Source organism: Loxodonta africana, chromosome 18 (assembly GCF_030014295.1).
Source record: "Loxodonta africana isolate mLoxAfr1 chromosome 18, mLoxAfr1.hap2, whole genome shotgun sequence".
Classification (NCBI taxonomy): Eukaryota; Metazoa; Chordata; class Mammalia; order Proboscidea; family Elephantidae; genus Loxodonta; species Loxodonta africana.
Window position 1 is genome coordinate 52,882,815 of NC_087359.1, and position 288,358 is coordinate 53,171,172.

Below are 288,358 nucleotides of genomic sequence, written 5' to 3' on the forward strand. Positions count from 1 at the left end.
TCCCAAGGAGGGCAGGACTGCTCAGCCCTGACTGTATCTGCCAGCCCAGAGGTCCCCATACTTTTGCCCTTGGACCCCAATTCTGACCAAGCCAAGGCATGTCCAAACAAGGGCAAGAGAACACTCCGGAAGCCCCAGAGGGTCCCATCCATCTACAAGCTGAAGCTAAGGCCCAGAATCCGGCCCCGGAGGGACCATAGGCCTGAGAAGCAGCCTTCACGCATCCCCAAGCCGCTAGCTTACCTCCACCTGGGTCCAGCCAGGGCACCCTCCAGGTGCAGGCTGTCAAAGGCAGCACTAGGCATCAAGGGAGAAGAGGCACCCCCAGTGGATGGGGCCTTTGAGGGGGGAAAGGAGGAAGAAGGAATGGAGAAGAAAGAGTCAGCCACCATACTGGAGAGCAGCCTTCCACCTCCTGAGGACCTGAGGCCTCAGCAGCTTGACCAAACCCTGCGCCCACCTGAGGAGGAGTCCTGGGTCTAAGGAGGGGCTTTCTCATCCCTGAGCTGGGGGTATGCAGGCAGAGGGAAACACAAAGGATGCCCACGTAGCCATCGATTTCCCAGCTACAGGAACAGACGGGAAGGTCCCTCACCTCCATACAGCACCTTGGCCAGGAGGGGGTCAGAAGACACATATAGACTCAGTCTGTTCATTTGAACAAAGGAGAGAACCATCACTCTGTGCCAGCTCCAGTTAGGTGAGGGGTGGTGGGGCCGCCCTGTATCTTTTTTCACCTCCTCCCCCAAGACATCTCCCCAAACTCCTGTTTTTTGGTTTCTGGCCATGCTTACCTGTTTCCACAACTCATATAAGTTATTAAAAACATGTGGGTCTCCTTGAGGCACCAACTTCTTGGGTCCCTCACTCTAGGATGCAGTGGTGCAGGAAGGTGTAGCTTCAGATGACACCACACTTGAGGAAAAGGGGATGAGGGGGATGGAGCTGGGGGTGGGGAGAAACTTCTCTCATCAGTCAGCCAACCTGAGAGACAACTCATCTTTCCTGGAAGTGGCTGGTGCATCAGCTCAGGGACAGGGACAAGGACAGCCCCACTATAGTCTTGCAGACCATTCCTGCCAAGAACTTCAAAGCTTTGCTCTAGGTTTGGGAACCACTCAGCATCAAGAGGGGTGGGTGAGAGCATTCCTTACACATCTACATACGTGAAGTTAGGATCCAGAGACTCAAAGGCTCAGCCATGAGTGGAGAGGACCAGACACAGAAGCAGAAGCTGGGACTGATCCAGTTGTGAAAGCTTTCCAGGAAAAGTAATGGGGAGGAGAAGTTATGCCCCACCCCCCCATGGTTTTAATTAATGGGAGGAAGTAAATCCTGAGCCCCAGACGCTTCATCATTGCTCTCCTGGTTGACCTGGGCTTTGGCGCTCAGGGCCACCTCATCCCCCTCCCCTCCTTTCAGAGAGGAGCTGGGCAGGCAGGTCCTGGAGGGACCCCTTCCCCTCCCACCAACAGCAACAGAGCTGACACTTTGGTACAGAAACAAGGGAAAACACTCCCTGATTTTTATTCTGACTTCTGATAACAGTGCGATGGGTGTCACACACACTTCCAGACCCTGTGGTGGGAAACCCTGGGGAGGGGGGAGAGGGAAGAGGAAGGACAGAGACTCAGAATGGGGGTGGAGGGATCCAAAATCAAAGACGTGGGATGAAGCAGAGGGGGTGTCAGGGGTCTATCAGGCAATACATTCCAGTGGCTCCCACAGGGGCAGCCAGAGGCCTGGGTCCCCCACCCCCCTCAGGTGCCTCAGAGCTGGGGGTGACAGGGCAAGGGAAATGCTGGCTGCCAGCCCTCCCCCGGTGGCCCTGGTGAACCACAGGCGGGGATGGAGAGGACAAAAGGGGGCAGGCCCTCTTCCTTACCCTCCCAGCCACTCAGAAGTGTGGGGAAGGGGAGCCATCTCCTCTTTTTCAGAGGGAGGCTCAGAGAGGGCAGGTCACTTGCCCAAAGTCACGCAACACTGCAGGGACTAGGACCCGGGAGCTCTAGAACTGTGCTACTCCTGTGGGTGGGGGTAGTGGGGTTCAGCTGGGGAAGCAGAAGGATCACTTCCCTCCCACGCTGGATCTCAGTGGGGAATTCTCCCCACGCATGACCTCCTCCCCAGACTCCTTTCCATCACCACTCCGGGCTACCCGAATTCCTGGTCCATGTGCCGCAGCCTCAGCCAAGTGGAGGCTGAGTTGTTCATCTGCCCCTCTGACAAGGGACTGCTGTCCTCCCACCAGACCAGGGCTGAGGGCTCAGCCCTGAGGGGAATTTCCCTTGGCCAGGACGAAGGGGACATGGCACCACTTCTCCCTCCCTCCAAGTCCCTCAGCATTCCCTCAGGCCGTTCCTAGTATCTTCATCATTATTATTGTTATTTCTAAATCAGTACAAAACTGACAGTGATCAGCTCCAGTGACGAGAGGTAGAAACCCGGCGACACAGCCGGTGGCGAAAACGGGGCGGAGTGAGTCAGGGCATAAGGTTGAGTGGTGTTGGGATAAGGGGATGTCAGATCCCAGACAGGAAGGTGAGACCTGAGGGCCTCCATCCTGGGGTCGGGTTGCGGGTGTATCTCCCCAAAGTACAGGGGTCCCCCTAATTCTTTTCCTGGTTCTGCTTCTCTGTAGATTACCAAAGTCATCTGAGATTTGAGGGAGACAGAGTCTGGGGCAGTCAGACTGGGGTGGGATGGGGAGATAGAATCTTCGCTGGCACAACCTGACCCTCCTGGGCACCCTGCCCACCACCAGCCCCCAGCATCTCCTGATCTGGCAGACCACCCAAAGCAGGAGGGAATAGAGGGCTGGAAGCTGGCATCATGGGAAGAAATCTATCCTTTGGGAGATTCCCTCTCCACACTGTCAAGAAAATAAATTTTAACCCAGGGGTGATCTGGCTTTGGGGGCAGGGAGGGGGTGAGGGGCACCCGGCAGGGACGGACCATCTAGTTAAGGCTGGAAGGTAGGTTGTTGTGTCTCTGGGGGCTGCTGGGCGGGGAAGTCTCCCTGGATGGGCGAGAGCTCAGCCTTCTCCCCCTGACTGACCTGGGACCTCAACCCTCCGACCCCTTGATTGTGGTCCCTGGGCCACCCGTATCTCTCTGCCCTGTACCGGTGGTGCTGACGGTCACATGGCCTGGCCTCCCAAAGCTGCCAGGATCTGTGACCAGGGAATGGACGAAATGAGAGCCCTGTGAGCGGAGCTGGGGGCGGGGAGAGGGACTGGAGGGTGGACAAGACAGCTAAGGACCGAGACATTTGGGCACAGAGACACGGGAAAAGACGACATGAGGAAAAACAGACACACTCTCTGGAGAAGACGAGTGGGGGCCCGGGCCAGGCAGCACCTCCCCACCCCCACCCTCCATTTCACAGGCTCTACCCTCCTCCCCATCCCAGAGGGCTGTGGCGCCCCTTGGAGCAGGGCCGGGTACAGCACTGACTGAAGCACTGAGGCGGCCATTCCAGGAAGACGAAGGAGGGAGAAGGGACGACTGGGCAGTTAGGGGAGGCTCCCTCTCACCCTATGCCTCTCGCCCGCCCGGAGGTGCGTGGCCGCGGGGCGACTGGGGCCGGGGCCTTCAGAGTTCTCATCGGGCCCCGCCCGGCTGAAGCCCGCAGTCCCGTGGGAGGCCGCCCCCAGCACCGCCTGCCCTCGGCCGGGCCAGCGCGGGGGCAGCCACAGGCGCCCTCGGGGTCGAGCGGGGCGGGCGCGGCGTCACATGATGGCGCAGCGGTTGCGGCGCAGCGCGCCCTGGAAGCGCAGGGCGGCGTGCACGTGCTTGCAGCGGGCGCAGCCGACGCTCTTGAGGAGCTCGCTGAAGAGCAGCAGGATGTGCCAGTTGTACTTGGCCGAGCACTCCACGTAGCCGCACTTCCAGGTCTTGCGCACCAGGTGCGACACGTTCCAGCGCGGGATCACGCGTCCCCGCTGCAGGTCCCGCTTGTTGCCCACGATGATGATGGGCGTCTCCGAGGTGCCGATCACCCTGCGGGGTGGGGCGGGAATCTCAAAACTCTGCCAGTCTCACAACCACCGGACCCAGGAAGGGCGGGCTGCCGGGCCCATACTAAGCGCTGAACCCTTGAGGTACATTATATTCTCTAATTGGCCCAACTGATTCCAAAATGTGAGCACTGTTGCTATCCCCATTTTACGGGTGAGAAAACTGAGGTTTATTGAACTGGCCTGAAGTCATAGCTGAGTGGCCCTTGCTCTTAACAGCTGCACTAGCCTCACCAAGGTCAGAGTACCAAAATGAGTTAACAAAAATGGGGACGGTAAAATGTTGTGAATGTGTGTATGTGTGTAGGAACGAAATGGCACATATATTTCACCCGTGTCCTCCCACTGCCCCTTTTCCTGGGGGCTGGCTAGCACTGAGGCATCCACAGAGGTGCTGATGGACTGTGCCCTGGCCTCTCACCTCGTCTCCAGGATCTGCTGGCGGATGGTCTTGACGTACTCAAAGCTGTCAAAGCAGCAGATGTCGTAGACCAGGATGTAGGCATGGACGCTCCGGAGTCCCCTGCAGCAGGCGTCTGCCCACTCCTGCAACACCCCCACCCCCGCCAGTGCCAGGGTCAGATCAGCCATGAGGGCTTCCCTCGCACCCAGCCACCTCCAGCCACAGACCGGTAGCACTCTCACCTGCTACTGCAACCCAAGCCTTGCACACACCCATCCATCCCCAGGAGGCCAGACCCAGGGCAGAATGGAGGAGCTCAGCACTGCAGCTTCCTCACCCCCAAGCCAGGTCAGGGCACATCACAGTGTCTGGCCTGCAGGGCCACTGCATTGTTCTGTGCACATCTGGAGCTGAGGCCTGATGTCCCATTTTGTCTCTTCATCCATCTACCCTGTCTGTTGTACATTTATTAGATGCTCCTAAGAGCCAGTCCTGAACTAGGTATTGAACCTGTTGAAATCCTCTCTATCTTCCAAGGCTTAGCTCAAGTGCCACCTCCCCTAAGAAGCCTTCTTAAGTTCTCACCCTTCCCTTTATCTTCTGTTTCCTAAGAGCCCTTTGACTATAATTTGATTAGAACTGCATCCCCGTTCTGCTGTGAGCTCCTGGGAGGGCCAGGACCTTCCTCATTTTGACATGCTCCGTCCTATCCCCTCACTGCCCTAGCCAAAACCCATAATCCAAACCGACTCATAGCGGCCCTCTGGGACAGAGTAGAACTGCCCCATAGAGTTTCCAAGGAGCACCTGGCAGATTTGAACTGCCAACCCTTTGGTTAGCAGCTGTAGCACTTAACCCCTACACCACCAGGGTTTCCCACTGCCCTAGCAGATGCTCCTGAATCAAATCTGGGGGTAGGCCACTGGCTGATGAGCTCTCCATGGTCCTGAACCCCACCTTGCTCAGGCTGGGATCAATGCAACTCCTACTTCTAACCCTTAGAGGGCTACCTGGGGTTCTATTTGACCTGGGGTGCTTCACCCTGCCCTCAGGGTTGGGAAGGAGAGACCTGAGGAGGAAAAGATTGAGACTGGATGCATAACGAGGGCAGAAGTACAGCAGAACCCTAGGGTGTCCAGGGGATGAAATTTCCTGAATGCTTGTGGCAACTTCTCAGGGATGGGCTGCAGCTCGGGATGAATTAAAACAAACAAACACACACACAAACTTGGTGGATTTGGACTCACAGTGATCCTATTGGACAGAGTAGAACTGCCCCTTAGGGTTTCCAAGACTGTAAATCTTTAAGGGCGCGAACTGCCACATCTTTCTCCCGTGCAGTGGCTCGTGGGTTCAAACTGCCGACCTTCCAGTTAGCAGCCAAGCGCTTAACCACTGTACCACCAGGGCTCCTTTCAAGATGAAGAGGCCACTGGAAAGGCTAACTGTGCTGAAGAGAAGTTTCCTCAAGAGATTAATTAGCTAATTAACCTGCCAGCAGATGCAACTGCAAGGGTCCTTTCGGGCAGCCAGTGTGGAAAAGAAAGGGGCCCCTGACATTGGGGCGGGAGAAGCCTTCAAGGGCAAAGGGTTTTCTCCCTTGAGGGCCCAGGCAAAAAGCTACAAGGAGGTGGAGGCATGTCTTCTGTCCAGCTTAGGGGCTTGGGGCTGGGATCAGGCACAAAGGAGGACTACAGCTGTTTCTCCACCTCAAAGAATAAATAAAAGGGAAAAAAGTTTGGTGGAGAGTTAAGTCTGACTCCAGAAAAGCATTTCCCAACTCAGAGCTTAGAAGTTCTGCAGTGGATTTCCCCAGGGAGATGATATGGCATCTTTTCTTTGTGCTGAGGTTTTCATTTTTGGCACAGGGGGATGATGCTGAGGACCAATCTAGAACCATAGGAAACCATTAACTGGCTTCTCAGGCAAGGAAGACTGCATAGTGGTGGACACAGTGACCTCCCGAAGCCTGGGACCGCCTGTGTATGCGGGTCCTCCCCTACCCCGCACAAGGAGCAGGAAAAGGGAGGGAAGGAGAAAAGCGCAGAGAGGCTCCCACCCTCTGCAAGCTCGCGGCTGGAGAGCAGCTGCCAGCCTATGAGGGTGACAGCCCCACTTCAACCCCCAACGTGCTGCCTACTGGAGGGGGCCTCTAGGCTGCCTCCCACCCACTCCTCTCTGAAGGCTCCTACAAGGGAGAGGAGGAAGGCTTCTGATTGGTTGGGCTGTCCCTTCACCCCTTAATTCAAGGGAGGGGACCAAGGTAGCTGGGTTTTCATTCTGGCTTGCTCTATGCAGAGTTCCAAATTGTAAAAGATCACCTTAGGGCTGTGTGGAGTCAGAGAAGGAACAAGGAATGCAGTTCCAGGGATGCAGGGGAAGAGGGGCTGAGGGAGGCTCAGCCACCTAGGTCTCAACCATGCATTTGCCGGTGATACCTTTAGTGGGCTGCATATGCCCCCTAATTCAGCTTTCTTCTCTGATAGGAGAGAGGGGGCTGGAGAAGAAACAAGTCAGGCCCAGACCCAGGAGATGCCACTCTCCTGGGCTGAATCCCATCTGGCACTGGGGAAGAGTGTATTTTTCTTTTATTTTCAGATGATGGCCTTCAGGATTCTTGGTGTTTATATTTGGTCTCTGGGGCTTCCAGAGTATTTCTCTGCTCAGAGTGCCTTACCTGTGTACAGGAGGGAAGGCTTGGACATCTTGGAGAGTCTAAAACTCAGGATTAACCAAGAAAGGCTAACAATCCAATAGAAAAATGGGCAAAGGACATTAACAGTTCTCAGAAGCAGAAACACAAAGGCCCTTAAGCATACAAAAAGATGCTCCAATTCACTCATAATAAGAAATGAAATACAAACTACTCTGAGAATATCCTATCTCATCTACCAGGATGTCAAAAATCCAAAAGCTTGACAACACACTCCCTTGGCTCTCACATACATCTTTTGCAAAAGCAGAAAAAGTGCATCTTCTGTAGAGAAGAATCTGGGGACAACTTCCAAACTCCAGTTCCATCTATCCTTTGATCTGCCATTGCCATTTCCAGGGATCAATCCCCCCAATATACCCATCTATGTATAACATGACTTACGTACAAAATATTCATTGTGGTGTTGTCTGAAATAGCAAAACACTGGAGACAACCCACTTGTCCCACAAGAGGGGTCTCTATGGGACATCTGTCTTCACCATTAAATACAGTGTAGTTGTGAAAAACAAATGGGGACGATCTCCAGACACGGACATGGAAAGAGCTCCAAGTTATAATGTTAAGTCACAAAAGCAAGATGCAGAACAGCAGTATGTATATTTACATATTTTAATGTAAGAAGGGGGGCAGTAAGGATACATTTTCTCATTTGCACGGAGAAACACTGGAAGTATAAGTAAGAGACCAGTGACAATGGCTACAGAGAGTAGGGCTGGAATCGGGGCGAAAGAGGCAGAGGTGGGACTGTGATTTCTCTGGGTGTACCTCTGTACACAGTCTGGACTTTTCTATTGTGTCTTACCTGTTCTGAAATTAAAATTAAATTATATTTAAAAATATACAACTAAATGTAAAAAATAGAGCTCAGTGGGGAGGCTCGGAGCAAGGACTGAGTGTCCACTCAGGCTACCACTGAAGTCTCCTTTAGAGGAGACCAGAAGACCCTGGTCCCAACCTGCTGTCCTGCCCGGCTCATTGTGGCTGCTCTGGGACTGGATGCACCCGTCAGGCTTTCATCTTCGGTGCCGACCCCCAGCACCTAGGATGGGAGAGACGAGGGTCTCTGGCAGGTTGGGCCAAGGACCTCCTGCTCAGTGTTACTAAGGTGGTACCCAGTGCTGAGCCCCTCCCCTGCCCCCGGTCCCAGCCCATGAGATTGTTGCATTGGCTCAGTTACACCTGGCCAAGCCTTGCTGTCTTCTGGGTTTCTACTCCTCTGACATTCTGCACAGTCTGGTCAGAGGCCTCCTTCAGTGAGTAAACATGTCTTAGGACTTGGCTGCTCCCTGCACCCCAGCCCCACTCTGGAGGTCACGCATATGGCCGTTCATGATGACAGCAGCCAGAGGTAGAGACAGGAAAGGGGACCTGGCCTCGACAGGCACACCTGAGTCCAATCCCTGCAGGAAGGGTGCCCAGCAGGCCAGCCCTGAGGTCGGGTGGCAGAGCATCGCCCATGAGGAAAGGGCCTTGGGCAGAAGACCTGGTTGGGGTCTCCAGGGTCTCTCAGAGCACACGTTTCCCAGATCCTGGCCTTTGCTCCTGCCATCCCAGCACAGACAATGTGGCATGAGCCTCTGAGACCCCGCTAGGCAGAGCCCAGGATAACAGCAGGCACCTGGGGTTCCCTGCCCTGCTCTCTGCTGCCTTTTACCTGCCTAAATCCTACTCAGGTATCACCTCCTTCAAGAAGTCTTCTGTGACACCCTCACTCCAACATGGCGGGAGGGTTACACGCCCCTTAGGGGCTGGCTGCCTTAGCTCACTGCATCTCCTCCAGCAGTGGCACCTACACACTATATAACTGCCTGTTTGTCTTGTCTCACCAGTCTGTGAGTTCCTTGAGAGCAAATTCCACATTGCTCTTGCTCACCATCCTATACCCTCCCCCCAGTGCCCACCACAGGGCCTGGCACACGTTAAATTGTTTATCAAATACTTGCTGAATAAACCAGCAGATGAATGAATGGACTCCTGGTAGGGCTCTAAGCCGGGGGCCCAGGGTAGAGCGTGGAGCTGCCAAAGCCACCGTGGGCCCTGGCAACAGGACCAGAGCCCAGAGAGGGTTAGTGTCCACCCTCTCCCCATCCCCCTCGGGGCCCTCCTACCTGCAGCGTGTTGACAGGGAAGGCGCTGATGGGTGGGAAGTCGAGGATCTGGAGGTCGTGCACGTGGCCGTTCATGACGACAGCAGGCAGGTAGAGGCGGCGGGCGGTGGTGGGCACACAGACCTCGCTGAACTCGTTGTATAGGAACTGGCGCACAATGGCACTCTTGCCCACACCTCGCGCCCCCAGCACGGCCACCCGGTAGGTGGAGACCATGCCTCCCGCCCCACTCCGCCGCCGCGTCCTTGCCGCTGCCTGGGGCCCCCCCGGGCTGCATATTCCAGGGGCTGGGGGCTCAGCCACCGTCAGGACCAACCATTGCTGCTCCTGCTTGCCCTGGGTCCTCTGTGGCCTCCACCTGGACTGTGGGGACAAGAGGTGGGCTTACTGGGCTGGCTTATCCCTGGACAAGTCCTGCACTTTTCCACCCCTGGGACTTGCTGAGGCTGTTGCTGCACTTGGAATGCCCTCCCTTTCCCAGAATCCCTCTCTCCACCTATCCAAAACCTCTTCATCCTCCCTTCCCCATTTTTTCCTACCATCCTGCCAGTGGGGATGAATATTTCTTGACTTGCATTATGGCCTCACTTTTGACCACGTCTGACTCCTCAACCAAGGCAGGCTGCAGGGCAGAGTGGAAGGACCACTGGACTTGGGTTTGAAGCCCAGTTTCCCCAGACAATTCTATAGTCTGGAACAAGACATCAAACTCTTCCAAGTCTCACTTACCCTCATCCTGAAGGGGTGAGACTAGACAACAGTGTCTCAGTGGAGACCCTTCTCGCATTTTGTAGGGAGACAATCCTTTATTGTGTGGAACTACCCACACATTACAGGACATTTTACATTCTAGGAAGTAACTGCCAATTACCGTGATGACCAAAAATAACCCCCCATACTTCCAAATGCCGCAAGTTGAAAACCACTGGACTAGATGACCGCTTTGGCTCCGGAGCGCATTTGTTGAGCACCTACTCTATGTTATCCTTAGTCAACACAATATCCTTAAGGGATAAAAAAAGAGGTACTGTTATTCACCTTCAGAGGAGAGGCTCAGCGGGATTAAGAAATGTACCTAGAGTCACACAGTTGGGGATGGCAGCTACTCCTTTCAACAATGTCACAGTACTTCCAACTTTTAATTTAGTGATTTTAGCTGGTGAATGCCTTACAGGCCAAGGGCTGCATCTGCTTCTCTGGCTTCCCCTGGAGCCTGCACAGGACCTGGCACACAGCAGGTGCCCAGGAAAGGACTGCTGGGGGAGGGAGGTGGACCTTGATATGGGCTCATTAGCTCCTTGCTTGCTCAGTTTCAGTGACTTTAGAGCTTGGGTGTAAATCTCAGCTGTTTCCTAGCTGTGGGTCAGTGGGTGAATCACCAAACCAATCTGAGCCTTACTCGGCACATGTGTCAAATGGGGTCGATAGCCAGGTACCTTCTCCTTCTGTTAGGGAATATGCGTGGTATATGCCTGGGAACGCCTGTCTAGGACTATTTCTATGGGTCCAGGCAGGTGGGTGGCTGGATTACCACAGGGTCATGCTTTCTAGCATGTGGACACGTTTCCTCTGTGGATGCATGTTCTTTCATACGTACAGTCCACAGCTGAACGTCCCCCAGTCTGTCCTGGCCCAGAGGAACCGATCCACTGGGTATGTGTATGTGTAGTATAATAATAAAAAGGGCAGAGTTTGGAGTGAGGCTCACCAGGCTCTGCCACTCACCCAAAGTGTGACCTCGGGTAAGGGACTTCACAGGGTGTTGTGAGGTTGGGCAGGTAAAGCCTGTTGTCTGGCGCAGGGCAGGTGTTCACAATAAACAGTGGCTATAGGGCCTCTATGAGTCAGAACTGACTCGACGGCAACGGGTTTGGTGTTTTTGGTATTGTCATGTCCAGGGAGCCCCGATGGCACAGTGGGAAAACACTCAGCTGCTAACCAAAACATCAGTGGTTCTAACCCACCAGCCGCTCTGTGGGAGCAAGGTGCAGCAATCTGCTTCCGTGAAGATCACAGCCTTGGAAACCCTGTGGGCAGTTCTACTCTGTCCTGTGGTGTCCCCTGAGTCGGAATCGACTCATAGGCAAAAAGGGTATTGTTACGTGCAGGGTTCTTCATTCATCTGAGGTTCCACTATCTCGATGGGTCTCCTAGCAGTCCTGGGAAAAGTCACCACCTCTTGCTGCATGAGCTCATATACAGGTGGTGTGTGGGTGTGATTCTTGTCCCCACTTCACTGAAGGTAAAAACCAGAGAAGTAGGGAAGTGAAGAATATACAGCTAGTTGAGTTGTCAACCAAGACTAGGACCCTGATCTATTCCTGCCCCATGCTGTGTCCTTTCCCCAACAGCTGCTTACACTCATATGGGTTTGCAACTGGGAGAAGTACCAGTCCCTCCTCCCCATGTATCTCTCCAGGCCCCTGGGCCCCTCAGGCATCCCTGGCCACTGTTCACTTGGCAGAGAGCCTCTGCTGGGTTAATTACATAACTAGCACAAGCAGGTGGGGAGGAGGAGTCCTAGGGGAGAAGAGAGGGCAAGGAACCATGGAAGCCTCCTGGCCTCTCTGGGTGTGGCAACTAAAGGCTTCTCAGATATGCCCCACCTGCAGATTCTCCCGGACATCACACTCTCTACCCAGAACTAGCCTTTTCTGGGGAGTCACACGGAAATGAAGCGGGGCACAGCACTGGAGGAAGGAATGGGGTGTAGAGCCCCCTAGGCTGTGCCAGCCTCCTGGCACTCATCAGGCCTAAGCTGGCCCTGTCCTGGCCTCCAGGTGACTGTTGCATCTCTTTCTTCCCTGGCAGGGGTCCTGGAGTCTAAGTGTTTATTTATAATCCACTCCCCTTGGCACTGTGGGGACAGAAGGGGGGGTGTCCGGAGAAGCAGGGCCCAGCCCCCTGAGCGCTCCCTCCCCAAGGCCTGCACGCTGCAGTGAGCCTGCAGACAGCGCCGGGGAAGAGACCGGGGACACACTGGGGCCAAAGCCTGGCTCTCGTCCCCTTCCCCGGGCCTGGACACCTGGGTCCTTGCCCCAGACTGAGGGCCGGGGCTCTGTGGGCCCCGGGGGTCGGGTCACCTGTCCGCTCAATGTTTGTCCCCACCACGTTCGAGTCGGGGTGGGTGGGTGGGGGCGTCGGAAGATGCTGGGCTCCTTATGACCTGATTGGTAGGAGTTTGGGGGGATGCAAGAGCCCAGCCCGCTCTCCGCCTCCAGCACCCGGCAGGCACCCCCCAGCCCCCGCTCCAGCTCTCACGTGGCCGCCCCGCGCCGCTTCCCCGCCAGCCAGCCGGCCCCCTCCTCGCCCGACCGCCCCCTGGCCCGGCCGCCCCCGCCCCCAGCCGGCCCCCACCCCCGGCCCCGGCCGCTCCCCCTCCTCCCGCCGCTTACCCGGCGCCGTCCTAGCTGCCCCCCGCCCTGGCCGGCCGGCCGGCGGGGCCACGCTCCCCCCGGGCTCCGGCGCTGCCCCCCGGCTCCCCGGCCCGGGGGGAGAGAGGTGGGCGCGCCCCCGGCTGCCCAGTCGGCGCGGGCTCAGGGCGGCGCGGGGGCAGGTGCGGCCGCCGAGGGGGCAGGAAGCCTCAGCCCTGCTCTCCCTCCGGAGCGCGCCGCCCGCTGGCGCTGGAGGGCGGAGGAGGAGGGCGGGGGGACGGCGGGGGTGCCGGGCTGGCGTTCCGCTGGGTCCCTGAGCCTGACGCGTTCACGTGGGCAGCCCTAAGCCCCAGCCTCGACCTTCACCTCCCCTCCAGACTCTCCTGGAGGTATGTTTCGGCCTCACCTTGAGGAACGCGAGACAGGGACAGGACAGGCTCTGGAACCTTTGGCTTCACTCGGACACCTGCCCTCACATCCCCAACTCCCGCCACCCCCAGTTCCCTCCCGAGGTCCCTTCTGACCCTTCCTAGTCCGGTCAGTCGGTTACTGGGCGGGCATCCGCGTGCCCTCCTCAGTGTCTGGAGGACTGAGAAAGGGTGGTCGCTCTCACCCTTCCCTGCGGCATGAAAGACGGAGCAAGGCTGGCGCCAAGCTAATTTCCGGCCGAGGCTTGTCCTCCGCTCTCTAAAGTCACTGCTCCCCTCTCCTCTCCAGCCTGGGCGATACCGGCATTTGCCAGGGTCGAGGGCAAAAATCACTCGTTTATTTATTCTAAACCAATCATCAGCAACGTCATTGCATCCTTGGTAGCTAACATTTATTGAGCAGGTACTATGTGCCCAGGCAATGTTCTCTCATTTAACCCTCACCATCAATTCTATGAGGTACAGTCTGTTTCCCTTGGTTTACAGATGAGATAGCTGAGGTCAGGAGAGACTGTGCAAAATGAGGAATGCAGAGATTGAGAGTCACTAGCTGGGCGGCTACTGATGAGCTTGGCGTGGTTGGTGCTCACAGTCCAGTGGGGAGACTAGGAGCAGACAATCATCGCTAATGCGTGCTGTGTGCAAAGTCATGGTTCTACGGGAGGGCAGAGGGAGTGGCGGACTAGTTAGAGGAATCCTAGTTAGACGAATCGGAAGGCTTCAAAAGAGGCAACTTTTAGCTGGACCTTCGAAGTTGTGGGAGAAGTGAGTTTTGTAGGCAAGAGAAGTGGGGAGTGATCAGAGGCTTCCCTGATGAGAGGTGAATTCAGGAACCAGACGGGAGCTCAGGAGGCTGGAAGCACGGTGAGAGGAGAGGTAGCTGAGGAGAGGTCACAAAGGGCCTCTATTGCCATGGTAAGGAGTTTGAATCTAACTCTATGCTTGATGGGAAGCCACTGAGTTTTTCTACCCATGGGACCCAGGATCCTTCACTATGAGTTTCTATTACTTGTGCTCCAGCTCCCTCACAGAACCCAGCTTTCCTCCTCCCTTTGGGCTCTGCATTTTCGGCACCTTCCCAGTTGCTCCCCCTGCTCCTCCTCTCTAGACAGACCAGGCACCTTCCCAGTTGCTCCCCCTGCTCCTCCTCTCTAGACAGACCCGCGTAGTGATCACAGGCTTCAGTATCAGACAAACCTGAGTTAAAGTCCTGGCCCTACCTCTCATTGTGTGACTGAAGGCAAGTAACTTCAACTCTTTGAATCTTTGTTGCCTTATTAGTAAAATGGAGATGTGTGATTGGTTGTCCCACAGTTATATAGTGTCTAAAATGAACTAAGGTGTGTAAAGTCCTTCCCTCAGTGTCTGCCACATAATAAGTCTCCATGTGTGTAGCCTTTATTTTTTCTTGCCTTCTTTTAGAGACATGTGGCCATTCTTGGGAAGGTTGAATAACACCTTGGAAAAGCTTTTCTATTTATTCTAGGTGAGTTCCCAGGGGGTTGGGGTAGGGTGAAGGGTGAAGGGTGAAGGGCAAGGGCAGCAGTTATAAGTACAGGGCTAAGAAGGACATGGCCTCCTCCTGGAGCATAACTTTTAGGGGAGACATAAGATTTTTCTGGCCCTGTGGAATCACAACGGGATCGCCAATAGCCTCTTAACCTGATTAAATCATCTAGGGGACTATCTATTCCCTGATGCATCTGAAAATCTTTAATCCTTACCCCACCCAAGGATCCTAGGCTTAATGTTTATTCCACCAGGCCATGGCCCTTCACGCTGGTTCCATTTCAGCCCAAGGTGGACTGGAAATAAGAAATCATTCAATGCTCACACTCATACCTTGTGGCCAGGCTTCTTAGAAACTTCTCACCTTAGCTATATTAGAGGAACACAAAGCCACAGGTTAATTACGGGGGCCTTGCAGTGCAGTGAATTGCTTTAATATGGCCCTTCTAGCCATGATCTTGTAACTCCCACAAAGTTATTGGGTGGGACTATGCAAATAAGGTGCTTGTGACCCAGCCAGGGGATTGGACAGTTTTGCTAACACAAATAAGGTGCATGGAACCCTTGTAGGGGACTGGTCAGTTTTGTCATTCTGCTAGGCTTAATGGGAGCTAATCCCAAAGGTTGGAGGGGGACCTCACTAGCATGTGATCAAGAAAAGCCAGAGCAAAGGGCATCTTTTGGACCAGAGGTCCCGGTGCTGAGAACCTCCTAGACCCAGGAGACAAAGAGAGGTGTAACACTGAAGACTGCATGAGATGGCAATGGCACGGGACCAGCAGGCTAGGTTCCTGACCCACAGAGTGAGACGACTGAGCACCTTTAGGCAGGAGGCTTCCTGGCAGAGTGTGGTTGGTGCCTCTGGGTGCGTATCAGCAGAACCAAAGATCTTTGTAACTCTTACCCAAGCAGGGTTGAGGGCCATGAAGCCTGCCTGCAAGGCACCTTGAGAGGAAGCTGTCCTGATCTAAGAACTGTATCCTGAGTCATTCCTATTACTTCCAAATTGATCCTGATCCTGAATTTTAACCTGCTAACTTCCTTAATAAACCCTATAATTGTGAGTATGGTCTGTGAGTTCAGTGTGGTCATCGCAATGATTTATCGAAACCCGTAGAGAAGTAGAGGAGTGCTGTGGGAGGGATGGCTGGTGTCAGAAATGGTAAAAAGGTCAGAGAGTGGAGGTATATCTGACGACTACCTCAAAAATCCCCACATTTGGACCAATAAGCAACACCATGATAAATGGTGAAAAGATTGAAGTTGTCAAGTACTTCATTTTACTTGGATCCACAATCAATACCCATTGAAGCAGCCGTCAAGGAATCAAACGATGCATTGCATTGGGCAAATCTGCCGCAAGAGACCTCTTTAAAGTGTTAAGGATAACAGATGTCACCTTGAAGACTAAGGTGCACCTGACCCAAGCCGTGGTGTTTTCAATCGCCTCATAATGCATGTCAAAGTTGGACAATGAAGACCGAAGAATCGACGCCTTTGAATTATGGTGTTGAAAAAACTGAATATAGATACCATGGACTGCCAAAAGAACGAATAAATCTCTCTTGGAAGAAATACAGCCAAAACGCTCCTTAGAAGCAAGGATGGCAAGACTTCGTCTCACGTATTTTGGGCATCAGGAGGGATCAGTCCTTGGAGAAGTACCTCATGCTTGGTAAAGTAGAGAGTCAGCAAAAAGAGGAAGACTGTCAACGAGATGGAATGACACAGTGGCTGCAACAATGGGCCCAAGCATAATTGTGAGAATGATGCAGGACCAGGTAGTGTTTCATTCTGTCGTGCACAGGGTTGCTCTGAGTCAGAATCAACTCGATGGCACCTGACGACCACCTCACAGGAATCAGCTCTGGGTTGATGCTGTTGATCTTGATTCTCCTCAAGTTAGATGAGGAGGTCTGACACCAGACCGTTTTTACAGGCCTCATACTGGCCTTCAGTGGTAGGTCATTTAAAGCATTACTTTTGTATTAAAAACATAGCTTTAGCATAACATAAAATGCAAAATTTACCTGAATTTATGATTCAGTTAAGTCGTTTTGACTTGCTGGAAGTCACTTTAGGCTACAAACTACACCCTGAGGGGCCTGTTCGCTCTCCCCTACCATTAGGATAGCTTTGGTGAAAACACTTGAGAAGCCCTGTCTTTTGGGTCTGACCTTGAGCCTCATGTGGCTTTGGTTCAGGTGAGGGCACCTGATGGCTGAGTTGCAAGCTCAGGTTCTTGGGGAACAGATATATGGGCCCACCTGCAGTATTTGAGACCCAGACATGAAGTGGGACAGAAAGGACAAAGACCAGAACTTGCCCATCCCCAGCCCCCTCACCTCCCACCCCCATCATAGCTGAGGATTCCACTGGGTTTTCCCAGGCTGTTTGGCTAGATACTTGGAGGTTATGACCGTAAGCGAATCGAGTGAATGAAACAAAGGAGGGAAAGCTAGAGGCTAGATTTGAACACCATCCCCTAGGCACCTACATAGATGGGTGAGTTGTTGCGGCCCTGCACAAAGTAGGAATGATCCCAGAGATAGCAGTCCTGTCCCAAAACGATGCTCCTGGAAATCAAGTCCTTGAAAGTCACTTCTCCAACTGAGAAGTGGGACTAACCACCCCTAAATTAGTCTTTCCCTTGTTGGCAGCATCAAGAATGGCAGGGCAAAAGCTAAACGAAAAACTGAGATGGCAAGTTGGAGCCAACTCGGAAACTTTTCAACAAACATCTTTGTTGCTAATAAAATGTCCGGGGGCTGGTTGGGATTCTAGGATTAGTGTTCAAGAGATAGAAATGGGTAACAACGGGGGAGGTGTGATCTTTCCCAAGTGCCGTACCAGGTATTAAAATAAACAGGCTCTGGCCTCCTGGAGCTGGGGGTGGCAGGGAAAATACGGGTCCAAGCAAAATCAGAAAAAAGCATCAATAAATGAAGGAGTAGGAAGGCCCAAACCTGGGAGTTCTCAGCTGTTTTCTGGCCTCAGAAATGACATACCTGAGATCTCAGTATTTCCTAGTTGCTGGAGCAGAGAAAACTAGTGTGATCTCAAATCAAAGTCTGGGGCCAGTGTGGCCCTGCTTTTGGAGGCTGAACACATAGGTAACTTGGAGGCTTAGCAAAGTTGGATGCGGTTGTGAGCACGCAGATGTGACCTACTGGTCAAGTGCAGAGGGAGCCCACCAAGGAGAGGGCCTATTACAGAACCTTACAGGGAACGTGGAAGGAGGCAGTGGTGAGGACATAGAGGTGGAGTCTGAAGATGCGGATCTGCCACTTCTCACCTAAAAAATGGGCACCATGTTAAATCCATGCGATGGGCAAGGGAATAAGCAAGTAAAGCATGGAAGCGCTTCACCATTTTTAAAACTGCCACATGAATGCCAGTTATTATTGTAGAAGAGAAAGTGGGCAAATACATAGGAGTCTTTCTCTGGCCTGAGATTCTCAACCCCGGCTGGAAACACCTGGGGAGCTTTTTATAATGCAGATGCCTTCAGGACCCACCCCACGCTAGCTGAACAGAACCATCCGTGTTTTTTTTTTTAAAAAGTTCTCCAGCTGGTATTAACATGCACCTAAGGGTCAAATTTTTTAAGGGTCGAAGAGCCTCTGCTCTAAGCATTTTCTTTGCCCAAAAGGTTACTCCAGCCAGATCTCAGTAAAGCCCCTCTTCATATCTTTGACCCAGACCCCAGTCCACCCCCAGTGCTGTTCCTATGGCAGCTTGGGATAACTGCAGCGCACCAACAAAAATTTCCTAGGAGTTAAAGGCAGTTGGTTCACGGTGTTTGGATATCCCAGGAATAGGAATAAAGGCAGCTGTTTCTGAGCACCTACTGTGTGTCAGGCACTTTACTTACACTCACTTTTATGATGAGAGAGGTTCAAGGACTTGCCCAAAGCATGCAGGTATTGGCCCCCTCAGCCTCTTTCCACTCCAGGCTGTGGGAGATTTCAGTGGCTGACAGCTCAGCAGAATACAAACCAAAAAACCAAACCCATTGTCGTCAATTCTGACTCATAGTGACCTTATAGGACAGAGCAGAACCGCCCCAAAGGGTTTCCAAGGAGTTCCTGCTGGATTTGAACTGCAGACCTTTTGGTTAACAGCGGTAGCTCTTAACCACTACGCCACCAGGGGGCCCTCTATCTTGACACCACCGGGGGCACGTGTGCATGCGGGCTCACACACACACAAGCAGTTGTCTTTGACTTGAACTCCTTGGGAAGCTTACATTACAGGCAGCATTCCTTCTCTTTCCTTGGGAATATACAGATCCACAGTGCAGTTCTGAGAGGCCTTTATAATAAGTTGAGAGATTAGTGAAATGCCCTGGATAATAGAAAACCCATAAGAAACTACTGTGCTCCTTCTGCCCCTGGGCCTGGCTGGCTGGCTGCCTGCCCACAAGTCAGAAAGAACTGCCGCTGTCTGGCCGGTGCCCCTGGGACAATCCACCTGGGGCTCTGGCAGTGGACCTGCCAGGGAAGACAGATTGGTTTCTCTGAGTACTCCCTGCCTGCGGTGATGGTGTAGTGGTACTAGGTTCAGTTAACATATACAAGGTATAAGATCCTTCCTCATAAAAAAGAAAAAAAAAAAATTTTTTTTTTTCTTTTGGTCAGATGAATTTAAGATTGGCCTTCCTCATGCCAATCTTAAATTCATCTGACCAAATCCTTGGGAGGGCTAGGATGGCCAAAAAAAAAAAACCCAGTTTTAACAGAGTGGTTATTAATCCTCCATCCATCCCCTGGTCAGCTGTGATTTGTCCTAGAATGCCTGTTCTGGGAACAAAGTACATACCACAAACTTTATTTTGTGTAAATGAGAGTTTATTCACGAAGACACAAGGTGAGGCTTTCCCCCAACCCCCACCCTCCCCAGGACAGATCCCAGACAATAACAAAAGAATGACAAGCACCCTTAGGGCAACATTTACCCCTCCCCCCTCCCCATTTCTCTCCACATCCCAAACTTCACAGCACAGGCACACGGGAACAGGCTTGGGAGAGGACACTCAGGCAATCTCTGACCAGCAAGACTTCTGGGTGTGTGTTTGCTCTTCCCTTGCCTTCTGTACAGACGCCAGCCAGCAGTTACAAAGACCCACTGAGGCGGAGGCAGAGGAGGCGGGAAAGCAGGGCGACCTCGACCCTGCTTCCTCAATTCAGCCCAGCTTGAAATGGGCCAAAATGGAAGCCACGGTGGAAGCAACAGGTCTGTCTCTTCAGGAGAGAAGTCCTTTTATAATAAGCAGAATCCCTCTGTAATTCTGCTCAGGGGTGCAAAGGCTGGCAGCCTCCCCAAGGGAGCAAAGTGTTCACAGATTGGCTCAGTCAGGCCAGCTGAGAACTGAGGCTGTTATCCCTCATTGGCGGGAAGGCTGAGCAAGGCCTAGTTCTGGGGGTTGAGGGACAGATCTCGTATAAAAGTCTTGTCTCCTGGCCCTGATAAACACTCTTCCTTCAGGAACTAGTGTGCTTTGAGATGAGGACACTGTACCTGTAGTGTGTGCTATCTTCACTGCTTGTGTTCAGCTGACTCCATTGAATGATTCCCCAACAAGGGAACTTTATCCAGCTGCACTTCCACACCATACAACACTGACGTGCCCACCTCACACACACAATCCTCTGTTACTTCCTATTCCCCATATGCCTGAGGTATGGTGAGTGCAGGACATATTTTTCCCCACCCCAACAATTTTTCTCTTGGAGAATCTCAAGGCTTAAGAACTGCTTTGGGCATCCCCTCTCCCACGCTTTGCACTGGTATGAATCAGGGTCATTTCAGACATTACAGGGCTGGGGAGAGGGTGGGGGGTGGGGCGGCTAGCTTTCGCTCTTGTTTTCTTCCATTCCTCCTCTTGGACTCACTCATAGGTCTGAGTCCAACTTGAGGCCTCTCGACTTTGAGGTGTCTCTGATTTGAGCAGGACATTGAGCAGAGCAGTCTTGGTCATGGACCCTGAATACTGGGTGCCAGGCAAGGGGCCAGGCAAAGGAACAAGAGCCCACAGATGAAACTGTGTGAGCACTGCTAAATAAGCTGGTGTTGGGGGCACGAAGCATTCTTTGACAAATCATACCCAATGTGTTAAGGAGGGGATTTCACATGCCCCAGTCTTCTGAGAGATGACAAGAACTGCTTGACCCTCTGCGATGATCTCGATTTGCCTTGGTGTCTAACGTGAGTAAAGGGCAGATCAGAACTGGAGGGATGAAGGGAATCTGCGACACCGCAAGCTCACTTCATCTCTGCATTCACCCTGCTGGCCTCAAGAACTGCAGCTGCAGGAGCATACGGGCAGACAAGCTACTCCTTCATTTTGGCATTTGGATTTACCTTCAAGTCACTGAAAAGCTACTGTGCCGCAACCTGATGCCAATGGATGGAGTGCTGAAATCAGTCCGGAGGATGTGAACAGCCACAAAGAAGCAGGCACAGAAAGGCAGGAGAAAGGCAAACAATGAGAGACAGTCCTGCAGGGAAAACAACACTGATGGCGACTTAGGAGACCTGGCCCAGGTCTTCTACTGAAAAGGCTGACAGGCCTCAGGCAACACTACCTTTCTGCCTTGTATTGTCCTTTGCAGAAAAACAAAGTTAGATAAGCTATTACTTAAAGTCTGTTTCAACTCTAATACTCTGTGATTTTAGGTGTGAACAGAACCTAAAAAATACAGGGAAAGGGGTGAGTGGAGGGTATTTTGGCCCCTATCTCCCATCTCTTTTCAAATTCCTCAACCAATGTTATTTGTGGGTTTGTTCGGGAGAAGGAAAGTTCCAATTTTTCTCAGGCCTGGTGCTGACAGGCCCTATTTCCTGTGCCCTGAAACATCATTCAAGGAGGCACAGCCTTCCTAACTGCAGAGCAATCAAACGAGGTGATAATACGGGACAGGGGGAATCACAATGCCTGGCCAAGGAAAAGGAGTGTGGAAGGGGAAGAAAAAAAGTGAAAATCCAAATGACCAGGGACAAGGTTGTAAGACAGCCCCTAACGGGGTGGGGCAAGTAACTGTGTCTCCTCCTCCAGGACTGCGTGGTCAATGACGGTCAGTTGTTTCAGCACTTTTTACTGGTTACACTACTCCCTCAATTTCTATTATGTACAAAAATATAAAACAATAAAGTGCAGTTTATGTTTCAGTGACACTTTTCCTTGCTTTAATATTTTTTTTCCTTGTTCTGTTTTTGAAATGAGCTCTCGATTACAAAATATCAAACCACACTCAAAAGCAGGTATAGAAAACGCCAGCCATTGGCACAGCATGGAGAAGCCGACAAGTAAGGACAGACTGCAGCAGCAGGTGGCAAGAGGTGGGAAGTGATTGAAGCAGCGGTTACAAATGTTCACAGGAAGCTAAACATATCCAACAGGTTGGGCCCTAATGTTAGCGCAGGTTAGACTAGTCACTACCTTGGTGGGTGGCCTCAGTGTGTTTGGGTTCAGATTCTACACATCAATACAATTTCTTCTAGTTAAGAGCTCTTGGCTTGCACCAATCACAGGGTGGCTGGAGGACACTGGACCAGTCCATTAGTTTTTCAAAATGCTGTCATAAACCTGATAGATGTACTGAGAGACTTCAGGAGCTCTACACTTCAGTGACAGCTGTTAGGAAGAAAGGGAGAAAGAAGATTAGCATAAAGGTTGGCATTAGCTCAAAAGGCACCCAAGTAGTCAGTTCAAGAAAACCTCTTTCTGACACAATGGGAAAAGAGGTTCTATCACTGAATAGCCACACAAAGAGACCACGCTTTAAGAGTTTTAATTCAATCAATGTCAAGTTGTGTTGTATTCCCACCCATATTCTGTGCGTCTACGAAGGTAGGAAATAATCCATACTACAAACATCAAAGCATTTTGACAGTAAGGGGAATCTCTGTTCTAATGCTCTGCTGAGAGCCATAGCGATTAATGTCAAATGAAAAGAGAAAAATTGTTGATGGTCATTTCAGATGTCTGCCTTAGTTTCTCAGTCCGATAAGGAGACTGGTTATCCCAGGCACAATTTCAGAAGGATATACAATCAAGTAAAATAAAAGTGTAAGTTAGGTAGGTCCAAGGTCCTAGTCCTTTCTATATTACATGGAGGAGATTATACGCTGTTAGGGAGGGAAAACAAGAACAGAAAAAGATATTTACTCAACGTAATTGTACAACAATCTATGCCAATAGCTTCATCTCTTTTTCCCTGCCTTTTTAAACAGACAGGCAAATAACATCACTATTAAAAATATTTTAATGTTCAATATTGAGAATTTTACTTTGTGGGTCAACAGGACAAAATTTAAAATCAGATTTAGACTCTGTAATTATATTATTAGATATGGCAAAACATTATTAACAAAAATGTAACACTAACCAGTTGCTGTCCAGTCAGTTACAATTCATGGCAACCCCATGTGTGTCAGAGTAGAACTGTGCTCCACAGGGTTTTCAATGGCTGATTTTTCAGAAGCAGACTGCCAGGCCTTTCTTCTGAGGTGGACTCAAACCTCCAACCTTTTGGTTAGCACCTGAGCCTGTTATTTGTTTGGACTACCCAAGGACTCCAGAACATAACATTAGAGGCATGCAAATGCATCCTAGAACAAGAAATAACTTAAACTTTTTTTACTTTTTTGTATTTTTGACATCACCGCTCTTGTCTATTAAGGCAGATCAGCAAAAGTTATATCCCCCTGAAATCTTAGATTATTTTACCTCTTTATTCTCTTATTAGACACTCTGGATGATTTAACATAATATAAAAGGTGAGAATAGCTTTGGATAAAATATCGAAATATTGGTTAACCCTGAATTTCTTGAAAAGACTAATAACATCCTAAAAACTGAAAAGTGAAATTTAAAAAAACAACCACACAAAAAAAGGTAAAATCAAGAGGCTCTTTATTTACATTTAATATATACTCTCTAAGGTATTTGCAAACTGCTATTTGATACTGGATTTGGCAGTTCAAATCCACCGCGCGCTCTTGGAAACTCTATGGGGCAGTTCTACTTTGTCCTGTAGGGTCGCTATGAGTCAAGAGAATTCTAATAAATGTAAAACAAAACAAAACACCTCTAATTTAAGGATATAAATATGCACAGAAAATAGCTCACTTTGGTCAAATTTGCAGCTGTAGCTATAAGCATTTCCCTGACTTTCAAACTCTCTACAGAGGTAGGTTCCTGTCCCTTCTCCTCCACAGCCTCTCCACTGTCATTGTTGTGAAAAATTCAGTTGGGAGAATATGTGTGTTCAGAAAAGAGAGGACAGGAAGTTAAAGAGTTATGACTTTAAGGACGTTAACTCCCAGACTAAAGAGGATTGGTTCCTCTCCCCCAAAAGCAGTCCTATATTTTTTCATATCTTTGTAACAATAAGTTCTACAAGCTGCAGATTCATTTTTATTCATGACTAGTAAGGAAATGTTACTTTCTTCAGTAAAAGCCCAAACTATCAGGGCTGGCACTGGTGGGGAGTCACAGAGTGACCAGACCTTGACCCTGAGAATGTCATCTGCTTTTCTGGGGAGTGAGGTGAGAGGGGCAAGAATCTCTCTCTTCCCTTCTACCCCCGCCTTCTCTCTCCCAAATGTCCATCACTGTCCTGGCCTTTAACAAAGGGTCAATATTAGACCTAAACCATCCCTTGCTTTCTAACTAGTGCAGCTAAGGCAAGCTAGAATTAATAATAATAATAAAAAATTTTGGGGGGCCAAATCTCAAGGGAAACATATACACAAAGAATCTAAATAATCTGACTTATAAAGTATAGTTAGGACGCTAGGTCTCATTTGTATGGCTCCTGGGGAAAAGAGGCTTTACCTGGGTCTTAACTTTCTAACATCTAGCCTGCCTATGTGACACAGCTTTAACACCAACCACTAAGGAATGCCACCCATCTAGATCCACCAGGGGAGGAAGAGTCACCTCTCCTGTCTAATTAAAGCCAAAGGCTTACCCACCCAAGTCTGGAACACATGTTTCTTTACTTGGAATAAGCTCTCTCTCTCCAGGTGAGACTTACCTAACCATAGAGACATGACCTCATCCTTATAAGATATAGGGAATTATGCAGATGTTACTATTGGGGGAATTAGGGTTAAAGGTAAATGGGATCTTACTGTTTTATTTCTTACAATTGCAAGTGAATCTATAATTATCTCAAAATAAAAAGCACCATGGCCTAGCTGACACATAAAATCAACCACTGCAATAGGGGTGAAACTGTTCTTCAGTGGGCAAATGGATAAACTGTGGTCCACTGATACAGTGCAATACTACTTGGCGATAAAAAGGAACAAACTATTGATACACCCAACAACTTGGACAGATGTCAAGAGTGCTGTGCTGAGTGAAAAACAAGAACAAAAAAATCTCAAAAGGTTACATGTTGTATAATCTCAATTTATACAGCACCCTCAGGATGACAAAATCATAGTGATGGAAAACAGATCAGTGGTTGCCAGGTGTTAAGGCTGGGTGAGAGTCTAACCATAAAGGTTAGTACAAGGGAGTTTTTGCGGTGATGGAACAGTCCTGTGTCCTGACTGTAGTAGTGATTATCCAAATACACAAATATAATAAAATTTTATAGTACTGTGCATACCCCACCTCCGCCATAAGCAAAAAAAAAGCACATGTAAAAACTGGTAAAATATGAAAATGTTCTGTAGTTAACAGTGTTATATCAATATCAATTTCAAGGTTTTGAAAATGTACTACGGTTATATAAGATGTTATCTATGGGGAAAGCTGGGTAAAAGATACATAGAACTCTGTACTATTTTAAAAACTTCATACGAGTCTTAAAATTATTTCTCAGGTAATTTAAATCTTAAAACAAAAAGTTAAAACATAACTCATCTACCAACAAATTACATAATCTCGAACATGTCAGTAGTCATTTTAACCATGGTTTCCTTTTCTGCAAACTGGGGGTAATAATGGTTCTTTGACCTAGGTGAGATGGAAGATTGTATACAATAAAATAATGGGTAAGCAAAACAAAGCAAAAATGTGATATACATATGCATATACCTACATACATACATGCTTCTTTATTCTCCATCCAAGCTCTAACATTTTTAGACAAACCTGACACTCACTTTTTAAAGATGGGGTCTGTTGGAATCACTTGTCCACCTTTTCACTAATTTCAGAAAAGGGATTCTTTTTAAAATTCTTATTAATGACTAATTTTGGTCTCTAAGAATTAAGTGTTAACAATCACAGAGGTAAGTGGGGGTCACGCAGCAGGTTAGACTGGGTGTAGGACTGGGATACTGACAGTTCTGTCAAAGCGAACTCTCTACCTCCTAGCACAATCCTGAGCATTAATTTAACCCTAAATCACAACCAGAACAATGCATGCTGAGGGTGAAGAGGAACCAAGTGGTGTTTAATTTCAAGGTTGCTGTACTCTGAGCAAGCTTCTAGGGAAGTAAGTGGAGTTATTTAACAGATCTTGATTTTACAATGAAAACCTGCCCTCCAGGAACAGCACAGCAGGGTTTTCCTTTCTTGCGGAACTCAAGGGAAGTGGTGGGACAGGCTACTCTCCAAAAAAGATGAGAGCCTGTGGTGGAGGAGGTGGGTGGGAGGAATGTATACTTCATCAGGGGTAGCCTGAAGTTTCCCAGCTCACAAATGCTTGGGGAAACATCTAGCTTGACAGGACTTAGCAGTACGTGTGTACACACACACACACACACACACACACACCCCACCCACCCACCAGGAATTTTCAGTTCTATTTGGTACTGTTCCCTTGATGTATGCTAGTGAAAACAGGCTTGGTTGTCAAAATTAAGGAATGGGGTCACATAATTTTCTCAGCAAATGGCTGAGAGATGCTCCCTTATGGCTAAAAGGCTCCTTTAATCTACTTACTGTTCAGCTTCGTCAAGGTTAATCAATACTGAACCTCACTCCCCTGTCACTTTCCTGTCCCCGCCTTCAAAATGGCCTACAAAAACCTCAGAGGGATAAGATACTTCCCTGCATCACAAGGGTTTTTCCCTTCCTTTTCAAAATGAAGATGACAAGTGGCATTCTATTGGGAGGTAATACTTTACAATAGCAAGCAAATGCCCAGTGCTTGGATAGCTTTAACAAAGGAATTGCTCCTGCTCTATAAAGTATCACCAGAATTTTTATTTTAGTGTGCTACTCAAGGGGCCCTGGTGGTACAGTGGTTAAGAGCTCAGCTGCTAACCAAAAGGTCGGCAGTTTGAATCCACCAGCTGCTCCCTGGAAACCCTGTGGGGCAGTTCTACTCTGACCTATAGGGTTGATATGAGATGCAATCAACTCAACGGCAACGGGTGCTACTGAAGAAGTTTTCCAAACTAAAGTCCCCTTACAGGCTGCCAAAGGTATGTTTTATTTTGCCTTAACCTTTCATAATAAGCATTTAAGGTCATTCGGTGCTGCTGAAAAAGGCTCATGTGTCTATGACTGTGATATCCGTGGGTCGTGGACTCCAAATACAGGAAAGGCTTTCTTAAAATTGGCTATGCAAAGAATCCTTTTAGCAGCTTGTTACAGTACCACATGCACAGTTATGCTAACTAAGAATGAACTGATACTGAGGAAGAAGTTGCCAAGTTTTGTGAACAAGTCTGTATGTACCAGGAGGAGGGATGGGTTTGAAGCGCTCCTTGCTGCCAGAGGCACCATGCCTGCTGGATGGGGCAGACACTACAGAGAGAAGGTGTTCCACTGAGGCAGCTGGGGACCACTTTAGAGTGACTGTTTTGGATACCTTGGGTCTGATGCTCCTCTTCTAGGTCTTTCAAGGGTGCTAAAAAAATTAAGAGGGCTCTTACTTCCCTCCTCTAACCCACTTCACCCATCCTGGGAAAGGCCTTACCGTATAATTGGGGTTTCCCGGCTGGATACGTAGCTCTGCCAAAATCCAAATGCCATTAGTGAGCTTCAGGGATTGGTACAGCATGTCCTGCCCTTCCACATTCCTCTTGGCAATAGTATAAACATTGTTGTTTTGCAATTTGCTGGAAACAGTGTCTAGAAACACAGATTCAAAATCCAACACATAGAGTTAAGTCTCTAACAAAAGCACGCATGTGTGCTCAAGTTCCCTGACAAGTACAGCCACGTGCACACTCACATATTTCAAAAAGCCCTTCTCCCACACAAAAGCAAAGGACCTGCTTCTCAGATTCCAGGACAGAAAACAGAATAAGGAGCAACCAAGCATTAGTGCAAGAGTTATCTGTGAAGATTACAAAATGGGTGGGTTTAAGGAGTTGGTTAACTCTAAATCAAGTGCCAGATAGGTAAAAATGTTCAAAGAGGACAAAGAGAGAAATAGGTGTGTCACAGTAACTACCATGTTGGTGTTCATTTCTGAAATGCTGGTCCAGATCAATGGGGATTCACAGACTGGCCATCGAATCCACGACACTGTTTACCCAAGTCACTACCACTTTACTGCGAGCCACTCTGGCTTCAATTGCCAGGGTTAGACAAGGGGACAGAGTTGCAGAAATCTTGCAGGCCAAATCGATTAACCTGGATGTCTAATATGAAGATTCAAAAAAAAAACAAAAACAGGCAAATGATTTCTTATGCCTTTAGGGAATACTATGCCTCCAAATTAATAATAAAACAAACTGTCTTGACAAAAGACTTTGAGAGAAAGCGAAGTTGTGCAAAAGACTGCTACAGGCCCTGAAACCCCAGCTATTGCTGAGGTCAGAGTGGAGACTTTGGCAGTCACCAACTTGGGGTAAGAACAGGTTGGTGTTTTGGCTCTTCCTCATGGCCACAGCACCAAAGATCCGTGACATGGCAGAATTCAAGGACATTTCTTTCTCCTTGTTCTCCTACAGAAACCCTGGTGGCGTCGTGGCTAAGCGCTACAGCTGCTAACCAAAGAAAGGGTCGGCAGTTCAAATCCGCCAGGTGCTCCTTGGAAACTCTATGGGGCAGTTCTACTCTGTCCTATGGTGTCGCTATGAGTCGGAATCAACTCGACAATACTGGGTTTGGTTTTGGTTTTTGTTCTCTTACTGCTACTAGGAGAGATGCTGCAGTATCAGAGAAAATTCAAGAATACAGAGAATAAAGGTTGCTTCTTTGTGGCTAGTTCATTACGCTCATTTCTGATAAGAATTCAAATTACTCACGCCTATTTTAGGAATGAAATTCTCCCCACACAAAAACCTGCTGTATTCTACCATACTCTCTAGGAAAAACTGCCATGACAGATGATTTTTCTAATCTCCTAGATGGTAAAGCTCTCTGAGCACAGGGATCTTGGAGTTTTTCGTCATTGTGCTTAACACACTATCTGGGATACAAGCATTTCTCATCAATATCTGTTGCATGAGTCTTGGACTCAGGAGTTGTAGATGCTAATAGGAACATAGCTGCTGTAGAAATTAAAATCCATCTACTGAGGTGTGGGCTGATTTTGGGGGCAGTTCTTACCTTGATGCGTTCTCCCACATGCAAACCAGTGACAGCTCTGGGGAGAAGCCAGTAAAGCCTCATTCATTAAACATTTCCATCTCATTTACTTGTCACCTAGCTTTTCCTCTTTTACGTCCAGAATTTTCACTAACACTAAGCTGAGGAGTTATAACTTAGGAACTGGCTCCCTATGAGGAGCCGTAAGTGTATCTCAGGGTAGTTAAAGGCAATACTGCTGGAGGAGGGAGCCTCAATATGCTTCTAAAATCACCTTTGGGGCAGGGACTTGGGGCGGGGGGTCAAACAGTTCTGGCTGTCACCTTGGATCTCACAATGAAGGGCTCTTGCAGCTTAGGCTGGGTTGCCAGGCAACATCACCAGTTGAAGCTTTGGCTAATGCCTTTTAACAGGGCTGCCTTTAATACATAGGGTCTTGCTTCAAGTTGTTAAAAGCCATTCCTAACTTTTTAGGCTCTTACCCCTTTCCCAGGGAAAACACTCACAGTAGGAGGCTTTGTTGAAGAGCCACCTTGTTGTAGAGGTACAAACATGTTCTAGACTATATACATAGCCAGGCCCAGATTCCTACAGGCTTCTCATGATTTCACCACCTATGTAAGAGATGAAAGGCTAGCAAACAGAAACACACGCACACACTCACTTCTTCCAGAATTAAAAACCATGGCAAACAGCCAGGTAGGATAAGCAAGTTGAACGGATGTAACTTGAATATATTTGGAAGCACTGGCCAGGAACCCAAGCTCTTCTCCTACTGAATGGCTGTATGGTGATTTCTACCAGACGGCTGGATGCAGGGGGCGTTCTATATCATTAAGTATGTGTGAATCAATTCTTATAAATTTTAGATATTAGGTCTGAGTTGAAGATTTATATAATATATAGGTTGCAGGATAGTCAGACTTTGCTAAATGTACTTACTAAAGACTAGAAATGGGAGCCTGACTTAAGGAGGCAGCCAGACTGGGATAGACTTATTGACAATATATCTTTTTTTTTTCTTTTTACATACCTGAACCCCTGGGAAAGAGGATGGAATTTTAGTTGTGAAACTGTGAGAGTGAGAATATATTGTTAATTGTTCCAGTGTGTGCTGATGGCATCATGTGAAGCATAAGACACTGAGACCTGCTCCACAGTACAGGAGTAAAAATATATGGTTATCTTAGTTAATCTAGTGTTTCTGTAACAGAAATACAAGTGGGTGGCTTTAACAAACAGAAATTTATTTTCTCACAGTTTAGGAGGCTAGAAGTCCAAATTCAGGGTGCCACCTCTAGGGGAAGGCTTTCTCTCTCTGTCGGTCTGGAGGAAGGTCCTTGTCTCTTTGAGCTTTCACTCCTGGGCGACCTTCATGTTGCTTGGCATCTCTCTTATACAGACCTCTTGATCCTTGTAGAGATGATCAGTGCTAGGCAGCAGAGTCTCACACACTAGTGCCTTTCTCATTTAGCATTTCCAGTATTTACACAAAGTGTCACCAACCCTATCATATACACCTTTCTATTAAAACTTGATATATCATTAAGACTTAGGAGGAGGATTGCTTTTTCTTTATTCTCTAGAAAGAGATGGAAGAGCAAAAGCAAAGACTCAATGCTAGGTTAGTAAGTCCTGTAAGGCTGTGATTTCCTGTAGCCCTGAGTGTTAGTTCCATCTGTCAAACGTCTACTCTGGCACAGAAAAGCTATTTAAAGTGTTGGTGCTATTGTGATTAGGGCAGATCAGCTGGAAAGCCTGGTATTTTTAGCTCTCAGCTAGACCCAGGGTGTTGAATCAGAAGGCACTAAAACTGAAAACACTCGTGTTAATAGAGCTCTCATGATTGGAAGGAAATGTAAAGGTCAGGGCACTCCAGACCTTGGGGTGGAGTCAAAGGAAGACCTATAAGGGATTCATTGCAGGAAGAGGTCTTGCAAGATGCCCCAGAGGGTTTCCAAGGAGTGGCTGGCTAGCAGCTGAGCTCTTAACCACTGCACCACCAGGGCTCCAGCAGTGACATAGTGTGGAAAACTGATGGCTTTGGGCTCCTGGAGAAAACAAAGTGGCGTGAGGCCATGGCAGAACTGATCAAAACTGAATTTGCTCTGAGAAACTGTTCTAGGCTACATCACTAGGAGGAAGGACAGACTACTCTCTGGCAAGATCACCCACATACATCAAGGTGCAATAAGGGCCCTAAACTCCAATCTAGAAGCAGGGGGATCTTTCTACTATTTTGGCAGGCCAGAATAAAGTCCTCAGTCACCAAAACTTCCATTTTCTTTTTTGAAAAAGCCTGTCTGTTTCATACTGGACCACTGAAACCAAGCCTGTTTTCCAATTAATCTGACCTTTCTCTGTTCTCTCTACACCAGCATTTCCCAGATTATGTTCAAGGTACATTGGTGTTCCACGGATGTCAGTAAGCATTATGTAATTTTAAGTATCATGGTCAGATAAATTCAGGCAACACTGGATTCAAGAGACTTCTTCAATGTAGGACTTCTCAGAGCTTTTAGTGAGCTCATGTGCAAAGGCAACTTCTGACAGAGGCATAGCATATGCTATAATTCTCTAATTTAATTAACCACAGGCACTCCCCACCACCTTTTTTTGAAGAACGAGTATTCTCAGGAACATACTATAGAGTTGTTGCCATCAGACCAAGTACCATGACAGTGACTATAACCAGGGGCCTGGTCTTTTCCAAGCTGAGTGCAGAGGCTGCTTCTCTAACAGAATTCACTCCGGCTCTTGCCGTTAGCCACTGTGGATTCTGCATATGATGGTTTCCTGAAGATCGGCTTATACCATGGAAAGCTGCCCAGCCTCCTTTACTCATCAAATAAAGTTCATGGTAACTGTCCAATGAGCCTCAAAGAGAGGGACAGATAACACTGCCATCTACCTACAGTATGGCACACTGACACAACACAAAGCCTAATTTGAGCACAACTTTTTGTGAAGTACAGGAAACTCTGGTTTTGTTTAACAAATACATTATCAGTCACAGTGAGGAAACCTAGATTAAAAATGTTGGAGAGATAAACACTATTCCTGAACAGAAGCAACAAACTGGTTATGGAAATTGTAGAAGCCTCTTTCCTCAAACACCTTTCCAAGGACGCAGGAGAAGTCAGATGATCATTATCAGAGGACAACATCTATCTGAAATTTCTATACTAAAAGACGCCAGTCTGTGCGTCTTTTATTTCTTAACAGTCCAAGCAAGGCTTCAGTCTTCTGAAAGTTTCAGGAAGGGCCTACATGTTCATCACATTTAAAAGATGCTTCATAGGACGAGGCTGATTAATATCCTGCTGGATTTCCGAAGTCGTATCAGGAAGATTTATAGAAAAGATATGTATGAACACAGAAGATGAATACATCACGAAAACCCAATAAACTAAAACTAAAAACAAAAAGGTGACATCATATCAAAAAAATAACGCGCCATGACCAAGTAGGATTCGTACCAGGATGGTACGAATGTAATCCACCCCATAAATGAAAGGAAAGAAAAGAATCACATGATCATCTCAATTGAAGCAGAAAAGACATTCGACAAAGCCCAACAACCATTCCTGATAAAAACTCTCAACAAAATAGGTATAAAACCCATTGCCATTGAGTTGATTCTGACTCATAGTGACCCTAAAGGACAGAGTAGAGCTGCCCCATGTGGTTTCCAAGGAGTGCCTGGTGGATTTGAACTGCCGACCTTTTTGGTTAACAGCCATGGCTTTTAACCATTATGCCATCATGGTTTCCAAAAATAGGTATAGAAGGGAAATTTCTCAATAAAGGGCATCTACGCAAAACCAACGGCCAACATCATTCTTAACGGAGAGAGGCTAAAAACATTTCCCTTGGGAACAGGAACAAGACAAGGATGCCCTTTATCACCACTCCTATTTAATATTGTGCTGGAAGTCCTAGCGAGTGCAATAAGGCAAGAAAAAGAAATAAAGGGCATCCAAACTGGTAATGAAGAAGTTAAACTGTCCCTATTTGCGGATGATATACTATACACGGAAAACCCAAAAGACTGCATGAGAAAACTACTGGAACTGATGGAAAGGTTCAGTAGAGTAGCAGGATACAAGATAAACATACAAAAATCAGTTGGATTCCTATACACCAATAAAGAGAACAGTGAAAAGGAAATCACGAAAACAATACCATTTATAATAGCCCCTAAAAAAGAGAAAATACTTAGGAATAAATCTAACCAGGGATGTAGAGGACCTATACAAAGAAAACTATAAAACGATACTGCAAGAAACGAAAAGAGATCTACATAAATGGAAGAACGTACCATGCTCATGGACAGGTAGACTCAACATTGTGAAAATGACAATTCTACCCAAAGCAATTTACAAACATAATGCAATCCCCATGCAAATACCAACAACACTCTTGAAAAGAGATGGAAAAACTTATCATTAACTTCATATGGAAAGGGAAGAAGCCTCGGATAAGTAAAAAACTACTGAAGAAGAAGAATAAAGTACGAGAGCTCACGCTACCTGACCTCAGAATCTACTATACAGCAATGGTAGTCCAAACAGCCTGGTACTAGTACAGCAACAGACACATTGACCAGTGGAACAGAACTGAGAACCCAGATGTAAATCCATCCACCCACGGTCACCTGATCTTCAACAAGGGCCCAAAGTCCATCAAATAGGGAAAAGACAGTCTTTTTAACAAACGGTGCTGGCAAAACTGGATGTCCATCTGCAAGATGTGAAACAGGACCCTTACCTCACACCATATACAAAAACTAATTCAAAATGGATCAAAGACCTAAATATAAAGCCAAAAACTATTTCTTCTTCATAGAAGAAAAAATTTCCAAAGTCGTATCAGGAAGATTTATAGAAAAGATATGTACGAACACAGAAGATGAATATATCACGAAGACCCAATAAACTAAAATTTTTTGATATGATGTCACCTTTCTGTTTTTAAGTTTAGTTTTAATTTTTCTTCATAGAAGAAAAAATAGATCAATGCTAGAGGCCCTAATACATGGCATTAACAGGATACAAACCACAACCAACAACAAACTCCAGAAGATAAGCTAGATAACTGGGATCTTCTAAAAATTAAAGCTACAGAATGGGAAAAAATTTTTGGCTATTACAAATCAGACAAAGATATAATCTCTAAAATCTACAAGAAAATCTAACACCTCTACAACAAAAAAACAAATAATCCAATTAAAATACGGGCAAAGGAAATGAACAGACACTTCACCAAAGAAGACACTCAAGCAGCCAACAGATACCTGAGGAAAGAGTCGAGATGACTAGTCCTTAGAGAAATGCAAATCAAAACAACAACGAGATACCATCTCGCCCCTGCATTACTAGAATGAATAAAAAAAAAAGGAAATAACTGTTGGAGAGGCTGCAGGGAGATCAGAACTCTTAGGCACTGCTGGAGGGAATGCGAAATGATACAACCATTTTGGAAAACGATATGGCACTTCCTTGGAAAGCTAGAAATAGAAATACCATATGATCCGGCAATCCCACTCCTAGGAATATAAAAACCCAGTGCATCCTAGAGAAATTAAGAGTTGTCACAATAAATAGACATATGCACACCCATGTTCACTGTAGCACTGTTCACAATAGCAAAAAGATAGGAACAACCTAGATGACCATAAACAGATGAATGGATAAACTGTGGTATGTACACACAATGGAGTATACGATAAAGAACAAGCATGAATCTGTGAAGCATCTTATAATGTGGATGAATCTGAAAGGAATTATGCTGAGTAAAAGAAGTCGATCACAAAAGGACAAATATTATATGAGGCCACTACTGTAAAAACTCATTAAAAGGTTTACACACAAAAACAATCTTTGATGGTTACAAGGGAGGGAGAGGTGGGGATGGAAAAACATTAAAAAGACGACAGATAAGTGGTAACTTTGGTGAAGGGTAAGACAGTACACAATACTGGGGAAGCCAGCACAACCTGTACAAGGCAAGGTCATGGATGTTCCATAGACACATCCAAACTCCCTGAGGGATCACATTGCTGGACTGAGGGCTGCGGGGATCACGGTCTCGGGGAACATCTAGCTCAATTGGTATAACACAGTTTACAAAGAAAATGTTCTACATTCTACTTTGGTGAGTAGTGACTGGGGTCTTAAAAGCCTGTAAGCGGCCATCAAAGATACTCCACTGTCTCACCCCTTTGGGAGCAAAGAATAATGAAGAAAATTAAAGATACAAGGGAAAGATTAGTCCAAAAGACTAACAGAGCACAACTGCCATGCCTTCCACCAGACTGAGTCCAGCACAACTAGATGGTGCCCGGCTACCACTACTGATTGCTCTGACAGGGATCACAATAGAGGGTTCTGGACAGAGTTGGAGAAAAATGTAGAACAAAATTCTAACTCAAAAAGAAAGACCAGACTTGTTGGCCTGACAGAGACTGGAGAAACCCTGAGAGTATGGTTCTGGGACACCCTTTCAGCTCAGTAATGAAGTCACTTCTGAGGTTCACCCTTCAGCCAAAGGCTGGACAGGCCCATAAAACAAAATGAACCTACAGGGGCACCACTAGCCCAGGGGCAAGGACTAGAAGGCAGGAGGGAACAGGAAAGCTGGTAATAGGGAACCCACGGTTGAGAAGGGAGAGTGTTGACATGTCGTGGGGTTAACCAATGTCATAAAACAATATGTGTATTAACTGTTTAATGAGAAACTAATTTGTTTTGTAAACCTTCATCTAAAGTACAGTTAAAAAAAATTTAAAAAGCTAAAATGAGAGGACGATGGTTTTCTTTCTCATCTGCCATCTCACCTCCCCTCTCCAATATTATGCTTTAGCTGCAACGGGAGACTGGCAGCATGTTGCAAACCCCTTAGAAAAGCCACCAACATACAGAGAGGAAAGAATGGGCAAATGAGGAAAGAGGAAGGAATGACCAAGCACCAAGGCCCATTTTCATTCAAACTCATAGAGCCTTGTACTAACCTTGAAAAGGAGAATATTAACTTCAAATAGGGAACTGGAACAAAGGCAGGACTCTGAACAGCTTAGGGGCTCCTTGCTCATGAGAAATGCTTCAGTGAAAAAGAGCCCTAAGGACTGATAGCTGTTGTTGTTTCTCCTCTCGGGTTACCTCTTTTATGTCCTATTAGAGTAATAAAATTAACTACAAAAGGGTCTGGGGCTTTTTACTGGTGATTAAAGAGAGTACGTCAGATAAAAGCTGACGTAAGGTTGGAAACAAAAAGGTTACCAACCAGGCTTTAATCAACTGCCATGCATTCTGGTTTAATTATAAACACAGGATTCTATACATAGCATTCCAATATTGAAAGTTGATACGAAAGAAGAAGCGGTGCTTCCGATCCTTAGTAGCGTGCGTATCCTCAGGAGCCGCTTCAAGTGCTTGATGCTTAGGGTGTTTAAGTAATAGGACTAACTCACAAAAGAACTAAGTAGATGAATCCATTCTAGTCTGTCTCTTAAATCTCTTAGCTTATAAGTGATCCAGCACTTACATCAAAACCTCCTGAAGGTTTTTAAAGACAAGTTTGCAAAGTAATGTACTAGAAACAAGGGAGATGTGGAAAAAGGCAGGCAAAGGAAAGATAAAATTTTCAAATATCTAATTTGATTTGCTAAGATGAAAATGGAATTTAGAGTTATTACTCACCAGCATTTAAATGACATTCCTTAATCTGAAATTGAAGTTCATTTTCATTGGGAATATCCTTCCAGGTTGCAAGGAAGACCTGGCGCTCTGTATGAGGAAGCAGAAGGGAAGGAAGGATGTGCCCCACCTGTCAGTATTCTGATTTCTGATGCCTTGTGCCATGTCTCCTTTGAGGCGCTGGTTCCCTGCAATATAGCTAGCAGCAGCCTGGGATCGGAGCCAACACTTAACTATGCAGAGGCACTACACTTCAGGTCAATTAATCCCCCATCGCTGGTGCTGGGATAGTGGCAAGAGTTTAAGAAGTCAGACCATCTAAAGTTTTAGTTTTGGCTCCACTGTTTTCCTATTTGGGTAACTTTGTGTAATTTCTTAATATAGAGTCACATCTCTCCTGTCTACCCGAAAAGAGCCATTGTGAGAATCATATCGATTAAGTACCAATATAGTTTAATACATACCAATATAAGTTTTTTTTTTTTAATATAAGCTAGTTTTATTAGATGGTGGCTTTATAAGTAAGGAAAACAGCAATAACCACATGAGGAGTACTCATAGAAAAAAACTGTAAATTACTGAATTCTTATCTTGAAGCAGTAAGAACTTAACTCAGGGCTAATGGTTAAATTTATATGCATTATCTCATTAACTTATTTTAAAAACGATTGCTACTATGCAACCTTGGAAATGGAAACTCAGTGAAGTTAAACACCTTGCCCAAAGTCACAAAGCTAATACACGGCAGACCTAAGATTCAAATCTACAACTACCTGTCACCAGACCTCTTGCTCTATATTCTGGGTGGATGGATTATTTAGGTAATAGGCCTTCTGATTTAGAGACCAACAGCAGAGAAAAAATAAATGTGATTCAGGGGAATAAAGAAATAGCAATTGTTAAGAGCTTTAGCATATTCTTACCCCATTTTGTTAATCTTAAAATAACTTGTACCTCTGGGGCTTGCTCTGCCTGACATTCAGAGGAAGGGCAAAAGTATATTTGGCAGAAGGACAGGAGGACATACTTACCCATTTTGCCATCTTCTACAAAAAGCACATTGAGTGGGATGAGGCAGCTGAAATAGAAGACATCAATATTGTTTTTCACAGCCACCTGCCAGGAAAGTAACAAGGGAAAATTAGGACATCATAGGAAGCCAGGTAGGAGGAAAAGCACAGTGATGTGTCTAGAAATACACCATTCTACTTCCTTCATCTTTAGACAGTGCAGGACTCCCAAAATCAAGGCAGAGCAGCCCATACACTATTGATGCAAAACACATCTTTACTTACTTCACTGTCACAGCACCGTGACAACCTGCAACTCCACCTCTCCAGGAGGGCCGTCTTTGAGGCCTAACTTCTGTATCTAGAATAATCTATTCAGTTATTTTCATTTCTGTGATTATTAATAGTAGCTGCTACCGTTTAAGTACTAACGTAACTAAATCTAATCCTTATTATAACTATCCCAACAAAGTAGTTTTCATTCCCCTCTCATTTTACAGATGAGGAAACTGAGGTCAAGAAAGACTAAGCGACATCCAGGGTCACACAGCTAGTACAAAGAAGAGCCAAGATTCAAGCTCAGATTTGTATGACCCTAAACCTTGCAATCATATAGTCTACTGTGCTGGGAATGACAACTTGAACAGGAATGGTGTTGCACTCATTGTCAAAAGGAACGTTTTAAGATCTATCCTGAAGTACAACACTGTCAGTGACAGGATAATATCCATACATCTACAAGACGACCAGTTAATACGACTATTATTCAAGTTTACATACCAACCACTAGGGCCAAAGATGAAGAAATAGAAGATTTTTATCAGCTGCTGCAGTCTGAAATTGATCGAACATGCTAATCAAGATGCATTGAAAAATACTGGCCATTGGAATGCAAAAGTTGGAAACAAAGAAGGATCAGTAATTGGAAAGTACGGCCTTGGTGACAGAAACAATGCCGGAGATCGAATGACAGAATTTCCCAAGACCAACGACTTCTTCATTGCAAAGACCTTCTTTCACCAACATGAACGGCGACTATACACATGGACCTCACCTGATGGAACAAACAGAAATCAAATTGACTATATCTGTGGAAAGAGATGATGGAAAAGCTCAATATCATCAGTCAGAACAAGGCCAGGGGCCGACTGTGTAGAACAGACCATCAATTGCTCATATGCAAGTTCAAGCTGAAACTGAAGAAAATCAGAGCAAGTCCACGAGAGCCAAAATATGACCTTGAGTATATCCCACCTGAATTTAGAGACCATCTCAAGAACAGATTTGACGCGTTGAACACTAGTGACCGAAGACCAGAAGAGCTGTGGAATGACATCAAGGACATCATCCATGAAGAAAGCAAGAGGTCACTAAAAAGACAGGAAAGAAAGAAAAGACCAAGATGGATGTCAGAGGAGACTCTGAAACTTGCTCTCGAACGTTGAGCAGCTAAAGCAAAAGGAAGAACTGATGAAGTAAAGGAACTGAACAGAAGATTTCAAAGGGCATCTCGAGAAGACAAAGTATTATAATATCATGTGCAAAGAGCTGGAGATGGAAAACCAAAAGGGAAGAACACGCTCGGTGTTTCTCAAGCTGAAAGAACTGAAGAAAAAATTCAGGCCCCGAGTTGCAATAGTGAAGGATTCTACAGGGAAAATATTAAACAATGCAGGAAGCATCAAAAGAAGATGGAAGGAATACAGAGAGTCATTATACCAAAAAGAATTAGTCGATGTTCAACCATTTCAAGAGGTGGCATATGATCAGGAACCAGTGGTACTGAAAGAAGAAGTCCAAGCTGCTCTGAAGGTATTGGCGAAAAACAAGGCTCCAGGAATTTATGGAGTATCAATTGAGATGTTTCAACAAACAGATGCAGTGCTGGAGGTGCTCACTTGTCTATGCCAAGAAATACGGAAGATAGCTTCCTGGCCAACTGACTGGAAGAGATCCATATTTATGCCTATTCCCAAGAAAGGTGATCCAACCAAATATGGAAATTATAGAATAATATCATTAATATCACATGCAGGCAAAATTCTTCTGAAGATCATTCAAGAACAGCTGCAGCAGTATATCAACAGGGAACTGCCAGAAATTCAGGCCAGTTTCAGAAGAGGACGTGGAACCAGGGATATCATTGCTGATGTCAGTTGAATACTGGCTGAAAGCAGAGAATACCAGAAGGATGTTTACCTGTGTTTTATTGACTATTTAAAGGCATTCGACTGTGTGGATCATAACAAACTATGGATAACACTGCAAAGAATGGGAATTCCAGAACACTTAATTGCGGTCATGAGGAACCTTTACATAGATCAAGAGGCAGTTGTTTGGACAGAACATGGGGATACTGATTGGTTTAAAGTCAGGAAAGGTGTGCGTCAGGGTTGTATTCTTTCACCATACCTATTCAATCTGTATGCTGAGCAAATAATCCAAGAAGATGGACTACATGAAGAAGAACGGGGCATCAAGATTGGAGGAAGACTCATTAACAACCTGCGTTATGCAGATGACACAACCTTCCTCGCTGAAAGTGAAGAGGACTTGAAGCACTTACTAATGAAGCTCAAAGACCACAGCCTTCAGTATGGATTGCACCTCAACATAAAGAAAACAAAAATCCTCACAACTGGACCAATGAGCAACATCATGATAAATGGAGAAAAGACTGAAGTTGTCAAGGATTTCATTTTACTTGGATCTACAATCAACAACCATGGAAGCCGCAGTCAAGAAGTCAAAAGACGCATTGCCCTGGGTAAATCTGCTGCAAAGGACCTCTTTAAAGTGTTGAAGAGCAAAGATGTCACCTTGAAGACTATGGTTGCACCTGACCCAAGCCATGGTATTTTCAATTGCATCATATGCATGTGAAATGAATAAGGAAGACTGAAGAAGAACTGATGCCTTTAAATTGTGGTGTCGGTGAAGAATATTGAATATACCATGGACTGCCAAAAGAACGAACAAATCTGTCTTAGAAGAAGTACAGCCAGAATGCTCCTTAGAGGCAAGGATGGCGAGACTGCATCTTATATCCTTTGGACATGCTGTCAGGAGGGATGAGTCCCTGGAGAAGGACATCATGCTTGGCAGAGTACAGGGTCAGCGGAAAAGAGGAAGACCCTCAACGAGGTGGACTAACACAGTGGCTGCAACAATGAGCTCAAGCATAACATCGATTGTAAGGATTGCTCAGGACCAGGCAGTGTTTCATTCTGTTGCGCATAGGGTCACTAGGAGTCGAAGCTGACTCGACAGCACCTAACAACAACAACAACAACAAAAACCTTGCAATAGTTAAGAGCTCAGCTGCTAGCCAAGAGGTCGGCAGTTCGAATCCAGTAGCTCTGTGGAAACCCCTATGGGACAGTTCTACTGATGGCAGCAGGTTGGTTTAGGTTTTTTAAACCTTGTTTTTTTTCTATTCACAATAACTAGAGCTACATTGCCCCCTATCTTTTTTTAGATACTGGTTTTAAAGTTAGTTGCGTTATAAAATCTCATTTCCTAAGTCCTATTAAGGAAACGCTGGTGGTGTAGTGGTTAAGTGCTATGGGTGCTCACCAAAAAGGTTGGCAGTTCGAATCCACCAGGCGCTCCTTGCAAACTCTATGGGGCAGTTTACCCTGTCCTATAGGGTAGCTATGAGTCGCAATTGACTTGACGGCAATGGGTTTGTGATGGGCAACTCATTCTCATCTCAAAAAGGAGCCCCAGTGGCGCAATGGTTAAAGTGCTCAGCTGCTAACTGAAAGGTTGGCAGTTCGAACCCACCAGTTGCTCCGAGGGAGAGAAGACCTGGCAAGTAGGGTTGCAACAAGTCAGAATCAACTGGAAGGTACATAACAATATGATGGGGAAAAGCTGGTTGGGTCAAACAATGGTAAACACGATGGTTATAAGAAGGAAAAGCCTTTAGGCAAGTGAAGAAATGAGTTTTCTTCTCACAATACAAGCTTCTGATTTAGGTAGGCTGTGATTCTATGATGGTCTGCTCATTCAGAGGATGCGGTTTATATATTTTTTAAAAGCCACCGTAAGTACTTTACTCAGGGGCGACACGGATTGGTGTATATTCAGGAACGGGCAGGTTCCGCTGCAGCAGATCGTAACAACCGTACACTGTAAGAAGAAAGAGGAGGAGGGGAATTGCCCTAAACCACCATTTCCCACTGGTTTCTGTCACTAGCGGCTTTCTTATCTATGCTCTTGGCACTGTAGGAAAATATTTCTCTGGGCAAGTCCTATGACCAGTAACCATGCCTATTTCTCTGACTTTTGCTTTAAAAAAATAAAGAACAAAAGAAGTGCTTGTTTAGTTCCACTATTCTCCTCCCTATCCTCCCCCTTTTTTGCAAATGTCCACACTTCAAGAGCACACCGTCTCTTCGTCAAGATTTTGACTATGAGATCCAAATATCCTCATTCCGAAGGACATCCATCTTCCTGACTTTCAAGAGTATCGTTTTTCTTCTTCCATAACTGTGTTTGGCTCGGTCTACCTGACACAACCTTATCTCCAAGAAGAATCCATCCAATTACTTTCCTTGTAACGTGTGCTTTTAACCTTTCAGTTACCAAGGCTAGGTGTTTCTGACCCGTATTACATAGCCTGATGCCCAAAATGCTGAGATAGCAGGATTCTCAAAAAGTTTGAGTTTGGTGAATTTAAGCAGAGTAACCTCGGGAAGGAGGTTAGTTTATAAAGACATTCTTTAAGATGTATTAGAGTACCAATTTAGAACATTTATAGTAGTTGTGGGCTTCTGGGAAAGAGATTTTCTAATTCATCTAGTACTCAGCAATGAGAGAAGGAAACTCTTATTTTAAACAAGAAGATCATTTGGTGCCAGCCTTTCTTTGTAAAGGGCATTTAGAAGTAAAAAGTGGGGTGACAGGGCTGAGCTAGTGGTGGGTCATCGAAAGGTCATATATGAAATGCACATCAACCGAGTGATTATCATTGATCATATATCTTTGAATATAAAGCACTCGTATGTCACAATGCACCGTTCATTAAACGTTTATTAATGTTGACTATGTTCCAAGCATTGAAATATCAGGAAAGATACAGAAAACATAACCCTTGTTCTCTAAGGGACAGTATTAGTGGTCTTAAACAAAGGCTTATATCAGAATCACCTGGAGAGGTTCTTTGAAACAGATGCCAGGGCCCCACCCTGTATAAAGAATAGAAAAAAACAGAAACAAACAAAAAACCCCAAACCTGCCACTGAATTGATTCCGATTCATGGTAGCCCTACAGGACAGAGTAAAACTGCCCCACAGGGTTCCCAATGCTGTGATCTTTACGGAAGCAGGCCGCCACATTTTTCTTCCACGGAGCATCTGGTTGGTTTAAACTGCCAACCTTTTGGTTAGCAGCCGAGTGCTTAATCACTGTGCCACCAGGGCTTCTGTGTATAAATAACCACCACCTCTAAATCTGGGACCTGGCATGGGTATTATTTTGGAAGACTTTCCTAGGAAGATCAGCCAGATAAGCAATTAATTATATAAAAATGTTACACCTAAGAAGTCTGAATGGGCTTGCAAACATCTTGTTCTTCTAAAGGAATCATTTCAGTTAAGAGCTCTTTAACAACGGAAAAGACATGAAAAGGTCCTCTAGATGAGTGGTGCTAAATCAGTCTGCCTTGTAGACCCTTTTGACAAATAGACGAAAACCAAGGATCCTCTTCCTGTAAAATGTACATTCAACATTTCAACATACACTTTCAGGGGTTCCAGGACAACCTGAAGACTATCCCTGGAACTCTGCTCTAGAATAATTCTCTGCGAGTTGGAGCACCTAAATCAAAGGTGGCAGACAGTGGTTCAGAGCATGGACTCGGGAGCTAGAATTGTGTGACTCTGGGAAGTCACTCAGATGTTTTTCCTCAGCTGTAAAACAGACAACACACAACACCAGTACTGAATTCACGGGGTTGTTATGAACAGAATGAGTTAATATTAGCAAAGCACTTAGAACAGTGCCTGGCCCACAGTGAGTACCATCGCAAGTGTTTGTCAAACAAAGAAAAATCCTCTCTCCTTTTACCTTTCTACTCACAACAGTATGCTTCCAAGATTTTTCATAATTAAGGATGACCACATTAGACTTATCTGGAATCTTATACGTGCTCAAATGCAGTGCTTCTACTACGCTAAAAGGAGATCAGAAGAGATAAAAAGGCTTATTGGCAAACTGTTGTCTTAATGACTCTTCTTGTTACTGTGCCCTTGGTAAAATATCTCTTTATAGGATCAACTGCACAGGTCACCCTTTGGGGAAAATTTTCATCCCTTTTACATGAGCTTTTAAAAATCTCTATTTTGCAGCTTTCAAACTTTGACTATTGGCTACAGCTGCATTCATTTCAAGGACTGATGGCTCTTTTTGATATGGCCCCTGCTATTTCTCCAACCTATTTCCTTGACTTCAACCATATCAAAGTTACTTCTTGTTCCCCAACACTGAGCTCCATAACTCTGCCTTTTTACATGTTGTTCTTTCTGCTTAATATATTATTCTCCTCAAGCATTGTCTGGAACATAGCTATACCTACTTAACCTCAAGATTTAGCTCAAGCTTCAGATTTCTCAGGGAAGCCTTAACTTCTCTCTATAGCATCCAGTGCATACTTCCATTACAGCACTGACCACATAAAACAATTGTTTGTAAGTTGACATCAAACTTACCAACAATATAATGAGCTCCCTGAGTGCTGGGGCTTTCTCTCATCTTCACTAGCATACTGCTTAGCTCAACAAACATTCGTTGCATGAAAATGAAGGGGAAGGTGATGTTGAACAAATGACATGAGACACTGGTTTCTCAAGCTTTTTTCTACCTCTTTTGGAGCCCCGGTGGCGCAATGGTTAAGAGTTCTGGCTGCTAACCAAAAGGTGGGCAGTTCAAATCTACCAGCTGCTCCTGGGAAACCCTATGGGGCAGTTCTACTCTGTCCTATAGGGTTGCTATGAATCAGAATCGACTTGACGGCAATGGGTTTGGTTTTGAGTTTTATATCACTCATATGAATAACATAGCTCAATCAGTAACATCTCTCATTAGGCACACTGATTCTTAATGAGGCAGGAATGGGGGATGGGCTAGTATGTGGGTTTTTCTGGTTTCAAATTACTGAGCTAAATAACATCTACAGTATAAGTTAAGGAAGAATAACAGAAGTAGTAGATCCCAACCCATAGAATACTAGATCTCCAAGGATATACCAATCACCGCTTAAGTGCTGAGGAAAAAAAAAAACCAAGGGAAAAACAAAGTATGAAGCCAATTCAGTTCCAATCCTGATGTTGCTACTCTTAAATAGAACTGAATCAGCCTTAAAACATATGGTATTGAGTTCTCTAGAAAAGAGGAAAGGAAGAGGGACAGCCACTGTTTTCTTATTTTAAATTCACTGTACCATCAGGTACCGACCAGGAAGACATAATCCAGACAAGCTGAAGACCACTTTCCAATAGCTTTAACATCAATGCCTAGCTTACCTATGGGATATCAATTATCACATGTATATCCAACTGCCTACTTAGTATCTCCACTTGGATAATTAACAGATATCCCAAAATGAACGCACCCAGAACCAAACTTTTGAATTCCCTGCCTCATTCCCAACCAGAACCTCCCACTGTCTTCTCTCAGTAAATAGAATACTGCAAGCCTAAAGCTGGTCTCTCTGTTTCTGCTCTTCTCTTCCCCCACTACCTTGCCCCCAACTCCCTAGTCTATTCTCAGTACAGGGGTCAAGAGTGATCCTGAAGTGTACTCATAAATACTTCTCTGCTCAAACCTCCAATGACTTCCCATCTCACTCAGAATAAAAACCTCCCTGATCTTGTGTGTCACTACTCTCCCCCTTGCTTGCTCCATTCCAGCCACAGGAGCCTGCTGTTGTTCATACCAGGTATGTATGTTCCTAACCTCACGGCTTTTGTACTTGCTGCTTCTTCTGTCTGAAATGCTCTCCTCCAGAAATCTGCATGGTTCATTCCCTGCCTCCTTTAGGTCTTTGCTTTAATCAAATATTATCTTCTCAGTAGGTCTTCCGTGACCAACCTATCTATAAAGTTACGCCATCCGCCCACTCTCAATTCTAGTACTCCCTATCCCAATCCCTGTTTAACTTTTCTCCATTGCCTTCACTACCATCTGACATACTATTTATTTTACTTATTTCTTGACTTATTGCCTGTCCCCATGCCACACACCCCAAGTTTCAGGGGGGAAGGATTTTTTGTCTCTTGTTCCCCACTGTATGTATCTTCAGTTTCTAGAACAGTGACGGGCAAAGACTGCCAGTAAGTGGTCAATAAGAATGTTGTTGTTACGTGCCACTGAGTCGATTCCAACTTATAGTAACCCTATAGAACAGAGCAGAACTGCCCCATAGGGTTTCCAAGGCTGTAATCTTTAGGGAAGTAGACAGCCACATCTCTCTGCCATGGAGGGGCTGGGGGGTTCGAACCACCAAACTTCCAGTTAGCAGCCAAGCTCTTAACCACTGCACCACCAGGGCTCCTTTCAGTAAGAATCAATGCAAATGTACTACTCAAAGTTCCTGACCCCATTTGGGTTTAGGTAAGGCTGGAACTTAGTCTAAAGGCTCCAAAGGGACAATATTTATCCAGTTTTTTTGAGGGTACTTCCCCTAATAGAAGAGGAAAGTAGGGGGATGCAGGTAGGGGGAAGGGCCAGGACTAGGGGTACAATCTGAAATGGTCCACCATAAGAATACAATTTCTTTGAGTTCCATGCTCTTCCAAAGTACATTTATATATGTTGTAATATGAAAATGTGTTTCTCCATTTACTTTTGAATAAAACTGATGCTCCAGGAAAATGTGCCATGTATACTCTGTAGTTTTAAGTATCTCCTAGCACAATGTTTCATAAAACTGTAGGTCATGTCCAACTGGTAGTTCTTAAAATTTAGTGGCTGAAACTGGCATTATAAAATAGAAAATATCACAGTGCATCTCACGAAGGGTAAATGTTTCCTGAGCCTGCTTCAGTTTTATGTATTACGTGTATGTGTATACAGTGTGCATGTAAAATATATTGCCTAATGTGAGTTGCGGGGGCGGGGGGTCACAATTCTCACACACCAAATTAAAAGCAAGCAGTGAGGAAATGGGTTCAGTGAGCTAAGCAGTGAGGAAGTGGGTTCAGTGAGCTAAGGAACAGAATGCGCACCTCATGTCTTCTCTGAAGATATACAAAGCAGATCACAGGTGGTACCAAAGGAGCAAATTACCTAATTCTCTGTTCAAGTCTGTCATGTGCAACATGTGGCCATAACAATATTAACTCACCTCTCAGGGACATCAAGAGGAAGAGCAAATAGAAATGATTACAAGGCACTTTGAAAATACAGAAGCAGGCTATAAATGCTTAATAATAATAATAATGATTTTTAAAAGTTACTTTCAGTGGCTGCTGGGGAAAGAGCAGCTTGTCAGCTTCAGACTGTAACCAGCAATTAGCTTCTTTCCACAGTATAAGAAGCCTGCTGCAGTAGCTGCAGCCTCTTTATGGTGCCACAGCTGGAGATGAGTAGGCTAAATTAATATTCTAACCTTGTTCCTGTGTACTCAAAAGTACTATAAAAAGGTATGAGATGAACTCAGTCTGAACTCTAGCAAGTCAGGCCCAATAGAACCGCTCACCACAGGTAACCAAAGGAGGCACTGCCATGAGAAATACCAAGTCAAGTGGTACACAGCTCACCTTTGAGATTCTATCATCTACTCTTCCATGACGTCACTTGTGACCTTTCCAAGTTTCTGAAGAATATTTTTTCTTTTATTCTTCCTCTCCATTTAGCTTTTGGAAAGATTATTTGCAGGCTGGTCCAAGCTAGGACCAGGCAGTGACGCCAACCATCTCTAGTTCTCTGAGGAATGATTCATATGTGTTTTAAGCACTATACAATGTAGTCAACAGATCCTAGGGGAATGGCTCTGAGTGACAGGTTTTTAATGGTATGGACTCCGATTATGTGAGATTTGTCATTTGTGACTCAAGCAGAACTGGCCCTTTCTGCTAGCTGCTGGAGTTTAATCTACCTATAGTTTTGCATTCCTAATCAATGCCAAAAATGTCTACTATCTTTGAAATCTAAATATAGTCTTCCATCTCAAATCATATTAACTGGTAAATTATCTGGGAATTCTCAGAGATATCCTGGCAGTATTTGACAATGTCTGAGCACAGTTAAAAACATAGCAGGAATCATGAAACTCATCACAGAAAATGTCAATTTACTTTCCTTTTGATGCTAATTCAATTCTAACCTGAACAGCATCTTTAGTTCACCTTCAAGGTTAAGATTCAAACAAGAACCCTCCTTCCTATAATCTTTCCTAGTCCACCCAAAAGATCAGGTGAATTTCATGACAGCTGAGCAGCCCTCCAACAATTCCAATCTGCTGCAGATTCTAGACAAAAGCCGTACTTTCTTATTCTTAGGAGACGTTAGAACATTTTTTACTGTTAAGAGTGTGCGGATAGCAGAATCCTTTGCAGGGAAAATTTGACAGGTTCCTCTCCTCCCGATAAAAGCAGCCGTTCCATGTCACTAAGCTAATTTCCCCTTGGGCAACAATATCCACTTCAGCGTTTGAAGTTTCCATGTTTAAAGAGCTCTCAGAGTGGAAAGGAAAGCTTTGAGCACACTCCCCAGATGGTCTCTTAAACTGTAAATCCTCTAATAGCACATACAATTACTGAGGTTTAAAATGGCAATGAGATCTTAAGAATCAACCTCTTTTTAGTGGTCCTTGCTTTGAGAGGAGGTGAACAGAAACCAAAGATACTGAAACTGAAATACATGAACTCCTCCTGCAGTCCCCATTCTGCCACGAGATCTGCCTAATCTCAATCTCGAAGAACTCTGAAATAGTTTTTGCCATGGATCAGAATGCAGGCAGATTAAATCACCAGAATAACAAAGATTAAGACTGTAGTGATGTGGGCACGTATTGGTTTAAAGGAGTCTTGGATTGAACTGGTCAGTGGCTCAAACCCAGTAACCGCTCCACGAGAGGAAGATGTGGCAGTCTGCTTCCATAAAGATTTACAGTCTTGGAAACCCTACGGGGCAGTGCTATTCTGTCCTACAGGGTCACTATGAGTCAGACTCAATGGCAATAGGTTTTGTTTATTTTGGTTTGGATTAAGCTATCAAAATCCTCTGATTTAGGCAGGAGTTATGTCAGAGCTCCAGGGCTGTCCACTGGGAGAAGGCCAAGGCACAGCAGGGCCAGAATTACTGGGATCAAATTCTACAACTCTTTTGTAACTTAAGTTAGACTCTCAAGTACTACCTTAAAAATGCATTTCTCTCTCCTTCAAATCCGTTTAGGAAAAGGGTGGCTAGGTCACAATTTTAATGAAAGACTGCCTCTACAGAGGGTGGGAAAAGCCTACCCCCAGTCATCACTAAAGCTGTCCTCAACTGCTAAGAGTCAGGCTGAACTCACACCCTCCAAGTCCCAATACAACCTCCAGTGCTGTGGACAACCTGCTTTGTGACAGCTCATCCTTGTGTGAATTTCAGTTTAGAGGTTTCAACTTTTTTAGGCCTTACCTTTGAATTCATAAACACATCCATTTCTCATCAAAGTAAACTCTTCTGATAGCAAGCAAACGAAAACCTATCTGAAACTGGAAAGTGCTAGACAATTACTTTTTTTTTCCTTCTAAAGGTAAAAACATTCTGAGTATCATTCTTAAAAATTATTTTCTTACAGCAAAGAATTGAACAAGGAGACACAACAAACATCCACTGGCAGAAGACAACGTTTTTTGCCCTTCCTTTCAAAGTTTGCCTCCTTATAACTTTGTGTCCATCAAGATTTTGAAAAAGAAAGGCTTCTTTCAGGTCTGACGGTAAAAGTGGCTTGCTCAGTTCCATTTCCTGTCAGACATTCAAATTATTTTAGTTTCCCCTGAGACTCCAGGGCACACTGACAGGATATCCTTGAGCTTCCTCACTGATTCTGAGCTTGAGATCCCAATTTTACTCTGTGAATATTAACCAAAATAGTCTGAGGCTCTTAGGATAACAATTTAATAAATAGTTGTGTGGCGGCAATTTTTTATTTTAAAGAGGCACACAGACAGATCAGCAACAGAAAAAGTTCCCAAAATGTTAGAATAGTAACCGTGTTTTATTTTTCTACTCATGTCTAATCTTGGAAATACAATCCATTAGAAGTAATGGCGTCTAAATGTTTTTTCTCCCACTTAAGAGAAAATGAATTTGTGATTATGGTCCTCATCTCAAACTTGGGACTAAACCCACTGAGGTAAAACGGTATTAAATCAGAGTCAAGGGTAGACTGCAAGGCCACTGAGAAACAAGAGGCAACGATAGTGTTTAGAGATACTAAGATGAGGAGATGGGCTTGCTAAGTTTGGTTCACGAACTAGATGTATTTGATGTTTGTAAAAACTTCCTTAAATAGAAGCAAAAAGATTCATTCAACAAGAAATATTTATTAAGCACCTTCTGTGTACCAGGCCTTGTTCCAGGCCCTGGGAGATGTATTAGTGGAAAAAAATTAGACAAAAACTACTGCTCTTTTGGAATTTACATTCTAGTGGGAGGGGGAGCAGGTGGGATAATGAATATATAAATAGTATTTAAAATATTTTAAGTGCTGTGGGGAAAAAATAAAGGTTAAGGGGAATCATGTACCGGGAGTAGAGTGAGGAGGCCTCACTGAAATGTACCATTTTAGCAACGACCTGAAGCAGATGAGTAAGTAAACCATGCAGATATGAAGACTGGGAGAAAGAACATTCCAAACATGGAAAATAGCCAATCCAAAGCTCCTGGGGTGGGAGTGTACCTACCTGAAGATTACTGAGGAAGCCAGTGTGGTTATAGTGAAGTAAGGGAAGGAGTGGTAGATGCAGCCAGTGAGATAAGGTGGGGAGGGGAAAGGCATAACTCGATCATATAGGGCCTTGTAGACCACTGTTAGAACTTTGGGTTTTATGCTTAGAAGAATATTAATTGATATTCTTTCAGACTTACAGATGACGTAAGCCTGAGTGTAACAAGGCAGATGTATAGCAAGAATTACACAACTTTCACAACTCTGAAAGGACTTTACCTATGTAGAAAGAGTCACTGGCAGTTGTATACCCCACAGGGAACCCAGGGTCAAGGGAAAACAATGCTCTGTTGCATCTGTTCCTGCTCCAGGTAGTTTTCCTTACTTTTAAAAAATTTTATATCTTAGGCAAAATAAATCAGGAACTTATACCAAATGTACTCGTGATCTCTTCCTGCCAATACGGAACTCACTGCCATACTGACCAATCAATCCAGTTACTGATTCAGAAAACTTACCTTCCTTTAGCAGCCTACAACAGAATTACTCTATACAGCTTCAGTTGTCAGAAATAGTCAGCAATACTCTCATAGTCCTTTCAGTCTGCTTGACAGATACATTCCCAAAACCCTAAGGCCGTACCTTAAACAGATTCTGCTAGACTTATATAGGCTCTAAACCCAAAGGCACCAATCTACGTGTACCTTGCTGGGACTGGCTGGTGTGCCCTTGGCTGCACTCATCTCATCTTAGAACAGTATGTTGTTGGAAGGGGTGGGGACGCATGTGTTGTCTGCTCTATAGGGCTTATGGTTAGAGCTTTAAAAACACATTTAATACACATTGTACCAAATCACGTGGAAACGCTGGTGGTGTAGTGGTTAAGTGCTATGGCTGCTAACCAAAAGGTTGGCAGTTCGAATCCGCCAGGCGTTCCTTGGAAACTCTATGGGGCAGTTCTACTCTGCCCTACAGGGTCGCTATGAGTCGGGGTTGACTCGATGGCACTAGGTTTGTTTTTTTTTGGTTTGGTACCAAATCACAAATTGGTGAAGGCAGGACTAGAAATCTATCAGTTAAAGTGATTTGATATTCTATACCCTGGTCTGATATGACATGGGACAAAAGACCCAGTAGAAACTTAATAGAACAGACCTCAGTAATGGGGTAAAACAATCTACAATCTAAACTAGGTCATAGATAATAAGCATACGGTCTCAGAGCAGTTAGTTTCAAGTTGGAAATCAAACGGTGTGTTTACGTACTGCCAGGTATATTCTCTGACCTTATGTGAACAAAAAAGAGGGCATGTGGCTATCAAGATGACTGGGCAGATGGGCAGGCCACTGTGCACAGATGCTGTCTCTGGGTAGCTTCACTGGGAAGCGAGTCCTGAGAAGCAGGTCACACGCAGAAGGGACAGAAATTATTGTCAAGAGCATAGCATGAGCAGTTTGAGAAGTTTTGTGTTTTTATACTCAGAGTACCTGCTTCAAAACTCCTACAATGGCTCCTGGAAATGAAGACTGCTACAAAGCTAAGGACAACTATTTATTCACGATTTTCCCAAAACGGTTAGATAATATTTTCCTTTATCTCCATACTGTAGCTGGTTCTAACTACATTCACAAGTGTCAGGACTTCTGTTTCGTCTTCCCCATATAATTAGAACAAGAGAACTGACATTTATTTCCAGAACACACAAACACATGTCCTTCCACAAACTTAGGCCTCCCCGAAGGGAAATAAAGGGGAAAACAACATTCAGACAGTATATTTTCATTATAGGCCCACCTGACCGGTTTTCAGACCCTGCATACCTCTATTCAGAGGGAAACTTGTCCTATAAAACCCCAAGATGTAGACCTAGGATCTACAGATTGAATCCGAAGGAAGACATGTTTTAGTTCCACATTAGTAACTTCCCAGCGGAGTTTCTGGAGACAGAGTGGGCCACTTCAGGGTAGTAAATCAGTGGTGGTACTCAGGTAGAATCTGAAACTGCAATCATTGCTAATATAGGGTAATCTAAGCCAGAAATAGGCAGGGTTTGAAACAGACAATATTAAAGGTCATTCCTTCCAACTATGAGATTTTAATTCTTCACGTGTGCATACTCACACGGGTCAAAGTTTTTCTAAAGTTTTATTTTCAAGTTGTATGGACCTTGTGGAAACACCGGTGGCGTAATGGTTAAGTGTTACGACTGCTAACCAAAGGGTCAGCAGTTCGAATCTGCCAGGCGCTCCTTGGAAACTCTACAGGGCAGTTCTACTCTGTCCCATAGGGTCACTATGAGTTGGAATCGACTCGACGGCACTGGGGTGGCTATGGACCTTAGTACCATGAAGCCTGTGCATAACTCCTACATTAAAAATTGTGAATAAAGCAAACTCTTTTCTCATTAAACATGATGCTATAGGAAAATATATCAGAGTAAACATGAATAAAGACAGAAGATGACTCTCAAATAAATTTCAATCCAGCTCACTGGAAAATCCCAAAGAGTTCCCTTTAATTCCAACCTAAAATGTACTGTAAGGCTTTGCATAAAGATTACCAGCCATAAGGAAAACACAGGGAACGGCAACAGGAACCTACTTCATGTATTCATAATTCAAAGTTCCTTAGTATATAAAGATCACATGATTAAATCTATTTCCAGTAACTTAGCAAACAAAACACAAAACTGATTCTATTTTCTATCATCGACTCCTAGATATTTCATGTAAGTGGGATCATAGTATATACACAACTATTTAATATATAACTAAGACTCTCCTACCTACATATTGCTAATAGAATATTTTAGGTGCCATCCTCCCTATTAAGATATATACAGGCGTTATTTCTAGTTCTGAATCTATTTGTCTGACCTGGGAATCTCTGTATAGTTCCCATAAGATCCACCATTTTAAGAACTCAATGTCTATTTAAGCAGCATTGTGGTCCCATAAAGGCAATCAGAGTGCACAGCCCTCAACTGTGGATCTTGGAAGACCAGGAAGGCTTTAATAGTGAACATGTTTGGCTCACACAGCAGTCAAGAAAAGTCAGCAAATGTCAAGCTGGTTTGCTTCATTTGATGAAAGATGCTGAAAAGGTCTTCCATTTGGAAGCATTTACCAGTTTTTCTGGTACAATAGCTACAGCTGTGGGCTTTCTGAGTGTGAATGGACATATGTAAGACATGAAGTATCAGGGACAGGCACCATCTGTAACTGATTCCCTCACAGTCTGGGACTGCAATGTAGGAGTAGCAAGGGACAGAATTTTCCAACCAGGGCCACATACTAGCAAATACAGCTTTTGGCTGACAAAGATCTTAAAGACATGAATAAATACTATTGCAAGATTGTGTCCTTTGCAGCTAGTGTCTTCAGCACTTTCTGCCCTAATCACTCAAAGGTTAAATGAACTGATGAATACTGTTGCCTTGTTTTAGATGCAACATTCAAATAAAAAAAACTAAGACATTATGTCTATTTTTTCCCCTAATTAATATTCAGCCTCTTATTAAACTTTTATGTGGGTTTGAAAGGTGACAGAGAGATAAAAAAAACTATAGCTAGGAAAGGGTCAATTATCAGTCCATAGGTTCCCTCTAAGGCTCCTAATTATAAAGTAGTATAGAAGGAAGAAAGAAGCCCTGGTGGCACAGTGGCTAAGCGCTCTGCTGCTGACTGAAAGGTTGGCAGTTCAAACCCACCAGTTGCTCCAAGAGAGAAGGATGTGGCAGTCTGCTTCCATAAAGATTACAACCTTGGAAACCCTATGGGTAGTTCTACTCTGTCCTATAGGGATGACACGTGTCCTATAAGGATGGTAATGGGTTTGGTTCTTTGGGTTACAGAAGAAAGGAAAGAAGAATTAAGAAGGTGCTATCAGACTTTCAGGTAAAGACAATAAATTAAAAATCACACTTAAGTTTCCTTTTTTCCTGGAAGAAATTGTCATAATTAAAGGAGAAAATTTTTAATCACAGAAGTTTATAAAGACAGGGAGGAAAACAGCTGGACAAACAGCACCACCACAGAATCCCTTAAGGCTTAGGTTCGGTAGCACTTCTGGAATTGTCTGTGGAGGGGAGGCAGTGGGGTGTTGCTAAAAGAAAGAGGATTGCTTAAAAGCCATAAGATGCCACTAGACTCCTAGATCCCCACCTCTGTTCCATGCTGCTGGGCAGCTGTCTCAGCCCCCCAGGCCTAGCATAAAACTAAGATTGACCATTTTAGAGAGGATAAAATAGATGGCACCTAGAAGGGGATGCTGGGCATTGCTGAGGGGCGGTGGATTAAGTGAATGCTGAGACTCTCCAGTCTTTTTTCTTAACTTAGCTCCCAGAAAACTGACAGCAATCCTTTATATTTGAGATTTAGGAGACTAGAAGATAATGCTCAGAGGAATCAAGCCAGCCCAAGGGGAAAGACGTGAAGGTGTTGACATGCAGGATTCTAACTGCCCTCAGTGATAGGCAACTGAATTCCTGTCCTGGTCCTCATGGTTTAGAGGACCATACTCAGGTCCTCCTCTCTAGCCTTATCCTAAACCCATGGACAGGGGAATCCAAAGGAAACTACCCATCCAGAACACATAAAATTATCTGGCCAAATAGCCCCAAGCCTGCTTCCAGGGTCTGCTTGAGACACTTCTGCCAGTCAGTTCTCTTGGGGGTCAGTAAGTGCACCCCTAGGTAGGCCTCAAGGATGGCCAAGGGTCGGGAGTGAGATAGAGGAGGAGAGCAGGCTGTGAAAAAGGGTTCTCCAGTTATATTCCTGATTGAACAGATGGGGAATTTCAGCAAAGAACCAAACGGAAATTTTAGAACTAAAAAATATAATATTTAAAATAAAAAATGTACTTGGAAGGGTTTAAGAGGAAGATCGTAGGCTATGGAAGAGAGTTCAGTGCACTTGAAGACAGGTCAAAAGAATTATCCAATCTGAAGAACTGAGAGAAAAAAGATTGAAAAAATAAAATGGGACGGGGAGGGAGAGAGGGAGATTAAAAAACCCAGCTTCAGTGACTTGTAGGGCAGTATCAAGTCATCTAACAAATGTGTAATTGGAGTTCCAGAAGAGATGTAAATTGTACAGAAAAAAACCTGAATAATGGTAAAACTTACCCAAATTTGGAGGAAACTATCAACTTACAGATCCAAGAAAGCTCAGTGAACCCCAAGCCAGATAAATACAAGGACAACACCTAGGCACATAATAGTCAAACTGCTGCACTGTCCAATCTATTAAACACCAGCCACGTGTGCATTTGAAATGTAGCAAACTGAGAAACTAAATTTTTTATTTTATTTAGTTAGTTTAAATAACCACATGTGGCTAGCGGCTACCACACTGAACAGTATAGCTAAAGAGACTTAAGAGATACAAACCTATCACCAAGTATGGATTATATTTGGACCCTTACTCAAACAAACTGTAAGAATAAAAGCAAGCAAACAATTCAATTAAGATAATGCAACAATTTGAAATTTGAACACTGGATATTTGATGTTAGGGAATTCTTGTTAATTTTTTAAGGTATGAGAAAAGTATTGCGGTTGTGTTTTTAAAAGGAGACCATACGCTTTAGAGACATGCACTGAGATACGAATGAAGTAATATAATGTCTAGAATTTGCTTCAAAATAATGTGGACTAGGGTTATGGATAGGTGTAGAGATGAAACAAAATTAACCATGGATTGGTAATTATTGAAGCTGGATACTGGGTACCTAGGGATTCATGACACTATCCTGTTTACTTTTGTAAAATTAAAAATTTTCCACGAAACTTTTTTATAGAACAAAAAAGAAAAAAAAGGGAAATAGGAAAAAAGAAAATGACTGGTCTAGGAGGGTCAGCATCCAAACAGCAACAGTTCCAGTAAGACAAAACTAACTGAAAACTAATAAGGAGATCATCAACCAAAAAAAAGCTAAAGAAAAATTTCCAGAATTGAAAAATACAAGTTTCCAGTTTGAAAGAGCCCAATGAGTACCCAGCACACTGGATAAAAACAGACTCACACTGAGGGCACATCACTGTGAAATTTCAGGACACTGTGGATAAATAAAGGATTGTACGAGCTTTTACTGAGAAAGCAGAGGTTGCAGAAAACAATCAAGAATCAAATGACTTCAGACTGGGAGGTAAATGATTTCTAAATCATAATTTTATACACAAACCATCAGACAAGTATGAAGGTAGAATAAAGGAAGACATTTTAAGCCTCAAAGGCTTTATTTTCTGCACACCTATCCTCAGGAAGCTACTGAAGGATATGTTTCATTAAAATGAGGGAGTAAGCCAAGAAAAGGAAGGTCTAGTAGGAGATCCAACATTGAAGACAGATGAAGGGAATGAATTCCCAGGTTGATGATGGAGATTCATGGATGATGGCTACATTCAGGTGTTCAAGGAAATCAGTCCAGATCACAGTAGGTCAAAAGACTCCAGAAAGGACTTCAAGAAAAGGAAACCGACAGAATATTTTAAAAGGTTCTGATCTCAATGGAATTTGCAATTGCATTATAGTTAAAAACACAAGAAATTAAGCAAACAAAAAGAGACAGTTATTAACAATTATTTACAAAAAGTTTTAGGGAAAAAATAATCATAGCTTACAATATGGCTCAACATTGAAGAGCATACATAGTCACAATAACATAAACACTCAACACTGATTTAAGTAAATTCCAATATAATTCTATCACAAAAACTGAACGATGAGAAGTGTACACGCAGATGACGGCAGTGAGTGGGGAAGATGGAGAGGAATGCCTAAAATTGAAAAATTCAAAAGTAATGCAAGCATGTTTTTTAGATAGAAAGGTAGATTTAAAAAAAAGAATGAAGTAAAAGAAGTGAAAGAGATTGCCTCTGTGGAAGGATAAATTGGGGGCCATGTTGGGGAAGAGATGGCTTGGGACTGGGTTTTTCTTAACTAGTTACAGAGCTAGGTGACTCTTTAAACTGTGCTTTTATAACTCTGATAAAAATTAACACTTAAAATTTAAAAAGAATGTTGCTATCATGTTCTTCTGAGTTTACAGCCCAATGAAAAAGGAAGCCAAGGAGCTGTGAGAACTCTACAGCAATTATGCAAAGCCTGTGAGATTTACCCTGGGGATGAATACACATATGTCATAATTACATTGTCTCCTTGCAGTACACTGAATTGAAGAAGTGGTCACTTGCCAGGTGTCAAGTTTAAAGAAGTATATTGGGAAAAATGTTTCCAAGCAACTAACAGAGATGAAATGAAAAACAAGCACATTGGAGTCAGAGAAAGTTCATTCAGAGAAAACTCATTTAGACATTTGTTAAGGTTTTTGTTTTATTTAAATAGAAGGAATAAATTTTCTTCTTTAGGAATATAATTAGATGATATAAATAAACTCAAGAGAGGTTTCCAACCAGGGCAAACTAACTTTACTTTGTGTAATATTAATAAGTTGAATTCACAAAGGCTTTCACAACCAACATCAGTACAGCAGAACAATTCTTCTAAGTTCAAACCTATCTCTGAGGGGTAATCTATTTGACGTTTTAAGAGAGAACAGTGTCTTTTTTAAAAAATTTTTTTATTAACTTTTATTGAGCTTCAAGTGAACGTTTACAAATCAAGTCAGACTGTCACATATAAGTTTATATACATCTTACTCTGTACACCCACTTGCTCTCCCCTTAATGAGTCAGCCCTTCCAGTCTCTCCTTTCGTGACATTTTTGCCAGCTTCCAACTCTCTCTATCCTCCCATCCCCCCTCCAGACAGGAGATGCCAACACAGTCTCAAGTGTCCGCCTGATATAATTAGCTCGCTCTTCATCAGCATCTCTCTCCTACCCACTGTCCAGTCCCTTTCATGTCTGATGAGCTGTCCTTGGGGATGGTTCCTGTCCTGGGCCAACAGACGGTTTGGGGACCATGACCGCCGGGATTCATCTAGTCTCAGTCAGACCATTAAGTATGGTCTTTTTATGAGAATTTGGGGTCTGCATCCCACTGATCTGCTCCCTCAGGGGTTTTCTGTTGTGCTCCCTGTCAGGGCAGTCATCGATTGTGGCCGGGCACCAACTAGTTTTTCTGGTCTCAGGATGACGTAGGTCTCTGAACAGTGTCTTTTTAACCTTAAAACTGTTTCAAGCTGATCAGAAGATAATAAGTAGTTTCATGAAAAGCGTTTGAGAGGTGGAACATCGATGCTCTTTGCTGTGTCTCTTCTGACTGTCCCTCACAGTATATCTTTTCCTCATTTCTGTCATCGTTTTAGCAGATTTATTTGTTCTACATATTGGTATCATATTAGCCAATATAGCTAAAACTCATACTACATTAAAAATGTATTTCCTCAAGCCCCAAACATTTTTCTTTCCTGATCTTATGATCTAGACACTAGAAAAGTACTGATTTTTTCTACATGAATTCTTGAACATAAACATGCACTGTAATGTTTAAATGCCACATCAATCTTTACTTGGTTTTATCTGGATCTACATAGTCTAGGTTGCTGCAGTAAAGTTTTGATTTTTCTTATTTACACGGGGACAAAGGCAGAATGGATGTAACCCACTTACCCTGAGCTAGCCATTAGTTTCAACTTCCTTTGGCATGTATTAAATAGAGCTACTCATACTGGGCTTTTTTTAACTCATAGGGGGAAGTTTCTCTTTTCAAGTTTTCTCTCGTTGCTTATCTACTCCACTGGGAAATGCCAATTAATGAGAAAATAGCCACAATTATGACATTCCTGAAAGAGGATCTGTGGAGAAAACCTGGAAAATCAGTAGTTGACTATAAATGGTTTTATGGCTACTTTTTATAATGCCCAGGTTTGTAAAAACTAAACTTTGCTAGTCCTATTTATCATATCAATACTTTTGGGGTGGGGGAAGGATGGACTTGTATTAAGATTCAGCTTCTCTTGTAAGGGTTCCTATTCTGGATGCTCATTTTGTTGAATGCTCAGGATAGCAAACTGACATTCATTTGTTTACTGCTTCTTTTGGTTTTAAGGGAACATCTACCCTGGATTCTGTGACCCAAATTCCCTTTCCTATTTTTGAAGTAAAGCATTCTTGCACACATGCTGACTGTTCTCACACACTAGGCTTGGGGCTCTGTGGGCCAATGAGAGATTAGATTTCAGTGAAAAGGGAGAAGACACAGATTTAGTTAGTTACTTCAGGATCTTGTGCTGGAATTCCAGAAAAGCCTTTAACGCATTACTCTCATCATAGTAACAGCCAATTCCATCTGCATAGTAATCCTTGTTTTGTTCTTCTAATCTGAGCCAATTTATATTATGACTCACTCATCTTCACTCTAAACCCTTACTCTCTTTGCTGAAAAAGCAGCAGTCACGTACTGCGGCAATAAGGTGGTTAGTGAACTGGCAAATAGGCCTGGTGTGTTGGTATTTAAACCACTGCAGAACATTTAGTTTTAATTCTAAGTTTAACTGTTGCTGTCTCACTATCAGTACCAGTACCTCGCACTAATACTTCCCGAGGACTGAGCAATGGGATCCCACCTATCTTGACTGGAAGGTTGACATTTTCTTGAATCATTCAAAACATATCTTATAGTCTCATTTAGACTGTTTTATCATCTCAAGTTCTTTGAGACGTGGAACATCAATCCTCTTTGCTGTGTCTCTTCTGACCGTGCTTCACAGTCTATCTTTTCCTCATTTACTTTTCTTGCTGTTGTAACCTTGTGAGCTCACTTTCAGTAGAGATTTTCTTTTCATCTGAAGTCCTGATGGGCCTAAATTATTTAGAATTGTTGCTGAAGGGTTACTTTGCATTTGCTTCTGCCATGTACCCTAGGATTCAACGGTTTTAGACTAATTTAACATTAAATTATTGATTTGGAGGTTACTCTACCTACATCCAAAACCAAACCCACTGCTGTCAAGTTGATTCTGACTCATAGCAACCCCATAGGGTTTCTAAGGCTATAAATCTTCACGGAAACAGGCTGTCACATCTTTCTCCCTTGGAGCCACCGGTGGTTTTGAACCACTGACCTTTCGGTTAACGGTCAAGGGCTTTAACGACTGCACCACCAGGGCTCCTACTGTATTTACACAGCAAGTACAAATTTGGACAATATACCATATATGGACTAAACACAATGGGGCTTGGATTTTTCAAGAGGCCGTTCAGAATCCAGGTCAGAGAGAAACCTTGTCATTTGCCTAGAATGGTGAAAGTTTCCCTAGGGCCCCTTTCATCAAGGGGGCTGCCTTTCCAGGGTCTCACTTTATGCAAGGATCAGTTATAGCGCCTCATCCCAGGCTGCCTAAGGTTGTCTCTCTTGTTCTCGTGAACATTAAAATCCTTTAAAGACCATCTTAAGAATACGTTTGACGCGCTGAACACTACTGACCAAAGACCCGGAGAGTTGTGGGATGACATCAAGAACATCACACATGGAGATGGGGACCAAGATGGCAGAATAGCCAGACACTTCCTGCAATCTCTCTTACAACAAAGACCAGAAAAAACGAGTGAGATGATTATATTTATGACAAGCTAGGAGCCCTGAACACCAAAGGCAAAGTTAGAAAACAGACTGAGCGGCTGGGGAGGGAGAGATGATTCAGAAGCAGAGAGGAGTTAGCGGACCTGAATTGCCAGGAACCCTCAGGCACCATACCAGGGAATGGCTGTGGCGGGCTCGTGGTAGTGTTTGGCTGCAGTTTCCTCAGGGAGAAGCAGCCCGCCGCGCAGCCTACTCATACCTCTAGAACCAGAGAAGAACGGTGCTCTCGGCAAGAGCTAAGTACTTGCATATATTTTACTGCACTCCCAACCCCGAAGCCGGCTCCAGCTGCAGCTGAGTGCCCTGAGCCATCCTCATGGCCTTGGAGTAGGAATAAATTCACAATTGGGGGAAAAGATAATTTGCCAGCTCCACTAACCGGGGGAGCTCAGGACAGAGGCGGCTCAGGTCCAGGCATAAGTGGTCTGTGAACTTTGAATACCTTTCCCCCCGCATGGTCCTGTGTGGGCCTATTTTAAGAAAACAGGCCCTTGTTGACAAGCTGCAACCATTTCAGCTACGCACTGAAGAGGTGGGTGTTTGATATTTGACACCGCTTTGCCTATTGAACAGGGTCCTCAACTACCCTCACAGGGGCCTAAGGACTGATGGCTCCACTCAGGTCACCCAGCCACCCGCAACAGGGGTCCAGGGATAACTGGTACCTCCCAGACCCTACAACCAAAAGCACGGGGTGCCCATGGTCCGTCTGCAGAACTCACCCACCTGTATGCTCTAGGAAACAGGGACATGCTTCCCTCACAGACACTTGGGGGATGGTTCTCAGCCCCCTGCCTTGTTTACAGCGTGACACCCTCCTGCAACCAGATACCAGTACCTACACCTATTACCCGTGCCCCTCTAAAACTGTAGGACAGACCCTGTAACCACGCACTTGATGATCAGCTATCTGGACAACTGAGCTGAATTCATACAACAAAAGTGAATGGGCTCCTAGACTGATATACCTGATAACAGCTCTAGCCATCTGGTGACAGAACATCAGAGCACCAAAGGTGAAAATAATCAAGCTAGCTCACTGAAGCAATCCATGTGGGCGTATCAGAACAAAACAAAGTGAAATGCTAGGGTACAGTAAGCAAACATAAAATAAAGTAATAACTTATATATGGCTCAGAAACAACAGTCAATATCAAGCCACATAAAGAAACAGACTAAGATCATCTCAGCAAGCTCTCAAAACAAAGAATCAAGAGATCTTCTGGATGAAGGTGCCTTCCTGGAATTACCGGATGCAGAATTCAGAAGATTAATATATAGAACTCTTCAAGACATCAGGAACGAGATTAGGAAGGAGATTAGGCAATACGCAGAACAAGCCAAGGAACACACAGATAAAGTAACTGATGAAATTAAAAAGGCTGTTCAAGAACATAATGAAAAACTTAATAAGCTGCAAGAATCCACAGAGAGACAGCAGTTAGAAATTCAGAAGATTAACAATAAAATTACACAATTAGACAACTCAATAGAAAGTCAGGAGCAGAACTGAGCAAATGGAAGGCAGAATTGGTGAGCCTAAAGATAAAGCAGTTGGCACCAACATATTTGATGAAAAATCAGATAAAATAATTAAAAAAAAATGAAGAAACGTTAAGAATCACGTGGGACGCTATCAAAAGAAATAACCTATGAGTGACTAAAGTACCAGCACAGGGAGGAATAATAGATAATACAGTGAGAATTGTTGAAGATTTGTTGGCAGAAAACTTCCCTGATAGCATGAAAGATGAGAAGGTATCCATCCAAGATGCTCATCAAACTCCACATAAGACAAAATTTAAAAGAAAGTCACCATGACATATTATAATCAAACTTACCAAAACCAAAGATAAAGAGAGAATTTTAAGAGCAGCTAGGGATGAATGAAAAGTCACCTACAAAGGAGAGTCAATAAGAATAAGCTCAGGCTACTCGGCAGAAACCATGCAGGAAAGAAGGCGATGGGATGACTTATATAAAGCATTGAAGGAAAAAAACTGTCAGCCAAGAATCATATACCCAGCAAAACTGTCTCTCAAATATGAAGGTGAAATTAGGACATTCCCACATAGAAGTTTGGGGAATTCGTAAAAACCAAATCAAAACTACAGGACATACTAAAGGGAGTTCTTTGGTTAGAAGATTAATAATATCAGGTATTGGCCCAAGACTAGAACACTGAACAGAGTAATCAGATGTCAACCCAGAGAGGGAAATCACAAAAATAAATAAAGATAAAAAAACACTCACAACAGGGAAACAGCAATGTTATCAGGTAAAAGAAGACAACACTAAAACTATAAAGAGGGACTAGGAAATGTAGTCATAGATTTTTCATATGGAGAGGCAGACAAGGCAATCTAAAGAAATAAAAGTTAGGTTTAAACTTAGAAAAATAGGGGTAAACATTAAGGTAACTGCAAAGGAGACTAACTATCCAATTCATCACAATAAAATACAAGAAAAAAATAGAGACTCAGCAGAAACAAAATTAACAATGATTAAGAAGAAAAGAATATTTAAAGATAAACTACTCAGCACAAAAAATTAAGTGGGAAAAAGAAACTGTCAACAACACACAAAAAAGACATCAAAATGACAGCACTAAACTCATACCTATCTGTAATTACACTGAATGTAAATGGACTAAATGCACCAATAGACAGAAAGTGGCAGAATGGATTAAAAAACACGATCCATTTATATCCTGCCTTCAAGAGACACACCTTAGACTCAGAGACACAAACAAACTAAAACTCAAAGGATGGAAAAAAATATATCAAGCAAACAACAATCAAAAAAGAGGAAGAGTGGCAGCATTAATTTCCAACAAAATGGACTTTAAAGTTAAATTCACCACAAAGGATAAGGAAGGACACTATCTAATGATTAAAGGGGCAATATACCAGGAGGATATAACCACATTAAATATTTATGTACCCAATGACAGGGCTGCAAGATATATAAAACAAACTCTAACAGCATTGAAAAGCAAGCAGACAGCTCCACAATTAGAGTAGGAGACTTCAACACACTGCTTTCCGTGAAGGACAGAACATCCAAAAAGAAGCTCAATAAAGACATGGAAGATCTAAATACCACAATCAACCAACTTGACCTCACAGACATATATACAGACCACTCCACCCAACAGCAGCCAAGTATACTTTGTTTTCTAGTGCACATGGAACATTCTCTAGAATAAACCACATATTAGGTTATAAAGCAAGCCTTAGCAGAATCCAAAACATTGAAATATTACAAAGAATCTTCTCTGACCATAAGACCATAAAAGCAGAAATCAATAACAGAAAAACCAGGGAAAAGAAATCAAACACTTACCCTGCTCAAAAAATACTGGATTATAGAAGCCATTAAGGACGGAATAAAGAAATTCATAGAATCCAATGAGAACGAAACACTTCCTATCAGAACCTTTGGGACACAGTAAAAGCAGTGCTCAGAGGTCAATTTGTATCAATAAATGCACGCATCCAAAAAGAAGCAAGGGCTGAAATCAAAAAAATTATCCCTACAACTTGAACAAATAGACTGCAACAAAAGAAACCCTCAAGCACCAGAAGAAAGCAAATAATAAAAATTACAGCAGAATTAAATGAAACAGAAAACAGAAAAACAACTGAAAGAGTCAACAAGACCAAAAGCTGGTTATTTGAAAAAATTATCAAAATTGATAAACCACTGGCCAAACTGACAAACACAGGACAGGAGGCAAGTAATCCAAAGAAGAAATGAGATGGGCAATATTACAACAGACTCAACTGAAATTAAAAGAATCATATCAGATTACTACAAAAAATTGTACTCTAACAAATTTGAAAACCTAGAAGAAATGGATGAATTCCTCCAAACACACTACCTACTTAAACTAACACAAACAGAGGGGGAACAACTAAATAGACCCATAACAAAAGAAGAGATTGAAAAGGTAATCTAAAAACGCCCAACAAAAAAAAACCTTGGCCATGAGGGCTGCCCTGCAGAGTTCTACACCAAACTTTCAGAGAAGAGTTAACACCACTACTACTAAAGGTATTTCAGAGCACAGAAAAGGATGGAATACTCCTGAACTCATTCTATGAAGTCAGCATATCCCTGATACCAAAACCAGGTAAAGACACCACAAAAAAAGAAAATCAGACCTATTCCCCTCATGAACTTAGATGCAAAAACCCTCAGCAAAATTCTAGCCAATAGAATGCAACAACATATCAAAAAAATAATTCACCATGACCAAGTGGGATTCATACCAGGTATGCAGGGATCATTTAACGTTAGAAAAATAATTAATGTGATCCATCATGTAAATAAAAGACAAGAATCACATGATTTTATGAATTGATGTAGAAAAGGCATTTGACAAAGGTCAACACCCATTCATGATAAAAACTCTCAGCAAAGTAGGAATAGAAGAAAAATTCCTCAACATACAAGAGGGCGTTTATACAACTCAACAGCCAACATCATCCTAAATGGAGAGAGTCTGAAAGCATTCCCCTTGAAACCAGGAACCAGACAAGGATGCCCTTTTACCACCACTCTTATTCAACACTGTGCTGGAGGTCCTAGCCGGAGCAATTAGGATAGATAAAGAAATAATGGGCATCCAGATTGGTAAGGAAGAAGTATCTCTATTTGCAGATGACATGCTCTTATACACAGAAAACCCTAAAGAATTCTCAAGAAAGCTAGTGAATCTAATAAGAGTTCAGCAGACTATCAGGTTATAAGATAAACATACAAAAATCAGTTGGATTCCTCTACACCAACAAAAAGAACATAGGAAAGGAAATCACCAAATCAATACTATTTACAGTAGCCCCTAGGAAGATAAAATACTTAAGAACAAATCTTACCAGAGAAGTAAAAGGCCTATACAAAGAAAAGCACAAGACACTACTGCAAGAAACCAAAAGAGACCTACATAAATGGAAAAACATACCTTGCTCATGGATAGGAAGACTTAACATTATAAAAATGTCTATTCTACCAAAAGTGATATACAGATACGATGCTATTCTGATTCAAATTCCAACGACTTTTTTTGACGAGATGGACAAACAAATCACCAACTTCATATGGAAAAGAAAGAGGTCCCGGATAAGTAAAGCATTACTGACAGAGAAAAACAAAGTGGAAAGCCTCACTATACCTAATTTTAGAACCTATTATACCGCCACAGTAGTCAAAACAGCCTGGTACTGGTACAACAGATACACGTACCAATGGAACCGAACTGAGAATCCAGACATAAATACATCCACATATGAGCAGGTGATATTTTACAAAGGCCAAAAGTCAGTTAAATGGGGAAAAGACAGTCTCTTTAACAAATGGTGTTGGCATAATTGGATATCCGTCTGCAAAAAAATGAAATGAGACCCATACCTCACACCATGCACAAATGCTAACTCAGAATGGATTGAAGACCTAAATATAAAATCTAAAATGATAAAGATCATTGAAGAAAAATAGGGATAACGCTAGAAGCCCTAATACATGGCATAAACAGTATACAAAACATTACTAACAATGCAGAAGGGAAACTAGGTAACTGGGAGCTCCTAAAAATCAAACACCTATGCTCATCCAAAGACTTCACCAAAAGAGTAAAAAGATTACCTACAGACTGGGAAAACGTTTTTAGCTATGACATTTCTGATCAGCGTCTGATCTCTAAAATCTGTATGATACTGCAAAAACTCAACTACAAAAAGGCAAATAACCCAATTAAAAAATGGGCAAAGGATATAAACAGGCACTTTACTAAAGAAGACATTCACGTAGCTAACAGATGGATAAGGAAATGCTCACGATCATTAGAAATGCAAATCAAAACTACAATGACATTCCATCTCACTCCAACAAGGCTGGCATTAATCCAAAAAACACAAAATAATAAATGTTAGAGAGGTTGTGGAGAGACTGGAATACTTACACACTGCTGGTGGGAATCTAAAATGGTACAACCACTTTGGAAACTGATCGGTACTTCCTTGAAAAACTAGAAATAGAATTACCATACAATCCAGCAATCCCATTCCTTGGAATATATCCTAGAGAATTAACAGCCTTTACACAAACAGATATACGCACACCCATGTTCACTGCAGCACTGTTTACAACAGCAAAAGATGGAAGCAACCAAGGTGCCCATCAATGGATGAATGGATAAATTACGGTATATTCACACAATGGAATACTACACATCAATAAAGAACAATGATGAATCCATGAAACATTTCACAACATGGAGGAATCTGGAAGGCATTATGCTGTGTAAAATTAGTCAGCTGCAAAAGGAGAAATATTGTATGAGACCACCATTATAAGAACTCCAAAAACAGTTTAAACAGAGAAGAAAATATTCTTTGATGGTTATGAGAGTGGGGAGGGAGGGAGGAAGAGAGGGAAGGAGAGGGGTTTTCACTAATTAGACAGTAGATAAGAACTATTTTAGGTGAAGGGAAAGACAACACACAATACAGGAGAGGTCAGTACAACTGGACTAAACCAAAAGCCAAGAAGTTTCCTGAATAAACTAAACTCATTGAAGGCCAGCGTAGTAGAGGTGGGGCTTTGGGGACCATGGTTTCAGGGGACATCTAAGTCAAGTGGCATAATAAAATCTATTAAGAAAACATTCTGCATCGCACTTTGGTGAGTGGCATCTGGGGTCTTAAAGCTAGCAAGCGGCCATCTAAGATGCATCAACTGGTCTCAAGCCACCTGGAGCAAAGGAGAATGAAGAACACCAAAGACACTAGGTAATTATGAGTCCAAGAGACAGAAAGGGCCACATAAACCAGAGATTACATTAGCCTGAGACCAGAAGAACTAGATGGTGCCTGGCTAGAACCAATGACTGCCCTGACAGAGAACCCCCGAGGGAGCAGGAGAACAGTGGGATGCAGACCCCAAATTCTCGTAGAAAGACTAGACTTAATAGTCTGATTGAGACTAGAGGGACCCTGGAGGTCTTGGTCCCCAGACCTTCTTTTAGCCCAAGACAGGAACAATTCCCAAAGCCAACTCTTCAGACAGGGATTGGACTCGACTATGGGATAGAAAATGATACTGGTGAAGAGTGAGCTTCTTGGATCAAGTAGACACATGAGACTATGTGGGCAGCTCCTGTCTGGAGGAGAGAAGAGAGGGCAGAGGGGGCCAGAGGCTGGCCGAATGGACACGAAGAGAGAGAGTGGAGGGAAGGAGTGTGCTGTCTCACTAGGGGGAGAGCAACTAGGAGCATATAGCAAGGTGTATATAAATTTTTGTATGAGAGACTGCCTGGATTTGTAAACTTTCACTTAAACCATAATAAAAATTAAAACAACAAAAAAAAGACCATCATACATGAAGAAAGCAAAAGGTCATTAAAAAGACAGGAAAGATGAAAATGGATACCAGAAGAGACTCTGGAACTTGCTCTTGAACATAGAGTAGCTAAAGTGAATGGAAGAAATGATGAAATAGAAGAGATGAAAAGAAGATTTTAAAGGGCCATTCGAGAAGACAAAGTATAGTATTATAACAAAATGTGCAAAGACCTGGAGTTAGAAAAACAAAAGGGAAGAACACTCTCAGCATTTCTTAAGCTGATAAGAACTGAGGAAAAAATTCAAGACTTGAGTTGCAATACTGAAGATTCCATGGGCAAAATACTAAAAGACACAGGAAACATCAAAAGATGGAAGGAATACAAAAAGAATTGGTCAGCGTCCAACCATTTCAGTAGGTAGCATATGATCAAAAACCGACGGTAGTGAAGGAAGAAGTCCAAGCTGTACTGAAGGCATCGGGGAAAAACAAGACTCCAGGAATAGATGGAATACCAATTGAGATGTTTCAACAAATGGATGCAGTGCTGGAACTGCTCACCCGTCTATGCCAAGAAATCTGAAAGACAGCTACCTGGCCAAACGGTTAGAAAGAGATCCATACTGGTGCCCATTCAAAAGAAAGGTGATTCAACAGAATGCAGAAATTACTGAACAACATCATTAATATCACATGCAAATAAAACTCTGAAGATAATTCAAAAGCAGTTGAGCAGTACATCAATTAAGAACCGCCCGAAATTCAAGCCAGATTCAGAAGAGAGTGTAGAAGGAGGGATATCATTGCTGATGTCAGATGGATATTGGCTGAAAGCAGAGAATACCCAAAAGATGTTTAACCACCGTTTACCTATGTTTTATTGACTATGAAAGGCATTTGACTGTGTGGATCAGAACAAATTATGGATAGCATTGTGAAGAATGGGAATTCCAGAACACTTAAGTGTGCTCATGAGGAACCTGTAAATAAACCAAGAGGCAGTCGTTCAAATAGAACAAGGGGATACTATGTGGTTTAAAATCAGGAAAGATGTGTGTCAGGGTTGTGCCCTTTCACCATGCTTAATCTGTATGCTGAGCAAATAATCCGAGAAGCTGGACTACATGAAGAAGGATTTGGCATCAAGATTGGAGGAAGACTCATTAATAATCTGCAATATATACTGCAGATGACAAAACCTTGCTTGCTGAAAGTGAAGAAGACTTAAAACACTTACTAATAAAGATGAAAGATTACAGTCTTCAGTATGGCTACACATCAGCATAAAGAAAACAAAAATCATCACAACTGGACCAATAAGCAACATCATGATAGAGAAAATATTGAAGCTGTCAAGGATTTCATTTTGCTTAGATCCACAATCAACACCCGTGGAAGCAGCAATCAAGAAATCAAACAACATATTGCACTGGGCAAATCTGCTGCAGAAGACCTCTTTAAAGTGTTGAAAAGCAAAGATATCACCTTGAGGACTACGGTGCGCCTGACCCAAGCCATGGTTATTTTCAATCGTCTCATATACATGCAAAAGCTGGACAACGAATAAGTAAGACTGAAGAAGAACTGATGACTTTGAATTATGGTGTTGGAAAAAATTTTAAGAATACCATAGACTACCAGAAGAATGAACAAATCTGTCTTAGAAGAAGTACAGCCAAAATGTTCCTCAGAAGCGAGGATGGTGCGACTTTGTCTCATGAACTTTGGACATGTTATTAGGAGGGACCAGTCCCTGGAGAAGGACATCATGCTTGGTAAAGTAGAGGGGTCAGTGAAGAGGAGGAAGACCCTCAATGAGATGGCCTGATGCAGTGGCTGCAACAATGGGCTCAAGCGTAACAACGACTGTGAGGATGGCGCAGGACCAGGCAGTGTTTCATTCTGTTGTAGACAGGGTTGGTATGAGTTGGAACCAGCTTGGCAGCACCTAACAACAATAACAAGGGCTTATGTTGGTATTATTAGTTGCAGTATATTAGTATCTCTTAGTGCTGCAACAGTTTTAGATTCTGAGCTTACTACTCTGCTTTCATGTTGCCTGAACTCTAGAAAATTTATATTTCAAAGAGAAATTCAAGAGCAATAAAAAAAGAAAGAAACTCTAAGCTAGTATCTAAGCATTCTAAAAAGTCAACATTTTTAAGATTAAGAGGTTTTTGTAGACCAAATAAAGTATTTTGAACTCTTCTAAGATACCGCCACAGTCATCATAGATACATAATAATGTCGTTGTTGCTGTTAGGTGCTACTGAGTTGGTTCCAACTCACAGGGACTCTGTAAGACAGAGTAGAACTGCCCCATAGGATTTCCAAGGAGCGGCTGGTGGATTTGAACTACTGACCTTTTGGTTAGCAACTGAGCTCATAACCACTATGCCATCAGGGAGCATGAATCAAGAAAATCTAACTACCTGTGGTCATGTGTTCAATGATAACCACCATATGAATCTCAACTAAAATCTATTCTTATGTAACTGACATTCAAATTTCTTTATAAAAGCCTTAAAAAGTTTATAAATAGGATCTTAATAAAAAAGTTTCTAAATGTTTGTTGAATAAAAGAATGAATAATTTTGTGTCAATTCATGAATGTATGACTTTTTCTTCTTAAAAGTGAACAAAATATAGCATCTCTACAGAGAGGTGTTTCAAGCCTTATACTATACCATGACAAAATCGAACACCAGGAAACAGAGCGTTTGTTTTATACATAAGTGAAACAAAAATTGGCAAGATACCAACTTTCACTACCCAAGTGGAGTAGAATTCTAACCTGCAGGTTATTCAAAGGTTCCATCTTCATGACTGGGCCTAAGGTGTTGAGAGGCAGGGAGACATCAATGCTCTGGTTTGGCATCAGAGGTGTATGGATGGCCAAAGGAGTACTGGGGATGACACCAAAGCTAGAAGAAAAAATAAAGATATCACCGAAGTTAGTCAGTGGACAGGATTAAGCCACATCTTTGGGTTTCAATATTTTTTACTCCATTTGAAGGAAATACAATTTTTAATACAATTAAATTGAAGGAATAACAAGAACAAAGGTGTTTGATTCCAATTTGCTATAACATTGGTGATGTTTTAACTTCTGTCTCCATTAAATAGATCTAAGAAGAAAATACTCATCAAGCAGAATGGCTTTGTTAGTGCCATGATTCTAATTCTGCTAAGTTTCCTCTCTTTATAATGTCACTACATGGACAAGTTTGATTTTTTTTTTTTTTTTTAAATAAATCTATCCTTAAATAATCTTTAGGAGAAAAAAAATTTAAGAATTTTCACCCTATGAAGTTACCCTGTAAAGAAAAGTATATTATTTTATTAGCTTGATAACCTGCCTGATTAGTCCAGAGGATTATTTACTGGTAATTCTCATTATTTTTTCTTTTGTGTTCATTTACATAGGACACAATTAATCATTGGGAAAGAGCCAGCCTAAGTAAACCAGAATTGACTGGCTTTACAAACAACTAGGATAAGATATAGACCCAAATTTGGCAACTTTCTAAGCCGAAGACCTAGAGTACCCCACCCGTCTGACTTTCTACAGAAAGCTTCACTAATACTAGAAGAGTGGCATCGAGGTTAGAAAATCTTGAATCTGAAGTTACAGATCTCTATATACGAGGAGAGACCGTCTGAAAAATTTAAAAATAAAACTTCATATAATGGAGCAGAAATGGAAAACTGGACCTTATTGGGGCCCTGTTCAGAAAAACAAACTGTATAAAAACATTAGACAACTATGAAAATCTGAACGCTAATTACAGATTTGATGATATTAAAGAATTACTGTTAACTTTGTGGTATGATAATAATACTGTGATTATGAGTCAAAGTCACTCTCTTTTAAAGACATATATCATAATATTTATAGATTAAAAAACTTAGAAAAATCATAATATTTATAGATTATCATATCATAATAATTTATAGATTAAAAAACTTAGAAAAACAGAAGACAGGCAAAGAAGAGTCAATAAATGTATAACTGGGATCCCCAAAGAAGAAAATCAAAAACAACCGAACAGAACAAAAACTTACATCTAAGTCCTGAAACTTTCCTGAAATAAAAGACTTGTATCTACATATTGAAAGGGCACACCTTACTCAAAGAAAAACTGATGAGGATTGGTCAACCTTAAGAATGTCTTAGTAAAACTACTGAACTTTGAAACTTCGGGCAGCCAAACAAAATGATCACATCACCTAAATGAGGGAAAAATCAGGCTGGTAAATGACTTTTCCATAGCAACATTCAATGACAAAAGTCATTGGAGGAAGACATTCTAAAAGTTCGAATCAAGAATTTTCAAGTATAAAGGCTACAGTTTTGACCACGTAAGAATACAAGGAATATTGCTGATATGAGCCCTTTTTGAGGCATCTATTCTATGAGAAGATATCTAAGAAATGACAGTGGAAACTTGAAAGGACTGGCAGTAAGCACAGATCCACGACAAAATAAAAGATGGGGATAAAGGTAAAAGAATGTAGAAATGACATAATTTATAAAAAGGGGCAAGTAGATGGAACGTAGAATAAGCTCTCTAATCTGTCATTGCTGGGGGTTGAAGCTGACAAATCAAGTAGTAGAAGTTAAGTGTATTTAAAGTACGCATTTAAGAAAGTACTACTGATGTTGGGTAATAAGGGAGGGGGAAAAGGGAGAAAAAGATAATAAGTTATATTAAGAAACCACTAGACTACCTATAGAAAACAGGGACTAAGGGCATTTTTATAAAGGAAGAAGTATAAATAACAGAATAAAAATAAAATCCTTTCTAAGTTCCAGAACTACTTAGTTAAGAAAAAAAGAAAATAAAAGCAAAGACAAATAGAGATGAATGTAGGCTGTGCAGATTTCCTTGATTACAGTAGATTCCCCCAACAGCTTTGGCCTTTAACATGGCCAGCTTTTCAAAAGTGGCTGGAAATATAACTGGTCTTGGCAGAAGAAAATACAGTATTTCTAAACAATTTATTTCTAACTGCTAAGTTCTCAAATCCAGGGTACAAAAGTATTTCCAAATGATTAGAAATAAATTAGACAGTCGATGATAAAAACTGTCATTGACAGATTCTATAAAACCTGCTTTAAGAGTCCAGCAACTACTCTGGATTGCATTTACAAACAAATGGATCTGTCATTAAATTCTAGCAGCCAGATTCCTAAACCACAAAATTTAATAGAAACCACTGGTGTTTCAGAACTACACGATATCAACATTGTACTTCTTCGTGCTTTCTTCCTTAAGGCTGAGAATTTATTGCTAAGAGCACTCAGTCTGTATGCGATTAATCAGTTAACATGCATACTGATGGTCTTTCACATTTCTGACACCAACCAAATTAAGTTCATTTACCTCACCAAAATGTGAGCTTCAAGAAGACAAAGACTTTTGGTTCACTACCACAGCCCAATACTTAGAAATGTCTGAGACATAGATGCCAAACAAAATTATTCACTGAATGAATGAATAGATTTCAATTAAAAAAAATTTAAAAACTATTTCATTAAAGGAGCCCTGGTGGCGCAGTGGTTAAAGAGCTCAGCTGCTAATCAAAAGTTCAGCAATTTGAATCTACCAGTCACTCCTTGGAAACCCTATGGGGCAGTTTTACTCTGTCCTATAGGGTCACTATGGGTCAGAATCAACTTGACGGCAACAGCCTTTTTTTTTGTTTCACTAAAAACATTCCAGTTCTAGAATTCTTTAAGAAACAGTAAATATTTAAGTTCTTGTTTCTTTATTCATTTTGGATGTGCTTCCTTACAAACTTTCCTAGGGCTCCTAGATTTGAAGCTGACAACCTGCAAGAGCCAGGGCTCACTCTACGTCCAGCATCTGCCAACATGAGCGTTTTTACCCATTGTTTGATGGAACATTCTCTTGTTGGACACAAGGTACACTGTTGTCTGAGGATCAAGCTGGGGACTAAGATTTCTTACCTATTCTTGTTAAACTGGATGGCAAAGTCTGTCATGTGCTGCAGAGCTTTATTGGTGAAGTTCATTTCCATATAGATGTGTCCTTGGCGGTGAGTGAATGTTCCTGAAATCTCTAAGCCTTTAGCCTTTACTGCAGGCAGCCAGACCTGAAACACAGCATAAAGCTCAATGAACCAAGGGGATTTTTGTCTCATTGACATTTGTTTTTTAATTAAGAAAGATGAAATTAATCTGTTTATCTCCTTAGGAAATCATGGTGATTTTTATAACATAAGTCCAGGTCAAATGCAAAAGTCTCTTGATAAACTCATATTTTTAAAATTTGGAGCTCATTTCCAAATATCTAAGAACACCCCCTGCCCCCTCCCCCCCCAAAAAATCATAGGTAACCCCGGTTTCTTCTGGTCAATTTGGTCATTTTACTACTTTTGAGTACTGCTACCAAATACATACACAGAAGGAAAAGAGAATTCCAATGAGTATTACGTGTTTTTCTGTTAGTAGTTTTGGTAACAGGTTTAAATGGGAAAAATTCAATCCACTACTGAAAATATTAATCTATTAATGTAATCTCTGAAGGCTTTTTCATAATTACCAAAACAATAGCTAGTAATCTCCTTAAGGGACCATGGCTCATGTATATTTTAGCTCTTGCTGTGGTTTCTGGTAAATAGTAAGCACTCAGATGTTGCTTATATAATCAGAAAGCCTACTCTCTCTTTTTAACTCATTCATTACACAGCCCTGGCCCTAGAACCTATGTTACTCCTGGCCTGTACAATAAAAAAAATCAGAAAATTCATGAGATATTCTGACCACTATGACAGAATACTGAAACTCTGTGAGTGGTAAATTAACTATGTTCAGCATTACAAAAAAATGAAGCAATCCTAAGATACCATTTTTCATCTATCAGAGGATCAAAAAATTAAAAAAGTCAATAATACCCAATGTCGGACAGTATATACTATTGGTGGGAATGTAATTTGCTGCTATCTTTCTGGAGGGCAAGTTGGTAATTTCTATTTTAAAATGTTAAAATGATCAAGCAAATTCCAAGTTTACCCTATAGATACACTTACAAAAGAACACCAGAATATATACATATAACAAGGATGTTCACTGCAACACATAATAGTAAAAAAAAAAAAAGTGGGAGGAGGGCAAGGGGAATAACCTCAATGTCCATCAATAGGGCAATGACACTGAGTAAGTTATGATACATCAATACAGTACATGCAGCCATTCAAAAGAATGTGGTGAAAAAAAAAAGAAAAAGGTGCCAGACAGTAGATCCCACTGGCACAGTATTTTTAATTTTTAAAAATGCTTTGATTTGTGGTAAAACATATATAAAATATATGTAACATAAAATTTGCCATTTTAACCATTTTTAAGTGTACAATTCAGTGACATTAATTACATTCACCATGCTCTGCAACTGTCGTCACTTCTAGCTCCAAAACTTTTCCTCACCCCAAACAGAAACTCAGTACCCATTAAGCAGTAACCCTCCATTCCCTTCCCGCCCCAGACTCTGGTAACCACTGATCTGCTTCTGTCTCCATGCATGTGCCTATTCTAGCTATTTCATGGAAGTGAGGACATAGTATCTGTAAAGGATACAAACATACAGGTATATTTCCTTTTTTTCTAAAAATATATAAGAAAGTTATCAGTGGCTGTCTATGGGGAAGTAAGGACAAAGGGAGATTTAATTTTTCATTTTTGTACTATTTAAAGTTGTCATTTATGTACTTTTATGTTAGTAAACAAATGCATTTGATAACATTTTAACTAAAAGTTGAAAGCCTGTGGGGCTTTTGATACTCAACGCACAAGGTCAAAAACAAGCTCCATTTATCCAAGACTCACTTGGCAGCCTTCTCCTTGCTGATATACACTAGAAGAACTTTAGGGATAATACACAACATAGTAAACTTCACAACAGACCTACTGAATTGTGCCAGCGAACCATGACTTAGTTTTGAATCATATTTTTAGTTACTCTACGCAATATGCTGTGTATACACAGTTATGATTCCTAGAATGGACAACTGGTCTACGTCTCTGTAGCAAGGGTCCCCCACAAGGAATCAGATGAACAGGCAGAGAATTTAGGAAGTAACACAGCACGTTGGTCCTCAGGAAGGCAAGACTGCGCAAAGTTTAGCATAGGGGAAATGTGGATGGCACTATTCCCAGGCTCCTTAAGTGAGCTTCATTTATAGAAGAGTTTCCCCTTTTAAATTTCAATCTGAGTGACACTGAAATAAGGTTGTGGCTAGAAGAGCTCCAATGACACAAATCTAAATCAGAATTCCAAAAAGGTACAATAAAATTCATGAAAACTAGAGCAATGGCACTCTAGAACTCATGTGTAACACGGATGGGAAAAGGGAAATGGAAGGAATGAGAAGTAAAAATGTTACCTCTTACACCATATTTTCTTCCCTGCTGGTGCTGTGTACCAGTCTTTCACTACATTGACTTAACAGTGTTGACGAATAAGACAATATTTCTAAGCATGGGAATGAAACTCAAATACTTATTATTTCCAGTTTTAAGTCTAATTAATAAAAATGGTTAATGAGGATGCTAACAGTGCTTCCTATTGCTAAGTTTGAGGCCACCTTTCCTCTTCCTCTTAAATCCTCTAGAACAAATGCCCAAACCTTGGATTTATTATTACCAGTGGAAGTAACACTAATGTAGAAATCCTAAGTAAGCTGGGTCCTGTCTGTTAAAAGAGTGTCGACAGGCTATCTCTTTACTTACAGCCTTAGGAGCCACATATCCACCAGGTGCCATGCCTATGCCTGTGGAGAGTTCAAAAAGGTCATTCAGACCACTGCTGACCACAGCAGGAGTAGGTGAAGGAGCAAATGTTGCAGGCACCGATGATGGGATGAAGGACTGCCCAACCTGCAGAAAACAAAAAGGGGTGGGGCGGGGCAGGGAGATCAGGAAGAACAGATTAACAGTTCTTTAAATGTTGCTATGTATTCTAGTAGTATAGATAAATCAATAAGAAAACACTATAATTACAACATTCTTAGCAGTTGAACTGGTATACTGTTTTGTTTTTTTAATCATCACAGTTCTTTTTTTCATCACTAATAAAAGGGCTTTACTCTTCACAGATAAACACTCTTTAGAAGCCTTATCAAGAGAGAGTACTCAGTAGGATACAGGAACACAGTGATCCAAGACTTTGTTTCCAATTTTAGCTTCCATGATTCTGTGCAAAAGGCCTGCAGGTACGCTAACAAAGAGAAAGTTTGTTCCTATAGGAAGAGGGAGAAGCATCCAACTTAGACAGCAATTCCATTTCCACTTGGGTCCAGCCATATCTTACTTCCCTAATTCAGGAATAAATATCTAGTAGGATGCTCTCCTGGAGGAGATGGATATCCACATCCCCCAAACTAACTCACTTATGAGGAGAGCCTCACTCTGAGTCCATCTGACTCAAGTTCTTTCTAGATGACACCAGGAAATACAATCATTCTCCAGTCAAGATGGGAGGTTCCATTTCCTTTAGCTCTTTAATGCCAGGAAGACAAAGAACTCTGTAGACACCAGAACACCAATCCCTAAAGATGTCCCTAAACCAAATGCAGAAAAGATCCCAAGTAACCCTATGCTACTTCCTATTCTTCACCTACTGCTAGAGAGGTTTTGGTGTGCAGTGCTAGACAGCAGTAGTGGCTGGTCTGAGAATGTGTGCATAGGAAAGGCATCCAACGGGGGGCAGTGCTTCCCATGGTGAAAAAAAGGATGGCACTTACTGCCGGACTTCCTCCAATGCCCCCGCCAAGGTCACTGCCAAGCTGAAAGAGAGAAAGGAGAGAGAGGAGAGAGAGGAAGAGTTCATTTAGCTAAGTAGTGGATGCCCATATAGAGTCTGTAAATTGTTCTACTAGTTGCCGGAAATACATGCTATTCAACTTAACTCCCAAAGCCTAAAGAAATTCTAGATTGCAAGACAATACATCCTAAAGGGATTGAGTGGTGGCAGTGAGGGTGTATGGGAGTTTTGGGAAAAGCATTTGGAAAGAAGATGGAGCTGGGACATCTTAGGGATGTTTCAGATCCAATCTTTCCACTGGACTACATAGGCACAAACCCAAACAGGATTTAAAGCATTTGCATATTCCAAGAAGCTCTATCTCCAAGCAATAATATATTGAATAAATTTTACTTTTTCTTTAAAAGAAAATTTAAGGGAGAAAGAAAAACTAAAATGTGCTTTGGTCTACTTAAACCTGCTGCCTCACTGAGATGGTGGGAACCAAACCAGTATTGACCTGCAACTTCAAGCTTCAAAAATTATAGGTGGTACAAAAATTATTTCTAGAGTTTAGAGCTTTCCTCAGAAAGAAAATAGCTGGGACAGAAAGATATCTTACCTGGGGAAGAAGTGGAGAGGCATGCAACGCTTCAAATGTGTCTCACATTCACTACCACTAAGGTGAAATACTGTGATCTATTTGGAGTAGGTAATTTAAAAGGATGCTAAAGTTTTAGAGAATTAGACTAGATGAATTAGCTGGCAGACAGGAAAATACTTCCACATGATTTTGTTTTTCCTCAGGGCTCTGACACAATTCATGCTGAAGTTAGTCTTCCATGACAAAAGCATTAAGGAAAGAAGCTGAAAACAGCTGGCATTCAAGAAACATAAAACATACACATTATATACATCTAACTGTCCTGTTTAAAAAACAATACAGACCCTCTCCCCCTTTTCTTGGGCCACAGGTCTACATTTGCTTCCTTGCAAGTTCTCACACGTTATGCATTTAAAACTCCTCTTTGAATCACCAGATGCCTAGTCTGCTGAACAAAAGTTTCCTTTATTGCCTGTCATTTAGTGGTAGATTTGAAAAAGAGAATTTATTTGCCATCTCAATGAATAGATAAGCAGTATGTAAAACGGGGCTGCCAAATATTCAACAACAACAAAAAAACTATATTGAAAAATAGTGAGACTTACAACAAAAATCTATTTCCACCATGACAGAAAATAACATGAGTGAAGGCTTCCTAACTGGCATTAATGAACATGTTCTGCACTGAATTAACTGCAGAGCACTTCAAATCACAAAGTGCCAACATTTCCAGAATCTGGGTCCTGAAGACTATATAATGATTGGACATAGGATGGAAATCACATGCTTAAACAAATAAAAAAAGGTCATTACAACCAAGAATCTGAATAACTAGACAAGTGCAAAACCAAACAGAAAAAGTATCACACATCTGCTTTCTTCCCAGTTCTAGAATAGCACATGTCTGCAGCAAGACATCTGAAGAGCATGAAATTCCTTTTATTCAAACGTTTATATAGTATTTACTGGATACAAGGTGCTACGGAGAATGTAAAGATGGCAGGCAATCAGGGGAATACATACACAAATACGACCCAGGTTTTACAAACTGGCTGGAGAAACAAAACATGAATGCAAAACCATTCAGAATATATCAAAGCAAAAAACGGAAGTTCTGAGGGGAACAGCCTCCTTCTGGCTGAAGGATAATGAAGAAAAGTTTCAGGCAATGTTCGAGCCAAAAGAGTAGGATATAAAAAGCAAAATTGGGGAGAATAGGGATTTCTCAAACAGCACAAACAAAGGCCGTATGGTGCATGATCAGGAAGAACGAGTAGTCCAACTAGGCTGGAGCACAAGGTAGATGTGTGTTTAAAAAAAAAACTGCAGCGAGTAAGTTTGCAGAGGCAGGCTGATTATGGGACATTTTTAATTTTTCCTGCATAAAAATCCTGAGGTTTCTGAGACTAAGATTCAAACTTTCTAAGAGCACTGATAACTACTTCCATCACGTTAACTACTTCAATCCATTAACTTTGGTTTTCAACCACAGATACACAATTGAATGAATCACCTAAGGGAAGCTTTAAAAAATACTGATGCCCAACTTTCATCCCCAGAGACTATTTTAATTGTTCTGGGGTATAGCCTGGGTACCAGGATTTTAAAAAGCTTTCCCAGGTGATTCTAATGTACAGTCAATGTTGAAAGCCATGTCCTAGAGTAGAGAATTAGCTGTTATTTGGAGCCACACAAGATTCATCTTTGTTTGGAAATGACTTTGGAACTTACTCTCGAATACAAAGGAAGCCCAAAATTGAGCACAAAGAAAATCCCTTTGTAAGGAAGGGAAGAAAAGCTTAAACACAGAAAAACATGGAAGGAACTCTGCAACATGTTTCATTTGTCTGGATGTTTTATGATCTGGTTTTACAACTTTCTTGATGGGCCCACCTCTCCTCCTCTCGACCACTCTCTTCCTCCTGGCAAGGTTTATAATCCAAACTTGAAAGAGATGGAATTCTTTATGAACCTGGTTGGTACTAAATGGCAAGAAAGAAAAAACACACTGGAAGGGAAACAGCAGTTTTATCAAATATGTTAAATTCAACAAAAAGCACTGAGAAAAGGTGCTCAATGGTGGTGTCTAGGAAATAAAGTCCATTTATAACCCTTATAGTCTTTTTATCTTTGAGTATTAATGTGAATATTATCTTAGCTGGAAAAGATCTGAATGTACTCTTCCTCCCACGTTGCTTATCAATTTTTTTCAAAAACCATGGAAGAAACTGAAAAGCAACCCTGATACTCCTTCGTTTATTTTCAGTGCATCAGATACAACTTAGCTAGAATCAAGAACTCTGATCTTATAAAGACAAGACCCAAAGAGTAACAGAGACATGAGAGACATGTCGCCACAAAGATAAAGGTTCACCTAATGGTGCTATGCTTAGAGAGTAAGGGAAAGGACAATTTCAAGATACATTTTCTAACTAGTAAGGCTAGTTTATTCAGATTTTTATTTCACATCCTTTCCTCTTGACTAAGAAAGATTTGGGGGAAGAGGAACGGATGTTCCTCTCTGAAAACATGGCAAGGTGATAGCACAGTGATACGTGAGAGTGACTAAGAAAGATGTCAGCAACGATGCGAGCCAATTACCCAGTGAGTGGCCTCTCCTATTTACAGTGACAAGTGGGGTAAAGCAGGTATTAATCTAGAAAAAAGCTAGAGCGCTGAACAAATACACAGGAAAGTTGTTATATGTCAGCCTGAACTAGCCATTAACCATTTCAGTTCAGCTGCTGGCATTATTTGGAGTCAGACAAGATTCATCTGTTTGGAAATATTTATCAGGTAGGATATGAAGTCATTCAAACTAGGACTCGAGAAAAATTTCAGAGCGTTATCTGTTATCCGGTGAGCCGGTGAGACCCAGGAGTACAAAGGTGGGTGGATATACAGGGCATGGCTTTAATCCCAATCTTAGGTGTCTAAGTACTGGGTTTTTTGTTTGTTTTGGAGCTGTTCACTTCCCACTGCTCCCAGGGTTGACTTACTGAGGCTGCCATTTTCTCCATGAAGGAAACAATGTCGACTATAGGCCAATCAAGTCAGGATATAGGAAGAGGAAGCAAAGAAGTCCCAATTTCAGGCAAGATTTCAAATGGTGAAAACTGAGGATTCTCCTGAAGGTCTGTAGCTGATACAGCTGAAGGAACTGTCCCCTTCTCATACTTTAGTTCAAATTCTCTTCTAGTGTATAGTACCCCCAGTCCCCAATCTAAATCATAACAGTTGTAGTCATTAAATGACACCGAGAATAATATTAATATGTGGCTGCTGCCAAAGAGTGGTCACTTTACCATTCCTGAAGTAGTGCTGACTGGGACTCAGTTCACACGGAACTACACAATAACGTGTCACCGCACTGTTGAGTGAGTAATTGAATGGAAAGCAGTGTTTCTTGGTGATTTGTATCTTACAGGCTAAAAGGATTTCAGCATGGTTACAGGAGCTCTGAAACAGAGCCAGGTTGAGCCAAGAGTCTGACAAGTGGACCTGCATACGGTCTTAATCCAGCTACAGGTACCAAAGGAAATGCCCTCATCCAATGGCAATACGCTACAAAGTCAGAAATATAAAGAGAGAACTCAAGACTCAAGTTCTATCAAGTCTGCCTGACTCCAAGAAAAGACTTTTATAAAGGAATAATATCAACTGAGATGAGCACTGAGTAGACAAAAAAATTTCCACAAATTAAACCAATGACTAATTTGGGTTAGGCTCCTTTGAGGCACATACACCTAGCCAATCCAGAGTACATTCAACTGCATCTAAAGTTGAGGAGTTGTCTGGGTATGCGAAGACATTCTATTAATTACAAGCTTAGATCGTAAGCTCAGACATTTTCTTTACTCCAGTCTACAGTTTTATTTGATGGTTTCCAGAACTGACTAAACTGAAGAGAGTCTAAGGAATGTTCCAGTTCATACAGCTTGCCAATAGCTCTGATATTCAGGAGTCAAAACAGAATTACGTACCAACCCAAAAAACCAAACCCACTGCCATCCAGTCGATTCTGACCCATAGCGACCCTATAGGATAGAGGAGAACTGCCCTATACGGTTTCCAAGGAGTATCTGGTGGATTCAAACTGGCGCCCTTTTGGTTAGCAGACATAGCTCTTAACTGCTATGCTACCAGAGTTTCCAGAATTATGTAAATAGAATACAATAATTCCATCACAAACAATAAAATTTACACTAAAATTCTACTGGTGTCAAAAACATTAATCTGTATCTTTCCTATTAGGGTTTGGATTTTAGAAGGCATACATTATCTTTAAGCAAAAAGTATGTACGGTTTTTCAACTATTGGGCTGAAAAGTGTCATAAAATATAACTAACCAAATAGGTAAAAAGAGTTTGCAGTCATGGAAAACTATTAAAGAAACTGATGGCTGAGAAGGGGCTTGATATGGAATAGCATAAATGAGCTGAGGCCATACGAAATCATCCCAGGGACGACTCCTTAACTTGAGGGGAAAAGAAGCTTCTATCAGCACGAAAGCAGGCGGATGTAACAGACTACTTTCTGATACGAGATAGAGAACAGAACGTTCTAGCCCTCAGAACGGCCACTAGGTCTCTTAGGTCAGACAGAGCTCAACGCTATATATAGTAAAAATCTGGAGAAGCCCTGAATCTTGCCTTATTTTCATTCATAGCCTTTACTACCCGAGTATACAGTTGTTTATCATCTGCTCCCCTTGTTAGAATGTAAGCTTGCAAGGTCTGTTTTGTTCACAACTATTATTTCTAGTACACAGAATAGAGCCTGACATAAAGTGTAAGCACTCAAATATTTATTGAATGAATGAATGCTCTAGTAACCATATAAATAGGGCTACTGCCAGTATTGTTTCTTGGGGATACTAATTTTGAACTGAGTCACTTTATTGAAGAGCATCACAAAAGAGGCAGAAGGCTGATTAAATTACTTAGCAGCAGGCCTAGATCAATTATACTACACCGCATCTACATCAACAATGCCAACACATATGAATAGAACCAACTGGGGGAAAAAATAATCTCATCAGGACAGAGTCCTTTCTAGAAAAGAAATGTATTGTCTGAGTGGTTACGATAGCAAGTTTTCAGCAGAAGAATGCCCTGCGCATCATTTAATTGCTCTGAAAGTACTGCATTATCATGGCTTATCACCAGACAGACTGGAAGATGCGATTTTGAGGCTCTTCTTAAAAGTGGATAAGATGAAGTCTTGCTCCTTTTACTGCAAGAGATGCGTATAAACTTACCTAGCTCCTCCTTTCATGAATGATTAAACGGTCCTTCTCAAACTTTCATGCGCACCTTAGAGATACACTAGTGCAAACTCATAAACCCAGGACCCCTGGGAGGTAGAGCATGGAAACGCCCAGGGCAAACATGCCTTTGTTCTATCTTAAAAACGAATGCAGTTTTTCACCGTAAGCTATAACACATCAGTGTTTATTATGTGATTATTTACTTACCATCAAGTAAAACTGACACTGCAAGACGATGAGCCATGTTTATCCTGCAGCTTCAAATGTGCCCTGTACTGTGCTGTGCACTCCAGAAATTACGTGTCCCAGTTTGAGAAAGACCAGAATTAGGTGAAAGTGCACTGTATTCTGAACAAGCTGGAGGAATCACAGATAGTGGAAAGAGTACACACTTTGAATTCTCTCAGAAGTCTTGGATTCAGATACCAACTCTGTGATGGACTATGCAACCTGCAGTTTTCTGTCAAACAGAGTTCAACACCAGTCACTCTGCAGGGCTGTTCTGAGGATTAGAGATTATAAAAGTTCTAACACAGGGGCTGGCGCATAAATAGGCACTCGATAATTGGCCATTTCCCCAAAACTGCCTGAGGTCAGCTATCACTGCGCCTCTACGTTGATAAAAAAGATTCAGTGGTTATAGGAGATGACCGCACTGAAGAATTTACTGAGGAAAACTGGGCAACAGCTTACCATGTTCTCTCCACAACACCAGCTACTCTAAACGCTTCGCTCTTAAATCACTGCAAAGCTCCTCAATGGAAGAAAAAGGAAGATGCAAAACTAATATGTACGAAGGGTTTCCTGTGGCTTAAAAAAATTATCACTACAATAGTTCATGACTTAAAAGTATCTGAAAGGCATAAGCCCATAACAAACAGGCAGGAGGTTTTGAAAAACATACACCAGAGTCAGGAAAGGGCAATTTCTCTTCTATTCCACTCCGCTCCAGCTGGGCACACAGAGCACATCTTTCTAGCATGAAACCCTTCTTTGCACAGAGGAAAGGCACGCTAGATAATGCTTTCTTTCCATTTTTGATGCACAATGGCAGCATTTATCTAAATACAATAATGCACAGCGCCCTGGATGAATAAAAGGCTATACTTTAGCCATGGCCTCTGCTGACAGCCAGATAGTAAAGGCAACAAATATTCTAGATTCGACTGCTACTTCTGCGACCCTTACAGGTGTCAGTCATCAGCACGTGGCGTATCTCTACAACACGTATATATTAAGAGTTACGCGCATGGCATCTAGGCCCCTTCTCACGCTCAACAACCTCAAGGACACGCACTGGGAGAAAAGCTACACTACCCAGAACAAGCAGTTTATTAGATTAAGCATCAGAGGCATCAAAAACACATATATCGCTACTAAAACAAAGAAACAAACCCAGATAATGACTTTTGCAAATCCAAACCTAAATAGGATACTATCACATTCTATAGGTGGAACAGATGAACTTTGTAAGTTACGGTACTTGAGTTTACTCCATAGCAAGGCAACAGTCACATTTATACTAACAAAAGGAGGAAACTGTTTGGAGAATACAAGCAAAAGCGAATACGCTGGAGGGCAAGCGAAAAATAAGGATGGGAGTGTTCCAGTAAAGAGACTAAAAGGAATATGCAGGAAGTCCATTTTATGAAGTCCTATGATGAAGAGGCATTCCATTTTAAAAATCTGAAGATCTGCCTAATTTCAAAGATTCTTGCTTCCCCCCCCCCGCCAAAAAAAGGCATATTAAGTATCACCTGGGAGGGATGGTGTATGTGTGTGAATGTGTGTGAGTGTATGTTTGTTTTATATCCCAGCAGTATTCCCATCTCACCCTCACTTAGTTTAAGAATCACTATTACTAATGGAAGAAGGTTAGGGCCTTCAGGTGTGTTGTGACTAATAATAATGACATTAATAAAGAGTAAGTAAATTGATAACTAGTTCCTTGAATATGACAGTTCCAGAAAAAGCCATAATTCACTGAACTTCAAAATTTCAAAAATGGGATAATGAAAGAAGACGAAGGACAGCAAGATATCTAATGGGAGGATCACCAGGATATGTAAAGGGGAGACCACAACCATCTTCTAATTAACAGTAAGTTCTGAGACAGGAACAGGAAATGGGTAAACAATCTGAAATACAAAATGCCTTCAATTTGTGCAGTCTCCAATTAGGGGAAGTGAACAAGGGTAAAAAAGAGACCCTGAGACGGAGGAAATAAATCTAAATTGGTCCAACTGACCTTTTGGCCAATTTCTAATAGGTCAGATCACCTAATAGAAAATCACAATGAAGAAGTACCCTGGGAAAAAAACAAAAGTAAAGTAAGAGAGGTCTGTTTTTCGAAGTGCCGCCGAAGAGGCTTGCCAGAATAATGTTAGGCTAGAATTAGAGCCTGTAAGTTCTTCTGTGGAAGTCACTGTCCTGGCTTAGAGATCGATTCTTACCTTTTCTACTTAGTTCCGTTTGGAATTTCATTTGACTCAGTGTTCTTAAACCTGGCTACAAAATTAAAATAACCTGGATAACGTTTAAAAAATACCAGAGTCTAGATCCTGCCTCCCAGAGATTCTGTTTAACTGCTCTAAGGCTGGGCCCAAGCACTGAAAGTATTCTTCTTATATGGTACCAATGTGGTACTAGAAGGCCTGGTGGTGCAGCAGTTAAGGGGTTAACCAAATGGTTAGCAGTTTTAACCCACCAGCTCTCCTTGGGAGAAAGATGTGGCAACCTGCTTCCATAAAGATTTACAGCCTCAGAAACCCTATGGAGCAGTTCTACTCTGTCCTATACAGTCGCTGAGTCGAAACTGACTAGTGACAGCAATGGGTTTGGTTTGGTTTTGGGTTTAATATGGTACTAATCATGCAGCCAAACCCTGGCTGCACAGAAGTTTAGAGCTTGGCTGTTAACCAAAAGGTCAGTGGTCTGAATCCATCAACTGCTCTTTGGAGACCCCATAGGGCAGTTCTACTCTGCACTATAGGATCTGACTATGAGTTGGAATTGATTGGACAGCAATGGTTTTGGTTCTGAATTATGCAGCCGGGGTTGAGAACATAAAACCTCAAAGTACTAAGCAGTTAGTGGCTGCTTCATTAGCAGCACACCACTGACCTCTATAGGTGAGGCTGTTAGAAACCAATATTTAAAAGCAGCAGCAACAGTCTAGGGGCCTTTCTGAAATGATTACTGAGCTCACCTGAGTTTTGCCTCCCAGATGACCATAGAATTCTAGTCCTGGCCATGTTTTAAAGGGAAGTCTGGGTCAAATTCTACTACTCCTAGCAACACTATTCTTTCTGGAAGGTAAATGAAAGACCTTTAACAAAAAATAATCTCAAGAGTTTTTTGCCATCCCTCAATTTGGGGGAGAGAGGAGTCCTCTTTCCAGGAGAGAGTTTACTACTAAAGTCAAGAGAAAAAGGCATCTGGGTTTATCAGAAGCTAACAGTGCAAACACCAAGCTGAAGAACATTTCCATGGACTAGGAGCTTGTTAAGAGTTTGTCAGAAATGCAGACTCCCGGGCCCCACCGTTGACCAACTGAATCAAAAATCTCTTGTACAGGGTCTTCAGGAGATTCATTAAAAAAACCCGAACCAAATCCACTGCCATCGAGTCAATTCTGACTCATAGCGACCTTATAGGACAGAGTAGAACTGTCCCATAGAGTTTCCAAGGAGCACCTAGCAGATTCGAACTGCCGACCTTTTGGTTAGCAGCCATAGCTCTTAACCAACTATGCCACCAGGGTTTCCAGGAGATTCATATGCGCGTTTATTTGAGAAGCACTGCTCCAAGGCAAGGGTTCATTGAAGAAATGCCACTGTCTACACAGATTAAGTGACAGCTTTGAAAATTTCCTCTTTAAATAATTTGCACAAGAACAGCAAAAGCATTTTAAAAGTGGCAAAGTGCTGCCATAGAAACTCACCTTCTACACAGTCAGATGTAGGCCTACTAAGCAGAATCCTGGTTCCCTCAGTGAATACATATTTAACCACATACAAATTCAAAGTAAAAACAGGGATTTTACTCCTCATTTTGATTTCTGGGATATACTTATATCCCAGAATAGGTTGAAGAAAAATTGCATGTGAACAGTTCTGGGGCTATAGGACCAAGGATACTAATTTAAATCCCAAAGTCAGGAAAAGCTAAAATTTGAGTTACATAGCAATACTACTCGGTCTACATAACAAAGGCTATATAATATTATATATATACTGGGTTTTATATAATATTTAGAAACTCAATTGGAAAAACAGCTCATTTCTTATCCTTAAAAAGAAAAAGAAGCCCATGTGCTACTTGGCTACTACAATCCAAGCCAGAGTATCTGAGGAATACTTTCAGGAATTGTAACAGATGACTGACCAGCTATATAAAATATAAGGACAAAACTCAATAGATTTTGGGGGTTAACAAGAGCTAATAAAAAAAAAAGTCAAATGGAAATAACTATTTCTTTCCTTCCATGCTACAGTGGGTTAAGAAACAAGAGTGTAGAATCCTAGGCCTAGCAACACTGATACACAGGGCCTCTTCCTCCCCTCCATGTCTCCAGTTTAATTTCCTTGGCATTTTTAGGTTTAATAAGACCACTTGTAGTAAGTCACCAGGCAAAGTAGTAAGTGGGGTTGTTAAGCCACAGACTTCAGGAAAATGTAAATATTCAAGTTGTAGTTGCTGTATCAACAGACTAGGAAGAGCTATTTTTTTTATACATACGTTTATAAGGGATCCTTGGGAATCTCCATGAATACTTAAATATTCATCTGTCAGTCTCCTGAGTCTATAAATAGGCTATATAAAAATGCAGAATGATCATATAGAAAGCTATTCTGCTTATCACAATCAGACAACTCCATTCATTAAAGATATAAACATTAAAAGCAAATGCTTATATTCCCAAGAAAGACAAGAGTGTTCATTTGTGTCAAAATAAGCTGGAGTCCAGAGCTCAGTCAGTGTATAGACTCTGGAAGCAGTGACTTTCAGTTAGTAAATGCACAACCCACAGACACGTACCTACAATCCTATTTCTTTACTCTCTCTGCCAGGTAAGAAATAAATGCACCTGTACTAGCGGGCATGAACCCCAGACGTAATACTGCTCATAAAGTCGAACAGAAATGCCAGCGTACGCAGCAGAGTGAGGTTATTTTGTTTATGTGATCTCTGAGAATATATATTTCCGTATTTATGGCATCTGCCTTCTAATTTCTGATGTTGGGAAATAAATCAATTTGTCAGGCATCTTTATAGTCATCAGGCTGACAAACATCTTATTTGTGTCTAGCTAAAACTGTCTAATTTCACTACAATAAGCACCTAGTTTGCAGGGACCCACATGGTGATGAGACCTGTTATTTTTCTGACCTTTTGCTCCACAAATGAAAGGTCATCTTAATATCGCTTGTTTATCTTGTATAACAACAAAAGATAATCTTGGTTCCCATTGGTGCATATATCCACAAATACTACGGAATACTTTGGAGCCTTTTCGTATTAGAATCCTGGAAGCTAATTAAATTGGAAGTAAGACTGGGGAGTGAGGAAGAAGTGGACAAAGGAAAAAAAGAACCAATTAAGCAGTCTTCCAAACTGCAATAAAGGTACAATTTATACATAAAGGGTTCAAATAGCTGCCTCAAAACCTTTTGGAATCAGACAAGGCATAAGCCAATAAAATATATAAATGGGCAAAGGCTTGAAAGCCTCAATGTAGGATGATCTCTATGAGGCCACTTTAATGCCATTTAGGTCAAAAGGGGAATTTCCAGGTTTTTTTTTTTTTATCCAGAGTTAAGAAGCAGGGGCAATAACCAGCTCTGGAAAGGATACTAAACATTAAGATTGCTGAACAACAGGTTGGTTAAACACAAAAATCTCTATTTAAAGGCAGGGCAACAAAAGAATCCTGTATGCTTGCAGATAAATCCCATACCAAAGATGAATAATATTACAATTAACTCTCTAAAGACAAGTTAACACTGTCCTTTATCAAAGGACACTATTGCTCAACAAAAGTTCCAGTTCTAAAAAGCTGAATAAAGTTCTCTAGCATATAAAAAACTAAAAATAACCACAACAGGGAAGGAAGATGCTTACCAGACTATCTAGTCCTCCTCCCAAGAGATCCACTGCTCCCATCTGCATGGATGATACCTGTGGCACATTGACCGGGGGACCAAGGTCAAGGTTCAAAAGGTCCCCTAGAAGGTCACCTTGAGAGGGTATAACCTGAGGCTGTTCCAGGTTGGTTGCGGTGGTGGTGCCAACAGGGCTGTCACCCGCATCAGTGCTGCAGTCACACACACATGAAGAGGACAAAGAGAAAAATCAGTATCACCTAGGACATAGTAAGATATATAACTATAAAACACAGGAGGAAAAAAGCCACTTATTTTATAACCATTTGTTGATTTACATGAAGAGATGACAGCAACTCTTGGCTTTATCAAAATACAGTTGATAAAATGAAAATAAATATATACCATGTAACCTAGTCAGTTAGTTTTAATTCAACACCTACTCTATGGCAGAGCAAGGTAAGGTGAAGTCTGAGGAAACATAGAAGAAACAGGAAATTAGGTTCCTGCCTCACAAAGCTTACATTCTAACAAAAAGTCACCATTTACGTAGGATCGTAGTCTCATGGGACAACTCAGTCAACCGGCGTAATACAGGACACAAAGTTCATGTTCTGTATCCTAGTGAAGTGAATAGGGTCTGGGGTCTTAAAAGCTTGCGAGCAGCCATCTAAGACGTGAATACTGGTCTCTACTCATCCAAAGAAAAAGACTAAAAAGGAAGCCAAAATCTCAGGGAAGAAACAAGTCTACAGGGTTGACAGCCTACACAAGCCACATCCTCAACTACCCTGAGAGCAGACAAACTAGATGGTGCCTCGCTGCCACCTGTGACTGATCTGACTGGAGTCACAATAGATAATTCTGATTAGAATGGGAGAAAAATGCTGAACGAAACTCAAATTCCTAAAAAAGGCCAGGCTAACTGGACTACCTGAGACCGGAGGATTCCAAGACTATCAGCCTGAGACAATCTTTAAACTCTGATTTTAAAACTATCTCCTGAGATCACCTTTTAGCAGAAAAGCAGAGCGACACACAAAATAAAGGATATGACCCAACAGATCAGTGCTCTACTAAAAAAACATCTGTAGGGGTCCAAAAGGTCAACATGTAATCCAAATCAAAGATGAGAAGATAAGGCACCAGGGAAACTAGAGTACTAGAAATGGAACAACCAGATACAATTAAAGAAAATGTTAACATGATGTGAAAAATGTAACTAATGTCCTTGATAAATCTGTGTGGAAATTGTCAAAAAGAAACCTAACTTGCTGTGTAAACTTTCATCAATAACAAAATATTATTAAAAAAAAAAGGTCGACATTCACAAAGAACTGAAAAGCACACTCACTGTATAACACAGCATAAAAGGGTATTATGGGAGTGTCTGCATATTGACAAAATACAGCAAAGAAGCAAAATGAACCAGGTGGGGTTAATTGTAAAAGCTTGAGAAGAATGGTGTTGTAACTAGATTTTGAGGAGGAACAGTAAAATTATTAGAACTACCAGAGTGAGACCCTCCAAAGAGGAAGGGATGGTTTGTGCAAAGGCACAGAGATTAAAGTCAATGATTTGACTTTAAAAATATATACATACATATATATATACACACACGTACATATACAGAGAAACAGAGACTGGAATTGGTAAGATTTGGAAGAGAAGATGGAGAAAATAGAACTTAGAATATTAGTCTGGGTAGTTAATTTTTGGTATGATAAGGCAATTCAGAATTACGCTTACTTTCTGAACAAAGAAATTAAAATTAACATTATTTTAGCAGCTATGTGTATAATAGACTGAACTTGGGAGAAGAGACACAAAGATCAGCTAAGAGTAATCTAAACTGCTAATGCTCTCACCTATATAGAAGGTAACAAAAGCCCAACAGCTGTGAAAATAAAAAGTGGTGAGTTCCAAGAGATATTAAAGACTAGGCGGGAGGAAATGATGATCTTCTCAAGAAACAGTGCTGAGTCAACTGGACGGCTCTATGGAAAAAAATGAACCTTGCCTCTACACCTCACAACATAAAAATTTAAAGATGAATTAGACTTTAAATGAAGGGTAAAACATAGGTGAAACCCTAGGGAAGCATCTTTATGACTTTTGAGTAGATAAAGTTTCTACAAAAAGTACTAACAATAAAAGAAAAAAAAACTGATAAACTATGCTTCATTAAAATTAAGAAAGTCTCTTCTTCAAAAGATAACATTAAAGGCTGAGACCTGACAGGGAATATAACACAGAGTTCCTGATGGAGCAGGAGCAAAGTGGGGTGCAGAACTCAAATTCTAGTAAAAAGACCAGACTTAATGGTCTGACTGAGACTGGAGGAACCCCAGAAGACATGGCCCCAGGACTCTCTGTTAACTCAGAACTAAAACCATTTCTGAAGCCAACTCTTCAGACAAAGATTAGACTGGACCATAAGACATAAAACGATACTCATGAAGTGTGTTCTTCTTAGTTTAAGTAGATACATGAGACTAAATGGGCAGCTCCTGTCCAGAGGCCAGATGAGAAGGCACAAACAGAAAGGAGCTGGTTGAAGGGACACGGGAAATCTGGGGTGGAAAAGAGGAGTGTGCTGTCACATTATAGAGAGAGCAATTAGGGTCACATAACAATCTGTGTATAAATTTTTATATGAGAAACTAACTTGAGCTGTAAACTTTCACCTAAAGCACACACACACACAAAAAGTTTACAAATAGGATGACATAGTATGTAACCTTTGGGATCAGCATTTTTCACTTGGTATGATTCTCTGGAGATTGATCAGGTTGTCGGACATAACAATAATTTGTTCCTTTTCATTGCTAGGCAGTATTCCATGGTGTGGATATACGCTAGTTTGTTCAACCAGTCACTTCTTGAAGGACATCTGGGTTGTTTACAGTTTTAGGATATTACAAATGAAGTTTCTATAATCGTTCTTTAAAAACAAACAAAAAACCCAGAGGCTGGGAAAACGTACTTTCCAAAGACCGAGAGAAGAAATTCATAACATATATATATGTATATATCTGACAAAGGACTTGTATCCATGTTATGTAAAGAACTCCTATATTATTCAGAAAAAGACAACTCAATAAAAATAAACACTTGAACAGGCACGTCATAAAAGAAGATATGCTAAGAGTCTGTAAACATGAAAAGAAGAGTTTCTTATTTATCAGGCAAATACAAATTAAAAACCATTCCAACTAGAATGGCTAGGATTAAAATGACTGACTACACCAAGGTTGCCGAGGGTGTGGATCATCTGGAGCTCTTACACACTGCTGGACAAAGTGTGCACAGGTACAATCATTTTAGAAAACTGGCAGTTATCTCCTGTAGCTAAACACACACGTCACGTCCTCTATGACCCAAGCAATCCACTCCTCGGGATAGATCCAAGAGAAATGAGTATGGAAGTCTACCAGAAGACATCTACAAGAATATTCATAGCAGCTTGATTCATAATAGCCCCAAAATGGAAACAACTGAGAGGTAGAAGATATAAAGAAATTGCTACATATTCATGCAACAGAAAACTATACACCAATAGAAAAGTACTGGTAGAATAAAGCAGATTAATCTCGTGGACGTGTTGAGTCAAAGAAGCCAGATGCAAAAGAATACACACTATATGGTTCTATTTATGATGCTAAAGATCAGGCAAAACTAATCTATAATGAAGAAGTCAGAACAGTGGATACTTCTAGAGAGTGGTTCTTGATAGCAAAAGGGCATGAGGAACTCTCTAGAGTGCTGGAAATATTCTACATTTGATCAGGGTGATAGTTATATGAATACATACATATGTGAACACTCATCAAGCTAGACACTAAAGATTAATGCTAGATTATAAAATGTATATCAGTTAAAAAAAAAATTTTTTCCCACAAAGAAAATCTAAGGCTTAGATGGCTTCACTAAATTCTTCCACAAATTTAGGGAAAAAGTAACATCTTACACAAACTCTAAAAGAGAATACAGAACGGCAATTGAGAAAATTTGAAGGTTTTCATACTGCTTATCGAATGATACCAAGGAATTATTTCCGATTTTGTTAGACTTAATATATCGTGATTATTTTTTTCAAAAGTCCTTATCTGTTAGAGATACCAAGGTAAAGTACTTATGGGTGGAATGATATGATGACTAGGATTTGATTTAAAATACACGAGACCCTTATGATAAATAAAACAAGACTGACAAAATATTAATAATTATTGAAGTTGACTGTGGACACGTGAGTTTATTACACTATTCTATCTTCCACGGTTTTTAAGATTTACATAATAAAAAGTAACAAATACATCACAAAAATTCAATTAATAAACAAGAGCTTTCCTAAAAATAAAACAAAAGAATCTAGGTAGGTTTCTACCATACTTGAACATAGAGCAAAGTATAGAAAAATTTAGTAGCAGAAGACAAACGAGGCTCCTAATAATCAGAGGGAAAATCTGGAGGGACGAGAGGAAAAATAACATGCACAGCTCTCAATTCTGTTAAGTTTCAAGTAAGTCCAAAAGACAGCTAAAACTGGCGCTTAGAGCTAGAGAAGCAGGCTTGGGAAGAAATTCATACATACATCTCAGGAAAAATCACCAGAGCAATGGGGGCGGGGAGGGAGGTAGTGGTAAGGGCAGGGGATCTAGAACCAGAAGACTGACATCAAGTGCTGGCTTCAATTACTAGTTGCATACTGGTGACAACTTCTCTGAGACAAAGTTTCCTATCAATAAAATAATTGCAGTATCATCAAAATACATAGTGAGGATCAAATGAGAACATGGTGTAAACTGCAAAGCCCTGTAATATATTGGTGGTAACTGTGGTTAGCAGATAAGTTCCCTAAGGGAATACACAGAGAAACACAGTAATAGACGGTTCAGACTGAGCCTTGTGGTACAACCATGATTAATGATCACAAAAGAGAATGAACATGGAACTGCAAAGATTAAAGAGAGAAAAACAATCTAAGAAAATTGACTTAGAAGGAAAAAAGCATCAAAGAAGCCAAGATGAGAAGTATCTATACGCGGAGCTAAACATAAAGAAAGAAGTCAAAAGGGGAAGTAATTTCATATACACCTGGCAAGAAATATATGAAATCTCCATAAACGGTACTCTTCGCCCATGAAATTCTATCATCTTCTGACATATGCCATTTAGAAAATGTGACAGAACACATGGATTTAATAGTACCTCTAAAGAGAAGGCAGAATAGGTAACACTGCACATATTTTCTTTCACTATAATGGAAAGCAAAGAGAAATATGAAAAGGTAAAGTGAGTTAGATAGAAAGAAGTAAATGATCCTGTAGTTTTTAAAAGTTAGTAGCCTGGTAAATCATTACCATGCATTCTTTCTAAGTGGAATATATAAAAAATATGAAAGTTTTTCCCATTATGAACTCATTGGAAATAACTCCATAAACTGTCACGGTTTAAGCAGTATTTTTAAAACGTGAGATTTTCCTAAATTAGACGACTATTTACCACCTCATCTCCACGGAGCAGTTGATAAAGATGTGCATAGTAAGCTATATACAACTGAATTCAAAACACCTAGTGAGATTTTTCTGGAAACTTTGGTGGCATAGTAGTTAAGAGCTATGGCTGCTAACAAAATGAGATCAATTTCTACTTATATTAAGGTTCATTACGATTAATGAGGGAAGGTAATTCTGAAAAGATTCTGAGACACTCATTATAAAAGTTTATTAGAACACTGCTCCTCCCTAATTGAAAGTTTAAGATAGCTACAAAGCAAGAGTTCCCTTTTACCTGAGAGTCTGTTTATAACAGAATTTCCTTTTTGATATGATCATTTTAATTTGGTAAAAAAGGTATAGGTAACTGAAGAACTATGTCCACATGGAATCTAGGTTGCTTTGACAGAACAGCACTGCATTATTTCATTATCAGCTTTACAGTATGAGAAGTATCTGCTAATGTTACCCATATGCTTCAATCAAAGGATAAAGGTAACTAAACCTACGTATACAGGCTTTTTTTCTAAGTTTTCAACTCTAGGAATATTTCTAACCTCATCTTACCGGAAACTTAACCAACTTTCAGACTTTATCAACTTAGAATGTGGTCTCTACCACAATTTTCTAAAGTCATCATTTTACCTACTCTCATACTTATGCAGTAACTTATGCAGAGGGGTCTTTCACTTTTCATTCAAACCTAGTTCACCTGCTTACCTCCCATGATGAATTGGCAAGTGTTTGCGATGGATTCCATGACTTCCTTCTACAAAAGCATTGGGAGGCTTATGGTACACAGAGGCCAAAGAACCAATGTGGCAGATTAGTTCGTCCAGCAGAGTTGGCTCAATAAGGTCTGTTTCCTCAGAGATCAGTGGCTTCTCAGACAAGACTACTTCTTTGGCTGTGACAGGGTCCGTTGAGAGAAGGCGCCAGTAAATATAGCCTCGGTCTCGAAGGTCAGGGTTATCAGAATCCTAATGAAAAGGCAAAAGCAAGAAAGTTTAGATGGAATTTTCTCCATACAGAAACCCAAACTGCTGGGTTTCTTGTCAAGGCAATGCTGTAGTAATTTATGCAGAGTTGGCCATTAAGAAGATAGCTGCTCAATGTAATTTTTAATACAGTCATAATCATGTAATTTCTAAAGTTTCAAGGAGTTTAAATATAAATTCAGATAAGTTAGTCCTATGACTCAAAGTCATACATAAGTTGGAAAAGGGAAAATAATAGATTTAGTCTGGTCAAAGTGAACTTGACCTTGGGACATAAAAATGACAAATATTAGCTGAATTATTCAGAACATATATCTTACATATATGTCACCCCTACCTTCTTTCTTCATTCAAATATTTATTACCTCCTATGGGAGACACTGCCTAGGCCCTGGAAATAAAGAGGTAACAATACACACTGCCTGACTTTAAGGAGTTCCCAGAATATTGGTACAATGTAATATGAGAGACTGTTGTTTTTAGGTGCCGTCACGTCGACTTTCACTTAGAGCAGCCCACGTAACAGAGCAGAACCGTCCCACAGGGTGTTCTTGGCTGCAGTGTTTAAGAAAGGAGATCGCCAAGTCTTTCTTCTGCTGAGCCACTGCGTGGGTTCAAACCGTCACCTTTTCAGTTAGCAGCTGAGAGGCACTATTACCTAAGTAATCAGAAACTATTAAAGACAGAACTTAAGTGTTTCTAAAAGGGGTGACATTTGAGCTTGGTAGTCTTGTTTTTTGTTGTAGTGGTTTTTAAATAATTTTAATCATGCTCATGGTTAAAAATAGTTACAACTGCCATACCACAATTGAGAAGCGTATGATGTAAAAATCAATCTCCTCCTATCTTCCAAACCCTCCCCAATCAATCCTCCATCCCCAAAGTAGCCATGGTTAACAACGTGGCATCCAGACAGCTTTCACATACACGTATAGTTATTCTGTATGACAGCAGTTTCATATTCTATATACCGTTCTGCAAGCTGCTTTTCACACTGGCACATCCAGCTACAGTTTGTTTCTGTATTTTCACCGCTGCATCATCATTTACTAGTGCTCTGTGGGGACATTTACATTGTTGCCTCTTTCTTTGTGCTCTCCTACCTTTTATTTATTATAATTATTACAAAGTGAAAATAAACACCATGGCATTTAGCTCCTTGAGTACATCTATATGGCAGCACTTCTTCTACCTGAGTTGTTCCAGGGCATCATGTTATGAAAGACAACAATAATTCCTGCTACAATTTCATATTTAAAAAGTACACACACACACAAATATTTTCTTTAGATGGGCCAATTTGAGGGCTTCCAAGTGAGTTTCTAAATGAGCAGATAAATTGGTTCATGATTCAGCCATTTAAGGCATTTATCATTCAGCTCAATACCAGCAGACACCCCGAAGGCTTTTGACAACAGGATTTAAAATTTTTTTTCCCCCTTTGGTGTTATATTGTTTAATTTGCACTCAAAATGGATTACTGGTTACAGACAAAAAACATAAAGAACACTGCAATACAACAAGTTAATAGAGTATAAAAATGGTAATTTTTACTTCCAGATAATCTATCACATTCACAGATTACATTATTCTAATGGAAATGCACATACACCTTTTCCCCACTCATTATCTCTTTATCCAGCATCTCACGTTTACGTCAACAGTAAAAAATCTACTACCCGCATATTCTGCACATTAACGACGTACATAACAAATGCCGAGGTGCAAGGTGACAATAACACTGGCTATGATGGTTAAGGTTACTTGTCACCTTGGCTGATTCTCAGAGGTTTGGCAGTTATGGAATGATGCGGTCAGCCTCCATTTTCACATGATGCCAATTACGCATAACAACCTTCTCTTTGGAACCTAACCATGTCAAGACGTGAGGAGAGGGGACACACACACGTACACACACACACGTCATCATCATCACCACCAAAAATGTCTCTAGTATTTGAAATGCCAGAGTTTAAAAAAAAAAAAAGTGATAATAATAACCAATTTTGTTTTGTTTTTTTAGGGGGAGTAATTTGCTCCTGAGTAAGTGTTTATAAATAGTCTGAAACCTTCTCACTCAGCTCTTCACTTGGAAACAAAGCTTGAGCATTATGAAAAAAAAAAAAAACAAGCTGATCTTTCAAAAGAGCAAAATACAGGTTTTTTAAAAAACAAGGTCAGGAAAGTAATTCTCCCCCTTTTTTTACATACAGGTTCAAAGTTAAATTTTAATCTATACATTTAGTCCCTAAAGCACATGTCATTTAAAATTTGTAGACAAATTATCCTATTTATTACGAAATTAAAATGAACACTGCACATCACTTATTAGCTGGAAAAATCAGTTTGTCTTTATAGATAAGCAATATTGTTAAAGACATTCAAATGATATTTATAATATAATACATTGTTTAATAATATACCAATCAAAAACTATTTTATATCGCAAATTATCTCTTTCGTACATTATGCAAATATCTAATCAAATGACTCCTCAAAAATTCCTATGGGTGTTCACAAAATTATAAGTTTCTGTGAAAGAAGTTTATAAGCTCTCCTGTCCCTCAAATTCAAAACTGCAATAGGGTAAATTGCTGGAGACAGAGTTACTGCATCAAAGGGTACACACGCTTTGAATTTTAATAGAAGACTGACTAAAAAATACAGTCCTATGAAAAACAAGTACAAAATTTTCAAGACTGAAGTCAAGAGTAGGCAAGGATCTCCTGTTGCTCCAGCTCTGTTGTTCTAAAGTCTGGTGCGTTAGGCCTTCTGTGAGCTGCCCTTTACTGTCTCCTTACTCAGGTGGAAGCACAATAAATCAGGCCCAGAAAATATGTGTGACAAACAAGAAAACAGAAGAGCTCAGCTGCTAATCAAAAGGTTGGCAGTTTAAATCCACCAACTGCTCTTCGGAAACCCTATGGGGCAAATCTACTCTGTCCCATTGGGTCGCTATGAGTTGTAATCGACTCAACAGCAATGTGTTTTTTTTTTTAATTGTGTGCCTGGTGACCTGAAAATTTGGTTTTCGATCTATTATACTGCTAGCCCTCAGGCCTTCCTCAGGATCTCAAGATAATAGTATACCTATAAAAATGAGAGCTTCCAAAACAATCCTCACTAGGTAAGCTCTAAAACAGTAGTTCTTAAACAACGTGTATCACGATTTTAACACACCAGGAAAGCTATTAAAAGTGCAGTTTGGAGGAAAAAAAAAAGTGCAGTTTGCAGGGCCTTACCCACAGAGGTTCTGACTCATTATGTCAGAAGTGGGACCCAGGAATTCGTATTTTTAACAAGCATCCCAGGAGATTTTGACAATGGTGGTCCCTAGTTAATAGGTAGAGATGTTAAGATGAAGACCTCTCTCCCATGCAGCAGGAATAACCACTAAGGCCTGGATACTTCTGTTCAGAAACAGAATCCCACCACCTAATTCAAACTAACATTACCCAGTGGATCACACTACTGTCAAACTGGTACTCAGCAACCATAAGTATCAGATTCTTATTCCACAAACTTGAGAAAATATCTCAGAGAATACCTGCGAAAGTGAAAAAGATTTACATACATGTGTTTACTCTTCTGTGGTAACTCCTCAGGCCTCATTAATTAATCGGACAGAAAAGGCAGGCCTACAGAAATTGCCTATTTAGTCATTTACAGCCAAACATGAAATCATCATCCACAAACATTTCAGAACTAGAAACCTTACTCATGTGCTAGCTTAGGCGCAATAGTACTGCAGGCAGGGAATGTACTCTCGAAGTCACTGTCAACCTTTGGACTAGGATAGTGGACAAGGACAAGGACCCTGGTGCCAGGCTACCTGGGTTTGAGTCCTAGCTCCCTCTTATAATCACTTCTCTGTGTCTCAATTTTCTCATCTATAAAACAGGAATAGTAACAGCACCATCCCTCATCAGGTTGTTGTAAGGATTAACTGAGTTAATATGTAAACTGCTTACCAGAATGCATGATACACAGTAAGCACTATACAAATGATAGTTCTTATTAAGATTCTGTACTAGTCCCTGTACAGAAAGTCTAGAAACAGAAATGTCTGTTGGTTTATTTATACTCCACCCTCTTCTAGAGAAGGATTTAATAAAGCTTACAAGAAAATGCATATAAAGCTAGAGAGCATAAATTAAAACTAGAAGCAGAAAAATGCATGCTACAATGGATACACATTTACTATGGGAGGTCCCTAAGTTTGATTCTAAGATTTTGAGCAACCATTATGAAAAGAAGCCCAGTCAGGTAAACCAGTCAGGGGGCAGTCAATTATACACCAATATACAGGAAGATCCAAAACTTGTCAGGAATTTAACAGGGCCACATAATGAAGAAAACATGTAATGGAATAAACAATGACTAACAACAAGTTGACAACAGATCCAAGTAGGATAGTTTCTCATGACAACCCTTAATACAAGTTGACGGTATCAGTATAATTCTGTAAAAACAATTCTATTAAACGTCAAATACAATGCAGTCTGGGTACCCAGCTCTCTAGTAATCTGGTTTGATTCTGGGGTGAATTTCAGGCTATCTGTAAGAATGGAGAGACCTGTATCCTTTAAGCAATGCTCCCTGAACACTTCATCTCAGTCAAAGTTGGATAAATACTGGGTGATAATGAGACTGAGTTTGAACTCTGACAAGAATCCAAAATACAGCTATCATATGCTACCTGTTAAATACAAATACATAGGCCTTAACAGACAATGGAGCTACAGACAGGGTTGAGAACTTAGGAAAACAGAGGACCCTGCCAAGGACACTTGCTTGAATATAGAATTTCTATCCCATATCTATCTGGAGGTGAGAAGAGGGAGCAAAGCCAAAATTTCCTTTAGAAAACTGTTTTGAATCCATTGTAACAGAGATACAAATGAGTTATCAAAGGTCTAGACACAGAAAGTCTAGAATGCTCAATTCAATAGTGATAACACTGAATAATCATTACCTTGATGGCTATGGAAATTGCTTTGCTTCAGGCAAAGGGAGATGCCCGAAACTTAAAAAAACACTTCAAAGAGCTCTTATAAATACATTAGAAAGATGAAAATTAATAGCGGGAAAGATGAGAGCTCAGAACTAAGTACTGTGAAAGGGTTTTAAATTTTGATAATATACCATTATAAAAAGATAAAAAAGAAAGGAAAATGGTAAAATGAATATATGACTCAGATTCCACGTGTAGACAAACTTAAAACCTATTCTCGACTTCAATGAAGACCATCGCTAAGTTATGATGGGTTGATAATCGTTCTACTACAGTTCACTGGAAGAAGAATTTTGGTTTCTGTTGCTCTAAAATGGTGACCTGATCTCTCAGGCTGGCTGCCACATTCCTGACATCAGAATCCATCTGAACATCTTTCTTCTGACACCCTAAAAAAAACACCCTAAGGAGGGTCAAAAATACCAAATTAATTCAAGGAAGCAACCTAAGGACTTTAAAATTATTTCCTGAAGACTGCTGAAATAGCAAATATTTTGTTACCTATATATTTACCACAATTTTGAAAAATTGTGAAAAAAAAATTTCTTTTATGAAGAAGGCAACCATTCTAGAAGGTAGAACATTACCTGAGATCTTTACTCCAACATTTCCCATCTGTAATGGTACCTATATCTGAAAGCTGAAACTAAGTAACCCTGAAAGGTACTGTCAGATCAGTGCCATTTTCATATTAGTATGTCCAAAAAAAAAAAAAAAAAATTTTTTTTTTTTTTCATTAAGTAGTTCCTGGGTGGTGCAAATGGTTAAGTGCTCAACTACTATGCAAAAGGTTGGTGGTTTAAACCCACCCAGAGGCATCTGAAAGACAGGCCTGGTGATCTGCTTTCAAAAGGTCACAGCGTTGAAAAATCAGTGCAGCAGTTCTGCTCTGCACACACAGTGTCACCATGAGGGTCAGAACTGACTTGATGGCACCTAACAATAACAGCCTGCCCTTCACTAAAGGGTCTAAGTTCAATTTTCATGAATGATCATGAAAACTGGAGTCAGTTAGCTCATTTAAAAACCCATACAACCAGTTACAATTCAATGGAATACATATAAAAAGCATCGTTTTTATATCTTAACAAGATTTAAAGGCTATACCTCTTCCAATTGAAACCTCCCTAGATGAACCTTCCCGGGAAGAGTTTCATAATTTCCTACAATTTAAAACAAGACAACTCAATCCCTCACTTTGTCCAGATTTCTTACCTGGGTTGCCAAACTCAAGACCTGCTGGACCAGCTCCTGTGTTTCTGATGGTTTCTTTAGAAACAGCTTCACTATGGCAGTAAGCAGAGTGAGCTGCACCTAAACAGACATAATCTGAGTTACTGTGGGGCCCTTCTGATTTTGACTATGAGACAAAGGCTAAGCTCAGTTGTTACCAACAATAGCAGTCAAACGTATTCATCGTCTAAAAACTCACTAGCCACCTGTCCTCAAATTGCATTTTTGGCACCAAAGTACATGCTAACTGATAGACATTAAACTGGTTCCTCACCAAGTCTTTTATTATTTACTTCCACCAAAAGATCCAACTTTGGAGGAACTATGGACTCATCTATCATACTGGGGCAAGAGCTAAGACAGTAGAATTATTTTAGATCAGTCAATGAGGGTTGGGCTGCTGGACAAACAAGGAGATAAGCAGCGTCACGAAGGACCTTGCAGAAATGCAAATGCTTAGGCCCCATGGCAGACCTAGTGAATCAGAAACTTTGGGGGTGGGGCCCAGCAACCTGTGCTTTAACAAGCTCCCCAGGTGTTCCTGATATTCACTACAGTTTGAGGACCACTGGCCTAAGTTACGTAGGATTGTTCTGCCAGGAATCGGTAGAACTGAAAAATGTCATCCCTGTGGAAGAAAAATGAACATATCATATATACATACACACACACACAGTTTCTATATATACATAAATACATACACACATACTATATATAAATACGCTCATACACATTCAAGAAACTGCCTAACCTTGACTTTCCCTGAAATCTTCCTAAAGAGATCTAGGACACAGGATATAGAAGAGAACTTACCTGGGTGCTTTCATCGTGAAAACCCTCTAGGAAGCTCTCTAGTAACTCATCTGCATTGTCAATTCTTTCAGCATATTCTCCCACGATCCAAATCATAGCTGCTCGAGCATCTGGCTCATCGAGCGAGTCTAAGTTCTCACACAGAGTAGCAATGATACTTTCATACCTGATACAACAAAATTGACCATGGTTACTGAAAGCAAAACTAAGAACTGTATTCAATAGTGAAACTAAAAAGCAAAACCACAGACAAGGCACCCTAAAACAAACCACCAAATTTCTAAGGCGTTTAGTCAAGAGAATGTACAGGCTTTTAAGTCAGAAAATTATAAATGTTTAATATTCTTCATTTATGTTTTAAGTATTAGACCTTATACCTTTATAAAAACTCATAAGATACTCTTTTCACATAGGAAAAAAAAATCTGTGGTGTAAGATAATACCACTACCTTGTATTTATAACAATCTTTCTCATAACTAGGTCAGAGAAATTCCATTTTGTTTTCAGGAAAACAGACAAAAACAGTATCCAGACTACAAACAATAACTCTGTCCGTTAATTCACCTCTGTTTTTTTAATAGAGATCTTTATATTCTTTCCTTCCAAGGTCCCTCATAATAATGATTTATTTCTCCTAAGAAACAAGTAATTCAAATTCTGATTTTTATATATTCTCTCATTTTTATCATGCTGAATCCGTATCTGTGGCTAATATAGTTTAAAGCTATATTAAATGAATGACATTATGTAATAATTTACATGTGGACAACTCAACAGTACACTTGTTTGCCTTACTTTCACTGATAAATCCAGGCCCTTAATAGCTCTTTCTTAAAATTCAACTGTCACAGTCCTTATTAACGTAAACCAGAAATGGATGTATTTCTCTACAAATAATATTGAGATACATATCTTTATCCTTAATCAAGATGTTTAGAAGCCCAACACTCCCCTTTTCTAAGAGAATGGTAAAGGTATACAGTTCTCTTTCTAAAAACACTTTTTCTAAAATTTTTTAATATACATATAATGCTTAATAAACCACTACCCTGCTGAACTATTTACTAGTTTCTGAGCACACTTAACACTTTAAAGACTAATCAAAAGCTTCAGCAGAAGGTATCTCTATGATTACAAAGCAAAACGAGATTCTGGGATACTTACAAGATCTGTTCTTATTTCACTCTTTCAGATTCTTTAACAGTTTGCTTTCAAAAACAAACCTGAAAAGGTATTTTTCCTTGATAAACTAAGAGGCCTCAATTTGAAAAATTGTGGGGAGAAAATGTCGATTTTGCATATCTGTATAGAACAGCTACAACGCGTCAGAAAAGGCCTGAGACTGAACTGTTACGTGTCCTGTAACTTTCCACAAAGTACTAGGTAACACGCAAAATGACCAACGCAGCTGTCACGTTCCTGGCTTTAATGGTAGGGTAATCGTATAATTTATCATCCAAACTGAGATATTTCTGACAGTAAAAAGGGGCATGGTCATTAAATATGCCGGGGTAACAGCAGGAACTGGGATTATGCCAGAGGCAACCTAGAATATACAGTTATCCAATTTAATGGTAACTTTACCAAAGAATCTGATTATGCTAACTTCAATATATCCCAATGGGCAGTATACAGTCAGATATAGGTTTAATTCTTCTGAAAGCAATAGAGTGAAAAACCAGGTTTTAATTCCTGTGCTAACTACCTCACGTGTTTCTGATTTTTAATAAAATATCCTATTACGACCAGTTACATTAAAAAGAATAATCCTTCTCAGCCAATTACAAAATGTCTTGCTTAAAACAGGAAACCCTGGTGGTGTAGTGGTTAAGAGCTACGGCTGCTAATCCAAAGGTTGGCAGTTTGAATCTACCAGGCGCTCCTTGGAAGCTCTATGGGGCAGTTCTACTCTGTCCTATAGGGTTGCTATGAGCCGGAATCAACTTGATGACAATAGGTTTGGTTACTTAAAACATAGAAACACAGAAATATTTGGACATACTTATTGGGATACTTTCGGAAGATGTCCCGGATGACAACAATTGCCTCTTGGACCACATAATTTACTTTCGTCTGGATGAGATCAAGCAATGTGCTTACACAGCGCTCTGCAGATTGCTGCGAAGAGGAACATAAAAAACAAGAAATCAGACAATCTGTCCAACAGTACCTTAAAAGAAAAACAACAACCAAAAAACTCTGAAACATACAGGTGCATCAACTATACTAAAAGGTTATGCAGTTAATTTGACCAAGATATACTAGATGCTAGGCTATCTGATGTAGATATATAGAAGTTTTACATATACTCCAAATTTTACTTATTACAAAATATACTGACAGATAAATCAGTTCAAATGAAAAGAACCACCCTGGGTAGCTGGCAGAGTAGAACTGAGAAGAGAGTTATAGAATAAGCCAAGGTAGGAGGCTCTTAGCTGGCGTTCATGTGTTAGTGGAAACAGCAGAGGTGTCTTTAAACTTTTCGAAATGAGATGCCAAATTTTTTACGTGCATGTATAGTAGGATCTGATTTTTGTAAAACATACACCTATGTAGGACTACATGAACAAGGATTTAAAATCATGTAACCAAATCACGTATACCATGCATCTCTGGGAGAATGGATGGAGAGAGAGTGTTCTATTTCTGTTTATCTTAATTTGTAGTCTCACAATGAACAAATACGGCTTTTCTAGTAGGCATAATAAAAGTTTGTTTTTTTTTTTCTTTTTAAATTACGGGATGAGACAAAAATGGTAAAAACTAAGGAACAGAAGAAGTGAGGAATTCCTGATCTTAATGCCTTAACTTCTCTCAAGCAAATAAAATTACTTCGTTTTATTTGGAAATTAAAAACGACCAGGGGTTTTTTTAAAGAAAAAGGCAAAAATTACTGGGGGTGGAGGGGTAGAACTATGGCGTTGACTTTTCGATGGTATTTACTCAACAGCTTATTGCTTAATCTTTACGCTAGCCAACTTAATATAACAAAATTATAAAATTTTTTACCTCAGTACGTTTATGGCAACTAGAAACACCTGTGTTTACAGTCATGCTAAAACATCAACTCCAATAAACTCTTAAAAGACACCTAAACTTCCACTAATAAGCCCCGTTCTCTTAGCTTAGCATTAAATTAAAATTCATTTTTTCATTTGTCACATCTTTGAAACCAACCACACATTATAAGGGTAGGCTGCCCTGAAAGAAAGCAGCAGCTCAATTTAGAAGCTATACAGAAAGTCTATTACAATTCCCTTGCTTCTCCTCATCCCATGGGCAGGTTAGTTATGAACAGGCAATTATTGCCCACCCCTTGCCCAAAAAGCTGTGCCTGGTCTAGACAACTCTTTCAAAGTGATAAACTTGCATGGCTGAAACAACTCTAGGAAAACTTTTAAGGCAAATCCAGGCAACCTGGGATAAGACAGCACTACATAAAAGGCAGGATTCTTAAAGGCTGAAATTAGGTTTCCAGGGAAAAGCACAAATGCTACCAAAATCTGTCCCAAAATTGTCTTCGTTGGTAAGTAGGTAGTTATACCTTGATAAAAATGTATGTGAAGTATGGTGATAAAAAAAGATATATATCAAGAACAAATAAACAGACTTCCATTTTTCAAATGCAGCAACAGAAGCATATTAAGTATCTGAAGCCACTGAGCTAGCAGAACCAGAGTTGAAACCAGGGTTAATTAACTTCTTGCTTATAACTACTAGTCCACTAAATGATTTATCAATGATAACTACATAGAAGAAGCTCTAACTGGAATAAAAACAAGGGAGGTCAACTGGGACCTTGGCTTTCACAGAAGCTTCTGACACAGCATCTGCCTCCTTCTCTTCCTGTGAAGTACTGGTCATACTGTACAAATTATTTCAGTATCCTTGAGAAGACATATGGCCCAACCCTCTGACTCTAAGAATTACATATAATCAAGTAGCAAGAACAAATATGGGGCTGTGAACCCACAATAACATAGTGAACAGAGGCCATCATTAATTTCAACAAATTTTGAATGAGGGAAAACAAATGGAGGGCTGGTGACTGATGAAGCAGGACAAAATAAGTTGCAGTGCATAATACCTGCTGGAAGGCTGCAGCCAAGCTAGAAACCAATCTGCCCTCTAAGGCCACAGAGGGGCTCTTCAAGAGGCCTTTCAAGTAAAGGTCAACTCACTATCTTAAAGCTGAAACCTGCTAATTAACAGCCTAATTAGCTGTCCTAATCAGCTTTCCTATTGTTTCATTCTTAAATATAAATGGGCTGCACTTTACTGTATTACATGGTATACACCCCAATTTAAAAATCATATATACGTATGTATATATACATAGATATGCAGTGCAGTGGGTTTCTCTTACATATGGCCTTACTGGCCTTGGGTTTATAATTCTGCCAAAACGATTAGCTGAGCCACAATCTAGCAAGGGATTGGTTGATTACTATGCAAGTAAGGGCCTGAAAATCCACCCAGTAAGATTGAGCCCCTTGGGGTCCAGCTCAGAGATTGGTGGTTTTATCACCCTGCTAGGCTTATATAAGGGCCAATCCCACAGAGATTAACAGGGACTTCGCTATCAACAAGAAGAGCCTGGAGCCGAACGCATCCTTTGATCCCAGGGTCTCTGTGCTGAGAACGTCCCAGATCCAGAACAGAGACAAATGTAACATGGAAGGCGGCATGAGATGGCGCAAGATGATGGCAAACACAGCAAAGTCTAGCAGCAGAGAAACAGCAGTAGGAGTATGAGTCGCAGGACCAGGAGACTGGTACAAGACGGTGCGGTGGGCTTGCCAGCTCAGAGAGAGAGAGAGGCGGCTGTGGTGGGCTTGCTGGCCCAGAGAGAAAGAGAGAGAGAGCTAAGTGTCTTCAGGCAGGAGGCTTGCTGGTGGAGTTAAAAGCTGTAACACTTGCCCGAGCCAAAAGGGACCGGCCTGCAGATGCGGCCAAGAGACGGGTCCAGCGTATGTGCGTGGCCAAGAGATGAGCCTCTTACTTCCAAGTTAATTCTGATCCCAAGTTGTAGCCTGTTACTTCCCTAATAAACCACATAACTAAGTATGACCTGTGAGTTTTGTGTGGCCACTGTGACTAATTATCGAGCCAAGCAGAGAAGTAGAGAGTACTGTGGGGAGTGGTAGCTAGTGTCAGAAACGGTGAAAAAGTTGGGGTGGAGGTACGTCTGACCTGTACCTCACAGGAACCAGCTTTGTGCTGATCCTGGTTTTCATCTCTCCTCCTGAATGCAGGCAGTTCCTCACACTAGATTACAGACACATAGGTATTTATGCGACCATCATCATACCATGTCCTAGATAATTAAATTCAAAGTGCAGAAACAAATCAAAAAACTGTAATTCATGTCTTTTGGGATACAAGAAAATATTGCAAGAATTAAAAAAAGAAGAGCAATACTATGAAAAAAGGTTCCAAAACATTAAAGAATAATAAAGAGAGGCTTTCTGGGATGATGGCTGTGCAGAAGCCAAAAAGCAATTCAAGCAAAACGACAGACGAGTTCAAGAGAGAAGGGTCTAGGACAAAAGGGAGCTTACAGATTTTGATACTATGCTTGAAAAGCTGGAAGAAGATAGGAGTCCAACAAAGATATACAGTGTAAGAAAAAAAAGGCCAATTACAGAAACTCCAGAGAAAACAAAAGGTTCTATAAAAAAGAAAATACAATCATTGCACATTGTATGGCACCACATATTTATGCGGCCATAGTATGCAAAATAAAAAGAAGAAATATTATCTCAATTTACAAAGAAATCAATATAGGACCAAAAATTCATAACTATACTGGAACACAGGAGAGAGGAAAAGTAGGAATAGGAGGATTATGAACTATACTTATCTCATAGCACAAACCTAATAAACAATGTCTACTATTTTAGTAAATCCATAACCAACTGGATAAGCATACTATTTAGAAGTATGGAAGTAAGCAAAAAAATAACTAAAACAAGCAATAGTTAAAGAGTTAAAAATTATTCTCTCTGGTAACAGGGTCTAGGTAGGGAAGTTCTTTAATATTTTAACTATGTGCTTTATTATTCCGATAAACTAAAAAAAAAAAAGTATTTAAAATAAAGGAATGAGGAGAACAGTCAGAAAGCTGTAATGTGATCACAACTACCATGGACACTTGCCTCCACCTTGATGGCACACCGTCCAATGGCTCGCACAGCTTTGCGAACAAAGTCAACATCCACCTCTGTGGCATATTCCTTCAGTTCTGCCAGAACCTGTTAAAAATCCAGGAAGTGGACAATGACTAAGGATTCTCAAACAGCAATTTCATGTCCTAATTTCTTCTAAAGGTCAGAACTTAGAATCTAAGTCACTATAAACTTGAGTCTGCTGAAGTCTGACCTGTGCAATGTTGGCTTGGGATGCCAAACGAATCATGATGTCCAACTTCTCCAGTTTAACATAGATGGGATCGTTGTACTTCACAAAGAAGACTTTGATTTCCTGCTTCAAGATTTCAGGCCTGTGGCACACAAACACAAGATAAGGAAGGTGAAGGCATATATCGATACATTCTTCCGAGTTCGTATTAATATCTAATCTGTGCCGCTCTGCCAGTCCCTCTTCCCCAGAAAAAGAGTCACAAACTTTCTCTACACTCCTCTATTCTTTTGAGTTCCATCTGACTATTTTTATCCTTTTTAAGGGTCAGGGTACATGTTGCCAAGAAGAACTGCTGGAATAACAACAATCCCACTCTAAACTGCAGTATACCAGGCAACTCTGGTGGCGTAGTGGTAAAGAGTCTGGCTGCTAACCAACAGGTTGGCAGTTCGAGTCCACCAGGCACCCCTTGGAACTCTATGGGGCAGTTCTACTGTGTCCTATAGTGTCGCTATGAGTCGGAATTGACTCGACAGAAATGGGTCTGGTTTGGGTTTATGGGTTTATGTAGTATTACCAAGGAGCCCTGGTGGAGCAATGTTAAGTGCTCAGCTGCTAGCCAAAAGGTCAGCGGTTCAAACCTCACCAGATGTTCCACGGAAGAAAGATGTACCAGTTTGCTTCTGTAAAGATCACTGCCTTGAAAACCCTATGAGGCGGTCCTACTTTGTCCTATATGGTCACTATGGGTTGGAATCGACGGTTGATGGCACACAACAACATGTAGTATACCAAGGAACTCTGGTGGTGTAGTGGTTAAGTGCTTAGATGCTAGTATACCAGAAAGAGACCCTTCAGAAAATAAATGGAATTCTAGGGCAACACCAGGCATTTATTACAGGAACACTCCAATATCACTTGTTAGCCTCCTGATCTGGGCAAGTTGTCCTGCCACACATCATTTTCATTTACATACACTAAAATTCTAACATTGGTCTACTTAGGATTGATATTATTAAGCTGAATTCAAAATTACAAATACTTTAATCACCAATTCATTATTTCCCAACCTTTTCTGGACAATTAGGTTGATGTTCCTCAAGGCGACGTACTGCACCTCTGGCTCCCCAGACAGCAAAGTGACAAGTGGAGGGGCTAACTTCTTCAGCAGCATATTGTAGTAGTCAGAGTCCTTAGGTAACAACTCTAGAAATTTCATTAGGACTTTTACTGCTGAGAGCACCACTGCTGAGTTGGCATGGGATAGCCGGGGAGTTACCCGCTCACAGATGCTGAGGGCAGAAAAGAAAAATTATTATCCTGAATTACAATTTCTTTACTCAATCCATTCTATAAGCTAATGTGTCAGAGTCCCATGGCCCAAATATTGAGAAATTAGAGAGTCAATTAGAAAAGTCGAAGCTCCATGCTTAGGTAAAACTGGAATCCAACACAGCAGAAGCCTCGTTCCCAGCAAACTACAGGCAGAGCAGGGGCATCAGGAAACCAATAATAAGGGATGTTTACAATGGAAGGACACTAGCAATACCCGAAAACACTTGAAGCTCACACCATTTACCTCCTGTTTTATAGTCCTCTCTGTCTCCCCACATTATGAAAGGGCTCCCTGCCTCACAGCCTATTTCTCCTCAACCTACGGGAAGTCAAATTAAGCAATCTGAGGGTTATTTCATAGTGAGAAGGAGCAACCAACTTGTGGCTAAAGGTTTCACTGTGAGATGCAGAAGGAGGTGGGCTGGCAGAGAAAACTACCCAGTCCCTTGCCTCAGGATTATAATGGAAACTTCATAAGTTCTTCTTCTTTTTTTTTTTAATATTCAAATACCATTGTAATGCTCTCTCAACCTTTTCCCCTTCCCCTAGCCCGTGCCACCTTCATTTAAATGCCTTGAGAAATCTTGTATATTTAATTATCTGTTGAGGATTTTTCAGAGATTAACCTAATTTTAATAGCTCTTAAACATCACGAGTGGCTAGCTGACTACATTCAACTATGGATACAAGTAGGTTGTGTTTCTCTTTCTTTCTCCTGTATCTGCATGGTTGACTCCCTGATCTCCTTCAAATCTCTACACAAATGCCACTGCCTCAGTGAGGCCTTCCCTGGCCACATTTTTAAAACTACCACCTCTCATACCCAAATGCTCAGCATTCCTTAGAGCCTTTCCCTACCATATCTTTCTCCTTAGTACTTATCACCATCTGACATGTTATATACTACATAATTAATTTTGCTTACTGCCTCTCACCTCACTCCCATCCCTTAGAGTAAGTGCTCCATGTCCACTGCTGTATCCTCAGGGCCTAGAACAGTGCCTGATGCATAGCAGGGGCCCAGTAAATTATTGCTGAATGAATGAATAAGTGTGATATGTCGATAACCAACAGAAAATAAAACTCTACCTTAGGTAGAGTTCTCTCCTGAAGATATTTGTACTTTCAATGATGGAAAGAAACTATCAGGGTGAACTAAGTCCAGAGGGAACAATTTCCCAGACAAGTGAAGAGCACTTACATTATAGTAGCTTGGAAATCAGCTTCAGCCAGGCAAGGAAGGTTCTTATCTACCGTAATTAAAATATGTCAACTTTAATGAAGAGCCAACAATTCTTCAGAAGTACTTTGCCTAGTACAGTGCCTATATATATAACATGCTCAATAAAAATTGGTGATAATTTCAACTCTGTAAACTAAAATGTGTGTATGTGCATATCAAATTTAGTAGCCAATTTCTGATAGTCAAAGGAAATTTATAACACTAAGTGATAGAGGACTGAGCTGCTACTGTCAGAACAATCCAGGTATGCCTTCCAAAATCTGCTCCAAATTCAGACAGATGTGATTTCCGTATCTAATGGAAAGCATCATGTATTCTGTCGACTGTCATTCCTAGGAACCAAAGCACTTTCTCTAGTAGAGAATTACAGGTATAGTTAAACTTAATAACTAGTTATCCAGCCACTTACTATGCATCTAATAGAATAAAAAGTTTGTCCTTACAGAGAAAGACACTCAATAACCTTTGTTTGCCAAATGGCCAGGAACTGCTGTGTGGGAGATGTGAGACAATGGTGATGGGATTTTGGCAGGTGGTGACTGTATTGTTCAAACAAGAAACGAAAAACACGCAGCATTTAGAAAGAGCTACTTTGGTATAGTTTACTCAACCATCAAAAATGTCCCTAAATCCAGTGAGAATATACCTTGGAGAAAACAACAATACCTACCCCACAAGCCACTGATCTTCCTCAACAAAAGAGACCCTTATTCTAACAGCAGACACTAGAACTTATTGAGTGAAGCAAGACTCCTTGATTCTATCCAGGAAAACAGACTCACCTCTGAGCCTCCCGGTCGTCTTTAGGGTTGTAGTTAGATAGGCAGTCGAGGATGAAAATCTGGCCCCACTCAGTGCACTCATTCAGGGCTGTTAGCAGCTTATTAATGTTCTGTGGGTTCAGATCAAGCAGATTGCTGTTTGGGTGAGACTCGCTGATTTCCGACAATGCTGCTACAGCATTAGCCACCACCTGGGAAAGAAGAGATATGACCTTGATTCACCAAGAACAGTTAACTTAGACAAATACTTCATCAATCGTCTCTGGATCACTTTATAGATCTCAACTCATAACCATTCCTGAACATTTTACCTGTCATATAGAAATAGAGAAACTGCTTTGAAAACATATATTAAGCTGCTAGTGATGGCATTCTAGAGCTTCCTACTAGTCAGGCAACCTGGCATTAAAACAATTCATATGTTAGCGGAGTCTCACACATGATCTACCATTAAAGCATATGTTAGCCATTTTAGTAATACTCAAAACTATGAATAAAATCAAGGCATATGAACAGCTATAGAAACAGCAAAGTCTAAATATGAAATACATACATTCGGCAACAGAAAGAAAAATCTAGGCCAAATAATTTTATACGTGCCTGGGTGTGTGTATGGTGGGGGAAGTTACGCCATTAAGCACGTGTTAGATTGTAAGAAAATGTGGGCTTGAGATCCTAGTTCACTAGTACGCGATGTTGGGACAACACATATTGTCTGAATACCGGGGATAATTTAATCCACCTCACGTTAGTTTAATCTGAGGATAAACTCAGATGACATTATGTATAAGTGGTTTCCACAAAGCCCTATGTAAACTTAAGGTGATAATATTCCTGTAATTCATCAAGTTGCATGTTTTTTTCACATTAACACCTCTGAAATTCGGGTGCATTTTATAGTCAATGACATGTCAGCTTAATAGGCAGAATTCTTCTTTCCTGGTCATACATAATAATGCATCTCATAATCAGTAGCATCTTAGATTCAACGGAATATGGCATATCCCCAATGTATCCTTCCTTTACATGCTATGATAAATGAAAAATTGCTACCTGAGACAACAAAGTAGAGGCCTATATTCTGACTAACAGAACTAGGAATCTGTATTAGTTACAAGAAGAAAATTCAACTCTTTATATAAAAATTACAGATTATTTATAATTAAAAAACCTACAACCAATGCATGTGTAAATAATTATAAAAGACTGCAAAAAAAAAAAAAAAGGAAGAAACGAAAGAAAACACAAAAATCTTTACTATGGCCCTATTTAAGTGAGTTTAAAACCACATTTTACAATGAAGCTCCCAGCTGCTACTAAAGATTAGGTGAGGCTGAATATTCTTTACGCATAAAATGTGATGGGAAATAGCAGCTTCAGCAATTATGTTGCTGAAAAGATTGAACTGTACTGTTGTATTGAAAGATTATACAAAATGTCAATACATTATTAGTTTCTACTTAAGTCCCTTGCTAAAAGCATGAGAAATCATGAGTTGAATGATTATTCTTTTGTAACCAAGAGAAGACACATAATGGCCACAATTCTGCTATTATTTTAATATCTATGCTGCCTGGGTAGTGTGCAAATTATCCCAGCATATGATTTTACATAGAAGATAAATGTCTAGGAAATCTGTATCCATTTTTATGTACAGAATAATGATGCCACAAATAGAATCATCTCCAGCCATAATGTGGTAATCAGAACAAAGATTCTAATATGAAAAATCAGACTCACTTGATAAATATGATTACGGGTATAATATTTTATTGTTATTAAGACAAATCAGGAATAATTACCTAGTTCACTTACTGGATGGTAGCATGTACAAGGTCCTTCTCTGATGTAATTTTTGTTTGCTAACTTTACCACATGGGGCCCTGGTGGCGTAGTGATTAAGAGCTATGGCATGCCATGGCTGCTAACCAAAAAACGTCAGCAGTCCAAATACACCAGCTGCTCCTTAGAACCCTATGGAACAGTTCTACTCTGTCCTGTAGGGTCACTATGAGTCAAAACTGACTCGAAAGTGACAGGTAACTCCACCATCAAGCAATGATGAGATAATTATCTCCCCCATCATCTCAGTGCTTTACAAGCAATGAAAAACTATCTTATTTCCTGTGTACAATACATTACATAGACCTGATTATAATACATAAAGGATTAAAATGTCATATTGGAAGTCTGCTTTGATCTAGCGCTGCTACCACACGACCAGTTTTGTCAAAAACAAACCTCCTACCACAATTCACCACTTCTGCTAGCCAAACCCTCTTCATGTTAGAAAAAAACTTATAAAGGCTGTTAATAGCAAACATAGAAGAAAAGGTGAGATTTGAAGAAATTAAAAAGAGCAATGGGGAGAAAAGGAAGAGAACAAGATGCTGAATAAAACGATCGATCATAATCCCTCTGTTATTATCATAAGCAATTGGAAATTAAACTAAGTGTGTAATGCAGTTAATGAGGTATCTGTTCTGGTGTTTTAAATGGCAATTTCCACTTACTATCACATATAAACAAGAAACAGAAAATTAAGTCTAATTAAAAGATTCAGAGATCAAATTAGAAAATTATATTTAGCAAAGCCTGCATTCTGAGAAACGCGATCACTGAAGACACTGACCAGAGGAGATGCTATTCTGCTCTCCAGTACCAAACTCAATTCTTCTAAAACTCTTCAAAGTTCCTTCCATCCTACCATTCCATTTTCATCTCCTAATCTTCACATTCAGACTGTTCTGTTTTCAGGAACTTACTAAGGCAGGCCCATAAGGGAGTTTTTCTAGTCAGTAAGCCATGTTTCTCTCACTCTTTAATGGAAATTCCAAATACACCAGTCGCAATGATTCTAAAGTAGGCAAAGAAAAAGATGACTTCAGACAGGAACCGGGAGGCTAAGCCAGACAGGGAAGGGAGGAATACTTACTTGTCAGTGTTTATACTTTGTATCTTTGGAATTCTATACTACGTACATATGTTGTCAATTAAAAAAAATAAACTTTAAATAGATTGAACCTTAAGATTCACTCATCTAGAGAACCTTCTCCAAACAATATTTCAACATCACAAAAGAGCAAATCCAACCCTTGCAGTAACTGCCTTGATTTATTCATGGGTTCAAACAATGGTATGCCTCTTTCACTTGAACCATGACTTTGAACTTAAATTGTTAAGATTACTATGTATAATTTTTTTCCCTAAGAAAACTGGTATTTCTCAGGAAATAACACCACGAAGAAAACAATGGCCTCCAAAACAATTACCTCAGAAATATTAGCGTTCCCAAGAAAGGGATTTATAAAAGAGGGTACTACTTTTAAAATGGATTTATAAATAGGGTTTCTTTAAAAAGTAAGCTTCCTCAGTATATTAGTTGACTTATAAAAAGTTGGCATCTATGCTACACAGGAATACATCCATAGCATTAAAAAAAAAAAAAAGACATCCATCTTGCCTCCCAATTACGGAAAGCTCCACTCTTTGGGAAACTGCAACAAACATTCCCCTGGTAGACCTAATACAACATGTATTTACCTCATATTTATCAAACACAAACATGCATAAACGCACACATACACAAAAGCATATATAGGCACACACATAACACTCAATACTTATTATTTATAGAGTACTCTTTCTCTACCTTAACTACAGACTTCTCTTCAATTTGATAGTTCCTTAGGGGTCCTTGGAAACCCTGGTGGCATAGTGGTTAAGTGCTATGGCTGCTAACCACAGGGTCGGCAGTTCGAATCCACCAGACGTTCCTTGGAAACCCTATGGGGTCGCTATGAGTCAGAATCGACTCAATGGCACCGGGTTTGGTTTGGTTTTGGTTAGGGGTCCTTAGAGTCTGTTATTTATTTATTTATTTTTAATTGAGGTGAGATTCACATAACATAAAATTAACCACTGGAAAGTAAACAACTGAGGGGCATTTAGTACATTTAGTGTTGTGTAACTACCACCTCCCTATAGTTCCACATTTTCATCACCCCAAAAGGAAGCCCTATACCCATTAAGCAGTTACGCCCCATTCCTCCCTAACCCCAGCCCCTGGCAACCACCAATCTACATGCTGTTCTATGGATTTACCAATTCTGCATATTTCATATAAATGGAATCATACAATATGGGACCTTTTGTGTCTGACATTTCACTCAGTATAATGTTTCAAGGTTCGGGCACATTGTAGCATGCATCAGTATTTCATTTCTTTTTATGGATGAAAAATATTCCATTGTATGTATATACCATAATTTGTTTATCCATTCATCCAATGATGGGCACTTGGGCTGTTGCCATCTTTCGCCTATTGCAAAAGGTGTTGCTACGAACATGGGTGTACATATATTTGAGTATCTCTTTTCAGGTCTTTTGGGGAATAAACCTAGCGGTGGAACTGCTGGGTCATACGGTTAATTCTATGTTTAGCTTTTTGAGGAATATAAATTGTTTTCCAAAGCAGCTGAACAATTTTTACATTCCCCCACCAATTTCTCCATATCCTTGCCAGCATTTGTTATTTTCTGTTTTGTTTTAATTACAGCCATCCTAAAACTAAAACCAAACCCGTTGCCATGGAGTCAATTCTAATTCATGGCAACTCCATGTGTTACAGAGCAGAACTGAGCTTCATAGGTTTTTTTTTTTTACTGTAATCTTTACAGAAGCAGATCATCACGCTTTTCTCCCACTGTGGGTGGGTTCGAACCACCAACCTTTGAGCTAATAGTTATGCACAAACCATGTGCGCCACCAAGGGACCTTGCAGGGGGTGTGAAGTGGTATCTCAATGTGACTTGACTTGCATTTTCCTAACGACTAATAATATTGAACATCGTTTCACACACTGGCCACCTGTATATCTTCTTTGGAGAAACACCTATTCAAGTCTTTTGCCCATTTTTTTGTTGGGTTATTAGTTGATTTTTTTTTTTTTAAGTAAGGAATTTGTGTTTTGACCTACTTTACACTATACCTGGAGCCCTGGTAGCACAGTGGTTAAATGTTTGGCTGCTAACCAAAAGGTTGGCAGTTTGAATCCACCAGCTGCTCCCTGGAAACCCTATGAGGTGGTTCTAACTCTGTCCTATTGGGTCCCTATGAGTCGGAATCGACTCAACGGCAACGGGTTTTTTTTTTTTTTTTCTTTTGGTTTATACCTAAGATTCTGGGTAACGCAAGTGGCTTGTGATTGACTGCTAACCTAAAGGTTGGTGGTTCCAACCTACCCAGCAGCTCCACAGAAGAAAGGCCAGGAGAAATGCTTCCATAAAGATCATAGCCAAGAAAACCTTATGGAGAAGTTCTACTCTGTCACACATGGGGTCATCACGAGTCAGAATCAACTTGATGGCAACAGGTTTTGTTTTGTTTTATACTGTACCTAACAGAGTTTCAGAGATAAAAGAAAATAATGGTTAAAATTTATTGCATACTTACTATGTGCCATTAATTCTCGTAACAACTCTGAGGTGTTGTTATTGTTGTTGTTTGCCATCAAGTTGATTCCGACTTAGTGACCCCATAGGATAAGGGAGAACTGCCCCATAGGGTTTCTTAGGCTTCTTTATGGGAATAGATCATCAGGTCTTTTCTTCCATGGAGCTGCTGGAAGGTTTGAACTGCCAGCCTTTTAGTTAGGACCCAAGCACTTTAACCACTGCGCCACCAAGGTTCCTCAACTCTTGAGGTAAATTCCCCCCCCACCCCCAAAAAAACCAAACTCGTTGTTATCGAGCAGATTCCAACTCACAGCAACCCTACAGGACAGAGCAGAACTGCCCCACAGAGTTTCCAAGGAGCAGCTGGTGGATTCGAACTGCCAACCTTTCAGTTAGCAGCCGTATCTCTTAACCACTGCGTCACCAGGGCTCTACTCTGAGGTAGTTACTATTAAAATCCACCTATTACAGATCAGGAAAAAGGGCTTAGAGAAGTTCAGTGACTTGTTTAGGGTCACACAGTAAGAAGGGGATAGTGCTGAAATCTGAATTCAAACCCGTGTCTGATTCCAGCATCTGCGTACTCTGTCCCCAGCATTCACACAAGGTGCAAGGGCTGTGTGAATTTCAACTGGGGAAAGGGGGAGAAAAATCAGGGCTGGGGGAGGATAATGTAACCAGAGTATTACTTCCAGATAAAGGTGACACGTAAATTCATACAAGGAAGAAAAATGTATTCTTCTGCTTTCATATATTTCAGAGATAATATCCTGATAGCACTTAAAGAGGCAAGATTTACTATCCAGTTATAAAACCTGATTCATAAGCTACCTCTATTTTATATGCAACAATTCTGAGGACATAAATTTGATCTCATTTTTTAAAAAAAGCAATGAGTTGGAGCAATGGATATGGTTAGAAAAAAAAAAAAAAACGTGAAAAAAGGACTCTAAAAGGAAATGTGGATATCCATTGAGAGTGGAATATCATAGACAGAAGCTCCTTTATAAGAAATCTTTCCTACATTTCCCCGTCCCTTTGATTTTCATCCTGCACTATAATTTTATTCATTTTCATAGTAGCCATGGGACCCAAGAAAGATATCACTTTCAGTATAGTGAGCAACTTCTTCCCATTAACTAAATTACTGTTTAGAGGAGTTTTCATTTCCAACAATGACCTTCAAGGTCACTCTGAACAGATTTATGCTTCAGTTTTTCTTTTCAATTTGCTATCCTTTTGGCTGGTGCCCCTGAAGATGTGACTAAAATAAAAGCAGCAGAATAAATTAACAAAACTATTACCATGAAATACACATGTGGTTTATTTTTATCCTCTTAAAAATCACCCACAGTTTGGGATTTTGTTCTCACCTTAATGGAGAGACAACATGTTAAAAGCACAGGGAACATATATATTCATCCCGTGGCTATATCAGTAGTCATTACCATCTCCTCAAAGAGACAATGACTATGTTTTTTTTTTTTCCTTAAAGTAAAACTTAGAGCTCATGTCTCAATCCAAAACACTGTCCAGAATGCCAACTGATAATATGCCTACTGTATTACATTCTACAAGGTCGCTATGAGTCAGAACCAACCCGACAGTACCTAACAACATTACATTCTATAATGTTCAGGGTTTTTTCCCCCAATTTTTCCTTTCTGGAATGAGAGCCAAAACTTACCATTGAGCCAACACACCTCATTGTGGCAAGAAAGTTTAAATACATGGTAACAAGTTTACAAATAAAACTCGATAAAAGTCATTATTTAAACTGGTGTAAGATATGATCTGATAAGATACAAATACTCTCAAAGTCCAAACACTACAAATATCAACAAATAGGCAAAAGGCACTCCTAAGAAATCACTTGGCCCACAGACTCTAAAAGTACACTAAAATATGCTGTAACGTGAACAAAACATTTAAAATTACACCACTTACTATCTTCCTTTTCAGAGTAAAAGTGCTCTCTTGCCAAATTAAAGCCTTGACATCATCTTAAAGGGGGCACTAAGAATTGAACGAGCCTTGATCCTTTGGTGCACCACTGAATTGCTATGTACAACAGATCTGCTTCCAGGAAGTTGCTGATGAGAAGTGCTGTAAAGGTATATCCTTGAACAACCTTTTAAAATTAATTCTACAATGATTTGGTAAGTAATATTGTAAAAATATTTAGCTCCGTTTGTAGGTGAGGTGGAAACCCTGGTGGTGTAGTGGTTAAGTGCTACGGTTGCTAACCAAAGGGTCGGGAGTTCAAATCTGCCAGGCGCTCCTTGGAAACTCTATGGGGCAGTTCTACTTTGTCCTATAGGGTCGCTATAAGTCGGAATCGACTTGACAGCACTGGGTTTGGTTTGGTTTTGGTGGATGAGGTGCCCTCAAAGGTAACCTAAGAAACAATGTCTGGCTTTAAATAACCTATACAAAAAAATAACCTATATAAAACAGTTTCAAAAAATTAAAAAAGATTTTTTGCCATTGAAAGATTAACCCTTCGAAATTACTGATATTAAGCATCACAAGCACTATAGAATATAAATGCTTGTTAAGATTAAGGGCTTTGCCAGCCCTCTACCCTTTAATGCTCACAACAATCCTATAATATAAGCACTATTTGTAATCCCCACTGTGCTGATAAGAATACTGACGCTCAGGGAGGCCGCACAGCTTAGAAATGGCAGAACCAGGATACAAACCCCATTCTGTTTGGTTACAGAGCAGGAACTTTAACACAATTGCTACAGTGACCAGAAGAAAAATTCCATTTCACAGCTAAAAAGCACGTTTCTGTTTTTCAGGTACTTTTAATACAGAGTAGGTCAATGCTTTATAAATGAAGTGACTAAATGCAATTTAGTACCCTAGACTGAACTGTGGAATAGTAAAACATTCCACATTAGTAGTAAAACTGGTGAATTTAAATGAAATCTGTAGTTATTAGTAACAACCTATGCTAATTTCTTAGTTTTGACAAGTGAATCATGGTTACTTAAGATGGTAATTTCTTAGTTTTGACAAGTGAATCATGGTTACTTAAGATGGGAACGTAAGTGAAGGGCACATGGGAACTCTCTGTACTATACACTTTCAACTTTTCAATAGATCTATTTTCCCCAAATGACTTTATTTTTAAAAAGCCTAACTTGGTAATGTGATGATGAAATAAAACCAACGATAATGATTTAAAAAAAGGGAGAATACATGGAAAAATATTTCCACAAAGTACATTAACACAGGAAAACAAAAAGTGTTTGCTTTCTTTAAGTAAAGAGAAGGGCTCAGATGAATGGTGGGAAACACAAAGGTAGGCAGTCTGCCTTACATCAAAGCAGCCTCCAATGAGTCCACTTACTCAACATTTCAATCCTTCAGAAATTACCCGCTGCCCCTGGTCACCCTTTCAGCTCAGTAATGAGGTCACTCCTGAGGTTCACCCTTCAGCCAAAGACTGGACAGGCCCATAAAACAAAAGGAGACTAAATGGGCACACCAGCCCAAGGGCAAGGACTAGAAGACAGGAGGAATAAAGCTGGTAATAGGGAACCCAAGGTTGAGAAGGGAGAGTGCTAACATGTCGTGCGGTTGTTAACCAATGTCATAAAACAATACGTGTACTAACTGTTTAATGAGAAGCTAGTTTGTTCTGTAAACCTTCATCTAAAGTTCAAAAAAAAAAGTTAAAAAATAAAAAGGGGACATGGATTAAAAAAAAAGTGGGGCAACTGGAAAAAAAAATTACCAGCTGCTCCTCTTTTAGTATCAAGCGTAACATCATTCACGTGTAGAACTCAGACACAGGCTGGACATATTAACTCCTGCATTTCTTTTATCAAGTGCCTACCACCCTCACATGTCTAAAATTCTACCAGCTCCGTAACTCCGTATTATGAACATTCGACATGAGGAGTATTATATGTTCCTAATTTCACTCACGTTTAATATTTTAACTTTGTAACTGTCACTTATTCATACATACTTCTGGATTACTGAAATCATATAATTAAAGTACCAAATTAAGTTATGTCAGTTAAGTTTTGCTATGCTTCTCGAACTACCCTCACTAGACAATTTAACATAGCGCACGTGGACACCAAATATATTCTGACAAAAAGCCTCCCAGAACCTAGAAAGCGGCCCAGATAGATGAGTTTTTCAACATTCATCATCTTAGACTGACAACCATACTTTCTAATGCTTAAATAAGAATTACAATAATTGGGAGATGCATAATGTTACTTCTGTTCCTCAGTAATAGCTGCAGCTTGTGAAGCATCTACTTAGGAACCCCTGGGTGGTGCAGTGAACATACTCAACTGCTAACTTAAAGGATGGAGGTTCAAACCCACCCAGAGGAGCCTCAGAAGAAAGTCCTGGTAATCCACTACTGAAAAATCAGCCCGTGAGAACTCTGTGGCGCACAGTTCCACTCTGACACACATGGGGTCGCCACGGGTCACAACTGGTTACATGCCACACGTTATGTTTTTAGATAATATATTATTCTGTAAAATAGATAGGAAACTGCATATTTGCTCAAGACCATATTTTTAGTAAGTAGCCAAGCCAGGACTCAGACAGCAGCCACTCTGGCTCTAAAGCCTGTATGGTATTTCTATAATCCATAAACCTTGGCACTACTGTGAATTTGGGCTGGATAACTTTATTTTGGGGAACTCTTTGTTGCACGATTACAGCATTCCTGTTCTCTGCCCATTAGATGCCATTTGTACCCCTCCTCTCAGTTGTGACAACCAAAAGTGTTTCCAGACATTACTAAAGGTCACCTGGGGAGCAACACTGATCCTGGTTGAGAACCACTGTCAACATCCCATGCAGCCTCTATGTGCTGGCTAGCATGCAGTCAAAACACACACTTCCTTCTGAGAAGACAAGTTATTTTTCATAATAGAGTTTTCTAGAAAAAGTTCAAATTCAAAGCAGCTGGAAGTTTAACTAGAGCCTTTGCTAAAGGGTAACCTGGGCCTGCGTTGTGGCTATTCTGAAAGCATACTGCTTTGGCAGAAGAAACTTCAGAAAATGAAAAAAATGTTTTTAAACTACTTTTTCAGAGGGGGTAGAGCAATGGAGGAGGGGTACTCCCACGGTCAGCTCTGAAAGTGACGTAAGACAGAACTCAGAAGGCCTAAAAGACAGAGCTCAAAGTGGCTATGTGGCAAACCAAGGGGACTCAGGAGCACTGAGCTCAAAAACAAAAAAGCAAAGTGTATGTGGTGGAGTTGTCATGCTAGTCAAGTGGCATATACACTGCTGGTGGGGATGCAAAATGGTACAACCACTTTGGAAATCAATTTGGCGCTTCCTTAAAAAGCTAGAAATAGAACTACCATACGACCTAGCAATCCCACTCCTTGGAATATATCCTAGAGAAATAAGAGCCTTTACATGAACAGATATAGGCACAACTATGTTCACTGCAGCACTGTTTACAACAGCAAAAAGATGGAATCAACTATGATGCCCATCAACCAATGAATGGATAAATAAATTATGGCATATTCACACAATGGAACGATAAAGAACTATGAAACAATGATGAATCCATGGAACATCTCGTAACATGGAGGAATGTGGAAGGCATTATGCTGAGTGAAATTAGTCAGCTGCAAAAGGGCAAATATTGTATGAGACCACTATTATAAGAACTCAAGAAATAGTTTAAACAGAGAAGAAAATATTCTTTGATGGTTACAGGGTGGGGAGGGAGGGAGAGGGGTATTCACTAATTAGATAGCAGGCAAGAAGTATTTTAGGTGAGGGGAAAGACAACACACAATACAGGAGAGGTCATCACAACTGGACTAAACCAAAAGCAAAGAAGTATCATGCATACGACCAAACACTTCGAAGGCCAGAATAGCAGGGGCGTGGGTCTGGGGACCATAGTTTCAGGGGACATCTGGGTCAACTGGCATAACAAAATGTACTAAGAAAACATTCTGCATCCCACTTTGGTGAGTGGCATCTGGGGTCTTAAATGCTAGCAAGCAGCCATCTAAGATGCATCAATTGGTCTCAACCCACTTGGAGCAAAGGAGAAGAACACCAAAGCACAAGGTAATTATGAGCCCAAGAGACAGAAAGGGCCACATAAACCAGAGATTACATCAGCCTGAGGCCAGAAGAACTAGATGGTGCCTGGCTACAACCGATGACTGCCCTGACAGGGAACACAACAGAGAATCCCTGATGGAGCAGGACAGCAGTAGGATGCAGACCTCAAATTCTTGTAGAAAGACCAGACTTAATGATCTGACTGAGACTAGAAGAACCGACCCCGGAGGTCATGGTCCCTGGACCTTCTGTTAGCCCAAAACCGGAACCATTCCCAAAGCCAACTCTTCAGACAAGGATTGGGCTAGACTGTAAGATAGAAAATGATACTGGTGAGAAGTGAGTTTCTTGGCTCAAGTAGACACTTGAGACCATGTGGGCAGCTCCTGTCTGGAGGCGAGATGAGAAGGCAGAGGGGGACAGGAGCTGGGTGAAGGGACACAGGGAATACAGACTGGAGAGAAGGAGTGTGCTGTCTCATAAGGGGGAGAGCAACTAGGAATACACAGCAAGGTGTATATAAGTTTTTGTATGAAAGACTGACTTGATTTGTAAACTTTCACTTAAAGCACACACACACACACACAAAAAAAGTCAAATGGCAGATTGTACCACAAACATGTTAACTGGAGTTGGAATATCCCAAGATGCTTCTAAGAGAAAAACAAAAACCACAGTTAGCAAGAAAACCCTAATGTACGGGTGAAAAGCTAGAGAATACTTACTATTGCCCAAAAGTCCATTTTTCTTACAAATGCAAACTTAGTGTAATTAAATTTTTAAAATTCTAGCATCTGAGAAGAAAACATGGGGGCTATTTTGCCATAATTCCAAAGTGTTTCCTTATTCTGAATACAGGATTACTTTAAAAATAATGGACTAATAAAATTCACATCTGAAAATAAGTTCAGTTCTAATTCCTTCAGAACAGATTTTATTATATGAATTTGTTCAGATATCAAAAGAATCAGAACCTTTTAAATCAATATCATAGCAATAATATTTACCTGTGCCTAACGTCTACTTCATAACTACAGTAGCAGCCATCACCTTGTGACCTCCCATAAGCCATGTGCTTTAACAGGCACTTTTCACGTGATAGGTCAATTAATACGCACAACAACTCATTAATCCTCGTTTTACAGACTCAGGGCGGTGAAGAAACTTGAATAAGAGCATAAAACTAGGAATTAATAGTGAGAATTTTTTACTTCAAAGTCCATCTTTTCTCTCTTAAATACTATTTCACTGAAGGTCAGCTTTAATCAAAGTATAAATGATAAAATAACCACAGGAAAGAGTTGTGTGCTATCCTCCCAAAATGACAGGAAATGAAAATATAATAAAGTTTTATTACCTGCAGCAAGGCACACTGCCCAGGAACCAGACTGGAGGTCAACTTAACCCCAAGAGTATTTAGATCTTGATCAACATTTTATTCTCATATTAGAAGATTTCAAAGTCATTTCTGCAGTCGTCTGGTGCTTTTACATCTAGAATGCCCTTCTGAAATGAGCTATAAGAAAACTAAGGCAGAACCCCTTGGAAGCTTTAATTTCTTTAGCAAGAGGTTCTAACATTCACTGGTGCAGTGCTGCCACCATGTGGAGCAGCATCTGAAAAAGTGGAATTTTACTCCTTAAGAGCAGTAAAATTATCAGAGTGAGAGGATCGAAAAGATTTCCATTAATAAAATAGTTTTCAGATAACTGAAGGTCTCAGGTTCAAAATTTTAACCATTTTGAGAAAATGAAACAGTTCTTAGTGTGTCTGCGTACGGTGCATTTATACACACATTCTACTGTATATATATATAATATACACAACAGTGTAAGATCCATGAAGGGACTCAGAACTAGGTCAGAAATTTGGCTACATCACTACTGGCTGTATGTTCATTCTTTAGCCTCTCTGAGTGTGCATTTCTTGATCTGTAAAACAAAATAACCTCTACTTCACTGGGCAGATATAAGAATGAATTAAAATATTTTAAGCAAAAGTATCCACCATAGGGCCTGGCCCAGAAGGCTATTAAATTTAAATTTCCCTTTTCCTAGTGACACGAGGCCATCATAAGTCTCAGGAACTTCTGAGATGTCTTAGCTATCAAACCTTACATTCTATCACTAGGCCTTGGAAGTTAACATTGATGCACTCATTCGTTCCTTATCAGCAGCATTTCACTCTACAAGACACCATGCTCTCCTGGTTTTCCTCCTATCTAACTGGCCACTCCTTCCCTATCTCCTTTGCTGTCCTTCTGCATCTCCCAACCGCCTAAATTGGGAGGCGCCCAGAGCTCTTCTCTACGTACTCTCATTCCCTGGGTAATCTTGTTTAGTTTCATGGCTTTAATTACCGTCCATATGCTATTGACCCCCACATTTTTATCTCATCTTGGATCTCTCTCCTAAACAGGCTCATACATCCAGGGGCGGCCTAATCGACATCTCCACTTGGCTATCTAATAAGCACCTCAAATTTAACACATCCAAAAGTCAACTCCTGTTCTCTTTCTCATTTCAGTAAATGGCAACTCCATCTTCCTACTGCTCAGGCCAAAAAACATAGGAGTCATCCCTGGTACCTCTCTTTCCATCACTCCCATATCTGCCAGCAAATCCAGTTGAGTCTGCTTTTAAAATATATCCATAGCCATTACAGAGATGCAAATCAAAACCGCAATGAAATACCATTTTACTACTACTAGGATGACTAAGATAAAAAAACAAACAAACAGAAAATGACTAATATTGGTGAGGATGTGGGAAATTGGAACCCTTACCCATTGCTGGTGGGAATGCAAAATACTACAGCCATTGTGGTGGTTCCTCAAAAAACTAAAAATAGAACTACTATATGACCCAGCAATTCCACTCCTAGGTATATACCCAAAAGACTTCAAAGCAGAGATCCAAACAGAGACCTGTACACCGATGTTCATCGCAGCACTATTCACAATAGTCAAAAGGCGGAAACAACCTAAATGTTCATCAACAGATGAACGGATAAACAAAATGTGGTACATATGCAAAACGGAATACTATTCAGCCAGTAGGAGAAATGAAGTCTTGATACATGCTACAATATGGATGAAGCTGGAAAACATTATGCTGAATGGAATAAGCCAATAACAAAAGGACAAATATTATATGATCTCACTTATTATAAAAGACAAAAAAAGGCAAATGTATAGAGAACAAAGTTTATTTGTGGTTATCAAGGGTTGGGATGGAGGGGGGGAAAAGGTGGCTAATGGTGATGGAAATATCACACTGATTAAGGGCAGAGTTGCACAGCCAATTATTTTAATTGTTGTCAATAAGTTGTACACCTGTAAAAAGTTGCATTGGCAAAAGTTGTGTGGATAGATATATTTACGACAACTTACAAAAGAAAAAAAAAAGTAGCTGCTGAGGCTGCTTGTGTAGAACAAAAAACCTCATGGGATTCAGTTTCTTGGTTTAGAGGTTAAGGGTCGTGGTTTCATGGGACATTCCAGTTAACTAGCCTAATAACATGTTTAGTGCCTCTGTTCTACCTCCTAGTTCTCACCACATGCCTGGAGTCTTAAAAGCCTGCAAGCAGCCATCCAAGGCACAACAACCGGTCTCTATTTGCCTGGAACAACAGAGGAAGAAGGAGAGCCAGAAACAGGAAGAGGACATGGAATGTGTGGCTAATTGCCTCCATGAACAACTCCTCCTTTGCTGAGACCAGAAGAACTGGATGATGCCTGGCTACCATTACCGGACATTTTGATCAAAGATTCCATAGAAGAAAATGCAAAACAGAATTTCAAGTTCTCACGGACTTCAGACTTCCTGGAGCCATGAAGGTTGGATGAGCCCCTGAAACTATTGCCCTGAGATAAATCTTTCAACCTTAAACCAGAAATATGCCCTGAAGTCTTCTTAAAACCAAACAACAGTTTAGCTTAACTAGTAAAAAAGGTCTGCCTTGAGCATTATGCTGTTTTAAGAACTATTTATACGGGATCAAACTGACAACAGCAACTTGAAAGATTACATAGGAAAGTTAGGGGGCAGTGAATTTATGTTAATGGAGGAGGAACAAGTCAGAAAAGGTGGGTGAGAATGGTTACACAACTTGAAGTATATAATCAGTGTCACTAAACGGTAGAAATTGTTGAATTGGCATATGTTTCGTTGTGTATATTCTCAACAACAAAATTAATATAGTTAATATATTTAAAAAATATATCCAGAATCCAGCAACCTCTCACCACATCTACCATTTCCACCCTGGTCCAAGTCACCAATCATTTCTTGCCTGGATTATTACAATCACTTCCAAACTGATCTCCTTGATTCTGCTCTTGCCTCCTCTGTAATCTATTCTTAACAAAGCAACTAAAGGGGCCTATTTAAAACAAAAGTCAAATGATGTCATTTTGCTCAAACTCTCTAATTTAGGTTTTCTCAATTTTTTAAATTATGGCCCCCCTACGGAAAATTTTTAGACATGAAATGTTAATACTATAGTTATATTGTATATTTTTATGTACTCTATGGATGTATATCTGTATGTTATACATAAAAAGAGTAAATGCTTACTCCCTTTAGTCAATGCAAATAACTAAATATTCAAATAACTATTTTATTAAAATAACTAATTTTTTTTTATTATGCTTTAAGTGAAAGTTTACAAATTAAGTCAGTCTCTCATACAAAAAGTTATACACACCTTGCTATGTATGTACTCCTAGCTGCTCTCCCCTAATGAAACAGCACATTCCTCCTCTCCACCCTGTATTCCCCACGCCCTTTCAACCAGCTCCTGTCCCCCTCTTCTTATTTTCCTTCCAGACAGGAGCTGCCCACATAGTCTCGTATGTCTATTTGAGCCAAGAAGCTCACTCCTCACCAGTATCATTATCTATGTTATATTCCAGTCTAATCCTTGTCTGAAGAGTCGGCTTCAGGAATGGTTCCAGTCTTGGGATAACGAAGAGTCCAGGGACCATGACCTCCAGCGTCCCTCTAGTCTCAGTCAGACCATTAAGTCTGGTCTTTTTTATGAGAATTTGAGGTCAGCATCCCACTGTTCTCCTGCTCCATCAGGGATTCTCTGTTGTGTTCCCTGTCAGGGCAGTGACCAGTGGTAGCTGGGTATCATTCGGTTCTTCCGGTCTCAGGCTGATATAGTCTCTGGTTTATGTGGCCCTTTCTGTCTCTTGAGCAAATAAAATTTTTAAATTTAAAAACTATACAACAAGGCCAGTACAAGGGTAAGGCCATCAAGGTGCTCCAGGAGCAATATTTAAGGAGGTAACCGATTCTGAGAATTGTGTAAGTGCAGGGTTGGCACCTGAGAGTACCTTCTTAAATTCTGCACCCTAGGCTCCTTGCTAGCATAAGATGGACAGTATCGGGAAAAACTTCTACTGCTACTGAGAAGTCTGTCAAGAATGTAAAAAATATTTTCTGGTTAGATGGCAGTAGGTCCAACAATTTGGTATCTAATGCTGTTGCTTGCTTTAGAAAAATCTAAAATCTTTTATGAAAGAGGCAATAAAACAGGATGCACTCTTGAGACAGCTTCTCAAAAATCTACCAAGTAAATCTTAAATTTTCTCCAAAAGACTTCCCAAAGATCCTTGTGAAAATCTCCCCAAATAACCTCCTGATTTACTGCAGTAAATGCAGGTTAAGACTTATTAAGAGCAATCTATAGTTCAATGTTATATTAAGTTCAAATACAGACCTATTCAAGTGTTGCCTATTTAAATTACTTATAATTGGGGAGTAGGGGAAGAAAACATAAAATAAGACTGGCATGTATTGATAACTGTTGAATCTGGTGGTGGTAGATGGGTTCATTTTATTTCTTCATTATTCTAATTTTGAATGTGTTTTAAAATTCTCATTAATATGTTTAGTTGTATATATTTTTACCACAATAAAAAAAGTTTTAAAAATTCCTATAATGTATAAATAAATATACACTACTTGAGTACTATGGACTGGATAAGAACCAGTCTATTTCACAATGAAAACTTTGAATAAATCAAATGAATTAAGCTTGTTTCAGAGTCTCTCTTTCCTCTCCACTGGGACGTTTCTGGATAAAGATTTCTAAGTGCTACTAAGGCGCACACACAAAAAAGAAGGCCTTTCCAGCTAAGACCTCAGTTAGTTCCTATCCCTGATCATCTCATTTTACAGATTCTGCTTTGAAGCATTTACATTAGATTGACATTGACATTAGGGTAGAGATACCATTTCTCCCTGAACTGGAGCTGCCCCATTCTTAGCCTCACTGAATATTTACTAAGTTTCCACAGGACACATAACATCCTGCTCATCTAGCCAGTACCTGGAACTCAAACACTTTCCAACTCCTCACTTGTTCTCAGGTAGAAAATTTCAAAGAACGTGGCTCAAAGTAACAAAGGGAATCAAAAGCAACGCCGAAAGCACAACTCGGTACCAGCTAAGGTGTCAATAAGATGGACGATACTGCCTTATAAACTCACTTCCTCATGAATTAAAAAAAAAGTGCGACACGGTAATGCTTGGGAGAAAAAGGGCAGGACTGAACGTCCCAATACTGGGGGCGATACTCTGTCAGGAGTCATGGTACAAGGATGTGCACATGCACACACACACACACCTCTGTCCCTAGGAGATGGTTAAAAGACTCCTTATGGTAGTCAGTACTAAAAGTACTTCTAAAAAATGTGCCTTACTTCACCCTTTGATCTTAAATACTAAACTTGAAGGATAGTAATAATAATAAACAAGAGCCAAGGGTACCTAAAGAGTAAGATACACCAATAAGAGAAGTCAAAGCAGAGATCTGAGCAGGTAATTTGAAAGTGACAGTGTCTATTTCAAGGCAAATTACAACTGTCCAACTGAAAAAGTTCAACAAAAAATTATTCAGGTTAGCCACTGCTTAAATCTTAGTGTTAGTCATCTCCAAGTAAACACTGAATTAGGCAAAAAGTGAATACTATAAACTAAAGAAAGTGACTATGTCCCTCCATCTTCTTGGTAATGATCCTTAGTGACCAATGACTCAATTCAAATGAGCTTCAGTTACTAGCAGAATCTTTGTACCAGTTGGGACTTATTCCCCTCATTACACGCAAAATTTAAAATGTCCAATAAGAGAGATAAAAAATCCCAAACTCTAGGGTATTGTGTTCTGGCTGCCAGACATTTAGACTATAACCAACATGTCTAAAAGGAATCTTGTCTTAGAATTCTCTTGTAGAAAAATGCATTATAATAATTAGGCAATAAAGATCACTTTGATTCAGTTTCCATTCCACACCACCAGAAAATACCACAAACATCTATCTGAAGATATAATTGTAAAAAGAAAAAACAACAACAACAAACAAATCTGATACAAAGTTAAGGTTTAAGACCTCCTGAAAAAAATGATGAAAGTATTGGTTTGGTTCTGAGCAAATACAGGGTAGGTACGATACAAAGGTTTGCTTTGAGACTCTTGTATTTTGGTGCTTGGTCTTCACATCAGAAACACCTAGGGTATGAGATTACAATCTGTGGAACACACAGAAATCATGAGTCCTACAGGAACTTATCGGTTAATGTCCCAAAGACTAGGTTTGTTTTAAACATGCCTTTAAAAAGGACCCATTTTGAAATAGTGCTCTTTATAAAAAGCAGAAGCTTCTTACCATTGGATTTGAATCTGCTATGAGATCTCTCAGAGAATCCAGGAATCCCTGATCTTCCACCATTTGGGCATTGATATCATGGAGCTTTGCCACGCAGACTGCAGCAGTTTTCCTAACATAGGGGTCTTCATCCTTCAAGCACTTGCGGAGGGGCTCACAGAGATATTCTGTAATCTTGTCCACCCGGATGCAGCCCATGGTTCTGACTGCCAAGGCTCGAATCAATGGATTGGGATCTTCACAGTCCTACAGAAAACAGTCATCAACAACTGTAGGTGTACAGTCTACATAATCCACAAAAGAATATTTCATCAATTTAGAAGCTATACCATACCTTCAGGTTACATTTTACATTAAAACCCAAATCTCCCATTCTATTTTTTTCCTAAGTATAAATCTGCCCTGAAAATACCATTAGGCTTGTATTTAGATGCAGGAAAAATGAGGCACTAGAAAGACTGTCTCAGTCCACAGTCAGTCCCCAAGTAACAGTAGAGAGAAAAAAGAGCCAGATTTCTGGGGCCTCCAGCTAAGAGAGCAAAGGAGAGCACAGAAGCTGGTTTGGGCCAGACATAAATGCCTGGAGTTAAGCAGCAGAGAGGGCCCTCTGAGATTCCCATTAATGTGCATTCTCCTTTACCACCAAGTGCTTCCTGCACAGACCACAACAAACACTCCTTTAAATAGCAGTACATTAAAAAAATGTTTTAAACATTATAAATCTATGTGTAACTCTAAGTTCCAAACACTAGAAACTAAGTTCTTTCCAATGATATACTCCATCTGTGAACCATGAGCCAGGAAGATGAAACTTTATGTTCCGTCTGGTTCTGTAATACAGCTAAACACAGGAAAAGAAGAAAAATTCCCTGAGAAAGAAGAAAGCATATTGGTTATTTTCCAAACCAGTGTAATAGAAGTAATTTTAGAAATGCTGCCTGATTTTTTTTTTTTTTAAATGAAGACTAAGCTCCAAGCAAGGAAAAAAACCAAGAAGTGAAAAAAATATCAGTGGGAACAATCCCAGTATGCTCACTAAATCTAATAATAGAAAAAATCTACCTGGATATTCAAGAACATTAAGGAATGATCAAGTTTTTAAGATGTGACAATGGTATCATGGATATATTTTAAAAAGAGATCTTATTCTGACAAATTTACAGATGAAATGATATGATGTTTGGAATTTGTTTAAAGATTATCCAGTGGGAGGGGGGTCAGGAAAGTATATATAGGAGTGTAATTAATCAAGAAGCAGTCACATGTCCTTAATTACTGAAACTGCAAGATGGATAATATTTAGGAATTTATTACACTTCTATTTGGATATAATATAAAAAATTAATCAAATGCTGTAAAAATCTATTAAATAAAACAAAACAAAAGTAGTAGCTCCTGCAGTTTTTTTCACTTCTGACCCTTAAGCATAATTTCTACAAAGATAAAATATATGGAGAAAAAGATTTCTTATGAGAAGACAGGATCAGCCTCAGAAGTTTCCATGAGGAATGGACTTATGAACAGTACAAAGAAACACTGCTCTACTTGCTCCAATATCATCCTTAAAAGGAAATTACAAGATACTTTTAAAAGGAGAGAAAAACTGTAAAAAGTGGGTAATTATACAATAGTTCTAATGGTACAGTCCTAGTTATTGATACCACAATGACATACCCAACCTTGCCAGCCTTGCAAGGTAACAGTGAGGCTTCACCTGCCTTTCTCCTACCCATCTGACAAGAAAGCACCAAGCTCAGCTAATAGAAGGCTCACCATACGGTTTGAATTCCCCTGTATGACACACTGGCCTACAGAATGCTTAAAACACGAACGTGCTTAGTCATTTCCAGTACTTCCCTAGAGGCCCTCCTATGGAACAGAGGTTGCTTATTTGCTATGCAGCTACTAACCACACCAAGAGACACTTCTGAAAGGCTATCTGAGATAGAAGAGACTGCTGTTGAGCTCTTTGAAGTTACCTTCACAAAGCTGTTGACAGCCATGATGGCCATGTCTGGCTGACTCTTGGCATAGTTCATCAAGTAGAGATACACGAGTTTCTTTAGTTCCAGGTTGTCAGTCTGCATACAGTTCACTACATCTGGAAAGAGCGAGCTGAGAGAAGCAGAAAAAAGAGAAAAGGAAAGTGAACAGGTGTTCGTGCCAAGTTGTTCTGACAGAACATGAAGAAATGGCCTTATTTTGCAGTGGTTTTGATGTTAAGGACAAATATCCCCACAATGGTAATTACTATGAAATAAATTACTAAAGAAATCATAGTACTGGTCCCAAAAAGGTCCCCAAAAATAGATTAAAAAAAAAAAACAAAAACAACCTTTCATTATAAAAAATCAAACAAAAGAAGAGAGAAAAGTATAACAAACCCTATGTATCCATCATCCGGCTGCATAAGATATGTACCCAATCATATTTCAGCTACATCCCAAACACTGTTTCCCCACCCGCATCCCACCCAGCTGCTCCGGATTAATTTTTAAGCAAATCTTTGCAATTACGTCATTTCATCTATGTTAGTGTATAACCTTAGGAATCATTTTTAAAAATCACGATATCATTATCAGACAATAAAGTTAATAATTCTTCATTATCAATCCACTGCAGTTCTAAGGGCTATAGTTACAATACTTATTAGTGCTCATATTCTTCCATCCTTGACCAGTGGGAACTTATTCAGTTGGGTCCTGAGTTCTTGTGACTTGGCCTTTTATCTTCAATAGCTTCTGTGCTTTCTGGTTTGGCACAACATTCCATCCAAGCTCACCTTGTACATTTCTTATCCCATATCTGGAATCAGTCATTTCTCCAAGAAGCCTTGATTCCCTTTTAGCAGAATTTATTAATTTTTTTTAAAGTTACACATTGAGAAAAATGAGAATTTGAGTGAAATGAAATATAAAAGGAGTTTATATCTCTCCCAAGTTCTAGTCTTTTCATCATTTACCATTCTTCTAAAAGGCCATAAAGAAGAAATTTATGGTTCCATTCACAAAGTAGCACCACTAGCTGAGCGTGGGAAAGGTGGAGCTTATTGGATTTTAAAAAAAGACTGCATTTTTAAAATATAGCTTAACTATAATTTTATGAGAATTTAGCAATTAACCTTACGTCTAAGGCTTTACTACTCATAGTGACCTGTAGGGTCGCTACGAGTCGGAGTTGACTTGACGGCACTGGGTTTGGTTTTTTTTTTGGAAGGCTTTACTGATGTACATTATAAATTTTAAATGCTTCTAAAGATCTTACTACTAGTACAGAAGAGAGAAGAAACTATGGTAATGTATTTCTACAAAAAAGGGACTGAAATAACTGGCCACATGAGGTAGCTCTTGTTCACATAAAATCAGTGTACAGAAATGGAAATTATTTACAAAAGGGAAGAGGGCCCACAAGGTCAAAGGATGGACCACATCTCTGATGAGCTAACGACTTGTCCTGGAAGGCAAACTACCTGTTTAGCTTGCACTGTATTGTACCGAGTGTAGTTTTATGCACATGTAGCTAGTTAATAAACACCAATGGAAGCTCTTTTCCACCATGCTCCAAAAAGGAATTTTCTTTCTATTTGTCAAACAAATAGCTCATGTACAAAATAACTGTAAAACCAGTAAATAAATGCAAAACATTTAACCAACGGTATTTTTAAGATGCTAAATTATTTTAACAACCTGCACAAGAACAAGATTAAGAATGGTGGTCAAAGTTCTAGAGGTAGAAACTGTTAAATGCCAATCTACAAAGCTAGACACCTGTGCTGTCGAATATGGTCACTGCTAGTTACATGTGGCTACTGAGCACTTGCAATGTGGCTAGTCCAAACTGAGATATGATGTAAGTGTAAAACACACACTGAATATTTAAGACTTAGTATAAGAAAATAATGTAAAATATCTCAATAATTTTTTTATACTGATTACATGTTGAAATGATAATATTTTAGATAATATTGGGTTAAATAAAATATATTATTAAAATTACTTTCACCTGATTCTTTTTTACTTTTTTAATGTGGCTATTAGAAAATTTTAAATTATATGTGTGGTTCAAATTGTATTTCTAATGGACAGCACTAAATTGGATTACCTGCAGGGAAGAGTGAACGATGATAACATAGAAATAGCTAATTCTATCTTGTTTCTTTAAGCTATCTTTCTAGGCACAGCTGAAACTCTCTCCTCCAACAAGGGTTCTTCAACTCTTCCTACTTACACGATTCTTTTTCAGAACTCTTACTGCCCTTAGTACCTAATTATATAACTGCTTTATTATTCCCTAATTCTTCAAGTTTTGGGTCTCTTCAATTAGACAGTAAATGCCATAAAGGCTAAAAAGCATTTACTACCCTTTTGTTTGAATCATGATGTGGTATAGGGCTCAAAAACAAATAAACTGATAATTAACAGATTAACCAGTGGTATTTACCAAGCAAACAATAGGAGTTTGGCTTTTCTGTGGGAATCAAAAATAAACTTGACATTAAACAGCCCCAGGAAAGAGGTACGCCGACTTTTACCAGTTCATCTGTACTGGTTCTCTCAATCTAGATTTGTTTCTTGGCAAAAATAAATAGCCCTTCAGTAACCAGATAGATCATGAGTAGGCAAACTGCAGCCCGTGAGCCAAATCTGGTAAGCTGCCTTTTTTTTTTTTTTTTTAAATGAGTTGTACGCTAAAAGTGATTTTTCAGAGACGAGCATTTACAATTTACTTGATACAGAAAAAACTAACTTTGAACCCCAATTAAGCAAAATGTTATCTCCCACCACCAAAAAATTCCATTCTTCTCATTGGTAAACCTGTAGTGCAAAAAAACTTACTTATAGACCAATGCCCTTTAGGAATAGAAGTGCAAAAATCCTCAACAAAATACCAGCAAATGGAATCCAACAGCATATTAAAAGGCTTATACACCACTACCAAATGGAATTTAACCCAAAAATGCAAAGGTGGCTTAACATAAGGAAATCAGTGTAATATACCATGTTAATACAACAAAGGAAAGGAGCCACAGGATCATTCCAATTGATACAGAAAAGGTACTCTGACAAAATTCAACACCCTTTCATGATAAAAACACTGAGAAAACTAGGACTAGAAGAGAAATTCCTCAACATGGTGAATATAATTAATGTCACTGAATTATACACTTAAAAATTATTAAAAAGGCAAAGTTTTTGTTGTATATATTTTATCACAATAAAAACATTTTTAATCTAAAAACTGTAGTTAATTACTGGTAGTTTTTTAATTTCACCAACAAAAGTTAAGTATCCACATGATATTCTTAATTTTGCCTTTTAGCCCCCTAAGCCTAAAATAATTTACTACCTGGCCCTTTACAGAAAAAGTTACTGTTCCCTGAGATAGATGGTCATAGAATAGCAATTTAGAATCATACATACTTATGTGCTAACAAACAAAACGACAATAACAAAAACCCACTTCAGAACAATGGCACCTGGAACACAAGTTACTCAGCTCCAGCCACCATTTCCATCTGGACTCCTGCTTTGGTTAGCCAAGCAGCTCTCAACTTTTTGGTCTCAGGACCCCTTCTGTTTATACAGGTTATGTGTATTGTTATTTTACAAAATCAGGAGTTAAAACTGAGGAATTTCAAAAATATTTATCCATCTAAAATAATAAAAAACTCATTTCATGTTAAAGGTGTTGTTAGGTACCACTGAGTTGATTCCGACTCACAGTGACATGGGTGACAGAGATGAACCGCCCAAAAGGATCTTCTAGGCTGAAAAAATATTTACTGAAGCAGGTCACCAGGTCTTTCTACAGAGGAGCTACTGGGTGGGTTCGAACTGCTAAACTTTCAGTTAGCAGCTAAGTCCTTACCATTGCGCTACCTGGGCTCCTTCATGGTAACATAAATAACATTTAAAAACAAAACTATATTTTCAAAGAAAAAAGTTGGTGAGAAGACAGTATTGTTTTATATTTTTACAAATCTCTTTAATGTGTAGCTTAGATGAAGACAGGTGGATTCTCATATCTGCTCCTACAGTCAATCTGTTGTGGACTCTTGTTTTGGTTGAAGCCTAAGAAAATTCAGCTTCACACATGTACGTAAACTAGAAAAGGGAGGAGTGTTTCAAAAGCTTTCACAGGTAGCTGTGTATATTCTTTTTTTCAACTCAATGAATTATTTTAATTTTAAATTCATTGTGTTTTAGGTGAAAGTTTACAATGCAAATTTGTTTCTCATTCAAAAATTCATACACAAATTGTTTTGTGACATGGGCTGCAAACCCCTCAATGTGTCAACACTCTCCTCCCTCCCTTCCATTTCCACCCTGGGTTCTCCATGTCCATTAGTGCAGTTTTCCTGTCCCTTCCTGCCTTCTCATCTTTGCTTTTGGGCAGGTGTTGGCCATTTGTTCTCATATACTTGACTGATCTAAGAAGCACATCCCTCACACGTGTTACTGTTTGTTTTACAGACCTGTCTAATCTTTGGCTGAAAGGCAGACTTTGGGAGTGGCTTCAGTTCCAAGTCAGCAAGGTGTCTGGGGTCCACAGCCTTGGGGGTTCTGCCTGTCTGTCAGACCAGTAAGTCTGGTCTTTTTCTGTGAATTTGAATTTTGTTCTACATTTTTCTCTTGCTCTGTCTGGGACCCTCTATTGTGATTCCTGTCAGTGGTTGTAGTCAGGAACCATACAGCTCTTCTGGTGGAGGCTGTGATTCATGTGGTCCGTTAGTTCTTTGTACTAACATTTTCCTTGTGTCTTTGGTTTTCTTCATTCTCCTTTGCTCAGAATGGAACGGGTCCAATAGATGTATCTTAGATGGCCATTCACAAGCTTTTAAGATCCTACACGCTACCCACCAAAGTAGGATGTAGAACATTTTCTTTATGAACTATGTTATGCCAATTGACCTAGATGGCCCCCAAAACCATGGTCCCCAGCTCTCAGCCCCAGAAATTTGGTCCCTCAAGGTGTTTGGCTGTGTCTACGAAGTTTCTATGACTTTGCCTTGGTCGAGTTGTGCTGACTTCCCCCTATACTGTGTGTTGTCTTTCCCTTCACCAAACACTTGTCTAATATCTAGTTAGTGATTTCCCTTCCTAAGCCCTCCCCTCCCTCGTAACCATTAAAGAATGTTTTTTTCTCTGTGTAAACCTTTTTATAATAGTGGTCTCATACAAAATTTGTCCTTTTGTGATACTGACTTATTTCACTCAGCATAATGCCCTCCAGATTCATCCATGTTGTGAGATGCTCCGTGGATTCATCATGGCTCTTTATCATTGCTTAATATTCCATTGTGTATATGTACCACAATTTGTTTATCCATTCATCTGTTGGTGGGCACTTAGGTTATTTCCATCTGTTTGCTATTATGAATAATGCTGCAATAAACATGGGTATGCATATGTCTATTCACGTGACGGCAATTATTACTCTAGGCTATATTCCTAGGAATGAGATTGCTGGATCATATGGTATTTCTATTTTTAGCTTATTAAGGAGACGCCATTATCATTTTCCATAGTGATTGCACCATTTTACCTTCCCACCAGCAGTGCATAAGAGTTCCAATCTTCCCGCAGCCTCTTCAACATTTGTTATTTTGTTTTTTGATTAATGTCAGTAAGGTTGGGGTGAGACGGTATCTCACTGTAGTTTTGATTTGCATTTCTCTAATGGCTGATGATCGCGAGCATTCCTCGTGTCTGTTAGCTGCCTGAATGCCTTCTCTGGTGAGATGTCTGTTCAAACCCTTTGCCCATTTTTTCAACTGAATTGTCTTTTTGTTACTGAAGTATTCTATACGTTTTAGAGATTAGAGCCTTGCCGGATATGTCGTGGCCAAACATTTTTCTCCACATCCGCAGGTTCTGTTTTTACTCTTGATGAAGTCTTTTGATGAGCCTAAGTGTTTAATGTTTAGGAGCCCCCAGTTACCTAGTTTACCTTCTGGTGTTTGTGCATAGTTATGGTTTGTATTCCCTTTATGCCATGTATTAGGGTTCTTAGCATTGCCCCTACATTTCTTCCAGGATTTTTAATGTTTTAGATTTTATATTTAGGTCTTTGATCCATTTTGAGTTAGTTTTTTGTGTATGGTGTGAGGTATGGGTCCTGTTTCATTTTTTTTTACAGATGGACATCCAGTTTTACCAGCACCATTTGTTAACAAGACTGCCTTTTCCCCATTTAATGGGTTTTGGTCCTTTGTCAAAGATCAGCTGACCAAAGGTGGATGAATTTACATCTGGGTTCTCGATTCTGTTCCATTGGTCTGTGTGTCATCTCACTGTACCAGTACCACGCTGTTCTGACTACCATAGCTGTGTAGTAGGTTCTGAAAACAGGTAGTGAGAGGTCTCCTACTTTGTTCTTTTTCTTCAACAATGCTTTGCTTATCCAGGGCCTCTTACCTTTCCGTATAAAGTTGGTGATTATTTCATTAAAGAATTCTGTTGGTATCTGGATTGAGACTGCATTATATCTGTAGAGTGCTTTGGGTAAAACTGACATATTCACAATGTTGAGTCTTCCTATCTATAAGCCTAGTATGTTTTTCCACTTATGTAGGTCTCTTTCAGCTTCTTGCAATAGAGTTTTATAGTCTTCTTTGCGCATCTTTTATGTCCCTGATTAGATTTATTCCTACGTATTTTATCTTTTCTAGGGGCTATTATAAATGGTATTGTTTTCCTGGTTTCCTTTTCAAAGTTCTCTTTGTTGGTGTATAGGAATCCAAGTGATTTTTGTATGCTGATCTTAAATCCTGCTACTCTGCTGAATCTTTCTATTAGTTTCAGTAGTTTTCTTGTGGATGGATATTCTTTTTCGCTACTACACTAAAACTAGGCAAATTGTAGTTTCTTAAAAGTAACAATGTAGAATCTGAAACCATATCAATAAATGTTTTGTACTTTGTGGCATTAAAGTGTTAGCTAATCATGCATTTTGAATGGATCTTTTATCTGTGCACAATTTTGTGACATATTCATTGGGCTTTTGGAAAATATTCGGTTCGCTGAGTTACGCAGATCTTCCCAATGTAAACAAATTTCACTATACAATACCAAGCAATCATATTCACTGATTTCACCATAAGGCTAATCAGAAAAATCTTTAAGCGTTAGAAAACTGTCAAGCTTACAATAGTGGATACAAGTTTCCCAAAATTTTAATTTTCACTTTAAAGCTAGAAATTTATCTACTAGTCAATTATCCTCCTGAAGTGACAAGTTCGCTTTATTTTTGATAAAAGATCTCAAATACCAAAGTATCATTAAAGTTTGCCTGTCAATCATTCTTTGACATAAAAATGGTGTTCACAATCCAAACCATAACTTAAGTGTTCTGGAGTCAGCCATCACACTTTTGCTATCCAACAGACATTGTATGTGTAACTCCCATTTCATCACCCAAGATATTAAAGAGACATGTATCAAAGGTCAAGAATTAGTAAAATTACTTTTTAATGCTTTATGAAGGACAGCTCTTTTCCCTGAGTATGTGGCGGTGAAGAGTACAATGACTGGTCCTGATCTGGCACCACTGCCTTGATTTGTGCTAAGGCACCATTAGTTTTACCCCCTACCGTTTCTACACCGCCAGTGCAAATCTCAACACAGTGAAAAAGGCAAATGATGTCTATTATTATAAAATTAGTTTTTACCTCATGGACCCTATGAAAGGGCCTGGAGATATCAGGGGCTTACAGACATATTTTTAAATGATCTTGCTAAATTACAGAAACAAAACAAAACAAAAAGACCAAACAGATTTTGTTAACATTCATTTTCATCTTGAGTTCAGCATGTGAATGTAGAGTTGTAAAGTTGAGGGCACTGGCTCAAGCCTCTTAAGGAATATGTGATCTTCTGCATCTCAGTATATTTTTATCATCTTCTAAAACTACCTCAGCCAACATATTGTAACTGTGCTAGCTCTCAGGAGGTTTTATGCTAAATCTGTATGAAACAAAATCAAACTAATTTCACTCTTCAAAAAAAAAAACCTCAAATCAGAGAGTTAACATAAAAGCAACCATGCTTCCTGATGATGTTTTCGGTAGGATGGGACAAATCCACTTTTATAGATTCTATAATTATAATTGCTTTAAAGGACATAAAATGGGGTGAGGCTGTATGTGACCTCCGGCGGCATGATCACCCTTACCTAACATCCTTTCCCACAGTCATAGCAGCAATCACTTTCTTCACAGCCTCCTTCCTCTTTTCTTTCTTTTCATTGTTGAGCTCAGCTTTTAATTCAAAGATTTCTCCTACAAAACAGAAAACAACTGTGTGAGGCTCCGGGACGAAAGAAGTAGTGAGAAACGCAGCACCATGTTATAACTAAGACCACGATAGGTGGCCAGAGGCAGGGAGGCAAATCAAGTAAGATTATAAAAAATTACAGTACCGATAAAATTCAAAGCCTTAGAATATCACCTGAGCCACTGATAAAGACATCACCAATAAACTTTAAACACCTTTTTAAGTTATGGCCATAGAGGAAGGTGTAATCCAGACCTTTAGGAACCTTAGGAGTGAGAAAAAGCAAATCTCGTACCTAACTACAATGGGGAGAGAACCATATTTCAGGATTGATACTCATCAGAATTTCAAGATCCTGAGAAGAAAATAAATATAAACAGGAAAAAGACTTACAAATCAATGTTTTCAAACCAGAAGAGACTCCAGATATCTCATTCACACACACACTCCACTTTTGCAGAAAAAGAACTGAGGTTCAAAAGCCACAGAATAAGTCAGTGACAGAGCTAGGCTTAGAATTGTCAGCTGACTCTCAAATCTAGAGGTTCTCAACTTAGGCCACACACCAATATTAACTGGCCAGTATTTAAAAATAACAGTGCTCAGGCTCCACTCTAGACCAAATCAATCAGAATATCTAGGAGCAGAACTCTTAAGTTCATATTTTTAAAAGCTCCAAGTGATTCTAATGCTCAGGTAAGTTTAAGAATCGCTGCTCTAACCAATACTTTAAGAAGTTAATGGGCTTTAAGGTCCCACATTATTCAACCGATATTTACAAGAAAAATATTCCTGAAGCTTCAAGAATGGTACAAACCAAAGTCATTTCTAAAGGTACAATCTTGAATGGTTGCTCCAGCCCTGCGCTGTGAAATGCCAGGGACTGTCACCACTATTTGAAGGCCCAGTTCCAGGCTCACCTACCTTCAGGAGGCTGGAGCTGAAGTAAAAAAGTGAAGGTAACTCAACAAAATGAAAAGGTAACCTAGAGACTGGGAGAAAAATTTTGAGATCATATACCAGATAGGGCCTAATATCCAGAATACACATAAAATTCCTAAAACTCAACAACAAAAAGACAACCTACCCAATCAAAAAATGGGCAAAGGGCCTGGACAGTTCACCAAACAGGATATTCAAATGGTCAATAAGCACATGAAAAGATGCTCAACATCATTAACCATTAAAAAAACAGGGAGATGCAAATCAAAACCACAATATCACCTCATCCCCATCAGAATAGCAATGATCAAAAAACTGGAAACCAACAAGTGTTGGCGAGGCTGTGGAGACACTAGGACCTTTATTCACTGCTGGTAGGAATGTAAAACGGTGCAGCCACTATGGAAAACTTTTTTTGGCAGTTCCTCAAAAAATTGAACATATAATTACCATATAATAATCCCAACTCCAGGTATATACCCAGATAAAGTGAAGGCAAGAATTCAAACAGAAACCTGTACACTAACATTCACTGGAGCACTTTTCACAATAGTCAAAAGGTGGAAACAACTGAAATGTCCATCAATAGAGGGACAGATAAGCAAAATGTGATCATATACACGACGGAACATTAGGCAGCCGTAAAGAGAAATGACGTTCTGATCCATGCCACAGTATGGGTGAACCTTGAAAACATCATGCTGAGTGAAATAAGTCAGCTGCAAAAGGACAAATACTGTATGATCTCACTTATATGAAATAAACTGTTGTTAGTTGCTATCAAGTCGATTTCCACTCACGATGACCCCATATATGCTAAGCAGAACTGCTTCATAAGGTTTTCAAGGCTGTGACCTTTCAGAAGCAGATCGCCAGGCCTGTTTTCTGAGGTGCCTCTGGGTGAGTTTGAACTGCCAACCTCTCAGCTAGTGGTAGAGTGTGTAACTGTTTGTACCACCCAGGGATCCAGGAAAAAAGCAAATATATAGAAGCCAAAGGCTATTAATGGTTACCAGGGGCGGCAGAGAGGGGGAAAAAGCTTTTGTTTGGGGGGCACTGAGTTTACATTAATGGTGGTAGAATGTTTCGGATGAGGATAATGATAATGGTGGCACAACATGAAAAATGTAATCAACACCACTGAATTATAACTGTGTAAGTTGTGCTAGTGGATGTTTTGGTGTGTATATTTTCACCAAATTTAAAAAAAGAGAGAAAAAAAAACTCTTGGCTGATTTAAAAAGAAAAAAAATACCACTAAACCCATGGAAAAAGAGGTTAACTACTCCCACCTCAACTTTCCACTTATACCATCAAACTCTTCTACAACACTGCCTCATTTTCCTCTTTTGATGTTCATTTTCACCACATTTTATTTACCAGTATAGAAGTAGTAGGGGCAGCACACTATGTGATCTACCTGGAACTCCTAAATGGGAAGGATGAAAGGGACAAGAAACACTGAAGGGCTTGTTTCATCAACAAGCCACTTGTTTCATCAACATCCACTGTCAACAAGGTGAATAAATTAATATTACAAAATCATTGTTTTATTTGACAGCTGCAAAAATAGCACAACCGGAACAACTAGGCCCCTTAAAGTTTCACTCCCATCTATACTAAGTCCTATACTGCCAAAGTCCAGCCCTTCGAGTTCCCATCATTTATTTCTCGCAACAGTAAAGGACAAACAGCAGGGTTTCAGAAAGTCTGAATCACGAATGAAGGCAGGAATAGAAGAGTCAAAACTGGATATAACTGAAATTATTCCAATAGCATAAGCTTAAAGAATATGTTCCAGCAGCAGTTCCAGTGGGCGCTGCAGGAAAGAAAAGGGAACACAGTCTATCATTTCTTAAAATGTGGTATTTACCCAGCAACGATTCAATCCCTAATTCTCAAATTTTTCCAAATCCCTGTTAAAAAAAAAAAAAGATTACCAGGACCTCTTATAAGAAAAGGTTTAAAGAGATAGGTGAATTTTAATTACATCCCTTTATATCATCTTAGACAATCTCTTGCTCTTTTCAGCACATAAAATGTTAACAGAAAAAAAGAATATACACTTATCAGAATAGTAAAAAAATCAGAAAGAGCTGAAAATGAATGACAACACCAAACTGAGGACACTGTATAAATTAACTGGCCTATACTTTTTAAAAATGCCATTATCATGAAAGACATCAAGGAACTGTTCCAGATTAAAGGAAACTAAATTTAGAAACCAGACAACAAATGTAATGCATGATCCTGAACTGGATAATGGTCTGAGGGATAAAATTTATATAAAGGCCATTACTGAGATTTTGAATAAGATCTATAGAGTAGGTGGTAATGATGTATCATATTAAATTTCCTGATTTTGATAACTGCATTACGGTTATGTAAGAATTTCCTTATTCTTAGAATATACTAATACATTTAGGGCTAAACAGGCATGATATCTGCAGCTTACTGTTAAGTGGTGAAGGGAAAAAATACATATATTAAAGAGTTTGATAAAACAAACGTGGCAAAATGTTAACGACAGAAGAATCTTGCAATTTTTTTTTAAGACTGGAATTATTTCAAAATAAGAGTTTAAAAAACATAAGTAGGAGGGCAAGAGGAGGAGCAGAAGAATATTTTCCAGGAGGCTCAAGCCCATCTGTTCTGTTGTACCATTTCTGATACGTATCTTTTTGTTCCAACAGAGAACACATGAATGAGCTGCTTAATTAACAATTAGTCAGTAACTTTCAGCCTTGGCTACACACTGCAATCGCCTGAAGATCTTTAAAACAATACCAATCTCATCCCCAGAGATCCTGATTTAATTGGTCTGGGGTATGGCCTGGGTATGGGGATTTTTTTTTTTTTTTTTAAATCCTTTGGTTATTCTTATGTGTAGCCAGGATTGAGAGCCACTAGCTAGCTGGTAGCAATGCTTGGTAATTAGGAGGAGGAGAGAAAAAGGAAAAAAGATAAAAATTTAATACAACTGTAGAACATACATATGAGACACTTTGCCTCATTTACCCACCACTGCCGTGAAGTCAATTCTGACTCACAGGGACTCTATAGGACTGAGTGGAACTGCCCCCACAGGGTTTCCAGGGAACAGCTGGTGGATTTGAACTACTGAACTTTTTTTGGTTAGTAGCCATAGCTCTTAACCACTACACCACCAGGGTTTCCTTTGCCTCACTTAATGCCTGTAAAAATGGCATGGGGCAGTGTCTGATCCTAACTTCACAAGGGGGAAGGAGAATCAAGATCAACAGCGCAAGGCTGATTCCTATGAGGTCAGACATGCCTCCTCACTCTGCCATCTTTACCAATTCTGATACCAACTGTCCCTCCCATGGCACTTTCTACTTCTCTGCTGGGTTCAATAATTCATTGTAATGGCCACACAGAACTCACAGAAAATACACATGATTATGAGGTTTATGAGGGAAGTAACAGGTTATAATTAAGGTTCGGGAATGCTCAGGATATAGTTCTTCCATCAGGACAGCCTCTTCCCAGCTGTGCTCACAGGCTACCTCTCCCTGGCCCTCTGCCTCTGCCCAAAGGCACACAGCTTTCTCGTTCTGTGGGCCAGGAAGCCCAGTCCGCGGCTTGTCCTGCCACTGCTTCTCACCATCTTCAGGGTTACAGCTCACTCTCTGTCTCCTGGGTCCAGGAGCAGGGATCTCAGGTCCAAAGGATATGCTCTCCACTCCTGGCTGTTCTTTCTTGGTGGTGGTAGGATCCTCCCTCCCTTCTGACTCTGGGTGGCTCACTTCAAGCCCAATGGGATGGCAAAGCTGACCAATCTCTTTGGTGGGCCACAATTACCTTATTTGCATAATCCCACACAATCACTTGACCACGGCTACAAGTGCCATATTAAGTAACTCATTATACCGCAGCACCCCTCCTTGGCTCCACCCAATGCTTTTTCTCCCTATCTTTTTTTTTGCTTATACCCCACAAAAGCCATTGGCCCCTTGTCATTCATTCAGCTCTTTCTGGTTTTCTAACCATTCTGAAAAGTGCATATTCTTCTTTCTTCTGTGAATATTTTATGTGCTCCGATTACCAAGAGATTATCTATAATCGTATAAATAAGGTTGATCTGTATGGAGAGATATGGAAATATGAAGCTTCCATACACTGTTTTGCATGATCTCTTTTCTGTTAATGATAAAATTTTTTAAAATCATATGTATTAATATAGGCATGTATATATATGCATAGGAAAAGGCTAGGAGGATTCCTTGGGAATAGAAAAAAGAAAGCAGAGAACTTTCATGTTTACTTTCTGCATGTCTGTATTGCTTTCACAGTATTTGTTATGAAATTTTTATTTTCAAGTAAAAAAAGTAAGAGAAAATAAATGTGCTTCTTCCTATTTTGACCTCCTCAGATCCGTCAATCTTCAATGGATCAATGTTGATTTCAAATACCAAAGAGCCATCCCCCTCTTTCTCTAAAACAGAACCTTCGAGTCCATATGATGTGCATCGGGGAGGTGGGGCCAAGATGGCAGAATAGACAGACACTTCCGGCGAGCCCTCTTGCAACGATGATCCAAAAAAACAAGTGAAACAAGTGTATCTACGACAAGCTAGCAGCCCTGAACATCAAAAGCAAGGTTAGCAAACGAACTGAGGAGCAGGGGGAGGAAGAGACCATTCAGAAGCAGAGAGGAGTTACCGGACCTGAAATCACTGGGAGCCCTCAGGCACCGTTCCCAGGAGGAGCGGCTGCGGTGGGCTGGTAGTAGCGTTCAGCCACAATTTCCTCAGGAAGAAAAAGCCAGTCACACAGCCTACTCATACCTCTGGAACCAGAGAAGAACGGCACTCTCGGCAAAAGCTAAGTACTTGTGTATATTTCACTGCGACCCCCGCCCCCAAGCCGGCTTCAGCAGCTGTTGATTTCTCTGAGCCTGAGACAGGCCCTGCTGAGCACCTACAGCCATCCTCCAGCCCCTGGAGAATGAATAAATTCACAGTTGGAGGAACAGATAATTTGCTAGCTCCACTAACCAGGGGAGCTCAGGACAGAAGCGGTTCCTGTCCAGGCATAAACGATCCGTGGACTTTGAGTACCTTTCCCCTCTGCATGGACCTGTGTGGGCCTGTTTCAGGAGAATAGGCCCTTGTTGGCAGACTACAGCTGTTTCAGCTCTGCAGTGGAGAGGTGGGTGTTTGATGTTTGACAACACGTTGCCTATTAAACAGGGTCCTCACTTACCCACATCAGGGGCTTAAGGACTGGTAGCTCCACTCAGGTCACCCAGCCACCAGCGACAGGGGTCCAAGGATAACTGGTACCTCCCAATCCTTACAATCAAAAACACTGGGTGCCCATGGTCCATCTGCAGAACCCACCCACCTGTACGCTCTAGGGAAGAGGGGCACACTTTCCTCAGAGACACTTGGGGGACAATTCTCAGCTCCCTGCCTTGTTCAGAGCGTGACCTCCATGCTGCAACCAGATACTGGTACCTACACCAATCACCCCTGCCCCTCTGAGACTGTAGGACAGAGCCTGTACCACACACTTGATGATCAGCTACCTGGACAACTGAGCTGAATTCATACAACAAAAGCGAAGGGACTCCTAGACTGATATACCTGATAACAGCTCTAGCCATCTGGGGACAGGACCTCAGTGCTCCAAAGGCGAAAATAATCAAGCTAGCTCACTCAAGCAACCCATTTGGGCATGTCAAAAAAAACAAAGCAAGAAGCTATGATACAGTAGGCAAACATAAAATAAACTAATACAATAACTTATAGATGGCTCGGAGACAATAGTCAATATCAAGTCACATAAAGAAACAGACCATGATCAACTCAACAAGCTCTCAAAACAAAGAATCAAGGGATCTTCTAGATGAAAGTGCCTTCCTGGAATTACCGGAGGCAGAATACAAAAGATTAATATACAGAACCCTTCAAGACATCAGGAAGGACGTGAGGCAATATGCAGAACAAGCCAAGGAACACACAGATAAAGCAATTGAAGAAATTAAAAAGGTTATTCAGGAACATAATGAAAAATGTAATAAGCTGGAAAAATCCATAGACAGACAGCAATCAGAAATTCAGAAGATTAACAATTACAGAATTAGACAACTCAATAGAAAGTCAGAGCAGAATTGAGCAAGTGGAAGGCTGAATTTCTGAACTCGAAGATAAAGCACTTGGTACCAATATATTTGAAGGAAAATCAGATGAAAGAATTTTAAAAAATGAAGAAACATTAAGAATCATGTGGGACTGTATTAAGAGAAATAACCTACCAGACTGGAGTTCCAGAATAGGGAGGGATAACAGAAAATACAGAGAGAACCGTTGAAGATTTGTGGGCAGAAAACTTCCCTGATATTGTGAAAGATGAGAAGATATCGAAGATGCTCAACGAACTCCACATTAAGTAGATTTTTTAAAAGGAAGTTACCAAGATATAGCATAATCAAACTTGCCAAAACCAAAGATTAAGAGAATTCTAAGAGTATCTAGGAATAAACGAAAAGTCACCTACAAAGGAGAGTCAGTAAGAACAAGCTCGGACGACTCGGCAGAAACCATGCAGGCAAGAAGGCAATGGGATGACTTACATAAAAAAGCTGAAGGAAAAAAACTGCCAGCCAAGAATCATATATCCAGCAAAACTGTCTCTCAAATATGAAGGTGAAATTAGGACATTTCCAGATAAAATGTGCATCACAGCCCTATCTTTAAAAACCTATATTTTAACAATTTACTCAAATACACTTACATGTAGAAGTGGTAGATCCCTAATGAGATTGCCCCTGACATGCATGTTTGAGGACATCAGGAAGATTCTATTTGGGACCGTCTTTCACTACAGGTTCTCACACTTACCTTTTTATTTTTTAATATTTTATTTTATTTTTGGTGAAAGTATACACAGCAAAACCATACTTACCTTTTTTATTGGTTGTGAAGTACTTGGAGTCAGTCATGGTTCTGGATCTTTAATGTGCACCTACAATGAAAGAATATTTCTTTATCCAACTTATAAATGCCCAGCAAAGCATCCAATTAATTAAAAAAAAAAAGTTGTATAATATACTTTGCAGTTCAAGGGATGCAAAGAAAATTAAGAATGTAACTCCTGCCTCAAGGAACTAATAAAAACCCGCTGCTGTCACGCCAATCCTGACTCGAGGAACCAATACAGCAAAAAATACCAAAGTCCAAATGGAATGAGATGATAATCTGAACCTATCATGGCTTTGTGATTTTATCCAAAATTATCTCCTCAAAGCCTTGAAGAGCTAAAGTTAGACCTTTTTGTAAATATATTTTCAATTAGTCACTCAAAAGCTTTAAAATTAAGAAAAGTTTATTTGTTCTGAAAGCTCTCCCCACTACTTTCCATTCAGGAAAATCTGGTTTACATCTGTTTCAAGATGGAGTCACTCCAAAGCATGTATTCTGAAGGAGGGTAAGTTAGAAAGAGAAAACAATTCTGCCAATCTGTTCATCATTACATGCAATTTTCAATAAAAGGAATCTCTTTCAGAAAAACAAAAAACATCTAATTTGAATGCCAACATTCTTTCACAAACACTACAGAAAAGTATGCCTTAAATTATGGTTTTCGCATTTCCAACAATCTACACTTAGTCCAACAGTGTTCCCAAAGAATAAAAATATCAGTTCATAGTTAAAAAGGCAAAACAATAAGATATTCATCCTAAAGTTCAGAACATCAGAACTAACACTAAAACTTAAAAGAATATGGATTCCAGTCTCAACCTTAACTCTTCTGTCCCATTTCCCAGGAGAATTAATCCAGGTGATACGCGGTTCTACTAGAGAGATTCAAAAAAAAGGTATGAACTGACCATATCTCTTCCAGATTTTTGAGAAAGTATTTTCTCATTTGTGAAACTCTAAGACTCTGTCCAATGCAATTGACTTCTTAAGTATATTAAGTATTCCTTTTAATAATGAGTGTTTTTCTTCCTCACCACCATAATTAACAATACTACCACTTTCAGGACAGACATCCTGGCGCCTGCTCACTACTCCACTCAGTTCAACATGAATAATAATACACGTGGATAAACAAATGATAACACATTTGACAGAAACAACTGTAAATACGGATTTGGGAGAAAAGACCTAAGCATCAAAATAAATCAATGTAGTTAAGGAAAAGGAAGACAAGCCAGATAAACACGGGGGGTGGGGGGGTGCGGGGGGGGGGGGACAAAAGCCTGGGTTAAATCTGATCTGTAAAATGTGCTAATTGACAATCTAATGGAAATTAGGCTTACCTGCTATCATCTTTCCAATCATGTGCTTATTATTATCTACAGTCCCAATCCTTATACAAACAGCCTGTAAAAGGTTCCTTACGACGTGCCAGAATTTCAGTGAATTATGTTGTTAAAAAGAAGTTGGCCAGAACTCACAAATATCATTACAGAATACAGAAATTTCTACTTTAATATGTTGTAATTAAAAACTAACCTGAAACAGAGGCTTACCTTATTGCAATATTTTCATTGTCTTTCTAGCAAAAATTTAAATAATTTTGTAATCACTTAAGCCATTCACAATATAAAAAGTTAAGTAGCCAAATGAAGAAAGAAGTACTTCACATAAAAAACCTGGAATAAATCTGAAGTTGATAACAGCAGTGCAATGAGTTACTTAATACGGCCCTTTTAGCCATAGTCTTTGTCGTTGTTACATGCTGTCGCTCGCTTCTGATGCAGTTGCTAACTTCTGACTTTTAGCAACCCTATGCATGACAGAACAAAACACTGCCAGGTCCTGTACCATCCTCACAATTGTTGTTCTTGAGCTTATTGTTGCGGCCACTATGTCAATCCATCTCATTGAGGGTCCTCCTCTTTTTTGCTGACCTTGTACTTTACCAAGCATGATGTCCTCATCATTCTTACTTCTAAGGAGTATTCTGGCTGTACTTCTAGGACAGATTTGCTTGTTCTTCTGACAGTCCATGGCATAGTTAATATTCTCCAGCAACATCATAATTGAAAAAATTATTCTTCAGTCTTCCTTACTCACTGTCCAGCTTTCACATTCATATGAGGCGACAGAAAATACCATGGCTTGGGTCAGGCGTACCTTAGTCCTTAAAAGTGACATCTTTGCTTTTTAACACTTCAAAGAGGTCTTTTGCAGCAGTCTTTGTAACTCCCACCAAATGACTGGGTCAGACTATGCAAATGAGGTGCTTGTGGCCCTCCAAAGGGATTGAATAGCTTGCTAATAATGTAAATAAGGTGCATGGCACCTTTGTGAGGATGGAACCATGCAAATAAGGTGTATGGATCAGTCAGTTTTGCCATCCTGCTAGGCTTAAAATGACCCATCCCACAGATGGGAAGAGATGATCTCACCATCACCAAGAAAGAAGAGCCGGGAGTGGAAAGCGTCCTTTGAACCCAGGATCCGTACACTGAGAAGCTCCTGAAACCAGGAGACTGTAATACCGAAAACAGCAAGAAGCAGCAGCAGCAGAGAAATGGCTGCAGCAGTGGCAAGAGTTCCACAGAAGATGGCAAGGTGGGCTTCCCGGTCCATGGAGTGAGAAAGCTGAGCGCCTTCAAGCAGGAGGCTTGCTCACGGAGTAGGGTGCCTCTGGGAACTTAGTGGAGCTAGGTTAGTTGACCAACTGAGCTAGAGCTGGGCACCTTTGGGTCAAGGCTTACTGGTGGGCCAAGGCTTACTGGCAGAGTGGGATGCCTCTGCATATTTATCGGCAGAGCTAAAAGAGCTTTGTAACACTTGCCCAAAGAGGGCAGAGGCCAGGCCAAAGGGTCGAGGGCCAGAGAGAGACTTGCCTGTGGACACAGCTAAGAAGAGGTTGTCCTGATCAAAGAATTGGATCCTGAGCATTCCTAAACCTGAACTGTAACCTGTTACTTCCTTAACAGGAAGCCCTGGTGGTACAGCGGCTAAAGCACTTGGCTAACCAAAAGGTCAGTGGTCTCCAGCCACTCCATGAAAGGAAGATGTGGTACTTTGCTTCCACGAAGATTCACAGCCTTGGAAACCCTGTGGGGCAGCTCTACTCTGTCCTATCATAGGGTCACTATGAGTCGAAATCGACTTGACGACGGTGGATTTGTTTTTTTGGCTTTACTTCCCTAATAAACCCCATAAGTATTCGAGTATCGTCTGCGAGTTCTGTGTGGCTGTGGCAATGAGTTACTGAACCCGCAGGGAAGTAGAGAGTGCCTAGGGAAGGGACAGGTGGTGTCAGAATAGATAAAAAGGTTGGAGGGAGGAGGTCTGCCTCAGAGGAATCAGCCTTGGGCTGCTGATACTGATAGGGATTCTCTCCTCCCGCTGTTCAGTTAGAGATCAGACTCCACCCCCATGCCATTCTTACATACATACGTGCAAACAGAAAAACCAGCATACAGAAATGATTGCTAATGCCTCAAAGAGGCCCACGGCTAAAGTCCATCATGGTCTACCCAGGATGTTACTATGTTATTCTAAATCCTGTAAGAGCATCAAAACTCAGAAGATTTAAAAACAAAATCTGCTTGGAAATTTTCACCCAGTTTTGAAAGTGGACACAAAAAGTGTTCTGTTGTTTAAAGCTCTCATATACATACATACATACATTAAATGCTCAACAGGAATTTTCACCACAATCTGTTAAACTTTTAACTAACCTAGTCTCAGTCCAGTCTTTATGAGCAGCCCACACATATCACAATCTCTCTTAAGAAATTTCATTGTCAAGGAATATACTTATTTCCTGTTCACTGTGATTAAGTGTTCTTAACTAGCGAACAACGTACCCACACACAAAACTTCAAGAGAGAGGGTCAAATATTCCCCATTGTTGTTGTTGTTAAATGCCATTTAATTTCAACTCATAGTGACCCCAGGTGACAGAGCAGAACTGCCCCATGAGGTTTTCTTGCTACAATCTTTTGGGAAGCAGATTGCCAAGTCTTTTTCCTGTGGAACCCTTGGGTGGGGTTAGAACCGTTAACTTGCTGGTTAGCAGGCAAACACACTTAACCACTGCGCCGCTAGGGCTCCTTAGTATCCCTGCATACTTATACATAGATCATAAGAATTCCTGCTCTAAAGAGAGAGGAGAAACATACCACTCTTAGCGCACACTGTTTTAAACTATTGTAATGAAATATCCCTTTATTCACATTTGCAGAAAATCATTGTACCATGTCAGTTCCTGCCTTAAGCCAAAAGGAATTCCAAGAAAAACGAAGACGGTCCAAACAAAAACAAATGAGATGGTGGTTGCACAACACTGTGAATGCCACTGAACTATTGACCTTAAACTAGTTAATTTCATGTTATGCAAATTTCACCTCAATAAAAAAATATATAATTAAAAAAAAAAAGGTGGTGGTTGGGGGGACATTTAACCACACCCCAGAGATGGACACAGCCAGATTCTCCAAAATACAGGCTGGTGAAAACTGATGTCTGCATTAAGCCTCAAAAAAAGTAACCAAGATGGAGCCCATTAAAAAAAAAAAAAAATCAAGGATGTATTGAAGAGCAAAAAAATCAAGCTCCTAGTGGCGTCTGGGGTCTTAAACTCTAGCAAGCAGCCGTCTAAGTTGCATCAGTTGGTCTAAACCCACCGGGAACAAAGGAGAATGAAGAACACCAAAGACACAATGGAGTTATGAGCCCAAAAAGAGAGAAAGGGCCACATAAACCAGAGGCTACATCACCCTGAGACCAGAAGAACTAGATGGTGCCAGGCTATAACCAATGACTGCTCTGACAGAGAACCCCTGAGGGAGCAGGAGAGCAGTGGGATGCAGACCCCAAATTCTTGTAAAAAGACCAGACTTAATGGTCTGACTGAGACTAGAAGGACCCGGTGGTCATGGTCCCCAGACCTTCTGTGAGCCCAAGACAGGAACCGTTCCCAAAGCCAACTCTTCAGACAGGGATTGGGCTGGACAATAGGATAGAAAATGATACTGGTGAAGAGTGAGTTTCTTGGATCAAGTAGACACAAAGGACTATGTTGGCATCTCCTGTCTGGAGGGGAGATGGAAAGGTGGAGGGGGTCAGAAGCTGGCCGAATGGACATGAAAAGAGTGGAGGGAATGAGTGTGCTGTCTCATCAGGGGGAGAGCAATTAGGAATATAGAGCAAGGTGTGTATAAATTTTTGTATGAGAGGCTAACCTGATTTGTAAACTTTCACTTAAAGCACTATAAAAATTAAAAAAAAAAAAAATCAAGCTCCTCCTGGGGTTCTTTCAGGAGAGCCCCAGGAATAAGCAAAGCCACCCTGGAGCTCCAACTCACACTACTTTCCTAACTGACCAATCTGACACTTGACTATTCCCAGGGCTCCCGGTATGGCCTAGGGGTACTGTTAAACAACAAAGCTGCCACAGTCAGGGCACACATTCAATCTTACCTGTCCTAGCCCAGAGTGTGATGTCACCACATTTCAGAGAGGGCCTCCCTGCACAGGACTATATATTTAGATTTAACATAACCCAGTTTCTACCAAATATAGGTTGTGAAAAAAACCTCCCCACCTATTTCCCTCCAGTCCTCTAAAAGAAAAAATGAGCAACAAAATAAGATTAATAGCCTCAGTAGAATAAGGCCAGAAAAAAATTAATAGGATCTTAATTTCAAATGGCTCTCTGGGAAATGGTAGTTAAATTAGTGCTGAGGAGGCCACTAAGCTTTTCACAGAAGTTGGGCTTTACAGTTTAGTGCTCCATAGGGAAAAACTGGCTAAAGAGTTACCCAAATTACAAAGCAGAATGGTCATTCCTGCAACCTTTTATTACAAAGGTGAGAGGTGCTAAGTTCATTTCTAATCAAATACTAATAATGCAAAGATGGTAGCATCTTCAGGTATCATATAAAAAAGATAGCTCCTAAAAATCACAACAGACATTGAAAAGCCAAAATTGTTTGTGATTCCTATTCAAATGTGACAGAACACGAATTAGTTAATATTATACAGTAAGAAATGAGCCCAAAAGTTTTATATCCATCCACTTCTTAACTGAAATACCAATACACTCTGGAAAACTTAAGTCTGGAGTGAAAGAAGAAAGGAGACTAGGTCCTACCCAATTCATTCCGTGTTCAGGCCTGGTTCAAATCTGTGCCTAAAATGTGATATTGCAAAAATATACATCTATTTAAGAAAATAAAAAAAAAGATGGAAGAACTGGGCTTACATGAATCTCTTAATTCACAGTGAGAATGTTAGCTTTATATTAATTTTACCACCTAACTTTCAGTGAGGCTGTTTGCAGAACACACTATCCTTTCTGCTTCCTTGGGAGTTTCAACTGTTAAGACACCTACAAACAGTACTCACCTTACCACCACATTTAGTCATCACTGGAATGTGTTACACGTTTTCTTACACAGCTGCATCTCCTTCACCTACTGCTTTCTATTATTACTTTGTAAGTGTACCCCGAGGCTAAGCAATTGCAGAACACAAGATAATAATTTAAATTGTCCCTCATTTAGACCACCTTCTTTCTCAGTCATTCTGCCTTTTTTGAACTTGCTACGTCTTTTTTTTTTTTAAATCATAACATTTATGGTAACAGTATTCTGCATTTAAAAAAATTTTTTTAAAGTCAAAATTTAATGAAGCATCCGCACGGAACCAGGTGAGTTCAACAAAAGCCTGCTCCAAGATATAAGATTACCCTGTAAACAAATAACCAAAAAACCCACTGCTGTAAACAAATAGCATGCATAAATTCTTTGGATTCAAAGAATGTGGAAATAACAGGAAGTTCTAGTTTCTTCACTACTACCTTAACCTACCAACATTCCTAAACCAGATCATTCCTGCTAAGCCCAGAAAGGAAAAAGAAAAAAAACCCAAAACCATGCTGCTGTAAGATTAACCCCCACTTGCTTCCTCCTCTCTCACAGCTGGTCAAACTTCTGGAGGTTTCTTTTTCTTCCTCCCAAGCGTAAGGAATTCCTCTTCTTTCCCCAGGTGGTTAAGACTCTAGGGATAGGTTCCTCCATTGCAAGGCGGGGAGAAGTGTCTTACTCTCAAAAAAATCCTGGAGGGGAGGCGAAAAAGTCGGGCCTTACCGACGAGCAAAGCTTTGGGGGAATCCTCCTCCTTGGGGCTCAGTGGACACGTCTCAGCCTCTCCGGGAAGGACGCCAGGCGGGGAAGAAGGAAGGTTCTCCCCTCGGCCTCCCGTCTCCAACGGCCACACCCCTGGCCTTCGGCCCTCCTAACTCCCGGACTAGCCATCAAAGCAGCTACAGAACGTACGTCGCCACGGCACCCCGCATCTGCCAGCGGCCACGCCCGCCAATTCCCTCACCTCACCACAGCCAGCGCGGAGGAGTCTCTTTCGCCAACCCTCTTCCTCACAACGGTCACACACGACGGCTCCCTCGCCCTCAACAATCAAACAATCAAGTTCCTAGGATTTCGACCCTTCCGTCTCCGACCCGGGCAGGGGTTTTCCTCCCTCCCTTTAATGAGGGACACGCCCCAAAGTCGGCCAGCTCGAACTCACCGGAGGCAAGGGCGGGGGAGGCGGCAGCAGCCAGAGAGCGCGGCCTCGGTGGTGGTGTAATGGTTTCTTGCCCGTCACGATTCCTTCTGCAGGTCTAAGCCACTGCGCAAAACCCACTTTGCCAGGGACAAAGATGGGGGACAGGAAACGTGACGTAAGAGGACCTAGTCGCGAGACGTCATCGGCGTGCGCCGGAGAATCAGAAAGGCTGTGACCTCTGTCGTCTTGGCGACAGAATGATTTGCTTGGTCTAGAAAAGGTCTTGAGACCTGGGACCCGGAGGCTGTTTAGTGGCTATCTGAAGGGATATATTGAACAAACTGACATTCTCTGGATTTATTTCCTCGCACAGGAGTTCTCTGAAAAGTTTACATATAGAGCAGGTGAAATATCATGTTCCTTTCTGAAAACAAAACAAAATCAGCAAATTCACCTGTTGGGTCCAGCCAAGGATTATACACAGGCAGTGGGACGAGAGGAGAGCGATGCAAGAAGAGATTGAGTCGCCATTAGACATGAGTTCGAATTCCAGCCCTGAGGATGACTGGGAAAGTTACTTAACTTCACCGCAGTCTTAATTTTCTTTTCTCTGGGTTGTAAACCTTAAATGAGATAAAGTAGGTAAAGCGCCTATCATGTAATACATGTGCTTTTCACAAAAGTAAGTTCCCTTTCACCTTTTCAGAAACAAAGGCCTAGATTCCAGGATCCAGAACTAGAGAACAAGGTTAATCAGAGTAAGTAATAGGGATGGGTGTGGGAGTGGATCCTTTTTCCCTCACATTTTTACCTATTAAATTTGTGAGAGTGGAAAAGTATATGTTGTTGTTAGGTGCCCTGGAGTTGATTTCGACTCATAACAACCCCTTGTACAACGGGAGGAAACACTGTCCGGTCCTGTGCCATCCTCACAATCATTGCTGTTTGAGCCCATTGTTGCAGCCACTGTGTCAATCCATCCCCTTGTGGGTCTTCCTCTTTTTTGCTGACTCTCTACCTTACCAAGCATGATGTCCTTCTCCAGGGGTTGGTTCCTCCAGATAACATGTCCAAAGTATGTACGACGAAGTTTTGCTATCCTGTCTTCTAAGGAGCACTCAGACTGTAGTTCTTCCAAGACAGACTTGTTTGTTCTTCTGGCAGTCCATGGTATATTAAATACTCTTCATCAACACCAAATTCAAAGGCATCAATTCTTCTGTCTTCTATACTCACTGTCTAGCTTCCACATGCATATGAGGCAATTGAAAATACCCTGGTGTGGGTCAGGCACACCGTAGTCCTCACAGTGACATCTTTGCTTTTTAACACCTTAAAGATGTCTTTTGCAGCAGATTTGCCCAATACACTATGTCTTTGATTTCTTGACTGCTGCTTTCATGGGCGTGGATTGTGGATCTCAGTAAAATGAAATCCTTGACAGCTGAAGGATTTTCTCCATTTATCATGCTGTTGCTAGTTGGTTCAGTCGTGAGGATTTTACAGTCCAGAAAATCCTATGAGCAATTCTACTCTGTCACAGGGTCGCTATAAGTCAAAATCAACTCTGTGGTACCTAACAATGACAACAATCTTTATGGGAGCAGATCCTCAGGTCTTTCTCCAGCTGAGCAGCTGAGTGGGTTCAAACCACCTACCTATTGGTTGGCAGCCAAACACTTAACTGTTACGCTACCTGAAAAGTGTGTAAGCATCTTAAAATTTCATTCTTAAGTAATCAGAAGTATCTAAAAGGTTTGTAAAACATAGTCGTATATTATTATTGCCCTTATTATTGAAATAGGTGAAAATTGGAAACCTAATTTTAACACAAGAGGGAACATAAACATTTATGGTAAATCAAATAGCTGCATAATGTTGTAGAATATTTTATGTCACAAGAAAATTCACGATCACGTCAAGAGAAAAAAAAACAAGATACCAAATAATATATACAGTGTGATTGCATATGTATTTTTTAAAAAGGCTAAAAATATTCAGCAGAATGTTGAGTGGTTATTCCTGGATGGTTAGAATTTTAATTTTCTTCCTAATTTTAGAAGCATTCTACGCTGAACATGTATTTATTTCTATGATTGGAAAATACTTTTTAAAATCATATTTTTGAAGACTATATAATGGAGTCCCCTGAGTAGTTCAAATGGTTAAGTGTTTTACTACTAACTAGAGATTGGTGGTTTGAATCCACCCAGAGGCACCTCAGGAGGACTGGCGATCTGCTCCAAAAAGGTCACAGCCTTGAAAACCCAATGGATTCAAGCTCTGCTCTGCAACACATGGGGTCACCATGAGGCAAAATTGACTCAGTGGTAACTGGTTTGGTTGTATTTAATGACAAGGGAAAATACTTTGAGATGATGTTAAGGAAAACATATGGCTGAATGTAACCAAAACCTGGAAGACAGTTAAGGTACCAGCCTGGATGAAAGTTCTGAGCAACTAATAGTCTTTTGTTATCAGGAGGGATCAGTCCCTAGGGAAGCACATCATGCTTGGTAAAGTAGAGGGTGAGTGAAAATGAGGAGGACCCTCAAGGAGATGGAATGACATAGTGGCTACAACAGTGGACACAAACATAGCACAACAACTGTGAGGATGGCACAGGACCAGGCAGTGTTTCTCTGTGTTGTACATAGGGTGCTGAGTCAGAATTAACTCACTGGCACGGAACAACCACCACCATGTCATACGTATACATATATGTGTGTGTATATATATATAGGAGAAACCCTGGTGGCATAGTGGTTAAGTGCTACGGCTCCTAACCAAAGGGTCGGCAGTTCGAATCCGCCAGGCGCTCCTTGGAAACTCTATGGGGCAGTTCCACTCCGTCCTATAGGGTCGCTATGAGTCGGAATCGACGGCACTGGGTTGGAGATTATATATACGTATATATGAGCCCTGGTGGCGAAGTGCTTAAGCACTCAGCTTCTAACCAAAAGGCAGTTGGAACCCATCAGCTGCTCTGCGTAGAAAGACGCAGCAGTCTGCTTCCATAAAGATTTACAGCCTTGGAAATCCTATGTGACAGTTCTATCCTGTCCTATAGGGTTACTATGAGTCCCAATCGATTGACCCGCAATGGGTTAATCTTTTTAATTGGCAGCAATAGAGCTAAAGGCTTCTATCTTCTGCTACTCAAAACCAAACCCACTGCGGTTAACTTGATTCCAACTTATAGCGACCATATAGGGAAAAGTAGTTCTATTTTGTCCTATATGGTCTCTCTAAGGAAACCCTGGTGGCGTAGTGGTTAAGTGCTACAGCTGCTAACCAAAGGGTTGGCAGTTCGAATCCACCAGGCGCTCCTTGGAAACTCTATGGGGCAATTCTTCTATGGGGTAGTTCTACTCTGACCTATAGTGTCGCCGAGTCGGAAGACTCAACGGCACTGGGTTTGGTTTTTGGTTGCTCTCTATAAGGGTTTCCAAGGTTGTAAATCTTTAAGGAAACACTTTTTCCCGCGTAGGGACTTATGGATTCGAACCGCCGACCGAGTGCTTTCCCCGCTGCGCCACCAGGCCTCCTTATCTCTTGCTGGGTCACTTCGAATCCTTTCCAGAAAGCGGTCAAATAAAATTAACGATCACCAATTCCTGCCTTGGGCACACGAGAAAACCCTCCCATCTCCCGATTTCTTTGTCCCTCGGCCTCTAGCACCATCGATCCTGGGAACACAGGACTCAGTACCCAGCCCAAATTATGTCCGGGGGCGTCAGGGCTCGGAGCACCGCAAACACCTCCTCAAAAAAACTTCAAAAAGAGATGATCAGATCTGTGGCTTTCACCTGTATAGACTCAGAAAAAGTAAAACAAACAGAGAGTTGGTCGCCAAAACTAGCCCATAGGAGACATTTTTAATTTTAGCGGGGGCGGAAGCGGAAGGGTCATAGAGTTCTCTACTTCCGGCTTCGGCGCCGCGTTCCGGACTAGAGCCCCTCTCCTCCTGCCACTTCCCTGAGGCCGCGGAGCCTTCTATTTCCGGTTACCGCTTCTGTCGTAAAGCCGAGACCTCCCCGCGAACGTGGCGTTGTGGGTCCTTCGCGCCTCGCCTGTGGTCAGCTAGCAAGGACGGGCGCGGGCGGGGATACTTTACAGCCCAAACTGGACACAGTCTTCGCGTACCGGACCCGTGTTGGCACCCCGATCCCTCAGAGAAGGCTGGCTTTTGAGCCCTCACGATGAAGGGTACCCGACGCGCAGGCTCCGGGACGGCCGCTCGAGAGGACAGCGTTTATCCGCCCATACCTCTCTCCCAGTTAGGCTCTACACTGTGAGGTGCAGCATTTGATAGGTCACCCCCTCCCCAAAGACTGCTTCCACCCATGTCCGCATTAACTTCGTTCTCAACCTCCTTAATTTGAAAGATCCCTCTCCACGCTTCCAGAAGAGGTCTTTTTCCCCCAGTTAAATATCATCCCCTTAGCCTGTAAAATTGAGTACGGAGTTTCGGATATCTGGCAGAAAAATTATCTTTAAGACGGAGCACCCATTTGATCCAAAAAAGAGGTTCATGCTCACTACAGAGCCTGGGAAAAAGTGAAGCCCAGTAAACACAGGAAACGATGGCTGAGCATGGGGCTCACATCACAACTGCTTCTGTGGTGGATGACCAGCCATCCATCTTTGAGGTGGTAGCACAGGACAGTTTAATGACAGCAGTGAGACCCGCCCTTCAGCATGTGGTCAAGGTAAGGTATTAATTCTCAGAAAGGTTTTAGGGACGACCGAGTAAAAACCAAACTAATAATTTGTTTAGCTGGTAGCCTAGGGTTTGAAATAACCAATTAGCATGTAATTTCTGTCCCATGATGCGTTATTGAGTCTCTGTTCTTGCAGTCCTGTACTGAATCTCTAACATTTCAGGGAGGTGGTAAGGTAGACCCCAAAAGAAGTGACTTGTTTAAGCCCGAACTATGTAGAATTTAAAGAACAAAGGGAATATAAATACAAGGTATGGTAACTGTGAAATAGAACCAATTTTATTGTTTTTTTCACTTTAGGTTCTTGCAGAATCAAATCCTGCCCACTATGGCTTCTTTTGGAGGTGGTTTGATGAAATCTTTACTCTGCTAGATCTTCTCCTTCAGCAGCATTACTTGTCTAAAACTAGTGCCTCGTTTTCTGAAAACTTTTATGGCTTAAAGCGGGTTGTAATGGGGGACACACACAAGTTTCAGAGATTGGCCAGCGCAGGTCTCCCAAAGAAGCAGCTTTGGAAATCTATTATGTTCCTGGTTCTTCTTCCCTATCTGAAAGTGAAGCTGGAGAAGCTGGTTTCTAGCCTGAGAGAAGAGGATGAATATTCTATTCATCCCCCTTCTTCCCACCGGAAACGATTTTACCGAGCCTTCCTGGCAGCCTACCCATTTGTCAACATGGCCTGGGAAGGCTGGTTTCTTGTACAGCAACTTCGATACATCCTAGGAAAGGCTCAGCATCACTCACCACTGCTGAGGCTGGCTGGAGTTCGGTTAGGTCGACTGACAGTTCAGGATATACAAGCACTGGAGCACAAACCATTTGAAGCCAGCATGAAGCAACCACCAGCCAGGTGAGGCCTTCACATTTCAAAAATATTCTGATTTCTAAATTTTAAAATCATATCCCAACTTCATGAAATTCACCTCCCTCAGTCCACTTTGAGGTATTTCATAGAATCATACAAAAAATCTTTGTGTTCATAAAACAAGGATTGCAGAACTCCATCATGGTAACCATCCACATTATTCTAGCTTCTTTTTATTGTACACTTGCTACGTGCCAAGCCCTGTGTTGTCTGCTTTACGTACATTATCTCAGCCCTCATTACAACCCAATGAAGTAAATGTATTAGCCCCATTTAGCTGCTGAGGAAAGCCCTAACAGGTAGGTACCTTGCCAAAGCCACCTGTACAATGTGGCAGAGATGAGGTTCAAGCCAGATCAGTAAAATTCTTAAGACAGTGCTCTTAACTATGATGCTGTGCTACTACTAGTTAGTGCTTACGAGAACATATATATATGTTCTCCTACAAGTTCATATGTATATATTCAATATTGCCAAGCTTTTAAGAGTTATTTCTCTGATGTACTATCTTCCACAAAAAATGGTCTATGCAATCAATGTCTACTAATTTCTCAAAAAGCAGAACTCTAGTCCTTTGTTATAAAAAAACAAATATTATTAAAAACAAATTGTCATACTCCTAAAATACTCTGAGTCGGAAAGAGGGAATCATTTAAAATAGATCCTTAAGGAGGTAATGCCAACCTAGTAACTATTCAATCTCCAAAGCAGTGATTCTGAGGGATAATATAAGAACTGCATTTATATTAATCATTCTGTGATTATAGCTAAATAGTTCCTCCCTTTACCGCCTTTTTCTATTCTCCCAACAGTGTTAGTGAGAAGATAAAGTCAACTCTGAAGAAAGCTGTGGGAGGTGTTGCCTTATCCCTCTCTACTGGCCTTTCTGTAGGTGTATTCTTTCTGCAGTTCCTTGAATGGTGGTACTCATCTGAAAATCAAGAAACCATCAAATCATTGACTGCCCTGCCTACTCCACCACCACCTGTACACCTGGACTACAACTCTGATTCTCCCCTACTACCCAAAATGAAGACTGTGTGCCCGCTGTGTCGTAAAACCCGGGTGAACGACACCGTTCTTGCCACTTCTGGCTATGTGTTTTGTTATCGCTGTGTGTTTAGTTATGTGAGGAGTCACCAAGCTTGTCCCATTACAGGGTATCCCACAGAAGTGCAACATCTGATTAAATTGTACTCCCCTGAGAACTGAAAGTAATTAGCATCTTATCTCGCAACTACTGCACTAAGGTCATAGGGCTGAGTTTCAGCATAATACATAGTATGTGATTACTTCTCAGCCTCAGTTCAGAATTGCATGAATTTTAAACAACTATATATTCCTGGAAACCCTGGTGGCGTAGTGGTTAAGTGCTACGGCTGCTAACCAAATGGTCGGCAGTTTGAATCCGCCAGGCACTCCTTGGAAACTCTATGGGGCAGTTCTACTCCGTCCTACAGGGTCGCTATGGGTCAGAATCGACTCGATGGCACTGCATTTGGTTTTTTTTGGTATACAGATTTCTTTAAAAGAATATATCCATTTGATCCTAAACTTTTGGCCTGCTCTCTAGATCCCTACTTATAGCTGACCCATATGTTTAGAGTATAAAAGTCAGGATTGGCAGGGGAAGTGAGGGCCAGTGTAGAGGAAGTGGATAGAAAAGGATAATTAGTACTGAAGGTTTTCCCATCTCTCCTGAGAGCTTCTATACCTCTATTCTTTAAAGAGAGAGATACTGAGCCATACATATCTTTATGAGCCATACGTATCTTTTCTGGGAAATGGGTTAAAGGAAATAGGGACTGAGTGTTTATATTTAGAGTAGACTGAAGATTTTAGAGTGAAAGAAAAGCTAACAGGAATGAAGAGGTAAAGGTAAAATACTGATCTAAAGTCTTCCTGCTTGCTGTTTTATTCGGTTGCTAAGCTGGCATGAATTATTCTGCCTATTACTAAGGTTTCTATGAAACACTTCTTAATTTTAAGAATAAATGTTGCTGGCAAAGAGCTGTCCCATGTTATGATTATGTGGGAACTTAATGATAGCTTGAGGTGCTTAAAATAAAATTTTCATTTATATCACTTTAGACTTTTTGAGATATGTTTGTATTAACATTTTGCTTTTTTTGCTAATCCAACAACTGGAACAAAAACCTCTACTCAAACAGCAAGAACTCAGTCTTGTGTGAAATACCTTGAATGAGAAATACTTCAGAAACAGTTAAATGCCCTGTGTAGGAAAACTCACGCCACTGGATTGGCAGGTTGGTGAAACTATATGAGTAAATAACAATCATTCCTAAAAGAGGAAAGATGAAATTAATTTGTAAGTACCTCTGCTGAGGTAGGTGTTTTCAAATACTTTTAACTAATTTTAGCAATTCAAAGCACATTCTCTGATAGCACAAAGGTGATAAGTTTTGAAATGAAATATCACATGGGTTTTAAAATATTAAAACTTTTATATATTATGATAAGAGTAAGTATAACAGACATATTTGCAAAAAATTCTTGCGAACCCTTTAAAAAAAAAAAAAACAGCTGTTGCCATCAATTCAATTTCAACTCATGGCGCCATGTGTTACATATGTTACAGAGTAGATCTGTGCTCCATAGGGTCTTCTTGGCTGTAATCTTTATGGAAGCAGACTGCCAGGCATTCCTCTCAAAGAGCTGCTGGATGGCTTCAAACCACCAACCTTTAGGTTAGCAGCCGATCATAAACCACTTGCGCCCCCTAGGGACCTTCCAAACTGAACAGGTTTTACAAAAACAAATAGCACAGTTAATTCAACAAAACATTTTTAATACACTACAAAGTAAATGAGGGAATTAAACCAGATTCAGGATTGAAGTGATGTAGTCCTCCATGAAGATTTCAAAGCCAGATTTCTCACTTCAGCCTAAGAAGGAAAATGTGAAAGTATCAGTAATTCAAAAGAATATCAAAGAAACACTCTTATACATGATAAAACCAGTATCCAAATAGGCTAGAGCACATCAGTGTGGAGAAACCACAACCAGAATCAGCTCAGAGAGAAGATTGAGGGATCATACCCTGGTCAAAGCCAAGACTAAAGCAATGGCCATACCAGGTCAGCCTACACTTCACTCATCATTGCCTCACTGTATTCCACCTCCTCGTAACATCTAAGAGCAGCCCAGTACCCTCATTTCACACCCAAGAAAATTGAGGATTACCTATGACAAAGTTTTAACCATGGGTTTTCAATATTTCATCTTCTACACATCTTCTGCTATACAAAAATGCAAACTTGCACTTTAAGCACAGAGGAGAGTGAATTAGCAGTTACTGTTCAAAAACATTTTTTAAATGAGCCCAAACACCATGCGTAACAAAATCTCAGGGACGTTTGTAAAGGGATTTATAGTCTAAAGCTAAAGCTTTAGAAAAGATTTTCTACTAAATTCCTTTAAAAAGTAAATTCCAGTTCGTTTAATATATAATTCAATTTACAATTCTACTAATAAGTATTAAAAAGTATAGTCATAAAATTTTTATACAGGAAACTTAAGAGTCCAAGACCCAGAGGGGTTGTGGTTTGCCAAAGGTCCATAGCAAATTAACAGCAGAGCCGGGAAAAAAACTGAGGTCTGATCTCCAGTTTTATATTTTTCTACTACCAGCTATATATAAGGTTTAATTTCATTTTTCTTCTGGCTCTGACCCTTAGATTTACCAATGAGGCGGCGCATGGGCAAGACAAAGAAATCAAGGCAAAGTCTGGATAATTCACAACCTGTGTCATCAATTTCTAACTCAGAAAGTTGACTACATTTCATTTATTCTAAATGGCACCTTCTGGTGGTTGAGTATCACTAACATGGAACAGTACCAGGCTCTCCAGACCTTTAGCATGGTATTGTCAGTGTCTAAATAACTATTCTGGGTACACCATATACTTTCTTCACTGACATTATATAGTCAAAAACTGACAGTTGTTGGTCTGTGTCCTCCATGCAGCAAATGAGCTCCATAAAGAAAGGGAAACTAACATACAAAGCACCTATGATACAGGGGCTATGTTTGACCCTTTATCTCATCATCCTCTACCGGTTAAGCAGGTACAAGTTAGAAATGAGCAAAGAACATTGGAGAGCTTAATTTAAATAACTTTGCCTAAGATCATGAAAAGTGATCTCAGCCAATATCAACGAGTACCTGACTTTAAAGCCCATGTTCCTTCTACCAGACCATATTGCTGTCTCACTGGGTCTCAGTGCCTCCAGGTTCTCTTCCATCCAACATACTCTGAATATTACATACATATTAACCTTAAACTACTGAGGTGTGATTATGTCATCACTCAGAAGCATTCAATGGCCCCCCATGGCCCAGGAATTAAAATCCAAACTACTCTGCCTAGCATTCAAGATGTTTCAAAACTGACCCAAATTTATCCCTAACATTATAACCCTAACATGTACCTTATAGCCCAAGCAAACCAGACTATGCTCTATCTGACTTTTGTGTGCTTCATCTAGAAAGTTCTTCCCCTCTGCAGAAACCTTTCCTGTACTTCAATCCTACATCTCCCTTTGTGACCCTCTAAAATACCACCTTTGACATGAAGTCCTTTCTCCATCATTCCAACAGGAAACATCTGTCCTTCCTCTAAATTATGGAAATACTTTGGTTGTACTTAAGCTGTGGTACCTATTTCACCTTGTGGAACACTTTAAGACGGAGACATCTAACATAAAATTCAAGGTCCTTGAAAATCTATCCCCTGCCTACCTTTCAGCTTCATCTTCAGTCGCTCAGCAAACCCACCATGTGCTCAAGCCACACACAGCAGTTACTTTCCAGTTCTCTGCCTTAGCACGTTTTCCTCCTCCTGGAATGGAATGCCTTCCTCAACCCTTGCAATCTGGAGAACGGCTAAATTTAAAAACTTTACTCAGATGTCACCTCTGGGAAGAGGTCCCTTAGTCACTCTCTCCTCTGACTCCCATAGCACTTTTTCGATCACAACACATCATAAGCCAACTATTCACCCATTCACGTGTCCGCTTGCCCCTCCCACCAGCCCCATCACATTGAGTTCCCAAGGAACTGGCCTAAGAATGCACCCTGGTATATCGATTGAGGAGGCTCAATAAACGAGCGTTTAATTCAATCAGTGAGCGATCCTCACAGCACACAAAACCCTAAACTCTGAGATTACAAAAGCATCAGCCGATTTAATCTCCAACGTTGACAGCACACCTCAACTATCTCCAAGCTCTCATTCCCCCAGCCTCCACCTCACCACGCTCAACTTAGCGCCCCACGCAAGACAGCCGATGCTTACACGCACTAGGCCCTCAATAATAACAAGGTCTAAACTCCATCAACTTCAGGAAACACAAAGAGAAGCCGTCCTTGGGGGAAACGCAAATGAGGCCGGAGCTAGGACTCGAACCGAAGGCCCTCACAGAAGTGCGCCGCCCGCCGTCCGAACTCCTAAAGCTCCTACGTCTTAGAACCCCTCAGCAGCTTGCACCCGCCGGAGGAAACTAATTGTGGCCGAGCTCTCCAGGTTTCCCCCCGGGGCGATACCTGGTTGCCGCGTTCCCACTCACCTCCGCCTCCATGCCGCGCCTGCGTCCCATAGCCCAGTGCGGCCCTCACCGAACAACCAATCCCCGGCGGCTAACGGGTCACGTGGGCAGCAGCCCTCGAGGCGGGGCTGGTGAGAGGAGCAGCCAATCGGAGGCCGAGGAGGACGTTATAGGCGGAGAGGGAGGGATCGCTGATGCTGCTTTCGTGTCTTTTCTTGGGGCCCGGGGCTCGTTTGTGAGAGCTGTTTCAGTTGCTTTCCTTCTCTGGGCTTTTTTTTTTTTTTTTTTTTTCGTACATCTCTGCCCTCGGACTTAGAAGCGACTGTTACCCGGGGTGGTTTTGCGGGTGCTTTGTTTGCACAACTGTGGAAGGGCATCTGAGGCGGGGTCGCAGTATTAGGATGTACCCTAGGTTAGCAGGATGAATTATTGATTCAGACAGTGATCCCACAGTATTTATTGCTCTTATGCCGCGTTCCCGACTGAGGACTAGGGTTTGGGGTAGAGACACGGATGAGCATGGCCCGCTCTGTCCTAGGGAAAGAACCCTGAGTGACTCAAAAGGTTTGCCCTGTCTACTAATCTAAAAGGTTGGCAGTTCGAACCCACCCAGCAAAGCATCAGGAGAAATGCCTGGTGATTGCTTGCACAAAGATTGTTGTGTGCCATGAGTGGATTTCGACTCTTAGTGACCCTATAGGACAGGGTAGAATTGCCTCTATAGGGTTTCCTAAGCTGTAGCCTTTATGGGGGCAGACCTACAGAGCGGCTGCTGTGTTTGAACCACCAATCTTTTGATCAGCAGCCACCCAGGGCTTAACCGTTGTGCTGTCAAGGCTTCCATCCTCAAAGATCACAGCCAAGAAAAACCTATGGAGTAGTTTTTCTGAAACTCACGAGATCGATTTGAGTCGGAATCAACTCCACTGCAATGGGTTTGGTTTGATTTTTTGGTCCTAGTGCAATATGCTGGCTGATCTAAAGCTTGGACACTTTCTAACCCTATTCAGAAGGAATTATTTTCTGCCTTGAATTTTTTGTTAAAACCATGTGTTTTACATAATGGAAGGCATTTTGATATCAGTGAAAGATTTTTTGAGGCAGTATAGATTTTGATACAAATAGTGGGACACATATGTCCTAAGTGAACTCTGGTGCTGGGATTTGTGGTATGAAGCCCGTTTTCTTCAGATTCACGCAGTTATAGAGATCCCCACCAGATGGCAGAAGGCGCTAAATGTGGGAAAGCAACTTCTCAGGAAATCCGAGGGACTGAAAATAGAGATGGGCGAGGGTTTATTCCATTACTCGTGAAAGGGCTAAATAAGCAAATAGTAGACACTGGTGTCACACGAAAAGTGCAGACGAGTGTCAAAAAAGGACGAAGGAGAGCAGGAAAGAGATCCTGGTAGAGGTGGCATTTGCTCTGGGTTTTTGAAGGATGGATGGAGTTTGAGAATGAGGCGATCCTATGAAAGAATCAAGAGTGAGATGGAGGCACCTGGGAGTCAAGGGACCAGTCTTACCCACTGAGACAGTTTGTATGTAGTGCACGTAAAGGTCGTGCAATAACTAGCTCTGCTTTTAAAATGAAATGTTTAGTGAATGAACATATCTTAAATTGCTACTGCTGGTTTTTAGCCAATTTTCAACAGCATAGCCAGATCACTTTCTAAGCTACTGTCTAAGCTACTGATTTCAAGTTGTTTTTCATCAGAGACATTTGCTGTAGAACCAAGATGTAGGGTCCTCCAGGGCTTGATACCCAGGGGACTTAACTAAAGAGCTTTGAAGAAGAGAAGCCCCCTCTGTTCATCTTCTACATTTTCCTCCCTTCCCCTGATTTAATTTGCAATAAAGAAGAACAAGAAGGAAACAACAGTCCAGTTTCTAGTACTCCTGCCCAAAGAACCGTTCTTCCTGTTGCTGGGTGGGAAAGGTGGGGAGGTACTTAGGTAGATTTCTGATTCTGAAGGCACTCAAGCAATCCAGAACCCCAAGCTTGAAAGGCAGTGGGAAGAGTAGGAGCCTTTGAATTTGACCTGGCTTTGAATCCCAGTTCTCTCACTCGTTGGCCATGTAATCGCAGTTTTCATGTAATATGTAAAGCTTCCAGTATGGTTCCTTGCACCTAGTCAGCAGATGTGCAGTAAATGATGGTCATTTCTAGCCTTCTAAAAGTAAATAATATCAAAGGGATTTCAGTGTGAAAGTAAGGCCAAGAAACAGGATAGATGATAGAACTAAAAGTGAGACTGAAATCAGGAGTAAAATGAATTAAGCAGGGTAAAAACTGAAGCTTAGAGCAGGCCTTTGAAGTTTATGTTGCTGTGCTGATTATATATCATAGTATCCGTTCTACCTCCTGTCCTGGAAACTCAATTCAGCCAAACAAAGAACAATGACAGCAAAGCAGAATTTTATAGGAACAGTAGCCTCAGCTGACAAAAAATCTTGGGATGTCCAGAAACCTAATTAAGAATGTCATCTCATCGTAAACAATTTGAAGCAGAAACACAGCGTTCCTCGCAGGTCTGATTTACAGGGAGAGAAGTGTATTAGTTTCCTGTGGCCGTTGTGGCAAATTACCACAAACCCGGTGGCTTAAAACAACAGAAATTTATTCCCTCACAGTTCCAGAGGCCAGAAGTTGAACACGAGTTTCACTGGGCCAAAATCAAAACATTAACAGAGCTGCACTCCTGCAGATGTTCTAGGGGAGGGTCTCTTTCTCCCAGCTTCCGGCAACTGCTGGATTTAGGACTCGTCCAAATAATCAAGGATAATATGCTCATCACAAATCTTTAACTTAATCACATCTACAAAGACCCTTTTTCTTTACAAAATAACATCTACAGGTTCCAGGGATTAGGACCTGACATCTTTGAGTGGCCATTATTCAACCTATTACAAGAAGTTGAACCCAGTTTAGCCAGCATCCCCAAAAGAGATAACTGACTCTCATCTGTTTATTTTTCCACCTAAATGTTTTTCATTATAGAAACAATTCATGTTATTGTAGAGCATTTAGAAAGTACAGAAAATTTAAAAAAAAAGAGGAAAAGAAATTAAATGAAAACTCATCTGTAATCTTCCCACCAAGGTATCACCAGCATCTCATCTGTGAGCATTTTTCTAGCTTGGATCTTATGTTTAACAAGGAAGAAGAGCTGGGAAAAGAGAATAAAAGTAAATAGGATATAACAAGCAATTTGAAATGTAATAAAATAAGTTAATTTTTCTCACAAAGTACGTGTACAGGATAAAACCAAAAAAAAAAAAAAAACTGCTGTTGAGTCAATTCTGACTCATAGAGATCCTATAGGGCAGAGTAGAACTGCCCCATAGGGTTTTCAAGGAGCAGTTGGTAGATTCGAACTGCCAACCTTTTGGTTAGCAGCTGAGCTCTTAACTACTGTGCCACCAGGGCTCCCTAATATAAAATGATGTAGAGCTTTTACAAATGAAATTAAGCAGGACAAGAGATGCATGTATGGGTATGTGGAAATGACTTTCAATCCATTTGAGATGGTAAGTTTAGCTTTGGCTTCTGACTTGACAACCCTAGAATTTTCCCGTTACTACCTCATTTACTCCCTGAGCTCAGGCCCTGGCCTGCTAATGTGTCCACTCATAGGCTCTTTGAGTCCTTATCAGCCTTCCTCAGTGGGTCAATGTCACGGAGATTTGAAGAGTCTGGCAGAGTTTCTGCTCCTCCCAGGCTGATATCAAAGGGCAACAGGGGCTGTGACAGAAGGCAAACATTCAGACCAAAGCCAGATGTGGAGCTGAAACAGCAAGAGGAAAAGCTCGAGCATCAGGTAAAATTTAAAAAAAAAAAAAAATTTAAATCTCACTTGTCTTACGTGCATTTTATGTCTGAGGGCATGAAAGGCCTAGTAAAATATCAGCTAAGGAGAAATTTGTAAAAGAGAATAAGTGAGAAATTCTGGAAAGTTTAAAAAGAACATTCATGTGGGGCTAGAATCTCAGAAAACTTTGTATTTATTGTCGTTGTTACCAGCATCCAGGTAACACCAAGAAGACTTGGGAGTCAGGAGACTAAAGGGTGTGCTAGCGCAAAAGCAATTTCTTCTGTGGGTCCCAGCAGGTCGAAGCTATAGTGAGACAAGTTACAGCTCAAAATAAGGAACTCTTTTCTAACAGAGCTGTTGGAAAATAGAAGGCACTACTTTTGAAAGATAGCGAGTTACTTGTTACTGGAGGTGTTCAGGCAGTTGCTGGATGGCAATTTATTGGGAGTTAGGAATATTACAGAGGGATTTATAAATCAGACAGATGGTTGGCTTGGCAGATCTTTAAAGTCCCTTTCAACTCTCTGTGATTCTATGATATGAAATGAATGTCACCAAAAATTTCTTCAAGAGGCCATAAAATACTATATTTACATGGACCTATAGGAGATGCTCACATACTAAAAAACAATTCCCCAGGTTGATTCTGGTTTGCCTGGAGGAAGTGAGAAGGCAACCAAAGCAACCTACTGTCAGAGGAGGGTACATGTCCTACTAGATGTCTGCTTGTTCCCTCTTGGTGGGTATAAACAACACCCACATGGCCTCTGAGAAGAAATAGGTTCTCTTCCCCTAGAGGTGGAATTTTGGTTTAGTAAACATTTTGTTTTGCAGTTAATAGGCAGTCAAGGGGGTCCTTTCTGAAATATTTGCTTCAGAACCCTAATTTCAATTCAGATTGCTGTTCCCTGGTCTGTGAAACAAAAAGAAGAAGAGAAAAGGAGGGCTGAGCACAGTTTAATGACCACATTCCAAAGTCTCATGTTCTTTTCCAAGTCTTAAGAGTTCTCTCAGTACAGTCCAGAGCTTATTAGGAGGGAAGGAAAATACTGCTGCGCCTGCACATCGCACTGTAAATGAAGAATGTGCTTCTAAAACTTAGAAGAGTGTTTGAAGTGCTAAACAGGCTAAAGCCTTCTAAACGTATGCAATAGCACATAAAGAATGCCAAATTTTGATTTGTTTTTATAGCAAAATCTTCTATGTCACACATACTTCAAAACTGCACTCCCTTAATTCTCTGCTTTCTCCCTTTCTTTTCCCCTTGAGTTATAAAAAGCAGCATCTTCTGACTTCTACTTCTGCATATTCACTGTGGTCCCTGTGCTAACCCACGCCCTTTATATCTGGGCTCAGTGTTGGTACTTTCTAATTCTAAATGGGAAAAGACTGATATTTTCAGCAATATGATTTTCCCATCATGAGAATATATTAAGCAATCACCTCTATCTATGCATGTTCGTGGTAGGAAGGTGAAGGATATTGGCAAAGTTGTTAGAAAACAGTAATGTCTAAGATAATTTTTCAAGGCTAAAATGTATCTCCAGTAATTTATAACTCTGAAGAAAGTATTATACTGCAATCTCTGGAATACTTGTCAATGTGGAAACAACATTTCTGTCCTAATTTTTTTTTTTTAATAGGAACCCCTTTCTACTGTTATTTGGAGCACAAAGAGACTGCTGAAATGGAGAGTCTTATGACTGATATTGGCACGCCCTACCCTGAGAGAGTTGTAGAGGTGGGCAGAGTGACTTTTGGAGAAGAGAACAGGAAGACGATGACCAACACCTATTTGAAAAGAACAGAGAACTCTAAAATCATCCGAGCTATCTGTGCACTGTTAAATTCTGGAGGGGGCATCATCAAAGCGGAGACTGATGATAAGGCATACAGTTACCGATGCCACGGGCTAGGGCAAGATCTGGAAACTTCTTTTCAAAAGCTTCTTCCTTCAGGGTCACACAAGTATCTTGACTACATGCAGCAGCAACACAATCTCCTGATTTTTGTGAAGTCGTGGAACCCAGGGGTTTTCGGCCTCCCCCTAAGGATTTGCAGCCTGCGTTCCAATTTGTATCAGAGAGATGTGACTTCTCTTATCAACCTGAGTGCCAGAAGTGCCCTGGAGCTTCTCAGAGAGAAGCAGTCTAGAGCCCAAAGAGGAAGACTGAGGGTGAAGGAGTTGCATTCTCAGAAAGCTCTTGACAGATACATTCAGGAAGAGGAAGATATGAAAGCATCTGCTTCAGAACTTTTAAAAAAGGACAAACTCGTGTTTAAAGAGAAACTCGACTTTACTGAGTCAACCCACGTTGAGTTAAAAAGGTTCACCACCAAAAAGATTGTGCCTCGTGTGAAAGAAATGCTGCCTCGTTATGTTTCTGCATTTGCCAACACTCAAGGGGGGTACCTAATTATTGGGGTGGATAATAAGAGCAAAGAAGTATTTGGATGTATGAAAGAGAAAGTAAACCCTGATTTATTGAAAGAAGAAATAGAAAACTGCATAGAAAAATTGCCCACATTCCACTTCTGCTGTGAGAAGCCAAAGGTGAATTTCACTACCAAAATCTTGAACGTGTACCAAAAAGATGTCCTGTATGGTTATGTCTGTGTCGTTCAAGTGGAACCCTTCTGTTGTGTAGTGTTTGCAGAAGCCCCAGATTCCTGGATCGTGAGGAACAATTCTGTCACGAGGCTGATGGCTGAGCACTGGGTGGCCCTGATGCTGGATATTCAGTCAGGTAAAGTGGGTGCAAGGTCTCTGACCAGTGGGCAGGAAGGAACTTGCCCCTTCTCTGCCTTTGGTGGGTATTTGGCAGATATTTTAGTTAAAAAATAGGAAGCTGCTTTTGCATACAAATATTCTCCCATTCCAAAAAAATAAATAAACCCAGTGCCGTCGAGTCGATTCCAACTCATAGTTGACCCTATAGGACAGAGTAGAACTGCCCCACAGAGTTTCCAAGGAGCACCTGGCGGATTCAAACTGCTGACCCTTTGGTTAGCAACCGTAGCACTTAACCACTATGCCACCAGGGTTTCCGTTCTCTCATTACAGGGTTCTTTTTCTAATGTCTTTATGTTCCAGTGACTCAGAATCTGAGCTCTTTGAGGTCAAGAAACGCTTGGATTTCAGTCCATTTTGGGAAGGTTATAGTATCCCATCAGCCATAAATTAGTGAAAATTCCTTTTTCCAGCAAAGGCTTGTTTAAAAAAATTTTGCAGGTTGGTATTCCTGGTCAAAAAATTTCATGAATAGTTGCACCCTAAAGAAAATATTTCAGAGAAATTTTGTTTAAGAATGACTCTTCACTAATTCTTTCAGAGGAAACATTGTTGTCAAATTTGAATTTTTTCAGTAACATTTTATTAAGTGTTTTAGGTGCTAATTCCATTAACCACTGGGTTTAGGGCACCACCAGGTGGGGGAAAATAATGCAAAAAGGAGATGCTGAGGCTGGAGATGGCAGTTGGGCATGGGGACACCTAGTGTTTTCACTTCCCTTGCTGTTTTGCTTGAAATCAGCCCTGGTGATTCCAAATCAATCCATAAAGGGTTTATAGGCTGAACTAAGCTTATAAACTTAGTGCCTTCATAGTCATTGTTCCAAATTTGATAAACAGAAGCTTGGATCAACACTTGAGTGATCAGAGAATTTTATTGGCTCATTCTTCCTCTTGTCCTAAATTTGTTTGAATTTGCTTCTTTTTCTGTGTCTCTCTCATTCTCTCTCTCTCTCACACACACACATTGGAGATCCTGCCACTTTCTAGCCCATCTAAACTGTTGAACGAGGACTTAACTACGTTATTGTTGTCGGTTGCCATCGAGTTGATTTTAACTCATGGCAACTCCATGTGTGTAGAGTGGAACTGTGCTCCATAGGGCTTCCAAGGCTATGACCTTTGGAAGAAGCCGTGGTGGCACAGTGGTTAAAGCAATTGCCTGCTAACCAAAGTCGGGGGTTCAAAACCACCAGCGGCTCCAAGGGAGAAAGATGTGACAGTTTGCTTCTGTAGAGATGTACAGCCTTTGTAACCCTGTGGGGTTATTATGAGTTAGAATTGACTTGAGGGCCGTGAATTTGGGTTTGGGTTGACCTTTTGGAAGCAGATCATCAGGCCTGTGGATGTGTTCAAATCACCAATCTTTCAGCTAGTAGTCAAGTGCTTAACCATTTGTGCTAGACAGGGACTCCTTAAACAACTATATATCTGTATATCTACATACTGTTGCTAACCTTTGCTGACCTTGCTAGATGGCTTTTCCTCTTAGAGATGAATTGGAATCAGAATATTAGAGTTGGAAGGAGACTTAGGGATCATCAACTCACTGTTGCACGTGAGAGAAGTGGAATGAGTTGCCCAAGAGAAGTCACACAGTGAGTTAGAAGATGTAAACTTTTGAGGAGTTCTCAGACTTTCTTTCCTGACGTAAGTGAACCGTTTGAGGCATAGTAAGTGTGAGGGGAGCTCAGGCAAGATGCATACCCCATGTTTCCCGTAGAAGAGCAAGGAAGGAGTTCTTTATTTATTTTTTTGTCTGAAACAACTTTCCATGTATTTGTTTAGCTCCTTCCAGTCTGGCCATAGATCACAGCTCTCATCCAATTTCACCAACTTCATCTGCAGTAAGAACCCCAGTATATCCCAGAAAAGTCCTGGAATTTAAGGGGACACTGCAACGGCATTTCTTTCCAGGTATTACCTCTTGATTTCAGCTGAGGGGAATATTTGTTTTCTAAAATTAAGTGGGAAGGAATTGGTAGCAATTAGACCAAGTCTTTCTCCTCAGTTAAGGTCAAATGTAGGACTTAGTAGACATAATGGTCCTGAAATAATGTTTTCAACCCCATACTTTCTACTCCTCACTACTGTGTGCTTTTGGGCTTCCAGTTAGTTGTATAGTATTTAGCTTTTGTTCTCCAAATTTGAAAATGCTGGAAATTCCTTAGGTCTTAAAAAATAGAAATTCCAGTTCAAAAGGAGCCGTGGAGTCATCTGAACTTCTAAAGCAGGGTTCCCCAACCTCGGCCCTATTGACGTTGGGGCCAGATAATTTTTGCTGTAGCAGGATGCTCTGTATACTGTAGGATATTTCACAACATCCCTGGCTCTACCCACTAGATGCTGTTAGCATCCCTCTAGTTGTGACAACCAGATACGTCTCTAGACACTGCCAAATGTCCCCTGGGGGATAAAACTGCTGCTGGTGGTTATTAATCACTGTTCTAAAGGAAAAATCTTAGTTCCTCAAAAGTATCAGCTTCACAAAAAGACCCTCTACAGGAAGGAGTACCTTCCCATTGGAAGCAGGCCACCTGGGGTTGAGGAGAGGATTCCAGGAGGCAGTTGCGTGAGGACTGTTCCCTGACAGCCTTCCTGTGTGCTAGAGCTACCAGAAACAAAAACTTCTAATCTCAGGCCTGGGCTCTAAAGAGGGGGTGGCCTCTCTATGTGGGTAAGGAAACCCATAGTTTCATGGCTAGAACCATTTCTTCCCTGTGATATTGCACCAGAAATACTTAGAACACACTTCTGTGCATTTTTCCTCATTTACTTTTATTCTTCTAATTTTCAGTGACACAGGAGGAGTTGCAATTTAAACCAGAGTCCCTCTGCAAGAAGTTATTCTCAGACCATAAAGGACTGGAGGACTTAATGAAGGCACAGATATATCCTTGTTCTCAGGGAATTGTAATATTTTCTAGAAGCTGGGCAGGTGATGTTGGCTTAAGGGAAGAGCGGAATGTCCTGTGTGATGCTCTCTTAATAGCAGTTAACAGCCCCCTGGTCCTCTATACAATCTTATTAGACACCAGGTGGATTGGAGGACTTGAATATGCCCAAAACACGGCTTATCAGTTAAAGCAGAAACTGGAAACTGTTGGTGGTTACACGGGGAAAGTGTGTGTCATCCCGAGGCTGATGCACCTGCCCACCACACTGTATTTGCCTGATGAAACCCCTGTGCACTACCCGCAGTCTTACAGGCTTGCGAATAAGGATGAAATGGAAGACTTGTTGCAGGCCCTTGTGGTGGTCTCATTGTGCTCTAGATCTCTTCTGAGTGACCAGCTGGGCTGCGAATTTTTCAACTTGCTTATAGAGGAGCAGTGCGAGCTGCTTTCAGAGAGCCTTCAGGAGACACGGGAACTCTTCATCCACTGCTTTCCAGGAACCAGGAAAACAGCCCTCGCCATAAAGATCATGGAGAAAATTAAGAACTTGTTCCACTGCAAACCAAAAGAGATCCTCTATGTTTGTGAAAATGACTCCTTAAAGGATTTTGTGATGTAAGAGTTTCACCAAGGAAACGTAATCAATGTATTTAGTCAATCTTTTCAACAGCGTCGCAAAAGCGATTTGTGTTTTAGTTTAAGATTTTGCAGTGTCTTAGCTGAATAAGTGCAAGAGCCTAAACTATATGCATATTTACAAATGATCAGGCAGTTGAAATAGAGGCAGGTTTTTTTTTTTTTTTAATAATCTACCATGTTCAGGCTTAAACATCTCTATAAATATGTGTATATGTATATTTACATATATATATACACACCCACACACCCCAAGTGTGCATATATGCATAACTTTAAATTTCTAGAACTGGAAATTTTTTTTTCTTTTCACTATCTATGACCTTATAATTAAAAAAAGTAGAAATGAAGCTATCTTGCTTAAATATACCTTTTTCTTGATACTTAATGCTTTAAAGTCATAGGGTATTTCAGTTAATTAGACATTATATTTACCAGGAAATTGTATGAAATACCATTTGATTTTGTTTATCAAATATTTTCATTTGTTTGATTTGTTCTGAATCAGTACTTTTAGAAAATGTGTAAATTTGCTTCTGATTTAAGCCTTTAGCTTTCAACTTAGCAGAAAAAAAATTAGTTGTGATACAACTCAGCAAATGAAGGTAAATTCATTTTGATTTTGTTTGGTTTACTTATTTATTGAACAAATCATTTTTGAGCACCTTTTATATGCTAGGCACTCTGCTAGACTTAATCTCAGGCCTGGGCCCTTAAGAGGAGGGTGACCTCTTTATGTGGGCAAGGAAACCTATAGTTTCATGGCTAGGGGAAAAGTACATTGAAGGCCTTGCCATCAAGTCCAATAAGGGAGATAAAGAAAAAATAATCAATGAGAGCGTGGTATAATTAATATAATAATGAAAATATATTCATCTTAACTCAGGCTAGAGGCTGGCTGGCTCACATACCCCAGTGGAGACCCTTGGGCCCATTCTTAAGAAGTCAGTAGGAGAAGTGAGTAAAATAGGGCAGGTTTTCTAGGAAAAGGGCACATCAAATGCAAAAGCACAGAGAACAGGAGAAAAACAGAGTGGTAGGTCTGACTGGAGCAGAGACAGAGTATGGATATGTGGCAGGTGATGATGTTGGAGAGGAGGCAGATGCCAGATTACGAAGGATATTGTAAGCTGTGTCAAGAACTGTGTTCTTTATTATGCTTTATAGTTAAGATTAAGACTATTCCAGTCAAAAGGATAATTCAGTTCAACAAATACCTACTGAACCTGTAATGTGAGGAAGATACAGAGAAGACTTAGAATTAGTACTTTTATTTAGGAAGCTCACATGGTCCATACTGGAGGAGACATGAGTAATTACAATTCAAGGCCCAGGAAATTATAGTTCCCAGGAACTGCTTATGTAAAAGGAGTCCTGGTGGTGCGGTGGTTAAGTACTCGGCTGTTAAAATTAGAGTATCTGTAGGATTGAGAGATTTTAGTTGGATCCAAATTAGACGAGACAACAAACAACCAAGTTAAAAAAATGCACACACACACGCTAAAAAAGAAAGGAAAACTGAGCTAAGTAAATGCGGTAGCTCCAGAGAGGCAGAGACTTTTAGATTTGTTACCCCTTCTTGACATGTCGTGGAACTCAGCAACCTCTTGATGTTTTCCTCACCAAAATCTAAAGAGGCTTTCTATGAGAGTGCATTTCTGCTTTTGTACTACGAGTTAAGTGGGGAAATAGGATTTGGCTAAGAGGAATTTATGTTAGTTTTTTGTACTTAAAAATTATGATATGCTTCTAGGGGACTATTTTGCAGCACTAAAAAGGACAGAGAGCAAAGAAATGGTAGTAAGGAGTGTAAATTACTTCGGAGACTTCCTTTAAATATAAGGAGCTAGTCTTCAAGGATGGTCAAGCAGCAGAAATGAGTTCTTAATTGAAAAGATAAAATCTCCTGGCTAAGTTCATTTAAAAAGATTTGCGCGCAGATTTAACTAGATAACCACAAAGAGTAGGGTTTAAAATTTACAGATTTCATCTGTTGGGTAATTTGTAAATAGAGCAGTTTTGCAGTATTCAGCACCTTACTGAATCACTTAATGAATCAGCCTCCAAATGAGAACTAGCTTCTGATTCCAATTCAGACAATAATGACTGCATGGTGTTGCCTTTGATTATATACCTGAAACCCTATTCTCTCTTTCATCCTTATAGCCAACAAACCACCTGCCAAGCGGTGACACGGAAAACCTTCATGCAAGGAGAGTTCCTAAAGATTAAACACATAGTGATGGATGAAACTGAGAATTTCTGTGGTAAATATGGTGATTGGTACATGAAGGCTAAGAACATCACCCATCCAAAGGTGAGGGGAGCTGGAAGTGGAAACCTTCACCATGGAATTCTCTGGATTTTTCTGGACCCTTTCCAAGTCTATAATGTGGATGTCAGTGGCCTTCCCCCTCCATCAGCTCAGTTTCCTCGAAAAACAATCACCAAGGGGATCCATTGTGCTCTGGAGATAGCACAGTTCATGAAAGAAGAAATGAAGAGGGTCAAAGAAAATATTCCCTTCAACATGTCTATAGATTCATTGGCATTGTTTAGGGAAGATGCCTACGAGGAAATAATGTGTGCCCAGACTCTTCCAGGGACGTGTGAGACAGAAACTAATGTGACAAAAGAACAAATAGCAAGCCATGTGGCAGAAAGATGTCATAACCTGTTCCAACGTGGCTATCTGCCCAAAGATATAGCAATTTTGTGCAAGAGATGGGAGGATAGAGGATGCTATGAACCTGTACTACTAAAAGCAATGGAATTAATTGAGACCCATGGAGCAACAGAAGTTGTGTTTAGCCAGGCTGCTGGTGTTGGGGGAAGTCACATTGTTCTAGACAGTATTCAGCACTTTTCAGGCCTGGAGAGGAATATTGTATTTGGGATTAGTCCAGAGTGTGCCCTGTCAGAGAAATTTCACAAACTCTGCTTTGCCTCCAGAGCTATTAAACACCTCTACCTGTTTTATGAAAAGAGGGCAGCCTCCTGAAAATCATTAAAAATGACACAAGAAGCCAGAAAGAGCTGAGTCCTTTCTCTGAGGCAGCTGACAGTACTCTTTTTCATATATTACAAGTGAGGAAATGGAAGCATGGTCAGTATGGCCTGGAGCCACAGAAATGTCTCTCGGGACTGAACTTTCTACTCTATCTGCAGTGCCACTATTCTTTTTCTAGTTCACTTCACCTCTTCCCTGTACAATTACAACAGACTTATAATTGGCTCTCTACCACCAGTTTCCTTAAATCCAAGCCAGCCTTCATCCTGTCACCAGACAGTTTCCACTAAAATGGAGAAGCTGCTTTTACAAGTCCCCCTGCTCATGTATCTTCAGTGAGTCCCTGCTACTTTCAAGCCAAACCAATCTTCAAGGCTTTCCATGATCTGTCCCAACTTACTCCTAGCTGCATCCTTTATTATGCTTCCATTTCCAAATGTCTCTAATGTACTCTGGATTTACTGTCCGATTTTTGATGTGAGGGCAGGGTGCCCTACAGGCTACTCACTTAGACTGGGTGTCTCAAGGGAAGCACCTTGATTGGCAACTCATACTGGCTATGGATCACCAGCTGTACAGGCCCAGAACTTGATTTCTTCTTTATATAAAGTCTGGATGAGTCTCTTAAGGTGCACTGGTGGCACTGTGGTTAAGGTGATCGACTGCTAACCGAAAGGTCAGGGGTTCGAAACTACCAGTGGCTCAGCGGGAGAAAGATGCGGCAGTCTGCTTCCGTAGAGATTTACAGCCTTAGAAACACTATGGGGTCATTGGGGTCACTATAGTTTGGAATCGACTCAGTCTCTTGGGGATGGCTTTATGCTAACCAAGCTTACTAAAGACCAATGCATAAATGAAAATGTCACTTTATTTACAGTGAAGATTGTAGTAACAAGTGGGTCAGATGCTTTTGCCAATCAGCACATCCAACAGTAACATAGGAAGCCAAATTATATGAACACAGCTTTGCAGCAGAGTGCTGGTAATCAGATTCAAATGTATGAAGTATTTAGCTATGTTAAACTACTGCAATCATCTCCAAAATATGGACATTCCCACCACAAGAGTTAGATCAGGTTTACGAGCTAAGGTAAATTTAGAATGCTAAGGGTAATCAGGTTATTCCATATTCCCTGCCTTGTGAAAATTCTTTCTCCTAGTTTCCAAAGCTTCCAGGTTGACCACCAAACTTCCCTTCACTCCACCCCAACATATACATATATACATATACATTGCTGTCTACATATGTTAGTACATTCACCTAGGCGAGAAACGGCTCATACTCTGCTGGTGGCCTGGAAGATGTTCTGTCTGTGAAGAACCTTTGCACATCTCTGATCTCTTTCATTATAATCTGATGATCATTTTATAATCCAACTCTCAAGAGTTTGTAGGGAGCCTGGGTGGATGCCACCATCCCTGGATCCTTGCCTTTGCCTGTGCCTGTTTCACTTTCTCAGTCTTTAAACCCATTTCTGTTCCCACCACCTGTTGAAATCCTTATTCACCAACCAAGTCCCTGTTTAGATCCCCACCTCCTCAATTAAACTTTCATCAAGCCCCTAAGTTAAACCTCGCCTCTCCTTTTTAAGCTATTCTATGGCTTCTTCTTCTTTCAATATTAACAATAGCATCAAACCCTTATGAACTCTGCCAGAGGAAGAATGGTTGCCATAGCAGAATCTATGTAACACCCTTTTTTCCTGTCCTCTTTCTAGTATATGTGAAATATGTACACATAAAATCAAAATTCCCTGTCTCTAGTCAGCTCCCAAAATGGCTGAGCCAGTCCTATGTTCTTTAGTACAATCTTGCTTTTCTGTTTATAAAAATTTTAAATTTGCTTTGGAAATACTTCTCTTTCCAGATTGTTTTTAACTTCTAGAAAAGGTTAGGATAGCTTGATTGATTCCAAGGAGGCCCAAATTCAGGAGAAAGCATGGAAATATTCTTTTGGCCATAATTTCAGATGGGGGAGCAGGTGAGGCTTGGACACACCTTCTTAGCTGCCTTTCTGAACTGCTCAGGCCCACCCAGAGGGGCCAGTCTGAACCCAGTGGCTGGCTTTCCTGGACATGGAACAAGACAACCCCTCCCTTGGTCCCTGCTGTGCTGATTACTTGGTGTTTCCTCTGAGGCATTAGGGTACTTTTGGGTGGGAACAAATAATTAAGTAAGTAATTTTTGGTGAATCAAAAGATAGCAATGCATTAACATTATTTGGATATAGGGAGGTGTGTGCATTCTATAAAAAAATTTAAAAGAGTCAAAACGGAGGAGGTTGGGAGTATGGAGAAGAGTGGAACAAGGAACTGCTATATTTTAATGATAAGCCTTAGTGCTATTTGATTTTTTAAACTATATGCATGTATTATATAATTTTTGGTAGACTAATTTATTTTAAAAAGAATTGTTTTAAATATTGAATTTGAGAGTCTTTGCCTGTTCTTAGCCTAGTCAAACAGCTCAGTCAGAGTTCAAGTAGAAGGCCTACCCCAGTGGTTCTCAACCCTGGCTGGACATTATAATCACCTGAGGAGCTTCAAAAAATATCAGTGATCAGGCCTGACACCAGACCAATTAAATTAGCATCTCTGGGTATGGGGCTTGGACCGGTATTCATTAAAAGCTGTCCAGATTGTTCTGATATGCTACTAGGATTTGGAACCATTGAACCCTTCTCCTGGTCTGTGCTCTCTGTCCCTAAAACAGATGTGAACAAACTTCTCTCCCAATTAAGCTGTGAGCTCCTTGAGGGTAAATATGATTTATACATCTTTATTGTCCCCAAATCAACTAGCACAATGCCTTGTACATGGCAGGTGCTCCGTAAGTATTTGTGGAATGGACTTGCTCCTTTCAGAAAATGGGAACCTACTAGGGAAAATGCTCCTATTCAATGAACTGAATATCTAATTTTGTAGACCTCAAAGAAGTCTGTGCGGAGAACAGTCCTCAATAATGCAATAATAAGGAATAAGATAATACAGGCAATTGAACTGTTTGTAGAGGGGCAGGCAAAGTAAAAGATCCATGATGACAGAAGTCTGTTAGATTTGAGTTTGAGATTGGTAACTGGCAGGTAAAAAGAATAACTTTCTAACTGGGTTGTACTTAGAATTCTAATTTTTTTCTACAGAGCCTTAATATGATGGAAAAAACAGCCAGTTTAATGAAATAACCAATTTAAAAGAGTTGCCTGCTGTAAGAAGCTCCTAAAACCTACTTTTAAAAAGAAGAATAATATGATACTGTTGTGTAAATTTGAAAAATGAAGCAAGGCAAAATAAAAAGTTCCTATCATATTGTTCCGACTCATAGCAACCCTACAGGACAGAGTAGAACTGCCCCATAGAGTTTCAAAGGAGCGCCTGGTGGGTTCAAACTTCCAAACTTTTGATTAGCAGCCGTAGCTCTTAACCACTACGTCACCAGGGTTTCCAGATTGAGTTGCAATCGACTCGATGGCAGTGGGTTTTTTTTTTTTTTTTGGATCATATTGTTATAAGTTTTTTTCAATTTTGCTTATTTATTTCCATTCCTTGTTGATCTGCAAATGCATTTTTACATAGTTATGATCAAGTTCTATATCAATTTTATATCCTGTGGATGATTATTTCCCCCCATAACCATTTCATGAGGCATTGTTGTAGGCTGTTTTACTGTTCCTAATACTTCATCCCTCCCTATACTGTACTGTTTATAGTTCCTAATGCTAGAACTGAAATATATTTTCCAGCTGTCTTGATGTTGCCTTGATGTGGACTTGGCCATGTGACTTGATTTGGACATGAAATGTTAGTAGTTGTGATGTATGCAGAGGCTTTACGTATGTTTTTAGCATTGAGCTTGCTCTCTTGGGTTTCTGCCTTTGCCATGAGAAGAACATGCCCTGAGTAGCCCATCAGTTACTGACGAATGAAAGACATGTGAAACAGACTTGAACTCAACTCACGGCCTGAAACCAAGTTCAATCGAGCTCAACTGGATCAGCCGAAACCCAAGTGATCTGCAAATACATGAGCGAGAAATAAATGCATATTATTGTATGGCTGAGATTTCAAGGTTGTTTGTTTCACAGCTGTAGCTAACGCAGATATTTTCCTGTCTCATACCACAGCCTTCAAAATTACAGTTTTACTGGTTGCACATATCCTAGCCAGGTCATATGAAATTTCAGGAATCATTCCCCTATGATTTGGGTCACTAGGAAATTTTACATTATTAAAATTAAGCCAGGCATATACTCAGGCATATAACCTTTTCTGTCTTTGGTATATTTATAAATTCCCAGAGATGGGGCTACTGGGTGAAAAGGATGGCCTGGATAAAAGATTCATCTTATGCATATTTTTTCTGTTGTGTTCTGATGGGACGTGCATAGAAAAATCCCAATCACTTTACCTGATAACATACAGATTTGTTGCCTTAAATAAGAGAACAATATGCTGATACCAGGTCCTGATGACAAAAAAAAAAAAAAAGAGGCATTGGTATTTTAGAAACAGGTGATTCAGGGTATGTTGTCTTCCCGTGGGAACATGCTCCCAGGGAAAGTAAAACCAACGCTCATCAACTTAACCCAGAAGCTCAGAGGAAGAATTTAACTTAGAGAATTACTGATAGGAACATGAATTATGTAACCTTAATATTATACAGAAAACAACTTTAGCTACTTGAAAGTTGTGTTGAAGTTTCCTACTATTATTGTGCAGCTGTCTATCTCACTTTTCAACGCTGATAGAGTTTGTTTTATGTATCTTGCAGCCCTGTCATTGGTGCATAAATATTTAATATGGTTATATCTTCTTGGTGTATTGTCCCTTTAATCATTATATAGCATCCTTTCTTATCCTTTATGATGTATTTAACTTTAAAGTCTATTTTGTCAGAAATTAATATTGCCACTCCTGCTCTTTTTTGATTGTTGTTTGCTTGATATATTTTTTTCCATCCTTTGAGTTTTAGTTCGTTTTTGTCTCTAAGTCTAAGGTATGTCTCTTGTAGGCAGCATATAGACAGATCGTGTTTTTAATCCATTCTGCCACTCTTGGTCTCTTTATTGATGCATTTAGTCCATTTTTTAGTCCATTTACATTCAGCATAATTATGGGTATGTATGAATTTAGTGCTATCATTTTGATGTCTTTTTTTGTGTGTTGTTGACAGTTGCTTTTTCCCACTTCATTTTATGTGCTGAGTAGGTTATCTTTACATATTGTCCTTTCCTCATATTCGTTGTTGTTGATTTTCTTTCTGCTCAGTCTCTATTTTTTTCTTGTATTTTATTTTAATGAGTAGGATAGTTTGTCTCCTTTGTCGTTACCTCTTTACCCTTATTTTTCCAAGTTTAAACGTAACTTTTATTTCTTTGTATCGCCTCGTCTTCCTTTCCATGTGCAAGATCTATGACTACGTTTCTTAGTTCCTCTTTATCGTTTTAATGTTGTCTTCTTTTACATAATAACATTCCCGTTTCCCTTTCTTGAGCTTTTTTATCTTGATTTATTTTTGTGATTTCCCTCTCTGGGTTGACTTCTGGTTGCTCTGCCCAGTGTTCTAGTCTTGGGTTGATACCTGATATTATCGATTTTCTAGCCAAAGAACTCCCTTTAGTATTTCTTGTAGTTTTGGTTTGATTTTTATGAATTTCCTAAACTTCAGTTTATCTGGAAATGTCCTAATTTCACCTTCATATTTGAGAGACAGTTTTGCTGGATATAAGGTTCATGGCTGGCAGTTTTTTTTCCTTCAATTTATTATTTAAGTCATCCCATTGCCTTCTTGCCTGCATGGTTTCTGCTGAGTAGTCCAAGCTTGTTCTTATTGACTCTCCTTTGTAGGTGACTTTTCGTTTATCCCTAGATGCTCTTATAATTCTTTATCTTTGGTTTTGGCAAGTTTGATTATAATATGTCTTGGTGACTTCTTTTAAAATCTACCTTATGTGGAGTTCGATGAACATCTTGGATAGATATCTTCTCAGCTTTCATGATATCAGGGAAGTTTTCTGCCAATAAATCTTCAACAATTCTCTCTGTATTTTCTGTTATCCCTCCCTGTTCTGGAACTCCAATCACTGGTAGGTTAATTCTCTTCATGGAGTCCCACATGATTCTTAAGCTTTCTTCATTTTTTAAAATTCTTTTATCTGATTTTTCTTCAAATATATTAGTTCCAAGTGCTTTATCTTCAAGTTCAGAAATTCTGCCTTCCACTTGCTCAATTCTGCTCCTCTGACTTTCTACTGAGTTGTCTAATTCTGTAATTTTATTGTTAATCTTCTGAATTTCTGATTGCTCTCTGTATATGGATTTTTCCAGCTTATTACATTTTTCATTACGTTCCTGAATTATCTTTTTAATTTCTTCAACTGCTTTATCTGTGTGTTCCTTGGCTTGTTCTGCATATTGCCTCATTTCCTTCCTGATGTCTTGAAGGGTTCTGTATATTAATCTTTTGTATTCTGTTTCTGGTAACTCCAGGAAGGAACTTTCATCTAGAAGATCCCTTGATTCTTTGTTTTGAGTGCTTGCTGAGGTAATCATGGTCTGTTTCTTTATGTGACTTGATACTGACTATTGTCTCTGAGCCATCTATAAGTTATTGTATTAGTTTGTTTTATGTTTGCTTACTGTGTCATAACTTCTTGCTTTGTTTTTTCGACATGCCCAAATGGGTTGCTTGAGTGAGCTAGCTTGATTATTTTCGCCTTTGGAGCACTGACGTCCTGTCCCCAGATGGCTAGAGCTGTTATCAGGTATATCAGTCTAGGAGTCCCTTCACTTTTGTTGTATGAATTCAGCTCAGTTGTCCAGGTAGCTGATCATCAAGTGTGTGGTACAGGCTCTGTCCTACAGTCTTAGAAGGGCAGAAGTGATTGGTGTAGGTACTAGTATCTGGTTGCAGCAGGGGGTCACACTCTGAACAAGGCAGGGGGCTGAGAATCATTCCCCAAGTGTCTCTGAGGACAGTGTGTACCTGTTCCTTAGAGTGTACAGGTGGGTGGGTTCTGCAGATGGACCATGGGCACCCAATGTTTTTGATTGTAAGGACTGGGAGGTACCAGTTATCCCTGGGTATAACTGGTGGGTGGCTGGGTGGTCTGAGTGGAGCTACCAGTCCTTAGGCTCCTGATGTGGGTAGGTGAGGAAACTGTTTAATAGGCAAAGCAACATCAAACTTCAAACACCCACCTCTCCACTGCACAGCTGAAACGGTTGGAGTCTGCCAACAAGGGCCTATTCTCCTGAAATAGGTCCACACAGGTCCATGCAGAGGGGAAAGGTACTCAAAGTCCATGGACCGTTTATGCCTGGACAGGAGCTGCTTCTGTCCTGAGCTCCCCAGGTTAGTGGAGCTGGAAAATTATCCTTTCCCCCAATTGCAAATTTATTCCTTCTCCAAGGCCAGGAGGATGGCTCTAGGTGCTCAACAGGGCCTATCTCAGGCCCAGGGAAATCAGTTGCTGAAGCTGGCTTTGGGGAGGGGGAACTTTAGTCACTAGAGACTGATGTCGTGTACTATCTCAGAGAAAGACAAGATGACCTGACCACAAAGAAGGCTTTCTTGGGAAGAGATAGACTGATGTGGAGAATACATTGAAGAAAAGAGCAGACAGTGTAGAGGTAGATTAGATCTCGTATGATGCCTGAGCTGCCCCAGTTTCCCAGGGTTTTGGGGAGACTGGCCATAATATCATTTTCAAGAAGCTTCAGTTTGAAATAAGCACAAAATTTATAATAACCATTTGTTACTATTTAGTGAGATCTTATTATAACCAGCTACTATTTGCTAAGTGCTTTATGTACATACATACATTCTCATAACAACTCAATGAGGTATATACATATTACTCCCATTTTATAGATGATAAAACTGAGGCACAGAGAATTTAACTTTCAGAGTCACAGTTTTAGTGAGTGGCACAGCCTGATAAATATAACATTTATATAGAATTCTTGATTTGGTAGTCTCAACTCTGGAAATCTTTAAGTACTCCAAAAATACTTTCCAGAGGCAAAAGTAACTCAAGTTAGCTATCAGAACCCTCTGTGAAATGCTCATCTCTGGAAAGCATTAACCTCCACTGTAAGTGAAAACTGCTGACTTGCCTATACTGTTTCCTATAGTTAACATCTGTCAGTCCTCCCAGAGCCTTCTCATAGTTTTGGAAAAAACTGAATTTCTTGATTTGAGAAGTTTAGGATCAGACTCTAGTCATATTCCTGACCCAGTCAAGGTCAAGTTCTCTTGACACAAACTGCCAAATACCCTCTAAGGAGGCTGCATCCTGGCTTCTCCCACTGCAACCTTGGAGATGCTGCCTGGTGATTTAGAAAGTCCCCAGTTTCCTTCCTTCAATACCCCTTAGAAATATATATATAATCTCAGAGCAGATCCCACAGGTTATCAAATGAAACAGGCACGTAGGAAGTTCCAGGCATGGTGTTTTCCCTCTGAGTCTGTCTCACTCACAAGGGGAAAGAGAAGCCTTAAGCTGCCTCCTTCAATATCTTCATCTGACAGAAGGCATGCATGATTTTGAAATAAATGGGATCTATTTTAAATTTTGTTCCTTCTTTTATTCTTGGCCTAAGATGGAGGTGAAGAATGAGGAAGCAGGACATAGCCACTATGTACTTTCTCTTACTATTATTACCTCAGGTCATTTACATTTAAAGTCCGCATTCACTCCCTGTTTCATCAGGGAAGGCTATTCTTCTTAGCCCAACTATACAACTTGTAAGAGGCATAGGTGAAGGGGTGGGGGACAGTGAGAGATGCCAGGGCTCCCTTCCTAGCCAGGCACATATGACAAACAATCTCTACCAGTCAATGGCTAATGGCTAATGCATTAAAAGCCCTCTGCAGTCCCACTGTTGCCTCCTCTGGTACATATGATACAGCTAGCATATATTAAGTGCTTACTTTGTGTCAGACACTGTGAAAAATATTTTAACTATGCTGTATCTTTTATCCTGCCAGCAACTCTTTAAATTATATACAACAGCCCCACGTAAGGTTGAATAAGGTGGTACTAAGAGTCCTAGAGTCAGACTGACCCTGGCTTTCAATTCCAACTCTACTCTTAATTGGCTAGATGATTCCAGGCAAGTTACTTTGTCCTTGTAAGACTCAGTTTTCTCATCTGTAAAATAAGAAGTCGTAACTACATCATAAAATTAAGATGAAGACTGAAGTAAAGCATGGCATGTAGTAAAGTCTCAATAAATTTGAGTCGTTATTATCTCTGATTTACAGTTGAGGAAGCTGTGGCTCAAAATCATAGAACTAATGAGTTCTGAACTCAGGATCTCAACCCATGTCTGTCTGACCCCAGAAGTTCATTATAACCTCTATGCTATTCTGCATCCCTGTAAGCCAAATTTAAAGGCACGAGTCTCCTTACCAACAGTAATTTATTTGATCTGATGTTGAGATTAGGATTGGTTATACTTAGAATATTTTTGTTATTAACCAATATGGCTGTTCTTAATATGATTTACATAACAGGAAATGTTTAGATATGAAACTTTAAAAATATACCTTTCATTACGAGGTCTATATAATGACATTACAAAAAAAATCTAAAAATAGAGAATGACAGAGCTCATCCATATTCTCACAAGTGTATAACGCGTTTTCACTTTTGCTCATTCATTTCCAGTGTTTGTCCATCAGCAGATGCGTTTCAGTGGAGTTGTAATCATATTGTAATTCTGCTATGTTTCCTTGGGTGGGTTGTTTTAGTGGCCCTTTCCCACTTTGCACGCTGTCATACAGTATGTGAGACATTTTCCATGTCACAGCCAAGGGAGGAGTGATTCCCGTGTAGCAGAGTCTCTGTGTTCCATTGGTTTTTTGGTCCAGCCCATCTATAAAGAACTCACACCTATAGAGAGGAAGAGTGTAAAGAGCAAGTAAAAAGTGCAAAAGCTCTTTTACTAAATTCCATAAAATATGGGGAGTGCAGAAAACATTTGGGAGGGCTCAGCGATAGAGTAATACAATTAAGAAGGAAGCATTCTTCTGTTACTGCAAATCGCAGATTCGAGCCGCCTGCTGCAAGGCCAATACTGAGACAGGAGGAGGTAAGCAGCAACAGGGCTTTATTGAATACCACGTTCAAGAGACAGAGGGGGCTAAATTTCCCCCAGATTCTGTCTGCCCCAAGAGAGTTTTATAGGTAGAAGGTCAGGGTTTAGAGATTTCCAGGAATGTTGATTCTTCTTTGAGGGGGACATAATGACCAAGTGACCTATTGTTGACGTCTTGCAGGCCTCTTTACACCATCCTGGTTTCAGTCACAAGATAGGTCTGGGTTTTGCTCAATTATCTCCGGTCCTGATGGTATCGCTCATTGTTTTTGTCACCTTGGAGAGAAATATGGTTTAGTCAACAATAAAAAATCTTGATTACCTTGTTTTTCTACAATGGAATTTGTTTTTCTACAAAGGAACAGCTGTGAGGCAGATTCCAGAGCAAGTAATCAACATTCGCAAAGACAAAAGATTTTAATCACAGCTTATACAGCTAAACTAGAAAAATATGCTCTCTTATTTGAATGCCAAAACACTACAGAAAATATATTTTCTCTACTTCACTTCTTCCCTCATTTCCCCACAGATCACTGTAAGTAGCCTGTGTTGATGGCTGAGCCCAGCTCCTGAGGCATAGCAGTTGCCAGGTGCACAACTCAGGAGGTCTCTGAAACAAACATCTGTCCAAAGGTACCTAAACAGTGTTTCCTAAATTTTCCCATAAAGATTACAACCTGGGAAACCCTAGGGGCAGTTCTATTCTGTCACATAGGGTCACTATGAGTCGGAATTGATCAGACGGCACGTGACAACATGAAATGCTTAGCATAGCATTTGGCTCAAAATTAAGTCCTCAGTGAATGATGGGTATTGAGGCAGCTCACCTGAACCCTGCTGGGCTTCCTCACTGGACACTTTTTGCATATGGTTTTTTAAAATGCTGTGTCTCCTGGGTAATTTGTAACTTGTAATCTTGACTGCAATCAGAAAATTACCTACTCTATTTGCCATATTTCAGCAAAGTCCTAAAGTGATAATGCTTGCTATATTATTTTTTGTTATTGGAACCAGGTTCATAACGATAAACAGGGAACATCCTTGAGGCCGGAAGGCGGGAGCATTCTAGTTTCACTTCCTGGCCTAAAATAGGCGCGAACTTTCTAGTTTCATTTTCGGAGAAACCAAACCTGGTATTCCACCTGCGGTTGTTTTTCTGCCGCAGGCTCAGATTTCAGAACCATTCCGTCCCTCTGAAGTTTACCTGGGTCCACAGTCAAGCTGAGGACCGCTCAACTGGTCAGGACTCCAGGAGTTTTCTGTTCAACACTCCAACCCCAAGGAATCTTTTAATTCCCAAGGTACGTGCAGACTGCCAGAGAGACGCAGGCTATGCCTCATGAATAGAAAGGTTGGTCTCAAAAAGAGACCATAAAATTCTAAGATAAAAATCCACCCTAGGCTATAGGCTTTTGCAGTTGTATCTAATGCAATCAAGAGAAGCTAAGGCTGACAATTAGGTCCACACTTTTCTTTCTTAAATTAACTTATTTATTGTGCTTTAACTGAAAGTTTACAAGTCAGTCTCTCATACAAAAAGTTGTACACATCTTGCTATTTACTCCTAGCTGCTCTCCTCCTAATGAGACTACACACTCCTCCTCTCCACCCTGTATTCCCCGTTTCCATTCAGCCAGCTTCTGCCCCCTTCTTCCTTCTCATCTCGCCTCCAGACAGGAGTTGCCACATAGTCTCATGTGTCACTCCTCACCAGTTTCATTACCATTATCCATCTTATAGTCCAGTCCAATCCCTGTCCGGAGAGTTGGCTTCAGGAATGGTTCCAATCCTCGGCTAACAAAGGGTCCGGGGACCATGACATCCAAGGCCCACGCTTTTCTCAAATGAGTGAAGTAAACAGGGAGGAGAACCAGCCCTTTGATGGCACTCACCTCTAGCTGAGAACAGGTATACAGGATTCCAGACCAGACCAATGCCTGAGGCAGAGGGTGGTGTAGACGGTTACGGGGCTTAAGGGTGAAATGATCAGAGTCCTACGGAGCAAACTTTCAGACAGGACAGGGAGGAGATAGAGCCTTGACAAGAAGGCTTTATCAGTTAACCAGTTGGTTGAAGTTCACGTTTTTCTTGTGTTATAGTTTCTTATAATGTATACGCTGTTTAAGGAGCCCTGCTGGCACAGTGGTTAAAGCACTAAGCTGTTAACCAAAAAGGTCAGCAGTTCAGTGAAAGATAAACAGTCTGCCTCTGTAAAGATTTACAGCTTTGGAAACCCTATGGGGCACCTCTACTCTGTCCTGTAGGGTCACTATGAGTCAGAATTGACTCAACAGCAGTGGGTTTGGGCTTTTCTTGGTTATATACTGTTTTGTTTTTTAGAAGAAAATAAAAATATTTTACTGGGAGGCTATGACCTAGTTGGATTTTCGAGGTTAGTTTTGTGAGTGGGACAGAAAATACACTTGACGCCTTCGAGTTGTGGTGTTGGCGAAGAATATTGAACATACCATGGACTGCCAGAAGAATGAACAAATCTGTCTTGGAAGAAGTACAACCAGAATGCTCCTTAGAAGCAAGGATGGTGAGACATACTTTGGACATATTGTCAGAAGGGATCAGCCCCTGGAGAAGGACATCATGCTTGGCAAAGTACAGGGTCAGCAGAAAAGAGGAAGATCCTCAACGAGGTGGATTGACACAGTGGCTGCGACAATGAGCTCAAGCATAACAACGACTCTGAGGATGGCTCAGGACCAGGCAGTGTTTCATTCTGTTGTGCATAGGGTCACTATGAGTCGGAACCGGCTGGACAGCACCTAACAACAACAACAAAACATTAATTACAACAATTAACTTGTGAGAGCATTGGAAAGTGAACTTACTCAACCTTAAAGAGTTGCTTTCTGAAATCCTTTTGGAGACAGGGCACAAATGAATACTAAACAAAGGCAATACGTACATATATTCTGGATCTTTTCTCTAAAGAGCATTTTGGCATGCTCATTTCAATAACAGAAATCTTAATACGTGGAAACCCCAGGTTCTTGCTGGACCTGACTCGTATTAGCCAATAAACGAGAGACCAAGGTGGGAGAACAGGAAAGGCAACTTTATTTCCTTGCACAAGGAAAAAAGTCAGTCAGAGCTGCTGCTGCCAAGACTACTCCCCAAAGGGCAGGCAGACAAATTACTTTCAAGGAGTTTAAAAGTAGGGAGTTCATATAAGTTAAGTCAGCGACATTCTTAATCATAATCATACTACCCAGGCGCAATGGGGTTTACATATAACCTCCAAGCAAAAGCAGGATTCAAAATGCAAAGCTTGGGGTGGGGGCGGTGGTGGAAGCCCAGCAAAGGAAACTGGATGCAACACTGTGGGGGCTGTCATAATTTTTTTTAAATTACTTCAGCCATAAATGTAAGGTGATTTTTTTTTTTTAAAGACCCAAATTAAATGAATGATTTCAGTATGTGTATGAACAACAAACCACTGTTATAGTATCGTGGTAGGGGAAAATTAAGTCAGAGAAGGTATTCTGATACTTGAGCAGGTCTGAACTTCCCTGGCTTGAGTCGTCCTCTGTGAAATGCAGGAAAGCACGGTGACTGGGGCGGGGGCGGGGGCGGGGGCGGGGGCGGGGGCGGGGGCGGGGGCGGGGGGGCGGGGGGCCGGGGGCCGGGGGGGGGCGGGGGGCCGGGGTCGGGCAGACAGATCCGGTCTGAGGTCTCCTGGTCCGGTGGCCTGTTTCTCAGAGCCCTGGGACTCAGAACTCTACTTCCGTGTCACATGCTTCCCCTTCGGCCCACACGCAGAGGCTCTGTTCCCCTTGCTGAGACCCTCCTTACACCACCACTCACTCACGACCCTGCTTCTCCGCCTCCAAAACCAACACACCGGGGTCTGTCTCACACCTACACAGACACTCAGACGCACACTCACACACACTCCCGGTCTGTCCCCTCACCCCTGACCACCGCTGGCGCCCTCCTGCAGGAGCCCCCCTGGCAGTGCACGGCTGCAGCGTCGCTGGCGTCAGACGAGGGAGGCTGCTCGACACTAGGCGGCGGACACACCTGCCCTGGTAGGCGGCCTTCGGCGAGCGGCACGGAGCAGGCGAGCGGCGCCGGGCGCAGGTAGGACCGCGTGTGGCCGCGGAAGGATGCGCGGGTGCGAGAGGTGTGGCTGTGAGATGAGTGTAAGGTGTGCTTTTGTGTGTGCGAAATGTCTGTGGGTTCTATGTGTGTGTGAATGAGGTGTGTGTATGTGTTTGAGGTGTGCATGTGTGTATGTGAAGTGTGTGAGGCGTGTGTGTGAGGCGTACATATGTGTATGTTAGGTGTGTACGTGAAGTGTGTCTGTGAGGTGCAAAGTGTATGAGTGTGAGGTCAGAGATATGTGTATTGTGTGATGTGCGTAGGTAAAGTGTGTTTGTGAGACGTGTATGTACGTGTGAGGTGTCTGTGGTTCGCATGTGTGTTTCAAAACTGTTGTTGCCTTAGGGTTTTCTCAAATTGAGAAACTATTCTTAAATAATGCTTCTCTAAAATACTTTGTAAATATTATCAAACAACTTTATATTTATTGGGAAAATTTTGATTTTTCTATTAATTGTGCCTGTGACGTTTTATATTAATTATTGGTTTTCCTTGTATTGTACAATTTTGTATACTGGGATAAACCCAACTTCGGTAAGTATGTGTATATGTGTGTGTGTTTAATAATAACAATAATGATAAACTTAAATAAGTACAAAGATAACATAACAAACAGTGTACCCATTACCCCAAGTTGACAACTTAGCATTTCACTTCAAACCTCTTTTAAAATCAAGAAATAAAATATTGCAGATAAATCTGTGGCTTCCTTTGCTTCCCATCTCCAACTCCATTTTTTTCTCCCTTTCTTAGAGGCAACCAGTATCCTGAATTTAGTATAATTCTTTCCAAATTTTTTTAACACACACAGACAGCTTTTATATATGTACACATATTCAGGAATAATATGTAGCATTGTTGTGTGTGCATGTTTAGCTTATATAAGTGGTATAATTCTAAATGAACATGTCTGCACCTTTTTTTTTTTTCTGTACGTTTTGTTTCTGATAACTATGACCTTAAGTATGTGTGTGTTAGTTTATTGTTTTAGAGCAATTCATAGTATTCCTTTTTATAAATACCACCTCATCTTATTACTCCATTCCATTGAGGGATAGTTAGGCCATTCCCAAAACTTACTGCTACAAACAGGGCTAAAATGACCATTTTTGTACTTGTCTCTTTCTGTGGGGAACCCTGGTGGCATAGTGGTTAAGAGCTATGGCTGCTAACCAAAGGGTCAGCAGTTCGAATCCACCAGGCGCTCCTTGGAAACTCTGTGGGGCAGTTCTACTCTGTCCTATAGGGTCGCTATGAGTCGGAATCGACTCCACGGCACTGGGTTTTGGTTTGGGTCCTCCTTGTGTGCATTTGACATGTTTTTTTTCCCTAAGGTATAAGCCAGAATGTGGAATTGCCGAGCCCAAGGTTATGTACATGTTCAGTTTTAATAGAAACCACCAAATTTCTCTCCACAATGTTGCACCATTTTATGCTGCTACCAAGAATGTACAAGAGTCACAATTTTTCTATATCTTGGTCAACACTTGATAATTTTTGCCAATCTGAATGGCATAAAATGCTATTTTGTTATTGTCTTCCTTTACATTTCTCTAACTACTATGAGGTTAGGCATCTTCTCATGTGTTTGCTAGCCATTTGTGTTCCCTCTTCTGTGAATACCTGTCGATTTCTTTTTCCCGTTTTCCGATCGAGCTGTTCATTTTCATCTTATTGATTTGTAGGAGTTTTTTTTTTATGTTTTGATACTAATCTTTTACGTGTTGAAGATATATCCTTTCAGCCTTTGCTTGACTCTTTAAAAACTTTTTATTTTGAAATTATTTTAGATTCACAGCAAGTTTCAAAGATAGTACTGAGCGATCTCGGGTACCTTTCACCCAGTTTTCTGCAGTGGTTACATCTTACATAATTATAGTACAATATCAAAACCAGGACATTGACGTTGGTACAATGCGTGTGTATAGTTTTGCTATTTTACCACGTGTAGATTTGTGAACCCACCACCACATTCAAGATACAAAACTATGCCATCACTACAAAGACCTCCGTCATGCTACCTCTTTATAGTCAGACCCTCCCATGTTCCCTGCCCCACAATCCCTAGCCCCTGGCAACCACTAATCTGTTATTCCATGTCTATAATCTTGTCATTTCAAGAATCTCATATAAATGGGATCATACACACAATATATGACCTTTTGAGATTGGCTCTTTTCACTCAGCACAATGCCCTTAAGATCCAATCAGTTATTGCAAATATAGTTTGTTCTTTTGTATTTCTGAGTGGGATTCCATGGTATGAATGTACCACAGTTTATTTAACTTCATCTATTGAGGAACATTTTGATTGTTTCAGGCTTGGCACTATTACAAACAAAGTTGTTATAAACAATCATGTGCAGTTTCTTTTATGTGGATATAGATTTTCATTTCTCTGTGATAAATGCCCAGTAGTGCAATTGCTGGGTTGTATGGTGTGATCATTAAGGCTGTCTGTCAACTTGACTAAGCCATGATTCTCAGTGGTTTGGCAGTTATGATGTCGTTTGGCAGTCGTATAATGATGTGATCACCTCTGTGATGAGATTTGATATAATGTGATCACCTCTATAATGGGATCTGCTGTGAATGGCCGATCAGTTGAAAAGGAGTTTCCTTGGGGGTGTGACCTGCATCCAATATAGGTGAACTTTCTGGCAAGGATTGTGGGCTTTTGCTCACGCTGGATCCTGCAGCTGGCTCCTGTTTGTCTGACCTCTGGTTCTTGGGACTTGAGCTAGCAGCTTACCTGCTGTCTTGTCTGCTGATCTTGGGATTCATCAGCATCCACGGTCTGGATCTTGGGTTTTCTAGCCTCTGCACCTACATGAGTCAGGAGAAGCCTCCAGCCTGACCCAAGGACTTGGGACGTCCCAGCCTCTACAACCTCGTGAGCCATTTCCTTAATATAAATCTCTCTCTCTCTCTCTCTCTCTAGTTATATGCTTTACTGGTTTTGCTTCTCCAGAGAACCCAGCCTAAGACACAAGGTAAATGTATATTTAGTTTTTTAAGAAACCACTATTTTCCGGAGTGGCTGTACCATTTTACATTTCCATGAGCAATGTACGAAAGATCTCATTACTGTGCATTTTCGTCAGCATTTGGTGGTGTCACCATTTTTTTATTTTAGCCATTCACCAAAGTATTAATTTTCATATCCCTAATGTTTTTTTTTTTTTTTTTAATGGTTAGTGATGTTGAACATCTTTTATGTGCTTATTTGCCATCTGTACATTCTGCTTGATTCTTTGATAAAATGAATTTTCGTGTTTCTTGCTCATTTTCTAATTGCATTTTTTGTTGACTTTTAAGTTTTAGGAGTTCATTATATATTTTATATATGAGTTATTTGTCAGATATTTTGAAAATACTTTGGGATTTTCAAGGCTTGCCATCATGTCACCCGTGTTATGGATTGAATTGTGTGCTCACAAAATATATATTGAAGTCTTGGCCCCTGTACCTGTAGATGTGATCGTGTTTGGAAATTGCGTTTTTCTTTTGTTATGTTAACAAGGTCATACCAGTGTAAGGTGAGTCCTAAACCTAATTGCTTCTGAGTTATAAAAAATACTAGAAAAGACACAGAGATACACATAGGGGGAAGACAGATAACCATGTGAAGATCGCCTACAATCAAAGGAATGCCAGCAGCTACCAGAAACTAGGAGAAAGACCCATAGAAGGAACTGACATGGGCAAGACCCTGATTTGGAATTTTAGTCCCCGGACTGTGAGAAAATAAATTTCTGTTCTTTAAAGCCACCCACTTGTGGTATTTCTGTTATGGCAGCACTAGGTAACTAAGACAACTTGTAAAAAGAAGAGTTTTATTTCTTCCTTTATACTTATCTTTTAACATTTTATGGTTATCCTTTGCTAGACGTTTTAAAATTTTGATGTAGGCAACCCCTGTTTCCTTTATGGTTTGTAATTTTTCTGGCTTTAGGAACACTTTCTGTTTCTCGGATCTAAAAATGTTGTTAATGTGTTGAGGTATTCTGTCTGGTAACATTTTACATGTGTCTTTTGCCTGTAGGTTCTTAACAGAAATCGACCCATATTTTTCCTGGGTTTTGTTGTCAAATGTGCTTTATAAAATGAATGCTGTTGCCAGTAGCTGGGAGATTATGCCAAAATAGTTAAACTTATCTGTAGTGCGATGGAGCACTTTTGTGTGGCCTTTCTCTGCATGGTCTTATAATTCCCACCCAAGTGACTGGGTGAGACCATACAAGTACGGTAATTGTGGCCCACCAAGGGGACTGGATAGCTTGCTAATGATGTAAATAAAGTTCATGGCACCTGTGTTGGGTGTGGTACCACACAAATAAGGTCAGTGGAACCCTAATGAAGGGATTGGTCAGTTTTGCCATCCCACTAGGCTTAAAAAAAGCCATCTCAGAGGTGGGAGGAGAGGATCTCACCACCACCAAGGAAGAACAGCCAGGAGCAGCATGTGTGCTTTGAACCTGGGATCCCTGCCCTTAGAAGCCCCGGGAACCAGGAGACCGAGAGAGAGCTGTAACACTTAAGGTGGCGAGGGGCAGCAGCAGAATCAGGAGATTGGCAGGAGACCAGCAGGAGGCAGTGTGGTGGGCTTCCCTGACCTCAGAGCAAGAAAGCTGTGTGCCTTCAGGCGGGAGGGTTGCTGGCAGAGTAGGGTGCCTCCAGGCACTCGGTGGAGCTAGATTTGCCGACCCAAGGAGCTAGAGCTGAGTGCCTTTGGGATGAGGCTTACTGGTAGAGTGGGGTGCCTCTGGGTACTTATGAACAGAGCTAAAAAGAGCTTTGTAACACTTGCTCAAATAGGGCAGAGGCCAAGGGGCCAAAGAGAGGCATGCCCGTGGCACATCTGAGAAGAGGCTGTCCTGATGGAAGAACTGTATCCTGAGTGTTCCTGAACCTAAACCGTAATCTGTTACTTAACTAATAAGCCCCATAACCATGAGTATGGTCTGTGAGTTCTGTGTGGTCATTGCGACGAACTGTTGAATTCAACAGAGAAGTAGAGTGTCACAGGAGGGAAAGTTGGTGTCAGAATTGGTAAACATAGTGGAGAGAGGAGGCATGTCTGACCCCTGCCTCATAGGAATCAGCTTTGGGCTGTTGATCTTGATTCTCCTTCCCCCTTGTGAAGTTAGAGGATGTCAAATACCCCTGCCCCCATGCAATTTTTGTATTTTTTATATTACTGTTGTCATGAAAAGTTTTCCTGCCCTCTGGCAACCCCCTCCCCCTCCCCCAACTCCTGGGAACTTGGCCTAATAATTCAGTAGACCAGTTTGTACGATGATTAAGGGTCTGGGTGTTAATTAGGAGCACGAGACATTAAAGTCAGAATACCCTTGAGTTCGAGCGTCATCCATACGAACCTGGGCATGTCCCCCAACCTCAGTTTCCTCATTGGTAAAATGAAGATAGTATTTGTTGTGAGGGGTCAATGAAATAATATACATATAAAGTGTTTGGTTGCTATACCAGCCCATAACAAAAGGCAGAAACAATCCTTTTGAGAGGAAGAGGAACAATTCAAACAATAGATGTGACTTCCTATAAATCATTGGGTCCTTCAGTTCTAAATATGTCTCAACTTTCTGTACTTCATCTCCGTTGTTACCACCTTAAACCACATCACCTTCTTCTCATCTGAATTACTGAAATAGCACCCAGAGAGGTCTTTCCATAATCCCGTTTGTTGTTGTTAGGTGCTGTCGAGTTGGTTCCGACTCAGAGCGACTCTATGCACAACAGAATGAAACTGCGCTATCCTCACAATTGTTGTTTTATGCTTGAGCGCATTTTTGCAGCCACTGTGTCAATCCATCTTGTTGAATGTCATCATCTTTTTTTTGCTGACCCTGTATTTTACCAAGCACGATGTCCTTCTCCAGGGACTGATCCCTCCAGATAACATGTCCAAAGTATGTGAACTACTCTAGCCCCCTCCAACCCATTCTCCACACTGTAGCCAAAGGCAACTTCGAAAAAATGTGCATCTGATGTTGTGTCTTCCTGCTTAAAATCCTTCAATGGCTTCCTCTTAGAATAAAGTCCCAGATCCTTAAAGTGGTCCACCAGGCACTGCACAGTCTGACACCTTATCTCTTCTCCAGGTTCATCTCCTGCTTCTCTGTCCCTTTATCTCTGTACTTCAGACAGTCAGCCGTTTAAACTTGACATACTGCTTCCTACTTCTCCCTGGAAAGTTCTTTCTCCCCTTCTTTACCTCTTTTGTATTCTTCAGATCTCAACTTAAAATGTTACTTTTTCTAGAAAGGCTTCCCTGAGCTCATCCTCCACTCCAATTGCCAAGTAAGGACAGTGGCTCATTTGTGTGTATTCAGAGCTTTTGTCTATAGTAGACATTTGTTTAATATCTGTCTCCTTCTCTAAATACTGAGCTCCTTGTGAGCAGAAACATGTTTGTTTTGTTTACCATGTTATTCTCTGGATTTAGCACAGTGCTTGTCAAATGATAGACGTCCAATAAATATTTGTTGAGTAATGCAGTGTTATTTATGATCATTAAGAACTGGGAATAATCTGAATATTTAACAATTGAGAAATGCCTAATTCATTCATATATCTGCTTGATTAAATGTAATGTAGCTTTTGAAACATAATTAAACATAACAACCTCAAAGGTTTATAAAGCGTTCAGTGAAAAAAGCAGAATACAAAATTGTTTTCATTTGTTGCTTACAATTTGTAAAAAACTGTAATATGTAATATTATTAAGACCATAAGAGATAAGGGGAAAATGGGTGCAAGGATTATTGATTGTTATCATATTGTAAAATGTAAAATATATAAAACAAGGATAAGACTGAATTTTTTAACATGCCTTTTTTTTTATGTGTCAAACAATGTATATTTAACAATGTAGTAATTATATGATAGTGAAGTTTTTTTCAAAGTTCTCTAATAAACCCACTGGGGCCAGGTGCTTTATAAAATTTCTTTGGTAACTTTCCTGATTATTTACGCTTGTATTGATTTATTTGAGTTCTCAATTTTTTATTAAACTACTTTTGTTTTTCTGCCTATTTTAAAAAAACATTCATTTATGTTTTCAAATTTCTTAATATATATTTTGATGGAACAGAATCTCTCTTACTCATTATTTTAACAGAAGAAATCTACCAGTTTCTAATTTATTGATTTTCCTCTAGCTCTTAAAGGGAAAAGAAAAGATTAAGAGCTCTTGAGGCTTCTCTGCCAGACAAAATAACCCAGACTTTTTATGTGTAGAAGGGAGTTGCCAATATGAAAATATTTACCCAAGAAAACTAATTAGCATGCAATACTTGGAAGTAAATGTCCATAGGAATAAACGTGAAAACTTAGACGTTCACATGTCTGAAATGACACTTGGTGTAAATAATCTGACAGGGATACTTTAATGGTCATAAAATATAGAACAAGATAGTTATAAATTCTCTTGCAAGGAACATATCAGATAAATGGATATTACTGTGAATGTCCTGGCCTTCTGAATGATTTTACTGCTTCAATTCTGTTTCCTTTTCACACCTGCATCAACAACCCTTTTATTCGTCCCAAGCTTTTTTTTTTTAAATAGTAAAGAGGCTAGTGGCTTGTCTAAACAACAAAAAAGACCAGGCAAAAACAAAACCCCTAATCTTGTTATTTGATCAAATAATTGCTTTTTCATAATTCCAATGGAATAATAATTTAGTTCTTTAAAAAAAATCTTTTTATTTTTTCCTTATTACCAATTAAGGCATTTAGACCTATGGATTTTTCTTCACATACTGTTTAAGCCATGTCATGGTAATTTGATGCAACCTAAACCATAAATCCCCAGAAGGCAGATTCTCTGTACTTCTTTGTGTCTTTCACAGCACTTAATGTACCCACAATGAGTTCTCATTGAATGTTTCCTGTACTGATGAATCAAAGAATGAAATACTTTGATGGCATGCTTCAGCCAAAGTGAAAGAAAAAAATGGCTGTGCAGGCTGCGGCACAATTCTGAGAATCTTAAAAGCGTCTCCTCCCCACTGTGGTAATGTTGGGTTTTACTAATTTCCCCCAACCTTTCCCAAATACAAGTTCTTTAACCTCATAAAGACTTAGGATCTATTACTCATTCTTTTCCCCATTTATCAGATCTACTCCCTCCGCTGGCCATCTTCCATTCCCAGCCTAGCCGTGGACCAAAAGTTCAACCACTTTCTTACAAATGTTCTAAATTCCTAGGCCCGACTCTCCTTTTAGATCTTTTGGAGATGAAGGTTTCCTTTTTTATGTTATGAATTATTTCAAACTTAGAGAAAAATATAGAGAACAATATAACAAACACAATATACCCCACTACCCAAATTTAATAGTTCCTGTCGAGTCGACTCTGACTCATGGCAACCTTAAGTACAATAGAACAAAATGTTGCCCTGTCTGCATCATCCGCACAATTGCCAGCATGTTCGAATTCATCGTTGTGGCTACTGTACCAATCCATCTACGAGAGTTCCCCTCACCCTCGTTAGCCTCTGCCTCACAAAACATCGTTCTTCTCTAGTGATTGATCCCTCCTGATAATACACACAAATAAAGCAAGCTGGGCAATGTTCTGTCGTGAGGTTTTCATTGGCTAATTTTCGGAAGTAGATCCTCAGGCTTAAATTTAATATATGAGGTCAGTTTAAAATTTTCTTATTATGGAAACTTTTCAAATATGCACAAAGATGGAGTAGGTGAGATAATGAATCCCCGTTTATCCATTACTCATCTTCAATCATTATTGATATTTTGCCAGTAAGTAGTACCACTAACCATAAAATTGCCCAAGCCAAAAACCCAGTTACTAAACTTCAATCCTTTGTATTTCTGTTCAATCACAGAGTCATGTTGATTTTATTTCTTAAATATCTTCCAAATCTATTCAATTTTCTTCATTCTCACTGTTACTACTGTGGCCCAGGACACCATCACATCTCAGCTGAATTACTGAAAAACCCTCCATACAGGTCTGATTTTCTCTTATTGGTTCTCTACCCTGAATTAATAATGTGCCTCCTCTTTTTTTTCTAATGAAACTTCAGATTTTATTTAAATTTTACCAGTTTTTCATTATGTCCATTTTTGTTCCATAATACAATCCAGGTTACCACATTGCATTTATTTGTCATGCCCCCTTAGTCTCCCCTGGCCTGTGACAGTCTCCCAGATTTTTCTTGTTTTTCACAACCTTGACAGTTTTGAGGAGTACTGATCAGGTATTTCGTAGAACGTAGATGCATTTTCTTATAATTAGACTTGGGTTTTAAAAATAATATCACACAGGTGAAGTGCCCTTCTCAACACATTATATCAGGGGGTACCTGGCATCCACATATCATCACTGCCGATGTTAACCTTGATCACTTGGTTGAGGAGTGTTTGTCAGATTTGTCCATTGTAAAGTTATTATTTTTACATTTCCATTCTCTTCTTTGGGACCGGGAATGGTGAGGATTAAGCTGTACCTCCTGTAGGCAAGGGTATCTACATATATTGTTTGAGAGTCTTCTGGAAAGAATATTTAACTTTTCTCCATTTATTTATTTTTTTTAATAATTTTTATTGTGCCTTAGGTGAAAGTTTACAAATCAAGTCAGTCTCTCACTTATAAACTTATATAAACCTTACTGCATACTCCTGCTTACTCTCCCCCTAATGACTCAGCCCGCTCCCTCCTTCCAGTCTCTCCTTTCATGACCATTTTGCCAGTTTCTGACCCCCTCTACTCTCCCATCTTCCCTCCAGACAGGAGATGCCAACATAGTCTCAAGTGTCCACCTGGTGCAAGTAGCTCACTCCTCATCAGCATCTCTCTCCAACCCATTGTCCAGTCCAGTCCATGTCTGATGAGTTGGCTTCGGGAATGGTTCCTGTCCTGGGCCAACAGAAGGTTTGGGGACCATGGCTGCTGGGATTCTTCTAGTCTTAGACCATTAAGTCTGGTCTTCTGGTCTTTTTATGAGAATTCGGGGTCTGCATCCCACTGTTTTCCTGCTCCCTCAGGGGTTCTGTGTTGTGCTCCCTGTCAGGGCAGTCATCAGTTGTGGCCAGGCACCATCTAGTTCTTCTGGTCTCAGGATGATGTGGTCTCTAGTTCATGTAGCCCTTTCTGTCTCTTGGGCTCATAATTACCTTGTGACCTTGGTGTTCTTCGTTCTCCCTTGATCCAGGTGGGTTGAGGCGCATTGATGCATCTTAGATGGCTGCTTGTTAGCGTTTAAGACCCCAGACGCCACACTTCAAAATGGGATGCAGAATGTTTTCTTAATAGAATTTATTTTGCCAATTGACTTAGATGTCCCCTGAAGCCATGGTCCCCAAACCCCCGCCCATGCTCCGCTGACCTTTGAAGCATTCAGTTTATTCAGGAAACTTCTTTGCTTTTGGTCCAGTCCAGTTGTGCAGACCTCCCCTGTATTTGGTGTTGTCCTTCCCTTCACCTAAAGTAGTTCTTATCTACTATCTAATCAGTAAATAACCCTCTCCCACCCTCCCTCCCTCCCCACTCTCGTAACCACAAAAGAATGTGTTCTCAGTTTAAACTATTTCTCAAAATCTTATAATAGTGGTCTTATACGATATTTGTCCTTTTGCATCTGACTAATTTCACTTAGCATAATGCCTTCCAGTTTCCTCCATGTTGTGCCTCCTTTTTAAAAAAATTATCATACGATGTTAACTTTTGTGGTGCATAGTTCTATGAGTTTTAGTACATGAACAGATTTGTATAATTACCACCACAATCTGGATACAGAATTGTCCCATCACCCCAAAAAACTCCTTTGTAGTCACATCCTCCCCATAACCCTTGGTAACCAAAGGTCTGCTCTTCATCAGTAATGTGGCCTTTTAAAATGCTTATCTGTTTGTGTTACTTCCTTCCTTCAAACTCTTCTTTGACTTTACACTGTTACAAGAATACAGTTCAAGATGTGGCCCTCATCTAATTCTCTAATCTCTTTTATCACTTCCTTCTCTCCTTGCCTCATATCTCCTGTCACTGAACATCTCTCCACCACTCCAAAGTACTGTTTCCTTTGCTGATTCTGGCGTCATCTATTATTCTCTCTGATTGTAATGCTTTACCCCCTCCTCCTAACCTCAGTTTCCTTTACTTGGCTAATTCAGATCTTAGCTTAAATGTCCTATCTTCCAGGAAGGCTTCTCTACTCATATTAAGTTGATTGTTGCTGTCAGGTGTTTCCCCTTTCAGAGTATTTGTCACTCATTACTGAATTACTTCATTCGGCCATGTTTCCTTCCAGTCCATAAGCTCTGAGAGGCAGGAGCTATGCCCATCCTTGCCTACCACCAAATCTACAGCTCCCAGCACCTAGTAGGAACTACGAAAATATTTTGAATAAATTAATGAACACATAATTTATGTGTACTATGCAATCTACTCCTTCATCAACATACGATAACATGTTTTAATAGTTTCATTGCAGAATGAACATGAAGAAACGTAATTCGTCTTTGGTGGTAGAGTTATCTTACCCAGATTTGGTCATCAATGTTGGAAAAGTGACTTTGGGTGAAGAAAACAGAAAGAAGCTACAGAAAGCTCAGAAAGAACAAGAGAAAATAAAAGTTATGCAGGCTGTGTGTGCTTTATTAAATTCAGGAGGAGGAGTGGTTCGAATGGAAATGGCAAACAAGGAGGAGCATCCCGTGGAGATGGGACTGGATTTGGAAGAGTCTTTGAGAGAGCTCATTGGGCTTTCAGATTTGCAGGCCTTCTTTGAGACCAAACAACAAGGGAGATGTTTCTCCATTTTTGTTAAATCTTGGAGCAGCGACCTTTTCCCAGGAGACAGTTCCATCAAGTCCCGCATCTGCAGCCTGCGCTCTTCACTATACTTAAGATCTGGTACCTCGGTGCTTCTAACGGATTCAAGAGAAGCACTTGATTTCCTGAAAACCAAGAAAAGGAATGCAAAAAGCAGCTCAGGGGAAGAACCTTCTAGTAAACATATCAGGGTTATACCTCAAGGCCTGTGTAAGTCAGATCCTGTTTTCCCAGTTTTCCAAAGAGATAGGTTTGAATATGGTGAAGTCCTGCCTTTTCCTGAGTCCCAAATCGTAGAGTTTAAACTGTTCTCTACCAAACACGTGCTAACATATGTAGAAAACATAATTCCAAACTACATCTCTGCATTTGCGAACACTAGAGGAGGCTATCTTTTTATTGGAGTGCATGATAAGAGTAAGAAAGTCCTGGGATGTGTCAAAGAAAATGTTGACCCTGACTCTTTGAGAAACAGAATAGAAAGAGCAATATACAAATTACCTTATGTCCATTTTTGCCAATCCTCATGCGGGATAAATTTCACGCTCAAAATCTTGGATGTGTTTGCCAAGGGAGAGCTGTATAGCTATGCTTGTGTCATCAGAGTGGAGCCATTCTGTTGTGCAGTGTTCTCAGAAGCTCCTGGTTCATGGATGGTGGAGGGCAAGCACGTCTGCAGCCTGACAACTGAGGAATGGGTAGACAGGATGACAGACACAGACCCAGGTAAGAGGGAGAAAGCTGTTCCCTCTCTGTCCTTTCTATCTCTTTGACATCTCCATACTAAATATGCCTTTTTTTGTCTCACTACTTTGAACTTCTCACACTCACTAAACTGTGTTTTTTGAATCTCCAGATATCCTACTTTTCATACATGAGAAAATTTTGTTAGGAGATTAGAAGCCCAAATCAGGTGTTTTGTAAGTGACGATTTTTTACATTAAAAGCTGAAAGAAAATTATCTGGGAACGGTTTCCTTACAGCGGTATGCTAGAGTCAGCTTTTACTGGCTCCTGAGCCAATTATTAAATTTTCAGGAATTTTGTAAGCCAGGTGTTACACACAGAAATTGTTAAAAATTAAGCCATATTAATTTACAATTAAATAATTGTGTTAAAAACAAAGGTAATAAATACAAACTCACAGCTTCTTAATTATTTATTACATTATACTATTATCTATGCTTATGAGGTTATTTATATCTATCGTATCTGTATGGTGGGAATACTACAGAATGGTGTGCTACTACACATCTCTTCCCAACTCTATATTTAGTGATATCACATTGGTACCTTGAACTTGTCCATAGAGGGACTATTTACACCACAGAAATTGCAAATGCTACAAATGAGGGATCTCCCCACAACTCGACCTGGTTGTGAAACATTTACCAATATAGTACTGCTTCCTTAAGTTGGTTCTTTGAATTCCGTAAAGTCCTTTGGATTGAATCATAATACCGCTTCTGCTTAAATTAAGCTATCTTCTGACTCTAGATCCTTGGGGACTTTTCAACTCAGTGTAACATGAAAGCAGCTCAGGGTGATGAGTACTATACATACACACACACATATATATGTCCCTGGGTGACACAAACAGTTAAGTGCTTGACTATTAGCAGAAAGGTTGGCAGTCCGAACCCAACCAGAGGTGTCTTACAAGACAGGCCTAGTGATCTGCTCCTGAAAGGTCACAGCCTTGAAATCCCTATGGAGCTGTTCTTTTCTGCACACATGGGGCCGCCATGAGTTGGAATTGACTCCACAGCACCTGACAACAGCAAATATATATTTGTTTGTCCTTAGCATCCTGTAACAGTCTTCCTGAGCCTCTGAGTCTCTCTCTGTGCTCTTGATCTTTTGCCTTTACCTCCACTCATCAGCATGTACTCATTATGCTCTGAGCTAAAAGCCATCATCTGATCTACTCCTCAGTTTCTAACAATTTAAAATATTTCTTACCTCGCATTACTACTGCTCCCCAGGCAGGCTTCTACATTTACCACATTGTGCTGTAATTTGGTGGACTTGTGGGCTGTCTCAGTCTCTCCAATATGACTGAGAATACCCTAAGTGTAGAGAGACACAGAGAGAAGCAAACACAAAGTTTGGGGAATAGTCTTCTAAGTGTAACAGATAAGTAGGTGAAAACCAAAAAAAAAAAACTAAACCCAGTGCCGTCAGGTTGATTCCGACTCATAGTGACCCTATAAGACAAAGTAGAACTGCCCCATAGAGTTTCCAAGGAGTGCCTGGCGGATTTGAACTGCCGACCCTTTGGTTAGCAGCTGTAGCACTTAACCACTACGCCACCAGGGTTTCCATGAGTAGGTGAAAAGGGGAAGTATATAAAGCCAAGCCTAAACTTCCATCCATGTGAGAAGGTTTTACAGTGCAGTCTCTAATGCCCGTTGGTTTTATGTGGTACATCACTATCACTTCAGGAATAAGCACACCCGTAAAAAAAAAAAAAAAAAAACTGTTGCTGTGGAGTGGATTTTGACTCAGCAACCCTATAGGACAGAGTAGAACTGCCCTATAGGGTTTTCAAGGAACGGCTAATGGATTTGAACTGCCAGCCTTTTGGTTAGCAGCCGAACACTTAACCACGGTGTCTGCATGTCATCGAGATCTTTCAGTGATGAGCTGCTTCTTCCCGATATTTTAAAATAAAGTTTTCTTGTTCCCCACAATGCATAAACACTTCTGATAGGTAGAAGGAGGCATTCATAAATGCAGCTACCGTAGTCTTGGGAAGTTTGTCTGCCTAAAAACAACTGAGCTCATATTAACTATATAGAAATCCATTTAAAGAAATTATATCTATCATCCAGTTTTTCAATAAACTACAAAAATGACTTATAACATGGTATGACCTGGAAAATAGTAGGTATTTAACAAATGACAATGAGTAAATAGTTATTGAATTTCACCCAGGCATTTCTTTTAGGGGCTAAATTAATTCCTACCATGTGAATACCCCTGTGCTCTCTGTAACAGGGGATATAAGGAAAGGAAAAGTTTATGCTCCCGAGGACCTTACAATTCATTTGCTCATTTTTCATTCATTAATCTGAGAACTATTTATGTGCCAGGTATATCTATGCAGATCTAAGGTAGACACGGTTACCAACCTCATGAAGTTTACAGTCTACCAAAGGAGATAGGCATTTAACAAATCTCTAAACTAATAATTACTTAGGATCATTGTAATGACTATTAAGAAAAATTACATGGAACTATGAGAACATATAACAGAGTTGAGAATTGGTGAAAGGGGAAATGGTGAAGTTCATGTGGTTGTTAGGTGCCATTGAGCCAGTTCCAATTCATAGGGCAACCTCATGAACAACAGAATGAAACACTGCCTAGTCTTGCACCATCCTCACAATCATTGCTAGGCTTGAGCCCATTGTTGCAGTCACTGTATCAGTCCATCTCATTGAGGGTCTTTTTCACTTACCCTCTACTTTACCAAGCATGATGGCCTTCTCCAGGGACTGGCCCCTCCTGATGACATGTCCAAAGTACCTGAGCAGAAGTCTTGCCATCCTCGTTTCTCATGAACATTCTGGCTGTACTTCTTCCAGGACAGATTTGTTCGTTTCTCTGGCAGCCCATGGTTTATTCAGTATTCTTTGCCAACACTATAATTTTAAGGCATCAATTCTTCTTCAGTCTTCTTTATTCATTGTCCAGCTTTCCCATTCATATGAAGCGATTGAAAATACCATGCCTTGGGTCAGGGGCACCTTAGTCCTCAAAGTGACATCTTTGCTTTTTAACACCTTAAAGAGGCCTTTTGCAGCAGATTTGCCTGATGCAGGGTGTCATATGATTTCTTGACTGTTGTTTCCATGGGCATTGATTGTGGATCCAAGTGGATCCTTGACAACTTCAGCATTTTCTCTGTTTATCATGATGTTGCTTATTGGTCCAGTTAAGGGATGGGAAACAACACACATGCACAGACATGTATACAAAAAGAAAGAATGCAGTAGGTGCCATAAGAGAACTACAACCAAGTGCTATCCAGACTTAGGGAGTGAAGAATGATACTGAGTGGAGAAACACATTCGAGATTCCAAATAATGAATCCTCAGTGGTGGATTTTGGGGAGCCTTGATATAAAGCACTAGTCTAAAATAAATGCACAAGGAGCCCTGGTTGCTAACCAAAAGATTGGAGGTTCTAACCCACCAGCTGATCTGCGGGAGAAAGATGTGACAGTCTGCTTATGTAATGATTACAGCCTTGGAAATCCTTTGGGGCAGTTCTACTCTGTTCTATAGGGTTATGAAGAGTTAAAATTTACTTGACGGCAATGGTGTGTGTGTTTTAAATACAGGCATTAGTCTAGAAGGGATGAATGGGAGCATTATCTCACCATTGTCTCTCAAATGACCACAAAGAAGGTCATATACCCCAGCCAATGGTAAGGCCTCTTTCAGTGGTGAAGAAAAAACTACCATGCCTGATTAACATGAGTTTTCTTTCTTTATTAAGATCTTTCGTGGTTGTGCAATGATTTTGAATCTCAGCTGAGTCTAGATAATGGGCCTCCTCTTAGCAGACCAGTGTACTCCAAGAAAGGCCTGGAACATAAGAAGAATCTCCAGCAAGTCTTATTTTCAGGTAGTAACTATGGCTTTTCTACTTGGCACCAGACAGTTTCTACATTAGGATGAATGGAGATAAACTGATACGTTTTTTAAATTTCTTAAACGTATGCTCTGCAAATATCTGTGTATAAACTGATAATGTGGTCAGCTTATTGGTGATAAGTAGTTTAAAAATAAGCCTTTACTGACCCTACTGGCTAAGGCACTGCCGCCTATAGAATCCAAGAACACTATTGCCCTTAAAGACCATTTCTAGTTTCCAAATCTGACTTATTTTCATTATTCCTGGTTATTTTTAAAAGTGAACATAGCTGGGTCTCCACCCCAAACTTAATAAATTAGAATATCTGGAGATAAGTACCTAGTAATGTGCATTTTTATCAAGATCCTCACACAGTTCTGATGCTCATCCAAATTGGAAACCTTCAATCTAGTCAAACTAGAAACATATGCTGCACCAGGCAGCAAAAATCTACTCACTCCTGCCGTATTTTCCAGAGGAGGGGAAAAGAATAAAAGTTTGCACCCAGATATAAAAAACAATTGTGAGCATTTTTTCAGTGTTTCAGGTTTAGGAGAAACAATTGCATAGCAGCAAAAATTATCCAGGACTAAGGACAGCAACTGTTCTCTACTATAACCCCTAGCCCCCAACATTTTAGGCTTTGCCTAGAGGTCCATTGCTGTCTTCTTCCTAGATTCCTAGAGAGGGAAAGCCATTTGTTCAAGGCTATAGTAACTCAGTGGCTTATCTGGTGTAAATGCCTATAAAGGACCATTAAGTTAATAGATAGTGAGCGCCCCAATTAAGATTTCATTTCTTCCTTCCCTAACAGAGGTCCTTGCATTTGTTTGCATATCAAGTTTTTATTTAAAACCTTCCCACAATAAACAGTGTAAGATGCAAGAGTAAACATAAGCACTACTAATTATTTTCTAACTTAGTAAGCTCCATTTTAGCAAAACTTATTACCATGGAATAGATTATAATTTAAAAAACAAAAATTAAAAAAAATGGGTTGTATGCTCATAAAGCAACCATACATTATTCTTGAGTAAAAAATCAGTTTTTCAGTAATCCTACCAAACATTGAAAGAATAGGTAATGCCACTCTATCTAAATACATTATTCTTGAGTAAAAAATCCGTTTTTCAGTAATCCTACCAAACATTGAAAGAATAGGTAATGCCACTCTATCTAAATTGTCCTAGATCCACAGAAAAAGAAGGAAAGTTCCCAAGTTAAGTAGGAGTAACAATGATTGCAAAACTGGACAAAAATACCACATTGGTCTCTAAGTGATTGACGCAAGAGTTCTACTTAGGGCCTAAGCCAAGAGTCTCCTAGTAGAGAGTTCCCTGCTAATTAAAGGCTTTACATAACTTGATCTTCTCCACAAATGTGGTGTTAATGAGCACCTTCTTCCTGGATGGGCTCCTCTTATCTGCATCAACGGAGACTGTTCAGGGACTTTCTGAGATTCAGATACTTTGAGAGTAAGAAGGGGAACGGAACTAACGTTTCTCAACCAGTGACCGCGATGAGTCAGGCACTTTATGTCATTTCTTTAACTCTTCACCATAGAAAATGTGAGATTGTTAATCTTGTTTTCCATATGAGGAAACAGAGTCTCAAGGAGGTTAAGGAATTTCTCAAGGTCATAAACATAATAAGCACATGGATTTAGATTATGGATTTTCTTTATAATTGCAATGTACTAATATTTACAAAAGAATATCTACAAAGCGTCTGTAAGCTATTCATAATAATAAATATTTTTTCCAAAATTCATAATTCTTTCCACGTCTAGTGCCATCAGAACATTTGCGATATACTCCAGAGCCCCTCTGGGAGGAGCTGTCCTCTCAACACGAAGGACTGGAGGAATTGATGAAGAAGGAAATTAGTCCCTTCTCCCGAGGAATTTTCATCCTTTCTAGAAGCTGGGCTGTAGACCTGGACTTGCAAGAGAAGCGGGGAGTCATCTGTGATGCTCTGCTGATAGCACAGGACAGCCCCCCCATTCTTTACACCATTCTCGGGGAGCAGGATGCAGAGGGGCATGACTATTCCACCCGCACTGCCTTTACTTTAAAGCAGAAGCTGGTGAACATGGGTGGCTATACTGGAAAAGTGTGTGTCGTGACCAAGGTCCTCTACCTGAACCCTGAGAGCACTCCAGAGTCCTTGGAGGGTCCAGGCTCTCCAATAGATTACCCCGAGTCCTATAATCTTGCAGATACCCAGCAAATGGAAGTGTTGCTGCAGTCACTTGTGATCGTCTTGCTTGGCTTCAGATCTTTTTTGAGTGATCAGCTCGGCTGTGAGGTTTTTAATCTGCTCACAGCTCAGCAGTATGAGATATTTTCAAAAAACCTCCGCAAGAACAGAGAACTGTTTATCCATGGCTTACCTGGATCAGGGAAGACCATCATGGCCATGAAGACCATGGAGAAGATCAGTAATGTATTTTACTGTGATGCAGATAAAATTCTCTACATTAGTGAAAATCAGCCTCTGAGAAATTTTTTGAGGTAAGCAGTTAGATCTTATTGTCGTCACCAAATGAGGTTTAGTTTGAATTCATGCCATCCCCCTACCCCCTAAAAAGAGTAATTTTTTTGCTTGGTGTTTAGATGGTAAGGTTAATTTGTGAGAAATAATGTGTGCAGAGTAATATAATAGACTGATTTGCTTCCTTTGTTTTGAATGAAGAAAACCTGATTATGTTGTTTTCATTTTTACAGTAAAAAAGAGATCTGCAATGCAGTGACCCGGAAAACTTTCATGAATCGTAACTTTGAAAACATTCAACACATTATCATTGACGAAGCTCAGAATTTTCGCACTGAAGATGGGGACTGGTATGAGAAGGCAAAAGAAATCACACAAAGGAAAAAAGATCACCCAGGAATTCTCTGGATCTTCCTGGACTACTTCCAAACCAGCCACTTGGATTGCAGTGGACTCCCTCCTCTCTCAGCCCAGTATCCAAGAGAAGAGCTCACCAGAGTGATACGCAATGCAGATCCAATAGCCAACTTCCTGCATACTACAATGCAGCATATCATAAGGAATCCTCCATTTAACATCCCCCCGGAGTCCCTGGAGATGCTTCGTGAAGCTGAGTGGGCTCAGGGTGTTCGGGGAACCCTAAAAATTAAGAAGGACTTGAGTCTGAAACAAATAGTGACCTTCGTGGCAGACACCTGCAAGTGTTTCTTTGAAAGGGGCTATTCTCTCAACGATATTGCTGTGCTTGTCAGCACTGCGAGAGAAGTGGATACTTACAAGCATGAGCTCTTGAAAGCAATGAGGAAGAAAAGGGTAGTGCGGTTCAGTGATGCATGTGACATGTCGAATGATCACATCGTATTGGACAGTATCCGGCGATTCTCAGGCCTGGAGAGGAACATCGTGTTTGGGATCCATCCAAGAGCAGCTGAGCCGGACATCTCAAACAATATTCTGCTCTGTCTGTCTTCCAGGGCAAAACAACATCTATATATTCTGTGGCGTGGTGACTATTCAGAATAATCTCAAACCAAAACAAGATGAAGCAATCACTGTATAAATATCTGTGGGTGAAAGTCTGGTATTGGCAGAAACTCTCCTTTGGAATTTGAAACTCCCCCTGTCTGGCTTTCTCCTTTCAGGGACTCCCCCCTACCTCTTTCCAAGGCTTTGTTTGCCCCAAATTCAGTCCCCTGATTCTTTCAGCCAGAAAGATGCTGGCTTTCTACAGGAGCTTTAGAAGCCCTGCACAATACAGACTATGACCTACAGTCAGACTGAAAGCCATAAAAACAAGAACTTATCTTGTGGTCTTTACATTCTCCAAGTCTAAACTCTCCTCAATCACTTCATGTAGAGTATGGTTTTTTAATTTTATTCAGACCTTGTAGTTTTTATGTGTAGAAGGGTGGTGTTGTGGATTGAACTATATCCCCCCAAAATATGTGTTGTAAACTCTAACCTCTATACCTGAGGTTGGAGCCCTGGTGGCGCAGTGGAATCCACCAGTTGCTCCTTGGAAACCCTATGGGGCAGTTCTACTCTGTCCTGTAGGGTCGCTGTGAGTCGGAATCGACTCAATGGCAACGAGTTTGGCTTGGTTTTTTTGGTTAATTTCCTTGAAGCCCTGGTGGCATAGTGGTTAAGAGGTATGGCTGCTAACTAAAAGGCGAGCAGTTCAAGTCCACCAGCCTCTCCTTGGAAGTCCTATGGGACAGTTCTACTCTGTCCTGTAGGGTTGCAATGAGTTAGAATCGACTCGACGGCAATGGGTTTACTTCCCTTACAAGGTGCTCCATGCTATTCTTGTATATTGCCTGCCCAAGCCCTAGAATCAGCCACATTTCTCCAAGGAACTCTGGCTTCTTTTATTGGAGAACGGTATTAGAAACCAAGATCTGGGCACTGAGTGTGCTGTTTTTTTTGTTGTTGTTGTTGTTGTTGTTTGTTTTTGATGTTGGCTGTTGTTGTCCGGTGGCTTTTGCAAGAGGTATACGGCTGTGCTATCCAGCATGGTAGCTATTAGCCACATGTGCCTAAAATGAGTATTTGCAATGTGGTTAGTCTGAATTGAGATGAGTTGTAGGTGTACAATACGCATGAATTTTTTTTATTGTGCTTTAAGTGAAAGTTAACAAATTGTCAGTCTCTCATACAAAAATTTATATACACCTTGCTATATACTCATAGTTACTTTCTCCCTAATGAGACACCACGCTCCTTCTTTCCACCCTCTGTTTTCACTTCCATTCGACCAGCTTCTGTCCCTGTCTGCCTTTTCATCTCGCCTCCAGACAGGAGCTGCCCACGTAGTCTCATGTGTCTACTTGATCCAAGAAGCTCACTCCTCACCAGTATCATTTTCTATCCTATAGTCCAGTCCAACCCCTGTCTGAAGAGTTGGCTTTGGGAATGGTTCTTGTCTTGGGCTAACAGAAGGTCTGGGAACCATGACCCCCAGAGTCCTTCTAGTCTCAGATCAGACCATTAAGTCTGGTCTTTTTACGAGAATTTGAGGTCTGCATCCTACTGTTCTCCTGCTCCATCAGGGGTTCTCTGTTGTGTTCCCTGTCAGGGCAGTCATCAGTTGTAGCTGGGCACCATCCAGTTCTTCTGGTCTCAGGCTGTTGTAATCTCTGGTTTATGTGGCCCTTTCTGTCTCTTGGGCACATAATTACCTTGTGTCTTTGGTGTTCTTCATTCTCCTTTGTTTCAGGTGGGTTGAGACCAATTGATGCATCTTAGATGGCTGCTTGTTAGCACTTAAGACCCCAGATGCCACTCACCAAAGTGGGATGCAGAATGTTTTCTTAATACATTTTGTTATGCCGATTGACCCAGATGTCCTCTGAAACCATGGTCCGCAGACCCCTGCCCCTGCTACTTTGGCCTTTGAAGTGTTTGCTTATATTCAGGATACTTCTTTGCTTTTGGTTTAGTTCAGTTGTGATGACCTCTTCTGTATTGTGTGTTGTCTTTCCCTTCACCTAAAATAGTTCTTGTCTACTAATTAGTGAATACCCCTCTCCTTCCCTTCCTCCCACTCTCATAACCATCAAAGAATATTTTCTTCTCTGTTTAAACTATTTCTTGAGTTCTTATAATAATGGTCTCATACAATATTTGTCCTATTGCAGCTGACTAATTTCACTCAGCATAATGCCTTCTAGATTCCTCCATGTTGTGAAATGTTTCATGGATTCATCATTGTTCTTTATGGATGTGTAGTATTCCTTTGTGTGAATATACCATAATTTATCCATTCATCCATTGATGGGCACCTTGGTTGCTTCCATATTTTTATGCACCAAATTTTAAAAATTAATATAAAAAAAGAAAACATCACATTAGTACTTTTTATTTTGATTACATGTTGAAATGACAATGTTTTGGAACTACTGGGCTAAAGAAAATACATTAATAAAGGTAATTTTGCCTGTTTGTCTTCACCCTTTTTACTGTGGTTACTAGAAATTTTAAAATTATGTACGTAGCTCCCGTTTTCTTTCTACTGGACAGCACTAGTGTACGCATCATTAGAATAGTAGGAGCCTCTCATTGTTGGACTAAGGCGGTTCTTCTCAGTAGGGAGTGGAGTGGTAGGAGGAAGGAGGAAATGTTGCCCCTCAGGGGACATAATATCTGGACATATTTCTGGTTGTCTAAACTTGGGGGGAATGTGCTAATGGAATCCAGTGGGTAGAGGCCAGGGATGCTGCCAAACATCCTACAATGTACAGGATAGCTTCTCACAACACAAGAATTATATGATCCATATGTCAATAGTGCTAAGGGTGACAAACCCTGGACTAGAAGAATAGTATATAGTTCTAAAAAAAAAAAGTTCTAACCTCCCATAAATAAGTATTTCCAGGTTTGAAGAGTATACCAGGTTAGATTTTTAATCTTATCAAGATGAGGGAGCGTCTTGCTTTATGATTGAGGCCTGATGGACTACCTGAGGCACCGCAGCGCGGACTCACCTGCACGCTCCCCGGGGCGGCTGCTGGCCCTGCGGGGCCGCGGGGCGAGTCCGGGCTCATCTGCGACAGGAAGGCCACGAGCTGCGCCAGCCCGGTCTCTGTCGAAATCGTCGGCGGCCGCTAGCGACTGTCGCTGGGAAGAAGACGATGAGGCTGCGCAGCGGAGGACGAGGAGGAAGCGGGAAGGAGGCCCCCCTCTCCTGGGGTGACCTCACCCCGCGCCCTGCAAAGGCGCGCGAGGAATTTAAATACGCTCTCGACTGCGCCGTACACACTGCACGTGTTCTGTTTTGTTTTTGCAAACAAGCTTTTCCCAGCCCCTTTCCCTAAAGCCCCGAGCTTCAGATTCTCAGCCGGGGCAGGTCCGGGGAAGCCCACCCCCGACCAGTTACAAGGAAGCAAGAGGCGAGCGCCCCCCTGGCGTCAGATTCCGTCCCAGTCTCCACGCGCCCCGAAAACCGGCAAGCGGACACCAACCCCGCAGCCAGGAGGGCAGGAGTGGAGCGCGGAAAGGGTCGGGGTGGAGGTAGGCGCGGGCTGCGGCTCTGGAGGCCCTGGGAGGCGGAACCGAAGAAGACCGGGGTGGGGGGGAAAGGAGTCACGTGTCGCAAGAGCCTATGGATCGGTGACTATTCCATGCCTCACATTCGGGCCCCTTCCTGAACTGAAGGAGTTGCTGAAATTAACCTATTACCGTTCCATCACTGTTTAGTGTATATGTGGGGAGGGATGGATAACTTGAATTGTTAGTTCATAAATCTCAAGAAGTCGCATTCAGACATGATATCAAGACTATTGCAAGATCCTGGACTTTGTTTCAGATGGAATAACCCATTGGGATGTGCGTTTGACTTGTTTCTCTTAGAGAGGGGTGAGTATATGATGAGTATGAAAAGCGAGTATTTCTGAGAAAATATTCAGGCAGATTGTATTCTCTTCCAAAATATTTTCCGCCCTTTTCTGGGAGAGGATTACACTTCCCACCCATTGGTAAAATGCTTGGCCACGTGAATTGTTTTGGCCAATTAAATGTGAATAGAAGTGACGTGTGCTACTTCTAAGAAAAAGCTTTCAGAGTCCTCACATAGTTTCTTCATGCTCTTGTTTTCTTCTGCCACAAGATTGGCAATGTCTCAGATAGGGGATATTCTGTCAGCCTGGGTTCCCAAGGGAAGATGAGATGGAGCAGAGCCAAAGTGAACTCTCAACAGACATATAGTAGAAACAAGAAATAAAACATTTGTTATAAGTTACTGAGATTTGGGATGGTTTGTTACTGCAACATAATCTAGTCTATACTGATGCAAATGTGAACCATATTGAGTAAGGCACTGTCTTAGTCATCTAGTGCTCATATAACAGAAATACCACAAGAGGATGGCCTTAACAAAGACAAGTCTATTCTCTCACAGTCCAGTAGGCTAAAAGTCCTAATTCAGGACGCTGGCTCCAGGGGAAGGCTTTCTCTCTCTGTCGATTCTGCAGAAAGGTCCTTGTGATGCTTCAGTCTTCTCTTGGTCTGGGAGCATCTCAGCGCAGGAACCTCAGGTCCAAAGGACGCGCTCTGCTTTCTTGGTGGTGTGGGTTCCCCTGTCTCCCTGCTCACTTTCCTCATATCTCAAAAGAGATTTTTTTTTCTTAACTTTATTAACTTTTATTGAGCTTCAAGTGAACATTTACAAATCAAGTCAGACTATCACATATAAGTTTATATACACCTTACTCCGTACTCCCACTTGCTCTCCCCCTAATGAGTCAGCCCTTCCAGTCTCTCCTTTCGTGACAATTTTGCCAGCTTCCAACTCTCTCTATCCTCCCATCCCCCCTCCAGACAGGAGATGCCAACACAGTCTCAAGTGTCCACCTGATATAATTAGCTCACTCTTCATCAGCATCTCTCTCCTACCCACTGTGCAGTCCCTTTCATGTCTGACGAGTTGTCTTCGGGAATGGTTCCTGTCCTGGGCCAACAGAAGGTTTGGGGACCATGATCGCCAGGATTCCTCTAGTCTTAGTCAGACCATTAAGTCTGGTCTTTTTGTGAGAAGTTGGGGTCTGCATCCCACTGATCTCCTGCTTCCTTAGGGGTTCTCTGTTGTGCTCCCTGTCAGGGCAGTCGTCAGTTGTGGCCGGGCACCAACTAGTTCTTCTGGTCTCAGGATGATGTGGGCCTCTGGTTCATGTGGCCCTTTCTGTCTCTGGGGTCTTAGTTATCATGTGACCTTGGTGTTCTTCGTTCAAAAGAGATTATTTTAAGACACTATCTAATCTGGCAGACTTCGTCAATGTAACTGTCACTAATCCATCTTATTCTGTCATAGTGATAGGATTTACAGTTCAGGGAAATCACATCAGAAGATAAAATGGTAGGTAGACAATCATACAAAGGGATCATGACCTAGCCAAGCTGGCAGGTATTTTGGGAGGACACAGTTTAATTCATGATAGGCACTGAACCTCCAGTTTCCCTAGAGCTGGAGCAAGGATCCGATGAGATGTTAAAGCACTGCTATCCAGTGTGTGTTCATTCAGTGTTAGCGAATACTCTTTCTTCATTTCTAGGGTAGAGGCACCGTAAGAATCTAGAGTGGACTTCCAACAGTAGGCAGTTGTTTGAGTCCGGTGCGTGGCTCAGAGGGGAGCAGTTCAGACTTACAAACTCCCCAGTAAGTGGAAGTCATTTTGGCCTCTGTGCATTTGACAAACATTTGCCGTCTGGGGACAGGTCTTAGATGTGATGAGCTGGAGAAACATGCATTTACCATAATCCCACGAAGGCTGAAAAAAGCAATGTGGTAGGAGCTGTATCCCGCCAGAGGAGCCATGGGAGCCAGATCAGCCCCAAATTGCCCCAAGGTGCACCTTACACCACTAGAGGAAAAAAAAAACTAGAGGAGCATGTTTAAATCTGTCCCCCGCGGAGGAGCCCTATTCTCTCCCCTTCCCCTCTCCTGCGCATCAATAGCTGCTCTCGCCTTTTAGGTCCTGTCCGGGAGCGGGGCGGGGGCGGGGGGGGGGCACTGCGCTTTTAAGCAGGGACAGCAGTGCGGGTTTGGGAATGCGAGTAAACCTGGAAGGGTGTGGCAGCGTTACCCGGCAAAAGAGTCTGACACTTCTCAGGTTCCATGCATCAAACGAACGCCAGTTCCGCCGAAGACTGGGTTGCTTAACACACGTGCGACACTTACTGGAGGGAAGGGATGGCCAGGTGACTGGCCAAATAGAAGACAGGTTCTGGAAACATCGATTTGAGAGCCCCTCCGGGGACCCTACATCCCCCAGAGTTCTTCGTGGGAAGGTTCAAAGTGCAGGACGCGGAGGGCAGGAACGTGGAGATGGACTTCGTCCTTTTCCAGTGGAGAGCCCACAGACGGAGAGTAGCTCGGGTCTAGCCAAGTTCATTCTTCATTTTTTTATTTTTAAAAACTTTATTATTTTTGTTTTGGCGCACAGGGTTTAGAAAATACAGATAAGCAAAAATAAAACGAGAAGCCTCCGGAGATCACGCAGAGATATTCACGAGAGATTTTACTTCCAGACGCCTCGCGGGCGAAGCTGGAGCAGCCTGGCAGCTGCTTGGCTCCGTGGGCCTTTGGTCACCCACGCTCAGCTCGCGACAAGGGCGGGCGATCAAATTTGGGGGCCGCGGGGGCCGCCAAGGAACTACACCGCCGGAGCAGCGGGAGGGTCAGTTCTTCCAGCTCCGTTGTCCAAGTCCTGGAGCCTCAGCTTCTTATCCTCCAGGCGTCTAGCCTGCGCCTCCCTGACAAGATGCCATGCAATCAGCACAGCCCCACTGCTCCTGGGAAGTTCCCCAACTCGTTTCTCTTCCTCCTGGGCGTCTCTGTTACCGCAAACTGGGGATTCGAGCCGCCTGCCGAAAAGCCAATACTGAGACAGGAGGAGGTACGGAGCAAGAGGGCTTTATTGAACACCGGTATCCAAGAGACAAGAGGGGGTTAAATTTCTTCGAAATTCTAATTCTAAAGACAAAGCGGGAGGGTTTTATAGGGGAAAGGTCAGGGTTACCTAATGTTTTTGAGCATGTAGCCCACAGATGGTCTTATGCAACACAAAACAACTACAAAAGACTCTATTAAACTAAAGATATGCATGTCAGACATCTGGACTCTAATCAGTATGTTTGTAAAAAAAAAAAAAAAAAATTTGTAACAGGCTGGAAAAACGCGGGTAACAATCTCTCCGCTAGTGGAACTGTTCTGCTTAGTCCACTCTGGCTGAGATAGGGAGCAAGAAAGAAAGTTGTAGATTAAAAATGTCAGGCAGCCTTTCTGCCATTTTGCAGGCTGAAGGCCATTTCTCAAGAGAACAAAAAAGAGAAGAGAGACCAAGGCCCCAGAAGCTGAGAGAGCTCTGCACGTTAGAAGAGTCCCGTGCAGCTGGTGCAATAAAAAAACGTTTAGAGACTACTTAGAGCATCATTATGGCATTAGTCATGTCAAGCTCTCAGTCACCCATTGTGAATAGGAGAAAACATGTTGTAAGGTAGAAGGGTGTTTGTTATGAAGAATGGAACAGGCTGCCCAGCCATATCTTGAACAGAGCCTGTGCCCTTTTCCAAAGACTAGAGACTAATCACAGTTTATACAACTATACTAAAACAAACGAGGAAATATATTCCCTCTGCTTTAAAATTAAAACACTAAAGAAAATACATTTTCTTTACTTCATCTCAGCTCCTTTACTCTTGCCTCACTAGCAAGTTTCACCAAAATTGAGAGGTGTGGAGGACTTGGGGGCCGGGGACTTGGAGTTTGAGGCTGGATATCCCCCTCCTGGGTGGGCTGGAGAAGGCCAGAGAAAGCCAGGATTTCTGTGGTGTCCCAGCAGGGGCTAGTGAGGCCGGGAGGGCAGAGTGCTGTATGGACAGGTCAGGCGAGTGCAGGCCTCCAGAGCTCAACTGAGGTGCTCCAGGGCCCTGGGGTCCTGAACCTGAGGGGAACTGGGGAACAGATTCCACAGCTGAACACGTGGCTGATCAGTCACTGACGAACTGAGTTCTGTACCCAGAAAGAGAAAACAAGAATGGGATTGCCCTGCCAAAGTTTACAATCTAGACGGGGAGAAATGAGAATAATGTCCTCCCCAACTGAAATGTGGAGTGCCAAAGCAATAGTAATGGAGAGAATATGGGCTTAGCAGGGATCAAGGGGACAAACCAGAAAGCCCAGAAATGGACCCACACATATGACAGTTGGGTTTATTTTGAAACCAGCAATGCATATCTGTGGGAATAGATGGATGTTTAAATAAACGGGGCTTAAAACCCAAAAACCCAGTGCCGTCGAGTCGATTCCGGCTTAAAAGATTGGTTTTTCAAATAGGAAAAAAAAAAAAAAAACCTACCTTCTATCTCACAGAAAGCACAATATAATAATCCTAGGTGGATTAAGGATCTTAGAATAAATATAGGTTAATATTAAGTCTGAGAAGGATTTCTTAAACCCACAAAACACCAACACAAAGCTGTAAAGAAAAGATTGATATATTTCATTACAGTAAAATTAAGAGCTGTCATCAGAGACAGAGGTGGTATCCACAGCCTCCCGCTGAGCCTTGGCAGGGGCATTCCAGGGTACTGGTCTAGCAGTGGTGAGGAGTATTCTGCCCTCTTTGTAACCTTCCCTAGTGTAGCTACTGCTGCCTGTGTTGGACTGTACTCTGAACTGTCCCTGGGCCAGCTGAGAAATCTAAAGTCTTAGGTTTCCATCTATAGCAAAGCAATGATTCCACTAGACCCTAAAGGGACAGATTGGGAATATATACACTAAAGCAGAGCTTTTGTATATAAGAATTTTTCCTCATGGAAAATAGGTGGGTATCTTATAAGAAAAGGGCACAAGTGTCTTGGGCCATCTTGCTTAAGATCAGTGGCCAACATTTGTGAGTCTAACCCATCTTTATAAGAAGGACAAATTAATATGCCATAGTGCTGGGTGTTCTTAGATCCCAACTGCGCATTTCCCCTGAAGGATTCTCCATAAAAGGAGATAATTAATGAAGGTGAAAGCTAAAATTATTAAAAAAGAAATAGAAGTAGAGATTACAAATAAAACCAAAATCTGGTTCCCTGAGAAGACAAAAAACATAGACTTGCCTCACGGGCTTATTTAAGGAAAGGACGGAGGGGAAAAGCAAGTTATAAACATTAAGGATTTGAAAGGAGATATGAAAACTCAGATAAAGATGAGATGAAAAGAAATGGAAGAGGATCACGTAAAACTATGGTAACAAATTTGGAAATTTAGCAGGAGTAGAGATTATTACAGTCTCACCTCAAGATTTGTCCAGAAAACTCACTTCACCTGTCTTCTTACCACGGCGTTCGCTGGAATGAATACATACAGCGAAGGACTTGGCTGGGCCTGCCTCACTTAAAATATTATTTCTGTTTTGTTCTCCCTTGTATCTCCTTGAGAGACTCAAATTACAAATATTTTAGACCTTTTGACTGTCACCCACATTCCTCTTATAGTCTGCTCTGTTTCCCATTATTTTCTTTCTGTGTTTCGGTTGGGTTTTTTCTACTGTCCTGTCTTCCTGTTGATTAACCCTGTTTTCTGCTGTATTCTGTCTGCTGTTAAGCATATAAAATTAGTTCTTAATATCAGATGTAGTATTTTTTAAGTTATAGAATGTCAATGTGATTTCTATCAATTATTTCAATTTTCTGGGCCTGTAAAAGACCTAGGACAGCTTTATCTTTTCATCTATTTGATTAATTTTTTCCTTTTTTGAGTCTATTAATTGTCCCTACTTAAAAACTCTAGTATCTGAATAAACTATAAACATGTTTCTCTTATTTGTTTTTTTCTCTTGCTTTTTAGTAATTTGTCCTGATTTTTATCTTGTCTCTTAATTTTTTATTTTATTATGGGTGACAAATTATAGGCTTTGGAACATATTACGTTCCTCCAAAGAGGGTTACACTTTCCTCTGGAAGGCAGATAAAGTACTAGTGAATCTCCTTGATTCTTCTAAGGTTTTGTTTTATGCTTTTCTGAGGATAACTTCTTTTAATTTTCCCCTTACTTATAAGTAAGGATTCTTCTAGAGACTCAGTAACTGGTGTGTTTACCAAGACCCCTCCATTTTGCTGGGACTTGAGTTCCAATCTTCATCCTCCAGCACCGTGAGGCTGATTGAACTTCTGTTCAGCTCTTTAGCCTCCCAGATGCTGTTTTCTTCCGGGTTTCTCAGTATCTCACCCTGCATCAGTCAATGAGTTGAGGGAAATTCATACGCAGATTTTGAGTTCTCTCTAGTATCATTGTCTCTGGGATTTTGCTCTTCAAATTTCAGCTGCTTTGGTATCCTTGAACTCTGACTTTTTTTTTTTAATCTCCTTAAAGCTACTGATTTCTTCTCAGGTTCTATTCACCCATGCCATGGTATGGAGAATTTCCTTAGGGAAAAGGCAGGAGTGAATGTGGAGCTACCTCTTGTGCTTCCTTCCTGTCAAAGATTGCTCTATCCCTTTAAGTCCTGCTTGCATTGGCTGCTCTGTAATTCCTTAAATAATTGTTTGATGTATTTCATACAGCTTTTATGGTTGTTTTTGGTGGGAGGGTTGGTCTGATACAGGCCACTTTGTCAAGGATGGAATTGGAAGTTCCCCAGTGTTTTTACTTTTTTTTAAATCATTGTTTCCATGTTTAGTACCATCAGGAAAGATGACATATACTCCAGAAACTTTCTACAAGGAACTGTTCTTACAACAAAGGACTTGAAGGATTAATATGTAAAGAAATGGACTCTGCTAGCCAAGGTACATTGATCTTTTCTAGGAGCTGGTCTTTGGATCTGGGCTTGCAAGAGAACCAGAATGTCATCTGTGATGCTCTTCTAGTTGCCCAACACAGTCCACCTGTCCCATACACCTTTCTCAGGAACTGGATGTAGAGTTAAAAGGCTATTCTGCACAAACTGCCCTAACTTTAAAGCAGAGGCTGGTAAAAATTGGTGGTTACAGTGGGAAAGTGTGTGTCGTGTCGTGAGTAAGATCTTCCACCTGAGTCCTGAGAACAATGCAAAGCTCCGTAATGATTCAGGCCTGCTTTACCCTAAACCCTACAACCTTACAACTAAAACAACGGGAGACTTGCTGATAGTCTTCTTGAGACTCAGATCTTTGAGTAAACAATTTATCTCTGAGATTTTCAGCTTGTTCTCAGATAATAAGTATAAATTGCTTTCAAAGCACATTTTATCCAGGGATCACCTGAATCTTACAAGTCAGAAGAGGGTGTGTAGTTCTTCATTAGAGAGGATGTTCTCTAATTCTGTGAAATTACGCATGTGAAGAACGTTGCAAATCAAGCAAAATTAGGTTTGGTCTATGTTCACTTCCTCCTAAATAAACTTCACAGGTGTTGCTTAAAGGTTATTAGTAAAATAAGTTTGTTAATTACTCTTTGTACAATTTGCTATTTACTCTATGGATGAAGTTTCTTCCATTTCTAAATTGGGAAAAATCACAATACTTTTATTTTTAACAACAATAACAAAACTATTTCAGGCTGTACCCGGAAAGCCTTTATAACTTTGAAAAGATTATCGTTGTTGATGCTTGTGATTCCCACAATGGGAATGAGGAAGAAGGCAAAATTTATTTTCCCAAGACAAAAACTCAAGGCATTCTCTTGATTTCTTTATCCCTTTTACACTGGTTATTCGAGGAGGGTGGGGGAGGGAAGGGAAACCTGTGGATTTCCTAATTGCTCAGATTGTGCCCTCAAAGAACTCATCAAAATGTTTGTTTTATATCCCTAGAAGCATTTCTGAATTAAGAGGTGAGTTGACAAAATCCTGAACATTGTATCAAACATAGTTTTGGAGGGAAGCAGCCAAGGTGCAGAGCAGAAACCCTTTCAAACAATGATTGTTTTCATTAAAAAGAGGAAGGAACCCCAGAGTTTGATATTTTCCAGTCCTCTAAGATGAGTTGGGGGACTAAGATGAAGTTCAACAGAGTGGGACACACCCTTGGCTGTGTGTTCTGAATCTATGTATAGTATATTTGGTGGAATATTGGAACAGAAACTACAACCTAGGTTCCCTAGCAAGGCCCCTGCCTTCTCCACTGCTGTGATCGATGCTAGAGGACAGTGGAGCAATGCCTACAGAATTCTGAGGAAAACTTTTACCCAGACATGTTTTTCCAAGCCCAGATGTCATTTGAATATAAATGCAACAGGCAGATATTGTAAAAGAACTTAGGGAACATAGTTCTCTAATACCCTTCTTGAAAGACTACTAAAAAAAACAGTGATCCGATAATGAATAAAAAGTTATCCGATAATGAATAGGTGGATTAAAATAGAGAATTCAAGAGTGGGAGAAGCTGTGGTGAGATTGCTGGTGGTGGAGTCCATTGAAATACTGAATTAAGGAAGAATTATGGCTTCAGGATGGAATGTACATTTTATGTACCTTGAAGAAGTAAAACTGTGGTAAAACTAAAAAAACAGGGAGGTGGGCACGAGGCTCGACTTCCGTTAATACTGTCTAAATTTAAAATGTGTGGTTAAAACATAATTATTGTAACAGGAGGTTGAAATGATCATTTAATTTTTTTAAATATATGTATGTTTAAAATGTATGCATGTATATGTGTTTAAAATGTAATTGATCCTTATTATTTATATGCAGGTATGTTTAAAATATAGTTGATCCTTATTATTTGCAGATCCTGTATTTGCGAATTCACTTACTCGCTAAAGTTTATTTGAAACCCCAATATGGATCATTCATGGCCGTTTGGGGATATACACAGAATGGTGAAAAGTTTAAATCACCCAATGGGCACATTCCCAAATGAACCCAAACAAGGCAATACTTTGCCTTCTTGTTTCAGTCTTATACTGGGAACATTTTTGCAATCTATTTAGTGGCTAGTTTTTCACATATTTCCACTTTTTATGGGTGACTTTGCTGTTTAAAGTGCAGTCTCGAAGGACTGTCTAGTGTTCCTAAGCACAAGAAGGCTGTGATGTGCCTTATAGAGAAAATACGTGTGTTAGTTAAGCTTCATTAAGCAGAAACACACAGAAAACAAAATTATGTATTGATCATTTGATGAAAATGTAACCAGAGGCTTGCAAGAACCTAATCTTCTATTTCCTCCAGGAGGAATGATTCAGTATTCACGATATAAAACATAAAACAAAGTTTTATGTATTGACTGTTTTATGAAAATATTGTGACTAGGGGCTTGCAGGGACCTAACCCTGTATTTCCTCTAGGAGCAATAGTTTGGCATTCATTAATTCAGTGTTCACAGCAACGTTATAGAACATAAAACCAGTTGCTGTGAAGTCGATTTCGACTCACGCTGACCCTATGAGCATCAGAGTAGAACTGTGCTCCCGAATATTTTCAATGGCTGATTTTTCAGAGGCACCTCTGGGTGGATTCAAACCTCCAAACTTTTGGTTAGCAGCTGAGGTCATTAACTATTTGTACCACCCAAGGACTCCTTATAGACCATGTTGTTGTTGTTAGGTGCTGTTGAGTTAATTTGGACTCACAGAAACCCCATGTGACACAGTAGAACTTCCCCGTAGGGTTTCTTAGGTTGTAACCTTTACAGGGGCAGATTTCCGGGTCTTTTCTCCTGTGGAGCCACTGGTGGGTTCGAACTGCTGACCTTTCAGTTAACAGCCAAGCACTTAAGCATGTGTCGCCAGGGCCGTAAATAACAAGAATTTACTGTATGTAGCAAGCTCTGCTCCAGTATATTAGTAGTAGTTATGTATAAGTTGTAGGATTATCAAGAATTTTCACTATCTACATTTTTGTATTTGTACTTTCCATGTAGAGCATATTGGGTTTTTCGAAAGATATATTGTTTTTATAATCAAAAATGATGTTTTTAAATATAGTAAGTTTGCTTTTCATGATAAATTAATTTTATGTAACAAAGATTCATTCAATAGTTTCATAGATAGCTATCATTTTGTATTTTAAGAAAAATTCATTCAGTTGACATATATTTTATCGTATTTTGTACCTTACCATGAAATTTGCTAACTTTGGGGTTGATTTCCATATGTAATCCAAGACAATTATTTCTCATTCTCACAGAACAACAATGGATAAAACTGAATAAACTATATTTTGAAAAATGTACCAAGTTCTAATTAATTTGTTATTATTTTGGGGGTGTGGAGGAAGAGATGGTTTCAATGACTTTGTTCTTGATGACCAGACCAAAGTTTTTATATATATTATTTCATCCAGTCCTCTCAGTAACTAATTAGAGCTAAAGTGGGACTAGTTAGATGCTCAGCTGCTACCAGAGATACCACCTGAAGCAGAGCAGAAAGGGAAGAAATATCTTGGCTTCTCCCCTCCTCCACCCTCTAGTCTCTTGTGTCTCAGTAGATACTGAATGCTTCATCATGGGCCACCAAGTTACCATGCAACCTGAGCTGCCCATCAAGAACTGGGTGTTGTCTGACCCACCAAGCCATAAATTTGGACATGCACAGCAGCACTCCATCAAGTGGAAATGGTATTTATGATATTAGCCTGAAGTAAGACCTGAGGGCAGAAGTAAGTTACATGAGGAAGTGATCCAAATGCCCACGGCCCCCATTCCTGCTACATTATCTTATCTCCACACCATATGTAGACCCTCTTGGGAAGTTCCCTATAATCAGTTAACTGAGGGAGAGAAAATTTGGGCCTGGTTTGTAGATGGTTCTGAGCAATATGCAGGTGCTATCTGAAAGTTGGTGGCTGTAGCACTATAGCCCCCTTCTGGGACATTCCTGAAGGACAGTGATGAAAGAAACTCCTTCCAATGAGCAGAACTTCAAGCAGTACACTTGGTTTTTTGCTGATTGGAAGGAGAAATGGCCAGGGATGTAAACGTATATCAATTTATGGACTGTGGCCAATGGCTTCACTAGATGGTCAGGGACTTGGAAGGAGCATAACTGGAAAATTGGTGACAAGAAAGTTTGGGAAAAGGTATGTGGATATACCTGTCTCAATGGGGGAAATAAAAAAGATATTTGTGTCCCATAAGAATCCTTAACAAAGGATGAGCTCAACAGAGGAAGATTTCAATAAAGTGGATAGGATGACTTTTTCAGTGAATACTGGTCAGCTTTTTTTTAAGCCACTCCTGTCATTGTCCATTGGGCTCATGAACAGAATGGCCATGGTGGTAGGGATGGAGGTTATGCATAAGCTCAGCAACATGGACTTCCACTCACCAAGGCCAACATGGCTAAAGCCACAGCCGAATATTCAATCTGTTGGCAGCAGAGATTCTTAGTGCTGTTGTAACAGAAACACCGCAAGCAGGTGGCTTTAACAAACAGGAATTTATTTTTTCACATTTTAGGAGGCTAGAAGCCTGTATTCAGGGTGTGGGAAAGCTTTCGTTTTCTGTTTCCTCTGAAGAAAGGTCCTCATCTCTTTTGAGCCTCTGCTTTTGGGCGATCTTCATGTGGCTTGGTATCCTCTTCCCCCATCCCTACCAGCTCACTTGTTTGTTTAACCTCTTTTATATCTCAAAAGAGATTGACTCAAGATACACCTTGCACTCATCCTGTCTTACTAATGTAACAAAGCCCAAATCAATCAAACCCACTGCTGTCCAGTTGATTCCGACTCATGGTGAACCCTAAAGGACAGAGTAGAACTGCCCCGTAGGGTTTCCAAGGCTGTAAATCTTTACAGATGTAGACTGCCACATCTTTCTCCCAGGGCAACTGGTAGATTCTAACCATCGACCTTTTGGTTAGCAGCCGTGCGCTTTAACCACTATGCCACCCATTCCCAAATGGGGTTATAATCACAGGCATGTAGGTTAGGATTTATAACACATACTTTGGAGGACACAATTCAATCCAAGCTTTAGCCCCCAAAATTCATGTCCTTGCCACATGCAAAACACATTCACCTCAGTACCTCATCCCAAAAGTCTTAGATCAACTTCACGTCCAAATCTCATCTTCTGAATCCTCTAAATCAAATATGGGTGAGACTTGAGGTGTATTCCATCCTGGGGCAAAATCCCTCTTCATCTGTGGACCTGTGAAATCCAGACTGCAAGTTATCTCTTTCTAAAATACAGTGGTGGAACAGGCACAAAATAGGCATTTCCATTACAAACAGGAGAAACCGAATGGAAAGAAGGGGTAATGGGCACTGAGCAAATCCAGAACCCAGCGGGAAAATTTTCATTAGCTCTCAAGCCTTGAAAATAATTCTCTGTTCTTTGGGACCATCTGAGCAATGGCCCTGTCCTCCAGATTTTGGGTGTTGACTATATCCTCTGAATTCTGAGTAGGGGCCCATTGGCCCAGTTCCACCTTCCAGGTCCACTGGGACAGCATACCTGCTCGCTTGGTTTTGGGTGGCCCCATTCTCCTAGTCCATCTGAGTGGCTACCTCAGGCCCTCTGCCCTGCCAGGCCTCGTTCTTCTGGCCCTTGGGTATGGCAGACCCCCGCCTCCAGCTTTGGGTCGTGGCCCATGCCCCTGGCACTACTGAATGGGGACTTCATACTCTGAAACCGAGTTGTTGAAGATCTGACTCTTTGAGACCCAGAGGCCGTGACTCCACCCTTTAAAACTAATATAGCCCTGCTTCTTGTGCTCCTTCCAACAGTTCTGCTGATCTCCAAGCTGCTCCAGGTATGGTCCTTTTCTTTTCTTGAAGGACAATAGATACAGCCCCTCATTCTTTCCTTTCATTCTTTCTGTCTCCTTCAGTCTAAGCTGATAGGTTTTCTGCTGTGGTAGTTAGAGCCATCAGTCACGGGCTTAATCTCTTTAACAAAAGATTGTGTAGCCACGTCCTTGGTGAAAATTCTAGGGCATGTGTCTTTAGCTTGTACAACAGAATTTTCCAAATATTTAAGTTTTGTTTTCATTTTCCATAGTTCATTTCTAAATCCATCTCTTTCCTCTCGCATTTAACTATAAACTGCAGGGAGAAACCACGCAGACCCTTCAAGATCTTGCTTAGAAATCTCTTCAGCTAAATATCCAAGTTCATCACTTATAAGTTCTACCAAACATTTGGACATAATTCAGACAAGTTTTTTTTTTGCCACTGCATTAAAAGCGTCACCTTTCCTTCATTGTCCTATCACATGTGAATCATTTTCTTTTAAAGCCTCACCAGGAACACATTTAATGTCCACATTTCTAGCAACATTCTGTTGTTGGCACCATTTGTATTCTCTAAGATGATAGAGACTTTCTCTATAGCTCTCTTCACTTTCTTCTGAACCCTCATGGGAATTGCCTTTGACATCCAAGATTCTACCAACATTCTCTTCAAGGCAATCTAGGCTTTTACTATTAAAAAAAAAAAAAAAAATTTTTTTTTTTTTTTTTTTTTTTAGGCACCTTAAAATTCTTCCAACCTCTGAACTAGAAGGTACCCGGCTACCACCAATTACTGCCCTGACAGGGAACACAAAAGGTAGTCCCTGATGGAGCAGGAGAAGAGTGGGGTGCAGAACTCAAATTCTAGTAAAAAGGCCAGACTAAATGGTCTGACTGAGACTGGAGGGACCCCAGAGGACATGACCCCTGGACTCTTTGTTAGCCCAAAACTAAAACCATTCCTGAAGCCGACTCTTCAAAGATTAGACTGGACTATACTATATAAAATGATACTGGTGGGGAGAGTGCTTCTTAGCTCAAGGAGACACATGAGACTAAGTGGGCAGCTCCTATCCACTGGTGAGATGAGAAGGCAGAGGGGGACAGTTGCTGGTTGCATGGACATGGGGAATACAGGGTGGAAAGGAGGAGTGTGCTGTTATATTATAGGGAGAGCAACTAGGGTCACGTAACAATGTATGTATAAGTTTTTGTATGAGAAACTGACTTGAATTGTAAACTTTCACTTATAGCTCAATTAAAAAAAAAAACAAAACCCCATGGTGCACAGTTTTACTCTAACACACGTGGAGTGGCCATGAGTCAGAATCAACTGAATGAGTGACATCTGGAGCCTTAAAAGCTTGTGAGTGGCCACCTAAGATACCTCAATTGATCCCATTCCACTTAAAGCAAAAAAGAATGAAGAAAACCAAAGATACAAGGAAAATATTAGCCCAAAGGACTAAAGGACCAAATGAACCAGAGACTCCACCAGGCTGAGAGCAAAAGAACTAGATGGTGCCAGTCTACCACCGCTCTGACAGGGAACACACCAGAGAATTTTGGACAGGGTAGGAGGAAAATGTAGAGCAGAACTCAAATTCACATAAAAAGACCGAGAGGCTGGAAGAACCCCCAAAACTACAGCCTCTCGGACGAACTGTTAATCCAGAACTGAAACCATTCCCTAAGCCCACTCTTCAGTTAAAGATTAGACAAGAGTATAAAACAAAAAAATAATACACATGAGAAATGTGTTTCTTAGTTCAATAAGATATATGAGACCAAATGGGCAGCTGCTGTCCAAAAGCAGGATGAGAAGGCAGGAAGGGACAGGAACTGGTCAAATGGACACAGGGAACCTAGGGTGAAAGGAAGGAGTGTGCCATCACATTGTGGGGATTGCAACTAATGTCACAAAACAATGTGTATAAATTTTTGAATGAGAAATTAACTTGAACTGTAAACTTTCACCTAAAGCACAGTAAAAAAAAAAAAAAATTCTTCTAGCCTTTACCCGTTACCCAATTCCAAAACTGCTTTCACATTTTAAGTATCTGTTAGATCAGCACCCCACTCCTCTAGTACCAAATTCTGTCTTAGTTATCTAGTGATGCTGTAAGAGAAATATCACAAGTGGGTGACTTTAACAAACAAATTTCCTTTCTCTCGGTTTAGGAGGTTAGAAGTTTGAATTCAGGGTCCGGCTCTAGAGGAAGGCTTGCTGTCTCTGTTGGTTCTGGAGGAAAATCCTTGTCTCTTTTGAGCTTCTGCTCCTGGGTGATCTTCTCATGGCTTGGTATCTCTCTTCCCTCATCTCAACTTGCTTACTTGCTTTGTTTAATCTCTTTTGTATCTCAAAAGAGATTGACTCAAGACACACCCCACACAAATCCTATCTTATTAATATAACAAAGACAACCCATTCCCAAATGGGATTATAATCACAGGCATAGAGGTTAGGATACACAATACATATTTTGGGGGGACACAATTCAGTCTGTAACAGAGATCAACACTGAGTCCCTGATATGGTACCATTCTCCAGGGTGATCAGCTAGCTACTGGGTGGCAGGTTGATTACATTGAACTGCTTTCATCGCAGAAGATGCAGTGTTTTTTTTTTTTCTTATTAGAATGAACACTTACTCTTGATAAGGAACTTACCCTTCCTGCAAGCAGTGCTTCTGCCAAAGCTACCGCATGGACATACAGAATGCCTTATCCACTGTTATGGTATTCCACACAGCACTGCTTCTGATCAAGGGACTCACTTCACAGCAAATGAAGTGTGGCAATGGGTCCTTGCTCACAGAATTTACCGGTCTTACCATGTTTTCCATCATTCTGAAGCATCTGATTGATAGAAGGGTGTAGTGGCCTTTGAAGACTCAATTATTAATTAATTCTTTGAGGAACTGATTGTGCCTCTAAATAAACCTGCTGGCTGGGGCCTATAAAGGAGGTGGAAGTTCCACTAAATGCCTTTTTCAAGAGCCCAGCACTGTATATCCTGAAAAGTTAAATGAGTATGTTGGTCATTATCAGTAATGTCTAGGACTCAAAGGGGATAAGGAATGCACTGGTGAGGCCTTGCGCGATGGCCTTAGTTTTTGTAGAGACATCTATTAATATGATTTATATTTTGGGCTCTGAGGTAAGAAATTCCCAGAGTTCTTTACCCCAGAGGTGGCAACTTGTAGTCAGTGGTCTAAGAGTTTGTAAAAATGTACAGATAGACATCTACAGGCAATTGATAATCGATAAGGGTGCCAACACCACTCAACAGGGAAAAAAAATATCTTCAACAAATGGTGCTGGGACAACTAGATTTCCATATGCAAAAGAATAAATTTAGACCCCTACCTAACACCATAATAAAAAATTAACTCAGTATGGATCAATAACCTAAGTATAAGAGCTAAAATCATAAGACTCTTAGAAGAAACACAGTGGTAAATTTTCATGACCTTGAGTTTGACAATGGATTCTTAGCTGTGGTGCCAAAACCACAAGCAACAATAACAACAAAAAATAGATAAATTGGATTTCTTCAAAATTTTAAAAATTTGTGCGTCAAAGGACATTGCTAGGACCATGAAAAACGACCTATAGAATGAGAGAAAATATTTGCAAATCATATATCTGGTGAGGATTTAATTTCTAGAATATACAAAGTACTCTTACAATTCAACAACAAAAAGACAAATAACTCAATTTAAAAATAAACAAAGGACTTGAATATACATTTCTCCAAAGAAGATATACAAATGGCCAATAAACACATAAAAAGATGTTCAACTTCACTGGTCATTCCAAAAACCAAACCAAACCCGTTGCCGTTCAGTCAATTCCGACTCATAGTGACCCTATAGGACAGAATAGAACTGCCCCATAGGATTTCCAAGGAGGGGCTGGTGGATTCATACTGCTGACCTTTTGGTTAGGAGCAAGCTCTTAACCACTGCACTGGTCATTAGGAGATGTAAATCAAAAACACAGTGAGATACTACTTCACACCTACTATGATGGCTATAATTTTTTATAATAGAAAATGAAAATGTTGTTGAGGATATGTAGAAATTGGAAATTTCATACATTGCTGGTGGGAATGTGAAATAATTCAGCCGCTGTGGAAAGCAGTCCAGCAGTTCCTCAAAAAGTTGAGTATAAAACTCTCTCTGAAATATGAAGGCGAAATTAAGATATTTACAGACAAACACAAGTTTAGAGAATTTGCAAAAACCAAACCAAAGCTACAAGAAATACTAAAGGATATTGTTTGGTCAGAGAACCAATAATATCAGATATCAGCACAACACAAGGTCACAAAACAGAACGTCCTGATATCAACTCAAATAGGGAAATCACAAAAACAAACAAATTAAGATTAATTAAAAAAAAAAATACACATAACAGGGAATCATGGAAGTCAATAGGTAAAAGATCACAATAATCAAAAAGAGGGACTAAATACAGGAGGCATTGAACTGCCATATGGAGAGTGATACAAGGCGATATAGAACAATACAAGTTAGGTTTTTACTTAGAAAAATAGGGGTATATAATGAGGTAACCACAAAAAGGTATAACAACTTTATAACTCAAGACAAAAACCAAGAAAAACGTAACGACTCAACTAACATAAAGTCAAACACTATGAAAATGAGGATCTCACAATTTACTAAGAAAAACGCCTCAGCACAAAAAAGTATGTGGAAAAATGAAATTGTCAACAACACACATAAAAAGGCATCAAAATGACAGCACTAAAAACTTATTTATCTATAATTACCCTGAATGTAAATGGACTAAATGCACCAATAAAGAGACAGAGAGTCACAGACTGGATAAAGAAACACGATCCATCTATATGCTGCCTACAAGAGACACACCTTAGACTTAGAGACACAAACAAACTAAAACTCAAAGGATGGAAAAAAGTATATCAAGCAAACAATAAGCAAAAAAGAAGAGGAGTAGCAATATTAATTTCTGACAAAATAGACTTTAGACTTAAATCCACCACAAAGGATAAAGAAGGACACTATATAATGATAAAAGGGACAATTGATCAGGAAGACATAACCATATTAAATATTTACGCACCCAATGACAGGGCTGCAAGATACATAAATCAAATTTTAACAGAACTGAAAAGCGAGATAGATACCTCCACAATTATAGTAGGAGACTTCAACACACCACTTTCGGAGAAGGACAGGACATCCAGTAGGAAGCTCAACAGAGACACGGAAGATCTAATTACAACAATCAACCAACTTGACCTCATTGACTTATACAGAACTCTCCACCCAACTGCTGCAAAATATACTTTTTTTTCCAGCGCACATGGAACATTCTCTAGAATAGACCACATATTAGGTCATAAAACAAACCTTTGCAGAGTCCAAAACATCGAAATATTACAAAGCATCTTCTCAGACCACAAGGCAATAAAACTAGAGATCAATAACAGAAAAACGAGGGAAAAGAAATCAAATACTTGGAAAATGAACAATACCCTCCTGAAAAAAGACTGGGTTATAGAAGACATCAAGGAGGGAATAAGGAAATTCATAGAAAGCAACGAGAATGAAAATACTTCCTATCAAAACCTCTGGGACACAGCAAAAGCAGTGCTCAGAGGCCAATTTATATCAATAAATGCACACATACAAAAAGAAGAAAGAGCCAAAATCAGAGAACTGTCCCTACAACTTGAACAAATAGAAAGTGAGCAACAAAAGAATCCATCAGGCACCAGAAGAAAACAAATAATAAAAATTAGAGCTGAACTAAATGAATTAGAGAACAGAAAAACAATTCAAAGAATTAACAAAGCCAAAAGCTGGTTCTTTGAAAAAATTAACAAAATTGATAAACCATTGGCTAGACTGACTAAAGAAATACAGGAAAGGAAACAAATAACCCGAATAAGAAATGAGAAGGACCACATCACAACAGAACCAAATGAAATTAAAAGAATCATTTCAGATTATTATGAAAAACTGTACTCTAACAAATTTGAAAACCTAGAAGAAATGGATGAATTCCTGGAAAAACACTACCTACCTAAACTAACACATTCAGAAGTAGAACAACTAAATAGACCCATAACAAAAAAAGAGATTGAAACAGTAATCAAAAAACTCCCAACAAAAAAAAGTCCTGGCCCGGACGGCTTCACTGCAGAGTTCTACCAAATTTTCAGAGAAGAGTTAACACCACTACTACTAAAGGTATTCCAAAGCATAGAAAATGACGGAATACTACCCAACTCATTCTATGAAGCCACCATCTCCCTGATACCAAAACCAGGTAAAGACATTACAAAAAAAGAAAATTATAGACCTATATCCCTCATGAACATTGATGCAAAAATCCTCAACAAAATTCTAGCCAATAGAATCCAACGACACATCAAAAAAATAATTCACCCTGATCAAGTGGGATTTATACCAGGTATGCAAGGCTGGTTTAATATCAGAAAAACCATTAATGTAATCCATCACATAAATAAAACAAAAGACAAAAACCACATGATCTTATCAATTGATGCAGAAAAGGCATTTGACAAAGTCCAACACCCATTCATGATAAAAACTCTTACCAAAATAGGAATTGAAGGAAAATTCCTCAACATAATAAAGAGCATCTATGCAAAGCCAACAGCCAATGTCACTCTAAATGGAGAGAACCTGAAAGCATTTCCCTTGAGAACGGGAACCAGACAAGGATGCCCTTTATCACCGCTCTTATTCAACATCATGTTGGAAGTCTTAGCCAGGGCAATCAGGCTAGACAAAGAAATAAAAGGTATCCGGATTGGCAAGGAAGAAGTAAAGTTATCACTATTTGCAGATGACATGATTATATACACAGAAAACCCTAAGGAATCCTCCAGAAAACTACTGAAACTAATAGAAGAGTTTGGCAGAGTCTCAGGTTATAAAATAAACATACAAAAATCACTTGGATTCCTCTACATCAACAAAAAGAACACCGAAGAGGAAATAACCAAATCAATACCATTCACAATAGCCCCCAAGAAGATAAGATACTTAGGAATAAATCTTACCAAGGATGTAAAAGACCTATACAAAGAAAACTACAAAGCTCTACTACAAGAAATTCAAAAGGACATACTTAAGTGGAAAAACATACCTTGCTCATGGATAGGAAGACTTAACATAGTAAAAATGTCTATTCTACCAAAAGCCATCTATACATTTAACGCACTTCCGATCCAAATTCCAATGTCATATTTTAAGGGGATAGAGAAACAAATCACCAATTTCATATGGAACGGAAAGAAGCCCCGGATAAGCAAAGCACTACTGAAAAAGAAGAAGAAAGTGGGAGGCCTCACCTTACCTGACTTCAGAACCTATTATACAGCCACAGTAGTCAAAACAGCCTGGTATTGGTACAACAACAGACACATAGACCAATGGAACAGAATTGAGAACCCAGACACAGATCCATCCACGTATGAGCAGCTGATATTTGACAAAGGACCAGTGTCAATTAACTGGGGAAAAGATAGCCTTTTTAACAAATGGTGCTGGCATAACTGGATATCCATTTGCAAAAAAATGAAACAGGACCCATACCTCACACCATGCACAAAAACTAACTCCAAGTGGATCAAAGACCTAAACATAAAGACTAAAACGATAAAGATCATGGAAGAAAAAATTGGGACAACCCTAGGAGCCCTAATACAAGGTATAAACAGAATACAAAACATTACCAAAAATGATGAAGAGAAACCCGATAACTGGGAGCTCCTAAAAATCAAACACCTATGCTCATCTAAAGACTTCACCAAAAGAGTAAAAAGACCACCTACAGATTGGGAAAGAATTTTCAGCTATGACATCTCCGACCAGCGCCTGATCTCTAAAATCTACATGATTCTGTCAAAACTCAACCACAAAAAGACAAACAACCCAATCAAGAAGTGGGCAAAGGATATGAACACACATTTCTCTAAAGAAGATATTCAGGCAGCCAACAGATACATGAGAAAATGCTCTCAATCATTAGCCATTAGAGAAATGCAAATTAAAACTACGATGAGATTCCATCTCACACCAGCAAGGCTGGCATTAATCCAAAAAACACAAAATAATAAATGTTGGAGAGGCTGCGGAGAGATTGGAACTCTCATACACTGCTGGTGGGAATGTAAAATGGTACAACCACTTTGGAAATCTATCTGGCGTTATCTTAAACAGTTAGAAATAGAACTACCATACAACCCAGAAATCCCACTCCTAGGAATATACCCTAGAGATACAAGAGCCTTCATACAAACAGATATATGCACACCCATGTTTATTGCAGCTCTGTTTACAATAGCAAAAAGTTGGAAGCAACCAAGGTGTCCATCAACGGATGAATGGGTAAATAAATTGTGGTATATTCACACAATGGAATACTACGCATCGATAAAGAACAGTGACGAATCTCTGAAACATTTCATAACATGGAGGAACCTGGAAGGCATTATGCTGAGCGAAATGAGTCAGAGGCAAAAGGACAAATATTGTATAAGACCACTATTATAAGATCTTGAGAAACAGTAAACCTGAGAAGAACACATACTTCTGTGGTTACGAGGGGGGGAGGGAGGGAGGGTGGGAGAGGGTTTTTTATTGATTAATCAGTAGATAAGAACTGCTTTAGGTGAAGGGAAAGACAACACTCAATACATGGAAGGTCAGCTCAATTGGACTGGACCAAAAGCAAAGAAGTTTCCGGGATAAAATGAATGCTTCAAAGGTCAGCGGAGCAGGGGCGGGGTCTGGGGAACATGGTTTGAGGGGACTTCTAAGTCAATTGGCAAAATAATTCTATTATGAAATCATTCTGCATCCCACTTTGAAATGTGGCGTCTGGGGTCTTAAATGCTAACAAGCGGCCATCTAAGATGCATCAATTGGTCTCAACCCACCTGGAGCAAAGGAAAATGAAGAACACCAAGCCCACATGACAACTAAGAGCCCAAGAGACAGAAAGGGCCACATGAACCAGAGACCTACATCATCCTGAGACCAGAAGAACTAGTTGGTGCCCGGCCACAATCGATGACTGCCCTGACAGGGAGCTCAGCAGAGGACCCCTGAGGGAGCAGGAGATCAGTGGGATGCAGACCCCAAATTCTCATAAGAAGACCAAACTTAATGGTCTGACTGAGACTGGAGGAATCCCGGCGGCCATGCTCCCCAGACCTTCAGTTGACACAGGACAGGAACCATCCCCGAAGACAACTCATCAGAAATGAAAGGGACTGCTCAGCGGGTGGGAGAGAGATGCTGATGAAGAGTGAGCTAATTATATCAGGTGGACACTTGAGATTGTGTTGGCAACTCTTGCCTGGAGGGGGGATGGGAGGATAGAGAGAGAGGGAAGCCGGCAAAATTGTCAAGAAAGGAGAGACTGAAAGGGCTGACTCAAGACGGGGAGAGTAAGTGGGAGTAGGGAGTGAGATGTATGTAAACTTATATGTGACAGACTGATTGGATTTGTAAACGTTCACTTGAAGCTTAATAAAAGTTATTATAAAAAAAAAAAAAAAAGTTGAGTATAGAACCACCATAAACCAAAACAAAAACCAAACCCATTGCCATCCAGTGAATTCTGACTCATAGTGACCCTATAGGACAGAGTAGAGCTGCCCCATAGGGTTTCCAAGGAGCAGCTGGTAGATTCGAACTACCAAGCTCTTGGTTAGCAACCTGAGCTCTTAACCACTGCACCAGGACTCCATAGTACCAGCATAAAACCAAACTCGTTGCTGTCGAGTCAATTCCGACTCACAGAAACCCTATAGGACAGAGTAGAACTGCGCCATAGAGTTCCCAAGGAGCGCCTGGTGGTTTCAAACTGCCGACCTTTTGGTTAGCAGCCACGGCACTTTTAACCACTACACCACCAGGGTTTCCAGTATTGCCATATGACCTAGTAATTCCACTCTTAGGTATTGTTATAGATTGAATTATGTCCCCTCAAATGTGTGTTGTAAACCTAACCTTTATGCCTGTGATTATAATCCCATTTGAGAATGGGTTTTCATTGTTACGTTAATGGGGCAGGATTAGTGTAGGGTGTTATTTCGAGTCAATCTCTTTTGAGATGGGATGCTATGAGTCGAAATTAGGAAGCAAAAGCTGAAAAGACAAGAATCTTCCTCCAGAGCCTACAGAGACAGAAAGCCTTCCCCTCAAGCCAGCACTCTGAATTCAGATGTTTAGCCTCCTGAACTGTGAGAAAATTAAATTTCTGTTTGTTAAATCTATTCGCTTGTGGTATTTCTGTTATAGCAGCACTAGATAACTAAGATACCACAAGTGGATGGCTTTAACAAAGAAAAGTTTATTTTCTCACAGTAAAGTAGGCTAAATGTCCAAATTCAGGGTGTCGGCTCTAGGGGAAGGCTTTCTCTCTCTGTCGGCTCTGGAGGAAGGTACTTGTCCTCAATCTTCCCCTGGTTGAGAAGCTTCTCAGGCGAAGGGACCCCGGGTCTAAAAGACGTGCTCTGCTCCTGTGACTGCTTTCTTGGTGGTATGAGGTCCCCCTGTCTCTTTGCTTATTTCTTTCTTTTATATCTCAAGAGATTGCCTCAAGACAATCTTATAGGTTGAGTCCTGCCTCACTAACACAACTGCAGCCCAGCCCATCCTCCCTCATTAACATCATAGAGGCAGGATTTACAACATAAAAGAAAATCACACAATACTGGGAATCATGGCCCAGCCCAAATGATACACACATTTTAACTAAACTACTAACACACATTTTTGGGGGGCATTATTCAATCCATGACATGTATATATCCAAAAAAATTGAAAATGGGTACTCAGAGAGATGCTTGTTTACCAGTGGTCATAGCAGCATTATTCACAATAGCCAAAATGTAGATACAACACAAACGTCCATCACCAGATGAATGGATAAACAAAATGTGGTCTAATACCAAGGGGTATTACTCAGTCTTAAGGCATATTATGCCTTAAAAAGGAACCACATTCTGATACATGCTGCAAGGTAGACGAACTTTGAAAACATTGTTAAGGGAAATTAGCCAGACACAAAAGGCCAAATACTACATGATTCCACTTAGATGAAGTATCTAAAAAAAACAATCCAGAACAGGCAAATACACAGCAGCACCTTACAAAGCTTCCCAATCTTATGTGTTCCAGAAGAATCATGAGACCTTCTGCCAAGATTCAAGACTTTGCCACCGTGGTGTGTGGAGATAAGTGCAAGGTTCCCAAGGTGCAACCTTGTTCCCGTACAAGCTTAATATAAATATGATCTAAACCATAGAACTTCAACGGAAATTCCTTGAAGTGTTTTAAATTGCAAAAACAAACAAAAACCTGATGTCTTTTAGGAATTGGTTCTAGTGTTACGTATATAATCTGAAGATTATGTAAACCTATAGAAATATTTCCTGTTGAATTGTGTAAAAATTCTGACACATTTTTTTCTCTTAGTGGTTCATCAATTAAAATATATTTTACCTCCATACACTCCTTCAGGAAACCCTGGTGGCGTAGTGGTTAAGTGCAACGGCTGCCAACCAAAGGGTTGGCAGTTCAAATCCGCCAGGCGCTCCTTGGAAACTCTATAGGGCAGTTCTACTCTGTCCTATAGGGTCGCTGTGAGTTGGAATCGACTCGACGGCATTGGGTGGTTGGACACTCCTTTATCCCTCATTCTACATCCTCTTCTGAATCCAGCTTCAATTTCTGGCAGTTCTCTGTCAAGGTACTGCTGCAACTTTTGAATGATATTCAGCAAAATTTTACTCGTATGTGAGATTTATGATATTGTTTGATAATTTCTGCATTCCATTGGATCGCCTTTCTTTGGAATGGGCACAAATGTAGATCTCTTCCAGTCGGTTGGCCAGGTAGCTGTCTTCCAAGTTTCTTGGCATAGATGAGCGAGCCCTTCCGGTGCCTCATTCGTTTGTTGAAACATCTCAGTTGGTATTCTGTCAGTTCCTGGAACCTCGTTTTTTGCCAATGCCTCCAGTGCAGCTTGTACTTCTTCCTTCAGTACCATTGGTTCTTGATCATATCTAACCTCCTGAAATGGTTGAACATGGACCAATTTTTTTTGGTAGTGACTCTGTGTATTCCTTCCATCTTCTTTTGATGCTTCCTGCATCATTTAATATTTTCCTTGTAGAATCCTTCAATATTGCAATTCGAGGCTTTAATTTTCTCTTCAATTCTTTAAGCTTGAGAAATGCTGAACTTGTTCTTCCCTTTTGGTTTTCTAACTCTAGGTCTTTGCACATTTCATTATATTTTGTCTTCTCCAGCTGCCTTTGAAATCTTCTATTCAGCTCTTTGTCTTCATTATTTCTTCCTTTCACTTTAGCTACTCTATGTTCAAGAGCAAGTTTCAGAGTGTCTCTTCTGACATGCAGTTTGGTCTTTTCTTCCTTTCTTGTCTTTTTAATGACCTCTTGCTTTCTTCATGTATGATGTCCTTCTACAACTTCTCTGATCTTTGGTTGTTAGTGTTTAATAAGTCAAATCTATTCTTGAGATGGTCTCTAAATTCAGGTGAAATATACTCAAGGTCATACCTTGGCTCTCATGGACTTGTTCTAATTTTCTTGAATTTGCATATGAGCAACCGATGGTCTGTTCCACAGTCGGCCCCTGGACTGATTCTGACTTATGATATTGAGCTCTTCTGTGGTCTCTTTCCACAGACGTAGTCAATTTGGTTCCTGTGGATTCCACCTGGTGAGGTCCACAGGTATAGTTGCCATTTATGTTGGTGAAAAAAGGTATGAGGATATCATTGCTGATGTCAAATGAATCTTGGCTGAAAACAGAGAATACTAGAAAATTGTTTACCTGTGTTCCATTGACTATGCTAAGGCAATCGATTGTGTGGGTCATAACAACTTATGGATAACATTACTAAGAATAGGAATTCCAGAACACTTGATCGTGCTCATGAGGAACCTATACATAAACCAGGAGGCAGTCATTCAAAGAGAATGAGGGGATACTGCATGGTTTAAAATAAGGAAAGGTATGTGTCAGGGTTGTATCCTTTCACCATACTTATTCAATCTGTATGCTGAGCAAATAATCAGAGAAGCTAGACTATGTGAAGAAGAACGGGGCATCAGGATTGAAGGAAAACTCATTAACAACCTGAGATATGCAGATGCCACAACCTTGCTTGCTGAAAGTGAAGAGGACTTGAAGCACTTACTAATGAAGATCAAAGACCACAGCCTTCAGTAGGGATTACACCTCAACATAAAATAAAAATACCCATGACTGGACCAATAAGCTACATCATGGTGGAGAAAAGATTGAAGTTGTCAAGGATTTCATTTTACCTGGATCCACAATCAACAACCATGGAAGCAGCAGCCAAGAAATCAAAAGACGCATTGCATTGGGCAAATCTGCTGCAATAGACCTCTTTAGAATGTTAAAATCAAAGATGTGCCTGACCCAAGCCACAGTATTTTCAATTTTCTCATACGCATGTGGGAAAGCTGGACTATGAAAAAAGATGGCCAAAGAATTGACGTCTTTGAATTATGGTGCTGGCGAAGGATATTGAATACCATGGACTGCCAGAAAAACGAACAAATCAGCCTTGGAAGAAGGGCAGGCAGAATGCTCCCTAGAATCAAGGGTGGCAAGACTTCACCTTACATACTTTGAACATGTTATCGGGAGGGACCAGTCCCTGGAGAAGGACATCATGCTTGGAAAAGTGGAGGGTCAGTGTAAAAGAAGAAGATCCTCAATGAGATGAATTGACACAGTGGCTGCAACAATGGGCTCAAGCATACCAACAATTTGAGGATAGCACAGGACCAGAAAGTGGTTCGTTCTCTTGTACTTTCTGGTCACTATGACTTGGAACTGACTCGATGGCACCTTATAACAACAACACACTCACTGTATTTTTAACAGTGTTCACTGGGTTTTCAAAGTCTGAATTCTGATCCGTAAGTAAAAGAGGATTTCTTTTACTTACATACAGGTAATCCCTGAATTATGATGGGTTCCTTTTAGGACGACTCTGTCCTAAATATGTTCTGGCGTAAGTTGAATACTTCGTTTTGTTGTTGTTGTTGTTTCGTTTTCATTATTGCCTTTTATTATCAGTATCTTTCTTTATATATCTTTCTTCATATATGTCCTATAGGGCCGCTATGAGTTGGAATCGACTCAACGGCACTGGGTTTTTTTTTTTTTTGGTATCTTTCTTTAAATCTAATCTTTATTTATCTTTGGGGGTTGGCATGAGAATGAAACATCAGCAAATTACGTGCTGCAATGTTGTATGTAGCACAGATTACTAACAATAAAAAGTACAAAAAAAAAGAGAGAAAGGAGTTCTTAAGTGCAGTTTATAGTAACTCAAATTGTCATAAGGCAGGGACTACCTATATATTCTTTCTTACCAATCATGTGGAATCCCGAGATATTAGACATTTTCTTTTCTTTTTTCATTTATCCATTTATTCAATCAGCAGTGGTGATTACAAATTTGTTGTTGTTGTTAGGTGCCATCAAGTCGGTTCTGACTCACAGTGACCCTATGTACAACAGAAGGAAACACTGCCTGCTCCTGTGCCATCCTCACAATCATTGTTATGCTTAAGCCCATTGTTGCAGCCACTGTGTCAATCCATCTCATTCACAGTTGTCCTCTTTTTCGCTGACCCTGTACTTTACCAAGCATGTTGTCCTTCCCCAGGGACTGATTTCTCCTGATAACATGTCCAAAGTATGAGATGACATCTTGCCATACTTGCTTTTAAGGAGTATTCTTCTGGTCATACTTCTTCCAAGACAGATTTGTTCGTTCTTTTGGCAGTTCATGGTATATTTAATATTCTTTGCCAACACCACAATTCAAAGGTTTCAGTTCCTCTTCAGCCTTCCTCATTCATTGTTCAGCTTTTGCATGCATAGTAGGCAATCGAAAACACCATGACTTGGGTCAGGCAAACCTTAGTCCTCAGAGTGACATCTTTGCCCTTCAACACTTTGAAGAGGTCCTTTGCAGCGGATTTGCCCAATGCAATGCATCATTTGATTTCTTGACCGCTGCTTCCATGGGTGTGGATTGTGGACCCAAGTAAAATGAAATCCTTGACAACCTCAATCTTTTCTCCGTTATCATAATTTTGCTCATTACTTCAGTTGTGAGGATTTTTGTTTTTTTTTATGTTGAGGTGTAATCCATGCTCGACGGCAGTGGTTGGGTTAATCCATGCTGAAGGCTGTGGTCTTTGATCTTCATTAGTAAGTGCTTCAAGTCCTCTTCACTTTCAGCAGGCAAGGTTCTGTCATCTGCATATCTCAGATTGTTAATGAGTCTTCCTCCAATCCTGATGCCCCGTTCTTCTTCACATAGTCCATTTTATCAGATTATTTGCTCAGCACAGAGATTGAATAGTTATGGTGAAAGGATACAACCCTGACACACACCTTTCCTGACTTTAAAACATGCAGTATCCTCTTGTTCTGTTCGAACAACTGCATCTTGATCCAAGAACAGATTTCTCATGAGCACAATTAAGTATTCCAGAATTCCCATTCTCTGAAATGTTATCCATAATTTGTTATGATCCACAAAGTTGAATGCCTTGGCATTGTCAATAAAACACAGGCAAACATCTTTCTGGTATTCTCTGCTTTCAGCCAAGATCTCTGACATCAGCAATGATATCCCTAGTTCCACATCCTCTCCTAAATCCAACTTGAATTTCTGGCAGTTCCCTGTCAATATACTGCTGCAGCCACTTTTGAATGATCTTCAGCAAAATTTTACTTGCATGTGATATTAATGATATTCCTTAATAATTTCCGCATTCTGTTGGCTCGTCTTTCTTGGGAACAGGCATAAATACGGATCTCTTCCAGTTGGTTGACCAGGTAGCTGTCTTCCAAATTTCTTGGCACAAATGAACCAGCACTTCCAGTGCTGCATCAGTTTGTTGAAACATCTCAATTGGTATTCTCTCAATTCCCGGAGCTTTGTTTTTCACCAATGCCTTCCGTGTAGCCTGGGCTTCTTTCTTCAGTACCATCTGTTCCTGATCATATATTAAGAACAACTAAATAAACCTATAACCAAAGAAGAGAATGAAGAGGCAATTAAAAAGTCTTAATGACAACAACAACAAAAAAAAAAGCCCTGGCCCTGACCGCTTCACTGGAGAATTCCAGCAAGCTTTCAGAGAAGAGTTAGCACCACTACTACTAAGGTATTTCAGAGCATAGAAAAGTATGAAATACTCCTAAACTCATTCTATGAAGCCACCATAACCCTGATACTAAAACCAGGTAAAGACACCGGAAAAAAAGAAAATTACAGGCCAATATCCCTGATGAACATAAACACAAAAACCCTCAGCAAAATTCTAGGCAAGAGAATTCAACAACATATCAAAAAAAAAAAAAAAAATTCACCATGGCCAAGTGGAGTTCATACCAAGTATGCAAGGATGATTCAACATTAGAAAAATAATCAATGTAATACATCACATAAATAAAACAAAAGACAAGAATCACATGATCTTATCAATTGATGCAGAAAAGGCATTTGACAAAGTCCAACACCCATTCATGATAAAAACTCTCAGCGAAATAGGAATAGAAGGGAAATTCCTCAACATAATAAAGGGTATTTATGCAAAGCCAACAGCCAACATCATCCGTAATGGAGACAGTCTGAAAGCATTCCCCTTGAGAAATGTGAACCAGACAAGGATGCCCTTTATCACCATTCTTATTTGTCATTGTGCTGGAGGTCCTAGCCAGAGCAATTAGGCAAGAAAAAGAAATAAAGGGCATCCAAATTAGTAAGGAAGAAGTAAAAGTATCTCTATTTGCAGATAATATGATCTTATACACAGAAAACCCCAAAGAATCTACAAGAAAACTATTGGAACTAATAGCAGATTTCAGCGAAGTATCAGGATATGCGATAGACATACAAAAATCAGATGGATTCCTGAACACCAAAAAGGAAATCACCAAATCAATACCATTTACAATAGCCCCCAAGAGGATAAAATACTTAGGAATAAATATAACTAGAGACATAAAAGACCTATACAAAGAAAACTACAGGACACTATTGCAAGAAACCAGAAGAGACCTACATAAGTGGAAAAACATACCTTGCTCATGGATAGAAAGACTCAACATTGTGAAAATGTCAATTCTATCCAAAGTGATCTACAGATACAATGCAATCCTGATCCAGATTCCAACAACATTTTTTAATGAGATGGAGAAACAAATCGCCAACTTCATAGGAAAAGGGAAGAGACCCCAGATAAGTAAAGCATTACTGAAGAAGAAGAACAAAGTGGAAGGCCTCACCCTACCAGATTTTAGAACCTATTATACTGCCATGGCAGTCACAACAGCATGGTACTGATACAACAACAGATACATAGACCAATGGAACACAATTGAGAATCCAGACATAAATTCATCCACCTATGAGCAGCTGACTAAGGCACACCTGACCCAAGCCATGATACTTCCAATTGCATTATATGGATGCAAAAGCTGGACAATGAATAAGGAAGATTGAAGAAGAATTGACGTGTTGGTGTTTGAATTGTTGTGTTGGTGAAGAATACTGAATATACCATGGACTGCCAAAAGAATGAACAAATCTATCTTGGAAGAAGTACAACCAAACTGTTCCTTGGAAGCAAGGATGGCAAGACTACCTCTTACAAGTTACTTTTGGACATGTTATTAGGAGGGATCAGTCCCTGGAGAAAGACATCATACTTGGTAAAGTACAGTGTCAACAAAAAAGAGGAAGACCCTCAATTAGATGGATTGACACAGTGGCTGTAACAAGGGGCTCAAGCATAACAACAATTGTGAGCATGGCACAGGACCGGGCAGTATTTTGTTCTGTAGTACGTAGGGTCGCTATGAGTCAGAACCGACTCTATAGCACCTAACAACATAAGCAGGTGATATTTGACAAAGGTACAAAGTCCGTTAAATGGGGAAAAGACAGTCTCTTTAACGAATGGTGCTGCCACAACTGAATATCTGCAAAAAAATGAAACAAGACCCATACATCATACCATGCAGAAAAACGAACTCAAAATGGATCAAAGACCTAATTATGAAATCTAAAACAATAAAGATCATGGAAGAAAAAATAGGGACAACACTAGGAACCCTAACACATGGCATAAACAGAATATGAAATGTAACTAACAGTGCACAAACACCCGAAGAGAAACTAGATGACTAGGAGCTCCTAAAAATCAAACATTTACGTTCATCAAAAGACTTCACCAAAAGAGTAAAAAGACAAGCTACGGACTGGGAAAAAATTTTTGGCTACAACATATCCAATCAGGGTCTAATCTCTAAAATCTACAAGATACTGGAAAACTTCAAGAACAAAAAGACAAATAACTCAACTTAAAAATGGGCAAAAGATATGAACAGGCACTTCACCAAAAAAGACATTCGGGCACCTAACATATACTTGAGAAAAAGCTCAGGATCATTAGACATTTGAGAAATGAAAATCAAAACTACAGTGAGATACCATCTCGTCCCAACGAGGTTAACATTAATCCAAAAAACACAAAATAATAAATGTTGGAGAGGTTGTGGAGAGGCTGGAACACTTACACACTGCTGGTGGGGATGTAAAATGGTACAACCACTTTGGAAATCAATTTGGTGCTTCCTTAAAAAGCTAGAAATAGAAGTACCATAGGATCCAGCAATCCCACTCTTTGGAATATATTCTAGAGAAATAAGAGCCCTCACATGAACAGATACATGTACACCCATGTTCACTGCAGCACTGTTCACAATAGCAAAAATATGGAAACAACTTAGGTGACCATTAACAGATGAACGGATAAACAAATTATGGTATATTCACAACGTGGATGAATCTGGAAGGCATTATGCTGAGTGAAATTAGTCAGTCGCAGAAGGACAAATATTGTATAAGACCACTATTATAAGAACTCAAGAAAAGCTTTAAACACAGAAGAAAACATTCTTTGATGGTTACAAGGGTGGGGAGGGAGGGAGAGGGGAATTCACTAACTAGATAGTAGCAAGAATTATCTTAGGCAAAGGGAAGGACAACACACAGTACAGAGGACATCAGCACAATTGGACTAAACAAAAAGCTAAGAAGTTTCCTGAAGACAGCCAAACACTTGGAGAGACAGAATAACAGGGGCAGGGGTATGGGGACCATGGTTTCAGGGGACATCAAGGTCAATTGGCATAACAAAATGTATTAAGAAAACATTCTGTATCCCACTTTGATAGTGGAGTCTGGGGTCTTAAACACTAGTAAGCGGCCATCTAAGATGCATCAAGTGGTCTCAACCCAGCTGGGGCAAAGGAGAATGAAGAACATCAAAGACACTGATAAATATGAGCCCAACAGATAGAAAAGGCAACACAAACCAAAGACTCCATCAGCCTGAGACCAGAAGAACTAGGTGGTACCCAGCTACCACCAATGACTCTCCTGACAGGAAACACAACAGAGAATCCCTGATGGAGCAGGAGAACAGTGGGATGCAGACCTCAAATTCTCATAAAAAGACCAGACTTAACGGTTTGACTGAGTCTGGAGGGACCCCAGAGGTCTTGGCCCCTGGACCCTCTGTTAGCCCAAGACTGGAACCATTCCTGAAGCCAACTCTTCAGACAGGGATTGGACTGGACTATAAGACAGAAAATGATACTGGTGAGGAGTAAGCTTCGTGGCTCAAGTAGACACATGAGACTATGTGGGCAACTCCTGTCCGAGGAGAGATGAGAAGGCAGAGGGACACAGGAGCTTGTTGAATGGACACGGGGAATACAGGGTGGAGAGGAGGAGTGTGCACATTAGAAGGTGGGAGAGGGGAATTCACTAACTAGATAGTAGCAAGAATTATCTTAGGTAAAGGGAAGGACAACACACAATACAGGGAAAGTCAGCATAATTGGACTAAACCAAAAACTAGTAAGTTTCCTGAACACGACCAACCGCTTCGAGGGACAGAGTAGCAGGGGCGAGGGTCTGGAGACCACGGTTTCAGGGGCCGTCTAAGTTAACTGGCATAACAAGTTTATTAAGAAAATGTTCTGCATCCCACTTTGGTGAGTGGCGTCTCAGGTCTTAAACACTAGCGAACGACCACCTAAGATGCATCAATTGGTGCCAACTCACCTGGAGCAAAGGAGAGTGAAGAACACCAAAGACACAAGGAAAATATCAGCCCAAGAGACAAAAAGAGCCACATAAACCAAAGACTACATCAGCCTGAGACCAGAAGAACTAGATGTTGCCCAGCTACCACCAATGACCACCTTACCCTGACAGGGAACACAACAGAGAGTCCCTGATGGAACAGGAGAAAAGTGGGCTGCAGAGCTCAAATTCACGTAAGAAGACCAGACTTAACGGTTCTACCGAGACTAGAGGAACACCAGAAGATATGGCCCCTGGACTCTCTGTTAACCCAGAACTAAAACCATTCCTGAAGCCAACTCTTCAGGCAAAGATTAGACTGAACTATGAGACATAAAATGGTACTTGTGAAGTGCATGCTTCTTAGTTCAGGTACGAGACTGAATGGGCATCTCCTGTCTGGGGGCAAGATGAGAAGGTAGGAAGGGACAGGAGCTGGTAGAATGGACACAGGAAATTTGGGGCGGAGATGGGGAGTGTGTTGTCACATTATATGGATAGCAACTAGGGTCACATACCAGTACGTATACAAATTTTTGTATGAGAAGCTGACTTGAGCTGTAAACTTTCACCTAAAAAGCACAATTTTAAAAAAACACCCCACTCCATGGAGTCAGGTCTGACTCATAGTGGCCCTACAGGACAGAGTAGAACAGCCCCATAGGGTTCCCATGGAGCAGCTGGTAGATTCAAACTGCCGACTTTTTGGTTAGCAGCAGAGCTCTTAACCACTTGTCCAAAAACCAATAGATGTATGTGCCTGCTATCACTGAGTTTTCCCAGAGCATCTAAATCTATGATACATTAGAGTTATAGAGTCCCAAATTCCTCATACTCCAGATGCATGCCCTTGTATCTGTTTGATTATAGACCCCACCCCACAGCTCCTTCCCTTGCATATTGTAAACTGTCACTTTTCAGACTTGCCACATCCCCTCTCAGTGGAAATCTAGTACTGGGTGTAGAAAACAGCAGGCCCTCCTAACTGGCAATGAAAATTAGACAGCAAAATAATGAGAAAATGGTTTCTTTATCCTGACAGATGCAACAAAGCAGAAAGTATTCTGCTTCATCATATTGTCCTCCTAATTTTTTTCTTTTTTTTTTTCCCTTAGCAAAGGATTCCTCTAAGATACCTGGTCTTCAGAGACTGTTGCTCTGGCCTGTGAAAGTGTCCATTAACCTTGAGAGATACTGTAATTATGAGTGGTGATTTACTTAATGGAGTCCCTGAGTGGTGCAAAGGGTGCTAACTGAAAGACTGGAGATGAGTCCACCACAGAGGCACCTCGGAAGAAAGGCCTGGTGATCTACTTCTGAAAAATCAGCCATTGAAAACACTGTGGAGCACAGCACTACTCTGACACATATGGGGTCGCCATGAGTCGGGATCAACTCCACCGCAATTGGTTGGTTTGCTTGTTTACTTCATATCCCTTGCCTTGATACTGAAATCGATTTCTGTTTTCTGATAGGTATAAACGCCTGTGAATTTTCATTATCAGGCCAGGAGAGGATCATCACATTTTCCTCTTCTTCCACTTGCAAGGAAGTAATAAAACCTGCGACTGCTTGTTTTCTTATTGGATGAAAGAGATTTAAGGGTTTCTTTAAATGAGCCCGGAAACCCTGGTGCCTTAGTAGCTAAGAGCTGTGGCTGCTAACCAAAAGGTCGGCAATTCAAATCCACCAGGCGCTCCTTGGAAACTCTCTGGGGCAGTTCTACTCTGTCCTACAGGGTGGCTATGAATCGGAATCAACTCGACGGCAATGGGTTGGGTTGGGTTGGGTTTTGGTTTAAATGAACGCTTCTGACACAGGATGCTGTCACTGTGGTCAGATGAGCTGTCCTACTCTCTGCTCATCTAGTCACAGGAACTCTCACCTCCGCTCCTGACACACAGGTAAGGAATCAGTTTCTCTTTCCCCACGGAGACAGGCACAGCCTCGCCGCCTGGTAGGGCAAGACCAGGCAAGCAACAGCCACCGTCCCCTTCTCCCCCTGGAACCCGGCTCTGAGGCCCGCATCCCCGCATCTGTACGCAAGGAGAAAGGGCTATTGCAAAAGCTTCCCCTGCCTCCAGTACTTGTCCGGAGGGATTTCCTTCGGCCCCTTACGACAGTCGTGTGCAAAAGGGGAAGGGCACCACTCACCTCAGCCTCTGCGGGCAGAACCCCGCGGGAGCTCTAGATTAGCCACTCTATGGGGTACACGTAACCGGGGTGTCTGCCACCCTGTCCAGTGCTGTTACTGCCTGAAGCCACATTCCAAGTTAGAGGCTTACAGCCCATCCTCCGGACACAGTCTCTTGCAATCAGCTTGACACTGGCCCTATTCGTACCAGACCACAAACTCTCGGGCTTCAACCTAAGGGGCGGCAGTATCCCATTTAGTTGTTTCCCCTCAAGTTCTTCACGGTCCTGGCCGTGGGGGATTTTACCAGGTTTGCACCGCCTTCGCCACAGCCCTGTCGGGATCAGGCGCAGACCCGGGGAGGGACAGCAGCTGAGGCTGTGGAGCCTCAGGGCGGAGACGTGCGGGGGCTCCTTACCCTCCAGCGTTGCTCAGCAGCAGCGTGTCCCCTCCCCGCACAGGGGTCCTGGCCTCCCAAGTGCAGAGCCGAGACCTTGACTCTGCAGGTCGGGTCATTATAACAGGGAGCTCGACGACACCTCAGGGGCCGGGGCTTCTCGCAGAAGGCACGGACCCGCGACCCAGGGAACCAACAGTATCGTCTACACCCATCGATAAACTAACGCCAGCAAGGACAATGGCGGTGATTACACCCACAGATGCTTGTTTGTTGGGGGGAGGGGCGTTGGGAGAGGGGTGATCTGCTATATGGCTTCTGAGTTTTGCAGCTCTTATCCCCCCACCCGGGACCCCTGGGCGGCGCAAACGGTTAAGTGCTTGACTACTAGCGAAAGGTTGCTGTTTCGAACCCACCCAGAGGCCCCTCGGAAGAAAGGCCTGAAAATCTGCTTTTGAAAGGCCATAACTTTGAAAACCTTATGAAGCAGCTCTATTCTGCACACACATGGGGTCGCCGTGAGTCGGAGTCCAAGGCAACTAACAACAAATCCCCCCGCCCATTCTTTCTCCACCTGGGAGGGAGACCCGGGTGCAACCCCACGTCCCCAGCCCCTCCCGCCCGGCTACCGCAGGCGCGCCCCTGGGGTCTCTGGTCCCCATGCCTCCAGCCCCTCGATTCCTGCTGGATTTGCCCCCTCAGCGGAAGGGGGGCAGGTGGGGGCACTGGGCTGAGCGGGAAGCAGAAAATCAGGCCTCGGCCTTGGCCAACGCCCCACCTCCTTCATCTTCAATAATTCGAGGAGTTTGGCTTCGCCGCCTCTCTTCTATCGGTGCTTTAATTTGTAAAGGGGTGATGGCTGCTGCTAATGCAGGGCCCCCTTATTTATCGGCCGGACGCTGGGTGCCGCCACTTGGATGAAGCCGGGCAGGCTCTGGCGACGGCGTTTTGGTGACAGGTAGGATACACTGTGCAGACCGTCATCATGCTCCGGTCTAGTTTTAAGGTCGTTTGTCTTGCTTCGATTATCAAACGTCTTTTGTGCGCCAGACTCTTTCCGGACGTTCCAGGGTGGCCGGTGCCAAGGAACTGAAAAACCGGAGCCAAGGGACCCGCCGCAGCACAGGGAGCTAGAGGGGACGAGGAGCGGGCTGTGCCAGGGCTGGCTGGAACCTGCACCCCTGGGGGTGTAATTGGCACCTTAGGGACCTCTGAAGCATTCAGTCCGGTCCCGACTCCAACCGCTCCTCTCCCGAGCCTATCCTCCAGCTCTCTTAAAATTCTGGTGAACAGATGTTTCTCCATCATCAGATAAAAACAAATCTGGAGTTAGAGACAGGTTTGTTCAGAAAGAAAGATTACTGCAACAGAGGAACGCTACTATCTCGGAAAGGGGCAGGCTCTCAGAATCAAACAGAAAAAGGTGTTTCTCTTATAGGGTAAAGAGAAGCAAGCAATTAGGATAAGATTGACAGACTTTAAGGGGCGGTTGGACAAGCAAGGAGAAATGACCCGTGGGGTCTGACAGGGAAATTGTCTCACTGTGTTCAGCCCATTCTCAGAATAAACTGACAAAAGGGGCAAAACCAGTTGTGTCAACCCTGACTCAGGGCGACCCCATGTGTGCCAGAGTATAACTGTGCTCCATCGGGTTTTCAATGGCTGATTTTTCTAAATTAGATCTCCAGGCCTTTCTTCTGAGGTATCTTGGTGTGGACTTGGTGTGGACTGTGAACTCTTCCATTAGCAGCCGAGCACATTAATCTGGAAACTCTGTATTTTGTTTAAAAAAAAAAAAAGAAAGAAAGCAAACATGTTGCTGTCCAGTTGATTCTGACTCACAGCAACCCTATAAGCCAGCATAGCACTGCCCCATAGGGTTTTCAAGGAGCACCTGGTGGATTTGAACTGCTGACCCTTTGCTTAGCAGCCGAACTCTTTTTTTTTTTTTTTAATTGTACTTTAGATGAAGGTTTACAGAATGCAGCCAAACTGTTAACCACTATGCCACCAGGGTTTCCGTATTTTATATAAGTCCATATATATGTAAAATTTTAAAGATTTGGTGTACTCCAAACTCAAAAATTTGCATATGAGTGTGTGTGAGAGAGCTGGAAAGTCAGGCTATGAGAACACATGATTAGTAAACACGCACCGTCAATGGTGAAATTTTTTTTAATTTAGGAAAAATCATAGACTTAGCGCCCAAAGACTTTTAGTATTGTGATGTATTCCATCTGGTCTTTTTTTCATTTTTTTTTTTTTCCAGATCAGTAACTAAATAATAGTGGATCTTTTTCTCTAACTTAAGATATCACAGCAAAGATATCTCAGCTCCCTTTTTGCATATTACCCACAAGTAAGAATAAGAAAGTCCTATAACCCAGAAAAATGGAAAGCTACACTAACCCCTATAACCAAAAATAAAATAAAAATAAAAACAAACCTGGTGCAGTCAAGTTGATTCTGACTCGTAGCTACCCTATAGAGCAGAGCAGAACTGTCCCATAGGGTTTCCAAGGAGCAGCTGGTGGATTCAGACTGCTGAACTTTTGGATAGCAGCCAAATGCTTATCCATGTAGCCATCAACCCCCACGGCAGTTCTAAAACCCTGTGCCATATGCAACTGTACTGTGAATCAGGGAGATCCTGGTGCCCCAGGCCCTGATCCCACACTATACTGCAAACAGCCAGATCCCGGAATCAAGGATTCAACCCTGGGGAGAAGCAAAGAACCCCCTGGAATACCTGTGAAGGGAGAGCCCAGGATGAGAGCTGAGGAGTGGGCCTAGAGAGTCCCCAGTCAGGATACAAGGGCAGAGGACTCAAGGAAAATACCAACTAGGAACACGGAATTGATGGTATACTTAATGTGCTCGATAAACCAAGACAAACAAAAAAATTTCTTCGTAAGAGGGAGAGAGTTTGAAGATAAATTAGCATGATAAAACTAAACAAGCAAAAAAAAAAGATGGTCATAAATCTTAAGCAGGAAATTATACAAGAAATGCAATGCCATCATAGTATATCACCTAGCATTACTGTGAATAAAGTCATAATAAGGTAAACACTGAATATTGTTTTAACCCAAAATGATGTATAGCCATATTGGCAGGATGTGGGGGGTTGGGGATGGGGAGGGAGTATAACTGAGCTAAATCTTCCAGAAGTAAATAGATAATACCTAAAACTGAAAAATCAAAAATAACAGTATTTAGAAATAGAGAAGCAAACACCAAAAGAAGCGTGTCAAAGTGGTACCCTCCCGGGAGCACAAGGTGGGTAGGAGAAGAAGATCGGTGGGTTTATTCTAAGCTTTGTAGAACGACTTAACTTTCAATGCTATGTCCATGTACAGCTTTGATTTTGGGAAGTTATAGAAAATTGTATTTTAACATAATTATCTGGAAGGCGGTGGGAGATGTGTATACCTCCTATTGTGGACCTGCTTTCCCCCATATAAACTGGGTCTCTGATAGAATCTGGGTTTCATAGGCTCATAGTCCTGGCTCTCCTGTGGCTATAAAATGCCACACCCTCTACAGCCCTCGTGACAAAGATCCCATCCTGATCCATTCCTTGCATATTCTAAGTTTTAAGTCTCTCAAACCAAAACCAAACCTGTTGCCATCGAGTCGATTCCGACTCATAGCCAGTCTATGGACAGAGTAGAACTGCCCCATAGAGTTTCCAAAGAGCACCTGGTGGATTCAAACTGCCTACCTCTTGGTTAGCAGCCATAGCTCTCAACCACTACGCCACCAAGGTTTCCTTAAAACTTTCGGGTCTGCCATTTGTCCTCTCCAAGATAACCAATGGAACTGCAGTGCTTGGCCCTAAAAATTACAGGCCTGGGTGGGGGGTAAAAAAATGCCAACAAGATCAGCAGTAATGTTCTCCCTCCTCTTACCCCTGAAGAAAAAAAGTTACAACTTAGCTTTATAAAGCTGTCTTTCCAAATGCTATTTCTAGCAAGGAGGCATTGTATAAAACCCCTGAACTATGTTGAAGAAGTACAATTAAAAACTAAATCTCCTACCAACCCAGAAAAGCTCTCCACCAAAGTAGATGAGAGTTTCATTGTTGAGTTAGCATTAAATCCACTAAAGAGATTGCAAAAACAGAAAGAAATTTAACCCTTTATAGAGCCAAGCAGATGGAACTCATTTCGTAAATGTTCTCAAGATAAACAGTAAGTGGTCCTCAGGTTAAAGAACTTGACAACACCATTTGTCACACATAGTTTTCCTAAATTCTCCTGGTAATTTCTGATGCTACCTGTGTTTGCTAGTTACCTTTAGCCAAAGGAAAAAGAAAAACATCATATCTTTATGATAAGAGGGTAGTTTTGCAACTTGGAGTAGGCACCTGCCTTAGGCTCCTAATCTCCCACAGAAACTGGGAAAAATTGCTATCTTCCTTGATTACATTTCAAAGAGATGGCTCCCAGGTCCTTGAGAAAAACATTCCTGGGTTGTAAAACAGGCAAACAGCTTACGTAGCTTTAAAAATATTTACATCTCACAGAGACAGAGAAGAAATGTACAATTTCAACTTTTCTAAAGAAAAGGCACTAAGAAAAAGGAGGGAAGCAGTCTCTTTCAGTTTTTGCACCAGGGAAAATTTTTTTCTTTTTCAATTTGTATTTACACTTACAACTTCAGAGACGGCTGCTGTGTCTTGTGAAAGTAATCATTAACTGCTAAAAAAAATCTGGTATTCTGATGGGTTGCCTAAGTAATGTGCTGCTCTGATAATACTTAAATTGACACCTTTTTTCTGGAAGGGATATACACTTGTGAATTTGCTTTGTCAAGCCAGAAGAGAGTCATGAGCTCTTCTCCCACGTGCTCAAAGATAATAAAACCTACCTTATTATTGGGAGCAGATTGCCAGGTTTTGTCTCCTGCAGAGTGACTGGAGGGCTAGAACCACCAACCTTTCTGAATTCAGGGTGCTGGATCCAGGGGAAGTCCTTCTCTGTCGGCTGTGGGAGAAGGTCCTTATCATCAATCTGTTATAGGGCAGGGCTTCCCAGCTTGGGACTAAGCCCTGCTTAGGTTCTTACCTTCTTCTGACCAAGAATGATCAGGAGAGGCTCAGAGGTTCCACAGCAACAAAGCTTTATTAGGAAAAGGCTCACCAGGGAGAGATGGAGAGGGGTTTTCATCCACGCTAGCCTCCAGTGTCTCTCTGAACGAAGGGTTTCTTTTTTATAAAAAGGCATTATCTTTATTCATTAGATGGGTGGAGATTTTCAGGAGAAGGGGAGGGATTATGAAAATCAAATGCACTCACAGTTGGAATTCAAGGTGGATTTCCTCCCAGAGATTGCTGGAACTAAGATGGAGTCTGTCACAAAGGCTGCTGGGATGTCGAACAGGACTTATCCTGGGATGTTGCGCATACATGATGTCTCTGGACCCTGGTTCGAGTCCCAGCAAGGGATTTTTGTTCATGATTATCTCATGTGGAGGGTCATTCATAGGTTACCTTGATTTTTACTGCACATGCTCTTCACCTGGTGGGGGACTTGAAAAACAACTCAGGAGGGTTATCAGTAATTTATAGCTGGTCAAGCACGTGGGGATAGGAAATATGGCCCCTTAACTTGTCTAAGCACCTAGTTTGTTAATCACAAGTAGTCCTTGAGTGCCAGCAGTAAAAGTTATATGATGGTCTGCACTTAGGTTTAGAGTCCAAGAATAAAATTATAGCTGGTCAAGCACACAGGGCCATGGAATGTAGCCCCTTATCTTGTCTGAGCACTAGTTTGTTAATCATAAGTAGTTCTCGGGTGTTAGCAGTAAAAGTTATATGGTGGTCTGCACTTAGGTTCAGATTCCAAGAATATGGAGTCAAAGGCCTTTTAATTATAGCCAGCCTGATCTCTTGTCTGTCTCAAACTTTCCCCTAGATCTAGGAGCTTCTCAGCACAGAAATCCCTGATATAAAGGACCGCTCTGTGCTCTGCCACCTGCTCTTCTTTCTTGGTGGTAAAAGGTTCTTCTCCTTTCTTGCTCAATCCTTTCTTTTGTATCTCGAAAGAGACTGATTCAAGATACAACCTATTCCCATAGATTGTGTCCTGCCTCATTAACATAACTGCCTCCAATCCTGCCTCCTTATAAAATAACTTATAGAGGTCAGGATTTACAACACATAGGACAATCACACCAGATCACAAAATGGAGGACAACCACACAATCCTGGCCATCATGGCCTAAACCAAGTTGACATGTATTTTTCTGGGACACACTTCAATCCATGACACTACGCTTCTGCTCAATTTCTCCAGAGTTTCTGTTTCATTTAAACTAAGATTTCTTACCCAGCAATCGCTGCCCTGCTTGAGGGCGGACCTTCTTTACTGGCCAAGCAGGCCAAACTCTCACTCCCCAGCCCAATGCCGTCCAGTCGATTCCGACTCATAGTGACCCTATAGGACAGAGTAGAACTGCCCCACAGAGCTTCCAAGGAGCGCCTGGCGGATTTGAACTGCCGACCCTTTGGTTAGCAGCCGCAGCACTTAACCACCTCACCACCAGGGTTGCCAACTCTGACTCCATCCCTAAGAAATCGCTCTGTCGACAAAAAGTTCCCCTGGTCCGGGCTGACACGTGCTCATTACTGCCATCTAGTGGTGGCACAGCTCTGCCAAGCAGCAGTTTCTCCTTCATTCTTTCCCAGTCTCTATTACTTTTTTTTTAATGTTAAGATTTTATTTACAAAGCGTCTTTATTGCACAGAAAATAAAAATGTTGTTACAACCTCGGTCTAACTGGTAGCCACAGAGGGTTATGACTCACAGACCATAACACTTCAAATTCTGTAGAGGTGAGTCCCCAAGCTTGGTGGTGGAATTCTAAGAGGGACCGAATAGAGGAAGGCAGAATGTCACAGGAATTATTCTTTGGCTGTTTATGGAGGGTACGTGTCCTGGGGTGTGTATAGCAGCTACCTTAAAAAAAAAAAAATAAGCTACCCAATCCACAAACGCAGTCCAACTTATTCTGAACAGAGTTCTAGCACTTTCCTCATCTGCAGCCCAGCTTCCAGCACCTCCTGCCCCAGGCCCTGTCTGAGGATCCTTTCAGCTCCCACATCCACCACCAATAGATGGGAGAGGAAATTTCCTTTCATCAGGCCTTGGCCTCTGGGGACAGGTTCCTACAGGAGTGGTTGACCTCCCTGATGGAATATTGGTGCTCTGTGGGCTAGTTGGAGTCCTGCTGACCCCGCCCAATAGTGTTCTACAAAGACTTCCAAGACATGGGTCACAGTAACCCTTTGTAAATAATCTCAAGAACATATTTGTACCCCCAGATAAAACCAAACCCATTGCCGTGGAGTCGACCCTGAAGGACAGGGTAGAATTGCCTCATAGTTTCCAGGGAGCACCTGCTGACCTTTTGGTTAGCAGATGTAGCTCCTAACCACTGCACCACCAGGGTATTTGTACCCCAGGCTGAAAAACTCACCCATTTCACTGATTCCAGAACCATGTTTCATAACGCGGCTGTTGCCTCTGAAGTCTTTCATGTTTATAAACTGGAGGAAATCCATTACCTTGGTATTTAATTGTTTGGGGGTTTGGACCCAAAGAGGGGAAAAGTTCACAGACCTCAGCACACAGAAAAAGGGGGTGATGGTGTGTCCTCTCCCGTGGCACTTGGTATTTTACTGTATCGGGAGCGATTTCCTCTTCTCTCTCTCCCTTATGGTTATAAAATCCTACCGGAGAGACTTAATTTCTCAGAACATCTGTAGCGCAGCGGGCGCACCTGTGGCTCCTGCCCCGAACCTCTGAGTGGTCCCAGAACCCAGAGGAGGAGGGACTTTCAAGAACTTTGAAGAGGGCCACCTGACTGGGGATCCCCTGGACCTGTCCGTCTAAGGATGACTTTGCCAGTCCCTCCAAGCTGCCTCAAAACCCAGAAACCAAACCCAGTGCCGTCGAGTCGATTCTGACTCATAGTGACCCTATAGGACAGAGTAGAACTGCCCCAAAGAGTTTCCAAGGAGCGCCTGGCGGATTTGAACTGCCGACCCTTTGGTTAGCAACCGTAGCACTTAACCACTACACCACCAGGGTTTGCCAGGTTGCCTCAGCCTTCCTCAATCACTCCAAACCCGTAACTCCTTCCTTCGGTGTCCGTCAAGGCTTCCCTGAGCTCCGGTCGCGAAGTCTGGCCTCTCTCAGTCTTTCTGGGGAAGTCACTGCGGAGTCTGGCGCTTAAGAAGCAGCGACGCCAGCAGCAAAGCAGCGCGCCAGGCAGCCCCAGGCCTGGGGGCTGCGCTCGCTGCAGCCGGTCCTCGTCCTCGCAGCAGTGATCTGGAGCGGACTAGACGCGGGACGGTGGGGAGACGCCTCACTTGAGGAACTGAGCAGAGGGGGAGCAGGAGAGAACCTCCCTACCGCGCCTCGCCACCGCGGACCTCTCGCTCAAGGCACCAGAGCGCAGCAACCTTCCGCGCGGAGGCCGAGGCCGGGGCCTTGGAGACACCAGGGTCCGCGCCTCGTGCCAGGCTTGGGTGATGGCACCGAGCAACAAACCCCATCTACACGACCTGGGATCCATGTCGGGAAGAAGCACAGCCCGTGGCTGTCGCTGGTGCTTAGGCCTGTCGGGTTCTGGGCGCTCTCTGCCCACAAAGGGTCGCAAAGAGCTTCCCCACGTCTGCCTCGCCACCCCACTGCGTTGCCAGACGCTCAGTCCCTGCTTGAATGGCCCAGCTCCGCCCTCTCTCCCCGGGGAAGAGGGTGAGTGTAGGCGGTAAGGGAGAAAAAAAAAAAAGGTGAGGGAGAGGAGGCGGGAAATCTAATCGACCCCTCTCTCACTGTTTCTCACATACACACAGGTAAGAACATTATTCCCCTCCCTCTTCTTGCTGTGCCGAAGGCTTCTTAGCCCCTGGATCCAGGGCTCTGGGATTCGGCTACGGATAGTGGCGAGCGATGTTGTTGGGATTCAGAGAAAACAAAATCGAGCACATAAATATTTTCTAGTCGCTCGAGATGTGCGAGTCTCCGTGCTGGAGGCCCTGCCGCGACCCCAGGAAATGGTAAGGAGGTGAAGAGCCGTCAGCGGTGCGAACCCAAACCAGCACTTCCTCGGGGAGTAAGTAGGGCCTTGGAGGCTCCTAGGGCTGCCCTCGGGCCTCTCCTCCTTCCTCAGCCCCATTGGAGCCCCACTGAACAGATGTTCCTCCATTTTTTATTGCTGCCAGCTCTCCTGACCAGGACCCTTAAGTCTCCTAGACACACTGAGGCACAGATGGCTCTATTTCTTAGGAGAGTTTGCAAGTTTGAACTGCACTTCCTCCCCAGTCACCTACCCTCCACCACCGTGGAAGTATAGACCCCCTCCCAAGGGACACCCATTCTGATATTACATTGTAACCCTACCATATGGAACAGGGAACATTAAAAAGGGTTGACTGAAGGTGCCATGGATTGAATTATGTTTCCCCCACAAAATGTGTGTATCAGTTTGGCTGGGCCATGATTCCCAGTATTGTGTGGTTGTCTTCCATTTTGTGATTGTAATTTTATGTTAAAGAGGATTAAGGTGAGATTATAACACCCTTACTAAGGTCACATCCCTGACCCATGTGAAGGAGTTTCCCTGGGGTGTGGCCTGCACCACTTTTATCTTACAAGAGATAAAAGGAAAGGGAAGCAAGCAGAGAGTTGGGGAACTCATACCACCAAGAAAGAAGTGCTGGGAGCAGAGTGGGGTCCCTGCAAAAAAGCTTCTAGTGGGGGGCAGGGGGAGATTGATGAGAAGGCCAACAGAGAGAGAAAGCCTTCCCCTGGAGCTGATGCCCTGAATTTGGACTTTTAGCCTACTGTACTGTGAGGAAATAAATTTCTCTTTGTTAAAGCCATCCACTTGTGGTATTTCTGTTATAGCTGCACTAGATGACTAAGACAGAATTGGACTGATTATTATTAACTATTCATACACTAAGAGCCAGGTGCTTTACATTCATTATTTTATATAATCCTCACAACTCTAAGAGATACACATTATTCACTTTTTAAAAAATGAAACAGCATGTTTACAGAAAAGTGCACAGATCTTAGACTTGATGAAAGTGAGCACAACCAGACCCAAAATCGGAAGCCATCTTCTTGCCTCTTCCCGTTACTCTCCACTCCCTCCTGCCCACAAGTAACCATCATCTATTACCATGATAGCTAGTTCTGCCTGTTTTTGAACCAATGTAAATGAAATCATACACTCTATAGACTATTAGGTCCAGCTTCTTTCACTGAATTTTTAAGGGATGGGGATGAGCACGGGGTCTGGGACAGGGCACTGCAGCGGAAACACGCAGTTCTGAGCAGCTGTATTCAAATGGTTTGGAGAGAAGTTATGAAAACCAGCACAGATCAGCATCCAAATACAACAGCATTAGCTTTATGTTCACACACCCGTCGGTTCCAATCTTAACACGCGATTCATTTTCAAAAATATAAAATAACTATTATCCTGGAGTTCAGTGCGGGTACAGAAATAATCATCCAACTTTTCTTCCAATCACAAATGAAAATTATCCTAGGAATTTCTGGAATATAACAGATGAGAAAGAGGCAAGGAGCAAGAGAGCCAGTGAAACATCCAAACTTTCCCAGGGCAAAGGACAAGAGTCACAGCTCAGGGAACAATCAGGCCTTTCCTTTACATGGATCCCTAGCTGAACTGATACTGTGGGAGAAGCCAGCTCAGGCCTCTGCACAGTACAGGACCAGCCCCAGGCCCCCGAGGGCCCTGTCTATGACACTGGTTTAATAAAGCCATAATCCATGAACTTGATGAGACATTCCCGGGCCGTCTGAATCACAGCCTCCTTCTTCTCGTCTGGCTCCATTTTGCCCACTATAGTCAGAATCTCCAGCAGCTCACTCTCCACCAGCTTCTTGGCCAGTTCAGCATCGGCCGACAGCAGGTTGTAGGCGATGACCAGGCCCCGGTGCTGGACTGACAGCCGGTCATGCAGGCAAAGCCGCTGTAGGATCTCCAACCACTGGGATGTCTAGAAGGGGAGAGGTAGTGAAAAGAAGATTGGAGGAATCGGTAGGGAGACAGAGGGAGGAGACTGGGACCAAGAAAGACAGCAGGCATTGGCCAGATTCTGGGCTCTCAAAGGACAAGCACATGTGTGATTATCTGAGTCTGGTACTCAGCACATACCTACTTGAGCCCCTCGGGACTACCTGGGTGATGTCCTTCTCCCTACCAGAGCCAGGGCAGGAATCGGAGAATTAGAAGGCACTGAAATAATCCCAGCCCTTTCATTTGCCAAGTGGAGGGACTGAGGTCCAGGGAGGGGAAGCAACTTAGCTATGGTCACACACGTGGTAAACAATAGAGAAGAAGTATCCACCCATCCACTGATTGTGCCCTGAGACCGGCAGGAACAGGCCCACTGCATGCCTGAGTGGAATGGGAATGGAGGGTCTTCAGAAAGGAGCATTCTCACCCTGGGCACGTGGAGAATGCCAACTTCTCTCAGCCCAGGTGCCCTTTGAGATGTGGGCTCCACACATGCCCTAGGCATGTGCTCCTCCAGCCTTGACTTCAACTGGAATCACTACTGGAGTCTGGCATGTACTCTCTCCCCCACCTCTCACTGTACAGATGGGCAAGCAGTCCTACTACTGGGCGTGGAGGGGCAGGGCTCTAGACATTCTGATCATCCCAAAGGCAGAGATAGAGCTGGGACTAGAGCCAGGAGGCGTGACTCATATCACTCAATAGATACATAGAATAGTATGGTATGGGAGAGAAGGTATGAAAGCCAGCACAGATCAGTGTCTAAATACAACAGTATTATCCTTTATATTCACACACCAGTTGGCTCCAACTTTACCACGCAGAGTAGAATAGTTATCAGCATGGGTTGTGGAGTCAGAGAGACCAGTGTTTAAGTCCCAGCTCAGCCATTTACCAACTGCATGGCATCAGCTAAGTTATTTCCCAGCCTCAGGAGCCTCATCTGTCATCTGTTACGCCTACCTCATAACACTGTGATGATGTGATGAGACGATGGATTAAAAGAGTTTAGCATTGGGCCTGGCAAAAAGTAAGAGCTAAACACGTGGAAGTGCACAGGGATAATAATTTAAGACACTAATCCAAGGATTTTCCCCTTTGTGCTTCCTTGTACCTCTTACCCTCACCCTCCATTGTCATCATGGATAGTAGATATCTATACGCAGTACTCTCAAAAGAGAACACAGACATAGGGAAGGGGGAAAAAGGTTTAACTCTCGCCTCTGAGCGGCTATGCAAACTTCTGTAAACTCTTCACTGAGTCGCCTACCATAAAGAAAGGAAATGAAAGTTCAACTGGCTGTGGCAGGATACTAGAAAGTTTCAATGCTTATAAGTAACTGCTAATGGTTCCAGTGCCCATCTTCCCTGGGATGAATCCTTGAGGGCTGGAGGGAAGGAGTGATATAAATCCCAATAGGGTAGGATCCCAGAGTAGGAGAAGCTGAGCCCAGTTTCCCTGGGAGTATCCAGTAATGTGAGGCTGCAGAGATGTCCAGCATCCAACATGGCCCCAGAGACTACAAAAGTAATGGCTGAGGGAGGCTCCTAGACTGATGGACCCATGGGAAGCCTTGCAGAGACCCCAGGATCCTAGTGTGGGAACAGGAATGGAGTCATGATTTCTAAGTCTGTCAGAAAGAAAAAAGATGTGGCCAGGAGTGGGCCAGCAATCATGAAGGATTCCAATCCCTCTCCAAATAGCTGGTTGTGGACTGTTTGCATCTCAGTTTCCTTATCTGTAAAATGGGATAATATAACAATACCCAACCAATGAAGGTGATGGGAAGATTAAATGACTTGATATATGTCAACATTTAGAACAATGCCTGGCACACGGTAAGTGCAAGGAGTCCCAGTGTCTTCTGTGGACCCGCTGGCTGGAGTTGGGTGACCAGAGTTACTTCAGCGGATGCTGCTTTGAGGCCAGTGTTTTTCAAAGGGTGGTCTCTAGGCCAGAAGCACCTCGCCCTCAATCTACTGAATCAGAATATCTGGGGAAGCTGTGTTTTGAATTCTCCAGGAGATTCTTACACACCATTAAAATTTGAGAACCAAGCTGGATGAGTGACATCTAGCAGGGAGACACCCCTCCCCTGGGCTAGGACAACATAAGCCCCCGTGGAACTTAGAGAACACAAACACACTTACAAACAAAGAGAACCTTAAACTGACTATCTCAAAGAGCCTGTCTTTAAACCAGACCTGTGTAAATTTGGGTTGGCAAATTTACATTTTTCACTATCAGTTGAGATTGGGGGGAGGGGGGGACTTAGAGAACACACACACACACTTACATACAAAAAAAAAAAAAAAAACAAACCTTAAATTGACTGTCTCAAAGAGCCTGTCTTTAAACCAGACCTGAGTAAATTTGGGTTGACAAATTTACATTTTTCACTATCAGTTGAGATTGGGGGGGGGCGGGGGGATCCAGGAACTAAATTATGTTCAGTTTGATGAAATAAGGAAAATTTCATTTTGTACCCCCATGCAACAGCTGTGTAAATACCACTCCCATGACACCTGCTGAGATGGCCAAAGTCCTACCACAGGCCCTGGTCATCATGTCTACTTAGGAAAATCTGTGCCTTCTTTGCCAAACCACATGTTCCCTATGGTATTCCCAACCACTTCCACACTTCTCTTGCGGGGCTTAGGAGCTCTACAGCAGTAGGTAATGTTGTTGTCATTATTGTCATTATTTTTTAAGTAATGAGTAATAAGTACCACCAAAGGCAGGGGCTGAAACCACAGTGGGAGGGAACTGAGTTCATGCACTTGGGAAGACCAAATAGTGAATGTAAGGGGTCTAAGAATATAGATTCCTCTCTCTTTAGGTTGTAGGAAGAGATACCTCCTGGAAGGGCCTCCCTTCAGAGGATGACACAGGTCGGTAAAGACTGAGGATACGGAGGTCCCCATAGCCTATCCAGCCCCTCCCTGCCCCAGGGCCTGCTCTCACCACTTGGGTCATCTTGAAGCAGAGTTTCTTATGTGCTGCTGTCAGCATGGCCAGGGCTCCAGCGGCTGCATTCTGGACCTTGTCGTCATCCTCCCCACAGAGCAGCACCACCAGCTTCAGCCGGTCGTTCCCATCTGCCAGGAACCTCTCCTGTACCTATGGGAGGAGAGGGCAGATGAGAGCAGAGGAAGCAGTTATATGGCTCAGAAAACTGCTTCGCAGATGTCCAGCCTGAAAACAGAAAGATGTATCTAAAGCCCCGCTCCTTAACCCAGGATCCCTCAGAGCTCTCCTTTGGGCAGCTCTCATGCCACCTCTCCCAGGAAGTCTTCTCTGATTAGCTAGATGGATGGGGCTAGAAACTCCTCCATCTAAAAGGTAAAGAGAATAAGGGACTCCTTGTATGGTGTGTTCTACCACCTCTGTTTGGGTTCAGCTATCCACAGTGGGGGAGAGAGGCAGGCACAGACCACTGAAGGGTAGGTAATGCCTAAAGAACTGTGTTTGACTTTCCTTTGGGGAAGCCTGAAATGGTTTCTCTCCACAACAGATAGGCCTTCAGGCTCTGCTATAAGAGGCCTTTGCAGTCACTGAAGGCACAGGGACTCGGAGGGGACAGGGACAATTAGGTAGTTTGCTTGGTGATTAGAGAACTGCTGCACATTCTCCACCAGGGAGAGGGATGCAGCTTCCCAAGGGCCTGAAAGCCAGGAGAAGAGCCTCCCAGGACCCAGGGCCCTTACATGTTGCAGACAGGCATTAACCTGCACAATATCTCACCCACACCACCACTCTACAGTGAAATCTGGTTAGTCAGGTTTAACCAACCAACTAGTTGTCGTGGAATCAATTCTGACTCATGGTGACCCCGTGTGTTTCACAGCAGAACTGCACACCATAGGGTTTTCATGGTTATGACCTTTTTGCAAGTAGATCACCAAACTTTTCATCTGAGGTGCCTCTGGGTAGGTTTGAACTGCCAACCTTTCAGTTAGTAGCCCAGTGCTTAACCATTTGCACCACTCAGGGACTCCTTGGTCAAGTTTAAAGGTGTTTTATCGGGTCAGGTTGCCTAGAAGTGGAGCCCCAAAAGGGGACAAAGGTCACAGATGCCCAGAGTTTGACCCTCCACCTACATCTCCCTTCTATGAGGCTGGAGCAGCGGTCATCAGAGGCGAGAGTGTGGCATGGTAGAGGTGGTTCACACGCTCCCCTTCCATTAGCACAGTTGTTACTGGGAAGCAGCTGCCCACCAGGGACCACATTTCCCCGCCTCTTGCACCTGGATGTGGCTGTGAACTAGTTCTCAACAACAGAACAACAGCAGAAGTGATATGTGTCATATCATTGGCCATGATGGTTGAGTATTGCAGGTGACTCCCCCATGGTCTATCTCCCCATTCATCATCTGAATGGAGACCACCCCTAAAGTGGCAGAGAGGGAGACAACTCTTTCATTGTTTTTGTTGAGAATACACACAGGAAAATACATACCAATTCAACCTTTTCCACGTGTACAATTCAGTGACACTGATGACATTCTTCAAGTTGTGCAACCATCCTCGTCTTCCATTTCCGAGTTGTTCCTCCCCCATTGACATAAACTCACTGCTCTCTAAGGTTCCTATCTAATCTTTCTAATTGCTGTTGATCCCATACAGATAGTTCTTAAAAGAGCACAATGCTCATGGCAAACATTTCTTACTAGTTAAGCTAGACTATTGTTTGGTTTTAAGAAGACTTCAGGGGATATTCTTGGTATAAGGTTTAAAGATTATTTCAAGGCAATAGTTTCAGGGGTTCATCCAGCCTCCATGGCTCCAAAAAGTCTGGAATCCATGAGAATCTGAAATCCTGCTCTTGCATTTTGGGGAAGACAATTGCTGATGATACAGGAATCCTGGATCTCTGAGTAATTGCTTGAAGTGAGCCACCCAGTCCAAATTGGACTATGACGTGAGTAAGAAACGAACTTTCTCCTGTTTGGATCCCTGCACGGGCTGATTTTGTTTATTACAGCAGCTTGTTCTTCCCCAGGGAAACCTGCCCACCCCTACTCCCCTCTCTCTGTCCCCTTCTCCTTGGGCACTCTCCCTTATTCCCATATGGCTGTCAGGCCCCCAGCCCAGCCTAGGCAAGCTCCCTGGGGGATCCTGGCAGCTTCATTTCCTCTGACTTTGCCAGACTTTTGTGGATTGAGTTTTCCTCCTACAATATGGGAATATCCAAGGCTGGAGTTAAGTACTTTGGGAAAACAAACTGGGTTTTCCACCAGGCCTTACATGAGGACCCAGGAGGGCCACATGGCCTGGCCCTCACATTCATGAAGAGCCTTAAATTTAGATCCTGTTGTTATCTCTGATGAGATTGTACCTGCAGGCACAGAGACACTCCAACAGGATGGGGGGAAGAAGACATTCATCATCGGTTATAGTTCGTCCCATCACAGGCCTATGGCATGTTCTGAATTCATTTTACTTTTATAAATTCTATAATTATCTGTGAAAAGCACAACTATGTTGCATAGCAATTACTGGGGAAACAGTGATAGTTCATTAAATGTTAATATTTAAAATATTCTAAAACTGTTCATAACTGCATTTTTTTATTTTTTCATGTGACCCTAATACTTCCCAGCATGTTTTCTCCTTTTCAAAATGGGCAACTGAGAGCTTGACTTAATGCCATGATGAACCTATAAATTCTTCTCTTTGGTCTGCCTGCCTCCTCCTTCACACACCCCTGTTAATGACTTTGTTTTGACCTAATGCTAATAACTTTGTTCTTTGTTTGAGCTTTACAAATAACTTTGTCTTGTCCTGTCTGACCACCTGTGACTTTCAAACCCCCCACATGGAGAGTAGAGCCCAGGTGTCTGATATGTATATCTTTAGCCTGATAATGGGGACTACAAAGACACTTCTAACCCTTGATCCTACATAAACTCTAATGTAAAATTGCTCTTTGCGACTCCATAGAGACAGCCGGTGTTGCTGCCGGTCGGAGGTGATGTACACATCTCCTGAATGAGCTTTCTTACTCTGACTCGGAGTACGTTTCATTGGCTCAACTGCTCCAGAACACGGACCCTAATCAGGTAACACTCATTTTTTAAACATACGTGGAGCTTCAATAAGTGCAAGTGCCCTGCCCTCTATTGACCTCCAAGAGGCTCTGGCCTCACATCCTGCTTTGCTAGGAGGTTATTTAGGCCTAAGTAACACAGAACTCCCTGGGTGGTGCAAACGGTTAACATGTTTGGCTGCTAACCGAAAGGTTGGAAGTTGGAGTCCAACCAGAGGCACCTCAGAAGAAAAGCCTGGTGATCTATTTCTGAAAAAGCGGCCATTGAAAATCCTATGCAGCACAGTTCTACTCTGACACACACGGATCGCCATGAGTTGGATTTGACTCTACAGCAACCGGTTTTAAGTGGAGAAATGGCACCTTCCACCTCATTTAGCCCAATGCTTTGGGTTCAAAGCCCCAGCTAAGGATGATATTACTCTGTATGCTTTCCCTTGTCTCCTTTGTACAGGAAGAAGATTTGTAATCACAAAAAGATTCAGAGATTCTTGGGTTCTCTGCCCAAAATGCTACCTTAGTACCATCATAATAGCCCCTGATGTCACCCAAACCCTGGCCTGTGGTTTGACTCTCCAAGCCTTGGTCCCACCCCTCACCCTACGCCCCCACTCTTACCTCCTTGTTGGCCACCATGTTGCACATGCACTCAGTGGCTGCCTGCCGCAGCTGGTCATGGTTCTCGAACATGTAGTTCTCGATGTCTGGCAAGGCCCTCTCCTTAATGATCTTCTGCCTGGGGTGAGCAGGGGTGGAGGAAGAGAAGCCACTGAAGCCTCTGCAGTGAGCATGTGTCATTTTTACCCCCAAGGCTCATTCCCCCTCCCCTTCCTAGTGGTGTCACTCCCACATCCTCAGCCAGCTTGGTTTGAAAGGTGTTGACGTGTCCTCCAGCTCCAGGATGGGTACCCATGGGCATAAATTAAATGATATATCATAGTGTCCTGGCCACAGCAATGGGTTCTGAGATAAACACGTCACCCAACTGGACATTTTTTTGTATTGTTATTGCGGAAAAGAAAGTTTCTCTTCCTCTCTCTTTCCTGCTGGACATGAAGCCAGGAGGATGAAGGAGAGGTCTGAAGCCATCCTTGTGACCATGAGAGGGAGAAAAAGTCCGTCTGAGAATTAAGACAACACAGAAAGGAGAGGGGAGTAGAGAGAACTAGGGCCTGGGGCAGCTCTGTAAGCCCTGCATCAAGCCACACCTGGATCCGGATTACTTTTTATTTTCACAAGCAGTCAATTCCCTTTGTGTGTAAGCTTGTTGGGGTTGAGTTTTTGTTGCTGTTGTGATTGGTTTGTTTTTATTTATATTTGTTGAGTGTAAGAGTAAATGAACAAAGAATGAAATGAATAAGTAAATTTTAAAAATAGTAAACAAGCATAGGCAGTCTAGAAAACTCGTGGGTCTTAGAACCAGACAGACAGACAGACAGAAGCATATGTGGATTCTACCACTTACTAGCTGTGGGAATATGGACAAATGATGGAACTTCTCAAAGCTAGCTAGCTCACCCACCTGAGAAACATTTTAAATAAGAACGTATTTTGCTCATCAAGGAGTCCCTAGGTGGTGTAAACAGTTAAGTGCTCAGCCTCTAAGTGACAGGTTGGTGACTAGAATCTACCCAAAGGCACCTTGGAAGAAAGACTTGGTGATCTACTTCTGAAAGGACACAGCTGTTGAAAACCCCATAGAGCACAGTGCTACTCTGACACACATGCGGTTGCCATGAGTTGGAATTGACTTGACAAACAGCAACTAGTTTTATTGTTTTTGGGTTTTTAAAATTTTTTTTCTGCTCATCAAAGCTGGTTCCCTGGCCTCTGCTAGTTGTCCTCCTGGGGTTGAGTTTTCAGTCACTTGCAACCAAAAGAATCCCAACCCAATATACTCCACCACACCCCTGTTTCCAAGAAGGAACAGGCTTGATTCCCACCTACCCACCTGGGTATTTTTTTTACTACTTAAAAAAGAAAAAGTCTCTTTACAGCCTCCCTCGGCTTCATACACTTCCTCCAAGGTCTTTCCAAGTGTTAACTCGCATCCCTCTCACTGGGTTCCTCCTACCCACTGCCTCTGATCCTGTCCTCAGGGGAGAGCAGCTGTAGTACAAGATGCAAGTGAAATTTCAACCACTTTATGGGCCAGCCTTCCCCCTGCTGCTCCCCACACCCTGCCCTACTCACCGGAGTTTGTCGCTCCGTGCAGACAGGTTGGTGAGGCTGAGGAGAGCCTCGTAGTTCTGCAGCCCGTCCCTTTCTGTGTCCAGGAGACGCACGAGGGGCCGCACCACCTCATACACCTACGGGGGTGAGGGGGTGAAGATGTGGGTCAGGCGGAGACCATGTTACTCCTCCCCGGTCCCTTACATTTGTAAGTGCCAGGCTTTCACATTTCCAAAGCACTTTTCCACACATTGTCTGCTTTAATCTTCACAATAATCTGAAACCAAAACCCACTGCCATTGAGTTGCTTCTGATCCATAGCAACCCCATAGGACAGGGTAGAACTCCCCATAAGGTTTCCAAGGCCGTAAATCTTTATGAGAGCAGACTGCTACATCTTTCTCAGCAGAGTGGCTGGTGGGTTCGAAACTGCCGACCTATTGGTTAGCTGCCAAATGCTTAACCACTGCTCCACCAGAGCTCCTAATGATCCGAAAGTCAGAATTATTTTCCTCACTTTGTCCAGAATCCAAGTGCCTGGACCTTGGAACCAGACAGATGGGCATGTATGTCCCCTCTGTGACAGCAGAATGCCCCCTTCCCAGGCTGGGGGTATGGCAACAAGGGCAAGGCCCCTAGGAGCACAGGAGACTTCTCTTATTCCCCCCATCCCACCAACCACAGACACCCACCCGCTCCCCCGGGAAGGCGATGTCTGGGTTAGAGACGGCAGCGATCTTTGCTAGGGCGTGGGCTGCCTTCACCTTGCCCACATCGGTGCCCTCCAAGGCCAGGGGAATCAGGGCCTGAAAGAAAGGGCACAGTCAGTGCTTGGTCACAGAGACCCAGCCTCTCTCCATCCTTCTTCTCCAGCTGCCATCTGTCATATGTCTGTCCCATCAGAGGGGCAGGAGGACTCTAAAGATGTAATCGGCTCTTGAACAATCATAGAAAACAATTAAAAAATGTAAGCAACTCATTCACAATTAAAAATGTAATCAACTCATTCCCCTGGTGCCCAGCACACATCAAAGTCTTCACCCCTGCCTCTCCCCACCCATTCTTAAGTCCATTCTGCTTTTGGAAAAATCAGCTGATATTTTACTTTCTGCCTAAACCAAACCTAATAGTAACAGCAGCTTTTGTTGAGCACCTACTTTGAGTCAAGACTTTAAGTGTATTTTCTCTAATCTTTGTGACATCCTGTAAAGTGCACGTCTAAGTTGTCCCATTTTACAGATGAGGAAGCTGTGGCTCCAAGAGGCTAAGTGATTTACCCACAAGTAAAAAAGGACAGAGCAAGGACTCAGCTCCAAGTCTTCTACTTCAAATTCCAAGGTCTCTATATTTGTACCATGCTTCCCTCCAATAGCAAGGAGCATAAATATGATTCCAAAGTAAATCCCATGACACCTCATAATATCGGGCAGAAATTGGTTTGGGGTTATGTGTAGGTAGCACAGATAACTGAGTGACTGTGTTCCAGGAGGTCGGGTTGGGCAGGGGGTACATTATTCTTGGGCCAGGCAATGAGTGTACACACACACACACACACACACACACACACACACGCATCTTCCAGGTTGGCAATGATGTCATACCCCCCAATTACCTTGCCACCACCTTGAGCCACAATGGTGCCTCTGTCCTTTGGGTTGTCACACAGTGCCAGAAACACCCTGTAGGGCCAGGGATAAAGCAGAACATTTAATGCACCAGCACACCCTTCCCACAGTATCAGCAGACCTGCAAGTCAGAGCCAGCAAAACCCTACAACCAATAGGGCCACGTCTGGCTGGGTGGGTGTCACTGCTTGTGCTCCAGCCAACTCTCTGCATTCTCCTATCATGGCGCCCACTACACTGTATTGAAACCGTGACCTTGGCTGCCTCCCCCACCAGGCTGTAAACTTCCTTTGCAAAGGCTAGCTTTAATCTCTGGAATAGTAGATCCAGCACAGGGTGTGGGAACAAGGTAACTAGCCAGGATGGACAGCGACCTCTTTTTTCCTAACAGAAATTTCCCTCTGTGATAACCTGCCTCACCTAGTTACTTTTCAACGCAGACCCCCTTCAGTTTCTTCTCTAGGCCCCCATGTGTCCTAATCCCTTCATTTAATCCTTCGCCTTCTGTCTCCCCACCCAGCCTCCTGGCCTTCACTCCCTGCCCAGCCCCACTCTGGCCGACTGCAGCCGCACCTGGCCAGCAACTCCTTGGTCTGGTTGGTGAGGATAGCACTGTCTGCTTTCACCATGCAGGTCAGTGCAGAGATGATGCCCGCCTTCAGAAGCCGCTTCACCCGCATGTCTATAAAGTCCTTCTTGTCCTGGGGGGATGAAAGGTGACAGTGGGGAGAGGGCCAGGGCACCAGAACAATTTGTATTAAAACTTAAAGGTGGTCTGTTTCTGACTTCTTGTGGTAGACTGAATGATGATCTAACAGTGCCCAGGTCCTAATCCCCAGAACCAGTGAATAGGTTACCTTACGTGATGAAAGGGACTTTGTCGTAGGGTTTTGATTAAGTTAAAGATCCTTAGAAAGGGAGGTAGGTTATCCTGGAATATCCAGGTGGACCCAATGTAATACAAGGGTCCCTGTAAGAGGAAGGCAGGCGGATCAGAGTTAGTGGTAGGAGATGTGATGATGGAAGCAAAACGTTGGAGTGATTTGATGAAGGGTCACAGCCAACGAATGCAGACAGCTTCTAGAAGCTGAAAAAAGCAAGGAAAGGATCCTTCCTTTAGAGCCTCCAGGAAGAACCAGCCCTGCCGACACCTTGACTTTAGCCCAGTGAGACTGATTTTAGACTTCTGACCTCTAGAACTGTAAGGGAATACATGTGAGCTGTTTTAGGCCACCATGTTTGCAGTAATTTGTTACAGCCACAACGAGAATGTAATACATTTCTAATTCCCTCTGTCTGAGCTTGCCAAGGGGCATACAGCACATTGTACTATATGAATACAGAGCCTGAGGGCTGATAGGGTAAGGAAATGAATTTCCCAAAGGCTCTTTAATTTACAGAGGAGCAAAACAAAACAATGATCATCTAAAACGCTAGACGACCCATGTATTATTTTTCTTGCAAAAGACTGGCTTTCTATTACAGGGAGTGGGGTGTAGGTGGGAGTGAGAGGATAAGGCGCAGATGGAGCAGATAACAATGGATTGTGTTTTGCTGGAAACCCAGAGTCAACCCCCGGGTTGAATAGTCCCTACAGCTAATCCTTGGAATGGCTGGGACGAGGGAGACAGCCAGGGGCAATCTCTAGAAGCCACATCTGAACTTCACAATAGCAGAACATGCTATACACCCCTCACCTGGATGCAATACTATGCAATATTTTAAAATGATTCACAGAGTGACAAAACAGTGTGGAAAACACATCAAATATTTTCCCCAAATTGGGCACAAAATGATAATACATTCTGGTTATAACTATGAATAAAAAAAGATGCACAAGGCAGAAGAAAATCTCTGGTAGGTACTATATCAAAATGCCATCAGTGGTCATACGGAAATAAGGTAATTGTCAATGGCTATTTTCTCTATTATTCACTTTTTGGTTTGTTTTGCAACTGGGTCATATTGTATCATTTTTAAAAAACAAAATGATTTACTGTCTGGAAATGGGACATGTGTACTCATATTCCACACAGGGAGGAAATCACAGGGAGGACCCCAAGGGGATTTGTGACATCTGTGTTAATGCTGACCCTTGTCCCTCTTCCCGTCATTATCGCTGCTTAGCATCCCTGTCCCCAACCCAGATGCCCCAGGAGGAAAAAAAATCGAATTTTTGTAAATGTTAAAAACATGAAATAAAACTATCCAAAATTCATAAAATAAACAACATAAATTGAAAAATGCTCATCATGGCTCTATTTGTTTCTTCAAAGTACAAATTAATTGCCTTTCCAGGAGCCAAAAAAAAAAAAAAAAACCCCACCAAACCCCCTGCTGTGGAGTCGATTCCGACTCATAGAAAATGAAACAAAGAAAAAACCTGAGCGCCACCTGGTGGGAAAATTTATCATTGTCCTCTTGTTCCAAATCATCCCAAACACACAAGGCACAGCACCCAGGCATCATTATTTTTCCCCTCCACCTCTTTTGGCAGTCTGGTGACACCGACTACTCCCCACACTGAATGGACCCCATCCCACCTTGGGGTGCTCCTCAGGTACGTGTTGCTTGGAGAACTTGGCTAGCTGCACGAGCTCAGGGATGACCTCCTTGACATCATAGCTGTTGGTGCAGTTCACCAAGGTGGTGGCCACCGAGTACAGGATGGTCTTGTCGCTGGTCTAGAGGCATGGCGGGGGTGAGGGGCAGGAAAGAATCTTTAGAGCAAACCTCTGCTTCCAAGATGGCTCAGTCACATGGCTTGGTAAGTTGATTTAGGAACTGTGTGGCTGGTGTAGCTACATCTTGGAGGGTGAAAAAAAAAAAACAGCACAGAAGGAGAGGAACCTGGTCCTGCTCAAAAAAGGCAGGTAGAAATTTACTCTAAACTCTCAAGAGAGAAGCCCTGGTGGTGCAGTGGTTAAGCACTCAGCTGCTAACTGAAAGGAAGGCAGTTCAAACCCACAAGCTGCTCTTTGGGAGAAAGATACGCAGTCTGCTTCCGTGAAGATTTACAGCCTTGGAAATCCTATGGGGCAGTTCTACTTTGTCCTATAGGGTCACTATGAGTAGGAGTCAACTCAATGGCAATAGGTTTGTTTTGGGGTTTACTCTTAAGATCCCATATTCCCTGAAAGTATGATTAGGAGTCTCTGTTCCTTGCTTAAGGTCCCTGGGTGGCATGAAAAATTTGTGCTTGACTACTAACCTAAAGGTTGGCGGTTCAAACCCACCCAGCAGCATCAAAGAAGAAAGGCCTGGCAATTGCTTCTGTAAAGATTACAGCTAAGAAAATCCTATGGAGCAGTTCTACCCTGTAACACATGGAATCACTACGAGTCCGGATCGACTTGATGGCGATGGGTTGGGTTGGGTTGGGTTGGGGGGGAGCGGGTAGTTCCTTATTTTGTGCCTTCTTCAAAGTCCAACATGCTTTTCCTGTCCAACCAGGACGCAGGTGGGGGTGGGAGCTGGGCATTCTCTGGTTCAGCCCTGGTGGAAACTTTCTCCCACACCTCCTCCTTTTACTGGTAGAAAGAGCCAGAGAGTTGGCCCAGGAAAGGCAGGAGAGTCTGAGAAGGGGAGGAGCCCAGGAAAGAATGGGCACTCCCTCTCTGTCCCTCATACTTCACTTCCTAATGCCCCCAGGAAAAAATACTGTCCTGCTATTCATCCGCCCGCTGCCTGGAAGCCATAAACAGTTGTGAATCCATTTTACAGTCAGGTAAAATGAGGTCCAGAAAGGAGAAATGACCAACTCAGGTTTATCCAGCGAGTATGGGGCAGAGTCAGGACGAGGCTCAGCAGAAGGTCCTGTGGGTCTGGATCTAGGGGGAAGAGTAGGCCTTCCCTGAGGTCAGGGGTTGGGGCCAGACTTGCCTTGGCCAGCTCGAACATGGCCTGCAGGGCAGGGATGTCCTGGACAAAGTCGTCCTTTACGTCAGCATCCAGCGTGAGGTAGGCCAGGCCCTCCACCGCCCAGCGCCGGGTCTGGGTGTCTATGGAAGCATTGCACAGCCACCTGGAAAGGGGAGGGAGAGGTGCTGGAAGGGTGCCAGCACTCGGGTCCAGAGAGTAAAGCGACTTCAGGGCAGTGGACAGCTGGTGAGGAGCCTTTCATGATCTGCAGTCCATTAGAGCTCCCCGGTGACGCCCGCAAGGAAGCGAAGGAGGAGATGCCACACCTGAGGACACACAAGCCCCTTACTTGCGACACTGTTTGGCCAGCTTCTCTGTCGACCCTTCAGCAAATTGCCTGAGACCATAGTCTGTCCCGCCTGCAGAGCCGAGTTTACAGAGTCCCTGCAGAGGTGTGAAGACAGAGGATATTTGTAGGATCAGACACCAGGCTTAGGGAAAAGGCCTTGTTCATATGGGTCCGTGTGGCTGGAACACCTTGCCCTTTTTTCTTTGCCTGGCTAAGCCTCTACATTTGATACAAAACCCAGCTCAGGCAGCACCTCTTCAGAGACCTCCTACCTAATCTCTCCAGATAATTAGGGCTGACACCCACAGAGCTGGAGGTCTTTGCCCTGCCCTCTTCCCCCATTATCCTGACTCCATGGATGTTTTGTTTGTGCCATTTTTAAAAGCCAGCACAAGATAAAGTCAACCACATCCCAAACTGTGCAAAAACTGGCAGAGAAATCAGGTCCTGTGGATAACAAATTTAGACATGTAAAATGTTAACCAAGAAAAACTAGACTCATGTTAGGAAAAAAATTTCTTCCTTGAGAGAAAACTCACCAGGGCAGAAGTTAAAATTAGTTTTAAAAAATTCATGTGAACAAAAAAATGAATCAATGACTCAAATCTTTAATGTTTACAAGAAAAAGGAAAGATCAATAGAATAATTTCAGGAAAATTAAAACGGAAGCAGCCTTAACTGTGCTATAACCCAACCCACTGCCATCGAGTTGATTCCGACTCATAGTGACCCTATAGGACAGATAGAACTGTCCCATAGGGTTTCCAAGGAGCACCTGGTAGATTTGAACTGCCGACCTTTTGGTTGGCATCCATAGCTCTTAACCACTATGCTACCAGGGTTTCCTGTACAGAAACTGAAGAAATAAACTGACTTTTTGAAATTTGCTCTGAAAATTCTTTCTGGACAAAAGCTCATCTGTGCTGGTGTCGTTCACAAGCACAGAGGCGGATATATTCAGGTTAAACTGCAGGATCCACCGTTCCGAACTGATGTTCTCACAGCCCCCAGCATACCGTCCATGGTAGACCTTATCACCCTGTTCTCAGGGGCCTGTGGATGGGCCTATGTGTCTCATTCATTCCGGTGCTCCTGGTGCCTGGCACAGTGCCTGGCACTGGGGAAGAGGGAGATAGTGAGCCCACTCACCACCAGTGTGCGGATCTTGATTTTCTCATTTTTGGTGGTCTTGTAGATCTCCTTGAGCAGTGACACACCATTGGTGATGATGAAACTGGCACGGGTGAGCTTGGTGGAGGCGTGGATAAGGGCCTCCACAGCCACCAGCTGGTCCTGCTCACGCTCTGAGCCACACAGTGCCACCATCATCTCCATTACGCCTTTCAGCCCCAGCAGCTGATTGCCCAGGTCGAGGGGGCCCTGCAGGATCCCCGACACTGTCTGGATGGCACTCACATTCTTGTCCATGTCCTGCGGGTCAAACGTGCCCCTGAAAAAGAGAGCAAGGGTGGTCAAGAGAACTAGCCCAGTGGAGTGGAAAGGGTGTAGGATTTGGAGGCAGACAGATTTGGATTTGTATCTGGGCTGCACCACTCATGTCCTGTGTGAATTCGGGCAATTCACTGAACCTCTTTGAGCCTCAGCTTCATGATCTGTAAACTGAGGCTAGTACTACTATGTCTTAGTATTGTCCAAAACCAAGCCAAAGCCAGTGCTGTCAAGTTGATTCCGACTCATAGCGACCCTATAGAACAGAGTAGAACTGCCCCATAGAGTTTCTGAGGAGCGCCTGGCGGATCTGAACTGCTGACCCTTTGGTTAGAAGCCATAGCACTTAACCACTACGCCACCAGGGTTTCCTCTTAGTATTGTAAAAAAAAAAAAAAAGTATTGTAGTGAGGATTAAATGACATAAAAGATGTGTCATAGGCTGGGTCCCCAGGAAGCACACTTTGAGATGGAGATTCACATGCAGGAAGTTTATTAGGGAAAGCTCTCGGGATCGACTCCTGTTAGGGGAAGGATAAGAAGCAGACCTGGGGAGAGGTAGGCATTGGGCTGCACACAGTTCTGGAGCTGGGACACTGTTTTGAGCTGTTCCTGGTTGGGGCAAGGGACAAGTTATTGGATGCCAGCTGCCCCAGGAAAAGTAGGGTGGCTCTTCTCAGCTGAAGCCAAGTCCAGAAGAGAGGTGACAGCTGAGAGCTATTAGCTGACAGCTTTCCCAGCGGATGGGGGCATAGACCCTTCAATCCTGAAAGGGGGCTGGCAGGCAGCACAGCAGCCCCCACGACATGCCTAGGTGGTGCCTGGCAGCTGTATCGCTTGCAACGTGGCTGGCTCATGACGTGGCTGGGGATAGCCACCCCCGTCTGGGTTTAGTTCCCTCCCCTGCCGACTCAGAGTGTGGGAAATGGCAGCACTAGTGTTGGTGTCACTCAGTGCGGTAACTCATGGTGTCACCCCCATGCTAATTACCACAATATTGTTGCTAAAACACCATAAAATCTGACAAAATCAGCGAGTATACAAACACCAGCAGCAAGGAGCACAACAGTGCGTGCTTGTAGCGCCGCCCAGATGAAACCACGTGATTTGAAGCATCGCGGTAATTGGGTAATAATGGCAGCTCTGACCAGAGTGCATTAGAAGGTTCAAAAAGTAAGTTAGCATAGAGTTTTATCCTTGTAAGTATACTGACACATGTGTTTGTTATAACTAACTACAAGGATATTTTTACAAAAAATAATAAATTTCTGCTGAAACTCTGCACAAAAACTTTATAGACGGCCATTCTGGTGTCACCCCCTCTAACAGTGTCACCTGGTGTGGTCCACATCCCTCCTATCCCCATCCTGAGGCCACTGAGTGCAGACTAAATGAGCTGGAAGGTTCTGCCTTGCTTTCAGAATCTATTATTGTCTATTGTGTGGGAGAATCACTGTTTGGGGACATCAGAGGTGACATGCCTTCTGACCCTTTGGGCATCTGTCCATGTTGGTATTTGGGGAATCAGAACAGAACTGCAGTTTTGTATAAGTCAAAGAAGGTAGTGTGGACTAGTCAGAAGACTGCACGCCAAGAGGCGGAGACCTGGATTCTAATTTGCTGGGTGACCTTGGACGAGTCCCTCTGGGTCCCAATGCCTCTGTTTGTAAAGTGAGGGAGGGGTCTCTCTGGAGGCTCTGAGCCCCTCCAGCTCTGACCTTCAAAGTCCTGTGCCTCATCTCCCCCCCACTCAGTGCCCAGACCACCAGAGTCTCTCATAATTAAACTAGGTCCAGGGTGGTACAAACTGTTAAGCGGTCGACTACTAATCGTAAGGGTTGGCAGTTCAAACCCACCCAGAGGTATCTCAGAAGTAAGGCTGGGCAATCTATTTCTGAAGGGTCACAGCCATGAAAACCCTATGAAACATAGTTCTACTCTGTACTCATGGGGTTGCCATGAGCTGGAATCGACTCCACAGCAGCTGGCTTTACTCTGGCCCTTTAAACTGGCACCTGAAGATGCAGGGTATATTACCTGGGCCTGCTGCCTCCCCCTTTGCTGAGGGACAGCCTCAGGGCCTGCTTTTTTGACTGCAATGACCATACCCCCTCAGCCTCTGGTGACTGGCCTAGGGTCTGGGGGTCTGAGTGAGGCAGCCATGCTGTAGGCTGACCCGGCAGAGGCCTCCATCAAAAAGCACTGCCCAAAGGAGGACTAGCCAGGTGACTTTTGTTGTTATCATTGTCGTCGAGTGGATTCAGATCCATGGTGACTCCATGTGTGCAGAGTAGAACTGTTCTTAAGGTTTTTAAGGCTGTGACTATTTGGTAGCAGATTGCCTGGCCTTTCTTCCCAGGCGCCTCTGGATGGGTTCGAACCACCAACCTTTCAGCTAGTAGTCAAATGCTTCATTGCTTATACCATTGAGGGCCTCCTAAATGATACCTAACACCAAAAAAAAAAAAAAAAAAACCCAAACCTGTTGCAGTCGAGTCGATTCCGACTCATAGAGACCCTATAGGACACAGCAGAACTTCCCCATAGGGTTTCCAAGGAGCGCCTGGTGAATGTGAACTGCTGACCTTTTGGTTAGCGGCCATAGCACTTAACCACTACGCCACCAGGGTTTTCAGGAGAGGCTCAAGAGGTTAGCAGTAAAAGCTGAAGCTGAAGTAAAGGGAGACCAGCAATGCCATGAGGAGCCATACGTGAGCCAAAGTCAGGGTTAGTAGAAGCTATAAGGCAGAGCAGGAATCAGCAACCTACAGCTGTGGGCCAATTCCCAAATCCTCAGAGCTAAGAATGGGTCTTACATTTTAAGGGTTAAAAAAAAAAGAATATGCAATAGAGGCCTACACCCTTCCCCCATAGCCTAAAATAGTCGCTGTCTGGCCCTTTATAGCAAAAGTTTGCCAAACTCCTGGGATAGAGGAAGGAAAGACAGAGTAGAGGCAGTGTCTCCACCTAAGACCCACTTGGGGCGCTTTCCTAACATGCAGCTTCCTAAGCCACACCCCAGACTGCTGAGTTACAGAAGAGGGGTTCCCAGGAATTAGAATAAGCTCTCCCGGTGATAATTATGCACAATAAAATATGAGAATTATTGGAATAAAGAGTTAAAAGGCCATGTAGCAGTAGGAAAAGAAGGGAGAAGACACATAAAGAGAAAAAGAGACCCAGAGAGAGCATCTGAGTCACATGGATGATGGAGCAGCAAAGAGAAGACTCAGGAATTCCTGCTGCTGAGGGCCTGGCCCTCTGTCTATTCTCTGCAAGGCCACCCAGTTCTTAAAGCCTTGACAGATCCAGGTCTCCCTTCTTGACAAGTTGATGTCTGTTCCTTTCAACCACAGGAGCCTGGAATAGACTTAAAATATGCCTAAAAATTATTCGACACTCCTGCCTTCAAAAGATGGAGCCCAATTCTCTCTTGAATGTAGGCTTGGCTGAGTGACTTGATTCTAATGAATAGAATGCAGCGGAAGTGATGGTATGGGACTTCTGAGGCTAGGCGATAGAACACATTGTTGCTTTCACCTTGCTCTCTTTCGCACTACTCACTCTAGGGGAAGCCAGTTGCCATGAGGTCAGGACACTTAAGCAGTGTGTAGAGAGGTCCACATGGTGAAGAGCTGAGGCCTCCTACCTACAGCCATGTGAGTGAGCCATCCTTTGGAGAGCGAAGAACTGCGGCCTCTCACCAACAGCCATGTCCTAAACTCCGTTACCTGTGAGTGAGCCACCCTGTGGGAGGTCCACACTGGGAGGAAACGAGGCCTCCTGTCAGCAGCCAGCAACAATTCACCAGCCATGTAAGTTAGCCACCTTGGGAGCAGATATTCCAGCCCCAATTAAACCTTCAGATGACCACAGCCCCCAGCTGACAGCTTGACTGCAACCTCCTGAATGACTCCAAGTCTATACTACCCAGCTAAACCACTCCCAAACTCCTATCCCACTGTGACATAATCAATTATTATTGTTTTAAGCTGCTAAATTCTGAGGTTATTTGTTACACACCCATAGATAACCAATACAGAGCCCAGGCCCAGGCCTCTGGGGAACTCACGTGATGTACTCCTCGCAGATCTTGCGGAAGTGATCACGTTCCGGGTCACAGCGCAGGTCATCGTAGAGCTTGTTGATGAGGACAGAGGCAAGCATGCGGGTGTTGTCGGTCAGGGGCAGGCAGGACGGCAGATCTGGAACTTGCCCCACCACCTTCAAGATCTTCCTCAGGCCTGCAGGATAAACAGCAGCAAGTATAAGATTCCAACACGTGCCCTCACTCAGTACTGTCTTATCACCAGCCCTCTCCAGCCCTCTCTTCAGGCAGCACACAGCTCATCCACAGCGAAGGGCACTGGAATGGGGCCAAAAGACCCAGGTTCTACTCCTGACTCTGCTCCTACCTGGGCACGCACATACCCTTGCACAATTCACCTTCCTCTCTGGGCTTCTGTTTTCGCATTTACAAAATCAAAACTAGTTGATCTTAAAGGACTCTACAAGGTGACGTTCTGTGGGTTGATGCACATTCTTTTTCAAATACTATTTCATATTTGATTTTCCCTTGGCATCAGCTTCCTTATTTGTAAAATGGGAATAACACTACCTACCTTACGGAGTTTGAGGAGTCAATGAGCTAATGTGTGAGAAGTGCTTAGTGCCAATCCAGACACATTACTATCGCTCAATAAATATTAGCTATTACTATTAACTATTATTACTATCATCCCTTCCTTTCTCTTCTGTTGAAGAATTTTCAATGGTTTCCGGTTACCCATCAGGCTAATTCAACAGTCAGGCATTTGTTAAGTAAGTGAATGACTAAGCGAATGAATAAATGAGCACCTTCTAGGCCCTGGCCACTGAAATTAAAGAACCAGCCCTGACCCAAAATAACTCACAGTGCAATAGGGAAGACAGGCATATAAAGGTTACAATAGGTGTGATAAGTGCAGAGTGATAATACCACACGTGGGGTGATTTACTTGGATAAAAACAGAGCTGCGATTTGAGTATTTAGGGGAGCTTTATACATCTTGGAAACCCTGGTGGGGTAGTGGTTAAGTGTCACGGCTGCTAACCAAAGGGTCGGCAGTTCGAATCCACCAGGCGCTCCTTGGAAACTCCATGGGGCAGTTCTACTCTGTCCTATAGGGTCGCTGTGAGTCGGAATCGACTTGACGGCACTGGGTTTGGTTTGGTTTTTTATACATCTTACCATATTGAATCCTCTCAATAACCTACTAATAAGGAATCATTACTTCCATTTTCCAGGAACAGGAAATCAAGACTTGGAAAAGTCAAACAAGTTGCCCAAAGTCACGTGGCTGCAAGTGATATAATGAGGACGTTCTCCTAGTAATGTCCGAGTTATCACTCAGGTGATGTTAACTGTGACACTGTGCTGC

The 288,358-nt window shown here is 41.7% G+C and overlaps 7 protein-coding genes, 1 long non-coding RNA gene and 1 other non-coding gene across 20 annotated transcripts in view; 4 read left to right on the top strand and 5 right to left on the bottom strand.

The window, feature by feature from the left end:
* The window catches only part of GAS2L2 (growth arrest specific 2 like 2), a 10,930-nt gene extending 10,091 nt beyond the window's left edge, over positions 1-839 (top strand). Inside the window, exon 6 of the mRNA XM_064271397.1 lies at positions 1-839. This exon is cut by the window's left edge and continues 1,081 nt beyond it. Coding sequence (XP_064127467.1) covers positions 1-483 — 483 coding nt within the window. The 3' untranslated portion in view covers positions 484-839.
* A 2,892-nt stretch (positions 840-3,731) lies between these two features.
* Positions 3,732-12,732, bottom strand: RASL10B (RAS like family 10 member B). Its single transcript, XM_064271398.1, has 4 exons — positions 12,642-12,732; positions 9,247-9,609; positions 4,441-4,565; positions 3,732-4,002 (listed from the first exon to the last, which is right to left on the bottom strand). The coding sequence occupies exons 2-4, from the start codon at positions 9,460-9,462 to the stop codon at positions 3,732-3,734; spliced, it is 612 nt and encodes a 203-aa protein (XP_064127468.1). The 5' UTR covers positions 9,463-9,609; positions 12,642-12,732.
* Positions 12,733-19,385: 6,653 nt separating this feature from the next.
* Positions 19,386-158,600, bottom strand: AP2B1 (adaptor related protein complex 2 subunit beta 1). 4 transcript variants are annotated; one of them, XM_003414551.4, is made up of 22 exons: positions 158,465-158,600; positions 150,870-150,929; positions 142,897-143,002; positions 134,703-134,838; positions 132,724-132,969; positions 113,512-113,702; positions 111,222-111,443; positions 110,170-110,290; positions 109,947-110,042; positions 105,788-105,903; positions 103,785-103,950; positions 102,954-103,052; positions 96,447-96,706; positions 90,248-90,440; positions 78,253-78,294; positions 77,240-77,386; positions 74,462-74,607; positions 71,282-71,411; positions 37,738-37,822; positions 36,710-36,796; positions 27,448-27,602; positions 19,386-22,193 (listed from the first exon to the last, which is right to left on the bottom strand). In XM_003414551.4, the coding sequence occupies exons 2-22, from the start codon at positions 150,904-150,906 to the stop codon at positions 22,119-22,121; spliced, it is 2,856 nt and encodes a 951-aa protein (XP_003414599.1). In that variant the 5' UTR covers positions 150,907-150,929; positions 158,465-158,600; the 3' UTR covers positions 19,386-22,118. The 4 variants fall into 4 exon arrangements, with proteins under 4 accessions (XP_003414599.1, XP_010592542.1, XP_010592541.1 ...); XM_010594240.3 differs by lacking the exon at positions 158,465-158,600 and adding an exon at positions 158,267-158,452; XM_010594239.3 differs by lacking the exon at positions 158,465-158,600 and adding an exon at positions 158,026-158,252.
* A 3,788-nt stretch (positions 158,601-162,388) lies between these two features.
* PEX12 (peroxisomal biogenesis factor 12) lies at positions 162,389-166,123 on the top strand. Its single transcript, XM_010594238.3, has 3 exons — positions 162,389-163,155; positions 163,468-164,018; positions 164,846-166,123. Exons 1-3 carry the CDS (start codon positions 163,030-163,032, stop codon positions 165,243-165,245), a joined length of 1,077 nt encoding a protein of 358 aa, XP_010592540.2. The 5' UTR covers positions 162,389-163,029; the 3' UTR covers positions 165,246-166,123.
* A 940-nt stretch (positions 166,124-167,063) lies between these two features.
* Positions 167,064-167,160, bottom strand: LOC111751818 (Z30 small nucleolar RNA). The gene has a single exon (XR_002786899.1). It is a non-coding gene; the product is annotated as a Z30 small nucleolar RNA (small nucleolar RNA).
* Positions 167,161-169,905: 2,745 nt separating this feature from the next.
* On the top strand, positions 169,906-187,570 carry LOC100676906 (protein SLFN14). Of its 2 annotated transcripts, XM_064271407.1 has the most exons (5): positions 169,906-173,422; positions 175,060-176,163; positions 177,996-178,124; positions 179,005-179,719; positions 181,907-187,570. In XM_064271407.1, exons 2-5 carry the CDS (start codon positions 175,104-175,106, stop codon positions 182,739-182,741), a joined length of 2,739 nt encoding a protein of 912 aa, XP_064127477.1. In that variant the 5' UTR covers positions 169,906-173,422; positions 175,060-175,103; the 3' UTR covers positions 182,742-187,570. The 2 variants fall into 2 exon arrangements, with proteins under 2 accessions (XP_064127477.1, XP_064127476.1); XM_064271406.1 differs by lacking the exon at positions 169,906-173,422 and having other exon boundaries at positions 174,899-176,163.
* A 1,652-nt stretch (positions 187,571-189,222) lies between these two features.
* SLFN11 (schlafen family member 11) lies at positions 189,223-219,842 on the top strand. 7 transcript variants are annotated; one of them, XM_064271401.1, is made up of 9 exons: positions 189,223-189,290; positions 193,380-193,483; positions 194,016-194,151; positions 196,806-196,945; positions 199,908-199,959; positions 208,436-209,513; positions 213,293-213,421; positions 215,220-215,943; positions 216,157-219,842. In XM_064271401.1, the coding sequence occupies exons 5-9, from the start codon at positions 199,912-199,914 to the stop codon at positions 216,944-216,946; spliced, it is 2,769 nt and encodes a 922-aa protein (XP_064127471.1). In that variant the 5' UTR covers positions 189,223-189,290; positions 193,380-193,483; positions 194,016-194,151; positions 196,806-196,945; positions 199,908-199,911; the 3' UTR covers positions 216,947-219,842. The 7 variants fall into 7 exon arrangements, with proteins under 7 accessions (XP_064127471.1, XP_064127473.1, XP_064127472.1 ...); XM_064271403.1 differs by lacking the exon at positions 199,908-199,959; XM_064271402.1 differs by lacking the exon at positions 189,223-189,290 and having other exon boundaries at positions 193,364-193,483.
* On the bottom strand, positions 191,723-196,860 carry LOC135228098 (uncharacterized). The gene is made up of 3 exons (XR_010318387.1): positions 196,777-196,860; positions 194,574-195,627; positions 191,723-193,126 (listed from the first exon to the last, which is right to left on the bottom strand). It is a non-coding gene; the product is annotated as an uncharacterized LOC135228098 (long non-coding RNA).
* A 47,069-nt stretch (positions 219,843-266,911) lies between the features above and the next one.
* The window catches only part of UNC45B (unc-45 myosin chaperone B), a 33,390-nt gene continuing 11,943 nt past the window's right edge, over positions 266,912-288,358 (bottom strand). The window contains exons 8-19 of one of the 2 annotated variants that reach the window (XM_003414549.3): positions 287,011-287,182; positions 282,639-282,939; positions 281,490-281,584; positions 281,162-281,303; positions 279,823-279,963; positions 277,853-277,980; positions 277,267-277,333; positions 276,347-276,460; positions 275,676-275,791; positions 274,101-274,218; positions 270,399-270,554; positions 266,912-267,413 (exon numbers count right to left, since the gene is read on the bottom strand). In XM_003414549.3, coding sequence (XP_003414597.1) covers positions 267,153-267,413; positions 270,399-270,554; positions 274,101-274,218; positions 275,676-275,791; positions 276,347-276,460; positions 277,267-277,333; positions 277,853-277,980; positions 279,823-279,963; positions 281,162-281,303; positions 281,490-281,584; positions 282,639-282,939; positions 287,011-287,182 — 1,811 coding nt within the window. In that variant the 3' untranslated portion in view covers positions 266,912-267,152. The remainder of the gene's footprint in view (positions 267,414-270,398; positions 270,555-274,100; positions 274,219-275,675; positions 275,792-276,346; positions 276,461-277,266; positions 277,334-277,852; positions 277,981-279,822; positions 279,964-281,161; positions 281,304-281,489; positions 281,585-282,638; positions 282,940-287,010; positions 287,183-288,358) is intronic. The other variant, XM_010594237.3, reaches the window with a different exon arrangement.

What these genes read in the sequence shown, in the direction of transcription:
- RASL10B (XM_064271398.1), bottom strand. Translation starts at nt 9,462, where the DNA reads ATGGTCTCCACCTACCGGGTGGCCGTGCTGGGGGCGCGAGGTGTGGGC. An exon ending in TCCCTGTCAACACGCTGCAG is followed by an intron (nt 4,566 to 9,246) that starts GTAGGAGGGCCC and finishes GGGGTGTTGCAG; the next exon opens with GAGTGGGCAGACGCCTGCTG. An exon ending in CAGCAGATCCTGGAGACGAG is followed by an intron (nt 4,003 to 4,440) that starts GTGAGAGGCCAG and finishes CCCACCCCGCAG; the next exon opens with GGTGATCGGCACCTCGGAGA.
- AP2B1 (XM_003414551.4), bottom strand. Translation starts at nt 150,906, where the DNA reads ATGACTGACTCCAAGTACTTCACAACCAATAAAAAAG. An exon ending in TCTTGAGTTTGGCAACCCAG is followed by an intron (nt 96,707 to 102,953) that starts GTAAGAAATCTG and finishes CCTTTTCATTAG; the next exon opens with GATTCTGATAACCCTGACCT. An exon ending in GCATTGGAGGAAGTCCGGCA is followed by an intron (nt 77,387 to 78,252) that starts GTAAGTGCCATC and finishes TGTTTTCTGCAG; the next exon opens with GTTGGGCAGTCCTTCATCCC.
- PEX12 (XM_010594238.3), top strand. Translation starts at nt 163,030, where the DNA reads ATGGCTGAGCATGGGGCTCACATCACAACTGCTTCTGTGGTGGATGAC. An exon ending in CCCTTCAGCATGTGGTCAAG is followed by an intron (nt 163,156 to 163,467) that starts GTAAGGTATTAA and finishes TTTTCACTTTAG; the next exon opens with GTTCTTGCAGAATCAAATCC. An exon ending in ATGAAGCAACCACCAGCCAG is followed by an intron (nt 164,019 to 164,845) that starts GTGAGGCCTTCA and finishes TTCTCCCAACAG; the next exon opens with TGTTAGTGAGAAGATAAAGT.
- LOC100676906 (XM_064271406.1), top strand. Translation starts at nt 175,017, where the DNA reads ATGTGGAAACAACATTTCTGTCCTAATTTTTTTTTTTTAATAGGAACC. An exon ending in GATGCTGGATATTCAGTCAG is followed by an intron (nt 176,164 to 177,995) that starts GTAAAGTGGGTG and finishes GTATTTGTTTAG; the next exon opens with CTCCTTCCAGTCTGGCCATA. An exon ending in TCCTTAAAGGATTTTGTGAT is followed by an intron (nt 179,720 to 181,906) that starts GTAAGAGTTTCA and finishes TCATCCTTATAG; the next exon opens with CCAACAAACCACCTGCCAAG.
- SLFN11 (XM_064271399.1), top strand. Translation starts at nt 196,599, where the DNA reads ATGCTTCCCCTTCGGCCCACACGCAGAGGCTCTGTTCCCCTTGCTGAG. An exon ending in AACCCAGCCTAAGACACAAG is followed by an intron (nt 199,960 to 208,435) that starts GTAAATGTATAT and finishes ATGTTTTAATAG; the next exon opens with TTTCATTGCAGAATGAACAT. An exon ending in CCAGCAAGTCTTATTTTCAG is followed by an intron (nt 213,422 to 215,219) that starts GTAGTAACTATG and finishes TTCCACGTCTAG; the next exon opens with TGCCATCAGAACATTTGCGA.